Source organism: Gavia stellata, chromosome 5 (genome assembly GCF_030936135.1).
Source record: "Gavia stellata isolate bGavSte3 chromosome 5, bGavSte3.hap2, whole genome shotgun sequence".
Classification (NCBI taxonomy): Eukaryota; Metazoa; Chordata; class Aves; order Gaviiformes; family Gaviidae; genus Gavia; species Gavia stellata.
Genome location: NC_082598.1, coordinates 36,277,617 through 36,512,186, shown reverse-complemented (window position 1 = coordinate 36,512,186; position 234,570 = coordinate 36,277,617). Strand labels below are relative to the sequence as shown.

The 234,570-nt window shown below is 40.4% G+C and overlaps 8 protein-coding genes across 12 annotated transcripts in view; 4 read left to right on the top strand and 4 right to left on the bottom strand.

Annotated features, from left to right (window-relative positions):
* The first annotated feature begins 34,488 nt into the window (after positions 1-34,488).
* Positions 34,489-37,352, top strand: SLC25A4 (solute carrier family 25 member 4). Its single transcript, XM_059817562.1, has 4 exons — positions 34,489-34,674; positions 34,986-35,472; positions 36,035-36,175; positions 36,510-37,352. The coding sequence occupies exons 1-4, from the start codon at positions 34,564-34,566 to the stop codon at positions 36,665-36,667; spliced, it is 897 nt and encodes a 298-aa protein (XP_059673545.1). The 5' UTR covers positions 34,489-34,563; the 3' UTR covers positions 36,668-37,352.
* A 5,220-nt stretch (positions 37,353-42,572) lies between these two features.
* On the bottom strand, positions 42,573-79,991 carry CFAP97 (cilia and flagella associated protein 97). 3 transcript variants are annotated; one of them, XM_059817776.1, is made up of 6 exons: positions 72,555-72,579; positions 67,278-68,150; positions 67,116-67,187; positions 54,302-54,561; positions 45,057-45,207; positions 42,573-44,361 (listed from the first exon to the last, which is right to left on the bottom strand). In XM_059817776.1, the coding sequence occupies exons 1-6, from the start codon at positions 72,556-72,558 to the stop codon at positions 44,234-44,236; spliced, it is 1,488 nt and encodes a 495-aa protein (XP_059673759.1). In that variant the 5' UTR covers positions 72,559-72,579; the 3' UTR covers positions 42,573-44,233. The 3 variants fall into 3 exon arrangements, with proteins under 3 accessions (XP_059673759.1, XP_059673758.1, XP_059673757.1); XM_059817775.1 differs by lacking the exon at positions 72,555-72,579 and adding an exon at positions 79,950-79,991 and having other exon boundaries at positions 67,116-68,150; XM_059817774.1 differs by having other exon boundaries at positions 67,116-68,150.
* Positions 79,992-86,922: 6,931 nt separating this feature from the next.
* Positions 86,923-174,490, top strand: SNX25 (sorting nexin 25). Of its 2 annotated transcripts, none has more exons than XM_059817575.1 (19): positions 86,923-86,946; positions 98,793-98,877; positions 108,288-108,504; positions 120,805-120,977; positions 121,856-122,042; positions 127,206-127,276; positions 138,318-138,499; positions 146,146-146,277; positions 148,203-148,478; positions 151,977-152,132; positions 155,827-155,958; positions 161,822-161,962; positions 162,553-162,666; positions 163,213-163,377; positions 167,492-167,609; positions 168,803-168,869; positions 170,785-170,966; positions 172,536-172,636; positions 173,494-174,490. In XM_059817575.1, the coding sequence occupies exons 2-19, from the start codon at positions 98,856-98,858 to the stop codon at positions 173,566-173,568; spliced, it is 2,511 nt and encodes an 836-aa protein (XP_059673558.1). In that variant the 5' UTR covers positions 86,923-86,946; positions 98,793-98,855; the 3' UTR covers positions 173,569-174,490. The 2 variants fall into 2 exon arrangements, with proteins under 2 accessions (XP_059673558.1, XP_059673557.1); XM_059817574.1 differs by lacking the exon at positions 86,923-86,946 and adding an exon at positions 149,674-149,682 and having other exon boundaries at positions 98,847-98,877.
* A 1,128-nt stretch (positions 174,491-175,618) lies between these two features.
* Positions 175,619-185,259, bottom strand: LRP2BP (LRP2 binding protein). Its single transcript, XM_009819469.2, is given in 8 exon segments — positions 175,619-175,684; positions 177,542-177,707; positions 180,491-180,565; positions 180,567-180,712; positions 181,174-181,279; positions 181,357-181,499; positions 183,040-183,157; positions 185,220-185,259. Coding segments are annotated over 7 exon segments (756 nt in total). The 5' UTR covers positions 183,094-183,157; positions 185,220-185,259.
* A 4,121-nt stretch (positions 185,260-189,380) lies between these two features.
* On the top strand, positions 189,381-197,031 carry ANKRD37 (ankyrin repeat domain 37). 2 transcript variants are annotated; one of them, XM_059817682.1, is made up of 5 exons: positions 189,381-189,429; positions 189,784-189,936; positions 190,611-190,702; positions 191,251-191,480; positions 196,511-197,031. In XM_059817682.1, exons 1-5 carry the CDS (start codon positions 189,403-189,405, stop codon positions 196,804-196,806), a joined length of 798 nt encoding a protein of 265 aa, XP_059673665.1. In that variant the 5' UTR covers positions 189,381-189,402; the 3' UTR covers positions 196,807-197,031. The 2 variants fall into 2 exon arrangements, with proteins under 2 accessions (XP_059673665.1, XP_059673666.1); XM_059817683.1 differs by having other exon boundaries at positions 196,323-196,552.
* Positions 191,498-207,246, bottom strand: UFSP2 (UFM1 specific peptidase 2). The gene is made up of 12 exons (XM_059817681.1): positions 207,192-207,246; positions 205,180-205,258; positions 203,193-203,373; positions 203,047-203,113; positions 202,565-202,722; positions 201,568-201,760; positions 199,904-200,050; positions 199,283-199,447; positions 197,810-197,934; positions 195,689-195,765; positions 194,084-194,208; positions 191,498-192,659 (listed from the first exon to the last, which is right to left on the bottom strand). Exons 1-12 carry the CDS (start codon positions 207,231-207,233, stop codon positions 192,573-192,575), a joined length of 1,446 nt encoding a protein of 481 aa, XP_059673664.1. The 5' UTR covers positions 207,234-207,246; the 3' UTR covers positions 191,498-192,572.
* A 2,263-nt stretch (positions 207,247-209,509) lies between these two features.
* On the top strand, positions 209,510-220,728 carry CFAP96 (cilia and flagella associated protein 96). The gene is made up of 7 exons (XM_059818081.1): positions 209,510-209,674; positions 210,743-210,962; positions 214,287-214,424; positions 214,513-214,588; positions 216,577-216,756; positions 218,587-218,759; positions 220,576-220,728. The coding sequence occupies exons 1-7, from the start codon at positions 209,578-209,580 to the stop codon at positions 220,622-220,624; spliced, it is 933 nt and encodes a 310-aa protein (XP_059674064.1). The 5' UTR covers positions 209,510-209,577; the 3' UTR covers positions 220,625-220,728.
* Positions 220,729-227,904: 7,176 nt separating this feature from the next.
* The window catches only part of CCDC110 (coiled-coil domain containing 110), a 6,729-nt gene continuing 63 nt past the window's right edge, over positions 227,905-234,570 (bottom strand). The window contains exons 1-5 of the mRNA XM_059817940.1: positions 233,991-234,570; positions 233,747-233,799; positions 231,481-231,546; positions 230,707-230,817; positions 227,905-229,941 (exon numbers count right to left, since the gene is read on the bottom strand). The exon at positions 233,991-234,570 is cut by the window's right edge and continues 63 nt beyond it. Coding sequence (XP_059673923.1) covers positions 227,905-229,941; positions 230,707-230,817; positions 231,481-231,546; positions 233,747-233,799; positions 233,991-234,570 — 2,847 coding nt within the window. The remainder of the gene's footprint in view (positions 229,942-230,706; positions 230,818-231,480; positions 231,547-233,746; positions 233,800-233,990) is intronic.

Genomic DNA, 234,570 nt, shown 5'->3' with positions numbered 1-234,570 from the left:
TGGCCATCAGACCCCATGTGATATATTTAAAACCACCTCTAAGGGACATATTTCCATCTGCTGACAAATAAAGCCCAGATCAGGAGCTGGTTGGCTGCACCTCTCGCACTGAAGACAAGCTTTGTGCCATTTAGGTGTGGACCTGGATATGGCATGTTTGAGCTACTAACTGATGAGTGAGGTGCTGTTCAAACGGATAGCTATAAAGACCTGCAGGCGTATCAGGTTCATCCTCAAATGCCTCAGCTTTCAGGTTCTAATAAAAACCCTTCTTGGACAGTAATACAGCATTGCTCTGACCTGTCTCACTAACCTAGTCTTTCTACCTACCACTCTGTTCTTCACATCACCTGTCATTTTTCTCTCCTACTCCTTCTAGCTAATCTCTCTCTCTCCTGTGAGTAGGAGAGCCTCCTTGCTTTCTGCCAGACTTTTTCTGCCCTATCGAAGCTTCACAGGATTTAAATCACATCTGAAAAAAGTAGTTCTTTAAATATTCCTTTTCCTTCTCCAGTTTTTGTTTCCAATTTAACATTGTGACTATGGTATTTATTTTCCAAGCCTGTTGGCACCCAATTAAGAAAAAAAAAGAAGCCCTAAAGCTAGAAAACTAAGAAACAAAATGTAGCTGCATTGAAGCTGACTGACCTACAGGCCCAGCAGAGAGTGCAGGAGGGAAAAACAACCCACTGGGTATTGTGGCAGGGGGCTGTGTCTGACAGCCGGTCAGGAATGAGAAATCTGCGTGTGAGAGGATGACTAGCAATCAGAAGACCAAAACACTCACCTCCTACACGCCGTTTGGATTTGGGGCAACAACAGGGAAAAAAAGGTTATTTTTAGAGGGTGGGAGATTCAAGGGCACGTAGGGTTTTGGAAGGATAGGACTAAGTTTTAACCTGTAGCTGGCCTCTCGCCTTAGCTCCTTCTTAGATGCAGTATTGAAAGCTGACATTCATCCTTCGTCTTAATCATTCTTCCCTATTTTCATAAACTGTCTCTGAAATCTAGCACAGGTTGTAGCTACCAGTATAACTCTATAAATTATACATCAAACTACAAAGGCCTTAGCTAACATGTATGTGCTCTGCAGTACGGAGTATTACACCTCTGTGCATTTGAACCATGCCTAGATCACTGGGGTCTATAGATGACACTGTAACTTCTCAATCAGCATCATCAAAACCATACAACATTTAAAAAGCTCATCTGCAAGGCAAAATAACTATTCTGCAGTTATATGGCCCTCTGCTTTTCACCCAAGTGACTTGGTGTCAGCATTAGCTAATGAAGCTATCAGCTGGGAATAGCTCACACAATATTTTAGCACTCTAATTTCTCCTTTTTATAGCATCAGAATAAATAAATTTGCCAAGGCAAATTACTTAAGATTTTCAAAAGTATTTATGTAGGTGTTTAATCTGAAAAGATAAAGTTTGGGAGGGGGTTTAACCAGTTTTCACTGACACCAGGGTCAATGTTGAACACTTCTCAAACCCAACATAATTAGCGTACATAATTTATTCCTGCATGTACTGTACGAGGAATGAACACAGCATAATCTTGTTCAAATACTGAAGGAGTCAGTTCCAACTGTGCCACTCACAAAGCAACAGTGACAATAAAGCACCACTGTAAGAGGCAAGAAATAAAAAGTACTATTATTAAATATGAATCAAGAAAACCAAACCAGTCTAAACCCTTCCCTCTTTGAATGAACTGTGAGGGGAAGAGGTCAGAGGCAGGCAACCAGTGCTTTGATTCTGTCATAACATCTTCTTTCTATTTTGTGCATGCAAACAGCCTGCTGCTGCTATAGTCAGCGATATGCAGATTGGGCAGTAGGAACCAAGCTACTGATGTATTTGCTTTCTCGGGTAGTTTCCTCCTCTTGGAGTGTATGAACAGTAAATGCCACCATAGCATGGATAATTAAAGTCTAAAGTGTGCATGATTAATATCAAATGCACACATATTACAGCATTAGGATAACACTGATATGGTCTATGGATAATTTTCATTAGGTCAACCAATACAGCTGGAAATAACAGACCAGCTTTGAGCACATAAGCCTTTTCTAATGTTTCAAAGGTAATATACAAAATACTACCATTCCTTTGAAACCTTGCCTCACTTATGTCCAATATATCTACAGCAGACTCTTAACCTTTGTCTTTATTAATCCACTTCCAATCCTCGCTAGTATGAAATGCCATTATAGAAAAAGAAGTTAGATTTTACTGTTCTTGCTACACTAAACCTCTGTATCGTTTATCTATGATCATGGACAAAAGTTTTCACACATCCTTACTGATTATGTTCCCTCAAGCTCACAAACTTTCTTCTGCTTCCAGTCGATGCAATTCTTTAAGTTCTTCTCTCATTCATATGAGACTGAGAACGAACATGCTGTTCAGATACTGAGTCTCCTGGCACTCATCCTGTACCTTTACGGTTTGTCTCAGGCCTACCTGGCTGGATAACAAGGGAAGGATGAGGGAGACAGATGGCTGTGTGAAAGGGGAAGCCATCACAAGCCAATGCACAGTCATATTTCAATCAGACTTAGATCTTTCAGAATGCTCTTTTCCAACCAAAGTAACACCTTATTTGAAGATAAATATTACATATAATTTATAGTAAACTGAATTCCCAATTAAAATGTTATTTCAGTAAATGAAACATCTTCATTGCCATTTTAATGAGATATCTTAGATTTTTCTAAGTAATTCTTTTAACTTTCTGTTTCATAGAAGTCATTTAAAGATGATCAGGTATGAAAAGAAGGAAGCAGCAAGCTTTTTCCTGCCCTAAGAGAAAATGAACAAGAAAGGTCCATGGAAACAGGAAACACTCTGAAACTATGTCTAAACTGAGACACCCAGGAGCAGCTCCAGAATCCCAGCCTGGCTGTGTACTGAGGTTATACCGTACGTCCACTCGATGGGTGTAAGTCTATCAATGCATCTCCTTCCCGCATGCCGTGCTGTCAGTGGGAAGACCAGAAAGGAACCATAACATATTCCAGACTCATCTTTGATACAGAGAAGCTGGAGCTGTGGCTCCAGGGCATGCTGAAACTCATGCAAACTGTGATTTAGACATGGCCTTAACTTATCCTAATGGTGTTTTTTTAATTTCTCCCCTGGCAAACTAGACGCCAGAAGTCCATTGAGAAGGCACCCTCTCTCCACGTGTAGGCAGGCGTACTCACAAGAATAGCTCTCTGCAGCAGTGCATGGCAGCTGTCTCCAGTGAGGTCCTCTAAGCCCATTAAGCAGCAGCTGCATAAGGTGGCATTGTGGTTTAATCCCAGCCAGCAACTACAGCACCACACAGCTGCTCACTCACTGCCCCCAGGTGGGATGGGGGAGAGAATCAGAAGAGTAAAAGTGAGAAAACTCATGGGTTGAGATAAAGACAGTGTAATAGGTAAAGCAAAGGCCATTCATGCAAGCAAAGCAAAACAAGGAATTCATTCACCGCTTCCCATCGTCAGGCAGGTGTTCAGCCATCTCCAGGAAAGCAGGGCTCCATCACACGTAACGGTTACTTGGGAAGACAAACGCCATCACTCCAAACATCCTCCCTTCCATCTTCTTCCCCCTAGTTTATATGCTGAGCATGACGTCATATGCTATGGAATATCCCTTTGGTCAGTTGGGGTCAGCTGTCCCGGCTGTGTCCCCTCCCAACTTCTTGTGCACCCCCAGCCTACTCGCTGGTGGGGTGGGGTGAGGAGCAGAAAAGGCCTTGACTATGTGTGAGCACTGCTCAGCAATAACAAAAACATCTCTGTATTATCAACGCTGTTTCCAGCACAAATCCAAAACATAGCCCCATACGAGCCACTATGAAGAAAATTAACTCTACCCCAGCCAAAACCAGCACAGGTGGGAAGAAGGCATTTGCACCACCTCAGAGCTACAGGAGATATAAATCAACTCAGCTACTGCAGACACATTACATCCCTCCTGCCCTCCAGAAAAGGCCCCCTTCCACCCTGAAAGGGACAGCAGCCCATAGAAGGCCCACGAGAGAGCAGAGGAAAAGAGGAAGATGGAAGAAACAGCAGAGAGAAACCACTACATCCTGACCATAAACCCCTCCCCACTCCACATGGCTCTCCTGGCTTCCTCACTGAAGGGACTGAGCATAGCCAGTGGTGGTAACAAGGAGAGAAGTCTGGAGGGAAAGAGTGAAGTTGATCCTGGGAAAGGGGGGGAGAAAGGGCTTTCCCCTACGTGTCTTAATGTTTGTCTTTTTTCTTCCTAAATTAGTAATTAAATATAGATATATATAAATTGGCAAAAAATTAATTTAATTTTCCCCAAATCAAGTCTGTTTTGCCCACAATGGAAACTGGTAAGTGATCTCCCTGTCTTTAGCGCAATCCACGAGCTTTCTCTTTCCTATTCCTCCTACTTTCTCTCTGCATCCCACTGAGTGAGTGAGTGGCTGGGTGGGAGTTTGGCTGCTGGCTGGGGCCAACCCACCACATACAGCAGAGAATCTGGGACAATGCCTGCAAGCAACATTTGGTTTTATAGGAGGAAAGACATTGGGGCCCGGGTGATGAAAGTGAAACTCAGTCCTACATTTCATTCTCAGTTACACTCCAGTTTTGCACTGGAATAAATGAAATTACCCCATATTAACATAGAAGTAATCTGAGAGAAGCATCTGGCCTCTGGTTCTCACCATAAAGCAAATAAAGAGCTATTACCTAAGCTATGCTATGGGGCCTATGCACTCTCTCCCGTTCAACTTGAGCAACAATAGTCCCAGTGAGCATATATAATTATTTGTTTGGATCATGTTCAAATATGGAATTGTGCCATAGAAGGTATAATGATTTCTGTATAAACACTAATTATTTCTAAACAACAGGTGTAGGCATGATAATAATCTTTGAAATTGCTAAATGTAGTGAATTCTGAAGGTTGACTTGGAAATGGGACTGATCAGTAAAAAAAAAGACTGCAGAGAAAGCATTGCATCACTGAATGATCAGGTTCTATTCTCTCTGCTGTGACAAAAGCCAGGCTGTAACTCCAGTCCCTAAAAATCCTCTCCTACCTTATTCTGGGTTTCTAATCTAACAGCTCTTTCTCCTGCAGTTAAGACAGACCACTTCTTATGACATTCATCCTCTTTTTCATATATATGGTCTACCTTTGGGTCTGACAATGTTGGTATGTCTGACGATTCCCTGGCAAAGAAGCCCAGATGTTGCTGGTGCCCATGTGTCTAACCTAAGCCTATTCTTGGGGGCATTTGATAGCAAAACAAGTAAAGGAGTCATGCAAGACTTGGCCCACATAAAACTCAAGTTGTGCAGTTGACCATTCAGATTCCAGAGGTTCTGAGAAGAGGAGATCTCTTAGTATCTCACTGGCAAGAGATGGTAGTTCAGCTTCTAGGATCCATTATTATTTGTGGGAAGATATGAGGCTGGGCATGTCTGTAGGTCCCTGGCTGACCTGGGGAAAAGAGCCTTTATAACCCCATAAGCTTCTTTTGCACTTCCTGTGGCATTTGTCTGCTATGCATCCAGGCTCTCTTCCCAGTACACTCCCATTTATAGCAGGCAGCTTTAACTTGCCAGTTATTGTAGATTCCTTCCTTTACTGCTTAATGTAGCTGGAGCAAGTGTTTTAAATGACTTTTGAAACTCAGCAGCAAAGTCCTGGATGTTGTCTGTGATTCCCTCATAGACGTCAGCTTTAGAGATAGGTTTTTATTTCCCAGTGTGTTCCCAGCTCACCTTGGATTGTAAAGGGCCTGAAGGTGGCAGAGCTAGGTTAGTACAAATCAGGCTTCCCGCATGTCCCTACAAACCATGATGTTCAGTTTTGCTCCTGGTCCATAAGAACGTCAGATGCAAGCCTGCACGTTAACTGCTATCTTGCTGGCATCCTCAAGAATATTACACAGCACAGTTTTTTACTATTGAAATAAGGGCTCAGTGATAGCTCTCCTAAAGGGCTATGAGTAGCTGTGCATACTCTTAGGGACACGCTTCAAGACAAGGTGACAGCCAGTGGTACACCCTGGGCTAAATGCAGCTCCTTTGTGGTGAAAATGTGTCACTTTAACCATAAGTAAACACAAGAAAATAATTAGAATTATTCTAGAATAATTATTCTAATATTATTAGAAACAAATGTGGTGTCCAGATTCATCTCAATACATGAATTGATGCACAAAGACAAGACACTGTTGAGAAGAAACATCTTGCCTCCTTTAGGGACATCAGCTTCTCTTAATTTCAGAATTTACCTGGACATGGGAGCTGAAGCAATGTGTGTAAGAAAGGCAGGAAGCACAGAGGAGGGTTACTGCAGCCGAGTGCACAGCAAGAGGAAGGAGGTAGGGTCCAGTGTTGTGCATGTCTATATATTCTTTTTTGATGCTTTTGGTTTCTCAAAGGTTGGTCAGCTTTGCTAGACAGTCTATCCTCTGTCTCCTCTTTACACCCTTACCATAGGACAACCAGGGAATACTCCTGGAATTGAGACACTTCACAGAAATTCATTCACAACTGAATCCAGGATTGCTGCAAGCCAGTCAGTGGGCTATAAAAGAACAAAGTGGAGAGGAGGCCTTGGCAGTAAAAGTATGCAAGAAACAGGAGCCCACCCAAATGCACTCAAGGGTCATTTGAAACACTCTTGGAGATTGCCTAGGGGATATCATTCCAGAAGGTCATATGCATCTCATGAATTCTGTGTCATATCCGATAGCCCTGTGTGCAAATGTGTGGACAGCTGAATTCAGCCCCAAAGCTTCCTGAAGCAGGAAGACAAGGACTGAGGAAAAGAAAGAGGAAGAGTGGAAGAGCAATTAATGGAATAGGAAGGAAGAAACAGTCACATCAGGTTTGCAATTCTTAGTTGTTTGGTACCTGAAGTGCAGGAAGGTACCCAATGTGGTTTCAGTACAGTGAACTCAGACTCCTGCCTACCCTCCATGTGTATGCAAACTAGATACAGGCTTACCTGCTAAATAACTCAAAAACATTTGCATTCCTGTTTGAGCAGTCTAACTTTTATGTGTACATGCAAGTGTGCATGAAAGTGCTGGAATTTACTTCTCCAGATTTCATGGGTGGAATGGCTTTCTCCAGTCCCAGATTCCACAACAAACTTTCACTCACCTCAGCAATGTCACTTGCTTCTGCCCTGCTACTGGCATGACAGTTTTGGGACTCAAGTCCTAATTTTTGGAAAATAATAAAATATCTCTATCTAGCCCAATGCTTCTTTATTTTAATCAAACTCTAATTCAAGCTAGGCCTTGGAGGCTGAGTAGAGCTCCTATTAACCAATATAATCATCCCTGAAGTACTTCAGACTACATATTGGGCCTGTAAATGCTTCCAGTTCTCAGAGAGATACTAAGTACATTTATTACCATTTTCTGGAAATAATTAGCTTTTATTTAGAAGTCTGTCCTATCTCCCAGCCTACAGAAAGCACAGAGGTATGTTACATGCCTTTGAAGTCTTTCTTCTAAAACTTTTAATTAGCATGTAAAGACCAACTAAATTATAAACAGTACATACCCATAACGTCAGCTAATTTTAAATGCAATCAGCATACTCCATGCAAGAAATATGTCACAACGGAGCACATTTAAGAAATGAGAATCAGTCTGGAAATGTTATGTGAGCCTTTTAGATTAAAAATAATTCCACTCACAAATGAGAAATAAAATGCATACACTGCATACCAGGAATCAAACCTGGCCATGAACGGGGGCTATCTGACATTTCCGTCTTCATCAAGGGGGATTCTGTCAAGTAGCAGCTCAAACTCTTTATCAGTAATCTCCACGCCAAACCTGAAACAAACAGCAGTTAGCAGCACTCACTTGTGGAGTTCACATTTGGGTCAACAGTACCCACAATACCCTGAGCATATGGCTGCCATTAACTCTTTGTTACTGCTTCGGTCCTCAAGATCAAGAGCACCACGTGAATATCAGAGGTTAATCAGGGTTTTGATCGCTTCAGCTTTCTCAAAGAAAGAAATTCTACCCTAGAATCCCAGCATTGGTGGGGCACAGAAATAGAAATACTAGCATATTGAACTGTGTGCAATTGTCCTCTATAAAAAAGTTATTCATTACACTAAAACACTGGTATTGCTTAAACTAGTTAACTCTGAAAGGCTTTTCATTTGGACTGTTCAGCATGAAAGAAAATGTAGAGAAAAACTGTCTTTTTGGGAAACAGCTTCTTAATGCTTTTCGAAAGCATTTCATAATGGCTTTAAAGACATTTTGCATACAAATATTTAAAAGTGGCAGAGTTTATTCATCAGCAAGAAAGTTTTTTCACCTCTCCAGAACAATCAAAACATAATCCTTGAAATACTGGCATAAACAGGAATTACTTAAGCAAAAGCAATAATAAAGAACAAGGCGTTCATTCATGATTTTGCAAAGCTGATAAAACTCAGCTGACTTTTGGGGGGATATATTACCTTTTTGGCAAGGCAATGAAAAGGTATACAAAACATAGTATTTATTGTTGTTTTGGTTTCATCATCATGCTTTCCCATTTTACGTAACTCAAGAAACCCTTCTGTTAAGAGTGCCATTTGTCCTTAACTTATTTTGGGGATTTCTGACTCAGAGGTTTGGAGTATGGAGAATGGCTCATTCTGTAGAATCCTTTACCCTGCTTTATTTCTGAGGAAGTCTGCCGAGGAGGGCAGATGCAGCTGCTTTTGCATTTGCCCTCAGCTGACAGTATCTTATTTTACTGGCTTTCAACTGCACTTATCTACATTCACTTTTCATTTGGACACGTGCATTTAGGGAAGCTTGAGTTCCGTCAATACACATAAAACCACACAGAAACAATGCAAACCTGCAGCATTTTTTACCTGTGGAGAATATAAAACCTAACTTGGCTGGGGAGTGTCAGTAAGAACAACTTTTCAGGAATCCATAACTGTTCTGGGGTTAAACACCGTTGCACAGGTCATTTGAAGACTAGCTATTTGCATACATGATCAATGGACAAAATCTGTTTGCTTACATGATCAGTTAAACAAAATCTCCTGATTGTTGCTATGTCCTAATCCTTCTCTCTGTCACTTGCATCAAGGGATGCCATCCCAGAAAGGAGTTTAGGCTGTATATAAAGCATAAGCAGTAGGGAGTCTATGCCGAGAACCAAAAAGTTAGGTAAATTGGACATCTTCTAGCTCTGCAACTAAAACAGACCGTTTAGTCATTATATTACTTCTCTGTGTATAACCATAGTCACAAAGAAAGCTGAACAGGTTCCACGTAAAGTAACACATGACATCCAAGGAAGAAAAAGAACAGCGCTTAGTGCAGCATTTATGGTTTTGTATAGCAAGCATACGTATCTGGGGTAAAGAAGATGGCTTTTCATATTCATCATCACTATCTTCAAATAGGCAGGAAAGCAACAAAGCCACAAACTGTTCAAAAAGCATTGTCCTAGAGTTAAAGAAAAAGAATTGCTATGATCTAAAAAACAGGAATAAGGAGAGGAAAATAGGCTCATGGGATTGGAAGTTATGTCTTAATGTTTATTATCAATTTTGTCCCCTCTTAGAGTAAGACTAAACAATTACTGAAGGGAGGACCTACTTCTCTTGCAACTTTGTTTGCCTCAGTACAAGAATTTCTGTAAAGCCTAGAAGGAGACAGAAATTCACACACAGATCACTCCAGCACCTTTAGCTGCAAATAAATAATCTTTCAATCACTAATTAGGCAGACTTGTCTGGGCGCTCTGGCTTATATTATTTTCCCTCTCCATAGCAAAAGATGGGTGCTCTGATTGTGCCAATATAAGTGTTTGTATGAAAACCCCCATAAACTACGATTTTTTGTTGTTGACCAAGAAGATTTTTATGTAAAATGAGGGAGAAAAAATCTTCTTCCGGTAACCAAATGAAAAAAAAAAACAAGCCAAAACCCCTTGATAGGCAAATGAGTAAGGATTTTCTTGGTATTGAACCCAACCTGATCATGACTTGTTACCGAGAATATTTCTCATTCTGTAGATTCAGTATAGCTCTGAATAACTGCTCATTTAATTTCATTTAGGGAGGCTGATAACTCGTTATTGCCTGGTAGCCTGAGCTAGATAGGCAGTTCTCTAACGTGGAGTGAACCACGCCACTGCAACAATCTCAATGAGAGCTTCTGATCATACTTCTTTTGTAAGAAGAATGTCTCAAACTGCTCATATCAAGCTACATGAAGAGACTACCAAAAAAAAGGGTTGCCTAAGTTTAATGCTCAAGAAAGTTACTGAACTGTCAACTGCCAAGATGGACTTATTGATACCCACATGGAAGAATTAACTACCTCATTCCTCTGTATAATTTCCCATTCCCAGCATTAGCCTGTAACTGTGATCTGTGATACCTGATCTGGGCAGCTGATCTCTGAAACCCCAGACATATACTTGACAGTGTACAAATATATTTTATGAGGAAAATACCACCATCATTTAATGAGCTAAATAAATAATGTCTTTTCTACAAGGAGGGTGGGTCAGAATCATGTTCTCTTCAACACTTCGCTGTTCACCTCTGGTAGTACAAAACAGCCTTCAAACTGTTTTGACTGAAGCACTGCCAGTGATACGCAACTCATCCCTGAACGTGGCTGGGGAAAAACAGTGGTCTGGAAAGCACCCAGTGATCTCTGGGTGCCACACTCCCTCTTAGGAGATGTCAAAAGTAATTTCAGTGTTGAAGGTCCACAAGCTTCCCAAATGCATCCAGGGAGATGGGAGCTGATCTTGAAGGTCTAAAAGTACGCCTGTATACATTCACTTTGTAGGGTGGTGAATCCTATTGGAACAGGAGGGGAATCAATGCAAGGTGCTGGAGGGTTCCCTATCCCTGCCTTATGTCTATCTGCAAGGTCAGAAAATACATAGACTGGTCTAAAGGAGTAAAATTGGGGGAAGGGAGGAACAAGGCTGCACCAACTTTGTATGCTGACATTTTCTCCATTATTAAAATTCCAAAGACCTATTTTACATTACTGATCTCAGGATTTCTGGAAACATGCTGTGACTACATTACATCCATCGTGCTCACTGGTGTGGAAACAGAAAAAGCATTGAATGAAGAGAGTGTATGGCCTATACCATTTGTTATCGCAAACACTGATACTATACCTTTCATTCTGAACTTCCCCTCAAGCTTTACAAACAGTTCCACAATATACAAAAGCAGTAAACAGGAGGATCAAGTGCTCCAGCATGCAAATGCAGCCACCTGAAACTAAGCAACGATTTAATCAAACAGCACCAGCACAAAACAGATGAATCACTGGGTTCTCCAGGGCACATTTTCAAAGGCAGGTGCAATGGGCAGGGCTTGAGAAAAAGATATCTATTAACTGGAAGGCTAAGCCTATTTAGACAGAAGCTGATGCAAAACACAAGGCACTGGTTAACAGCGAGGTTGAGAGAAAATGCTTTGGCAAGAAGCCCAGAACCCTGGCAAAGGGAGCACCTGCAAAAAGTCACATGTGGTTTATCGTACCAATACCTACATTTGCACATGCAAACTGGGAAATTGTTATTTCCATTTTATCATAGGTTTAATATCTGCAATATCCCCAAATAAAGGCAGTTCTTACCTCTCAGATCTTAAATCAAAGAGGCAGAGAGGAAGATAAGGTACATTCGGAAATTCAGCGACCATTTCAGTCAGTTACTGAAGTGACTTTTAATCATCTATAAAGTCACCACCATCTATAAAGGTACCAAGGTAACGGCATGTTTTTAAGAGGTCATTAGTGGAAAAGAGAAGATGCAAAAAAACATCCTCTGCAAGAAAGCAATTGGGAAGAAGCACAGAAAGCAGAGACGAAGAACTTAATAGGGTGTCAAGACTGGCGTGCTACAGGAGCAGAGATGGCAAGGTGAATAAGACAGCAGACCAGGTCAGAGGGATAAGTGAGCCTAAAACTCTGATGGACATTTGAAGAAAGAATGAGATGTTTATAGTGATCAGATTGTAAAGAGAAGTAAGTGGGAGGAATTTTCAAACAGGGCATGATACAGCCAGAAAGATAAGTTAACGGGATTATTCCAGCAGTGTGACCTCAGACCTGTCCAGGGACGAAGGACAAGGCAGAGGTACTTGCAATTGTTGAGAAATAGCAGACAGTTGTGAGGTGCACCCCCGTACAGCTTCTATGTGCAAACATGTGTGGAAATCATGGTTTCTGCTGGCAGGCAGAGCATGAATTCACTACATGCTGCATTTGCTCATAAAACTATGGCCCCTCCTCAGCACCTCTTGTGCATTTTATAAGAGATCACCAGGTATCTTGCCTGTGAAAGTGACATTAATGAATCAGAGTCACAAAGGAATCAGAAGCAATCTCTCTCTCTTGCACTTTCTAAGGAATCAGCAACAACAAGCTGGGCAAATACTTAAATATTTATGAAAAAAGAATCTAATGATGAACTTCCGGGAACCTAAAATGATGTTTTATTGGCATAAATCACAAGTTCCAGTTCCCTCCAGAAAACCTTCCTTTTTCCACGTCTCATGGCACAAACACTAAATATATTTGCATGTCCTCATCTGTCATGTTGGTGCCTATTTGGCCCTTCAATCCTCTTGTCACTCTCAAGGAAGACACCAGATGTATCTCACCAGTCTACATCTGGCAGGTAGCTTTCCTGAAGGAGGGACCTAATATAAAAACTAGGCTTAGAAAGATGAACCACTGCAATCTCTGTGTGAAACACTGCCTGGGAAAACCTACCTGCAAGATTTAGAGGCAGGGAAAGGAAAAAAACCCAGATTATCTCCTACTCATTCTTTCCTCATATGCTGTTGTCCCTCTGGTTTGTAATGCTTCAAATAACCCAGGTCCTGCAAATCCAAGTCATCATTAGTTCATGCTATGTCCATAATATCTTTCTTGCAAGATGTTTTTCCAATTAATCCGGTTTTTTCCCCTTTCACAGTTATTCCCCAACATGTCACATTAACCAGGTCCCTCCATTCTTGGCATTTAGATTTACATACTAGAATGCTGTTTCAGACCATGCTTAATTCAAAAGCCAGATCCTTCAGCCACTTAGGCAAACAGCAGTATAACACAACTATTCTCCCATTTCATCACAATTTCTCCAGTAAAGCATCAGCCAGAACAATATGCAACTTCAGCAGCAAAGCAGGGCTTAGCCCAGTGCTCTGGGAGACGTGGTGCTCCTACAGCCTCAAGTTCTTCCAGCTCTTATCTTTATCCTGCCATTCAAACCCTGCTGATAGACAACAAACTGCCAGGGATACTGGATCACACCACAGGCTCTTCAGAGCCTGAAGCCCACCCAATGGGAGCAAGGCAACTAAATACCTTCTAAAATTTGGCCCAAAAGTCTCTTTTAATTTTTACTATTTAAATACAATCAAAGCAAGAAAAATTCATTCCATGCAAGCAGTCTGAAAAGGAAACGTAGCACCAGGGGTGTCCGGCTCCCTTTTGTTTCCCTATAAAAATAGAGGTCTAACATTTAGGTAAACACACAACAGCGCCAGGGTGGTGAGGGGAGGGGACAGAGTTTGGGGAAGGGGGTTGCACAGGCCACCATGTTTTAGGCTCTGGATCACTTGCAAGCCAGGACACCATGCAGGACCATTGGTGTGTCCCCCACTTTTGAGTGCTGTATCATACACCCTCAGGGCTGCTTTAGACTGTGCTCAGGTCTAGCTTTCATGCCACCAGGGCCTGAAAACATCTGTTATCCAAGAGTTGCCCAGCAGCCTCCCATCGCCTATGTGAGATCTACGAAGGAGGATGATGTAAACCCCAGCTCTTCACCTGGACTGTCGACATTACATGCAATGGAGGGTATAAACTGCTTTGGCTGATCCTAGGAGCACTGCCACACCTATAAACCATGGGTGAAAAATCCAGGCTGGGTAACAGGCTATCGAACAGAATAAAGGATTATTTCTTGCTGAAAAGAACTTCTTTCAGAAGCAGCTTCCCAATTCAAGAACTGCAGTGTTTGGTACCTGGAGGGTACAAGAGGTGATGTTTCCCAACCCTGAAGAACAGCTGGAGATGTTACAGCAGATTTCTGAAGTTAGATGCAGACACAGCAAAAGGAAGCCATTCAGATAGTGCAGGTAGCAAAAGAGAGTCGTTATCACAAAACAAAAAACCCCAGTGATATAAAAAAGAAGAGCTTTTCATCCACACAGGATGTTTTCTCTGGAAAAGAACTTTGAAAATGTCGTAACTAACTTGGAGGTATTTTTGCTACAGCAAACCAGAATTCTTACATTATATGGACTAAAGCAGTTGCTACTCCATTCATTTTCACTGAGGCTGTCTGGGCAATTCTACCAAGCACCTCTCAGCAAGAAGCAGTGTACGAGCTGCAGCTTTGTGAGCACTACCTAGGGCTGCCTGCTCTCCTCACAGCTGGCATCTGCACACTGCAGCTGCTCCCTCATGCCCACAAGGATGCTAAAACTATAGCATCTCCTGCTGGAGCACAAGAGATACCTCATGTCTGATACCCTGGAAAAATACACATTCAACTCCAGTCCAGATGTGATTGGAAGTCTGCCAGTTAGACCAACCTGCTCTAAAATCTGCCCTTGCACTCTGATGAGTAAGACAGATAACAAGACTAAGTGCAAACCAAGTAGTGTATGAGTAGCATGTGTGCAACGCAGGCAGCCTCAAGAGAGCTATATCCTTGTGTAACAGACTAGGAAAGCTGATACTTTTTCCCTCTGAAAGCAGATGCAGATCTTTCCCAACCTGACTGTGGGCAAAACTTGGCAAAAAATTCTTGCATTTCATTAAAGCTGAAGGATCCAAGTCATGATCCAACAGGCTTAAGCAGTGTCATTTGTAACAAAACTTAGCCAGTGGCAAATACTACAAGTAAGTAACTTCTGCAAATGTGACAAAAAAATTGTACAACATGTCGCATCATACACCATTTGAAAATATCTTTTGCACAAGTTAACCTGTTGAACAATGCCCTCTGAAACACCTTTTCACAAAGTATTTTTTTCACTGAACTTACACTTGCCATTTTGTCAACTACACTCCTTTTATAAATGAACTAATTTTAAATATTTTTAAGTGAATTTTTAAATTTTTGGAATAAAGTATAAAAAACTATTTCAGAAAAAAAGAAATTAATCAATTTTAAACACCACAACATATAAACTTGAAAATCCTGAGATTTTTGTGAAACAATTTATTTTGTTTTGAGCAATTGTGTTGAGTACCACATGCCACAATAAAGTCAATGTTAACTTGTCATTATACTTTTTGAATGAGTCGACTACTTTAAAAACTTTCTATCAACTAAAAAGATAAAAGTTCAAAATTCTGAGAATTTCTGTACAAGTTTTCTAGATGTGTTAGTAGAGAAGTGTAATGCTACAAAAACCATGACAAAGCACCCAGTTTGGTACATCTTTTACCTTTAACGCTCATTACCTCACAGGGTCAGTGATGTGGACCTGATCTTAGTGTGGTCGTTTCCATTTGCCAATGCGTAATGTTTTGTGTGAGAATGGAGGGGTGTTACACCCATTTTGCCCAGATGCACCTATATATTTGGGATCAGTAAATGTGCACAACTTCCTCATCTTAATACTCTGATGACTATAACAACTCCAGCCTAAACATAAGCATCCTGTTTCTTAGCACCATTACACAAGTTTCATACAGTTGAATTTATTAGGGTTACACTAAGATGAAATCAGTGTGAAAGGGTGAAAATTAGAACTCTTTAACTCTTCTAAATGCTAACCGGATCTTCCACCTGCAGCAAACTGCCAGTCCAAACTATTTAAAGCCAGATTCCAAGGTCACGACTTGGGCCAGTCTCCTCTTTGCAATCCACTTCAAGGACTGATTGAGTACTTCAGAACTTGGCACAGCAAACACAGCACGTGTACAAGAGGCAGAGATTTCTCCAGCAAATTCACCAACACTGACTTGTGGTTTAATTGCACTTAAAACATAGCTTTTCTTTATTATCTTTTTATGTCAAGCTCTGTGGAATTCAGTTAAGACATCGATTGTACTGGAGAAAATTTAAAACTGCATGCCAGTGCTGTCAAAGGGTCATAACATTATTACAATTCTCTCCAGCACTCCACCCACTCCTCACTCCAGCTAAACTCTCGATAAACTCAATGAGAGATTTGCCAGGCTGAGAGCAAATTAGTGCTGAACACAGCCTGTTTAGTGCTTCCTTTATCCAAAGGACGCCCTGCCATCTAGTGGCAAGGACATTCCAAAAATACCACTTCGGTTTTTCAGAAGAGGAATTTTCGTATGGAAACCTTCCCACATTGTTGTACATGTTTCAGGTATAACTAAAAAAAAAGTTGCAAAACATTGTACACTGTATACCATATTCTAAAGACCTATGTAGACAGTCACTAAGAAAAAACACACGAAGTAAAAAATTAATCTCCTCTATCCATATTGCATTGAAATACATATGACCAACTTTTATATCTGTAGCATAAATTAAATATTAAGTTCCTTTTTCTAGAAAACTGTTAATGAGAGATTCGTGCAGCATAGCTTCAGAGAAACAAACCATTGGATACTTTTTTCCGTATACAGTTTTCTCTAGCTAATTGCTCTAAAGCTGAAGTAGGAGTTAGAGACCCCATGGTGATTGTAGGCATTCAGAAGGAAATAAGTGGAGGTGGGCGAGATTAATTAGGGGTATATAAGAATGATGAAGTACAACCACAGTATAACAACCACCCACCTATGTCACAAACTGACACATGTCTATTCCAGAAAGGTCACTTCTGTCATTCTCCCCAGCCCCAGCCAGACATTCCCAGCTCCCTGCCTACGTAAGAAAGAGCTTCAACTCATCATTGAGGACGTGCAGAAAACTCAGCTTTTGCAAGGCTGCATGATTGCTAGTGCTGACGTGAGAGGAGATGGGGAACATGTGACAGGAAGGGAGAAGGAGCTGAGAGGTGCCATTGAGTCATCAGAATCATTACGCCAACTGTGAAACTGTATCCCCAATTTCTGATCCACTATGCATTAGTGTTAAGCAGCTCAGTTGTACTGGGTCTGGCTGGAACTGAGCTAACTTCATAGCAGCCCATCTGCTGCTGTGTTTTGGATTTGTGGCTAAAACACTGTTGATGACACACCAGTCTTTTGGCTATTGCTGAACAGTGCTTGCACAGCATCAAGGCTTTCTCTTCTTCTCACACTGCCCCCCTCCAGTGAGTAGGCTGGGGAGGGTGGGCGCAAGAAGACGGGAGGGGACAGAGCCAGGACAGCTGACCTGAACTGGCCAAAGGGTTATTCCATACCACACAATATCGTGTTCAGCAATAAAAATTGGGGGTGGGCTTGTTTTCAGAGGTAACCATTGTAGCTGTTGCTCAGAGACTCGCGAGGCATCACTCTCCTTATGGGAGGTGGTAAGTGATTGCCTTTGCCTCACTTTGTATTTTTCCCTTCGCTTATTAAACATCTTTATCACAACCCAAGAGTTTTCTCACTTTTGCTTTTCCTATTCTCTCCCCTGTCCCGCCTGGGGGACAGTAAGTGAGCGGCTCTATGGGTCCTTAGCTGCTGGCCAGGGCCAACCCATCACATCCATCCAATTAGCTTTTGACAGCAGATACCACATAGAGACATTTCAGAGCTGACAGTCCAACTCTAGTCTTTTGCTCCATTAATAATGCAACAAAGTACTGGAATGGCACGTCCAAGACAAGGAGGTCTTCAAATATACCCAAAGGAAAAGTGAGGTAGAAAGAAGCAGTGAAGAATTATAGCTACTGGTGACAATCAAGATGGCTGTTATTTCCGTGTGGAAAGGAGACTGTAGGAGGTGCAGCAGAGCCTGCTATTCCCAGGCTGGAATAAACAATGCAAAAAAGGAATCTATTCCCAGGGGCGAATGCAGAAGAAAGCTCTCTGTGAACACATTTCTCAGCTGTTTGACAGGACAGCTTCACATCCTCCACAATCTTGCAGAGACTTGGGTTGTACCTGTTGGAGCAGGAAGTGGGATCTCCTCCAACCATCACCTGTTACTTTCCAGCTCAGAGTGACTCCCCTCTATCCGGGACAACACCCAGAATTGCCCACTAGTGAAATGGCTAAAGAATCCTGGACACTCAGTGCAAGCCATCCACAGGTATACCATGGCCAGAAAAGCCAGAAGCTGGGTGCAGCTGGGCTTCCATCTGAAAGTATTAGGAGGGCCCTTATGTAAAGGTATCTGCTGCTGTGAAAACACTGACAGCAGTAAAAACTCTGTATCTGAAATAAAGCACAGGGAAGTGCTGAAAAGGAAGAAAATTTGTGCTGAAGCAATGTAAGTTGGTGACTAATAACCACCATGAAGCTCATGCCTCCACACATTCAGACAGACTGCAATCAAATCATTATCAGGAGCTGTCAAACTCATTCCTGAACAGTGTTGAGATCTCCCTGTTAGAGATGGAAAGCAGGAAATGTGTACCCAGGCAGACATCTCTTGAAGCTTCAGAGGTGTCTGCCTTGCTTACTTGGTAGTAGAGGTGAACTGCTCTCTGTAACTATTCAGAATGAAGTGCGAATAAACCCAAGTAAATTATGCAATATTCCTCTTAAAGATATAGGATATTTAGTGGCCTGTACAATCATTTGAAGCTACAGATACCACACTGCCCCAGACAAAGGACAAGAATCTCTAACATGAGTGACCAGGACATGCAAGAATAATCATTCTAAGAATAATGAAAAACTTGTCAGATTTTTAGTCTTCAGAACATCAGTATGTTGGGCACACTGAGGATGGGGAGGTGGCAGAGGATTATCCAGCTGTGGCTTTAAAATGAAACATCAACTAGAAAATCCATTATTTCCCTGCCCCTTAAATAATCTGGTTACTTCACATAGTTTCCCTTATACAGAAACACAACATGTGTGCCCTGAATACACTTAGCTGCAGGCACTGTGAAAAAGGATGCTTAAGGAAACACTCCTAGGAAGGTAAAATTCTATCTCCCCACAGCTAGATGGTTCTGGATAAAGAAAATCATTCTTACCTGCACTCAACTGCTGCCTGAAACTCCTGCTGACTAATCACCTTTCTCTTAAATTTGCCAGTTTTTCTGAGAAAAATGTAAAAAAGACAAAACAATACTAAGAAAACACAATTTCCTACACAGTGAAAACAAATGAGCCCTAGGATAGTGAAAGGATTGACCTATTTTAACTAGAGATTCCATCACTTGGAGAAAGGGTCCAATTCTATTTCAGATATGTTGCCTACCCTATATGGTACATGGAAAATTGTCTCCCTTCCCCCTCCCAGTATACAGTTCCAGCCCACACTGTACAGGAATGGCATAAGACTTAACGGAGTTTACAAAAATGCTGCCTTATATAAACAACATATCAGAGATTTCAAACAACCAACTGAGAACAGTAGTGAATCATTTAGGGTGCCTTGCTGGCATGTTTCAAACTAAACATTTACTTCTGAACTGGTCCTCTGTGACCAGAACTACTCCAGAATAAAGGCTACTGCACTGAGAAAGCCCCCAGTCTCCAGTTAAGAAGCATTAGCAATAAATATATAGCATGAGATCCACACTCAATTTTTGCTAGCAGTGCCAAACCCCACCTGCAGGGCAGTCACAGCATGCTGCAAAGAGGGCAGGCACCATTCTGGGGTCCAGCGGCTAGCATTTCTGGTGACCCAAGGGCAGAAGCAGGCAGTGAATGGAGCATGCGAGACACCCACCACCTGACATTTATCCAGATGCCAAGGTTTCTAAGCTACCAGGGATTCTCTTCCACAAGGGATATTTCCACCTGGCTCCTTAAGCCAGTTATCTGTCAGCTTTGTATTGCAGGAGTGCAAAGGTGACAGATAGGGACTGAGGATTTCTCCACTGACCATGTTTGCGTTTTGTATGCTCCTGTAAGGGATTGAGAGCACATTGATGGATGAGGCTCTGCAGAGCAACTCACAGTAACAAAACAAAACAAAACAAAACAAAACAAAACAAAACCAAAAACAAAAACCAACCAAAAAAAAAAAAACCCCCCAAAAAAAAGAAAAAAGAAAACCCAGGAAGACGCACCCTAGTATCCAAACACCCAGGATCTATAAAAGCCACCTAATGAAAGAAGACTGATCGTCTTTGCAACTGTATGCAAATATCCCTTCCTGAAATGAACCTGGTGACGCTGCCACTTTCCCTACAACAGAGCCCATGAATTCTCAGCAAATCTCCTTTCACACTGCAGGCAGGAAATTGGTGTGCAATTCACCTGTACCAATGCAGATATCCAGAGTCCTTATCTACATGTGAACTAGCTAACTATAATGGAGAGATGCAGACATTTCTAATGCATGATTTTTTGACATATCTCAGAAGGTGCCATGCGGTAGCATCAAATTATGGGATCCTGTCCGAAGACTCTTACCTTTGGAAAAGGAACTCTCTCTTCTATCACAGGTGATTTTTTTGTGTTTCAAATTTCACAGACTTCATCAGTTTACACTCACAAATGGCTCATAAATTAAACAAACTAAATGTGATTGGACAGATGCTTACTAGAACGTGGCCAAGAGCGAACTGAAGACTGAAACAAGTTTGCCAACTTGGCTTCAACTGCAGTCACACCAGATGCTGGACTGATTCTCCCATCTCCCATTTCTCTGTGAAATCTATGAAAGAAAAGACATAATTAGATTTTACCTGTTCCTACTTTTTCAACCAATGCCCTCAAGGTCTGAGACTAGAAGTAAAACTGATTTGTTTTTTATCTTCCATTAGAATTGTTTTCTGCTGCAAATGCTGATGTGGTGGAATCAAATACTAGCCAACCAAAAAACTGGGCTATGTAAAGAACAATATGATCACTTCTAGTCAACCAGGTCCTCCGGCCACCCTGGCTGAGGTGCGAATATTGCTTGTTCAAATCAGCATCCCAGCCAGGCAATGGTATAGCCTCTCTCCTCTCTCTTCTGCTATCAGCAGCCTGGGAAATGAAATCAAATGACCCCAAAACTGAAGAGCAAACCAAGTGGAAAGGAAGGTTAAACAGGTACTTTTACTGGTTCTCCATCTTCCCCCAAATGGGCCCAGAGTTATGGCCTGATTATTGTTTACAACACAAGCACAAAAGTCGTGACCTTTAAAGCCCAGCTTGAGGTTGCAGACCTGAATGTTAGAAAAGGGTTTCTCTATGAGAAATAAAAATAGTCACTCCTGAAGGCAGGGGGAGCCAATGAACAGCCTCACAGCTCCACTGTTACAGCCACTTCCCAAAGTGAAATCACACTTCTAAAAATCATTAATTAACTCACATATTTTCATAGAAGGTTTGATTTATTTTATCATTCATGAACTGCCTGCATAAACAAGTCACCGCAAACCTCTGCACACTGTACAACAATTGGTTAAGTTGCTGACAGGATTAATGCCTACACTTGTTTTTATTTATCACTGTACAACATTAGTTGAGTCACAGGGTTATTAATGAGCTCTGCCTTTATCTAGATTTTTTAGATTTTTTCTTTGTACTCGTCAGAAAGTGAGAAGTTTCTTTTCTCTGAAAGGGAGCCCTCACTCTTTTCTCTAAGGCACGTTGAGAACCAAACTTACTTAGTTAAATCAAAACGCCACACAGTTGGGGCAGTATGTCTGAGGCAAAAAAACTGAAGACAAGGATTTTAAAATCAGTATCAAAAAGTGAAACATAAATATCACATTTAAAGATACGAACATTAAGATGAGAATCAAGGCTTAACATTATAACATGTTTTGGGAAGTGAAGGAGTGGTTTTCCTGAATCATATACCACAAGCCCATTTACTTCAGTAGGGCCAGGAAATCAGCCCAGATGTGGCTGTTGTGTTCCAGAATAGAGACCCAAACACAGCTCTTGCAGCTGCCAGGGATATCTGCAGATGTGCAAGGGTTCAGGGTTACTGCATTAGAGGTAGGAAATGCCCTTCGATGACACTTCCCTCTAGTTCTGATGGAAATATCAGATTACTTCCGGTTTGCTTCCATGCTGGCTCACAGATAAGCTATGGAAAAAAAAGTCCTAGACACCTCTGTGCATCCTGTACGTAAACAAGAGTAATTTCAGATGGCTGTAGCTTTCTACACAACTTTATCTCAAATTCTTGTGAAGATGGAATTTAATAATTCTATATAATAAGAAGAAAAATAAGAAAGTTACAAAAATATGACTTACTGATGGAAATTCCTTCCTCTGCATCTCCCCTGCACATTGAAAGACAAACAAGTATGCCAGAAAGTATGATTTCTGGGTCACAAGATGCTTTGCACAGCCATGAGGACACTACCAGTGCTGAAAACCAACAGAACTATTAGCTATATTCTATTGCTACGAACTGAACTGCTAGTGAAGATATGAGGGCACATTTCAATTGGCTGAAGCACTATATGAAATGAGAGGATGAAATAATTCATGTATTCACATACTGCTGCTTTCCTAGTTACATTTTGTTAACGTTTTGCTGGATTTTATCACTGACTTTTACGTTTTTCCAGAATCCCAACAGCAGAGGGCAGCGCTATAGCCTGGTTCAGCTTGACACGGGCCTCTGAAAAAAGACCCCATAGGGATCTTTCTGCTGTTTATCAGAAAGGTTATTCCAGGATACTTTGCTTGCACTGGGCATAGGCCCAGCAGTTAGAGGCCCTGTCTACTTAATAGGTATCTCCGGCTTCCCGAGTCACACCAGCTATGGAAGGCCATGGATCCTGGCTCTGTCCCAGGTTGACCTATTCAGGGGAAAATTAATCCTGCTTCAGAAGGCCAATGCTAAAATAAACGCACGCTTGCTGGACAGCGGAGAGGTGGCAGGGAAAAGGAGTCTATGCTTCTCACCCCCTGCTATAACCAACCTCCACCCACCCCCATTACTACTGCTCAAAGCTGAGAACAACCTCCCCTGCTGAGCAGTGCCCAGCAGAAGGAAGTGCACAGCTGTAGGGTAGTCTTCCCAAAAGCCGTGTCAATGGGATCTCTTCTTTGGAAGTGAGGGTGTTTTAGAGGTGGAGGAAAAATGGGAAGAGGAGTGCTCTGCTTAAAGGGGTTTTTTATCTTGTTTTGCAGAGGTGAGGGGCAGAACAGGAGACAAAAGTGTATAATAATAAGGTGCTGGGTATCAGGGACACTGCTGTCTCACAACTTTTCATTCTTTTAGCTCTTCCTGCCTGTGGATTATTACCAGTGAATGAGAAAGTCTGCAACTTCAAAAATGCCTCACAAAAATGAAGAATGGCATTGATGGAAATGCATGGAAGCCACACAGACTATTTTCAATTACATGAAAATCTATCTATTGTATTTGAACCATTACTTCTGACCTGAATCACTGGTTTAGTTCTATGTACAGAAAATGGGTGCCAGCCTACAACACTGTAACATCTGAAAGGAAAGGCAAATAACATACAAGAAGCAGACTCATACAGCTTGTGGGTGACCCCTCTGTCACTATGATCCTGGAAGTAACTTAGACAGTCCACATAATTTATCCTAGTCTTGACTAGTTCAAGACTATTTAATGTCTGAATGATTGTTCCCATGATCTCCATCTTCCCCAATAAATATACTCAAAACATCCCCTCTCTTTTTTCCCCATTGTAGCTGTATGGAAGATAGAGAATAGCTCAGTTTCTTCCCTTACAGCATCCTACTATAACTGAGAAGAAATTAAATGGAGCAAAAGGACAATTCTTTCTACAGTGTTGAGCTGTAAGACAGTTTACAGCATATATTCATTCATACCTACCTATAATACAACTGTACATACTACATATATTAATTTCAAGCAATATAGCAACATTTAAGAATGTATATTAATAGAGTATCTTCCTTCCTTTCTTATGACTTATAAGAAAGTATTAAAAGGTCTCTTTTCCCATGGAATCAGAAACAGGCAGTCATTCTCTAGGAACGAATGAAATACAGGTTGGGTTTTTGTCAAGCTGAGGTAACATACCACGTAACCTAATTATTTCCTGACTTCTGCTTCTGTCCCCATCATTTCTTCCCTCTCATCCTGTATATCAGCTCAGCTGGGCAAACTCAAATCCAAAGGAATTTTTGGAACTGGGACTCGAACTGGATCTTTTCCAGAGTGAGTTCTGAAGGAGCAAAATACCCCATCAAGGGACACAACAGATTTGACACCACTTGCTATTTTAAATCAATCTTGGATGTCTTCTTCAAAGGTACCTCTTGCCTAGTTTAAACATGAAACTTTGAGTTGGACTCACAAGCCTTTGGAAGATACTATATCGTGTATCAAACAGGTTGGACTACACAGACAGAGTAGCACTTCCTAACTGTCAGACCCACAGAGAGAAGTAGAAGCTACTTAGACCTTTGCTTTGCTGCTTCTTTCAGCTGTCCATCAGCTGGCCACACAGTCATCATGACTGTCCACAGGTTTGCCGCTGACTGGATCAAGTCATACAAGAAGTAGCAGGGTCACAAACTACCGCATATAATTCTTCAGCTTGACAATGGTTTTGTCTTGCAGTTTCAGCCTGTTACAGTGCAGAACTGGAAACATCTCTTCTTACTTGCATTCTCCTCAGTGACATGGACACTAAGGGCATGAAAACAACTTACCGACAGTCATCTGTACAGGACTAACCTTCTAAAATAACAGACGTTCCAGTTTATTACACAGATTTTTTTATGAAGTTAGCAAAAGTTACAGAGAAAGACCAGATCACTGCAAACAAAAAGGCTCAGCAATACCAGCTACAGACAGAATGAAGACCACACCTGCTAAATATTAGACTAATTAAGCTAAATATGAGACTAACTATGAGGCTAAATATAACAGACTAACAAACCAGAATTGATCCATCAGAAACTACACCCAACAAACAAGCAAAGCAGACAGAGGATGTTCTGTTTTTTAAAACTTTTTGAGATCCTTAGCCTAACATAATTTGAGGCCAGAGTGGAGAGAAAGGAACAAATGTCTGTCACACTGGTCTCAAGGCAAACAATGCTGAGCATAATTAAAGAAAGGTGCCCATTAGGACATGCCCACCCTTGTCTTCTTTAGCTCTATCCCAGATATCACTGGGTGTTCCTCTGTCATCCCCACCCTCAAGTACTTTCTTCCTAGCCTCCACCCCTTTAGCCCTCTCTCTGTTTTGTCTAGTTTCTGTTTCTACTGGCTTTTTTCCATTTTTTTCCCCTCTGGATTTTGTTCACAAGGCAGAAGGGATAAACTCTGACAGCTAAAGACTGTCTCAACCACTCTTCTCTCCCCTCAGAGCTATAGTTATCATCTTCAACATTGCCCTGTCAGTTGCTGAGGTTTTGGCTGTTCTGCAGACCTTTCTTTCCTTCATGCATACATGCTGCACTTGAGGATTTTCTGCTGAAATAAATACATCTCCTTGCTTATGCTTTAATGATTTGGATAACTTCTGATGAAAAAAATGCTGTTCTTGGCAAAGTCCCGATTAGCTCTGCTCCAGGTAGTTTTAGAGGAAAAAGGTTCATGAGGAAAACTGACACATAACAAAGGATCCCAGCTGGGAAAAAAATGAAAGTTGCTACTAGCATGCCTATAATTTAAAAGAAATCTAGGCTCTTTATTCCACTGTCCTATTTCACCAACCTCAGCTAATCAGTTAAATCAGAATACCATATTTTCTGGAGCAATGGCCCCGCTCCTTCGTCTCCAACATGATCTGAAATTAGGCTGCAGACATTATACGCATCTATTCTTAACAACTACCTATCTACTGCTTCAATGTGGGGGTATCCTGTATACAGTGATAGAGCAAGTATATAAGCAAATATGGAAAACTGTTACACACTCAGGCATATCTGATAAGGCTAATCTCTCTATTAACAAAGCCCCTAAGCAGAGAGGCAGCTTATCTGAGAAAAAAATACGATTTTTGCTAGCATAATCAAAGCACTTCAAATGAAATAAGCTGCATCATAAAAAAGAACTCCTTTGCCAATACAAACTGTGTCTCCATAATGGATGGAAATGTGCATGTGTAGCTCTGTAAGCCAGGGGTGTGATTTTTTCCCACAGTCTTGATCAGTATAGCTATACTTTTAATAATGTGTGGTATACAGCTGGCCTTAATTTGCCATTTCCTTGCAAAATATAGAAAGATTAATACTTCAATTTATTATAAAAACATGTCTGCCGTTATAATCAATGCTATTTGAATTATAATGACAGTGTATTTGTGAACTATTTAACCAGTATATAGGGTGATAAGAAATTGGTGATTCAGCCACTGGGCAATATAATTTGCTCATTTCTCACTTACTTGAAAATAAGTTTGAATTTCTATTAAAATTGTTGTGGTAATAGCTGTTGCCAGCATGTATAACAGTGACATCTATACTTAATGCCTACAATTGTTTCTGTAATATAAAAATACGATTACCTTCTTCTTCTATTGCAATGCAGGTTATCTGACTGAGCACAAAGGTGTGATTCAGTTAAATATAGATTGTTGTCAGAAAACATTTCAGTTTGTCCTACAATATATGAAAATAAAATTACTGTCAGCAAGAAAATTATTAACTAGTTCACAGAAGAAAGACTAGTCTAAATTAAATCACAGAATGAGAAACTCTACAAAATATCTGAAGACATGTAACAACTTGACAACATAACAACTTGAGCAGGAGCTAACAATATTGACACTGTTATTAAAAAGAAAATGATTATATTATAATCAGATGTATTGTCAGAAGTAGCAGACAGAAAACAAATAAATAAATAATTTCACTTAATTCAAATCCGTCAGCCTGAAACAACGGATTTTTAAAAGATAAAATATCCAGAACAGTAAAATTACACACAGAAGCAAATTAGCAAATAGAACACAGAGGCAGAGATTATAAACATAAAAAGATTAACTTAAATAATTTTCTGACACTCCAAAATTACTGCAACCCAAAGAATGATAAAAAATTAGTTGAATAGAGCAAAGACTAAGTACTTTCATTATCCCATTAAGATTGATATAAAAATAATGTTTAGAAGAGTAAGCTTGAGCAAAACAGTAAAAAAAACCCCTAAAAAAAAGCTATGAAATTCCCTCATATACACTGATTTGCACCAATGTTGTATCACTGATTCAAAAGGGTAATTACTGGTTTAAATGAACATAAGAAGAAAGAACGGGTCCCTACAACTCTAAGAGGAGGCAGGCAATTGAACAATATGCAAGAGTCACCAGAGTGATGGAAAGCTGAACATGAGAGCCATCACTCAGGGTATTGCACGAATGACAAGAAAAATGTTGCACTATGCAGACAGAGCTAGGCGACCTGCTAGACATTCTTTCAACCCAAAAGGTTTTCTGGACAAGGGCATGTTGCAAACTTCAAGCCAGAAAAATCTATTTTAATACTTTCGCTTTTTAATAACTTTGCTTTACTCAGCTTTGAAAACAAAGCAGACCTATTTTCTAGGTCATGCAACTTAGGCAGGTGCATCTGAATTCTGCATTCACACAACCCAATGTTTCTCCAGTTGGAAACAAACATAAAAAAATCACCAGGTAAGCAGGAGAACTAGGTGAAGTACTCATTTTCGTGATCAGGACGTAAAACACAGTCAGAATGCTACTGCTGGGAAGTGTTACCTGTTAGCAGCAAGAGAAACTTTTATCGTATATTATGGAAAATATAGAGGGCTTCAGCCCACAACTTAGCTTTTCTCTGATCACATACCTGCCCAGACATTGTTGATACTGTTTGCAGCTGTCATACCTTCCAAGAGGGTACGTGTGGATGAGGCACTTAGGGACATGGTTTAGTGTTGGACTTAGCAGTGTTAGGTTAACAGTTGGACTTGGTGATCTTAAACGTCTTTTCCAACCTAAATGATTCTATGATTCTAAGAAATCTGGTCAACACCATGAGCAGTGTATCTCTGGGAATAAACTGGAACATGTAGAAAAGCAAAGTACAATTTTAATTATCTCTTAGCATTGATTTCAAAAACAAAAGCAAACCACTATCTTTAGGAAGAAAAGACAAAAACGATAGAAAATAGAACATTTCAAGGTAATAAGTAGGAAAATGAAGCTTTGAATATCTATCAAACATAAAGATTAGGACCCTGGAAATGTAGGCTTTTCTTGAGAAGCAAACCTTCTTGAACTTCCCTTTGCCCTGAAGGTCACAGTTTTTGAATAGCTATTGTAGAGCAAAACAATCTCCAGATCTAATTTCTTCATGAAAAGTATATTCCAGCTAGAATTTTTTACATCAGAGATCTTCTCAGCATGTATTTTTTCCTGGAAGCACAAAAACTGAAAATCACTGAATCCAAGAAGGGATAATGTAATGATGCGTATTTGGCAATGACTAAAGAAATTATTTTCTGCAGAGATTGACACCAAAAGTACAATATTCCTTTCAGCTGCAAAGTAGGCTTTCACATTCTGCTTTATGCTTGTTCTGAATAAGCTTTACTGGTATTGGAATAAATATGATCTTGACTTTTCATATTATTGCAGTAGCTTATGTTGCCAGCTTATAATTTTGAGAAAACCTATTAACTAGCCGGACCCGGCACTTGGCCTTGTTGAACCTCATACAATTGGCCTGGGCCCATCGATCCAGCCTGTCCAGATCTTTCTGCAGGGCCTTCCTACCATGAAGCAGATCAACACTCCTGCCCAAAATGTTTATGACAGCCTGTAACATCCATTAATTACTTACTGTAAAGCACACCCGTGACATAAAAGATGATTTTTGTTCTCAAGGTATGTTGAGACCTATAAGGAAAAATTACTTAAGTTCTAAATCTTAGCAATATTGTTATTCTGTCTACAGCATACCAAGTATTTACTATACAGTCCTATGGAGAAGTGAAATTAATTTCAGAGTGAAGACTGTGATTTCAATTCTTCAGACAACTAATGTAGCAGGAATCAGTGCTTGACTGATTTACTTAAAGCAGTCTTGTCATATCTGATACTGCAACAGAATTAAACAAGAAATGGAGGTTCTGAAAACTGTGTGAAATAAACCTCTGATGAGCAACCAAATCCTGCAGGATTAGTGCTTGATTTGCTTCCTTCCACCCTGGCTCCCTATCCCCCGCTCTTTACAGTGACCTTTGCTTTTTCCTCCACTACCTCAGAGCAGCCACTAGTGAAGTCAATGAAGCATTGAAAATTGAAAAAAATTATTAAACTTAGGTTCGTTGCTTTCACCAGGGCAATCCTTAACATGGCGTAAGACATTCAGTCAACACATATACTTTCATTACTAGTTCAGTCAAAAGGGAATGTCAAAAGTGTAACACGCCTGTCCACGCATCTGCATGAAGATGAAACCAGCCAACGGAGACTAGAGAGACTGTCTAACCTGGTTAACCCTGCTTGTGGGCTACTCCTCCACATCTCTCACCCTGCCCTCTTGCTGCAACTTATTTCTGTACTCCTTTAGTTTTCTCTCTCCACCTAGCCTGGTTGTCTCTCTCCCTTTTTATTCCTTCAGTTGCTCCTTCTTGTTTCTTAAACAATCTACCTGAGGCTCCAAGCCCGACCTCTTAATCTGCCTCCCTTTTGCCCTTAGTGACATTTGCCACACCTCGACCTCTCCATCTGCCCTCTCTCGAGACTTTACCATTGCTCAGCCAGCCCTTCTTGCATTCCCATTCTGTCCAACCCATCCCACTCCCCTTCCTTCTCTTCACTTGCTACTGCTGGAAGATACACTTCAAATATTTTCCACAGGCCTATTAAATCTCTATGTCCACACGTCCTGGATCCCCTTGTCTGACTCTCCCTCTGCAGCTTCAGTCTCTTACAGAGACCTCCGTTTCTCATCCCATCGCACCCCTTACTCTCACACTGGGGCTGCCCTCACCATCCCTGTCACTTTTTATCTGCTTTTGAGCAACATCTCAGCTCCTTCCTCCCCTGGAGAATTGTCAGCCAGCCACCCAGCTCCTCGTTATCAGCCTTCCCCTGCAATTTCAACTGACTCTCTTCCTTTCCTCACAATTTCTCACACTGATCCTCATGAAGCTCCCAAGCTTCATGCTGATGTCCTTGCTGACGCCCTATAGCAGACACCCATGTGTGTGTCCTTGCCCTGGTCCGTTCACTTCACCTGCACCTCTCGCTCAGTGTCCTACTCCCCAGAAGAGCCGTTCCTTTGATGTGGTCTGCAGCAATCATTGCTCTACCCCTGATCTCTGGTGTCCCATCCTTCCTCTCTGATCTGCTCCCTCACCTGCCACTTCCTTCCTCATGTCCTCTCATTTGCTCTTTCCATTATTTTCATCTCATCAGGCTGATAAAATCCCATCTAATCTCAGCCCTCTTCCTCCACCTTTATCCTTCTTCTCTAGCACAGATTTGACTGTAGATTCTCTTTGTTTCTTACTCTCCACTCCTATCTCATGAATTATGAAGTCTGGTTACCAAACACATACCTCAGTCTGCCTTCAGCTTCAATTTCCTGGTTGGTCTGTGATCAGGTTTACTTCATCCACAACCATTTAATTGTCTCCCCTTCCAGTTGTGCCATCTTCCTAACTTTTCCTCCTACTTTTCCAAGTTAACTGAAGACCTGACTGCCTTTCACCACTTTTAATGCACTTCTCAAACGCTCTCTTTCTAAACATTTTCTGCACACATCCTTGCCAAAGGAAAAACCAATATGGTACTGCCCACTTTCTGCAAGTCTATTCCTTGTGTCACATGCTGGGTATTTTTTCTTTCCTACTTTTACACCCAGTGCTTGTCCTGTTACAATGTAACTTCTGATCTGTTTCATATCCATTTTCATTCACTTCCTCAGTTTTCTTCCGAAATTTTGACCCTCCTCCAACTCCTTGTCCTCACATTACAGACATGCTCTAATAAACATACCCTATGTTGACTCCCACTATTTCCAGCACTAACGCTTCCCTCCTCAATGTGCTGCTTACACTTACTGTCCAGTTTTCCTCCTCTCCAGCTCAATGTAGGCTCCTAAGCCAGGTAACACCAACACCCAGCTAAAATTACCCTCACTAGTATCTGCCCAAGACAAAAATCAAAACTCACACTGGTTCATTCTTCTTGATCATCTTTGTCACTACCAACCCTGTTACTTCTCCTCAACTCTCATCCTCGTTTAGCCTCTTTGGGCTCTCTTACTCTCCTTCTCCTGACCACAAACATAAACCAACCTTGTCCAAGGAGAATGTACTACAACTCTACAAATCTTTCCTGAAAAAAACCCACATATTTCTTCTTGGCATCTTGCCAATACACGGTCTACGCATCGCTGTCTATGCTGGGGGTCAGGATGGTCTGACTGATTCCTTGTGCTCCCCCCTGTGTCTGCTCTCAGATTCAGACCGCTGATTTTTGAGAAAAAGCTTTTTTTATTTTGTGTCTGGCCTAGCCTCAACACTAGGGTTCCCAGTGTCTTGGAAATGCAAATAAACAAGGGTACACTCTACTTTGTAAAAGTTGATCTCCTGTAGTGTTTCAAACTGGCTATTCACACATCAAAGGACAACGCAGTCAGTCACTAATTTCTTTTGAAAATGTAGATCTAGGTTATTATTTTTAGCTCAGAAATTTTAGGAAGGAATTCCAGTGTCTTTATGCTACGTCAGCAGTACAGAGCACCCACAAACTCAGCCTAGAAAGCCAGCTAATCTTTCCCAAGCTGCAAAGATCTAATGACAATGAGGTTTAAAAGCTGCCTTTAAATAATTCAGAAAGGAAAGTTTCGTTTTCGGAACTGTTTTAACCATTTCACTACAAAAGTGTCAGTAACTCTTCTGAACATAGAACACCAAACACCAACTAACTGTATGAAAAGCCAAAGTTCCTTTCACCTTTTTGTAATGACATTTCCAGCTAGGGGGAATGCTTTTCCTCAAGTTTGGTGGTACTGATGGAGTCAGCAATAAGTTCCTTACAAGATACATTTGAACTCCTACAGGAAGTAGCATAAAAAGCCTCGCTGTCACACATAGGAAGGATCCAAAAGAGGCATTTGGACCAAAAATCAAACAACCGAATAATAACCCTCCGGGCAGCAGACACATATCCTGGTCCAGCCCTGCTTTTGTTAAAACTGTTTGGAAGCTGAGTATCTCCTGGAAAAAGACATCTGGGCTCAGGGAGGGGAAAGCAGAAGCAGAAAAAGTGGCTATTCACTTTCTATGCACTGCTCTCTTTAAATACTGGCAGTCATGGGTAAACAGTATTACTGCTACAGAAATACCTATTAAACCAAACAGCCTCTGTGGGATAAAATTATGATGCACAACAATAACTTCAAAAACTGTAATTCTTATGATAAAAACTTTATTAAAATGTAATTTAAAAAAAAACAATTTAAATGAGAAAAAAAGTAATTTTTTAAAAAGGGCAATTTAAATGAGCTAAATCAAAGATGGTGGGGAGGAGCAGGCAAAAGACCCTTTCAGGCTAGACCCCCCCAAACCCCCCCACCATCATCTCACTCCAGGCCCCCCACCCGCTCCCTCCCCAGTAGCATCCCACTGCCACTCTTCCACTTCTCACTCACCATACACGAGTCAGGGGGGCACTAGCTGACACCTGAGTGCACACACTGAGAAGACCTTATCAGTCTGGACAGCCGGGCAGCAACTGTGAGCACCACCACCCCACGGGTCTGTATGAAACCAGAGGTAGAAGCCCTTAGACGTTAAAAGGGATATTTACTTTCCTGTGAAAAGAGGAGACACCAGACCTGGTGAGCGAAGTATGAGGAAGAAAAAGGAAAGGTCAAGGGTACACACGTTAAACAATACTCCCCTCAATTCACAGTCTAATTCTAGGGATCCCCTATGCTTCCTGCTTGCACCCCCCTTTGGTCCTCGCTCAGAGAAAAGGTCTCTTCAGGGGGCTTTCTTCCCCTTTCTTAGAAGCTGGGGAAAGGCTCCATCTGCTCAGGATAGAAAATGTGCAAAGGGTGCTCCTGAAAGTTAAAGCTGTCACCCACTTCCCAGAGCTGAGGTTCATGAGAAGAGACCTCTACCGCAACAGACGTAAGAGCAGCAGAGGGCAAGAGAGACGAGGGATCAAATTTACAGTCTCATTGACCTGTGCTAACAAACACGTCAGTGAGAAGAGATTTGCTGTCCTGAAGAGAATGTCTCTTCATGGAACAGCCAATCTTTTAGCACCTACATTAACATGAATCCTATTTCCATTATTGATACCATATTACCAAATCAAAGCAAACCCCATTACGCTATGAATTCCTCAGTATAACATTGTTCTAGGGGCACATCTTAATGCCATTTTAAGGCAAACTCCTAGGTATGCATCTACAACTTGCTGCATTGGCTTTCATGTAACTATTCCACACAAAAAAGTCACCCAACAGTGAATCATGAGCTCTACCTTTCTCACGGGGGTCAGCCAGAAAGAACAGATGAGAAACAGGGAAACTGGTGAGGGAGCCATGTAATCTTCATTTGAGACTCAAACATTTCCCTAAGAACCAGACACTGAATGAAGGCAGGGTTTCACTACAGCCTTTACTCTTCTTTCACATCTGGTGCAAGTCAAGCAACTTAAGTGTGCCTGGGCATGTGCCCACTGGAGTCCCTCCCCCCCCTTCAGAGGGGACTGACTGCGACTCCTGGGAGGGTCTGACCTTGCAGGGTTGAAATGAGGGTACAGTACAGGAAGGCACATTGTCTCCTCTTCAGGAAAGCCAGGTCCTGGAGCATGCCGGGGTATTTAAAGACCTCGATGCCTGCAAGTTCACACAACATACTGAACATGAAGCAGCTCTCTTTGTCCTTGACTCGGAGAGGCCTATCCTATTTCTGGTTACCGAAGCTCATGAACATTGCACCACTGCAGCCCCTTCCACGTTGACTATGCATCCCCAGTGACCTTTGTTGTAGGGCACGACATCCACACGTGCCTGCCCAGCATCCACGTCCCCCTCACCCTGCGTGGCATGAATCAACACGCAACAACAAGTCAAGGCTTAAAGCACTCTTGCTTCTTCGAGTTGCCTTCAGTCAACAGCTTGACCGGTCACTGCATCCAGACCTCTCTGGGCAAGCTTTCCGCCCCCAGCGCCCGCCTCTGGCCTGCATGAAACAGTTAACATCGCCCGAGGTACTCCTGCCAGCTTCTTCAGTCCCCTCCTGTGCCTCCCGGGAGCTATTAATACAGCAGGCACATGCTCTGACATAACGTTCCCCAGCAGCGACCAGATAACTTTAATTTGCCCTTTAAACGTCCCGAGCCCAGCGGCCCTCGCGCTCCCTCCACAAGTGAAGATGGCGGCGCTGCCCCGCGCCCCCCGATGGGGGCGGGCTCGGGAGGGTCCCAACCAATGCCCGTGCTCGGGGGGGACACCTCCTCCTATCGCGAGAGGCCGCGGCATATAAGAAGGGCGGCGTGGGGCAGTGGGCCATTTGGCCGGCGGCGAGCGGGGGCGGCCGGGTGGGGAGGTGCGCGGCTCATTGGCTCTCTCCGGGCAGGCGGTGTCGGACCGGCTCCCAGCATGGGTGACCAAGCGCTCAGCTTCCTCAAGGACTTTTTGGCTGGTGGGATCGCTGCCGCCATCTCCAAGACGGCTGTCGCCCCCATCGAGAGAGTGAAGTTGCTGCTGCAGGTGAGGAGGAGGCGGCGGGAGCAGGGGGGCGGCAGCGGCCCCGCTAGCGGCGGCGGGAGCCCGGCGGGGTTGCGCCACAGGTGGGTGCCGGCGCGGCGGGCGCCGGCCGGCGTGACTAAATATGGGAAGGAGCTCGGCCGGCTCCGGTTACGCGGGAGCTGCCCGGGCCCTTGAGCACCGCCTCGGGGCAGCGGGAGCCGGGCCAGGTGGCGGGGCAGGCCCCGTCCCTGCCCTTCAGCGGGCCGCCGTGCGGGGTCACCCCTGCAGTGTCCCTTTCTCTACCCTCCCACCCTTCCTCCTCCTCCGTACAGGTCCAGCATGCCAGCAAACAGATCACGGCGGAGAAGCAGTACAAGGGCATCATCGACTGCATAGTCCGCATCCCCAAGGAGCAAGGCATCATCTCCTTCTGGAGAGGCAACCTGGCCAATGTCATCCGGTACTTCCCCACCCAGGCCCTCAACTTCGCCTTCAAGGACAAGTACAAGCAGATCTTCTTGGGGGGAGTGGACAGGCACAAGCAGTTCTGGCGCTACTTCGCAGGGAACCTGGCGTCTGGGGGTGCCGCGGGAGCCACCTCCCTCTGCTTTGTCTACCCGCTGGATTTTGCCAGGACCCGGCTGGCAGCTGATGTGGGCAAAGGAGCCAGCGAGAGGGAGTTCACTGGGCTGGGCGACTGCATTGTCAAGATTTTCAAGTCTGATGGCTTGAAGGGCCTGTACCAAGGATTCAGTGTGTCTGTCCAGGGCATCATCATCTACAGAGCAGCCTATTTTGGGGTTTACGATACGGCCAAGGGTAAGAAGTGCATGGAGAAGTGACTGCAAGGGAGGATCCATCCAGTAAAGGCACTCTAGGGCACTTGGCAGTACAAGGACAAGCAGGGCTTGGCTCAGCACCACTTCAGGGTGCTAGTGCTGGAGTATGCACAGGTGCTTCTGAAATGCATTCCTGCTTCCCTCAACTTGCTGCTCTGAGCAGAAGCCTTGGGTTTGCAGTGTGTTTTCAGACACTTCCCAGTTTCTTTCTCTGTCCTATGGCTTGTACAGGTGGGCTTGTATGGTAGCTTGTTACTCACTGCAGCTCATGACACAAGCCTGGGAGGGTTCTGTGGGAGAGACCCTTTCGGTCAGGGAGCATGAAGAGGGCTTAGACCCTAAACTCCGACAGTCCTATAAATGTGTTTCACTCATAGTACCTGTTAATAGTCAAATATGGATGAAGGGAGAAGTTGCAGGCTTGATTGAGTTGACTTGATTGAGTGATTCCTGGGGTTGGTGGGTGATTGTTCCTTCCACAGCCATCTTTCCCACAACCCTTTGCCTCTGTACTGACTCTGCTCATTTGTTCTTGATGGCAGGTATGTTGCCTGATCCAAAGAATGTGCATATCGTAGTGAGCTGGATGATTGCCCAGACTGTCACTGCAGTAGCAGGGCTGGTTTCTTACCCTTTTGATACTGTGCGACGTAGGATGATGATGCAGTCTGGCCGAAAGGGAGGTAAGAATAAGTGCTCCTATGGTGTTCTGGCAGCAGAAAGTATCTCTTCATTGAGATATGATGGGAGATGCTGGGTACTTTTTGTCTTGTGGAAAACTAATGACCTTCTCATTGGAATCTTTAAAAAAAAAAAAAGCTGTAGGAAACACATAGCTGGTTATTTTTGTCATGTTCACTTAAGAGGCTGAGAGTTGATTTGTTTTGATTTCCATGTGGAGAACTAAAATTACTTTTCATGCTATAGCTTGCTTATTCCCTGTTTGAAATATATGAAAGTTGAAACAGACTTGCTGTATAACTTCAAGCCTTCTGACCTTTATGTCTGTTTCCACAGCTGATATTATGTACAAGGGCACAATTGATTGCTGGAAGAAGATAGCTAAAGATGAAGGATCCAAAGCGTTCTTCAAAGGTGCCTGGTCGAATGTGTTGAGAGGCATGGGCGGAGCTTTTGTATTAGTACTTTATGATGAAATCAAGAAATATGTCTAAAATTTAACATCATAATGTAGTTCAATTGTTCTCAATCAACTTTTTTTAAAAATATGCTATTGTGATGTAATGGACAACAAAATATTTCCTAGGGAAACAGAATAAAATTTGAGTAAGATATCTGGTTGAGATGAGGATGCATTAATTTACAAAGTATCCATTACATCACAGTTTCATTTTGTATGAAAATACCTCCAACATTTGTATTGGAACCTGTGTATATATTATACTTCAAATTTCAGGTAATACATTTTGTCTAGAGACAAGACTTAGGTGGTCTATACCTAGTTTAAAATCTAATATTGTGAATTCTTAATAGAATAAGATCTTTAGAAATACCTCTTGTACTAAGTGATGTCTCTAGCTACCCAACAGTGTGATGATATAACATGAATTAAAATCATGTTTTCTTCTAAAGCTGTATTTTTTAATATCATGTGAAAAGCACATCTGAAAATATAAACTATACTAAAGCACCAGGCTGAGTTCCTAACTGCAGCCTTATCACTGACAAATTGTACAATCATATGGTTGAAACCATAATCTGATTTTTCAAACTTACTTTGTAAACATGGAAATGCAGTGTTTCAAAAATTCCCTGTATCTTCACAAAGCAAAAAGTTGTCTGCTCTGATGTTCAATTGAACTAAACTGAAATAATGAAATAAATTAATATATTAATGAACTTTTTCCTGTTTGTTTTCAGTACACTGAACACATTACAAGTACATGTCCCTTAAAGTGATGTGCTCATCAGCACTCTATTTAGTGATTGTCTGGTACTGCCTAAGCCTCTTGAAAATTTTTCAACAGTGGTCTGAATGGTTATTGATAATTCTACGCTAGCAAAACCAAGTGGATTCAGCCTGAGGTACTGCAGCCAGTTGTTGTAGAGCTAAACTACTGTATAGCCTTAGCTGCTTTGATAATTAATTTATATTACTCTTTGACATGTGTCTTCATTTATTAGTGAAGTCATTGCTGCTTATTTTACTTGAAAAAGTATTCTAGAATGGAATACTTCTAAGTGTTAAGTTATTTTAATAACTATACCATTATTAACAACTTGAGCTACTAATTATGAGTGTGATGAGAACATGCTCAATACAGAGGTTTTCAAACTTTAGATGCTGCATGGTTGTGAACTCACTGAAGAACAGGCTCTCTAATTAAGCAAAGGAGGGAAAGTGAGTTGTGTCCATTTTAGTGGTTCAGTTATATTACATACAAACAAATGTTTGTTATGTATCCACCTAGGAGAAGGGGTAAGACTAAGCAAGCTTTTTTCAGCTGCATCTTTTATTACTTCATATGTAACAGTAAGGTGCCCCCTCATGTGGCCTTCCAATGAAAGTGCTGGAATGCCTGTCATTTCTAGTGCCCTAGGGTGGAAAAAACTGTGGAAACATAAACATTGGGATTGCACTAGCTGTGCTTGGAAGGCAAAAGACAGACTAGTTACTTAGACAGCTGGCAATTTCCATGTTGAATATAAACTGCAGAGTAGATGATGCCTTGGCTAGTAGAATTGATGAGTGAATAGTATTGCTGTAGTGAAGGGGTTATTCCTCTGAATACCTGAGATGGGACATTTTTGCAGGTACTATCAGTGCTGTAAGCTGCCTTTCCCTGACACCTGGTCTCACATCATTGCTTGTGTGAAAGCTGGAGCAATTCAACATGCAAAAGCAAGCTGCTGCAAAGAGTATTATCCCTTGCTCTGTGAAAATAGATTACTCTGGAGTATAAATGGAACAAGTCTCCCAAGACAATGTATTTGTGGACACTATCTTGGTTAACATTGCATATGACTATCACAGAACTATCCCATTACTCTCATGGACTGGGAGCATACTTACTCATATGATTTTCATAATTGAGTATGTGGGTAAGAACTCTGGATTAACCAGTTTTGTGAGTTGCAGTAAATGGAGAGCTAAGAGATTCACATTTTAATCAGTTCCAAGTTCTGTGCTTTGGCTTCCAGTTATGCCTTTCCTATGTTTGAAATTCATTTATTGTTAGATGCATGTAGTCCTAGCTCTCTCTCACTTAGTATGATCAGCTGTGTGTGTCTGCTACAGATTCAGACCAGCAGCTCCATTCTCCCTGAAGGCAGGTACAAGCTACTAAAACAGTACCTGGAAGCAACATCTATCCACCTGAAGAACTGAAGCATTTGGGAAAAAATTGGTCCAAAAATTATAATCTATTTTTAAATTACCTAAATTTAATTATTTTTGTCTCATGAAGGTAGTGTCTCTTTCAAACTGGCCTGATTGTTTCATCTCCCTCCTTTCATGGTCACTATCTTAAGACAGTTGCTTTTCTAGATACCTGGTCTGTTTTCCTCCCCGTGGTAAATAACCAAGGTTGCAACCTGTTGAAGTGTAAGTTTGTAAAGAAAATTTTTCTACTCTTTTTCAAAGTGCTTATTGCAGTAGTCTTAGTTAAAAGCTTTACCTGCTTGCTTCTGCCCTTTCTCTTCCTTTTCTCCTTCCTCCACACCTTGCTAATGGTTCCTCGTGAGAAATCTGCTAACACGCTGCAATGATTCATTTCACGTTTACCTCGCTGACAAGGTTGCATATGGCATTTGGGTGTTTAGAGAAGATATAAGTTGGCTACAAATATACCAGAGACGATGATAGATTATAATACGCAGAGGTACCAAACCTTGGGGGAAAGTGTGTGTGTGAGTGAGCAATAAGAGAATTAAGAGAAAGCAAAAGAAACTTCAGATGACCATAAATGAAAGAAGTTACTATATTCCAAAAAAAAGAAAAAGGCAAAAAACAAAGGAGGGGTAAAGGCTATTAAAAAGGGGAGTGAGGAGTATCAATGCAGGAAAATTCCACTGGGGTAAGAGACAATACATGAAATAATACATATGGAAAAAACTACAGGTAAACAGCTCCTTATTTCTGCTTGAATGCTTGCACACATGCACACCCTGTGGCAGATTCCAGGCAGTACTCTCCATAAAGATACTGTCAATGAAGTAACTATTCACCTGAAAGCAGCTCTGCACTGAGTCCATGGCACTCAGCGTAACACCTGCTGAAAGTATAACCTAAAATCCAGCCATCAGCTCTGCAAAGCTGGAAAATAGAAGACTTCGCAGATAGATTCCAATTGCTATTTGAACTCCAGTCAAATGAACTTTGGTTGTCACAGTCAATTGATACCACTGCCCCAATCCTTTTGCACCTTTGCAATAGTTAGTCACAGAGAAACTCTGCAGGCAAAAGCCTGCATCAAAACCACTACTCCCTTATATCTCACACTTGAACACTGGGAAACCTGCCCTGAATGGCCTGGTAATATATCCTACTAATACAGAAAGTCAAAGCCCACCTACCATGCAGCATATACTGTACTGCCCAGCTCCGAAAGGACGCTACCTGGGGAGGGAACTGAGGTACACTGATCTTTTGGATGAGATGAAGTTAGGAACCTCAGATGGGTCTGAAAGATAAACCTGTCTCTAAAGAGCATAGCCTACTGCAGAGAGTGGGAGGGGGAGAATCTATGACAGCAGACTGAACCTTCCCCACCTTTGTGAAGGTGATAATGTCCACTCTCTGCCCTACACTTGTCATGGAAGAAGCAGCCATCAGTTCTTTAAAAGCCATGGGGAAGAGTTTAAGCACAGCAGAAGGAAAAAAACCTTGCTAAGTTGTTCAAAAACCAGAAGAACACTCCATCTGCAGGGATGCCACAGTTATGGTTATTGGATAATCTCAGCTGGAGATGGAGAGTCACACTAGCCAACCTAGGATGTCAGGGAAAGAAGCACCATGCCCTAAGTGGCAAATCTCAGCCACCTGTGTTCCCCTTGCGAAGTTCCTCTCACTTCAAACCAGAAAAAAATCTCTCAATACCATGTTTAGTCCTAAGAGCCACTGTGTGGAGAGAACTGAGACTTGTCTTTTTTGTTCCAAGCTCTGACCATATATAACACAGCAGAGAGAACTATGATTTTTGTATGCAATCAGAGCCCAGAACAAAAATCATGGAGAATGGCATTTTAGGACTCTGTAGTGAATAACACAGATGGTCCCGGAACCAGAAGTGACAGCTACGAGGATCAACGTTGCCAAATCCTGTCTCATCTTGGCCAGGAGTTACCAGGAGACACATAGCAGCTTTCTTGACCAAGGTATTAGAACCATGCATCCTGAAGACAAAACAGATCTGTACCACAAGCATTAGCAATCCCTGCCAATATCCGAAACAGGATGACCTCCACATAATTTCAGTCCTGGAAGATGGCTCCACATGCAGCTCTGTATTTCTGTACTTCCTCATTCAGCAGGTGACAATTACATGGTTCATCCACTATTTTCCTCAAGACTTTGAGCAGGTAAACACCACAAAAATGTACTCAGTGTACTGGGTTCATAAGATACGCCACTTTGATACCGAAGGAGCCTTTTCTTCTCCCTCACCATTTGGCTTGTTGATACATCACTGTGTATTCATATGCCTGAATATGACAGTCATGACTGCACAGCTAGAAGGTGTGATTTAAGTCACTGCCCTCATCTCCATCACACTGACGTACAGACTGTGCGCTAGGAAAAACCACAAGCTCTCATCTGCCAGATGACTCAATGAGCTGCCCAGGTTGGGAAGGCAGGAAGTTACTTTTGTCTATTGACCATGGAGAACAAGGAAAAGCACTGGGATAAAAATGTTATTGGTGATCTGTTAGAACAAAGTGTCTCAGGCTTTTTACAGGGGTTTATCCTGAAACTCATTAGATGACAATCAGGAAAATACAGTCCAATGTGAAGTCTACATACATCACAGAAGACATTAAATCCAGCCAGCCTTTTGATTTAGGACAATCAGAGAAACCCTCATCTGAGTGGCAGGATGACAGCAAAGATGCCTCAGGGTCTTCAGTAAATTCTGCAAGCAATCTGATAGAAGACAGGCTCTGGCACAGGGGAAAGCCTATACATTCCATATGAGGAATGGCCTTGTGTGATTTTTCCAAATTAGTTTGAGTCTCTGATGTTTGCTGGGATTAAAACTGAGTTCTAAAAGATTCAGTGGTCTGCTTGGGAAAACGCCCTTCACATGTCACCTATCCAGACAGGGATGCATCATCACTCCCCGTTCCTCTCACATAGTCAACGATCTGAACTAGGGCCTTCTTTAAGACCTTCAGTATTGTAGAAAGGCTACACAACAGAAGCCTGTCCTGGAAGAAACAGGGCCCACAATGAGGCAGGGACACTTCCAGAGCAAAAACATGACAGAGGCATCACAGTCCATTTCTCAAGTGAGATCGATACACCAGGGCTGTCACCCAAACTGGCAATCTTATCACTTCAGCAGGGAGATTGGCTCCTACCTGAAACCGTGTGTCAAACCAGTGTGGCAGTTCACTTTAAGGAGGAAGCAAAGCAGCCTGCACTTCCCTTTCAAAGAGATCTTCTGGAGGGGGAAGAAAAAGAAAAAGTAGAAGAGAACATAAAGTGGCAGCTTACAAAAAAGACAGAAAACAAGTCTATTAGAAACAGAATTTTTTGCTATAAAAATCTTCATGATATTATCTAACTTAATGAAGACATGTCAATATGACTTATTTAAAAAAAAAAACACACCAAAGTCACTAACAGGTAAAGTGTATCAATGAATAAACTGATTCTTTGCATCTTCCTCCACTACATGTAGTACAAAACACTTCTCCCATGACCTCCTTTGCACTTTAATACCAATTATAAAATTCTGAAAGAAGCCACTGCAATCACAAACAATTCATGTTAAATATTTTATTTCTTATGATTTACAAAAATGACATACAAAATTGACAGTCTTTCATACCAAAGTTAAATAAAATAAGATGAAGCAATTAAAAGTAATTAATTTCATGAATTCCTTCACAGAAAAGAATTATCATATGAACATTCAAAAGTATTTAAACTGTGACCCTGATATTCACATTCAAGGACAAAAATCTTTAAATAGTGAATAACTTTAATTAGCACAATAGTACAAATAAATACAGCAGCACTATGCAAAAAAATCCTTACAGTCCCTATCAATGAATAATAATTGCAATAAAAATCTGTTTGCCACAATGCTGCTTAAAGTTAAAAGTTCAAATATTGTCAAACAGCTAAATTTGATCGGCAGGTCACCAGGTGCAGAAGCTCTGCCAAACTATCACACAGGATCAAGTAAAAAGTTTGTTACAACGCAGAATACCTGAAAGTCTAAGCCTTCATGCAAGCACGAGCAAAGAACAATAAACTTTCCTTTTCATAGGGCTAAGACCCAGCATTACTGAATACAGCTTTTTTTTTTTTTGCTTTATGCATAATACAAAGAGATTTCCTGTATCTCTCCTGCGAAGAAGCTGGAGAAGCAAGCAAGGTTCCTGCTATATCCATGGATAGTGGCATCACAATTTATGCTCTTTGTAGGACTACAGTCCTACAAAATAAGTTCACTGAAAGTTTGCCTTTATGTATAGAAATAAAGCATACCACCTACTATTTGCAATTACCAATTCCAGTAAATTTTGCTCCCCTCGTAAATGGATGTTGCTACTGAAACTTAGCTGACACTACTACAAATATTTGGTATGAACATGACATTAAAAAACAGGTTAAGCAGCATAACAAGATTTTCTGTTTTCTATGTTTGTTTTTTTTTCCCCAATCCTGGTTAGTAGTCGCTCTCAAAATCAGATGTTCAAGTTTCCTGCAGCTCAAGTTTGTATCTCCCCATGAAGAAGGGCAAGGATCTGCAAAAGCAGGGCCATGAAATATTTCCCTTGCTTAGTATTCTCTAGCTTGAGAAGTAACTAAAACTTACTCTTGTTTAGAGTGAATCTGAAACTGTTGTTCACTTCAGTCTTTACTCTTGTTCAAATAGCATCAGATGCTTCTTTCCTACACAAAGGTTCCAATACAACTTCCAAAATTCTTTTAAATCTGGAAGAGACACAGCCTTGAGTACAAAACAAACGTTTAAACACCTGGAGTGCCAGAGTGGCAGAACAACATCTTCTGCAGCCTCAGTATTCCTGCTAACCATGCAGGAATACACAATCTGCTTTTCACCCCTTCATGCTGCTGTAAAAAGAAGATTCTTTCATTCATAAGAATGTGACCCAGAAGGTTCAGAAGGCTTACCTAAAGCCAGGATGAAAAGCAAGGATGATCTAGGAATTAAGCATATGCTTATGAGTTTAATGCAATATTATTAAAGATTTTCTTTACATCTTGCACCTATAGTGCAGCAATTCTGTCCTTTCATGTTATGGATACAAATTCCACTTATGATTTGAGAATAAAATAATAATTAGCAATTTCTATTTAATATGTCCATTTAAATACCTCTTTCTTTTTCATAAGTTCTTCGTGTCATGGAAAACACTGACTGAAGTGAAAGTGTTCACTTAAAACCATTTTATAAGCAATTATATCATATGCAACGCATTTTAATCACTGACCAATACAGAAAATATTTTTGCCCATAGAATTTACAAAAGCACTAAAAATAGAAGTCTGAGGATCATCTCAGAATGTGAGGCAAAGAACGCACTTATAACCAAGCAGCACGAACATTAGTGGGTTTAGGTCTCTGTAATGCTCCGCTGGCTGAATCAGACACGGGTTTTTCATTCCTCTGGCTCACTGTACTTGGTACAGCAGATGCTCTTGAAGTGCCTCCTGTTAACACACACACACACACACACAAAAAAAAGAGTGAGAATGCTTATGCTCGGTACAACAGAAAACTTCATGCTATATTAGTACTGCAACACTCATTACCATAGTTTCCAGGAAAAACCCAGATCACAGTAAGTTGAATACAAACCCAAAAGGTTATGAGTTGTTTGTAAATGGTCAGGACAAAGAATTCAATCATATGTCATCGTGCTGTGGTTCTTTAATCCAACATGTATGAATCTATGGTGACATATGATCTACTTCCAAGTATTACACACACAATTTCTAAGAGAAACAAGGCTACTATCAGTAGCATTTACATTTTCTGAATGACAATTTGAAACTTCTTTGGGGTTTTTGTGTGGTGGTTTTTCTTCCTTCTCTTCTTTCACTAAAGGGTACTGGCAAAATGAGAAATACTTCTTTACAACAGTGATTCTTTGACTTTCTTGGAAAAGACGATTAACAAGATAATTTATTAGAAATTTAGGACGGTAAGTAAACGATTCATATGGTCAACATACTTTTGGTATGATTAAAACAGAATCACTTTAATGATTTCTATGTCATAAATGATCAATCTAAGGAAGACAGAGAAGGGAACTTAGTTGCTATTATGTGCTTCACAATTCTGAATGATAAAAAGATAAACACATGCAAAGAAATGCAAGAATCTGCAACTTGAAAGTACTTACTAGAAGGACTAAGCTGGCTGAAAGCTGATTTCCCTCTTCTTACAGATGGTGAAGAATTTAAATAACTCATCTGGCGCTGATAGTCCATCAATTGTTCAGAACGCCTCATACCAGCTGTTGGTTTCACTGCTTCCAGTCTTTTCAGAAAAGCCTTAATATCAAAGAAAAAATATCATCAAGGAAGAGAAAGGATGAACAAGAAGCTACGAAACAAACATTCGCAAATTGATTTTTATTTAAACTGCAAAAAACCCTCAAATTTTTAGCATTGCACAACACGAACTCCTCCACTGGTGACCAGCATAAGCTATTCTGCTCACATTCAATTCTTTTCTCAGTGTTGGAAGATGACACAAATAGTAAGTATCCCTTACATATCATCAGCTCTATGTTGAGTACGTCTTCAGTACCCCATAGTTCTCTGCACTTTATGATAACTTGAAACAACACATCTGTTTGGCGATAGTAAACGTGGTGGGAAGATGGGCTGCGCTCTTCTAATCCTACCTTTGGTTACTCCTCTCTTCTACATTCCTAGAAGGATGAGAAGTTGGGGTTTTTTTTTTTAATATTTGCTTTGCAAACATACTTAGACCATTTTATATTGCCCTACAGGATCCCCAGAGACAATTACTGAATTCAATTCTGTGAAAGTAAACTCAAAAGGAAAGCACAAACATCCACTGGACACTATTTGTTTCACCCACAATGTAATTTTAAGAGATTCTAGTTGAAGTTATTATTATACACATCATTTCCTCTTGTTGAAATTAACCCTGGGAATCATGCAGCAAGCATTAAATTAGAACAGCTACTTACATAGCATTTGTAAGATACAGACAGTTTCCCATTCTGCATAATTACTTCTACATGAAACAGGATTAAGAAATTTCCATAATCTAAAAAAAGAACCTGATGGCAGGACAAATTTGGAAGCATCCAGCTACATACAACTTCCAATTACCAGCTTAAGTTTTTTAATATATTTCGCCTTCAGTGCTTGCCTTGCATAGATATATACATTCCCTCTGCTAACTAATTTCAATCCATTTGATGGCTTACAAACATTTGGCAATGACAAAATCATTGCTGGACAGGGTTATGACATGCATCCTATCAACGAGAGACAATGCAAACTGCGATTACACAAGTCTCCAAAGTACTAAAAATACCTCTGTTAATAAGGATGTATTGTCTAGATGCATACTTATATGGCAGAAGTCAACAATCTGTCTGTATAGCCGTTAAACTGCACTTTGTATGAAACGATCATTCTTCCCCACTCCCAATCAGGTACTGATTATTTATTTATTAAAGAAGAATTAAAAAAAAAAAATCACAGAAAGTGACTTAGGAAATAGTATAGTATTCACAGGATGTCAGTTGTCATTGTCTAGCTGTAATAGGAATCTACAGAGTCTTGGTAGTTCATGCATGGACACTGGAAACCTGCACAGAGTGCACATGCGAGAAAGGACAAGTGATTTTGGCTCAGACGTAGTATGTCACAAGTGCTTGCATCAAGTGCCAGTCATTTCATCGTCAAGTGGAAATACCTAAGTAAGCAAAAGTCAAAGGAAGGACTTCAGCTAGAAATAGCTCTTCACTAAAGCCAGTTGCAGAACATGAAACAGTAGACTTGTCTCTAAATGTTACATCCAACATTTTACTCACAACTTCATCAGCATCTCCTAACACATACATTTAGACTTGCAGAGATCACTTATTTACTTTCAATATTAAAAATGGAAGCTCTCAATATGTTCAGTTCAATCACAAATGGATCGTGTAAAATGTAAAGTGACTTCCCTATGAGAATTGAGCATGTTTCAAGTCCACACTCCAACTGTAACAGCCTCACAGAATTTGAATACCTTAACACTGCAGTAATTTCAAGCTTGATTCTGAACATACAATATCTACATATGCCTGCTTTATTCTAGTTTAAATACAATTCTCTGCTTGTGCTTTTATGCCTGTATTTTGACAAGTATGAAGTCCCCATTACTAAAGCAAAAAAGAGAGACCTCTCTCAGTACTAAAACATTACTTTTTGAACAGGTTAACACTGGACTTGATACAGCCCTGAGCTACAGAAAGAGCAGATACAGATTCTGTGGTGCAGAAGTGTTCTAAGAAAAGCTCTTCGGGAGAATGAGAGAATAGCTCCTGTGGTTCCCTTGCCCTCTGCTGCGAATTGTACCAAGGGCATGTTAACTTACATGCGATTTGCAGTTGTGAATTTGGAGAATGGCCTGCTGCATACAGAAATGAACTCATCAACACACTGAAATGGCAGTGCTGACCTACAAAATCTGTAACCCGGAACTAATCCGATTCTTATGGTTTATTACCAACCCTACAATCTTTGTTCTTTTTCAATCATACATATAAATCTACTAATTCTTTCATTATGTTCTCCTTTTGAGAAATGGACTGAAGAACACTGCCACTTTCCTTGTTCTTTTGATGTGCTAAATCTCTGGAGCCTTGATCCTGCACCACTAAAGTAAACAGAAATTTCATCACTGATCTTAATGACCAAAGAATCAGATCACGTAATATAATACAGGTGTTCAGAACCAAATACACATTCCTGATCAGATTTAAAGAGTAAAAAAAAAAAATTAGTAACAGACACTAATGGCAGGAATGTCATTAGTTGCTCTAAATTGCATTGTAGCTCCTCAGAGCTCTTGATTCAAGCCCAATACATATATAATATCATATCATTGATGACCTCCCAGCTTGACAAAAGCCTCCTCCTTCTATTTCCCTCATCTTCTTTTACTTTATTATAATATCGAGTTTACAATAAAAGTAGAATACTAATATAAAAATAAGGAAAAAAAATCCCAGAAGGTGTTCCTGCATGATTACCTTCTAGGAATAGGATAATGCTTTATAAATCTGGGCATCTGGACATAGATTTTAGGCATAATTTTTTTTTCCTTTTTTTTTCCTTGGTCTCTTCTCCCATGTATCTAGCAATAGAACGAGAGGAAACGGCCTCAAGTTGCGCCAGGGGAGGTTTAGACTGGATATGAGGAAAAATTTTGTTACTGAGAGAGTGGTCAAACATTGGAAGAGGCTATGCAGGGAGGTGGTGGAGTGACCATCACTGGAGGTGTTCAAAAAATGTGTAGACGTGGCACTTTGGGACATGGTTTAGTGGGCATGGTGGTGTTGGGTTGATGGTTGGACTTGATGATCTCACAGGTCTTTTCCAACCTTAATGGTTCTGTGATTAGTATCTATAAAGACACTAAAATACGTATTGTCAATGACAGAAGGAAATGTCAGATTGGCAATAACTGGAGAACAAAGGAACCCGACACTATCAAAAGATTGCTGCTATACAATGGGCCAAGATAAATCCTGCTAATTCAACTTTGGGCATATCAGTAGAGCACTAAAGCTAGTTCTAATGCTGTCAGAAAAAGGAAAAAAAAAAATCAGTTCACACTTTTCTGCAGCTATGTTGAAAAAGAAAGAAAAAACCCACTGAAAATGCAGCACTCCTAAATTGAGTTCAGAGAGAAGGTAAAAAATGTTACTTGTTCTTGTTTTACTTTGCTTTTCAAATGCATGAGGGCTTCAGTTTCACCTCCTTTGAATCCTAACCAGCTGACTAGTGTGCCTTGACAGCTGTTCAAATTTATTTATATTATGCCTCCTCTAATGTCACTGATGTTAGTGACCACACTGTTCCTTTGCAGAGTCCAGGTGGGGGAGGGGGAAGCAGATAACAGTGCATTCAAGGACATGTTTCTGTTCTTATCAATACAAGTATTTGTAATTGTCTTCAATTGCCAGTTGCATTAATTATCTCTTACTTGACAAACTCTAAATGTCAAAAAACTCTTAAAGTTCTTCAGTCTACAGAAAAGTCTTTTTAACCGAAGAGCTATCAAGTTTATGTGTGACTAGTATCACCACAAAGAAAGTAGGCTAAGATTACAAAAAAAAATCCCACAAAACTGAGCAGTGTGCAAAATAACCAAAACTTTCCTTGAACCTGCCAAATAGTCAGTCTTTTATTATAATTACTGCTGCAGTGTTCAGGAATCTAAGTCTGGGTCAGGAATCAGCAGACCACAAAAAAATCTGATCACAAAGAGCCTATAGCTTAAATACTATGATCAGAATTGCACCATACTGCAGTATATTTTAGCCAGGCACACCTGCGTGCCAATCCCACATCCTGATAGCTTGCCCTGATGAGAGGGCCATAGCAGCTTTTTTTTTTTGTTTTTGTTTTTTTTGCCTTGCACTTTGTAATCTCAGGAACTACCAACATTTTGTCTTTAGTCTTGGCATAAAATGGCTTTGAACCCAATAAGTGAAAATATCTCATAAAACCCTGTGTGCTTGAGTTTCTAAGGAGCCACCAACCCAACGGGATATTTCTGAGCTCTTAAGACGACCCAGAAGACTACATTCTCTTTCACAACTGCATTCCCTACAGCTTTCTCCTCTAGACTGAGACCAGTAAGGCCAAACAACCTTGGTATTCTTTCTACAACCATGTAAGTATGCAGCATCTGAGGCCTGATGCTTTCAGACTCAGGGGTTGTCCTTGAGGATGGGACAAAGGAAAGGCAGAGAAAAAAGCAGTGTGGAATACATCAGGGGAGAAAAGTACAAGGTGCCCAGGCACAACCCCGATGGACCACTGCCCTCCCCCTCCTGTTTCTTCCCATACCTAGAAGTTATCTCCCTGGTTGTGGCATGACATGGATGGCAGGGCTGGTGCAGTGCAGCACAGGATTGAAGGCTGTGGCTCAAGACAAGGTATATTCATTGTATGTGGTGGCAGCCAGTTAGGGGGATGACCAGAGGCAGTACCCCTCCCTTGCCCTTTTCTCCCCACCCAATTACCACAGTCCATCACCACCATTAAATCAAGAGGAGACAAATGAATATACATTCATTTATGACAGTACAGTACTTGCATTTCTAAAGGACGTTCAGGTTTTCCAGCAAGATAAAGGCAGCCCAGACTGCAAGAGAAGGGAAACAGTTTGGCTGAAGGATCTTTGTGCTGGTAGAGGCCACAATGACTAGAGCAAGTGGTGGAGAGAAGCATTAATGACATCTGCAGCACAGATGACTGGGGGAACCAAGTAGGTGAAAACAGAAAGACAGCCCTTGCAGAGAAACACAGTAAGTGATTTTTTTTTTGTGTGTGTGTGGGAGGGTGACTACACTGGCACTGGGATCAGAGTTGGATCTGTTGGGGCTTAGGGTACATTTTGGGGGAGCATGAAGTGGGGTAATGAACAACATGGAGTGTTATGTGCAGTGAGTCATAACAGCACGGGGTACGAAGAATGCACAAGGATGCGTGGGAAGACCAAATATCCACAGAAAAGGAGAACACCCTCATCTCCCTTGATCTAAGACTCGAGAACTGCTGTCCCAGACCTGCTGCCATCTTCCAGTGAAGTTCCAGTGTGAACTCAAAAGGTCACTTGTTCCCTAGGAACTTGGCTGAACACAGCAGCTTAGCTCACTAAGGTCATTTAACACCTAAATCCTAGTCAGAATTAATAAAAACTATGAAAAAACCCAACAAAAAACTACACAGAGATATGAATTACTTCTAAGTTCAGATGAAGTGACTGAAGAATGGTGTGGTAGCTGCGAATCTGTATTTCAAGGTCCCCAAATACTTACCTTTATATACCAGTATAGATTTTTTGCATCACACAATACACCATTAACAGTTCAAATGGTGTGTAGTCTCCAGTCTATGAAGTTGAGTATCTTATTTATACTGGCAGAAATAATGGTTACTATATCAATACAGGTAGAGACACATATATGCAGACATGGGGGAAAAAAAAACCACAACACACACCTCAGTCACACTTATGTCCCTTTCCACTGGAGAGGAGATGGGTTGAGAGTACTCTACACAAGAGTAGAATGTTTTCTGAATCAGCAGCATCCTCTATCGGCAAGAGACACACTCTGGCCTTGCTAGCTCAGATAAGCAATCAAAAGCAGGTTCCACTTATGAAAGCACACAGGCAAAAGTAAAAAATTCTGACATTAATTTTAACAGCGATCTATTTTGCTAGTTGTGCTTTTTCCATAAATTGCTAATCACTACCTTATAACTACTGTTATTCAGAGCAATGCATCTTTTTATTCCATCACAGCTCTTTCTAGCAGAGTCTGTGGGAGCAACATATATTCCCTGTACCTCCTTGCACCCTTTCACAAAGCTAGAGAGCACCAAACCACTTTGATTCCTGCCTAAGTTCCTAATATTTGAACTACTTTCCCTGCATCACGTCTGATGCCAAATGCCTGTGCCAGAAATCAAGCTGTCTTTCTGATAACAGTAAATATAGGCATTACTCCAAGAATGTTCTAGCAGAACAAGTGAAAGTTTTCCCTAGACAAGGTGTTAACCTCAGGACAAGAAATTATAAAAGATGTAATCCAACAGGGAAAAAATAAATATCTGCATCAAAACTCTTTGACCGCCTGCACAGACTACTGTTGTAGATTTCTATTCTTGAATTATTTACAAAACCCTGCATCCTTCTCCAATGAACATTTCAAAGGTATATCAAGCAGCATATCCTGCATGCAGTACCTCAGGCCTTGTATAAGAAAAAAATTCCTGTCAAGTAATAGAAGACAGATTGACAAGGAAGTTCTATGGAATTCCAGCTCTTCAATCTACAAAGGTGAAGAAAGCTACTGACCAGAAAAAAACAAGTTCATAAAGCACATACTTTTAGCTATATAAAGCAAAAAACTCTCATCAGTGGGCAGAGTAGGGCAGCTCTTTCATTTACAGTCTCTGAGAAAAGCATGTCATACTTGTAATCCCAAAATGTAGTACTAGAAAAATCAGTATGTTACAACTGTGATGCTCCAGGTGCACATACACTTCAAACAGAATAAAAAAGTAAACAGAATTGCTCAATAATGTTAGCAATGTTAAACAAAACATAAAAGCTGTACTGATGAATCACTCTTCCAAAAAGAAGGGCAGAATATATCATCCTGAGTTTGGGGAAAAGAATAAACCAAATGTTTTTATAGTCTAAAATAGCATGATGTCCTAACATAAATTCTAAGGAATGATTCTCATGTCAAACATATCCACTCATGTTACTGACAACAACAACAACTTAAACATAAATGAATAAGTAAATGAAGGATATTATTTCTCAAACTACAAGCAACCATCATTAATCTCTAACATGTACTAAAACAGCAATGTGTGGAATTACTGTATGTGTGTAGGTTTGCTGAATTTTTGATCCAAAAGTTGCAAAGGCAAGACCTTCTTGGACAAAATACTGCAATATATCAAAAGATAAAAAGGTTTGTGGCTTTGAGTAAACATAAGTCTATTGTAAAACATCATATACATTAATATTACAGTAATCATCTATTATTATGTAGTACAGCATATTACTATTAGACTGTAAGTGACTGCGACACAGCACTTCCTCCCCACAGCCTAAGAATACACTCTTATTATCAAGGTTCACATAGAAGAGCGAGTCCTGCTTTCAACATTTTAAATAAAAAACAACAAAAAACCTAACCCCACAACACAGGAAGAAAGCCCTCCTACCAACCTAAAACACCAAAGCCTAAAAACATTTCTTCCCTAGACAATGAGAAGTCTCACACATCTGTAACAAGCATTTATGCCAAATTCTTTCAGTGTGTGAAGTATAATATTCTTTTGCTCAACTGTAGTCTAGCGAAGCTGGGGAGAAAGTTTCCTACATTGAAAAGTTTTAACAATCTAGATGTCTGAAAGCTGGAAGAACTAAAACCTAACAGATTTTCCTGAATAGGTGTGCTGGTTTTGGCTGGGGTAGAGTTAATTTTCTTCATAGTAGCTAGTATGGGGCTGCGTTTTGGATTTGTGCTGTAAACAGCGTTGATAAAGTAGGGATGTTTTAGTTACTGCTGAGCAGTGCTTACAAAGTCAAGGCCTTTTCTGCTCTTCACACTGCCCAGCCAGCAAGTAGGCTGGGGGTGCACAGGAAACTGGGAGGGGACACAGGTGGGACAGCTGACCCCAATTGACCAAAGGGATATTCCATACCATATGATGTCACGCTCAGCAATAAAACTAGGGGGAAGGTTGGCAGGGGGGCCACTGCTCAGGGACTGGCTGGGCATTGTCCGTTTGGTGGTGAGCAACTGATTTACATCTCTTGTCTACTCTTGGGTTTTATTTCTCTCAGTTATTTCCCTTTTCATTACCATTTATTATTATTATTTTATTTCAATTATTAAACTGTTCTTATCTCAACCCATGAGTTTTCTCACTTTTACCCTTCCAATTGTCTTCCCCCCTCCATCCCCTCACTCGGGGAGGAGTGAGTGAGCAGCTGTGTGGTGCTTAGTCGCTGGCTGGGGTTAAAACATGACAATAGGTCAATTAGACTTTCTCCATGTTGAATCTATATCTTGGTCTATCTATACAAAAGCAAATTGCAACCTACACTTGCACAGATGAAAAAAGTGAATAAAATACTTCCACTATAAATTTTCCAAATATTTTAGCTATATATTATCTCTTTTTTTAAACACACTAATGAACAACTAGGAGATACGAAAATACCGTTACATGTATAACAATTCAATCACTAAAAATGTCTTATTCAAATCAGTATTTTTGTTATTTGACAGCTCTGCCAATATCCTTATAAATGAGTCTGAATTTCTGTTTTCCACTAAAATTATTGTGATTGCCATTACATTCAAATACTGTGACAAGCAGAGCACTACCAGTATTGAAAGAGACTGATAGCTATAAAATGAGTCAAAACCTAAAACTGACATTCACACTGTATTTCAAATATAATGGATTTGATGCTATCACATTGATCGTTTTATTTTTGCAGCTGTGTTCTTGAGAGCCTAGTAATCATGATGCATGAAGCAGGATGAATAGAGTTAGACTGCTATCCAAAGTTATGAGTGTGTTAATAATGGTTGCTCCTCTTAAATTGAATGACACTAAAGTAGAGCAAAGTCATAAAGTAAAATCTATTTTCATCTGAAAAAAGCATCTTTTTTCCCCCCAAAACCCCATATGAATAATTACGCAAACAGCATAGTAAAGGAAATTCATTGCAGGCTTACTGTAGTAAAGCTCCAAGTGCTGCCTTACCAGTTTTGTATTAAGCAGTAGTTCACCTGACAACAAACAGTCCTTCTCAATATACTGATCCAAACCAGTTCTCAAAACTTACCAGGTTCTCTCTTTCAATTCTTTGCTGCTCCTTTTGCCTGTTGAGGGCACTGTGGTACAATTTAGGAGGCGGTACAGATGACTTCTTCAGTGTGGTACTTCTTGGCTTTGCAGACTGCCTGGACAGTTCTTTTAGCAACCTTTGGTTTTCCCGATCAATCTGTCTTACTTCTTCATTTGTGAAAGAATAATTTTTCCTTGTTCCTCTAGATGGCTGATCAATGGTTAATTTTTGTTCTTTTTTCTCCAACTGTAGGAAAGCTTTAAAATGGCAAAAAGTAAAATATTCTGATTAAAAAACCAAACCAAATACCTATCTTGCATTCTATTATTACGATTTATTTACAGACCTGAAAAAACACGGTACATTTCACTTCCTCCCATCTGAATTCCAGATCTATGCATTTCAGAATTTTTCAGGGATGCTCAGTTGTCCTCAGTACATTGTTTTCACACAAGTTTCACCACAAAAATAAAAATCTAATTTTGGCCTTAGTTAAAACCCATCTGTTTCCTTCACACTAAGAATCCCCCTCCTCCCCATTTATGACTGGTAATCCAGAGGAATTGAACAGATGCAGCAAACAACTGAGCAATACAAAAGAATCAGCAATATGCACACAGACACTCTATAAGCATTTGTGGAGAATAGATCTGTTATTTAGAAATCAGACTATAAATCAGCATTAGGTGCACAGTCATTTCTTCTGCATGGTTAGTATTCCTGATCCCCTCTTTGACTGATCACCCCTGATCTCCACCTTTACCAGTATGCTTGCTGAACTTCTACATTGACACAATATAATCAGACTTAAATCCTCAAATATTTTTACTGTAGTTACCATGGTACCAGCAATCAACATAGGCAATTATGTATATGCTAATGGGGGTACCCTTATAAAGCATTAAAGCAACATTGAGCATAATCATCATCACAGTGGTATCACTTGTGGCACCAATGCAAGTATCAGAGAAGTTTTCCAAACAACAGAAAACACAGCTTCAGGAAGCCAGGACTAGAAATAACTTACAGAACCAAGAATTAAACCATAAATTAATATTCAGATGTTTGCACATGGAAAGAGATCTAAACTTTACTCCACAGATATCTAAAATATCTGTCTCAGCTGAGAGGCAGAACAGAAATGATGTTTCAGACAGAAAACTGACACTGGGGAAGCATGACTCAGAGACACAAAATGTATTTCCTGAAGTGATTTTGTTGATCCTTTGCTCCTGAAGCAATCCTACATCATGTTGGAGCAGGAATTTCAAAGGGAAAGATGAAAATTAAATTTAATGGATGAAGAGAAATGAGTGAGTATATATAACAGAAGAAAAATTACTGTGGCCTGGCAATTTAAAACAGTAAAAACCCAACAAATTAAACCAGGATATAAGGTTTCAAGACAAAAGAACAAAGAATGCACACTTAAAAATACACAGCCAGACAGACTTGCACAACTGCAAGAACAGATAATAACTGGAAAACTTCACTCTCAGCCAGAGCCAGCTGTATTTATTATAGTCCCACTGGAGCTTTGCTACTGACCTATTTCTAAGCCTTTGCTTTCTAAAGCTCTGCAGTAGATCTTCTGGCAACTGCTTCAGGAGCTTTGCTGTCATGGTATTACCCCATCAAACCATTGCATTATCTATGGTACAGGAATGGCGGCACCACGTTAGATCAAACAGATTTTCAGAGCTGAGACACAGACGGGGAGGCCTTAACTCAAGCCATTCCCCATATTCCTCCAATATCACAGTGCCTCCAGAAGATACCCCTCACTCTTACCCATAAAAGACCCACAAAAGCAAAACAAGCATCCAAAGCAGAAGCTTTGAGAAAAGCAGAAAGAAAAAAACAACAGGCATGCAGTAGTATTTCCTCAGCAAACACTTCCACATCAGCAATTTTTTGGTGACGGGTGTCTGAGGCAGCTTAAAAACAAAGAATGGTGAGTGCGTTCTTACTTCAAAACAAAATGAAATTAAATCTTTCTTGCAGTATCTCAACTGAGTTTATTCCAGAATTGATGGAAGAAAATACTGCTATTGTCTTGCAAAAATTTAGAAACAGTATCCAGAACTCAAATTCCAAACAGTTCATGAATTTCAAAATCCCTCTGGAAATTAGTACCATCAGTACACTAGTCAATATAGGCAAGAACTGCCCCTAGGCAGCTCTAACTGGGAGGATGTCCACATCAGCAAATACTGTTTTGATATGTCAAAAGAAGATGCAAATCACCTCAAAACTAAGACACAATGCAAAATAGTACAGACCAAGTGTGCCAACCAACAGGTTAATAAAGTATAAATGCTTGAAAATCATCTTTACAATTTAGTAAGTTATTCTCAAGGGAAAACTAGTACAGCCATCAACATCATTTGAGGAGACAAACCTGGGACGAGACTCATCTGGATACACCTACAAGGGACAAAAAGAAATGCACAGAAAATAACTAGAGCCACACAATTCACACAGTAACATCAAGCTGCAGCATTCTTCTCAGTAAAAAATATTTAAATATATCCTTATGGGAACATGCAAAACCAGCACTGCAGGACACAGTTGGAAGAAAGTAATTGGAACAAGCATCTGAAGATGAAATTTATTACATATCATGTTACGCAACTGATAATTGTATTATTACAAAGCTATGAAAGATAATTTCATCTTTTGCCTTACATCCATAGCATCTCACAGGTTAAACAAGACTGCACATCATATGCAAGAGTAGAAATCAGGTTGTGGCAAAGAACAGTTGTTCATCTGAAGTCTTGACCTAGCTTTGTGGCACCAATGCTATTGGTGATGCAGTCTCTTGTAAGAGACATTTAAGCTTCTGAGTAACTGTCAGTGCAAATTCCAAACAGCTCTTTTCTTTCTGTGAAAGGTGTGAACTAGTCCAATGCCATTTAAAGCAATGGCATTCTGAATAAGGACATTTTTAATTAGAAATACAGGCTTCTTGTCTTCACTGGTACATGATTGTTTTCATTCTCTATAAGGTAGCTGGCTATACTTCGGTGGAGAGTGTATACCCTTACGATGCAGCTATGAACTATATCCAGTAAACACAGATTAAAAATTCTTTGAGATAAATAAGCATCAAGGTAATTACTTATCTTCTGACTTGCTCATTTTTCTGGAAACCCCCTGTCAGCTGTGATGAAAAAAATAAAGACAGAGCAATAACATGGTACAAACACCTTTCCCTTTCCCCTCAGTGCTAGCCAGTAAATGCTTTTAGAAATACCTATTCAAGGAGCCCTGCAGCAACTGCTACACGCAGGGCTCAACAAGCACTGCGTTACTTGGTCACTCAGATCTCCTAGAGGGCAGTGGTATGCACGTTCTGCAGCATTAAACACCACCGGTATTTTCCCAGAAGCTCTCAGGCAGTTAGTGGGAATATATATCTACGTACCTTTCCATGCATTGCTCTACTAGATACTACTTCTTATATATGTGAGTAAAGCACAACAAAATTTTACTGACTATCTTTACCCTCATCTTCCAGCTTCTTCAGTCACATCACCCCAACACGCAGACTTTTCTTTTTTCATTCATCTCTTCTTTCTTTCTCCTTTCCTTAGCCTCTCGTAAGTATTTTTCCTTTCAATATATTTTCCTTCTACAATGCCTCATCCACACCTTTTATCACCTCACCACAAAGACAGCCTTTCCCACCTGCAGAAGGCAGAAAAGAGAATCCAGCCCACTTTCTTCAGTATGCTGTTCATTCTCAGCCTCTTTATTATTTATACTTAATGCAGAAACTGACTTTACTACTGCCAACAGCTTTCTGACAACTCTTGAGGTTAAGGGCTTGCTAACACTGATAATATCAAATTTATCACAACTCAAAAGAAACATAGGAATAAAGTGAAAGAATTGTTAAGATCACCATGAAGGTTCTGCTGTGAAGTTACTCAGTGAAGCCTGAGCAGAAGACGACTGCCAAAACCCAGAAACTAATCTCTTGACACGTTGTTGAATTACTGAAGACTCATTAATTTTGTACCAAAAGTTCAGACCCAATACAACATGTGCAGCAGCAAGTTTTCTTCAAGGGGATGGGGTGAAAAGATCAATCAAAAACTCTCCAGTTCCTCACTAGTTTCTTCAGTTCCTCAGCTGATCTTTTTATAGTTAGCCTTCTGTATCACCTAAGAACCACACCTGAAATCTCACAAGTAGCTCTTTGCAGCAACAGTGCTGCAATACACCAAGGCATTGGATGAGATAACACATTAAAAGTAGTTGGTATGTTGTTCTTCAAGCTGGTAAGTTAATAAATTAAGAGTTGTGTTTTACTTAGTTAAAATCTATGTTAAGGAAGAATTTAAGCTGCAAACACCACTTCAAAACAAACTGTAACTGACTGAAGCCTATCCATAACCTTTTTCTAAATCACAGCAAATGCAACATTGTTCTGCTTAGGAACTCTGCAACTAAGAGTTTAAAGTTCGGTAGAAAAAAGACAAGCAACAGAATGCATACTGTGTCAGTTACTGAAAGAGGATTGCTAATGCTACAGGGTAAGTGCTTGTTCCTAACAAAACAAGCAGAAGGCAGGAGACATCCATGAAATCACTACTCCTTAAACGATGCTCAAATAAACCACAATAGCAATCTAATGAAGAAGTGAGCAAAAGGTTCTGCAAGTCTTCCTGAAGCAGGGGTGACACTATTTCCATGGTCCAGAATGAGGCTTCTGATCTCTGAACTTCAAATCAGCAGTAATAATTTCCACTACTTCCAAGATTACCTGACTGAAAATCTGTCCAACCTGCATTCTGCAAAGCACCATTTACACAGCATCATATTCCTATTCTCGTCACGCTTACTATGACAGAAAATTAGGTAATCCACAGCAGGTATGTATGTCCAATTTGCATTGAATGCACTTCAACATTCACTGACAACAACATTGCTTTCATGGCAAAGGCAGTAGTTGTCTAAGTGAGGTCAGCACAAGCCTACAAAACCAGGGAAAATTCACCATCAATAAACAAAAAAAGAATCAAGATCCCACGTAACAGGTGAATGTATTTATTCTAAATGCTATTAAATATTTCAGGCAGAGTTAGTGTAATATAAATCAAATATTTGAGTTTCAAAATTATTTCAACGATTTATTCAACAATGTACCCACACTACTCTTTAATCACAATACATAACTGTTTGGTTTATCTGACTATTTTTGCAGTGGTCAAGGACAACGTGAGGCAAAACTACAGCTGAAGGTTCTGATTTAAGGTTCTGAAGAGTTTATAAGTCTTGGAACAATTAAATATTATTTACCTGTAGCTTCACACTCTATCAGTGGGTAACAAGTAATTTAACTAAATACCTACTTACCACTTCATTGTCAGCCACAGCATAAATCAGTAATTTGGGGGAGGGGGATAAAAAAGCACCAGCATTTGCATAGACTTGCACAGTGTGCAGTCTACGTCTCATTTACTGGTAAGCAGGAAAAGAAAATTCTCTGGTATTCGCAGGATTTCTATGAAAGCTCGTTTCCATGGAGAGATACCTGACTTTCTTTTAAGCAATAAACAAGTAGTTTATTGCTTTCAATTTGCAAGCATTGAAATGACCTTGCAGAGTGCGAAAGGCCAAACCTTATATAAAATACACATGAAAATTAGCATGTCAAATGCATTAGGACAGGATGACACAGCTGTCCTAATGGCATTGAGGTTAAAATTAAAATCAGGCATGCTTCAGTGTATCTGTTGCAATCCCAGTGGAGGAAAATGCATTAAACTGCTTCAGTCCTTACACTTTTGAGTTTGCCTGGTGTTTTGTTTTATACTGCTCCACTACCACATCTGTAACATACAAAAGGATTAAATCACATTTCTTCATCAATGTTTAATAGTTTCAATCTAAAACTATTTCCCTGTAGTACCTCTAAACAAGTATTTCCTAGAATATCCATTACTTCATGTCACAGAACTCTTTGAATAGGATTTTGGAGAAATTGTGATTTGATGTTTTCTTAAGAAAAGAAGAATATGCTTTTCAAGTATAAATATTCCCTATTTACATATGCTTAAGTAGGGCTGCTAGTTATTTCTTGATGTCATGAGAAAGACAACGGACACCTTACAGGTACAGAATTTTGTTTTCCTAAAATGATGCATTTTCTTATGGATGTTGGGAAAGTCTGGATCTCTTTACAATCTTAAAGATTTTCAATCTGTTTTCAAACTCTAAATATAAGAATAAGCTGATAATTGCTCTGCTACCTCAACATGAGTTACTAGACCTGCGAAAACAATGCATATGTATACACATACACACACAATTAGTTCAAACTATGAACATACAAACTAAACAGTGAAAAAGCTAGATGTTTAGTTCAACTGTAGAGTTTGGGTGTTATGTATGTATTTAAGAGTCCACTTTAAATTTAGATATTGTTTAACAGTTATTCTACAAATATACTAGTTCACCATGAATAAGCACACAAATGACATAGCCCTAAGAGGAGAAAATTTCAGTTATAAAAAACTAATTCTATTTCCTGAGTGACAAATTATAGCAAAAAAAAAAGTTAAAGCAATTGCTACATGTTCAGTTGAAGCTGCTATTTAGTTTTCTACAATAGCTTTTATTCATTAACACAGAGCTTTTACTTCCATAATAATGATATTTATATCACAGTGCTTTTCACCAAGTGAGCTCTGACTATTTTACAATAGAAAATCTAAGGCATAGAAGAGGCAAAAAGATTTATCAGAGAGCATATAGGTCAGTGAGAGCTTCAAGGACAGAATTCAGGTCTTCAGCCTGTGGCCCACTGTCCTACTTACCCCATCACACCACCTCCTCAAGTTAATAATAGCTAATACCATGGATTTACAGACTAATTCTCAAAGACACTTCTGTAAAATAAGCAGGTATCAACCCCATTTTACAGAGAAGAAAATAAAAAGGGCTAAGTTCTTTAGCACTCTATATACCTTGTGCAATCCCATTACTACTGTATTGATACCCAATATAAATTCAGATAAATACACAGCATTTTCAGCTTACAATTCTGTATTCTGAACTACAGAAATCAAGAGACTTGTCTAAAGACAGAGAGCAACTCTGTAGCATAATGGGATGGAAATGGATGAGTGCTTAGTTCACACCTGTATGCTTAACCCATCTCTTTATCTGCATAACCTCAATTTGTTAAAATTACACAGGACACTGGATCAAGACAAAGGATCAAGCAAAACAGCATCAGAAAAATTTCCATTTTTTTATTTCCAGCTTTCTAACATGAAGCTTTATGAAAGCACTTCCAAAACCAATTTTTGACAATCTGTTTCTTTGCATTGGCATATTTAATTCTCTTTTTGTGTTCTGATTACTCAAGAGTACAGCAGAGGAGATAACTCTGACATTTATTATTATGGGTTTTGAATATTGCTCTGAGTTAGTTATTATTTTCATTTTCTGAAAGATCTTTAAGCTTTATAGCAAAATGGAAACAGCATTGACTCACAGAAGAATTACATACAAAAATCTATATAACATCATGAAACAACTGAAGAACTGTATTTCTACCTGAAAAATTATAATCACACCTATATATTTTTCCATACAGGTGGTGGAAAAAAGAGTGGTAAAGAGTGAAGAGAGGTCTGTAAAATATAAACCCTACTAAATTTGTATAACTGAAGTTGTGAGTACCTATGTTCTTGGCCACACTGATAAGGTATTTAAATTCCTAAGTAGTGTGGCTGTCTGACTCCACAGTGCTACAATAGTTCTTACAGTCATACACCATAATGACAACAGCTACATGACATCAGTCTTAGCATTGTATTGAAATGATGTAAGCCTCCTAAACATTGACTTGTATGTCTGTAAAAATGAGAGGATTCAAGTGTCATATATTTAGCATTTATATACATTTTAAATAAGCATGCCACCCAAACGGCAAGTGATTTTCATGAACAGAAGTGAAAACCACTAGCAAGAATCACACAATCACTAAGGTTGGAAAAGACCTGTAAGATCACCAAGTCCAACCATCAACCCAACACCACTATGCCCACTAAGCCATGTTCTACAATGCCTCGTCCACACGTTCCTTGAACACCTCCAAGGAGGGCGACTCCACCACGTCCCTGGGCAGCTTATTCCAGTGTCTCACCACTCTCTCAGTAAAGAAGTTTTTCCTAATATCCAGCCTAAACCTCCCCTGGCGCAACTTGAGGCCATTTCCTCTTGTCCTGTCGCTCGTCACTTGGGAGAAGAGACCAACACCCACCTCTCTGCAACCCCCTTTCAGGTAGCTGTAGAGAGCCATGAGGTCTCCCCTCAGCCTCCTCTTCTGCAGACTGAACAACCCCAGTTCCCTCAGCCGCTCCTCATCAGACTTGTGCTCCAGACCCCTCACCAGCTTCATTGCCCTTCTCTGGACACGCTCCAGCACCTCAATGTCCTTCTTGTAGTGAGGGGCCCAAAACTGAACACAGGATTCGAGGTGCGGCCTTACCAGTGCTGAGTACAGGGGCACGATCACCTCCCTGCTCCTGCTGGCCACACTGTTTCTGACACAGGCCGGGATGTCATTGGCCTTCTTGGCCACCTGGGCACACTGCTGGCTCATCTTCAGCCGGCTGTTGACCATCACCCCCAGGTCCTTTTCCACGGGGCAGCTTTCCAGCCACTCATCCCCAAGCCTGTAGCGTTGCATGGGGTTGTGGTGACCCAAGTGCAGGACCCGGGACTTGGCCTTGTTGAACCTCATACAATTGGCCTGGGCCCATCGATCCAGCCTGTCCAGATCCCTCTGCAGAGACTTCCGACCCTCGAGCAGATCAACACTCCCGCCCAACTTGGTGTCATCTGCAAACTTGCTGAGGGAGCACTCAATCCCCTCATCCAGATCATCGATAAATATATTAAACAAGACCGGCCCCAAAACTGAGCCCTGGGGGACTCCGCTTGTGACCGGCCGCCAACTGGATTTTGCTCCATTCACCATGACTCTCTGGGCTCGGCCGTCCAGCCAGTTTTTAACCCAGCGAAGAGTGTACCTGTCTAAACCACGGGCCGCCAGCTTCTCCAGGAGAATACTGTGGGAGACAGTGTCAAAGGCTTTACTAAAGTCCAGGTAGACAACACCCACAGCCTTTCCCTCATCCACTAGGCGGGTCACCCGGTCATAGAAGGAGATCAGGTTGGTCAAGCAGGACCTGCCTTTCATGAACACGTGCTGGCTGGGCCTGATCCCTTAAACAACTCAGAAGTTCACAGCTACCAAAACAGTATCACAGATAAACCCAAGAATTTTTATGCACAATGCAGAAATAATTAATAAGTAATCACTAAGTCAAGTAACTTGAACAACATGATCCAGATGGACCTAGACTGTAACATGACCCATGCTGGTTTTAGTACTCCAGGCTCTGCAGCCACAGGGCTTCAGTATGAGCGAGTGTGGCAGGCTGTGCTACTCAGGGAGGGTGCTACAGAGAGGTGCTCCCTCCACCTGAACTCCAAGCCGCTCTGAACTGAGCATCAGGCACTGCCACGGGACTGATTTGGAAACAAACAACAGAGATCAACCAAGAAGTTCTGAGTTTATCCATCCACCCTGCACCATCTCTGCTTTCACTATGGCCTGCAGTTTCTAGTGATATTGTTCCCACTGAAAACTGCGGGCTCCTTACAACTGAAACAGTGTGAGCGTGTACCCCCTACCTTAACATGGTAGCTTACGGATACCTGGGCTCCACAATTTCTCCACTGCATATGTTTATCTGTCTTCCTTCATGCTGCATCTGCTCTCAAGATTGCTCTACGGTTCACATGTCCCTCCTACATCAGCATGCATGCAAAGCCATGCCAATACAGCTATACAACCTGCAGGTTCTGGAAACTGCACATTTTATTGTACTTCTTCCTTCCCTTTGAAACACGGCTCAGTTCCTGTCTAATAAATGCCAGTATAAGGACTACTTTCATATGCTTTGTCTTCGGCAACGTTCAGTACCTGCTTCTCTCCAGTTTTCAAGCATAATCTTCACTTTGCCTCCAGCTACTGTTACCAAGTAGATTTCTGCCATTCTGACTAAAACTAGTTCAGTTATTTTCCATAGGGTGAAGGGAGGCTGCAAGGCAAGTTGCAGTTCCTGGTAATGCTCACTTCAGGAACAGCATACATACAATGACAACTTTCAGATGTAGTAACTGAGTATTATCACATATCTTTATCAGTCTCTTGTTCAGAGTTCTGGTCACTAAAGAGTATTTCTAAAATCAGTGATAAAGCCGCACAGCAATACCCACCTAAAAAGCATTCAAAATGCAATACGCAGCATAGAGACTACGAGATTTCCAACTAAAATTATGTTATTTGTGAGATTTTAAATTATTCAGAATAGCATAATTTAAGATTTGGCTTCTATCAAGAACAAGCATAGCTTTAGGAGATGTAAGGGCATGATCAATTTTTTTATCTAAATATGTTTTTTTTAAACGCTTATAAAAATTAATAGTTTGCAATATGAGCACAAATATATATCAAGGGCCTACAATATAGAGGAAAAACTACTTAAATTCCTTTTTAACTGCAACATCTTTTCTAAATGCTTCAAATGAATTCTATTTTAAGCTACACAAGCTATCTTGTTGCTTAATAACCAGACTCTTGTTCTAGTCCAAAACTTGTTCTTTGAATACCATGCGCTTTTAACAGATTTCTTCCCTTTCTTTGTTCTTGTGATTCTTTTTTAATAGAAGAGATTCTAGTCTTCCCAAGTGTTCACATTACCAGTGCATAGAATTGTACAAAATTAATTACTGCAAGCCCCCTAAAAACAACCCAGTAATAGATCATGTTGAAATTCTGCAAGTTTCTGAGGACCTTTGGAAATTAAACTCACATAACTGCTGTAAATGCTTAGGCCCAGCTATATAACAAGCATATTTGACAAAATTTTTAAACTAAATGCTTCACCAGTATAGATTACTGGAAGGATATTATAACTTAAAACCAAATGTGATACATCCTGATGATCATTTAAATACCCTTTCATGGACTCAAGTCTGGGCTTATATTGTTCTCACTTGAAGCAATATTCATGCCCATGCAGTTCTGATGAACTTAATGCAGACTGGGGTGGGAATGATTTGCAATTTATTTTTTTTTTTTTAAATGAGTATGGAAAAACCTGGAAGCAGTAACTCAGAATAAGATTAGCTCCTATTTTCCCAGACTAGTTACTTCCATTAATAATCCTGCCCCATTTAAACTTCAAAATACCCAAAGTAATTAAGCTATGTTGCGCTTGCCAATTTAGAGAAGCACTTGGGAGTAATATGCATGTTAATCAGGAACATTAGCTGCCAGACTATATGAATTCCACTTCTCATTACTCAGTCTTGGTTATTGTTACTTAGAATTGTTTTCCAGTTTTGGGAAAAAACTACCCCCCCTCCAATCAGAGATTCATCTCTGAGAATACTTACTCTGAGCTATAATACCCATTTGTTTTAGGGATGAGATGAATCCTTCCATAATCACCAGTTATTAAATAGCTTCTTGCTATCAGGGAACAAATAAAGATGTAGGACATCATAATTTCAATTGCCTAGCAACAAATCTTCTAACGACATGTTCTGACAAGTGGTTGGAGCCTTTTCTAGTATGAAAGAGTTGCTGCAGCACAAGGACTGTCAGAGAGGAGAATCAGCTCTACCTTTCTTGACGGCTAGCTCTGCTTTTCTTACTATCAGAAGAAGTTCCATACAAGTAAAATCCTCATTTCTATTCATAGGAAAGTTAAATGATTCATACAATATATTTTGAATCCTTACTCACTATAGGCTCAGTCTGGCAAGGTACAAAGCGAAGAAAGAGGACACACGCAGGTTTAGTCATGCCGTATCTATCACAATACAGCAAACTCCAGTTGAAATGTACCAGACGTGGACTGTAAGAAGCTTTCCTCACCTTAGGTCAGCAGATTTCTTGAGCCAAGCCTCTTTTATTTTATAGATTTTACTACTGAAAACTCTGGGCCATGAAAATAAGCACAAAAGCACTGTGTAGCCCTTAAAATACACACATGAGGTCATCCAGTGCATTCTCATCCTATACAATTAAGTTTTCCAATGAATGCAATGAAAGAGACACCAAGCGCTCTCTCTCAGACTTCATTATTAAGATTTATTAAATCTATTGGCAAGAAGCAGCCACTCAAGTTCTAGTAAAGATTATCTGTTATTTTTCTCTTTAAAATACCTTTAATCAACTGTATGGTATTTTAGAAGGCAGACGCTTAGTTCAGAAAAAGAATTTCAAATAATTCCGTTTCATTATCCAAAAGGTACCAGAAGTTTAAATATATGAATATGCAATGTAGTGTTTGACTGCCTTTCAATTGTGAATGCCGATAATCCAGCATTTTATCAGAGGTTGGTGTTTTAATTTAGATAGTAAATTGTGGCATAATGCAATAAACCTTGATTTCTGAAAATGCATGTGCAGTTTTATTATTCGATTTGTTAATATATCAAATCTTATTATGAGATTCACCCCATCTGTATATCTTACTCTGGGTATATGCATACCAACACACGCTCATACACATGCTGCTTCTTTCCACTGTAGAATCAGTACTATTTACATACATAAGAATTCAAAGAATTAGATCAACACAGCTTAATCACAAACCAGTTATAAAAATGTGTGGCACATTAAAACCTCATTCTCTTCTATTAGAACTCAACTGTTCTCAACAATGTACAGAGGTCATAATTTGTAAAAAGAAAATTTAGAAGTCACCTTTCAAAAGCTGATTCAGGTCCATGGCATCATGCAGGACTTTTCGATTATATCTGCGATCAGACTCGGAATCTAATGAAAAAAAATACAGATATAAGATTGGATTTCCCAGCCCCATGGGTTTTACAAATTTTGTGTTGTGCCTAAATTCTTCAAAATTACCATATAATTCTTGGTTCACATTTTCCTGTCTTTTTATTTTTAGTTTCTTATCATTTGATGCTGCAAGTTCGAAAGACTGGATAGGACTGATGTCTGGAGTTGACAGAGGTGTTACGTCAGTCACTGTGTCTTCAGACTCCTCCAAGTAGTCACCAAGCTTTGGTTTTCCTTCTGCTAATTTCATTGCTGACTTAAATTTTTGTTTTGGAGACAGAAGAGCATTCCTACAAGCATTCCTCCTTGAGGAAGAATGAGATGAATCTGATAAACAGCTATCAGAATCTGTATCAGAACAATCTGTATCTGAGCTTGACGATGAGGAGGAAGAGGAAGAAGAAGAGGAGGAAGAGCTGATATTAGTATATTTTTTGCTAGCCTTTTTTATGTTGTTTGACTGCTTAGCTGACTTTGGTCTAACCTTCTGTTTTTTTCCATCATCACTACTATCTTCTTCATCTGTATAATAATCTTCTTCACCTTCTTTAACTATTTTGGGGATTCCAGCAGGAGCATTCTCTTGTGTTTCCCTACTTGCTGCAGATGTCACTCCAGATGTACCTGCATTCTCCACAACTGGAGAAAGTGACAAAGATGAAGCATCTCCAAGGTGATCTGTGCTATTTTCTAGGGACTGATCCTTCTGCAAATCTTTCTGCTTTTCTTCACTTTCCTCCTCACAAAGCTTTGCATCCTTTGAATTAGAAACCAAATCAGGGTCTGCAAGAGCTGCCTTTGTACTTCCTTTCACTGTACATTCACCATTTTCTTCAGCTTTCTTTTTCTCTTCCTCAAAATCACTGTCAAAGAAAGCATGATCCACTTCACCATCTGATACATCTTCAAACCGGTCCATACTGAAATATGGAGTGCCGCCTGCAACCATCAGAAAAGGTTTCCAAAGGTTAGCATAAAACCAGATCAGAGTAGACTTCTAGTATAATAGTTTTATTCTTTACTCTTTTAGCTCTAGTAATTTATAATTCTGCAATTAATTATGTTATGTTGCTAGGGGCAACTCCGTAGTGAGTTCTATACAGAAATCTAGTGCCACCTTATTGTACAGAGCTTACATGTTAGACTGAAAAGCTTTTCTTTAAGCCAACAAAAACCATTACGATTTCAAAAAACTTTTACTCCTAAGGAAATTAGTCAAACATTGTTAGCGGTTAAAGAGATTTAACTACAACAAACAAGCAACTGTAGTGTCTTATTCTGTTCCTTTAAGCTAGAGCCATTTTAAGCTAGAGCCACTAATGAGCTATCCTTTAGTTTGGATTTTGTATCAAAAACCTTGTTTGTATATGGTGGTCATCCTGGCTGACACAGCCATTCAAACTGGAGCCTTTCAGCACTTAAAGTAGGAGCAATTTCACTTTACATCAAAAGATCCATGGCTCTATAGGTTAACTTGTAATAGATGTAGGGTGTGTCAGTCTTAATGTTTTAATGTGGATCAGGAGCCTGCTTTTCTTGACAGTCCTCTGTAACCCACACTGCAGAACACAGTGAGCAAACTTGATTCTTTCAAATGAAACTAACCTTTAAAGTGTGCTCCAGGCATGAAACTAGTGCACTTAAAGAGCAGTCACCATTCAGTCCATGGGACCAGATTACAGCAAGCCCAAAGGAAAAACCCCAAATACCTATAGGGTGGATATCAGGTCCTCAACACTAACAGTTACACTCCACAAATCTGCTCCTATTGTGTCATACTTCTTGCAGAAATACATGGTGTTAGATCCTATGCATGTGGCAGGGCGGATATGAAAGTTTCCACTCATTAGTAGGATATACTGAGAGTTAAAATAAAAAGAAAACAAATACCCCACAACCAAACTCAATTAGCCAGTATCAAAGACTACTGTTCCCACCTAGCCAACAGTACTTTTCTTCTACTATTTACAACAGATTTTATATAAATTTTGTAAGCTGCAATCAATCAATATGTAACATTCTTTACAGCCAAGGAAACCAAAACCAAAGACAGTGGAAGCAACTATACGAGACAGGAGAACCAGCATATATTACAAGATGGATGGTCTCCCTTAAATCACATAGTTTGTTGCCATGTCAAACAAAGGTGAAAAAGGAATTCTTAAGCTTGCTTTGAAACTGCAAGACTGTTCCCAAGAAAACTTCTAGCTAAAATTACTTCAAAACACAGATTTTTTTAAATATCTATGTCACTCAGCTATCTTGCCACTTCTCAAATAATACTCAGCGTTAGGGAAATTTGAAATACGCACTCCAAATACAAAAAGCACAACATAAACCTTAAAAGCAGAAGGTGTGGAATCTCCTGTGGTTTTAACATTCACAAAAAAGAACTGAAAAGAGACTTAGTAAGGTTAGATGTTGTATAAAGCTGAAAATGCTATTAAACAATAGAAGCAGAGGTCAACTTCGGTGCCATGAAAAGAAACTCGTTAAAGCATCTAGCTCCTCCAAGAGCAACAGAACAAAGGAGTAAAACATCTGGGAACTCTTAATTTGAAATGCTTCATGGAATTTGGAAATTTGTCATATTCATGTCACTTCTTGTGATCCCTGGCTTCAGGCAGCTTGCATAGTCTGCAGTGCCCAATTGTCATGTGAATTCCTAGAAGTTTTCCTAGAGCAGCTTCCTAAGAGGATAATGCAGTTTAATATATCAAAACATGCACAACAGAAAAAAAATTTAGAAGAGAGTAACACATTATTTACAATTAATTTTCTACCTCATGTAACCTAAACCAGAAGGGAACCAAGCAGAGTTTTTTGACATTAGATCATTTTTGACTATAGATCATTAATTATTTATTTAGCAAGTACAACTTGGGGAAACTCAATTCTATGTTGAAAATGAATATAGGAAGTACAGTGTTAAAATTAAAACAAAAACTCTTCTTCTCCATGATGCAAAGTTTTTATTACTTAAGGCACTAGCATCTCATCAGTTTGTAGCTTCAGATAGATTATGACTGATTGGTAAAAGTAAGCATGTGGTATATTTCACTTGTCTCAAACACAGATTTGATACACTGTTAGCACTGTTGTACATATAAGAGCACAAGATAAGGCAAAAAACAGGCTTGCAGATGGGTGCAGACCAACAAGTACAGCTTGAAATATAAAATTTTGTTGACTGTAATACACACATCCATGTATTTTTAGTTTATGTAACACTATTCCTGCAGAGGAGACTGAACTAATAGTATGTCATCGACTATAATGTAATATGCGGTCACACCACAACTTCTCAGATGTCTCTTTTCTGAACACAATCTCTTAAGTGAGGATGGAATTTAATGCAAGACAGAGGCAAAAGGGCAGAGTAGAGGTGGCAAAAGGTGATAAAAGACAGCAAGGAGCCTGTACACTCCTTTCCACCATTAGCACCAGCCAAGGAGCACACATGTTCCCACTCTGCATGACTTAGGAACAGCTGTGGGTTGTCATCCATGAAGACTGAGCCATAACTGATTCATGGACAGCAACCACTGTTACCAGAAGAAATGCAGTTTAGCAGTCTGACTCTGCCTAAGGAGCAGCAGTCATAACACCAGTCATTTAATTGACAAATGCTCCTTCCACTTTTCTGGCTCAAACTCCTAATGACTTTAGCCTTCATCTTAATGGAAAACAGACATGCTGCGTTGGTCAATTTCTCTCACTGACACTCTTAATCATTCACAAACTAAACATTAATTAATTTTGTAGTTTCCATTAAAAACAAGCAAGAGGAAATAGATGAAGAGATGGTATTTTTGGTTCCTGTTCCCTTCATGCATCTAGAATGTCTTTAAGGGAGCTGGGATTTGCCACGAAGTAGAAATGCAGAAGCACCAATTTTGCTGATAAACCATGCCTAAACTAATAAATTGGCTGTGCGTGCACACACACACGCTCACACCTCTTTATATAAGGGGCAGAGTGTAATTTTATTCCTGTGAGAAGTACAGAGTTCTGCTATGTTATCAACTGTTCAAATACATAATCAACAAGTGATATTCTGAAATCCCAAGAAAACTGTCATTAGAGTAAAATAGAACTAGCAGTTAATGATAATTAATGACCACTGTATTTATTTACGAAAATTCATGCCTTCTGAGGCTTTCTGCCATGAAAGCCCTCTAACACAAATATCACCAACTCAAATGAGCAGGTTGGTCATTAATTATTTGTCAGATCTTTTTTTAATGTAGTATTTCCTCTCCCCATGTAATTCTCTACCTCACTCCCCCTATTTCTTGTAACTGTAACACTCACCCAGTACCCCAGCCAAGCACATCCATTCATATTTGTCTCTTCCTCACTGCAGTTCCTCCTAGTTTATAACACTTTTTAATCCCTTTACCTCTAAACACCAAGCTTGACCCATTTAAGATCAGAAAGCAGTGGCCAAGCAGCCAAGGAGAACATGCAGTCTGACTGTCAGGGCAGTAGGGACCCACACTTTCTCATCAAGAGGTTGATGCACTGTGCATCTGACTACCTACTGAGACCGCATCCATATTCTCACCAGCCAGCCACTGCAAAACTAAAGACCACTCAGCTCCTGGACAGGCCAACCACTGCCTGCTGGTGCATTGCCCAGAGGATAAGCAGCATTTTGACATCCTCCTCTATGTTAAACAAAGAGCAAGACCTTATTCATGCTAAATGTATTGAGTAGTTTTCCCTCGGCCAACTGCAAACTTGCCAACTACAGCACCACCTGAAATATTTTTGTAGGTAATGCCTAACAGCAGGCCTTTAGACATGGCTGCAATACAAAGTATCTTTATAGGTAGGATAGTACATAAAAAGAGATGTGGTGAGGATACATATTTAGATGTGATTTTGTGTTTGAATATATACTGCCTTTTGATAACTTTTTTTAATGTTATGAACTAACACTTATGAAGTACATTAAGTACCTAGTGAAAGATTCAAGGTGTTTTAACCTTGGTTAAACCTTAAAGTTATCAAATCAATCTTTCACTTTTTGAAATGCAGACCATCTGAAATATATGCATCAGAGTACTGAAATAAGTCACAGAAAAAAAAAAAAACCTCAACATTAAAGTACAAGCAGTGATCAACATTCTTTTAAGCATTCTACTTTCATAACCAAGGAAGAGGGTGGTTCATACTGAGAGGAAAGCTGTTTTTTTTCTAGCTAATAACATACAAATCCCTAGCACGCAGAACACCACACTCAGGATTTGTATGCTATACATCCTCTGAAGGCCCTAAGTGCTTTCAGGATGTCTTATGATTCTGGTATTTAATAAAAGTGCCAAACAAGCCCCTTACGCATGCTGTGGGCTGAATCAGAAGTTTCTGACGTTACTGTGTACACGTTGTGCATCACCACAAAGGCCATAACACAGCACAGCTATAATACACTCAAGATGAGTCAACAGTATGTTTCCTGCAACAAAAAGGAACAGACATCATCTTAGTATGTATTAACAAACATATATGTAAAGTATCAGAAGCAGTAACAATGTTGTATTCAGCTCCAATAAGGCACCTTCTGGTTTAGGGTTATTAATTTTACTTTGAAAGTATAATTGATACTGAAAGAAGCAACCAAGCAGGCAACCTTCTCCCAGCCCATACAATTAGTGCTCCCACAGATGGCACCTCTTCTTTCAGCTGGAAATTTCTGCCTCTTCAGAACAGGTACCCACCCTCCTGATCTCAGAGAGCAGAAACAAGTGTTTGAGAGCTAAGGGGCTGGAAGGTTAAAGTGTTTTAATTAAAGATTTATCCTATCAATGGCAGATGTTCTTTAGGACACTCCAAAATCCTCCAACTCTATTTATATTGCCCCTTTGTCAGGGGTCCTGCCCCCTTAAACCTGCTGACTGTTGAATCACCTCTTTGTATGGTGAACTTGGGGGTGAAAATGCTAAACATATCATCTGACTAACATTTTCAAAACCAACAATCATTAAACAAGTTACAATGTTAAAAACACACTAGTTTAAATCCCACCCCCCTCTTTCTCCCTCCCTTCCTCATTTTTGGCTGAGGCTTAAAAATAAATAAAAAAAAGGACAAATTTCAAAATGTCTAGAAGAGAGTAATGAAAATTTTAAGACAATTAGAAAAGTCCAACTTCTGAGGGTTTGTTTAGCTTAAAAGAGCGGAAACACAGGGAAACATAGATCTTAAAACCTGTAGAACAGACTAACCCAAAACTTAGTTTGACCTCAGATACAATCAACAGTGCTAAAGATCAGCTAGTGCCTGCTTCCAGCCATGTTACAAAACCAGGCATACCCCACCCTACCTACCTCCACTTTAATTAAAGCTTTCATTTTTGCTACTAAGAAACAAGAAAGCATGCAAAGGAGGAAATACACCTCTCAGGAAACTACTTCCCTTGAGGGAAACCCCCAATGAATGAAACAACCAGCCTGTTTAGTAGATATTCTAGTTTTCCAAGCTCAGAGGACAATACCTGCTACAGATGTTCTGCACACCATACGATCTCCAAACCTGGGTACCAATTTCCCCAATCCAAAGCATGACTGGTTCATAACCAATCTACAAAACCCAAGGCCTCAACCCCACCTCAGAATAAACTCCAACACTACAAATCTATCCAAGCTCCGCTCCTCCACACAGTTATACATCCTGCAGTGGACCTGTTCCTACACCCTGAGATGGAGGGGCTGGTTGATGCACAGGCAAGTTAGTCTGCAGAACACCACAAAGCAGACAGGAGCTGGAATTAGACTCATAGGAAAATTTAGGTTGGAAGGGATCCTCTGGACATTATTCAGTCCAGTCCACTGCTCAAAGCAGGGTCAGCTTCAGAGATGGATTAGTTTTGCTTATGGCCTTGACCAACAAATTTTTCAAAAACTCTAAGGATGAACACTTCATGTCCTATGTGGGCGTCTGCTCCAGTGCTTAACAACACTCATTATGAATTTTTTTTTTTTATTTAATCAGAATTTCCCATGTCACATCTTGCAACTATTAGCTTCTATCCTTTCATGGTGCATCTCCAAGAAAAATCTGCCTCTGTCCAGTTACAGATAACCATGTTGCTCTGATCAACCACCTAGACATAACTACATAGGGGTGAATCCCTTTGCTCAGATTACAACCTACATATAAGTATTTACTGCTGATTCATGACTAACTTCTTGTTCTGGGCTCATGAGACAGTAGCAGCCTTGCGTCTGAACTGCGTAATCTGAACAGACCATGAAACCACCATCTGTCCCTCACAGACCAGACCTCACAGGACCTAATTCAAGCTCAGATCAGAACTACCATTGTTTCTAGTGCACCTGAAAGCACTTGTCCAGCTGATTCTCAGCTGTCTCTCTAATGCCTTTCACTGTCTTTTTCTCTCTCCTAGCTAAAGAGGAGGAAGGACCGAAGACCTGCTACTTCAGATCTATGCGGTCAATATACCCAGCCATTGCTGCCCTTTTTCCTCTGGATTTTTTGCTTGGTTTTTTTGTTTGATTGTTTTCTTTGTTTGTCTTGGTTTGTTTTTTGCCCTGGTTCTCTCTGCTGGACACAAAGGGGAAGACTTTTCTCTGTATGCTGCAAGATATAGTTTAGTAACTCCCAAACCTATGACAGAATAGCAGTTCTGTCTCCAAACAGAGGTGAGCCCACTGAAGATGCTCCAAACTACTTTGGAGTCCTTTTGAAAGGATTACAACAGAAAGCCGTGAGTCTCCTGGCTATTTCAAGCAAGGATTCAGTTCAGCAAATGGGCACTAGAAAGTCCTGGAACAGAGTCAACTGCTATCATCTGTTAGAGCAAATGAAAGCACATGACCACGAGAGAACCCTAAATGACTGCAGGGCAAAGGCTTTCAAGTTAATGTACAAGGGAGGGAGAAAAAGAGGTAAAAAAAAAAAAGGAGAAAGAGTAGTTCCTTTTGAGCTAAAACCAAGCCATTCCCCTACTATGAAAAGCTGCAATACATACGCTGAGAAGGGTGGATCTGTAGCTCCAGGACTTCACTCATACACACACATTAAATGTTTGCTCTTCAGTGAAGGTCACCTTGTGACTTCATGAGCAAAAAGTCTGGGTCAGAGACTACTGAGGATAAATGATGGGAGTGATGATGCCCATCAGGCCTGTCTAAACAGGCCATGGCTACTCACTCACTGCTGAGAATCCCAAGCAAATGACCAGCAAACCTTCCAAACCCAGAGGGATCAAAAGCAGCTTACAATCAAAATAAAAAATAAAGACAACAAATCATACGTTGTTTGAAAAAAGTATCTGCAGCTTCTGGAAGGATTTCCTTCATAAGGCCCTCCATCTTTACAAGCCTAAGTGATGCCACCCACATCAAAGTCTCATAGGCCTACTGCCATACACTGTTTCTCACTGCTTTGAAGAGTCCCACCTTCATCTACCTCAGGGACCAAAAGGCAGCAAGATGCTAGGAGGAAACTGGTCACTGGCATTGACCCTTCCCAGAAGTGACCCATAGCTACAGTCTTTTGATAACACAGACAGGCATTCAACAGTTCCTGGCAGCAAAGTTATTTGTATACAGGTACAAAAAGCCCAGAAAAGGACAAACTCTACTGCCAGGCATTGAGAGTGAAGAGCAAGGTAAAAGGAAGCTCAGTTTTCTTGCTCCTGCTGTACTGGTGCATATCTATGAAACAGTATTTCTGCCAGATATAAAGTTTCAAATATTGGGGCAACATCCATCCAACCGGGCTATCCACAACTGAAGGTGGTTAATCTGGCACAGTAGTCCACGATGGCATGCAAGAAAAAGGAAGACAGTTCCTCTTATTAAAACAAAACTTCAGCATATCTGCCCCGTAGAAGCTGGCCACTCACCCTTGGGATCTGCTGAGGCTAATCCAAGCAGCTGCTGCAAACTATTGGGAGTCAGACACTGCCACCTTCCAAATGACAACAGATACAGCACTTCCCCCACTTCACGTAAGCAACGCTTCCGTGTTGATCAACTGTCTCAAAAAGTACAGCCCAAGGGTGGCCCAGATCTCAGCAAAGGTCTCTGTGTACTTCTTCAAGCTCTCAAACCACCATTGAGCACTCCTCCATTTGAAACTACATGGAAGCATAAAACCCTTCTTTCATCACAGTTCAAAAGTAAATGAGACACAACAATTCTTTCACCTCTTTGTCCAGTAACTTTCCCCCTACTCTCACCTTGTAACAGACGAGTTGTGTCGGTCTGTGCTTATGCCTCATTCATTGTGCGCAGTAGCGGTACGGCCCAGAAATGCTTAGAATCTACAGATGCCTATCTGCTACTGTTGGGAAGACAGACCTTCAAAAATACAGCATAATAGAGTTCAAGAGCATTGAAATTTTCATCCAAGAGCTAACCATCTATACTGTGCATGTGCCACTTAACCTTGACATATTCTGGATTTGCCTCTGCGCCAGTCCTGAAACAGATCACAGGACCACAAAGGAAGCAACTATACCATTTCACAAACTATTGATGGGGTTCAGCAGCAGATAAATCACAGCATACTCCAGAATACTAGGCCATCCTTACCAAGTGGCACAACACATGAATTGTCTCCAATAACAGAAATGCTCACTGAACTAGAAATTTGTTCATGTTTCTAATGTTACGGACTTAGTATGCTCAGTGACCTGACTGCACAAATAGGCATGTCATCAGCATCTCCCTCAACACTTTGCAAAGACATGCTTCCACATATATCAAATAGATACGAGTTTTGTGACCACAAGATGACATCTATTATCACAGTTTGGAAAATACACATACAGTTTTACAGCGACAGCGATCACATTCTCCTCAGCCACTGAACATAAGATGCAAGTCTTAATTTTCCGTGAATATATTTCTATGTAAGAGGAACAAGCGCTGTCTGGTGCAGATGAGCAGGGGTAAGTACAGAAGTTCAGTCACTAAATCAGTATACAAAGAATAGCTTAAACAAGTATCACTTAGGAATAGTCCAAGTATATTTATGTTTCCTCAGAATGTGTGTAGGAAGCAAATGAGGTAAAGGCCTCTTGCGATCCTCTCTTGCATTATATTTTTATGACTTCTTCATTTCTTCCGATAAGATATATCAGTATCAAAAAGCAGATAAAATGCTGAAACATAGGGATCTCTTAAATTCAACATAATATTAGTTTCCTGGAGTTCCAGTGTTTATTATGTTATTGTAATGAAACACTTCAAGAATGACAAACACCAATCACTGAATTGTGACTTAAACGTCAGTTGAGATTGTTAGATGGGAAAAACCTTAGCCAAGGAACATAGGTTATGTTTTAGACCATTACTATCACCAGTCTTGGTTAAGCATAAGACCAGCAAGCAAAGAATGAAAAAAAAACTTTAAAAAGCAGCTCTGGTGGAAGCACTAAGGTACATCCATCATAATAATGGTCTGCCTATCACCCATGAATTTAAGGAGATACCCAGGCTCATCTAGGAGCCGCCTCACTTTGAGGCACTTACTTCTAAGCTACACCACCCGACTCCTGACTGGGCAGACTTTAAAAAGCTTGTAGATGCTCCTATCACCTATGTAACAGAAGACCATATGCCACCTATCTCGCAAATTCTGAAATATTCCTGAGAGAAGCACCTGTATGTGCCGCTGGGTCAAGCCTCTAAAGGGATTGGCCAATTGCGCTTTCAAAGCCTCAACAGGATCTACAGTCCTGATGGCCCCCTGAGCCCATGTAAGTCTTACGTAGAAATATGGGACCCTCCAAATACCCTTTTAAGCATTGGCCAAGCACAAAACCAAAACAAAAATCCCAGTAGGTCACAAAAGCTTTTAGTCCCAAAAAAGGTAAGAGAATGTCCCCAAATTACTTGTTGCCTCCTTTTCTCTGGTCTCCATTTCATACCATTACAAGAATTATCTAGGCTGAGAAAATACAAAGGAACAATATCTGCACTAAAAAAAAAACCAAAAAAACCCCAAAATCCACAACACAAAACCCAGAAACCACCAAAGAAAAAAAAAACCACCCCAAAACAAACAGGAAAAAGCAGTGGGAGAGCTTGAAGCATTCCAAAAGCCGAGTCCAAATTTTTGGAAACTATATTTTAAAAAGCCAATTATTTTACAAACCCAATCTTAAGCTAATATCCGGTGACTAATTTTCTACTAATGATGATTTCATTTTAGTTTTCAAATGGCTCCTCTGAAGAATTTAACTTTTTGTGGAACTTTGTTCTCTCTCCATTGACAACACCAGCCATCGCTTTCTATCCAAGAAAAAGAGATTAACTATTTTTTCATAGAAGCAAAAACATGCACAATGCACTTGATGCTCTATATTGAGCACCTCATAACAGAAAAAGCAGGAATACAAAAGAAATTTAGCATTGTTATTTCTGTCATATTAATTCCATCCCACGTAGTTTTCCTGCTGGTTCTAGGAATGTTGCATAGAAATTTTAACCACACGAATTTTAAATATGTAATTGTCCAAATGCAAACATTAGATGCTTTTTATATGTTTTTAGTAAGAATGAACAAGTGTAAACATTTGCATACTATAATAAAACCATTTTCCGAATACTTTAGAAGTTACTTGACCTTAAATTCAGTTGTGCCAGAAGCCATGCTAAACTATGTTTTAAAATGCCAATTTCCCTAACATTCTGTGAAAACTCCAGAGAAAACAGAGCTTCATGAACATGACATATGTTGCTGTTTGTTTTATCATCTCACCGAGATGCTTTGGAATGACTTCAGTACTCTGTTCTGCTGCAGGGGCTGCACAAATGACAGCCAGGAAAGGCCCAGGATTTAGAGTTACCCCTTTTGTGATTTCCACACAAATCCAGAGGGGCCAAGAGATTTGGTGGCTGGTTATTTTTCCAAACTACAGCCCCACCTTGGGAAGCGTCAGTGCAGAACAGAGCCCTGCACAGGGCAGGGGGAATTACAATACTGTTGTCCTGAGGAAACGACATAGATGTGACTATTGCTATGATTTAACACACTGGAGGCAAGCTGTTTATAGCAATCATTTCAGCGGTTTTAATTCCCACTAATTACACCCAACCAAAACACTTCACTAAACTCTATTCGAGCATCACTTCAACGTATCCCTCCTAGTCCAGTAACTTTAGGGATGGAACGCACGACACGGTAACTCGCTCCCAAAGCTGACAACTACGATGCGGAGGGCCAGTGCCTCAGAAGAAAATCTCCCACCTCTTTTCCCATCCCTCCGAGGAGCAGAGAGGGCCGGCATAGCACTGAAACGGGGCATAAAATATGGCTCACGGCGGCATGAGGAAACTCTGGCAGCTCAACACCAGCCAAAGCACGCATGACATGCCCGGGAGACACCTACATACGCGTCGCTCGGGCAGGGACCCAAGTAGAAAGACAGCAAATTAAAAAATAATGAAAATATACATAATTATTAATATATATATATTAAAACCCCAAAACACATTTACCGCCTTGTTTGATCTGGCAAAAACGACCACAGGCGGGGGAGGAACACGCCTATCGCCCCCTCCCGCCGCCCCCCAACCGCCACACAGCCGCTCTCCGGGCACCTTCCGTGGGGAGGAGGCGCCGGCTACCCGCGAGACGGAGCGCCGGAGGCCCCGCTGCCGCCAGGCCGAGCTGGCAGCCCGCGGGAAGCAGCAGCCACCGCCTCCCCCCGCCGGCTTTGTTGTGGTAACCGCGCAGGCAGCCGGGGCGGATACTCACACGCACGGGAGGAGAGAGAAAGAGAGAGGAGGGGAAGGGGGAACCGCGCAGCACTGCGGCCACCGTCTAGACGCCAGGCTTCTACGCAGCCCGGGCCGGCCCCCTCGCGTCGTCGGGCGGGGAAAGGCGGTGCCTGAGGGGGGCGGGAAGGGAGCCGGGGGCCGGGACCTCCCACCTCCCTTCCCGCCCCCCTCAGGCGCCCACTCTCTGCTTTTCTCCCGCCTCTTTCGGCTCCGCGGGAAGCGGGGAGGAAGCCGGGGCCCTCGCTGAGGCGGTGGCGCCCCACGCTGAGGTGATGGTGCCCCAAGTTGAGGTGACCGTCCCTAGATTGAGACAATGGGGCTCCAGGGGGAGGTGACGGGGCTCCATGTTGAGGTGACAGGGCCACACGCTGAGGTGATGGTGCCTCAGGTTGAGATGATAGTGCCCCAGGCTGAGGTGCTGGCACTCCGTTTTGAGGTGATGGCATCCCAGGTTGAGATAGCAGTGTCCCATGTTGAGGCAATGAGACCCCACGCGGAGGTGATGGTTCTCCATGTTGGGGTAACAGTGCCCCAGATTGAGGTGATGGTGCCCCAGGACGGGACGATGGCACTCCTGGTTGAGGTGCTGGCAGCCCACATGGAGGGGATGGTGCCCCAGGCTGAGGTGACAGTGATCCACCTTGAGGTGATAGTGCCCCATGTTAAGGCAACAGGACCCCAGGCTGAGGAAACAGACCCCCACGTTATAGTGGCAGGGCTGTGGCATCAAGTGACATATCCTGAGGAAATGGAGGGGGGAAACTGATCTGGAGGGCTTCTAGGGACACCTGACCTAAATCTTTGGGGTTGGATCAGGACCTTTCCGTGAGTGAACCTGATCTCAGCATCCTTGTATCTCAGTGTAAGTATTGCAGAAATATGGATGAAGCCTTCAGGGAGAGTGTCATTACTTCTAGCACTGACTAGGTAAGTGGTGACTACCTGCCATTGATCTGCCACCAGGAAGTGGTAGTGTCCTATGTAAGGGTGGGAAAGGTTCCAGCTCTTTTGATGGGGTCAGTTGCAGTATCAGACCTTGGCATTTCTTTAATAACAATTTACTTTTTAACAAAGTAGGAAAGAATTATGTGAAAAGAAAGACTTCTAGATTACTGATCCACGCATTCAAAACTAAAAATTCAACTTTACTTTGGCCCCATTGTTCATCATGAAAGAGATTTAAGGACATGATCACATGCTTTTTTCTGAGCATACTGAATTTTGAGTTGAATAGGGGCGGTGCAGCCAAGAAAACTGTTGTGTATATGGCCCTATTTCACTTGGCACATGAACACACGCACACAGAGGCACATATGTATGTATGCATGTGTATAGATGTATACACATACACACATATTTTTAAATACATATAGTGAATGTGTCAGAACACTGCAAGAAAAGAAAGAAAATCTCTTGAGTAAAACAACTGAATGTCTCTACCTTAACCAGAGTCTAGTCCTACTTGTGCTATACAGTGTTTAATGGAGGTTCTGCAAATTATGTAGACTAACTTTTCATACTTGGTCATGTGTTTCATTCTTATTTTTCTGCAACCTTACTCGACTCACTGTTGAAATGTTGAATAATCACAACTGTGGCTAAAATAAATGGAAGCTGTATCTGGAAAACATGAAGTGCTACAAAATGCTGAGCACTCAAAAAATTCTGTCTCAGGTACCTCACATTGGACACTACATGCGTGCTTTTGTCCTTTTTTTTTTCTGTGCGTCAGGTTCCTATCTGCAAATAGGCAAAATACAACACCATTGTTTCAAAAAGGCGTAGCAAAAAATAAAATCAGTTAATATTAGCGTAACTTACGTATTTTGTAGAAACGTGGGCAACAAAATTAATAGCTACCTTCTGAGAGCAGTTCAACTAATTTTCAGTAAAGGAGGAATGGTGCCTAACGGAAAGGTAGTATATGATTGTGTAAAGTCTATATTGTAATGTCTTTATGAATGACATTCTTGTAAGGAGAAAAAAACCTGTGTAAGTAGAAGTTTTGCAGTTGTAATATATAAATAGTGAGGTAAAGTTTTATCAGGCAAACTATGTCTGCTTTTATAGAGACAGAATGTCTCTATGGTTTCCACTGAAATGTGTCTGCATTTTATGTTTTCAATCAAGTCCAAAGCATCTACCATTGCAGGGAAAGTTTTAAAAGGCAAAAAAGATTGACAGTTTTGAGCCCCTTCATTCTACATGCCTTTGAGAAATAATTACAATCATTTTCTTGAGTTTCTTGAAAGGTGTCAAATAAGATTTAAGATACTGAGAAGTGTAACAGACAATCTCCTTTTCTCTTGGTCTGTTAGCTAGGGTTCATGAAATCAACAGCATCCACTATGCAGTAAATTTGTTTTCTCTCTTTCCTGTGATTGTTTCTAACAGTGTTAGCTATCACTTTTCCATACCACCAGGTTTAAAAGTTCATGAGCGCTTCTGGGTTTTGTGCCTGAGAGGCTTTTAGGAATTTCTATAAACTCTTAACATGACTGTAACTACAATGTAGCACCCAGTGGTTATAAAAAAACATGTAATTCATTCAAAGTTGTAAGTATGCTAAAAATATAAACTAAGTATGCGCTTTACACACCTTTTTTTCCCTAGAATGTCAATTTCTATTTTAATTGAGAAATGGTAAGTTGCTAACCTTTGTAGCAATGTGATCTGAGCCAGAAATGCTCACGAAACAGAAAGTAAATGTGAAAAAGTCTTTAGGAAAGTATCCATTTTAAGCTTGTCTAAACATTTTAAATTTATCAAATTTTGAAGTTTGCAGCACTGTGAAGGTGAAAGTTGCAAGATTGTCACTAAAGACAGATGGAAAAGTGTGTTCAGACCAGTGGGGCTTTGTCTAAGGTATGTTATAAACAGGTAAATTACACTCCTAGCTCAAAGGAAAAAAGTGACGATGCTGACTCTTCCGCCAAATCAGACATAATTTCTGTTTTAAAATGAGATTAAAATAGCCTTATCTTTGTAGGAAAGATATTTGCTGTAATGCTTGAATAAGGTAGAGTTTGAATCTCTTATCTCATAAACTAGTTCCATGACTGAGTAGATAGTTATAGAAAGACAATTAAATAACCCCCAGTTCAGAAAATTTACCTCTGAAGTCCTTTTCTCTTGTATAAAAAATTAATTTTTAAAGTACAAAAGGGGAAGTTCAAATAATATTGAGGTAAACTTGAAAATTGCCATTGACTTCAGTGGAGCTAGGATGTCATCTAGGATATTAGGAATTCCACCTCAGGTTGAAAAGTCATAGAATCTTATTAAAAACTAAAAGAAAAACAATCAAATCTTCCTCTAGCTTTACAGATACCCACTTGAGTTGTTTTAGACATGTCTAATTCAGGGTATGATGTGTAAATCCTAGCTAAAATTGGTGGGATTACTCATTCAGAGAACTGTGTTTGTGCGTAAGCAGTGCAGGCCTAAACCGTTATTGCAGGTAGGTTTATTTTTTTATCTTCCTCTCCACTTCTGAGAATTAATACTCTAATAAGAAAATAATCTCTGTTTACACAGGACTAACAACATTACATGCTCTGCTTCAGGTTAATTTAAAAATTCAACTCCCTTAAGTAGTTTTGACAGAGGCCCAGGCAGTTTCCTGAATGCATTTGCAGTAGAAGGCCTCTACACACTCTGTCTGGTTTCTTGTGTGGATCGTTATTAAGATCCCAGAATAGATCTTGAACTCAGTCCAAAGCCCTGTATTTTCTGAAATCTTTGAGGAGGAAGGTGTGCGCTGCGAGATGGATCTTTGCTTTTTGTTTTCTGCCCGATGAGAATAAAATAACTTTATAGGAAACCTTCTGGCATGTCGAGCCTTATCCAAAAGCTTTCAGACTCTACAAGAATATCTCTGTTGGTCTTAACAATCAGACCTACTGAAAGATCTTTGTTCCCCAAGCCCTTCGGTGAAGCATCAGTGTTTTGGCACATGGTAGTTCGCATGGGAATGGACTGTCACAGCAATAGTATTTTCAGTATTATGATATGATGATTTTCACCTTTAATCACATTAGAGACATTACTTAAATAATCAATTCTGGACACTCTGTGAATGGTCTGAGCTAGCATTTAAAAGGTCTTTGTGCAATTTAATATCCACTAAATAGAATAAACTGTGTAATAAAACTATATTTAAGTTTCTGTAAGGACTTTGGATCACCTTAAGGAGCAGTGTCTCTTTTGGTCAGTGACTAAAATGGGAGCTAAAATTGCTCCAAAACTACTTTGGAATTTTGAGAGGAAATACATTGCTATGCAAAGCTCTAATAGAGGCATGTATATATGGAGACAATTTTGTGTATGAGTCAGGCCATACCATCAGACACTGTGGGTTAGGTTAGAACTAGTTTAGAAAATACTGTGGTGGAGTAAAACATTTGTTGCGGCTTAGAATCCTGACTAGCTCCGTGCCTGTGCTGCGCACGTTTCCAATACAGTTCTGCACCACGAACTGACAGCCAACCCACCGTCACTGTGCAGTGTTGGGGCTGTAACTGAGCCTTTTGGACACCTGCACCGCTCGTGCTCAATGCCTTGGCTTGCTTAAAATTGTCCTGGTTGTGCTCTTGAAGTTATATGGCGATGTAAACGTTCACAAGATTAGGGCCTTGGTATTTATACTTTTCCTTCATCAGGCTAGTATCATTCATTTTATGGAAGTAACTTTTTTACAGAAGTTTTACAGAACGTGAATAAATCAAAAGGACTCCAAACCTGATCAAAACCTCAGCACCAATAGCTTTTGTTTAAAAGGTAACATTCGGGGCTATTTTGCACACTTAAGACCGCCAGAGTTGTGGCAATCTGAAAAGTGCCCCCAGAATTCTCAATACCTGTAAAGACTTCTACAGTGCTTAACTTTCCTAATGGATATCTGCTCTTAAAATGAAGCCCAAGATTGTAAATCCACTTTTGCACAGTCTGGCTTCCTTTACTCCTGCTGTGAAGAGATCAAGGCCTCCCACCTCGGCTGTGGTTGGTAGCTGCTATGAACCTGCAAATTCAGAGGAGATGTAATTGCACCATGCCTATGGCAAGGTGAACATGCGTCCCGATCACGGCTGAAATACAGCAAGGCTTTTGCCATACGAGGAATTTGTTCTCGGAATCTGCCACAAGCAGTTATATAACATTGGACCAGTGGAGGGAGGATAGCGATGGGTGACTAGTGACAGGACTAGAGGAAATGGCCTCAAGTTGCGACAGGGGAGGTTCAGGCTAGACATTAGGAAAAAGTTCTTCACTGAGAGAGTGGTGAAACACTGGAATAGGCTGCCCAGGGAGGTGGTAGAGTCACCCTCCCTGGAGGTATTCAAGGAGCGTGTGGATGTGGCATTGTGGGATGTAGCTTGATGGACATGGTGCTGTGTGGTGTTGGGTGGGTTGTGGCTTGTTATTGTTGTTGTGTGGCGTGGGTTTTGTGGTTTTTTTTTTTTTTTTTCTTTTGTGGGTTTTTTGACGTGTGGTTTTTTTTTTTTTTTTTTTTTTTTTTTTTTCCCAGGTTGGACTCGATGATCTTACAGGTCTTTTCCAACCGTACTGATTCTGTGATTCTGTGATTCTGTGGGAGTGCTGGCAGGCTTCCTTTTGGGGTAAGTGGGGCTGGGTTTTGCAAAATCACTATCGTTTAAATCGCTGTGCTATCAACTTTTTGTTTCTGAAATCCAGTTATTTATGGTGTCCTTTGGCTGATCAAAGGGTGTAGAAAGCGAGGTGGTACACCAATCACTCAGGAGGGGGTCTGGCCCTCAGAGACGCTCCAGGTCAAGGCTTTGTCCAGAGCTCAGGCCAGGGCCTCCGTGCTGCAGCCAGACCATCCCGGGCCCCACCGTGCCGAGCCGCGGCCTGCAGGCTGCAGCCCCCCAGCTCTGCCAGGCTGCAGCCCCCCAGCTCTGCCAGGCTGCTCGTGGCGGAGGGGCACCCGGTAGCTTTCCGCGGGACCTGGCTCCACACCGCAGCCGGCGGGGAGCCCCGCGGGGAGGCACCGTCCCCTCCTCGCTTCGTCCGAGCGCAGTAGTTCCCTAGACTGCTCGCGGGGACGCCTCCGCGCCCCGCCACAGGGGAGCCCCGCGACGCAGACCCCCGCCCCGGGCGGCCGGGCCCCGCCGGGGCGGGGCGGCGCGGCGCGGCGGGCGCACATGTCGCCGGCCCGCCCGCCCGCCAGGCACTGCCTCCGCCTCCTCCTCCTCCCCCTCCCCCTGCCGGACACCGAGCGGCGCGGCGGGGCCTGCCCGGCTGCCGCTACGGCACTCGGCTCCCGCCGCCCACGGGCGGGCAGCGCTGTCGCTTCAGCAGCCGCCAGGAAGCGGCTGGGCCGCTGCGCACCTGCCTGCCGCCGGGCATGAGCTCCGGCTCCCCCGGCGGCCGCAGCGGTGCCAGTGGCGGCGGCGGGCGGCGGCGGAGGCGGTGGAGGAGGCGGGGGAGCCCGGGAGCGGCGACCTTCGCAGGGGGCTGCCGCGGCGGGAGATGCTCTTGCTCCCAGCGGCGCCAGGAGCAGCATGTTCCTCGGTGCCGACAGCGCTAGCAGCACGGCCGGACAGCCCGAGGCGGCGGGGGCCGCCGCGCCCGGCCCGCCGGCCTCTCACGGCCCCGGAGGCGAAGCCAGCCGCCGCAGCGCCCCGGCGGCCGCCGCTGTGGCCGGCGGCGGCGGTGAGGAGGAGGCGGCGGAAGACGAGGAGGACGAGGATCCCGGCTCGTCCCGCTTCGTGCTGGCGGCGGGGCTGGGGCTGCTGGCCGTGTCCGTCGTCCGCCTGGGGCAGGAGCGGGCCGAGGCCGGGGACGGCGGGCCGCCGTGCCTGGCCCTGCTGCTGCTCCGCCTCGCCCTCTACGCGGGCTGCGCCGCCGTCGCCGCCGCGCTGGGCACCCTGATCGTCCTGATGTGTCGCGGCCGCCGCCGCCTACCGCCGCCGGACTTCGCCGCCGCCGCTCCGGTCCTGCGGGTCGCGGGGGTAAGTGGCGGGAGGGGAGCGGAGCGGGGCAGGCGGCGGCCGCGGCGCGTTCTCCCCTTCCCGCCGGCGGGAGAGCGGGAGGAGGGGGACGGAGGTGGCGCGGCCCTCGCTTGCCGTGGAGCCCCGGGCCCCCAAACCCGGTGTCCCGTTGTCCTCCCGCGGCCGCAGGAGCCTGCCCACTCTGCTGTTCGTCGGGGCTTTAAATGGGAAAAGTTGTGCAGGAGGGTAGCAGGCGTGCAGGAAAAACCAAGACTTTGAGAGAGACCTTCAAATTGCGGGAACGCTGGTATAGCAATTTGTTGTTGGCTGTGTCTCAAATCCTTTTCTGCTCCTTCAGTTGGAATGCCACTAATAAAAGAGGGAGATGGGCTCAAAGAGCCAGCGTAGCGTTGCTTAAACGCGTGCTCTGAAGTTAGGCGGCTTTAGATAGCGTTATTATAATGCCTTAAGGAAGTGGCAATGTGTTCTCAAACTGCTGCAGACCTCTATGCAAAAGATAAATTTATTCTCTGTACATCTTCAAAAATGTACTAATTCATGTTCATGAGCTCTTTGTAGTTCAGTGCTTGGGAGTATTTTTTGGTTTCTTCTGAACGGAACTGGTAGCACAAGGTTTTTGGAGACTGACTGCAGGTGCTGGTCAAAATAACTTTCCTCTCTCCACACCCCCACTCCCTATCAAGTCATGCAATGCTCCGGAGCTGATCCTAGACAGACCTGAAAAACTACTGCTGGAAATGAGGATCTGCCTGTGCTTCTGCTCTGCCCACGGGTTACAGGGATGTGGTGTTTGACATCACAGCTGGTGACTGGTCGGGTGCCCTTGTCCTGTCACTAAGGAGTTGTAGACCTTAGTGGGGTGTGTTAGTACTTGAAGTGCTGCAGCAGTAGACGGTACCACCTAAGTGCTATTTCACTTCGATAGTGTCATACAGGATACCTGAAAGTGCTCTACAAAGAAAAAGGAGCATAATTTGTGCCACCTTGGTGTACAGCCTAGCTGTTCTGGTGACCCAGTTCATGTACTCTTCTTGTTAGCAGCAAGTAAATAATGCTGTCACTTCTGTGTTTCTGGGGCTGCAGTTGATGCAGCTGAATTTGCAGAAAGCAGAGGGTGCTGGCAGGGCAGAGAATCTGTTAGAAATCACTCGCTGATATAGTTGGCCGTCTGTTTATTGCTCTCTCTTTCTCTCTCCTTTTGTGAAAAACATAATACATAAGCCTACTGAACAGGAGTGAAAGTAGAACTGTCCAGGGACAAATACAGTCACTTCAGTTACTATATACCATATGCACTTCCTTTTTGTGGTATGTTACTGGCTGTTTCTCTTCCAGATGTTCTCATTTTGTGTCCATCCATTGGATTTGTATATGTAAATAGCGCACACCTCCTTTTGCTTTGTGTGGTCTAGTATGTGGTGTTTGGATTTATTGTAGCTCTGTGATACGTGTTCATTGTTTCAGAAGGGAATTGAAATCTGATATTTAAAAGTCACTGCTAAAGCAGCAGTACCTCTGCAACCCTTTTTCCGGGATTGTTTCTTTACTCTCTCCCTGATTCAGTTAAAATTTTTCTTTCTTTCCTCTTTGCACTGTTCTTTAAATTTAACCTGGCTGTATGAAAGGGGCTATCAAAAAAGGAGTGAGGTATTTTACCCTTTCCATTTAGAAGCTGTAATTCCACGCATCTTATTTGGGTTTCTCATGCCCTCAGTTTACAGTTTTGTTGATTTCTTTCTGATACAAAATGGCTTCAGGGCCGCAAAGCTCCTTGACATTCTTTCTCTGAACACAATTTTGTATATGTTTAGTAGACTTCCTAATTGGTGCTTCAGCAACATGTACATGAAGACAATAATAGTGTCTATATAGGCAGCACATAGAAATGTAGGCCATTCACTAAAATATTTATTGCAAAGTTTCCTCCATACATTTGTCTTTTGAAAGATTTGTACGTTAATCTTTTTATTATACATCCTTTTATATTTACACTGCTTTATTATCATTCAGTTGTTACTCTCCCATTTTTCATATAGGCTTATGATCCTATCATCTTGTCTTTTCTGGGAGCCAGTAATAGGATGACTGTAAAGCTAGAATTTCTTCAGCCTTGTTGAGCCTTTTCCTCAAGAATAGGGAAGAACCCTCTGTCAGCCTAATAATTTTTTAATATTTTTTTTTTTTTTTGTAAGGAAGAATCTTATGTCTGGCATCTTGCTCTGCAGTGTTGTATGTACATGAACTTAAGGCAGATAGGTTCATTTTTTGTTCTTTGAGTGATTTTCACGTTGGGGTTAACAAATGAGGAAACACTAAGTATTCAGTAATAAATGTTTACTCTAGTGGGAGTCAGGCTCAGCTCTTGGAAAGTGAGTGGGAGTACTCTTGGTCAACTTCAGAGGGACTTGAATCAAGTTCTTTATGCTATGCTGAAAAAAGGGAGTTTTTTGTAAGTTCTCAATTCTGCAAGCACTTACAATGTGAGTTTAGTGCTGTTGATTTTCACAGACCTATTCATGCAAGTGAGTAACTTGGGTGAGGAAGTGCTGTGTTGCATGTTCGGACTTCAGAAGAGCAAGGTGTATGCCTTTTTTTCATTTTGCTTGAACTTGCTCCTAGAGAAGCCGTCTTTCCAAATGTGAAGCTGTGTTTTGTCCTAAATATTGTTTGTGTAACCTGTTTGGGACTTGAAAGGTGAAGACTTTCTGCTAAAGTCAGGTATATCAGGAAGAGCATTTGAAATCTGCTGAGAACTTCAAAGCAAGGTGTGCAATTTATATTGCCATCGTGAGGTGTGCTTTTAACATAGTCTTCCTATATGTGAGAGCTCTGATCGCAAGGTATATCTGGGCAGTCTTCTGGCTTCCACATAAAGCTTTGTGTTTCTCCCAGTGTTCTTTTACATTTTCATTGGAAAGAGAATGGAAGAGAGGTGTGCAGGCAACTCATAATATTGTTTTACTTATTAATTTAAGTACTTGCAGGCATTAATAATATTGGTAAATAGTTTCTATTGATATTGAAATAGTGGGAATCGAACGACACCTTGAAATGGTACATTGTGTTATTGTCAGGTATTTTTTAGCACTTCTCAGGAGCTGTTTTAGGACAAGATTATTTGTGGTGGACAAGGACAGCAAAATGCAACACAGCAAAAAGGCCTGGTGACCCAATTGTACTTTCATAAAAATGTCTGTCTCAAAGGGGATTTTCACTTTTCAAGTATCAGTGGACTTGCTGACACCAAAGATAGCCCTGGTTAGAACATGTCTCACCTGTTCAAATTCAAGCTTGCTCCCTACACTGCTATTAACTTGTGTGGTTGTAGGGGAAATGGTTTTGACTCATATGAAGAACCATGTTAACCAAGTTAGTGGGAAGGGGAAGGAAAATGCTTTTTCCCACGTTTCTAGTGTGAATTGTTTCTCTGCCAAAAAAACTGGCAGGACAGAGTTTTCTTTTCAGCATAGTGTTTTGACTCTGATTCAAAGCAAAAACTCTGAATAATAGAGAGTTGGGTTATCAACTTAATTTAAATAATGCAAAACCTAAGGATTAGTTTATTAGATTTGAGAGCTGCATTTTAAATTCAGATTAAAAAGATGATATTCTGTATAGAGAATGATCTACCTAGTCTGTCTTGCAGCACTACTAGAAAGGTAATAAATACGTTTTTTTCCAGTGAAATGTGTACACTGATTCTAATGTTCTTGTTTTAGTTTCCTATGACTAACAGTTCTTTAAAACTCAGCTCCTGGCATATTTGGTCACTCTTGTTCACTTCTGTTTAGTATCTCTCCATTTTCAGAAATAGTTTACTCTTACTTTCTGGCCCTGAGGGAGACACATGTGACCATGTTTTATGTTCCTGAAGGCTTGTTCCATCCTTGATTGTGGACTTTTTGTGAATCTGGCATTAATGGGAGGGCATGGGTAAATCTTTTGTCATTGGATCAGGTAATTGTTGAAATATCTGCATTCTGGAAGATAGTACTGGTTTCTATTTAAGCCATAGGAGGATGAGTAGTGAGATTATTGGAAATGGCCTGAGTGATTCAGATGGGATGGCAACTTAACCTAGATTGAGTATCTGCCATGGTATCTAAGCTGAGTGCTCTGCTCTTTTTGAGGAACATAAGGGAAGCGGAGAGAAAGGACGCACAGTTTTATTTTCCTTCACTGTTGGACTTTTACCATTGGAGGAAGCTTGCGAAGGAAAGCTTGCAGGAGCCCCAGCAGCTGTAGGAAGTGGAAGGTTTGCCATCTGCGGGCATCAATTTCACGGGTGACGCAAAGCAGTTCTTGAGGTAATGAGCGGTTTGGAGCAGCTGTGAGGGAGACAAGAAACTTCCTAACTCCTTTCAGTCTTGATCTTTACACCTTAGTAAGTCTTAAAAAGTATTTAAGGGGTTTTTATCAACCTAAAGCCAAGCATGTTCTACGGTCTGTCTCATTCTCTGGTCCGTTACGGAATATTGAAAGCTCTGATATTGCAGGATTTTTGCTGTCATTTCTGCCAGTCATTGTACTCTCTGCTTGCTGCTCTTCTGTCGTGCTTGTTTTGTTTGGTGGTTCGTTTTTTTTTTTTTTTTTTTTTGGTTGGACTTGATGATCTTACAGGTCTTTTCCAACCTTAGTGATTCTGTGATCCTCTTGGGCTTGCAACCAAATACTCTGATCTACTGCCATTCTTTTATTTTTTCAGTTGTTTCCGGATTGAAAGGAGAGATTATGTTTAAGTTTGGTTTGTTTTTAACAGAACTGAGTGTCTGCTATTTTTGTTGTTAGTGCTATCTTACATAGGCAGGTTAACAGTCAGTGTTTGATGATGCAGGTGAATTTACTACTAGGCAAGTCCTGAAATTAAAATAATTAAAAGATATCATAGCGTTGCCTACCAATTTCAGGAGTATTTTAAAAGAATGTTGCATGACTCTCAAATGTTCAGTTACAGTTCACTGGGGGCCTGTTACACTTTGGAGCCTGTAGTTTGGACATTTCTGCTAGAATTTATTTCTAGGGATCTGTGGAATATCTGTTATCCTCAGGGATTTATAAGCTTTTTCAGAATTGAAGTTTTGTCAGGACTGTACGCATTGATTACCTGCAGGTGTAACTTTGAAGTGATAACTTTATTCTCACAGGAGACTGATCTCAGAAAACAAATGTTTTTCAGACTTTGTCTCTCACTTATTTGTCCCATAACTCCTTAGCAGTGAGCAGACTTAGTTTTCCACACAGCCTTTTATCCATCATGTATATTTAGAGATTTCTTGTCTTGTCATGCAACCCTTTCTGTTTCCTTCCATTGTATCTTGTATCGTCTTCAGCTCTGCATTGTACTGTGCTTGACATTTAATTTTCTCAACATTGTGTTAGATGGACATTTCATATTTTGTTGTGGATCAGGCTGTTTTTACCTTTTTAGGGACTCCTTCTCACTTTTCAGAAGTGTTTTATGACTGACAACATAACTAGGGAGCTAGTTCACTTCTCCTGATAACCGAGCCATGCTGAGTCAGTAAGAAAGACTGGTGGTGGCTTGTTGTGGGATCTTGCTGTCCAAGTCTCTGGCAGGGGAGTCCTAAAGGTGGTACCAAAACCTCTGTAATAAGGTCAAGAGTGAAAGCATTTTGCGTTCAAGATACGCTTTGGGATTGAAAATACTGTACACATGTATCAGAAACATTCTGAAAATAAAATCTGATTAAGTTCCTTCATATTGCCAGGTCTAGGTTCCCTGTCCTCTACAAAGGAGAGCAGCAAACCAAAACCTCTGTAATAAGGTCAAGAGTGAAAGCATTTTGTGTTCAAGATACGCTTTGGGATTGAAAATACTGTACCCATGTATCAGAAACATTCTGAAAATAAAATCTGATTAAGTTCCTTCATATTGCCAGGTCTAGGTTCCCTGTCCTCTACAAAGGAGAGCAGCAAAATTTACCTAAGGAAAAGGCAGTTATATAGAATACTACATCCTTTCCCAAGCTGCCACCTTGTTAAGTGATTAAAAAAAAAAAAAAATTGTATAGTGATAAGGGGAACAAGTTTGTGTTGTGTCCAGGGGAGGTTTATACTAGTCATTCTGTACCATTGTTTCCCTATTAAGTACGCACAGTGAAAGAGAACAAGTTAATGTTAGTAAAATCAATGATGACGATGCATTCTGCAAGTTTTGTGATGCTCTGTTAAAAAGAGAGAACACCCTACTTTTGTAGGGTGAAAAGTCATGTGGGAGGGAGTGTACAGCAACAGACAATGCAGGAGTTTCTCTCTGATCATCAAGCTGAGACTCTGCAGCTGAGGCATGAGTCTGTGCAGGTTTTTCTGGCTTGCCAGCAATTCAGTTTTCATAGCATATGGCTCTTTTGGCCTTAAAGTATAGGCCACAGGTTCTTGTCTGTTTTTAACAAAGGAGGAAAGTGTGGAGATGTTCAGTAGACTGGGGCTGTGCATGTACCCTGAGAATTCACATAAGCCTTTATTTTGATGGTGATATTAAAGAACCCAGCAGAGAATAATGCTGTATTTCTTGCTGAGGAGAAATTTATATGCTAACTTAACAATTATTTCTTAGCTGTACTGATAGGAATGAAAGTATTACCGAAGAAAAACTTCATTTTCATATTCTTATTTGTCTAGTATTATATGAAATCTCAAGTGAAGAAAGTTCTGCCCTGATGATAAAGTTTTTATATCACTACAGTTTTATCAGCTTTGAACACGGTACATTTAAGATAGAAGATCCCATATAATAAACACAGTTTACATATTCCAGAAGCTACTATGTTAGTGGAAATAAGATATGCTGATATTATAAAATCGTTATTGAGATAATGTTGCTTAACATAATAGGATTAACATGCTTTAAGTATGTTGATTTTTAAATTGGTGGTTATGGTATCCCTTAATATATGTAGATCAATGCTTATTATGACACATACATACTTGCTTTGTAATCTAAAATAGAAGTATAGGTATTAATTAAGAATATTAACTCTTTTGTGAATAGATAATTTATTTTTGCATCATAAGATGAAGTAATATTTACTACTATAAGAAAACGTCTATCCAGATCTGTTAAAGCTGAATTTATGGAGAGTTCAGTCAAGTATTATTTGAAGCTGTGACTCTCTATTAACGAAGTCCAGTCTGATGTTAATGTATGTTTTACAAAGAAAAGAAGAAAGTTAAGAGGGCAGCAGTGGGTGGAGTGAGTAGCTATGATTAACTGGATGGTTCTTGTATGCTGATTTAGATATAGTCTTTGCCTTTTAGATCAATGATTAAACTGAGCATCTCATGCACAATGCCCATTTATATTGTGGGATCTGTCCTGAGCTCTGTTCTAGTAATTGACTTAATATAATAGAAATAATTGTTAATTTTTCTCTGCTTCTGGCTTTAATTGCATGACAGAGTAAGTCTGTGTGTGGCGTGCCTGTAGCACGTGCCTGGCTTTCTGCTGTTATGTTTTAAGAATTGCATTTGATGAGTATTGCCGATAGATTTCTTGATAGTGGAAGGTACTCCTGTGTTCTCCGTGCTTTGCCATTTCTTCAGTGTAGTTGTTGAAACACTACCTTAATTCTTTATTTAACATTCATTGTTTTCTTCAAAACTAATTTTAAATAACTTAAATTGTTTAAACCAATAAATGACATAACATTAATTTTTGCATCTGTAGGAGATTGAACCTAAGACAAAATTTCAGTCTCAATGCCAGCCTTGGATTTTTTTCCTGGGGCTTTCAGACTGTTGTCTGCATCTTAAATCATTCTCAAAAGTATCAAACAATGAGTATTATTCAGAAGTCTCCAGAAAATACACACATCCTTTTTTTTTCAGCCTGTAAACAAAGTCAGAATTGGGGAAAACTTGAACCGTTGCAGGAAACAGGCCTCCCTGTTTGTTAGCAACCTCATTCTTTGCATGTGCTTTCCAAATGTGCTCCACCCCTACCCCCCCAAGTCATTTTGTCAAGCTTTATTTAAGTTTCAGTCTGGTTTCTGCCATTCTTCAACAATAAACTCTACAGAGTGGGGCCTGAATTTTTTGCGATGTGCTAATGCGAGTCAGGGATAATGGGAACATACCAGATTTTAATCAGTATAAAAGAGCATCTAAGCTAGAGCTTTGTCTGTGTTAAATCCGTTTATGAACATCTTTGGCTCAGTCAGGTTTGTGCTAACTGTCTCATGAAATGTAGCACCGTTTCCTTTAGATGAGGGACATGAAGAAAAATGTGAACACATTCAAATACAGGCTTTCTAGCTGAACCTGTTCTCTGTATATGCCCTCCATCTGACTTGAGGCAGGGCTGGGAAGAAAATCTTCCAGTGAAATCTGCTGGATTTTTAATTCTCTCAGCTGTTAGAGCTGAGTTTGGACTGTGAATTTTCTGAAATCTTTCTGTTATCACAGGTGCTGGTAAATCTGTGTTCCTGCGTTGTTACTGTTGGTTTTAAGGCGTTTGTTGCCGTATGTCATTGAACTCAGGGGTGTGTGCTTATTTAGTTAATTCATCATTATTGTTGTCACAGAAACAGAATTTTTTAAAAGCAAATCTAAGCTAACAAGACTTAAGACTTGATTCTGCTAAATACAAGTTTGTAAGACTGAAAGGAAAAAGGAGTTTGATCAGCTGTTTTAGAGGAGGCAATTTAAGATCTGATCCATTATCAGCCACTGAATTTAAAATCACAGTTCTCTGAAGGATTGTCAAGAATCACAGAATAGCTCAGGTTGGAAGGAATGTCTGGAGGGCATGTAGTCTACCCTCCTGCTCAGAGTGGGTCCAACTAGGTAAGGTTGCTCAGGGCTTTCTCCTGTTGAGTTTTGAATATCTCCAAGGATGGAGACTCCACAGCCTCTTAGCCCCACCATTCTGGTATTTGACCAGCCTCATAATTAAAATGGTTTTGCCTTGTAAGTGATGGGAATTTCCTATGTTGCAACCTTGCCTCTTGTCCTGTGCATCTGAAAGAAGAGTCTGGCTCCCTCTTCTCTATACCCTATTGTTCTGTAGCTGGAGGCAGCAATAACATCTTCCCTGAACTGCTTTTTCTAAACTGAAAACTCAACTGAAAACCCAACTGAACTAACCCAACCAACATCACTCCAATGCATTTAAACATTCCTATTTATTCAAATGTTAGATTCTCATCTGTTCTTGAAAACTTATTTTTAAACAAAGCTGAAACCTTGTTTTGAAACAAGGTTTGTTTCTTGCTCTGTGCTTTTCTCTCAGACTGTTCATGGTGTTATAAGCAATACCTGTATGAGTATGGAAAATTTCTCAGAAAATCCAACATACTGTGCATCTTCCTTTGGCCTTCAGTAATTACATTTGTGCAGCAGCAAAATCACCATTGCTAGTGGTAATATTCACTTCTTACCTTTTAAATTCTTTTTGATCACTTGTCTTACTTGAAGTTCCCCATGCCAAACATTGATGTTACTAATTTTTTTTTTTAAAAAATGAAAAGCTGGTGCCTTTAAAAGTCAAACATACCAACCATAGAGGATGCTGTCAATGAAATACATTCTTGCAAGCTGAAATGTGAGTTTGTGTCTTGGTATTTATAAGGCAGCATTTCACTGAGGCAATAGTCTGTCTGGTTTGTAATGTGAGTGTTCAAGATTGAAACATAAAAGGATTGCTTCTTGCTTCGTGGAATTCTGTAGATTGGATTGTAGTGTGGTGATGTGGAACAAGCTCCTTGCAACCATGGATCCCCTCTGAAGGCATTTGCTTTGTGTTCCCTTGGCTGTAAAGAAGTGCTGAACTGAGGCAGGTAGTGTGACAAAACGCAGAATTCAGCATTTATAATTTTCTTATCTCTGTGTTTAAACTAGTTTTGAAAGGAATAATTTGGCTAGCACTTTGTGAGAATGCTTACTGATGCTTTAGGCCGTAAAAACACTTCCTGCAAACCAGGTACAAATAAGAACTGTTGATGCCTAAGTTAGGGGCTTGAGGTTACTGACCTCTATGCAGGTATGACTCAGTTTAGTGGAAAGATTAGTCTTGTAGGATACCCAAGCTAGTGTGAGTGTTAAGGAAAATGGAGTATGTTGAGTATGAGCTTTGGTCAGGATTGTGGCCTCATGTTTAGGAGCTCTTCACAGAAAGACCTAAGTGCCTTTGCTTAATAGGGCTTTCTGAATCCCTTCCCCTTCCCCAAATGTATTCGGGATGTTGAATGTCTCTGTGAGTCTCTCTTCTCTTTTTAAATTGGAGTGGTTGTGAATCATCCGATTTCCTGCTACAAATCAGAAAAATCCTGAAGTAACTGTGTGACTAGCATTAACACAGCTTTGTGTGGAGGAAGCATGGCAGCATTAGCAGTCAGAGGTGATATATTGGAGCTTTACAAATATTGTTGTTAGGTGTTCTTCCAAACAGAAAAAATACTTTCTGCAGCCATTTAGGTGGGTATGGCTTAAGCTTTTACCAGCATCATGTTCAGGTAAAAGGGGGCCATGAAAATCTGTAGTGGTTCACTAATCATATAATACTCTGTTCTTACCCTTCCTTAACTATGGTTTTGGTAGTAAGAGGGGCTGCAAATGGAGGCAAACATGCTGAAATCTTGCAGCTCTTGCCATTGTTGTCAGGGGGGGAAGAAAATGGCTGGAAGACCACAGATATGGTCTCAGAGTAGCAACTGGAAGAAATCTGGGGAGTGTTGCTGCGCTAACCCCAAAGCTGGAAAAAATTAACTGTGGGTGGAAGGAGGGCGTTCAACACATGGGAAGTATCTGTGGCAATGCTGTGTGTTAGGTGTGAGAGAGTCTGAAGAGTTTTATTTTTCTGTTAGGGTAGTGCTTAGACTCCTTCATCTGTGTCCTATTAGGCATGCTTTATACTAGACTCTACGTGCATGTATCTGCAGTAGAAGGAAAACATGTTATATCAAAATACACTGAGTATTAGCCTGCAAATTGGCTGAAATAATGGCATACTACTTTTAAAAATAGTGTTTCTACTTAACCCCCCCTTAAAGTTTACACTGCTTTCTTATTCTCTATTTGATGAATGTTGGAGGGATTGGGATGTTTCTGAAGCGCTGTTTCTGAAGCACTGTCTCCTCACTGAGGAGAGTCTGAGCCCCCATTAAGAGGAACGAACTAAGCTGAGTGGCAGTGGGGACAATTTCTGTTTCTGATTTGAATTACACTCCATTCTATATAAGGACAGCATGAATCACTGTTTTTTGTCCACACCCTGAAAAATGTTTCTCTGTCTGCCCACCTGTTTGGACACTATAAGAGCTGATTGTATAGTACAGCAGCTTAAAATGCAGTGGCCGGAATTGTCTTTGAAAGAAGAAGCCCAAAAGAATGTGAACCAAAATTACTGTAGGAGATCTAAGGGCTTTGCTTTTATTTTACAAGTGGTTGACAGACTTCATTTAGCCTCATTGTGAAAGCAGGCTGTAAAGATACTATATTTGCTATTGACATAGCTCTTGGAGATCTTATAAAGCTGTGAAAATACTGAATAGAACAGTTCCAGTTGTTTTATGAAGTGCATGTCTTATTCTCAGTGCATTGAATTGCAAATGGATGCATCTCCCTTCTGCCTAAAAATCCAACCTTAAGATAATTTGTCAAGTTGTACAGCGTACGATATGCAACAATGGGTATTAATATGTGCTTAATGAACAATGTATAACAATCTCATAGACAATTGACGCTCACCTGTTTTAACCATATGGGGTGACAATATTTGTATAAAAAACAAATTATATAGTACTATCACCTTGAATTCCAGGTTTATTTCTTCTGTCATTTTTGGTTTATTCCTTCTTCTTATGATGAATGTTCTCTTTGAATTTCAGAGTAATTGGTCTGGAAGCTCCCATGATTCAGTCCAATCAAGGAGAGTGGTCATTTCTCACAACATGGATAAAGCACTGAAAGAAGGTGAGTCTTAACGTGGACAAAGGAGCATTAGTCTCTGAATATCTCCTGTCCTCTTAGCAAACCATGACTGCACAATATTCCAGGATTTGAGAATATGACCCTGGTTTCTTCCTTGGTATAAAATAAAAGTGCAAGGTCTGGTCTTCCCAAGAGGTCCAGTGTAGTAACTAATGTGATGTGGTTTTTGCAATTTAACTTATACCTTGTCGTTTTAGTGGCTGTTTTTTAAAGAAATATATTAAAATAGAGTCCTTAATACTTGTGCACAAAACAAAAGGGTAGCATTTCAAAAATTCTTGATTGGATTTTCCTGAAGTGATAAGTGCTGTAGACTGTTGCAAACAGTCTTCTTGTTTAGTGCAGTACTTGCTATGAAAACTGAATCTAAAATCAACATTTGTATTTCTGGCTGATACAGTCTATGAAATCTGTGGATCGCTGTCATTGGGCTTTATGTTGTAAAATGTGGACTATGATCATATGGATTTAGAATATCTTGTTTACAGTTCTCTAAAATAAAGAGTAACTACTGCTACTGCATACATTTTTTCAACTGACCCTTGGTGACACAAAATATTATAGAACTTAGGATAGTGTCAGAGTTTGAGGCAAAAAGTTTTTGACTTGTTACTTCAAAGATCATGCTAGGTGGGAACTTAAAGATGATTTGGGGGCAAGAAAACCTAGCTTGTATATTGAAAGAAGAAAGCACATGAAAAATCGTGTACTGTAGCTTTTAAAATATATTTATAAAATTGGATGCCATTTCAGTCTTTCTTAAAATATTTTATCTAATTTTTGAATTTTTTTTTTCCTTTAGGATTTTTTTGCAGCACTGTGGTTTTTTGTGGTTTTTTTTTTTTTTTTCTTTTTTCACATCTGGAGAGTATATTTTAAAATTAACATGGTTTTAAACAGGTTGGTTGTCTTATGAAAACTTCTTGGGATGTGTGATGTTTTTAAAGTTATTTTTATGAATAGTAGTTAGCAGGATATGTAGCTAAAATACAAAATTAGAACAGTTTACCTACTATGTCATGTTTCTGTGAAGATGAACTATTATAACGTATCATAACTGGGTTTTAGGCAGCATTTTCATCTGGAATCAGTCAGATTACAGGATTCCTGATGACGTGAAAAGGATAGTAGCATCCAAACATTACATGTATGAAACAAGCACAGACAAGTTATGTGCTGTATTCCCTCAGATGTGTGCTTCACATTTTGGATAACCTTCCTTGGAATTTGAAATGAAGCCTTGACATAATCAGCACAGGATCAGAAGTAGTGGGGTTATTTGGAGACAAACAACAGATATTGTGGAATACTGTGGGAAAGAGAGTTGTGTTACACTTCCCTCCTGTTGCTTGCACACAGAAGTAACTCGTGTCTGTAGGAGATACGGGAATTGTCTTCAGCAAAGGTATTTATCCTGCAGATCATTCAGTTGAATGCATAAGTCCATCCTTACTCAGTAAGGCTGAAAGTAAGTTACCAATATTTAAGTAATTCATTTTTCATTAGTCTGCAGAAGAGGAGGCTGAGGGGAGACCTCATCGCTCTCTACAATTATGTGAAAGGAGGTTGCAGAGAGGTGTGTGTTGGCCTCTTCTCCCAAGTGACTAGCAACAGGAGAGCAAATGGCCTCAGGTTACACCAGGGGAGGTTTAGACTGGATATTAGGAAACATTTCTTTACTGAGAGAGTGGTGAGACACTGGAACAAGCTGCCCAGGGAAGTGGTGGAGTCACCATCACTGGAGGTGTTCAAGGAGCGTGTGGACGAGGCATTGTGGGACATGGTTTAGTGGGCATAGTGGTGTTAGTTGATGGTTGGACTTGATGATCTTACAGGTCTTCTCCAACCTTAGTGATTCTGTGTGATTCAGAGTTGAGAACCTTCTGTTGTGACAGCTTACTTGCCTTCTGCTATTTCTTTTCAGAGTAGCTTTTACGCTCCATTCTCACTCTGGATTTTGGAGAGCAAACTTGTCAGATTTGGTTGTATTTCTTCCAGGCCTAAGTGAGTAACGAAGCCAACTTCTCCTCCGTTATGCAGTTTGACAAGGATGAGACTGTACTTTTCAGTCTACCACACATAGAATTAAGCAAGCTTCTTGGTTTTGGAAGGTGACAGAGTCAGCTTAAATTTGAGATGCTGAATGAGTCCCAAAAAGAAACATTTTACTTTTTTATTAGAGTAAAATGATCAGTCTGTCTGAAAATAGACAGGACACATTCCTTGCCCTGTGACAGTCCTGAAATCTGTAGTTGTGTTGATATCATGAATGCTTTTTTTACAAGTTCATGGTTAAATAAAACTTTATTACTAACAATATAAAAAATACTGTCTGTATTTCTGTTTCATTAGTGCCATACTCTAATGCTAGTCCATCTTACACTGATGAGGATTGAAGAGTTTGTAAATCCCAGGAATTTTTGCCAACTTCTTGCTGTCTGGATCTAACATGCTGTTCACCAAAATGCTTTAAAAAGTCTAATTCATTTAGTTAGGAGACTTTCAGTTCTCCTGAGGTTTTTTAATCTTGGGGACCAGTTCAGACTCCTACTGCCCCTTGAGGTTTTGAGTAGGTGTCGGATTATCACAGTCGATGTGTTTTTGCGATGTTTTTTTAATCAGATACATTCACTTTACATTACCTTAGAGATGCAAGGATAGCATTTGCGGTGGAGTCAGCATCACCTAATTTCAGAAATGCTATTGCTGGTTATAAAGAGACAGCCCTTTGGTTAATACTGTTAGTTGTTAATTGTCTTGCACCCCTCAAAAATTGCCTGTTGACTGTTACTCAGTCATGCCATGCTTTTGCTGGTGTTACAGCCAGTTTGTGTGGACTTTTCGCTCTGGGTTTAGAGTGCCTCTCCATTAATGCACCATTTCCTGAGGTTCTGTGGTATGTCTCACTTGACAAGCTGTCACTTGCTTTACTGCAGTTTTCCTGATGTTCTCATCGTAGTCTGTTAATGTAGTTGGAAGGATAGGTAGCAGTGATCATCCTTAGTTTTAGCTGAAGGAGTCATGCATGTTTCCATTTCAACCATCAGTCTTGTTTCAATAAACTTAAAAACATTATGGTGCTTAAATAGTTTTCCAGTGATGGTCATTGGCTGATAATAGTTGCCCATGTCTTGGATAGCTTCTCGTCTTGCCAAAGTAAGTGTAACAGAGTTGTTGGGAATTTTCTTTCTACAGTGTTGGTCACTAAGCGCCACCAAGAAGGAACTTCTGTTTACATTGGTTTACAGCTCAGTTCTCAACTTATTTCCTATCTCCCATTGACAATAGAGTAGTATAAAAGGATGGTGCTTCAGAGTGCTACTGCATTGTTAATTATAGCATACTTGCATAAGCTGTAGATACAAGGTGAGGGAAAGCTGCGAATTAGCCCTGCTGCTGTGTGGTGTGTTTTAGGAAATCTAAGTACTCAAAATCAGAACAAGTGTAACATTACAAAAATATTTTCCTTGTTGAATATGGCAGAAAGAGAAGGCCTTTGGTTTTAAACCCAAGTCCCTTTTTCAGCCAGTAATACTTGAGTGACTAACAATAAAATGTAGTTTTTCTGTGTTTTTTATGCTTTTTCTTGATAGATTGATTTGATTTTTATTTGCCCTTCATTTATCTTACGCAAAGAAAAGATGACCCACTTTTACAAATAGTTTTTTAGCCTTTTAATGCTTCCTGTTGCTTATCTAGTAACTTCATGTTTTCAACCCATATCATATGGTACTTCAGGAGCATGTCTCTTAAGAGAGACTGTGCTCAGTCAGACTTGTGCCGCTGTTGCACAGCATACTGTTCGGGCTGAGGGCTATAGCTGTCAGTAGATTTATCTACCATGTGTGTAGCTGGTCTCCTAGGAACTGAATTTCATCTTCCATTTTTATTGCCCCATATCCTGTGGTCTTTTTGTTACTCTTCACAGTCAGTCTTTCGTCTCTACTGTTTTAGTAGTGCCAGGAAAATTGTCCCCATATTACTTACCTGCTTTACTGGATCATTTATGAGTAAGTAAAACAGCACCGGCTGTAGCACAAATCCCAGCAGAACTCCACTGGTGAAATTCTTCTGCTGTGAAAATTGACTATTTATTCATATCCTATGTTTCTTAGTTCTTAAAATACTTCATGCTAGAGAGCCATCTCTTCTTTCATAGTGGTTTATCTTCCTTCAACCCCGTGTTGAGGGAACCTTGTTGGAAATATTTTGGGAATTTAATTAGATTGTACCTGTGGATCAGATCTTGCCTGTTTGTGTTGTTCTTGACCCCTTAGAACTCTGTTAGGGATGTAAGGCAAGACTTCTCTTTACAGGAGTTTTTTCCCAATCTACCTCATTTCCCAACTTAAGATCCACACATTGACGTTTAGAAGAAAAATTTGCAGTAGCTTCGGCCACTTTATTTGAAAAGCTGGTGGGTTTTTTTTGTTTGTGTTTTTTTTTTCCACAGCTCTCAAAAAATGAGTTGTTTGGGTCCAAAATATGAGCAGGACTTAATTTGAATTCATGTTCTCTGTGCCACTGGGATTCAAACACTTGGCGCTAAGAACTCCTGGCAAAGGGTACATAGGCAAAACTATTTGAATAGAAATTTGGTTTTTTTATTTATTTAATGCATTTCCTAGATCTTTTAAACATTTTTTCCCCTCTATTGTTTATATATTTGGAAATTTCCATGTTTTTTCTGCACATTCATAATAATTATTAAAGAAGCAAATGTCAAGAAAATTTTAATGAAAATAAAGCAAACAATGTGGAATGGGAGACTGTCAGGGTATGACTCCTTTGGTACAGAGGCTATCCATCTATGCACAATAACAACATCTAGTCTGTTAAAGAAATGTGTCAGTTTCATGGAGTTTGAATAATGTTGTAACATGCAAGTAAACCAAGAAATGCTAATGTTTTTCCAAGCACAAACTTTAACAAGAGGACTGAAATCTATAAATCACTATTGCTAGTGACTGGGGCAGGTTTCCAGTCACTGAAGTCTGGGCATTTACACAGCATTTCACTAGCCTTTAACACCATAGTCTAAATAAAGATTTAGTGGGAATGAGAAATTTCAATAAATAATGTTAAATATAAAACCTCATCAACTTAATTTGTATTGTATAGCTAAAACATAATAAAATCTTAAATATAATAAGTGAATAATGGCATTTATGTCTTTAAATTTAAAAATTAATGTCTTGGAAATGATAGAGTTGCATATTCAGATTATATATTAGTAATTTTCAGGGAGTTAAATATAGAGGTTTTCATATTTTAGTTTGATTTTTGAAGATGAAGATAAGGCTTTTTTTTTTTGCTTTTTTCCCCAACTGAATTGGCTTTTGGCAGGGGGGGTGGGGAGCAGTAGCTGTAACAAATAACTAGGCATTTAACATTTACTTCTATAGAACAGATCTTTGCCAGGTACTTTATTGTGGTATAATCTGTCATCCTTTTCATTACATTTTTATTGGAAGTATTTTTCTGCAAATACAGCTTATGATAACCATGTCATCCATGTTAAATCTAGTGTTGTAGTAGCAGAGCATTATAATAATAATTCTTGGCTGTTTGGTGGTTTCCTGATGCAGGATCTTAACACAATTCATATTGATGTTGCATTTCTAATCTACAGATTGTGATGCTTGCTGTTACAGAATAACTCAAGAGAAAGTTGTAGCTATACCTTCTCTTCTGTTGTTCGTATAGTCACAGGAGAGTTCCGAACTTGATCATAACTTAATGTAATGGTGCTGCTCTCTCCAGTGCTTTCAGGAAAGGATATTTACTTCTCGTTTGAAACTTGGAAGTCTGTGTATGTGTTTGCATAGGGAGAATACTTCACATCTGTTTTTTAATGGTGCTTTGAGAAAATGGGTAGGCATTTAATCCTTGTTATTCTGATTTCTATGTTATTTTTCATAAAGTTGGGTAGTGAATCTTGGCAGCATAAAAACCGTCTAATGTGAAGCTCTGCAAATTGCAGATTTGAAGCCAGTCCGACCCACTGGCTCTTGTGGTGCCACTGAACCTCTGAGTGTGGAAGAAGAAGGGATAGCAGTTACTGTAGACCTGCATGGGGTTAGGAATGAAGGGTCTAGATGGGTGTGCTCACTATCCTCCACACAAACTTCTGGCTCTCTACTCCCAACACTCTTTTAGTTTACAGTCTTTAAAAAGAGTAACTGAAGAGGCTCAACTTCACGTTCATGCAGGAATGACTTTTAATCAGATTATAACAACTGGGGACTTGGATCTTCTGAACTAATTTAGAAAACCTAGTAAAAGTTTCTACAGTTTTGCACCAGACTCATTGCTCTCATCTGATTCAATCAGAAGAAATTTGTTTCATGTTTGTAGCGGCTGAGTTAGTGGTAGTAAAGTATTGTCCTGCAAGCGTGTTATGCTCTTCTTTTTATTCCTTTTTGTCTTCTACCAGTTGTTGTTTTCAATGTTTTGGAGAACATGCAGTGTAAAAATAATGAGAGTAGATGCATGAGCAGATTTCTCCGCTGAAGGAAGCAAGCTGCACTCTGTAAAATTCTTAGATTTGTTTTCTGTATTTCTTTAGAGTGCTAAAAGAGGTACCAGCTGCATCAATAGGCATGAAGCTAAAGCAGCAACAGCGCATCATGGCCAGGATGACACATATGGATGAGGTGTTGTCTTACGCCAGCACAGACTGCTGTTAGTGTCTGTGGCTGGTGTCTTTTTTAAATTTTTTTTAAACAAAGTCCTAAAAGCTGTCTCATTGCTCATTTGGGCATACATTCGCAGCTCTAAAGTATCCCGAATTTTATAGAGAGCAGCATGGTTAAACTGTTGTGATGCAGGAAGGGCAGCAAGGCTCAGAGGTGACAAGGAAACCGTAGAAAGAATGTAAAGGAAGAAAGTTATGAAAGGTAGATGCAGGAGAGTGTGGTCTGAAGTGGGGTAATCCATTTCAGGTGCTGAAAGTGTGCAATTGGCAGAGAGAAACACAAGTGAAGTATTTCATACTTTCACGGCTTAATTTTTGGTGATAATTGGTCATCTTTTGTCTTTAGTTTGATATTGCCACTAGATTTCATGATTCTTTAATGTTGATACACCTAGATAAAGAACTGTACCATCACCTTGCTGTGTCTGAGCAGGAGTCTTCCCACTGTAATAGATCTTGCTTCAAGTATTTCAGCTGGGAGTATAGTAAAGTTGCAAGAGTTGTGCTCTCATAATACTTTACTAATTGGCATTGCTGTCTGTTTGAATGTTGTGCTTTACCAGAGGAAAGAGATTTAACATTGGATGTGAGGGTGATTATGGAGTGAACAAGGAACTGAGCTCATTTTGGAGAGGAGTTGCCTAAAAATACAGTTACGAATTAAGGATTGGTGGGAATAGATACATGCTCTGAAAGATAATATAGTCTAAGGGATCGAGATACAAGTTTTACTCTTGTACTCTTGTTTTGTAGAGTTCTGTCCAATAGATAACTGCAGGAGCCACCACTCAACACCATGACTTAGCTTCTTAGGCAAAAGGTGCTGAAGAAATATGCTGCTTTGCACCCTTGCGTTCATTTTAGGGTAGAGAGGGTGGCTGTAAGAAAATCTGAAGAAGTCGCTCACTATCTGCCAGTGATAACAAATGATAACAAATACCACAATACAGTGTTTTTTGAATGAGCTTGAGAAATATTGGGTCTTTTGCAGAGTAGGTGAAAAGGAAGAATCCATGCTGTGATTGGCTTTCCACAGCATTTCAGGTATTGCAGCAGAAGAGGGTAACCAAGCTATAAAAAAAAGGTGGTTGCAGAAGGACATGGGGACACTTGTGGAAAAATGGGTACTTAAAATGTATATTGTCCTGGGAGACTTGAGATAAGTAATAAACTTCAGTTTTTAAAATGCTGTTCCCAGTTGCTCTTCAGTGTATCAAGGGATTATTCTTCAGCTTGCTTATCAGAATACCACTGCCTTTTATAACTTTTTATCACTTTGTAGTATTTGTGGGTGGCAGTTTTCAATGAAATATGATTTCCTCTATTTTAGAAAAGTAATAAAATTGGATATGTTTCAACATGGGAAGTTCCTATCCTGCAATATGGCTCTGCGTATTTTTTTTCTCTGCTGGATCAGAGAAAAGTCTTCTATTTATTGATTGATTGAAATGTTTTTCTGAATAATTAATTTTAAAGCCTTGAAATGACTTAGTAAAAGGCTTTTAACTTTATATTTCAGCATACTCAGTGAAGTGACTCATTTTCTTTCTTTATAAACCTGAGGAAGTTGATTTATGAAGCATTTGACTAGAAATTTTTATCAGTTTTAGCCTTTTCTTTTGAAATCTTTTTAAGAAGGTGACGTAGGATGAGGTCTGCTAATATTTCAGGCAGGCAAAAGTATTCAACTTAAATTGTTCTGCTATTACTACGTTATTAGTTCACTGTCACAGTGCCAGGGAGCTTTTTATAATTTACTAAGCTACCAAACAAACAACTTCCATCAAAGTGGAAAGTAAGAAATAGTGGAGTCACATGATTACTTTGCACCACGGGCTTACGATGACAAATGAGATGTATTTCTCCCTTCTACCAGAGGGGTAACTGAACAAGATGGGAACTGACTCCTTCCACCCCAGCTTTTTCCCCATCTTGTTGTAACTGCTAAACATGGCTCATGCATGCTCCCTGAACACCTCCTGCTCCTTCCTAGACCTCCAGGGACATGTGCTATAGTGGAACATCAGTAAAATCGGCGGCATGCAACTCTTGTCAAAAATAAGTCAGAATGGTAGAAGATGGTGTTGCCATGGGACTTGCAATTACAGTAATCTTGGTTATTGCTTGTAGATGTGGTTTGGAATACCTTGTCATTTTCTAAGTTCATGCTGTCTCGCTAATCTACTTGTTCTCTCTTATCTCTAGCTGTTCTGATCCTGTAATTTACTTTCGGCAGTGTTGTTCAGTATCGTATATGTCTTTTGAAATCCAAAAATCTTACCACCTCCCTTTTTAACTGTGACTTTGGAGTAGAGACTGTTGAATTCCTATGTAAAGAAGGCTGGTTTCAGTCTGCAACAGCCTAGACACCGTCAGATTATATGATAGTTCATATAACCAAATCCACTGTTGAGAGACAGGTATTAGTTCGAGGTTTGTGTGTAGCTAATAACCTGACTGTCTGAGTAAATCCATTTACAGGCTTTGCTTTGCAAAGTGACCTCCAGTAATCTGTTAGGTGCAGATTTCTGTAACTTCGCCAACCTTACTTTCTTAGGCAAGAATTTAAAACCCAAGGAAGATATGAAACCTATTACTCATCTAATTTTTGAGGAGAAGGGTGGAGGATTACGATTTTCCTATCTTGGTGTGCCTTCCCCATTTGCAGTTTTTATTGTTTTGTTTCTCCTTTCAGTGTTTGACTACAGCTATAGAGATTACATCCTGTCCTGGTATGGACAACTCAGCAGAGATGAAGGGCAGCTGTACCAGCTGCTATCTGAAGACTTCTGGGAGATTGCCAAGCAGCTGCGACAGAGGCTGAGTCACATTGATGTGGTTAAAGTTGTCTGCAATGATGTAGTGAAAGCTTTACTCTCGCACTTCTGTGACCTTAAAGGAGCCAATACCAGGTAAAAACAGAACTCTGCATTTCATTGGAATTTTCTGCTTCTCTCTTTGCTTTCAGTTGTGCTGTATCAAAGCAATGAAGAGTGTAATGCTTTTGTAGGCAACTGATAAGGAAAACAGTTCAGGCTTATTACCAATTTTAGAGATCAACCAGGCTTCAGGGCATCCATAAGACCTGTGGAAGCAAACACTTGTCTTCCTTTTCTCAGAGTTCGGATTCACTCCTCTTTCAGTTTCATCCTTGAATCCTTTGCTTACAGTAGGAGGTGGGTTGTGTGAGCAGTTCCTACAAGTAGTGTGAACCTGCAAGGGAGAGGAGAGGTGCTGTCAGAGCACTCAACAGACAAGAAGATAGTTATGTGCACCTTTCCCAAAATAGCACCAGAGTTAATTCCATTCAGTTTCTCATTTCTTCTAGCCCTGGGAGGCAAAGCTCTGTGGTTTCTGTAAGTGGGCAGTCCTGCAGTAACAAGATTTTTCTACTGGAAAAATTGTTGGCTGGATTTTCTTTCTTTGTTTAGGTTATCTTGCTAATTCCATGCATTTTCTTTTTTGCAAGGCTATCTTTGTCTGCTTAAAAAGGTCATCTGTCCACTGAATGCTAGAGTTGCACCCAAATTGTAATTGCAAATGGGAACTCTTAGCCTATGCAGTTCCCACATTTGAATGCACAACTTGTGTAATTGTGCATGGAATTTGGGCTTATGTCTGCACTTACCTGCATTTCGGTTATCCTAATTGAAATATGCTTTGGTCATTCAGATTTAGACTATACATTTTATACTATGAAGTTGTTTTGCCTACAGTTAGATCCACATATTTTTAACACCCCTTCAGAGAAAAAAGATCAACTATTTTCTGTCAGTGACCTGTCTGTGTGTTGCCATTCACACTTCTTTCTGTTCTGGAGCAGAAGATAGGTTAATGTATTTGTGGTAGATGCCAGCTTTATGTGAGCTAATGTGTAGGAAATAAAGACAAAAAAGAAACTAAAGGGTGGTTACATTCAAGAAAAGAAAAAATTAAGGTGTATGCACATTGTACTAAATCTTGCAGTGGATCCCAGATACTACTTTATTTCAGGTCTGGAATGTGGTAGAAGTCTCTTGGTCAGGTAAAGCTCGTAAGTGTGCTCCCTGATTTTTAAGCATTATGCTTGCACTTGCCCTCTATTGCAGTAAAATGCTTGCTTTTGGGAAGAGTTTGATTTGAACAGTTAAAGGATGAGGATGTTTTTTTGTTTTTTGTAGAGTGTAAATGTTTTCCTGTTTGAAACTGGGGACCTAGAACCTACAATTGCAGAATTATTAATTATTATTAATGCTGATTCTTGATGAGGTTCCTTATCTACTGAGAATTATGACCACTTCCCCTAGCTCTTTGTTGGATTGTTATTTCCACTATGTAGAGCTAAAATAAATTCTCTTCGGTATTTTCCAAGTAACTTCTTCATTTTTGGAATGGTAAATGCGCCTTAGTCAATGCTGGATAAGGCAGGCTGCATTAACATGGTAATGAAAAAAGTCCTATTGAGAATTAGTGTGATAGCAGCTTAAAAAAAAACCCAACAAACCCCACACCTATAACTTAAGAGATTTTGTATAGGTTGGAATTGGACCCATTGACTGTTTTTTCACATACTGCAAGGCTATGAATTCACAAGGAGGAAGGTCTGATTTTAAGGTGCCTAACAGCTGATCAGCAGTAGGATGCCTCATGATGCAAAATGTGAAGCACTAGTATATCCTCATGTTGCTCATCCAAACTTGCTCAAAAAGTCCAGGAAGCTTTATGGAAATTGCACAGGGCCCACATTTTCTCGCAGATGGAGAGAGGGCGTAAATGCTGGGTATGTACTACGGCAAAGTCAGCAGAAATGTGACATTGTGCTCATATGCTACAAATTGAATTGGTAGTGCCAGGTGATCTGAGCATGCGTGTAATAAACCTGGAAGCACAGGTTTATTGAAGAAGACTCTGATACTGTTTTCTTTTTAAGGGAATTTGTGGTTTTAAGAATAATTTATGTTTTGTACGAAATTGCGTACTGCTGTGGAGTTTACAGTGCTAGAACCTGCTGACATTTTAAGCTATAGACTGAGAACTACAAAGTACGTCACTTATAGCTTGGAAGATAGAGTTTCCTGGAAAGCCTTAAATTCATTTCTGTATTACCACAGTTCAAACACAGAAGATTCTTCTTCCTACGATAGGGAACACAGATCTTCTTGACCTACCTTTGCTTTCTGTCAATGTTTTAAAGATGGTGGTAAATTTAAATTGACATTAACATGTTTCCTTCTGTGTCTTTAATAATGAATCCAGTTAGTTTTGGATTATAAATATAGTGGAACAGAGATTGTAATTAGAGCAAGGTATCTTTCCTGTTGTGATGCCTGTTGGAGCACCACATCTCATTTCCGCTGCTGAGTTTATACTGCAGTGTGATAGCAAAGGGCGTTTTGTCTGTTATCTGGTGGCTTACAAAGTTTTAAATACCTCTTGTACCATCTCTGGAGGGTGTGCCACTAAGCCACTTTGTCTCAGTTTTCCTATATTACAACAGATAAATCCACTAAAGTAATGGAACAAAACGGTCTGTGCCCAGGAGGATAGAGGTGCCTTTCTTCAGTGTGAAGGTCATGTGTTTTGTCAGTGGGTGCACGTCAGCTATGGAAATCCCTTTACTTTTCTGCTTTCAATGACTAACTTTGACCTGTGATATCTGATAGATCAGGATGTCTAAGGGGATGAAAATAGGCTGTGGCCTTTCAGAATGAGGAAGGGTGCTACAGTCCTTCCCTTTGGTCGTGCTTTCCCCCTGGCTTATCTTGGTCATCGCGAGGTTCCACTTAGTAACGAATAGCTCAAAGTAAATGGCCAGCAGAGGCCAACAGATGAGGAAAAATACTTCCCTGAATGAGGGAGAGCATGAGAAGAGGAGAGGCCACTTCCACACTGGTCAGTGGGAGGCAGGGAATCGGGAGGGAGAAGCCTGGTAGCATTAGGTCTGGTTTCCCTTTCTCTTATTATATCCCCTGGCATTCTTTCACGGTGACTGTCTCTCTTGCACCTGCCAGATCCTCCTACAGAGTGAAATAAAGGCACAGACGCTCCTCTAGACATGGGCAGAACTGTCTGGGGTGACACAGAGACATGCAAGCTGTAGGCAAGACAACTCCTAACTTTTTCATCTTACGTGCGTCGCTGGGGGGTACCTTGAGGTCCAGTTGGGACTCCAAAGGATGCTCTCACTTTCCAGTTACAAAACTTGTGGCAATTCAGAAGATTTTTAGATAGTAAACCATTTCATTCCTAATATTAGCTCAGTGTAGAAATGGAATATATGATACTTCCCCGTGTCCAGTGTTTATGAGTTTGAGATATGGAAGAAAAATCAGCCTTGGATTTACTGGTAGAAGCCACAGCTCTTTTTCCGTATGTTGTACAGAATCAGGAGTGCATTTATAACAGGATTAGCCAAGCATGTCCTGCAGGGTAGAAGGGGCGGTATTTGGCCATTCTTGGTTTATAGCAGCTTTTATCCCTTCATTACTTTGTATCTTGTTCAAGTGTCTTTCCTTGGCTACTTTAAGCAGAATATAAGCAAGCTGAATACTGGCAATGCCATTTTAGGTGATCAAGGATAGACTGTGAGCTGAGTAAGGTGGCAGAAAATGCTGGAAACGTTCATGTTGGTATGTGGATGCAATGTTGTCTGTGGTTGCAGTATACTTTCTGGGGGCTAGAATTACCTGATCCTGGGAATGTAGTCTTACTCTGGTAACATGATAGGTTTCTTGAAAGGAAGAGGCAGCCATTCCTCTGGGTGAAATGCACAGTCAGTATCTGAAGGACTTGGCAAAGTCAAAACAAATAGTAAGCATTTTTCTGTGAAGCTGTCCACATGAAAGGAAGAGGAAGCTTCCTTACAGTTATTGTGGGCTAAGAGTAACCACAACAGATACTACTACAGAACTATTAACATTTGATAAATAGCACCCTGTGCTAGTCGTACCTAAACTGCAGTGTAGGTAAAAAGAGATTTGCCTATATGAAATAAGTAGGCAAATGGGATTTTAAGATAGTTAATCCTTGCCTTTTCTTTGAATCTCCTGATAAGCAGTGCTTTTTGAAATAATCTCAGTGAGAAGAGGTCACAGTGACACTGATTATTATTTTTTTTTTTCTCCCTACATCTTTTGGTTGGGAGTGTTCTCTGTTTTTCTTTAACCTACAGCTGGGGCACCTTGATCCCAAAGATAAAGGAAGAATTAGTTTCTGCAAATATGGATATGTGGTGTTGCAGGCTGCTTCTGGCAAGTTGACTACTACATGACATCTGATGAGGTGCTCAGGAGTGTGTGTGTGTGTGCGCGCGCACGCGCCTGGATTTGCAGCATAAGTCATGACTTAGAAAAATGGATGCTTGTGGGCTGCAGGCTACTCCCGGTGCTGATTCAGAACCCATATTTAAGGGCTCAAAGCGCTTGGAAAGTGTGAGGGGTGGGAACTGCTGTGGGGAAATTACTGTTTGAGTGATCAGTATGACAAGTAATTTGGGGATTTAAGTTTGTATTGTACATGTTTTGATAATATTCCTTTTGTTTTCTATGTATTATTGACAGGGAAAGAAGAGAAGACAACTCAGTTCTTTATTTTCTTGGCCCATGTGAATACCTTTGCATGTATAGTATATATAAATTGTATTTTTTGTGATTACAATATATAGTGTGATAAGATACTCAGTAAAAATAAAAGGTGCTGCCACCACAAACTGATCAAGAGCAGATTGATGTAAAGGGAATTTAAGCACTTGAGATTTAACTTGGTTAATCCTATAGATGCATCCAAGTTGTCAGGATAGCTACTAAACACCTCCCACAGTTCTTGTTTTTTTCTTTTATAATTCCATTTGCCACCCACAAACCAGGAATGCCAAGAACTGCTTATCACATTCAGCCTCTGGAAAGGAGTATCAAGAGGATTAGTATGAAATTGTAGAGGTTCATTGCAATGGCAGCAGCTATAAAAGTGCTGAGAACAAAATAGCCACAAGAAGCTGAGGTCTGAGCACGTTACTAAAGTTAATTCATGGGTAGCACCATGTCTAAAGCTCACCATTGCCTTCAAGCTTCAGTGTGGGAAGCTTGGGTTTCCTGTTAATGATGGAGTATGATCTAGACATCACAATAAGCATTAGGACCTCCTGGTGCTGGTATGGTCATACCACAGCTTGTAAGCCACTTATACAGTCTTTGGGTCTGTTACCAACATGACATGTCAAATGCTTTTTCCTGAAAGAGGTGACTGTGACATGTATAAATGATATGGTTATCTTCACAATAAATATTAGGTAAAGTGATTTATAAAACTTGCTGATGTATCTTGATGAAAATGGCAGCCGTGGAAATTTTGGTGCTGACTTTGTCCTTATTTTTTGTTGTGCTTTTTGAGTTTGGTGTGGTTTGTTTTCAGAGGTGGTTTTTTTTTTTTTTAGTAGGTACTTTTTTTCCAGTGTGTTTTATGATGCTGCCTTGTAAAGGTCTAAATTTGTTTTTTTTATTTCTTAGAACGTTCAAATAGATCAAGCAGTTCTCATTCTGCTGCACTGTCTAGAAGCTTAGACATCTGAGGGCAATACAGGTGAAGAGATGCAGGCTGCATGTGGTTCTGGTAGTTCTCAGAATCTCAGTTTAATGAAAGTGCGTGGTGAGTGTTGAATGTACTGATGAAAGTAATTTAAAGTGAGTTGCATGTGCACTTCAGCTCACAATTGCACTGATTGAGAGTTAAATGTAACTCTGCAAGACTCTCTCTTGAAAGACTAATTAAAGAAATAGCAAGGCTGAAGGGAACATTTTGTGATCTATTTATTTAAAGAGAAAGGACCCTTACATAATTTCCTGTAGCGTTGTTGTTAATGTTTTTACGGACTCTTTCTTTTTGGGGTTTTTGTTTTGTTTTGGATATAATTTATTTATTTGCTTGCTTCCTATTTTCAAAGCAGACAGATTTATCTTGTCTGTCATCATTAAGTTCCTGGTTATGCATGTCTCCTAATCAGTGTACTTATTTTGGGGTTTCTTGCCCTTGAACCAGTGGTACTGCCAGCCCCAAACCTGCAAAGTCCCAAGTTGCATGGGCATTGTAACTGATAACTTCGGGGGTGGCTTTTAATTTTTTTCACCGCTTTTAGGATGAATTTTTAAGCCCTTCTATGCCATCATGAGGGTTGAGACTATATAAACATAAAGACAATGCTTTGCATCGGGAGCACATACCCAACCACAAATGCCAAGAGTCTTTTAATACTCCTGACTATAATGAGCCTTTACAATACAGGGGGTTACCAGATGGTCCTAATTAAAACTGTGAGTATCTAGAGAAGATTCTGGATAAAAAGAGATATTTCCATGAGGTCCCTGTATTGGGAAACCTCGAAGCCCAGTCATAGATGATAGTCCAGTATTACAGAATTGCTGTGGGTCCTGCATTCCTGAGAAATGAGGAATTGTTGTTAAAGAGGTGTTGACATTGGCTCAGAGTTGCTTAGTTATAACATGGGAAGGAAATGATGATATTTCTGTAACGTTGGTAATGTTTTAACTGCTTGTTTTCAGGAATACCAAAGCAAATCTGCTGTTCTGCCTTCCTTTACAAAATGCTGGATGAACTTGCAGGTTTGCAGCAGTGAGGGGTAAAGTCTTAGTATTGATAATGTTCAGCGGGATACAAGTTCAGTAATTACAAGAAGCAGTCTCAGATCAGGGGCTGTTACAGTAGGTGTCAGTTTGGTCCCAAAGAGAAGTACTGCTTGGAACAGACAAAGGACAGTACAAAGGAATTCGCTTTGGCAGGCCCTACCTATGGATCTACGTTCACAGACTTCTGCCAGATCTTCCACTATTTTGGGGGGCAGCTGAAGGAAATCTCTTCGCTTTCTAACATTATGAAATAGCATTGAATAGTGTTAAAAACTCAGAGCGGGCTTAAATATTTCATAAAATGAAAATTACGGAAAAGAAACTTACACAAGGTTAAGGCTGGCTTTGTAGCTCATGGGTGAGTGAAGAGGGATATGACCTGTAAGCATGCTGTATAAGGCATGAGCTGTCTACTGTTTTAAATCACTGAAGTCACCTGCTTGTCTACTGTTTTAAATCAATGAAGTCACCTGCATCTTGATACACCAATATATGTCACTATTACTTCTGTCTTGATTGTTCAGGAAGACACAAATGAATTAAGTTGCCACTTGCCATTATTTTTCTATTGCCTAGAGCAGATGAAATGAGCCCGGTTTACAGAGCTTGTATCATGCCTGTTTGCTGGAGTGCCACATTTATATTAGTTCACTGCACACGGTGTTGCTCAGAATTTATGGATAATTGGCTGGGCTTTCAAAACTCTCTCTAAAAATACCTGCACACAGTTTTAGTTAAAGAGGTTTTTTGTGATTACTAAGTGACCTTTTGTTTGGAAAATCCAACCACACAGTCCTAATAACACATCTTCAAAATTGGATAGGAAGAGAAACAATGCTTGTTACTATTTGGGTTATTTAATAGTGCTTCATATCTTTATTGACACTGGAGAGATGTAGCAGCAGTCTGCTTTGTGTACATGCATGCTGATTGCAGTTAAGTTTCTGCTTTTCCTGTTGGTCTCTGCTAAATGAACACTGCCTGTCTTTACTCTTGATCACATTCCCACAGTGCTGAAGATGTAGGTTTCGTATCAAGCTGTAAGAACATGCCTGATCAGGACATCTTAGCTCCTGCTCCTGGATAGTGAACAGACATGGTTTGTTTAGCTGAGCAGTGGTGTTAATACTTCTGTGATTGCTCACTGCCCCTTTTTTTTTATGGATATCAGTGAAGGGGAAGCCCGAGTTACAAGGGATGCTGTTTTTTGGGCAGACATTTCTTTGACACACAATATGTTTTCCCTACAAGCTGATCAGTGGTTATATTGAGGCAAATGGAAGTGTCGTGCTTCATGTATAAATGCAAAGGAGGGTATAATCCTGGATGTCTTGTTTTGTCTGTTCTAACACTGGCATATTGATTTATTGGTAGCTCTTAAGCCTCCCCAGAAGCTTCTTTTCCAGCTTTCAGTCTCCCCTTTATTTCTCTTGCCCAAACTGCAATGAAAACTTCAGGATTTGACACAACTGTTTGGCACTGATATGCAAGGCTTGTTTAGAGTTGAATTATCTGAAGACTTTGTTTCTCTATTCTTTTCATAAAAATCTGGTGGGGTTCTGTGCCTTCCCTTTTGCTTTTTAAATCACATTTTAGGTACAGTTTAGCTAGGAAAATAATTGAAAGAACCCCTCTTCTAGAGAGTCATGTCTTCTTAGGTAACAGCAGTAACTCCAGAAAAAATTGAAACTCTTCTTAAATGGCCTGTCAACTAGAGAGTACGCAACTCTGCTCCTCCCTTGAGTTCCTGTAGGCAGGAACACATTAGACAGATTAGAAGGGCAAGAATCAAATATTTTGCCTTTCTACTTGTTTATTCTGTTCCATTTTTCTGTTTGCGTTATGTTGACTGTGTATCAGAAAAGTCCTGGCATAGGACCAGCTCAGCCAAGCTGTCTGTATTGGTTGTTGACTGGGAATAAATTTGTAGAATAGGGAGACAAAGATTATGAGAAATGACTTCTCTTGCATGGATGATAGTATAGGTGCAGTTAATGCTCCAGGGTGTTTGCAGTCCCAAACAGACTGGCATTTCTCAGGAGACTTGTAGGGAGGTATTGAAGGCAAAGAAGATTAATCTCAGTTTAGTGAAATTTTATGTGCATTATGGCCCTGTTTCATGCTTTGCACATGTTATGAAAGTATAGCTTGATCTAATCTCTACGAAGGATGTCCCACAAATAAGAAGAGTGTCCAAAAGGGACGGTGTTTGTGTTTATGGGCAAAAAAGCAATCACCCCTTGCTTTTAGTTCTAACTCTGTATTGTTTTTGTTAATACACAGGAATCAGTTGTTAGGAGAGGTTAGTTTGCTGCTAGCCAACTGATGTTCAGTGTAAGTCATCCTGTTTGCCAGCATTTTGTGTATGCTTCTGGCTGTTTTTCTAAGTGGCTGACTTTGGGTGGACCAACCTGTCCAGAAAAGGAAGACTTCATTTCCCCAGTAAGAGGTGGCTGTACATAAACGACCCAGACTTTCTGTCTGCCAGTAGCCTGCCTGGGACGTGTCTGGTTCTGGATAAATAATGAATGCCTTTAGGGAGAGCATGTGATGGGGAATGTTTGATGCAGTGTGGAGAAGGCTGTAGGATATGTCTGGAGTATGCAAGAGGAATGGAAATGCACTGAGGAAAATAGCTAGGTATTCAGCTGCTAGAGAGAAAAGATCCTACCAGAACAAGATAAACAGCTTTCTGAGCTCAGTCAGCTGCACCACCTGCACTGGTTGATAATGAAGACTACACATCATCTTCATAAACCACTGCTCCTCAGAAGAACAGAGTATTTACATCTAAGCTATTTCAAAGGACTTGTTGTGAAATTTGTCTTTCTTGTGACAATTGAAACCCTCTCCATGAGATCCACATTTGAAAACAAAACATTTGATTTGGGAATGAATAAGAGGCTTCAGTCAAATTGAATCCAAATGTCATCTTTACATTCCTGTTGTTCTGAAAATTAATTAAAAAAACCTAGGTTTGGTCACCTTGAGACAAATGACTTGTGTTATTAGAACAGAAGTAGAGCTATTATGACTATTGTTACTATTCCAACATATTTACTCCCTCCTGGACTGACTAGCAAAAATGAGTTGTTACACAATGCTGCCTGTCACTAGTGGCCATATAGCAATGTCTAACTGAAATATTTTGGTTTGACTGTATACAGTTCTTGGTCACTTTTTCACATACAGAGGTAATGGGTTTGGAGCAGCTCTGTAACAGTCAGTTGACGCTAACCAGAACAGCAGCCTCCAGCTGTGGGAAGGATGCAGACATTACAGACAATGAGAGAAGGCACTGGTATGAGACATTACAGATCTGAGCCTTTGTAACACCTTAGAGCCTTCTACTGAAGACCAGTCCTGGCTGCCTTTCAAAATTACTGTGGCGCCTCTCAGGTGACACTGCGTTTGTCTCGCTGTAACCACTGGCATGGTCACCTTGCTGTTAAACTGTAAGGCTGTGATTGGAGCACATCAGGCATGTGGTGATGAAAGAATTGCTAGGGCACCTTGTCTCTCCTCCTACAGTTGTTTTTGTATAAAGAAAAGGCACTGCTGTAACCTGCATTAGGGAGTTCTCTTGGCACATCCAGTCAGACATGTTCTGAGAAGTCCAGAAAACAATTGGCACCTAGGAGGAGATGAACTGGTCAGTATTGGACACAAAATCAAGGCGTGGGAGTTTTTCTCCCTGTTTCTTTCAGAACTGTGATCAGAAGAACTGTTTGTGGGGAGTCTGCAAACAACACAAGACTGTGCTATCATGGGCTTGCTCATCCAGCAGCAGGTTGCTGTGCATGTTGTGTGGTGCACAGCACCCACCCAGTGCTTCATGCTGCAGCATGGGCACAACCACGCCTTCACTGTTAACTCTGAAAGACTGTCTTGCCATCTTCCCAAAAATGCACCTACCATGATTGACAGGAGCATGGAGGACCTATTTGCCTGTTTGGTGGCAGGAAGAGTGTATTAGTATAATATGTTACTATATAGTATATCACACTATACCTCTCCGAACCCCAGGCCTGATGTACTTTCTTTAAGTTAGGAGCCTAATTCTTTCACCAAGTGCAAAGTGAAACCAGCAAGAAATTTTGGATTTCCTCCATCCATTAGTATCTAGCTTGCACAACCCTTACAGTGAGTGGATGATAGTAAATGCCTTCCCCAGCAGGCTGAGGGCGATTCTGGCTGAGAGTATTCTCCTGCTCCTTCTTGAAGCTGAACCAGAATTAGCCAAAGGCAAGGATCTGACTCCACTGAAGGCAGGCAAGATGGACCCTAACTCTGAAGCATTTAGGGTGATGGAGGAAAGCTGTGACTTTGTTCTCTAGTTATTCTTTTTCTGTGGTGATTTATTAGTATATAATATGAGCATATTCCAGCTTCAGCCTGTGGATCAGAGGACACAGCTTGAGGCAAGTTCTCTTGTCTCTTCTCTGAATGGTTCTGTGATCTCTGCATGACTGAGATGCTCAGATCCAGGCAAGTGTTGTTACTTGATTTGGCCGAGAGATCTCGCCAAATCTGTGATCTGACCTAGAGGTGGCTCAGATAGGACTTGGAAGATGCAGGTTCAGACCTGTCAGACTGCGCATAGCCTAAAGTCCAGGGCCTCTCACCCCCTCTAGGGTAAGCATGCTGCCCACACGGGTATTGCCCCAAAGGTGGGGTTGCACACACACGCTGAGCCCCTACAGTTCCATGCTTTCTGGTTTCATGCTTTATATATCCCATTAATACTGGTAACTATGGTCGGTTCTCACTTGCTGAAATACTGCGGGGACTTGTCTGGCGAAGTTTCTTTGCACTTTGGGAGTCAATTCGCCTTTCTCTGTTTGCCATCAGAGTTCCACCCTCTTTCTAAATCTGTAGGTGTTTTTTTTTAATCTTTTTCTAAATTGGTTTTCCATTTACAGTGTAGATGGCTGATAATGCCAAGTCTGTTACTATATAGGTATCTTGCACAGACCAATTTGATATAGCCTGCAGGTGGCAAGTTGAAACTGCTGTTCTAGGAAAAGTCAGGTCAAACAGGCCAGTTATTTACTGGGAGATTTATTTGCCAGTAACAAAGGAAAGATGGTAACTTCAGTATCTAACAGGTAGACCTGTTTCTCAAACTAGATATGATCCCAAATCCTCTGCTTAAAGGTTCAGGTCTAAAGTTAGTTTGCTCTACAGGAATGTATTTGCTTCTTGAGTTTGTCTTGTAAATTGTTCTGAAAAACTGGACAAGATTTCACTATAAGTTCAATGATGGAACAATTGGGTTTTTATTCAGAGAAACTTTTTTCCTCCCACTTGCTGGGCTCTGTCTAATTGATGCAGTTTTAAAATACTGGATTTCCATTTTGGCTGGTGAAAACATTGGCAGGACAAAGGAATTTGGAAATGTATCTTAACATCATTAAGAAAAATTAGCAGGATTTGAAACATATACATGGTTTAAAGTGTTTCTTTACTGAAGTTACTTGCCTGATAATGGATTTTGGATATTTTATCGATTAGTGACTAATCATGATACAAGTGGTATGTAAGTTCTCTCTCTTTTTTTCCTTTCTCCCTCCCTGCTCCCCACCCCCACCTTAGGCAGGAAGATGCACCGAGACCTTTTTTGCTGCACCCATGCTTGAGGAGCTCTGATGAAGAAGTAAGATTCCTGCAAAAATGTTCTCAAATTCTGGTGTATTGTCTGCTACCCTCAAAGGATGTCCAGTCTGTCAGCTTGCGCATAGTCCTTGCAGAAATACTTGCAACAAAAGGTAGATCAAAGATCAGAGATGATTAACCATTTGCACCTGTACAATGTTAGTAATTACAGACTTCATTATGTATAAGTCTTGATGCTCTGCTTTTAAATTCTGAAATTTAATTTCTGTGATGGCCAGTAAGACACTTTATGTTCTCAAAATCAAGCATATACTTATTTGACTCTCCTGACCTGATGCCAGGCTGTTTAGCACCTTTCAGGATAAACCACAATTTTTCCATTCCATTCTTCTTTTTTTTTCATAGAGGAACATTTTTGTGGTCTTGCATGGCATTATTTTTAGTGATTATATGAATAATTCTGGCCTTTTATATTTTACTCAGATGTGTAGAATCCATAGACTTAAGGATGTGATTATAACTGAATCATGATACCAGATTTAATGAATTTTTTTAGACTTTGATTTATCCAGTGAGATTTTTTTAATTGAGGGTTTTCTATTTTGATTTTTATTTTATCAGCTACCCTTTAATTTGATTATAAAAACACTAGTCATTTTTATGTCATCGAAGTGAAATTCAGAAATTATGAAGTCTCAAGTATATTAAACGATTCAGTTTACTTTTAATTTTTATTTGTAGTTGCTGTAATGTCATAGCCTTCGAGGCACCCAGCAGAAAGAACAAAAACACTTGGAATTTTCCAAATAGAGGTCAGCTTTGTCAATGTCCATCAATTTGTGTAATAGAATAAACGAACAGTTTTATCAAGAAGGTACATCCAATCTCACATGTACTATGTAGTCCAGAAGACTGGTTTTGGATTTTTATCAACTTGCATATTTATTTTTGCTTTTTATCTGCAATTCTCTGTTGAAGGACAGCAGATACCAGCATAAGGATTTTGTTTTAAAATATTTTTCCTCTGCAGTACTGAAACCAGTGGTGGAACTGCTGAGTGATCCGGATTATATTAACCGAATGCTACTCAGCCAGCTGGAGTACAGGGAACAGATGAATGAGCATCAGAAGAAAGACTACACATATGCTCCTTCTTATGAGGAGTTCATCAAGCTCATTAACAGCAGCTCCGATGCCGAGTTCCTGAAACAACTGAGGTATTTAATGTTTCACTGTAGCTCATTCAAAACTAAACGTGCTTCTTTGCCAGCCCATTACTGAGATTTGAATGAATTGTGATTTTTTTTTTTTTTTTTCTTTCTAAATTAAATTTTAGATTTCTTTTTCTTTTGGTGGAGCAGAGACAGTAAGGATGATAAGCCACAACATTCATTAAATCTCTAATATAGTCAGCTTTTTCGTTTGGTGGCAGAAAATGTTAAAAAAAAAAAATCCACTTAGCAGATGATTGATGGAGATGATTGTATTGTTGAAAGGCATACCAGACCCTTCTTTACAGTTTGCCTCTGTGGAGTTCAGTGAAATAGTATGTTGAATTTCCACTAGTGTGTGGTTTTCTCCTCGTTATCTTTATGAAGTATGGCTGGCCATGGTGGTCTGGTGACTGTGAACTGTAGTGACCCTATGGACACCAGGTGTTCAGAGCAGCTTGCTGTGATTCTGTGACATGGAAAGAGGGGTTTGAGTTCCAGCACATTTTACCACTGGATCAGAGCTTTTCCTGGACTGTTGCAGGGAGGTGTTTCCCAATTGCATCCTTCTTAAACATGTCAATAAACTCTGAAGAATTCCTTAAAGACCAAAAGAAAACACTGAGCTCCTACATACCATGAATTTGTTTGATATTCCTGTTGTTTAATGCAAATACCACCTACTCACTTTCATTCTAATTCCCCTCCCCTCACAAAAATCTCATCTCTTTCCTTCCATCTTTCATCATAACATGATACTGCTTACATTTCAAGCCTGCTTGCCCAAGTACAAGATGTTTATGTTTCCCTTATCTTTATAGCTGAGCTGCTTCTTGTCTGATTTCTGATGTAAGAGAAAGGATAAGGAACAAATGACTGAGAAGCATGGAGCAGAGATACTACTGTTGTAGGATCTCCCTAGATGTCCTTGAGTTGGCTTTGTTGAGCACACCAAAGCTTTGGAGGACTGTTGAAACCATTTCCAGAGTGTTTGTCCTAATCTGTTTACCACCAACCAGAACTGGTATTTTTTCCTCTTCCCTGACTCCCTTCAATTACTTCTGCAGGTCAGTTTTTCTCTCTTCCTGAATGGCTGCAGCAACATGTGAAAAACACAAGCACATCAATCCCATTTGGTGCACTCCAGACCTTCTATTAGACTTGACTTGATCAGGCCAAGTGATGGTTTAGTGAGATGGAGTATGTGGGCTGCATAAAATAACTTCTTACTTTCTCTTGTTCTTCTCTTTGATTCTGAAACCACTTGCATTTCTGAGATAGGAAAATGCATTTAGGTGATGGTGAAATGATTTTGTTGCTTGGCTACTTATTGTTCATCTGCTGTAAAATTTGCTCTTTACTCTGGGCCAGAGTGCCTTTCCTGAGAGCAGAAATTAGTCTCTATTAGACTCTATCTAAAACTTAATTGACATCATATTTATTAGCATAATCACACTAATGGATCTGCTTGTTTCAAAAGAAACCCAGCTCTTCCGTTGTTTTTCAGGCACATTAATGCTCAGTGTGCTCTCTTTTTAGCTGATAGGTCACTTTAAATTGTGTTCTTTAATATCAGATAGCAAATTTGCTTTATAAAATAATGTGGTTTTGGCTGCACTTAGGTTTTTCCTTTCTAGCCTGTGGAGTCCAACTACCACCATCTTGAAATGTGTTCCTCTACACCCTCTGTGATGTTGGCCAGTCTGAGCTGATCAGTATTTGAATGGAAAATGTATCTTCTTTTTGAAGAGAAATAGTATTTGATTTTGGAGGCAGCATTCTTCCTTCCTCTGTTTGTATAGAGCCAGTCTCTGGGAATGTCGTTAAAGAGTGTTCTCCTGTGGGAGGAGGGATTCCTGGTCTGTTTGGTCTCCAGCACTGTGGGAGCACCTAGAGAGAGATGGGCCAACCTGTAGTCATCTCAAAGTTACGTACCAGTGAAAGTTTACAGATTTATGTCAAGGAAACCAAACAGCGGTCCCTATATGGATGAAAAAAAAGGTGATATTTTAGATGAACAAACTAAATGGTCTTTCAGGTTGTATTTCACAACAGTGAGCCACAGGAAAAAATCTATAAAGAAGGAATTAAAGAGGAAGAAACAAATAAGCCATTGTGTATTTATCACTGAGAACATGGTTAGAGTCTGTTGGAGTGATGGGAGTGGGGAGAATGCCTCCAGTTCTCTTCCTAAAACAAATAAATTACTGGCATGTTGTACATAAACAGGTTTCCCAGTTAGATGCTCTTCTGGGTCATCATATTCTGTTTATCAAAAATTTATTTTCTTGATTTTATTTGGAAATAATTTTTCAGTACCTGTTTAAGCCATTACACGGCATTCATGAACTGTAAGCCTCCTCCTATTCGTCCTGAATTGCCACGTAGCATCTTGGTAAAGAACAGATATAAGTAGTAACAATTTTATATGTAGGCTTAGCTGTGAGGGAAATTTATCCCAAGGCAATACAATTGCTGGGAAACTTTTTTTTTTCCAAACATCTCTGCTGTGCTTTACCTTTGCAGATTAATTACTATCTATTTACTAAAATAAGTATAAAATACCTTGTTCAGTGAAAGAGGCCATGAGGCACTGATAAACAATTCTTCGGAGTCTTGACTGACCATAGTCAAGAGTGCTCAGACTCCAAGGTGCTCCTTGATGTATGCATGTGACATTACAGGAGAGAAGTCCTATAAGGCATCCTTCCAGGCTGATTTCATTAGAAGAGTTTTGCTGGGCTTTCTTGTGATTACAACCAGGTATTTTTTATGGAGTAAGTAGGGAAAAATCCCCAGCTGGATCACTGGAAACCTGTGGGTAAAGGGTGTTGTTGCTCTTGGCCAGGAAATCAGAAAAGAGTGGGAGGCTGTGTGTGTTGGATCTCCTTGTAAGCAAGTGTACCAGCTCTCTGCCTTGCAAACAGCTCTCCCTGAAAGGCTAGTAACGGTACTAGGATTTTCTAAATCTTTTTTCTCTCCTTGCTTAGAACCATTACCTGTAGAAGAAATACTGTATTGATTTTCTGTGTTGTGTTTATGGATTTTATTTTTAGAACTTACTTAAATGATGCAGGAACTACTTATTAGTTTTGGAGATACTTCTGAATTCACAATTCATTATTATCTCTAACATTCGGTCACTTTATCTCTTAGCAGAACTTCTGTCTACTGCTTTGTGGAAACATCCCTTTCATTTCTATAAGGGACATTTGGGGAGCTGGTGTTTGTTTTCATAAAAAGTCATTTGCTGATTTCTGAGGAGCTATTTTGTCGTCGTGTCATGTCCGTGTCCCCCTCCCCATTTTCATACCTTTGCTTTCTGAAAATTTGGATTTGTTTTTGGGGGGGGGAATCCAAACCAACAAAGCTTCCAGAGAAGGGACCATTACATGGTTATCTCTGAACATCCTTCAAAGTCACTCTTTATAATGTTTACCTTTGTTGCTTGTCATAAAGGGATGCAGAGTTTTATTCCTGTTGTATCAAGTTTCCACAAAATGTGTTGTCCTTATTTCTTATTTCTTCTTTCCTTATTTCCTTATTTCGTTGAAGAAGAAAAAGTTAGACAATGAAATTTCACCTTCATTTCCCCTCAGATTTAAGTTAGCTTGGATAAGTTGGAAGTCTGTTACAAATAAGGAAGAAGAAATGAATTCTTCCATGTCAGATGTGAAGTAAGTTTACTTGCTGTGTCAGAAGACGACTAGAGATAAAAGACATGACGAGTTAAAAAAAACAGTTATAAGGAAATAAACTGGTGGCTAGTTCTCATGCTGCTTTCAAGATCAGCATTATATTTATTCTGTTATTTATTAGTATAACAGCAAAAGGTCACTACGCAATTCATGGTAAGAAAGACCATCATCACTGTCTCTCTTTCATTTTTTACTTAAGAAATGAGGGAAAGGGATGAGTATGACAAAGAATAGGGAAGAGGTAAGAGTGGAAGGTAGAAGTAATGTGGATGTGAGCTCACGATGGGTCCAGTTTATCACACACAGTTCACTTCTTGAAAACAAAATGAATACATCACATTTAAAACTTCCTTAGATGTTTACTCACCAGCACCGCAGAAGCAGCTAGAATATTTGGAACAGACTTTCAGGGAGAAAGGGTCATGGTCTGGCAGCGTAGCCCTGGGGGTGGTGTTTCTGTGGTGCAGTGATGTACAGCACTCTCATGGAGTAGTTACAGCCAGAGCCCAGTGCATAGGAGGAACAGACTAAATAGTAACTTTGAGGATGTAACTCAGAGTATCTCCCTTACTTAAGGTAATAATAATATAATAAGGAACAGAAAAAAAGAGATGCTGTAGTACAGTATTGATAATGAAAAAGTTAAAACCATGAATGTGAACAAATGGGAGTACATATGGAAGGAAAACTTGATAGATGAGGTTAGGGAACTCCTACAGGAATGAGTTAAATTCACTAGAATACTTGCTTTATTACCAGTATTTATAGCTGCCAAAGTAAATGCACTGAGAGGAGTTTGAGAGTTTGTTATGATCAGAACTTTGACGTTTATGAAAGATTTAACTGGCAGTCATTTTCTTTGCTGAGTGCATAGTGTCAGTTATTTACAAGATTGGTTTTACTTTTATTAACCACATTAGCTGTCTTCCATTATGCGTAGTATACTTTTAGATTATAAACAGGTTTTAGTTAATCCCGGAGTGTTTTACTTATTTTAGTGTAATACTTTTTTTCTTCTCCTAAGCTATATATGCTTCATATATGTATTGAGTGCATTAGCTAGCAGAACGTTACAGACACCTCTTTGCTTTTGAACTAAACTCCCATCCTAGTTTCCTACAGATAACTTACATTTACTTTTAATGTTAAGAGCATGACTTTACATTGGGTTCACTGAATATTATTAACTGGCTGTGCAGTGCCAGCAGCTGAGAGAAGTATTATTGTTAGTGGGATATTTTCCTTTTGTTCCAAGATAAACTATTTTTTCCTACTCTACTCCATATGCACACTGCTCCTTAGGTTGCAGATATACTGAGAAATTATTCTGTTTCCAGGTGAGGAGGTGGTGGATGTGTTTTGGTTTTTATTAAGTGTGCTGTATGAAGAACACATTGTAAAAAATTAATACCATGGTTTTTTTCCTTCTCCCCTCCCTCTTCACCCTTACCCCTACTGTTTTTAAAACTAGGTATCAGATTGTAGTGGAAATAGTTCAGGCAACCACAATCAGCAATATTCCCCAAGTGAAGAAGCAGAAAGGTAAGATTCCATTTTGTTAAGTCACATCTGTTGTTTTCATTTTGAAAAGCTGTTTGAACTCCAGACATACATATGCAATCAGTGTGTGTGTGGGATTTTTAGACAGATTTTAGGAATGCTATGCTTTTAGTATTTCAGTTCGGTTTCATTTGTCTGATTTTTCCAGAAGCTCCCATGGTGTGATTATCCCCCCCACCTCAACTTCATCTAAGCTGTTGGATCATGAGAAAGGTCATATCTATTATGCAATTTTCTTCAGAACTTGCTGCGACTAGGATTTTTGGCATTACAAATTCGTATGCAGAGAATCTTGCTTCCTCCTTCTTTTTCATAAAATCCATTCTTCAAAGTCTCAGTCTGTTCTCTTTTCAAAACACAGAAGAAGGAATGATACAGCATAATTGTCAGACTTTATTTTGACTCTTCATTGTATTATGTTTTTGTGTTGCAATACAGTGCTCTTAAATCCTTCTGCAGTGTTTTAGCAAAGACTGCCTTTTAAAATGCACGTGCATCTTACATTTGTACTTACATTTATTATATATACTGCTTTTTATGGTTTTCAAAGTGTACCAAAACTGTGGTGTATATCTTCAGGAGATTATATTGATGGCAAAATTACAGACCAAATTTTTGCTTGGACAGATATACTTAAGGTATACCAAAGCATAATAAAAAGCAATGGACAATATAAATGAATTTGTTTGTAAACAAACAAATGTAAAAGATCTTGCTTTTAGTTTCTTATGTAATCTCTCTCTGTCAGGTTAAAAAAAAAAATCCTTTTCTAGCTCCTTGTATCACAAAGGAAAGCTTTTAAAAGTGATTCAAGTGTAATGAAAAATGCAGAAACAAAATAAACACACCATGGGGGAGGGGGAATCTTTGGTCAGTCTGAAGAGTTTGGGGTTCATGCTCAAGTGTCTAAAAGTATAAGGTTGTCAACAGTGATATGCCTTTTGTCTACATTCCAAAATAGGGCTAGGTGTGCATTCCTATAGGATAAATTGCTTGTGTCAAACCAAGGCAAAACGAAAAGTAGGCATTGTTTTTGCTCTAGTGTACATTACAGAAGGAGATATTAGAATTTCTCAGATGAAAGTTAATTTAATGGAAAGTCTGTTTCATAAAGTAATACAATGAGAACAGGGAAGTTAACTCTGAGTACATTACAAGAAATCAATCTTGCTAAGCCTGTGTTTCCATTTGTGCTGCCATTGGTCTTTGTTGTGACAGGAATTGATTTGGGGAATATTTTTATACAGTTTAGGTTCCTACAATTAATTACTGTATCACTTTCCTTTGTCTCACTTGAGTTTATCTAGCTAACTATCCACTGTTGTAAATGCTGAACAGAAGATGTTTTTCTGAAGCTACAAGTGCCTGGTACTGCAGAATAGATATAAAAAGATCATTGCTATTTATTCTGCCAAAGTAGGTCTGGTTCCACTTATTCTGTGTTGAAGTTGGTTCTGCTTTTTTATGGGCTCTTGACTTTTACCTGTATTAGAAAAAATCCAACAGAAATTCCACTAGCTGGTGCACTGAAGTTTTGTGTTAAGGTATTGACTTTTATTATTAGTTTAGTCCTATGGCAACCTTGTATGTCATTTAAGAGTTGATTACCACTGCTGGCTGTATTAGCCAATGGGGCTATTGTGGCTAAACCTTTTATTTATTAAATAGCCGATGGTTATGCACATTGTGCCTGAAGAAAAAGGTGACATTTTTTGCTTGACACATGTGGACCAGTATGTCCAATAGAGGCATACAATACAATCTTCTTATATTTCATGCAAATTTAAGACATATTTCTCATCTGAGTTATTCTGCTCACGTTTTCATCTACCAAAACTTTTCAGGCTTGGTCTATGTACAGTAAACTTTAAGAGGGCTATTAAAACTGTAGAGGGTTAAAATCTAGTTCTGAAGGCTTTGTTGTCTTGTTTTTCCTGAAGTAGGTGGAGACATTTTTCCTAATGTGGTAATGTATCTAACATGTTCCTAAATTTTAGGAAGAAAAGTTAAAGGAAAAAAGCTGTGCTACCTTCCTTAAAACAAAACAAAGCCAACAAAAAACCCAGCACAGCTCACTGCTGATACAATGATTGTTGAACTTTTGTAGAACAGACGACCACATTACTTATGTCACCTTTTGATGTTTCCTTTTCTGGATGCCACAGCATACTGCTACCCCTGCAACAGCAGGATTTCATGGTGAATAACTAAATGTAAGCTTTATGCAAAATGGAAGTGTGTTTGCACAATCTCATTCTATCTTTCTCTTTTTAATTTGTTCCCCCAATACCTGCTGCATACCTGTAATAACGTCTGTGAGCATGGGCGTTCAATATATATGACAGTCTCCCCTTTCCTGCTGGTAAATGAGCTCCTGCCTTTTGTGTCATGGGCATCTCTCAGCTTTGATTGCAGCCTGGTGAGAGATAGTCTTACTGGTAGCTATTTCCTTTTTCCTATGGCAAAGTTGGGTCCTGAAAATGTAACTGGCTCTTTAGGGTCTGGGTGTTCAGCTAGAGCAGCTGAACTTTGGCTGGCCAGCAGTCTGTTAAGCCTGATATCCGCTCGTCGACTGTGAGAGTAGAGCAAGCGTAGAATAATATGTACATGGATATAGTCTCAGCCTCCATCAGTTTGAGGCATGGGAGCTTCCTTAGGCAGCATTTTCAATAGAAAAAGGTACAGCAACAAATGTGAGGAGCACTTAGTGCATTAGAAGTGGCCAATGCTCTGCAGCAGTGAGTGCTTAGCTACTACCTAAGCAAAGTAAGTGTTGTGCAAGTACATGACTAGCAATAAATATGCCTAAGCAGGATTGTGTACTTTTGTTATTGGTTGAGGAGACATAATTAAGTCTCTAAAACTGACCAAAAATATTTAGTTTATAAAAAGATTAGGTGTCTATTATTAAAGGATGAGTAACCTGAGGACCAGGTTTCAGACTGATGACTTCTCATAGGAGCTACAGTTGCCTGACTTTGGTATCACCAGATAAAATAGTAAAAGAAGTATATATTTAATGATGGTGCCCAGGGAGGTTGGAGAGGAAGGCTTGTCCCTCAGCAAGGACAGGGTTCTTTACACTTGATTAAACTAGTGTTGGTGCCACCTATTGGCAAAATATTTACTTGTTAGGGCCCTCTAATAAAAGCAGAAGGTATTTTAAAGTACTTCTAAACATCATTGTATTAAACCCTCTGTGGTAAAAAAACCCAGCATGTTATAGGGTCTTTTTTCTTTTCAGATTTCTATCACTTGAATCTTCTGGCATGTGAGCATAGGAGAGCAAAAGAAAACGTACAAAAGCAGCTGATTCATGTTAAGCAGTAAGTTTTGCATTTGACTCCCTGAGAGAGTCAAATGTCCTAAAAGGTTGAGACACAAAACAATTTGAGTGGTTCACAGTATGATGCCTGTTGTGGGTAGATGATATAACTTCTGTGGCCAGGAGAATTGGTTTTGGTCATTGCTAAAGCATTACATTAGGTAATGTAGCATTAGTTTTTTCAGAGCTGTTGATGTTTTATTTTTGGAGTGGTGCAGGCCGCTGTAAATAGAAGCTGTTATCTTGCATCCTGACACTATGCCACTTCCCTCATTTACACTTGCACAAAACCGCTGAATCTGATGTGTACATGTATCTGGGTTACTTCTCCGAACTGTGTCCACCTATGTATCCTCTTCCAAAATGGTCGGGGCCGCTCCAGCAGTGACTGTGGGAGGAGGCCTTGTTTTGTGGGTTTGTTTTTTTTTTTTTTTTTTTTTTTGTTTTGGTTGTTTGGGGTTTTTTTGAAGTCATCTTTGATTTTTCTTCCTATTGATATTTTTGGACTGTGCTCTTCTCTACAGTCACATGTGCTGTTGTTGGAAGAATCGCATCTTTCTACATCTTTAACTGTAAAACTCTCCCCTCATTTTGCCTTTTGATAAGGATTCCTTGGAAGTACTGAACCAAATTTGAGCTAAATTTTAGGTATTTTAGGGCTTTTTTTTTACAGAATTTGTGTGATAAAGATTTTGAAGGACTAGAAATGCTTATCTGAAAATGTTTACTGCATTTTGATCTAGTAAAGCAGTTTGTAAGAGGACAAATATGCAGATCAGTCATTGTAGCATGAGTGAGAGGGGATCTGAGTTTCTAAAAGTAAGAGTAGATCTTAATTTTTCTAAAGAAAAGGCTTCAAAAACAGTCATGAAATAGCAACAAAAGTAAGTTGCTATAAAAATTTTATATTTTCTGTAATGTGAATAAGAAACTGTTTAAATACACGAGTTCTAATTTTAACAGGCACGTTTTTGTTTTTTCTCTTACTGATATTATATTACAAGATCCTACAAGAATTTTAGCAGGGATCCCTTTTTTTACTAGCTGCTGTTTTAAAACAAAATCCCATGAAGTCATATACCTTGTCTTAGGGCAAAACAGAGCAAATCTCTCAACAGATTCCCCCCCCCCCCCACTGTAAAGGGATTTGTTTGATTTGCCTTCTAATTTTTTGTGCCCTCCACCTTATATGTGACTTCACAGCATGACGGGAAACCACCCTTGGATGATGGGATAGGACTGTTTTTCAGACACCACATTTTAATCGACCTCAGGGCATGCCTGTTGAGAAAACTACTCCTTTTTGAGCACGTACTGCGAGACAGATTGAATAAGCAGCCATTTCTGTATGGAGAGATCCGCTGTATTGCAGTAGAAGATTTGTCCTGCTGAGCATTCCCACTGTGTGTCTAGATATTTGCTTTTATAAGCAGAGCTGACAACTGGTACAGAAACAGAACTGTTCGTGGGCAGGCTTCTTAGGTATTGTGGTTCCAAAAGAGGCTTGGATGTTCACCTGTAAAAAGGGACTTTTCTTTTGGAAACTGGGGCTCTAAGCTAACTTGGGTGTGTGGGCTGTGATGTGTGGGTTTTGTCAAGATGATAATTTAGAGTGAGATAAAATGGGATACTTCTGCATTCCAGCGTATTACAGGTGCTATCTAACTTAATTATGACAAAACTGTATTATGATTCCTCCCCCCACTCCCATCCTCCACACAGGGATAAACACGCATATGCAATTATTTTTACATAGCTTTTTGGCAAGGCTTAAAGAGCTAACATTGTGCTTGCATGTTGTGCTCAAGCAGTAAGTGTGGAGGGAATCCTTGTGGATGAAGGTGAAGGTTACAGTGACTCTGATTGTGCTAGACTTGTTTGTTTTGATTTGTGATTTTCAAATCAATTTTATAGAGGAAGTTCTTCTTTTGCCTCCTGAGATCCTTTGTGTGTGCTAGTGATGGTAATGCATCTTGTTCACAGTTGCTTTGGAGAGATGCCCATCAGTGGAAGAGGGAGGGGAGAGGCTGGCTGGTCAGATAGAAGTGACCAAAGGGAATGCAGGGACATACAGGCAGAGGCTATACATGGTGGATGTTATTTTATTGTATAGTACATACTTACTCCCATGCTCAAATTTACTGCCACCTTGTTTTTTGTTTTGCTCAGCTGTGGCTGTGACATGGGAGGCTGTGTTGTACTGTGTATTGCTAATGATCAGTGCCTAAATTCTCCATGATCTCCCTTTTAAGTCCTTTCCCCCAGATTCATTGCCTGAAGTGTTTGTGATTTACCACTTTTTCACTCATTCTCTTGTCTGACCACATTAAAGCTGGTTTTCCCTTTGTTTGTACTGTGGGCAGTAGAAGAACCATGTGTACTGTTCTTCTCAGTCTGGCCTGCCCTTGCAGAATTGAACAAATACTTTTCCAGGCCTGTGAAGACTTTGAAAACGTGTAATTCAAAGTTCCTGAGAGTTCAAAGAGGTCTGTAATGATTGGTAAATTATATATAGACAGTTATGGTTACTGTTAATATGAAAATGTTAAATTGGTGTTTGCTACTTAAATACTTCAGCATGGCATTAAGTAGGCACTGCATGTGCCTAACTCGGCTCTCGCAAAAAGCCTTGCAGAAATGCGTACGATATTGTGCATGTGTGTAGCTCCTTCGGAGACTAGCCAGATGAGTCAGTGCTGTTGTACGTGCTGCCAGGTGTCAGGTAGTTCTTGTAAAGTTCCTTGTAAAGGAACAAGAACTTGTACTTTCAGTTTTAATAATGTTTTTGCCATATGTGACTTTGCAGTTAAAATGAGAAATCTTTGGTTTATGCTGCTACTTTCAAGAGAGGGAACAGTTCATGAAGTACTACGACACAATTTGGTTTGCACTTTTAAGCAGGCTTTACATATGTCTTCATTTACATTATTTTTGTTGTATCCTTTGCTGTGGTTTATGGTAGTAAAGTTTGTGCGGCATTTGCTGGCATGACTATCATTTGCAATGCCCAACATTCTGACTGAAAAATGGATAATGTGAATAGGTACTGCAGTTTAATGTATTTAATGCATATAAACCTGACCAAGTAGCAAAACTACCAAGAAAATAAGAGGAAAGAAAATTAGGTCTGAGGAATCCATTCTCAGAAATGTTTTTGGTGGGTTCTAGGATCTGCTCCTGGCCTAGTTCAAATCAAGATAGTTATGAGTGATTCAGAAGAAAATGTGGAAGCTTTGTCAGAAATCACTGTAAATGTGCAAAAATGCATGGAGTAAAAAAAGATTTGCATAGATAGCTTAGCTTTGATTGGTTGGTAAGTTTGAGCTCATTTGGACCATTTGCATTTTAATATTGTTCAGTGCAAATTGAACTATCCACAGCTGTGGATCGATAAGCAGGGTTTGAAATTCTGCTTTTGGTACTAATTGCATTTGGTTGCCTTTGGGAGGGGTGCACAGTACCCCTCTGGGGTTTTGAAGTTCCTCCATAGCAGTGCACATCTTGTCAAAATTTCCTCTAATAGGAGAATTAGTTTGGGGGAAGTTGCTAAAAGGCCCTTTGCAGATTGAGGCCCTGCTCAGCATTGCTAGTAAACATGTATGCAACTCACATGGGGAGGATGTGCCACAAAAGCATCTTTCATGTCTTGCTGGTGAGGAGTGATTTTGTTTGTTTTTTTTTAATAATAATTAAAAAAAAAAATCCTCAAACTGTAAAGTTGTTACTAGTGAAAACAAACAAAAAAAAGATTTCCAAAGGATGCATTTTCTTTCTTGCATAGTGATGAAACAGTGTCTTGGTAGCATATATCTATTCCTTTTCCATTTATTGGAGCTTGCTGAAGGATATGTGAGTAAATGCAAGCCTTTTCTTCTGTAACTTTCTGGTTTTATTTGGTTTATGCAGTGATACCTGAATGTAGTGAACATCTTTGCTGATATTCAGAAATGGCAAAAAAATCTCTTAATTATATCTCAGGACTTTGGGGGTGGTGGGATCAGGCAATAATAGATTAAAAAGAGAAGTTCTCTTTATAGCTTAAAATATCTTTTTGATAGGGCTTAATATGAAAAAAACCAGACCAATTTAGATCTGAAAATCCAAGAAGTCTCAAAAATCTCAAAAGGAGGGTTAGGAGAAAAAAATCAGTGATACTCCTAACCTTCCCCAATTGACATTTGTATTGGGTTTGTGTGGCAACGTTTTGGTAGCGGGGGGGGCTACAGGGGTGGCTTCTGTGAGAAGCTGCTAGAAACTTCCCCTATGTCTGATGGAGCCAATGCCAGCCGGCTCCAAGATGGACCTGCCACTGGCTAAGGCCGAGCTAATCAGCAACAGTGGTGTAGCGCCTCTGTGATAACATATTTAAGAAGGGGGGGAAAAAACTGGGAAATGGCAGCTGGGGAAGAGAGGAATGAGAATATGTGAGAAACAACTCTGCAGACACCAAGGTCAGTGAAGAAGGAGGGGGAGGAGGTGCTCCAGGCGCCGGAGCAGAGATTCACCTGCAGCCCGTGGTGAAGACCATGGTGAGGCAGGTTGTCCCCTGCAGCCCATGGAGGTCCACGGTGGAGCAGATATCCACCTGCAGCCCATGGAGGACCCCATGCAGGAGCAGGTGGATGCCCGAAGGAGGCTGTGACCCTGTGGGAAGCCTGCGCTGGAGGAGGCTCCTGGCAGGACCTGTGGAGCCGTGGAGAGAGGAGCCCACTCTGGAGCAGGTTTGCCGGCAGGACTTGTTACCCCGCAGGGAACCCACACTGGAGCAGTCTTTACTGAAGGACTGCACCCCGTGGAAAGGACCCATGCTGGAGCAGTTTGTGAAGAACTGTAGCCCGTGGGAAGAACCCACGTTGGAGAAGGTCGTGGAGAACTGTCTCCCGTGGGAGGGACCCCACGCTGGAGCAGGGGAAGAGTGTGAGGAGGAAGGAGCGGCAGAAACAACGTGTGATGAACTGACCGCAACCCCCATTCCCTCTCCCCCTGTGCCGCTCGGGGGGAAGAGGTAGAGAAAATCAGGAGTGAAGTTGAGCCCGGGAAGAAGGGAGGGGTGGGGGGAAGGTGTTTGTTAAGATTTGGTTTTATTTCTCATTATACTACTCTGATTTTGATTGGTAATAAATTAAACTAATTTCCCCAAGTCAAGTCTGGTTTGCCCATGATGGTAATTGGTGAGTGATCTCCCTATGTCCTTATCCCGACCTACGAGCCTTTCCTCATATTTTCTCTCTCCTGTCCAGCTGAGGAAGGAGAGTGAGTGAGCGGCTGTGTGGTTCTTAGTGCCGGCTGGGACTAAACCACGACAACATGAAAATGCTCTTCCTGATATCTGCTAGCTTATCTTTCATACTTTGAAAGAGGGAAGTCATGTTTGGTGTTTGTCCATGCTTCCACACCTTCTGTCCTGCAATGCAGTGCGTTAGCCACTCTCCATGCTGGGCTGCTCTTCATCAGCCTCTTGTTTATTTGTGAAGTGACATCCCTGCTAGGCTGTCATGGTGATTAGACCTGTTTATCCACGGAGCAGGAGGCAGTGTGATCTTCATCACTCTGCCCCAAGTGTTTCTTACATGGAGTGACTCCTTATGGATATGAAGAGCTGAGCAAGGCAAACGTTTTTGAAGGATCTTTCCTAAAAAAGTAATTAATCACCGGAAGCAGGTGGGATGTAGGGCTCATTAGTCTCTCCTGGAGGCTTGCTGCAATTACAGGATGATAAGACTTCAGGTAGACATGCTTACTTTGAAAACCCTCCAAGAATGCCTTGTTTTCACTAAGAAGGGTACTTTCGTTTTAAGAAGGCTGAATGATCATTTTGTAGCACTCGTCATGGGCTTTCAAAGTGTGGGTTTTCAGGTATGCATTTTGAGCCCAAAGTATTTTAACTATTGAGAGAATTGAGAACTCTTTAAAATCATCTTAGAGTCAAGTGCAGGAGGGGAAATGTTGCATTTTAATCTTCACTTTAAACTGCTGTCCATATATTTGTGTTAGCTTTAAATGTTTTAAATTGAGGGGGAGAGCTATTTTGTCCGTAAGGTCTTTTCCTGCTTTTTGTTGTTCTCCTTTCTTTTTCTCTTATTAATACTGGTACCTCTGATCAGGGAACTGAAACACTAAATTAAATGCTCTGTTGACTTCCCTGTGGAAATAACATGCAAGGAAAACAGATGGCTTACTTTTTTTTCCATGGTAAACTCGTTCTATCATTTGCTTCAGCGAGTATCATCTCTGTACTTCACTATTATATGGCAGCTCAGATGCAATTGATACTTATCCGTTAAAACACTAACAGTCTTTGAATCAGGAAGGTTCCTCACCAACATACATAAATACATGCAGCAAATAGTGAGATTAAAAATACGTGAAAAGATACTGGGAGAATATCTGTACTCACATTACATGTAGAAATTCAGGGAGCTCCATGTACCTTGAATTGTCCTTCAGTATACAAGTGACAGGACTTACAGTCACATGCAGTAGTTACATGTGGCTTTGAGGGGGAAGTAAAAGGATGAAAACAGTCCTAAAAGGAGAAGGTACCTTAATGTATTAGAAATGTGTTTAAAATACCTATTTTAAATCATTCCTAAGTGATTTCCTTTTTCTGTGTATGCATTCACAAACCTAGCTGTCTGGTTGTTTCTTTCCAGCAACTGTTTTGAAAAGTGAATGCTGTTCCATCTGCATCATTTTACTAGCATTTGATATTTCGAAAACATAGTAGAATAGATACCTATTATTTACCCCTGAGCAATCAATTAATCCAGAGCTCAGTACAAGCCAGGTACTTTGCTACCGAGCTCTAGTTGCAGCCTGCAAAAGCGGGAATATTATCATTGAACAAGAGGAAAATAAAACCAGTGTATAAATGTGAATCGGTTGCATCCTGCAGATATAAAACAGGAATGATTTCAATGCAATAGGGTTTTTTAATCTGCTTTATCTGCTGCTGCTTTTTTTTTTTAGGCCCTGGTAATTAGCTGAAGAGGCTGGAATGTAGAATATACAACATTACACCCGTTGTCACCAAGTCTTACTCAACTGACTGTCATCTTCATGTTACTTTACTACTTAAGAGTACTGTGCAGTCTTGATGTGGCATTATAAGATTTATTTTTTCCTTAGTTATCTGACAGTTTTGAGTGAGCTTCGGTCAATGTTGTTGTCTGTAGGAGATACTGTACGATGTGCTGTTTACATCAGGCTCAAGAAATTTGGATTTGCAAATGAGATGCATGGGAACGTGTAATGCTGGGCTGGTGGTAATTGAGTCCAGTACCTCATGACTCCAGGCAGTCAGTGTTATGTTCAGTAAGATACATAAGCCATCAGCTCCATGTGTTATCGTATGCCACGGCTGTAGGTAACTTCGTGATAAATGTACATCCTGTAGTACAAGTCTTGGGCCTGTGTCATGCAAGCTATGGAAAGAGAGCTGGAGGGGTCAGATTTCACTGGACATTTGAATAAAGATTTTTCTGAACTGTTTTATATAAACCCTTGAGGTATCATTGGAGAATGTTTCAAAATTGTCATTCGTTTCAAATATAAACTTTTCAGTATCTGTGCTCATGCGCATAGTTGATTCCTGAATGACAAATGCTTTGATCAGGCAGGTCACAGCGGCAATGGTACGATGACGTTTTCATGTTGTAAAAGACTGCCTCTTATTTGCTTTACTCTTAGATTCAAAAGGAAAAGAAACTGCGGCAATGAAAGCTGACCTACTGAGGGCTCGCAATGTGAAGAGGTATATTAATCAGCTGACGGTGGCAAAGAAGCAATGCGAGAAGAGAATAAGGCTCCTGGGAGGGCCTGCTTATGATCAGCAGGAAGATGGCATTTCTGATGAAGGCGATGGCCCTCAGAGTCAGAAGGTATAAATCGAATAGCACATACATTGTCTGAGGGTCATTCTAAATCTGTTAGCACTGGATCATATTAGCCTCACTGTCATTAATCTCTCCTTTCCCCCAGGAGTCAAGTATAAATTAATTGCTGTATAGTTTATTTATCTTGGGAAAAGATAACTGAAGTACCCGAAAAGACATACTGATCACTCGGCTTGCAGTATTGCTAAATGTGAAACTTCGTAAAGGATCGAGTGGCTCGTAAGCATGAGTTATTTTTCAGACAATACTCCATGTGGGGAGTTAATAAGGACATGGTAATGGCCTTTCTGCAGGTAGCAACTTGCTTTCAAATAAAAGGTTGCCAACATATGTGCAATGTTTCTTTTGGCCCTTGTTATATTTACCGTAGGAAATACCTGTGCGTTTTGCAAATACTGAGTTTACTCAAAAGCAAACACTTATGTGTGGAAGGCAATTGACAAAATTAAGGGCAGCCATTGCAGAAAAACTCTGGTAAAGCTGTTGACTGAACGCTGGTTTGCAGCATCACTGTAGTCTGGAATTGAAAAAAACTACTGTTGTATTAGCCAGCATCTACAAAAATAAAATCATGGCTACTTATCCTTGCTGAACGTTAATAAGTTTAGTGACTTCCTTGTGTAATCTACTCTTTCCTCTTTGGGCAAAACACAGTAATTGATGTATTCAAATTAGAAAGAAGATTTTATCTTTTTCATGTAGGTAGAAGAGAAGTTATCTCTTCATGCAGGGATCTTTAATTTTCATTATGTCCTTATAATAATTGTAACTTGGTGGCATGTAAGAAAAAGTTGCATGATGGAGAAATAGTTTTTACTATTTGTGTTTTGTCTTTCTTGAGTAAGGTCTGAAAGAGAGCAATTCCCTACCACCCACTTGTCCTTAAAGCATTATGTCGGATGTTGTGTTATAGATTGTGCCAAGGCAGTCCTGATCTGTTTCCTGAAGTTGGGTGTAGTGAGCGGTGCCAAGGAGAAAAGGAAAGAGGGGAAGCATGTGGCAGCACCGCGTGAGCCACTGATGCCACTTTCAGTGCCTGCTGAGATGTTGTGGACTTTCCAGGATAGATACATGGTGACATAAGATTGTTCAGGAACGGGGCCAAGTAGCGAAGCTGCACTGGATAGGGGTAGGGATTGGTCAGAAATACAAAAAAATATAGTATTATTGTAATTAAAATCAAAGGAATTCCTGTTGTTAATGCTGCATGTTTTATGACCTGATGGAATTTTGGTGGGAGCTGCTGACCCAGCGTTGTATCTTGCAAATATACCCATGAGCAGTTCCATGTTGAGTTAATGGTACTATTAATAGGAATAAAGACTCCTTGCACAGACATTTGTTGTAGAGATGGCAGAAACAATGGGATGCAGGACTGCTCTGCTTCTAAGCTTTTGATGTGTTTCAATGAAGAAGCCCTAGAACCCCTCCACACCCATGTCAGCACAGAAAAGAGGAAAACAGCTTCTCTCTTCTGTTGTCCTCAACTCACTGTTGCCTGGAGAGAGGCTGAGGGGGGCTGGGTGGGAGACAGAGGCCACGCTGTTCACTTCTGAGCATGTAAAAAGTCCCAGGGCTTGGCTGAGGAAGGGGATTCTCTTCCCTGTTTCTTCCCATCCTCTTCCTGCACTGCTGTAGCTGCAGTCTGGGTTCTTATTTCAAGGCAGTCAGTGCTCTTTTGGATGCCGGTCCCTCCTACATGGGCAGTATTGACTGAACACTCAGGCCTTTTTCTAAGCAAAAGGGAAAGGCATTGTTTGGGATTTAGGAGATAAGCTAATGTTGGTATGTCGCTGCTGGTGGCCCATAACTTCTCTTTAGAGTCTGGCTGTGCCAGCTTTTCTGTTAAGCTAGCACTTAACCTGCAGAATAATGAGCTTGTGTAGAAGAAACTGGAAGTTTGCCTTCCTTTCTTCAACTTGCATGAAATAGGTCTGCAATGGTGTTTTGAATTCTTTTTTTTATGTAAGTGTAGTACAGAAGCTGGAATACATTACTAACTTCGGGGAATTTTTGGTACTAGTTGAACCAAGAACAAATTGACCAGTGACCTAAACTTGTATTTTAGTTTCACCTCTGCATCTGACAGAAAGCTTTCTGTTTCCTGCAGTAGTAGGGGAGTAATAGCATTGCTGGTAAAAGTCTTTAAAGTATATTCTGATTATGGGCTTAAATGTGGAGATGAATTATTTGGAGCTGTCAGTGTTCTCCTCTTACAGATTTAAGACAAAAAAATTAATGTGCTTTGAAATACTTTTCCTTTCACAGCAGAAGCTGATTATGAAACAGTGTCAGTTTTCTGTTTGATAAATACATAAAAGTCATGGGACTGTATAGACTTTGCACATGTTTCACTCACCTCATTATCCTGAATCCGGGTTCTCTAGGGAAATCCTGAATGTGTGAATTATAATCAAATGTTTATAAGCAAACAAACAAACCAACCCCAGCTACTCTCTGAATCTGAATTCTGTCATTAGCTTTGATACTGATTCATACTCTGCCCTGGATGTTAGATTTGCTTTCAGAGAAAATGCAGTTTGAATTAGTGTAATATATAAAGCATCTCTTCTAATCTACGTACGGTCAGTGCAGTTTTAGTCCTTTTTCTTGGTACTGTGCAGGTACAGTTTCTGCAGTAATTAATTGAGTTCTTGTTGTCTGTGTTTATTCAGCAAACCATTTCTTTGACCTGTTGTGTTTAGCACAATAGCCACATCACCACATCTGTGAGATTTGACATGTGGAGTCACAGCATCTCCTTAGTGGAGCTGTTTTGTGAACCACGGGTGGTAGGAGGAGCTCTGGGGATCTGATCCTTGGCACTAGCTGTGAAATAGCAAGGAAACCACCTGAGTGTATTTTGAGGCACAGGCAGTTCATGTTCATAATCATACTGATGAGGACTAAGTTGAAACTCCTGCAGAAGACCTTGCTTCCACCACATCCATGGGTAGATGCTGATTTAACTGGTGACTGATCAGATTTTCACTGTGATTTCCAAGGTTCAGGTTGTGAGATCGCATTATGTCAAGATACTCCCTAGTACAGAATTTGGGGATATAAAGAAAGCGAGCTTCAATTGTTGTTCCCCTGTTGCCTGGAGATGATGGATCTTATGACGGAAGTATGTTCATGAACATGTGAGTCTCAAGGCAGGGATTTTCCCATTAGTGTATGTGCAGTAAAATACCCAGTTATGTTATGTAATATATACTTTCTGATAGGTAACTAATAGTTGCATTTGGTTCAGCTACTGCTGTATATGACAAAAATCTCCTTCTGATGACTTGCCTCTTAATAAGAAGAATATATCCTTTAATTTTAGTCAGTGTACAGACAAAGCATTAGTTAATGATTTCTAAAATGCAGCTTGGAAAGAGACACATATTTTTCCAGTATTCTTTTTTACATGCCTCTTATTCCTGTCTTCTACAAAGAAAGAAAAAAAACCCCAACAAATGAAAACAGAAGTCCTGCAGTCTGACTGTGTGCTGTCATCCCAGCAGAAAACAGCCACTACTGACCCAAATTCTGTTCACCTCACCCATGATCTGCAGTGTTGTTACTAGCTGTATTGTGGCTATTCATTATAGGCCAGTGTGGTTGTAGTGAATGGTAACCTGGTGTGTTGCAGAGAAACAAAGTACAGTGCATCTATGCCATGTCTGGTGCCTATACAGGCCCTTCCAAATTAAGTAGCTGTTTTGTATTCCTCTCCAGAGAGAGGTTGCAACTATCTTTAGGGACTTGCCAAGACCAGGTCTCTGCTTTGAAGGGCCAGGAACAAGGCTATGTGTGTGCATATGCTAGGGGTGCTGGTTAAAGCACCCTGTTTGGGGAAAAAAAACACCACCTAATTCCTTCCTAGTATCTGGCAGAGCCTGTGACCAGCTGTGGTGTATTAGTTACTTTCCTGTTGGAGTAGGAAATGGGTGCAGCAGCAGTAAAGCTGCTGGTTTTTCTGAACCCAGAAGCTGCTCTCAAGTTAGAAGGACTTGAAGGGTTGCTGTTGAGGCTGATAATTCTAAAATTATATCTGCTAGCTGGTTATTAGATTTGAGGGTGTACACATGCCCAAATGCGTGCATATGTGCCAACATAGCTTAGAGCTTTGTACTGTAATCCCTGGTGATACTGAGTCATAAAATGATCTTTTGCTGAGGATTACAAATTACTGCAGAATCTTCTTCTTTAAATCAGAGACAGAAGGATCGTCCACAAAATACTTCCTGGATTGCATGCTTTTTATGATAACTTATCACCTCAAACCTAAAAACCTCTTTTGTCCATCATTGTTGTCATTGAAGTCTTAATAATGTTTATAGTACAGTGTTTGTAACATATTAAATAATTCCAGGACAGCCAAGCCTTAAACAAACAAACAAAAACCTAAAAAAAGTTTGTGAGGTCTCATTTATGCAAGAGAAGTTTAATGAAATAAATTAATGGACAGAGAAGCTTATTTAAAGTATTTCAGTTTGCAAGGTAACTATTGGGAGGTTTGTGTAACAGCATTATTAGGCACCACCACTTTAATTACCATGGAGCATCTGTGCAATGGGCCCTTTGTTAGGCGAGAGGGATGGTTGCACTTGCCTTGCTCCCTGCAGCAGCACTTACCCACAGTTACTTTTGAAAGGGGATGTTTGTTAATTACCCTCCTTGCTGGCAGCCTGGGTGAAGATATCTTGGATAATAGAGACAAAGGTGAACTCTCGTTCAAGAAGTGACGGCACGTGTTCCGCATTGTGAGTGATTTATTATCATTTACAGAGCTGACAGTCCTGGAGATAGTGAAGATCTCTGTTCAAGAGACTGAAAGACCCTCTTCTGCTTGTATTTTAAATCATTGACCTTGATAAAATGATTGAATAGGAAGTATGATGATGCACAGCAATGAGGCTATAAAACAGACTGGCCTTTGAATTGTCATCTCTGTCTTCTCTTTGACAGTCTGATCACCATTTCTGTAATAAGCCTAGCGTCATCAGGCCTTTCTGTCTGTGCTGTTCAATGAGGATTATAGAGTGAGCTCTGAAAGGCAGAAGTTCATGTTCATATGCCTGAATAGCTCTTAAGCTAAGAGCAAGCCGTGTCCAGATGATATTGGTATGGTAAAGGATGAAGAGAGGAATGGCACATGACTGTCACTGAGAAGCTTTGAAGATGAAAATGAGCATTTCAGCTGAGACAAACACAATTTACTTCAACAACGCCCAAAATCTGGGGAGCTGTTTCAGGCAAAATATAGGTGGCTACAGTTTTTAAAGAATGTTATTTAGCTTGGTTCATTAAGGAAGTGACTTGTGCTAGTAATTGTGTATGTGCAGATTTATATTGTTTTCTCCCATACAGCTTGACTCCAGCAAACTGTTTTTCCTAAGTATAACTTAGTGGTAGAGTCTCACAGGTACTAGGTTTAGGAAAATTAGGTGGCCTTCCTGGAGAGAGAGGTGCTGATATATGACCTGAATTGTAGTATTATCAGGTATCGGAAAACCCATATTAGAGAAATTATTAATCACAGAATCACTAAGGTTGGAAAAAGACCTGTAAGATCATCAAGTCCAACCGTCAACCAAAAACCACCACTGTGCCCACTAAACCATGTCCCACAATGCCTCGTCCACACGTTCCTTGAACGCCTCCAGGGTGGGTGACTCCACCACCTCCCTGGGCAGCCTGTCCAGTGTTTCACCACTCTCTCAGTAAAGAAATTTTTCCTAATATCCAGTCTGAACCTCCCCTGGTGCAACTTGAGGCCATTTCCTCTTGTCCTGTCACTCATCACTTGGGAGAAGAGACCAACACCCACCTCTCTGCAGCCCCCTTTCAGGTAGTTGTAGAGAACGATGAGGTCTCCCCTCAGCCTCCTGTTCTCCAGACTGAACAACCCCAGTTCCCTCAGCCGCTCCTCATCAGACTTGTGCTCCAGACCCCTCACCAGCTTCGTTGCCCTTCTCTGGACACGCTCCAGCACCTCAATGTCCTTCTTGTAGTGAGGGGCCCAAAACTGAACACAGGATTCGAGGTGCGGCCTCACCAGAGCCGAGTACAGGGGCACGATCACCTCCCTGCTCCTGCTGGCCACACTATTTCTGATACAGGCCAGGATGCCGTTGGCCTTCTTGGCCACCTGGGCACACTGCTGGCTCATCTTCAGCCGGCTGTTGGTCAACACCCCCAGGTCCTTTTCTGCGGGGCAGCTTTCCAGCCACTCTTCCCCAAGCCTGTAGTGTTGCATGGGGTTGTTGTGACCCAAGTGCAGGGCCCGGCACTTGGCCTTGTTGAACCTCATACAATTGGCCTCGGCCCATTGATCCAGCCTGTCCAGATCCCTCTGCAGAGCCTTCCGACCCTCGAGCAGATCAACACTCCCACCCAACTTGGTGTCATCTGCAAACTTGCTGAGGGTGCCCTCGAATGCCTCACTCTTTGTTGGAATTCACGTCTTGCTCCGTAACAAATTACCTTTGCTATAAAATGCAAAGTCATAGGAAGCTAAGATTCATTAGCCCCAGTGCTTAAGGACCTGCTTTTCTTTTCAAAGAAAAAGGTGTGGGTTGGTTGATGTCTGTAAGGTACAAAGAAAGAGGCCAAGACCACTCCTGTGTATTTGGATTCCTGGTGATATAAGTAATGGCCCTAAATGAGCTACATAAAAACTGATTCAGCTGCTAGACTGAAAAGTTGGAGAGGAAGGGGTGTTTAGTTTTGGTAGGGTGTTTTGGGTGAAAATTGGTCCTATTTTTTAAAGAAGCCAATGTTGTTCATTTTGTTCAACATGGGAAGATCTGTTCATTTTGTCAGGAAGGTGTTTTATTTTCAGGTCTTTGTCTCAAAGAAAAGGCCTGGATTCACAAAAATAGGATGAGGAAGTGATAATGTTTTGTTTTTTTTTTTTAAAGCAACAGCTTAATGGCTGCAGCATCTGCTTGGGTGTGGAAAGCCTGTGTTTAATTTCCTTTTCTGCTTGACATACACCCTCCTCTCTCATCTCAGGAAGAGTCCTGAGCATTATATCACAGCCTGTACTCTTCCCTGGCTGCATTTCTGATAGATGCTTTTCAGTAATAGTTAATGGGAACTAGCCACCAAATGCCCTAGCTGCCAGGTGAAGAACTACACTCCATCTTTTCTGTGTCCCTGGGAATAATTGAGATACATCTCAAAGCTCTGTGACCTGTGGTGTGGAAACTGATGGTGTTACTCTTTGTTTGAATCAAGCAAAGAATAGATCAGTTAGCTCTCAGCTTGGCTCCTCTGTCTTTTTTGGCAAGAGCCAAAACATAGCCATGAATCACTTGAAATGCCATCTTAGTCCTTTGAAATGTAGTCTTACCTCCAGGACAGAAAATTCTGGAAATGTTTCCTATCTGGTAGGAGCATAGATGCATTTATCTTCTAAATACTTACAACTCATATTTTTTATTTTTTTATTATTATTTTTTTCGATGAGACGAAACTATTACTGTAGAAGGTCTGTGCAGTTGAATTTAATTCACATGTTTGTGGGATGCATGGTGCTTTAGGGGCACATCAAGTGAAAAGATTTTCCCCATAAGGGATGGACAGAAGCTAGAGTTAGGTATTTTCCCAGGTTTTACTCTTAGTTTTCCTTTCTTCAGATTCTTCAGTTTGATGAAATTTTGGCCAACCCTTCGTACAGAGAACACTTCCGAATCTACATGGAAAGAATGGACAAGATGGCTTTGATTGGTCTTTGGGAGTCTGTGGAGTACCTGAAGAATGCTAACAAGGTAGAAAAAATTGCAAGTCCATATGTCTTGTGCATTAATTGGAATCTGTGCTTGTTGTGATCTTGATGTTAGGAAATGTCTTGGTATTTATGTTTTTTTAAATAGGAATAGCATAGGATGGGTGCTAAGCAATTTAGGTTTTTTAATTTCTTCATGTCAATGCTTGGGGATAATATGGCAATTAAAAATTGTGGACTATTGTGATGATGATTTACTGTTGTTTTGCGTAGTGACATGACCTGTGAAAAGGATACTTGATGTGAAAAAGTAGTATAATTATTTCCCCCCTCCACCAGAGAAAAAACTTGCAGTAATACATTGGCTTTAGTTGTATCAGCTGATATGAAACTTGAAAGAACATTACTGTTTGATAGTCTGTACATAACTTCTCATCTTGCTGATTACAGGTAGCTCATTCAATCCAAAACTGTGAAAATCTGTGTATATGTTTTTAGAATCCTTTTGAAACAGAGATTTTGCTTTAAAATACCCCTTCCTCTCCCTGTTCTGTTGCTGTATAAACAACTAAGTTTCTCCAAGAATGCTGCACTACTGCTATATTGTAATTCATGCTAAGATAAAATAGGAATGAGAACCCTGAAACAGGGATAGGAAGTATCACTTAAAGTTGCAAGAAATATCCTGGAACAATGGTGCAGAGCAAGAATGTAGAGGGCAAATTTGCTGTTCATGAGCAGTGGGGTGCATTTTTTGGGGAAACTTTTAAACCTCCAGGATTCACACTAGAAATACGAATTTCATTATTAAGTATCAGTTAACTTTTTATTCACTGTAATTTTATTACTCTCCTATGTAAAAAGATTCTAGTCCATTGAAAAACACAAATAACATCCTGTAACCAAAGTGTCAAATTGTGGAGCATGAGTAGTGAGCCATTAATGTGATCTGAAGAAATGGCTAACAACCAACTCAGGCTAGAAAGTGTTCATAAAAAGGGTTTGTCAGGCACTGAAGAGTTGTGTAAATCAGTTTTGATTTGCAAACTGCTTGTGATTGGAAAAGGTGCTATAAATCACTTTATGACCTTTCAGCTGTGATTTCTCTCCTTGCTTTCAAAACAATATGTTTTAGTGCCTCTATTCAAGACTTAGCATTTTTTTTAAAGAGATTCTAACATACTCTGCTCCTGTTGCTCCATGGAATGTAAGGGTTGTCTGCCACTACAGGGGCAGATTTGATTACAAAAAAATAGGGTCATGCAGCCAGTGGCTGTGATATTGTCGCATAAGGCAGGCAAGCACATGGTGCCATACTAAGGGAGTGGGTAAAACCTTTTCAGTTCGGGTCAGTTTGGAGAGATGATAATTTGAGACATGATCGTGGGCTGTGCAGCATTACCTTCTCTCTTTCCTGTTCGTTACTGCAAAGTTCAGTCCTGTGTGCTGTTCTGTGCTCAGTGGAAATACCTGGCCTCATGTACTGGTAAATGTATCTTCAGATGTGCTTTTTTTTTCTTTCTTTTCCTCCTCAAAAATTAATTATAGTCACGTATAAAGTGAGTTGATCTTATCTAGCAGAAGACAGCAGAGCCGATACAGCTGAACTCTACAATCTGAACTTAAAATGGTGACCACAATGTTGCTCTAGCACTTTTTTCCTTTTAATGCCAGCATTTGGAGCATGCTTATAAAAGCAGTCAATGTGGAAGCTATGGTAATTTTAGAGCACAGCTGTTTCTTCACTTCACAACATAAATATCGATATTTGTTAAATTGGCTGCTTAGCATAGGTGTACAGGCAGACTGCTTGATCTCAAGAAGAGATTCACAGATGTGTTCTCATACATCTGGGCATGAATTAGCTTAATCACCCTTCAAATTATGCACCTGGATCATGAGTCATCCTGATATTTTAAACATTTTCTATTATTCTGTTCTCCCTCCCTCTCCCTCCTTGCTTCCTAGGCTGAAATACCTCAACTGGTGAGTGAAATTTATCAGAATTTTTTTGTGGAAAGCAGAGAAATACCTGTGGAAAAATCACTTTATAAAGAAATACAGCAAAGTCTCGTGGGAAATAAAGGCACTGAAGTTTTCTACAGAATTCAGGCAGATGTTTACGAAACTCTAAAGGACAGATACTACCCCTCATTCATTGTCAGTGATTTATATGAGAGATCAGTCAAGAAGGAAGAAGAAAGAAGTTCTGCTCAGCTAACTCCTGAGGACAAAGATGAAGTGGTGAGTCACATAGACAATTTCTTTCACTGTTAATTAAGGTAATCTAAAGACAATCCTGAGTAAAGCATATAGTCGCATCTTCTGTCCTCGAGCTTTGGACTACTTTTCTTTTTTTTTTTCTGGTGTATTTATAAATATCATCACTCTTGTCGTTTCATCAGGTAAACCTGGTATGTTTACAAGCTCTTTGAAACAAAATGGTACAAAATGACTGACTACGTAAACTTTAAATTAGTTAAAGTAGATATTTCAAATTTCCAAGCCTTTTGTAGTCTGTATCTTTTGTTTATGCTCCTTAGTATCACAGAATGCAAAACATACCTCATACAAGCTCAGCTGCTCTGCTTTTTAGTGAAGGAAATATCACTGAAACATCAGTAGTTTTCTGTCTAGACATTGTCTGTCCCTGTCCCTCATGCATTTCCTAGGTACTAAATAGGTATTACAAGTTGCACAATAGAGGAGGAAAAGTAATGAAAAATATAATCTTAATGCTTTTGTATTAACCTGTTAATTTATTCAATAAATTATGTTGGAAGATAAAAGTGATTAAAATAGCACTAGAACTGGAAGTACTAAAACAGAGCATTCAAAATGTCATAAGCAATAACGCAATGGCAGCTCTCTTAGGGCAGGTTTTTTCAGTGGGTTCTCTAAATCGGTCATACTGGGGGAACTTGTTACATTTATCGAAGAACGTTTTGACAAGAACATCTCTCAGACTAGTGAGGTCTTTCAGTCAGGCTGCTGCTTCAGATCAGCATGAATATCTTCATTTTACATCTGAACTTGCTCAGAACACAATGAAGTGTAATAGTTTGTCTAAAACTGGATCTAAATGGACAAATAAGAAGCAGAATCCAGAGGTGCTGATCTACATTCTGCCATTTAGAAACAATTTTTCCAAAACCTAAGGCTTTTGTATTTACTACTTAAATATAACTTTCATTTCTGTAGGTGAGCTATTACAGTCTCCATAGTCCACATATCAGCAAATATGCAGAGATGATGAGTTATACATAGATTACTTCCAATATGAACTTTTAGAGCTTGCTGAATTTTTCGTTGTTTGTTTCTCCCTGTATTCTTTTCCTTGATCAAAGATTCAAGACGTGTTTTCTACTTTCTCACTGCTAACTCAGCTATGTGTTGAGAATTGTAGGTACTTCAAAGACTTTCTGGCACCACAGCTGAGAAATCTGGTGTTTCTGGAGAGATCCATATTGTTAGCGAATACTAATTGTTTTCGTTTTAGTTTGGGTTTTGGAGGTCTACATCCTCACTTCCGGGGGCACTGTGGGAGTTACCTATGTTAATTTTCCGTAAATTTCACTGTTTTAGCCGGGTAGTTAAAAAGCCATGTAGTGTCCTCATGGAGGGGAGGACAAAAGGGTAAGTGCTGATTAAATGTGAGAAAATCAAATCAGAAGATAGGAATTGGAGCAAGGCCAGACTCTGGTGGTTCTTCTGCATATGGAATGAGTTCTTTCTTCTTCCTTCCAATCCATCATCGCTTTTTGCCCCTTGGAGAAACGTCCTTTAAACGTAAACCTCCTTTAGATGTAAAAATACAGAAGCAAGCAGTACCTGCATTCAGCACTTTGAAGAAAGAGGGTCTGGTGGTTGCATTGGTGCTTCATGTGTCAGATCACTGAAATAAGCCCAAAGTCTGCATTCTGCAGCACTCGCAGAAATGGAAGTCATTATCAGTTTAGCAATCAGGGGAAAATAGCACAATCCTTCATGATCTCAGCTTTGACTCTGTTGGTGGTTTATTTGACAAATTTGATAATTTGAATGCAGGTAACTTGTTATCTTGTAATTCTAGCGTTTTTGTGATAAACTTAGGGATTCAGCAGTGTTTTTTGCTCTAAGTGTCTGAAATGTTGATGACAGAGAAATCATGTAGCCTACTTCTGGGAGCAGAGCCTTACTGATTTGTAATTAGTTGCAATCCTTTGATTACTAGAACCAAACTTCATATGAAAAATCTTTCAGTTCTTCAGTATTGAAAATAGCATTTTTGATTCTTTTTGACCTCTGTGCTTCCCAACAAGTATAAGTTTTTATTTTATGTTACTGTTCAATAGCGTTTTGAATAACACCTAGTGTGTTAATTATTATTTGCATTATTGTAGTGCCGGGTGATAACAACAAGTTTCCATGAGCTGACCTCTGTATACATGCTTGGAGACAGTCTGTGACCTGAGGAGTTTACAGTCCATGCAGAATAGACAGAAAAAAGGATGGGGCATAGAGCTAATATTATTTACTCAGTCACATAGCAGGCAAATGCAGAGCTGGAAAAGGGCATGGATTTCTTAGCATAGAACTCCTGACTTCTGCATTATGTTACCCTCCTTATGAGGATCGCACTAAGGAGATTAATTATTGTTGCTACTGTATCTCTTCTCAGACTTTCTTACTAAGATGTAAAATACTGCAGAATTTACAGGAGGATTGTCTCCTCTAAAACTCACAGAACTTAGTAGAGTATGAGACTTCCTTCTGTTAGCTTTTTGTTAATTATATAAAGATACAGCTTACTTAGTGGGAATATCATTAAATAACACAGAACTCTCGTTCATGAGGTTAGATTCCTAGCTTCCCACAGTTAAATTAAGATATATTCAGTCACAAGCAGACCTCAAAGATCTTTGAACGTGGCAAGAGTAACATCACAGTGCTGTGTTTGCTGGATCTCGAGGTCTTCATGCCTATTTGGGTAAGTACAGTGAGAAGTGGGAGGCTGGGGCAAATGCCAAAAGATGTTAAAGAGAATGTCACTGAAAGGTGTCAAGTTTTCTGGTTTTTTGCATGCCTGTAGTACACAAGATGGAAAAAGCTATTGGTTTGTCTGAACGAATATAAGAAAATTATTTATGAGTTTAGGGTAATGCATATGTGCTTTTAACACATTTTTATTAACACTTCTAAAAATAGCAGTAAAATCTGTTTATGAAGAGAAAGGACTTGGTTTAGATTGTTCTGCAGGATGATAAATCTGTTCTGTGATGGTTTGTGGGAGGCAGGACTGTTTGTTAGAACTGTGGGGTTTTTTTTGTTTTGTGTCCCATGTGGTCCTGTCCCCGCCCATCTCATTATCTTTCAGCTCAGAGCTAAGTATTTGCTTTTCTATCTGGCTCAGAATATTGACCATGACTACTAAGCTGTTGTTGCTTTTAAAATAAACTTTGATTCTTCCTCTCATTTACACTAAAGCCTTAGCTTGGAGGTCATTTTACATAGTTGGCAACAGTTGCCAAAGACCTGTAGTATAAATGGTAATGAGGCTTTGTCTTTTGTTTGGTTTTTGGTTTTTTTAACAGATGTTTGATGTTGGATCTGATGGTTGGAATATCTATTAGAATCTGTTATACCTACATTTTCATCTATATCAAGAATAAGTTTTCTTATACATAAAATGCTTATGGAGCAAACAATAACTGTCTCCTTTTTCATACTAATGATGCAATTACTCCCATCCTCTATTCCTAGAGCCACAGTTGTGAAGAAGCTACTGAAGAATGCAGCACAAGAATTAATGAACAGGCTAGTTATGCTGTAAATAAACTTCGCCAGCTAAATGACAAGCTTGAATATAAGAAACAGGCTCTAAATTCCATATGTAATTCACCAAAACCTGACAAAAAGGTAAATACCTTTAGTGTCTTCAGTCTTTTTTTTTTTTTTTTTTTTAATATTACATGTGTGTTTGTGTAACATCCAGTTGTCTCAGGCTCTTTTTGGACAGGTCAGATTGCTATTTCAATCAGCCTGTTATAGAAAGTGAAATCAGAGCTTAATTGTTTATTTTTTCCATTTTTTAAAAGCTATTGTAACTAAAATTGGAAATATGATTTATATTGCTTTGTTTGTCATAGAATAACGACTTCTCTCACAGTGGTCTTGCTGCTTTGTCAGTGGCAAACAGTATTTCTTCCTTGCATCTGTACCCACCTATATCTGTATAATTCTTTATGGCAGCTGGTTTCGTGTCCCTGCTGCACCTGCAGCACTGCAGTGGAGGGGTGTGCTAGTTAACTTCTGCTCCCTCTGCTGGCTTTGAAATAGCACAGCACAGCTTCATAATCTCTACAGTTGTGACTGGCTTGCTCAAATAAAGGGGAAAAAAAACCCCAAGCCCATAAAAGTGACTGATTTCCTTTATAAAGAACTAGGAGAAATCTGCAGGGCACAGTTTCATCAGACTAAAAATTCTGAGAGATATGAAACTTCAGCTCTCTGGGCTTGGTTTAAAAATCTTTTTCTCTTTGCAAAGTGCAACAGTTAAGCAATCTAAGAACATATGCAGGCAGAAGCAAGTGATTTGCATTTGGCTTAGGCCAACTCATTTGCATTGCTAGTAATGATGATATTACAGGACTGTTCAGGTGCAGCTGGGCCAAGCTTTTCAGGTATAATGAGATTGGTTGCAAATGGTAGACGGTGGGTGAGACAAGTAGCTAAGGCGTCTCCCTAAAATGACGTCCTGCTAGGGATAGCAAAAATGTACCTGGGCATTAGTCATTGCTCAGGACGTGGGTTCTTCATACATTTGTTCCTTCATTCAGGGTGAGTGCTAAGATGCTGGTCTGAATAGAAGCTGACACCCTGCTCATTCTCTGCTGCCCCAGCTCTGGGTATAGCTACCTCTAAGAGAGAGATGTGGACAGTAGTGTTTGAGGCCACGCTGGCTAGCTTCATTCCTTCTGTCCCTTCCACATGCCCCTTCTGCCAGAGGTTACTGCAGACAACGGGAAATGTGTCTGCAGCTGTTCTGGGGTGTCCAGCTCACAGCTGCTCTTCTGTGTGTGTGGCCTTAGCTGGCAGAAGATACCTCTTACTTGTCATCCAACCACTGCTATTCAGAGTGGTAAGAGCACAGACATGTCTTTTTTTTTTTTTTAATGCCTGTATTACTGCAGCAGCATTTACCTGTGGAGCTTTTAAATGGATAGTTAGGGTTGACAGTGTGAGAGCACCTTGTCACAGGGACTTGATTTTTTTTCTCCTCTGCACATAGTAAGTAAAAATGTGGTTCTTGGTCATATGATGTAAAAAATGTTTCTAAAAATGCCAGTTTTGTGCCATATGAAGGGGAATATCACGCACATTTTGTATTAAATTTTTTTAACCTCAAGCTGTTCTTGGGTTGTTTGTTTTTTCTTTTTGAAATGCCTTTGCTTGTGAGACCCATACAAAACATGTATGTACATCTTTAAGTGGCTTCTAGCACTGTGCAACTCGGATGCCAGTCAATCAAGGAAGAAAAGTGCTCATTTGAATTGCACGTGGAATGCTGCTAGTTTTAAAAGAAAATGCTTTGTAGGGAGAAGTCTTATTTCAGTTCTTTCTGTGGAATATAAAGAGTAGCAAAGGTGACATGACAAGTAGTCTCAGACAATGTCTCTGACATACAAGGCTCACTGCCACAGAAGATATCTGGGTCTTTGGAGGTCTGTGACTGTGGTGCCACCTTTGGTGTGTGTCTCATGCCCGAAGCTCAGCGGTTGTCTCCCTTGGGTCTGTGAGTGCAGTCTCATGCGATCCTGTGCAACCACACTAAATGTGCAGGGACCACATTCTTTCTAGAGTTCAGTCTTGTCATCCTCAGTAGCAACTCAAAACCTTAACATTCCCCGCCAGAGCACTTTCCAGTGTTTGCTAAGCCTTATTTTCAAACAAAACTGTGTGACACAATTATTGAAATTTAATGGGACATTACTGAACAGAAAAATGCCTCTGTCTCTATCAGGAATTATGTGGAAGTTGGAGGGATTTTATGTTAACTTGTTCAGATCTTTCATATTTCCAGTGGACCTGTACCAGGAGTGAACATAAAACTCACTTTGAGAAATTGTTAAGAGGTGCTCTTACAACCAACTAGGTTTTAAGTTAAAATTTGCACCACAGGCAAGAAGAGTTAGAAGTACAAAACAAGTACTAAACAACAGTGTGTGTGCTTGTGTATGTGTGAGTTAGGACATACCATTTGTTTCTGTAGCATTATAGTTTTAATTTTTTTTCTTTGATATGAAAAATACTACATAACTAAACCTCATTGTTCCTCATTCACATGGATGTATCATTTGTATGTTCCTTTTGCATTCTTGATAAATAATAGCTATATTCTTTATTTACCTGAGCTCTTAGGGAGATGGGGATTGTACCCCTTCTAAAGTAGTGGGTTTTTCCCTGTGTTTTTTTTCCTTCTGAAATATTCTTTTTCTTTGAAAATATATACATCTCTGAAACAGGATAATAAAATGGATCCAGTATCGTTATAAAGTCTCAATATTTGTTTTATAAGTGCAGCAGCTATTTACTTATGATGAAACCTTACCAGTCCTTTTGTATTTATCGATTGTTCCTGGATGTCACTTATAGGAGTCAGTGTAAGGTGACTGCAGAGCAATCTGTATGGTGATAGTAAATAAAATACAAAATTATTCTGAAGGTTAGGTATATGCTAGAAGGTTGTTGTATAGCTGTTGCGTAGATAATATTTCACATCTTACATGAGACAAAAATTCTGAAAAAGACAGAATTACTGTAACTCTGTAGAATGTACTACTTGTGGTGCCAGTCATACAACTAAAACATTTGACTGTGGTATTTCATAGTTAAAAAAAGTGTCAGCTTCTTTTGCTGTGTTTCTGATGTCACATCTTATGTATACTTCCACCTCCTCTTGCCATACTGTCTCCTGGTAGTATGTATGGTTACTTATTTTTTTGCTGATGTGATGAGATGCACTGTTTCTCCTTTATGAGATTATGATGGTGAGTTATGTCTTGATAAGAACATCTTTTTAAATGTGTGCTTTCCACAATAATAAATCCTTCCCTTTCCAAAACTAAAATGAATGAAGTGGTAACTTTCTGAGTGATTGTTAATATAGCTAAGTTCCTAGAAATAAAATCTATTCCCAGGTTCTTTGGTCACATCATGTATATCTGAAAATGGTAAGGATGATGTCTTCAGTAATGCATATTTCAGTAACTGCAATTTTAAGTTTGTCTAAAACATACGATGTGTAATATATATGGTTGTAATATACAATCCTATCTAAAGCGCCTTTTACGCTGATAGTGTGATAGTAGCACATCCTTCTGACTTGTTTTTTATTTTAGTATCAGGGTTGACCTTTAATACTGTGTATTCTACAAGTTTATAGAGGCATCATAGATTCTGTCACTGACGATTTTTTTTTCCCATGTGAATTGTTCTTTGTCTCCTTGCTTTTGTACCTTTTCTCCTTTCTGAATAGTGTCCCTAAAGACACAACTAGGTGTGTTGCACAAGCTTTTTTTACCAATTGTAATGAATAAACTTACCTCCGCAGATTGTTTCTAAGTTGAAGGATGAGATTACTCTGATGGAGAGAGAGCACAATGACCTTCAGCTGCACATTGCAAGAACAGACTGGTGGTGTGAGAATCTTGGCATGTGGAAAGCCTTCATTGTCTCAGGCGAGGTATGGGGGGTTTTGTGGCTTTTGACCTTCTGAGTCAGTTCAAACTTGCATGAAGAGAAGAATAAAAACCTGTATATACTTCCCTTTTGCATACACTGTGTATGCTTCATATATACTTGGGCTGGTGAGGAAACCCTAACTTCTGAATTCCTCCTCTGTTTCCCTAGTGACTACTATGATGCACATATAAAATTTCTAGTCCTCAGACACTGTTGTAATGGAATTATAAAAATACCTGCATGTATGTGAACTGGTTTTGGCGTTGGGTAAAGTAATTTGCTATCATAGGGGCATTGGTTTTCATGAGAGCTGTCTCTTGTTTTATTACCATGGTATCACACTTGAGTGCAGTTTTGTCTCTGCCATGTCTCAAAGATGCAGTACTTACACTTTTTGTGTTTTGTAATATTATATTTAACGGCAGTACAGTTTCAAGGGACTAGAATACCCAGAGCGAAAATGCTTTAAATTTGTGAGTAAGTTGAAGGAGAAGTGAAATTTTTTTTTTTTGTGTGTGTGTGTGTGTGTGTGTGTGTTGTTCTGCTCTTCCATTTGGGCCTATGCAGACAATTGTAGAATGAATGTAAAAAAAAAAAAATTGTAATTGAAACAAAAAGTATTACCACCTCATGGCTTTCTATTACCACCTGCCATGAACGGAACCCAATAAATGCTTCTTATGTAGTAACTGTGGGCTCACATGGTACATAAGCAATCTTCTTGGCAGTATCACTTCAGAGAATTAAAGATTAACTGGATCTCTACTGGCTTGCCTTGCTGTGCTCTTAAGAAAATGTTCCTTAAATAAGTATGAGTAGTTTCCTTGAGGTAATTTTTCTTGGAAGATCTGCTGTTGAGTTTATTTGGTTGTGTCTTGAGCTCTTGCAAACTACTGGTAGGTCTGTCAACAATCAAGCTCATTTTCTGTAAAAGAAGAGATAAATCTAACAGGTTAAAAACTTAAGGTGCCATTTTAAAAACCAAATTCTCAATGTGTAAATGACTGGGTTTGTTTTTGTTTTAATCCTGTTTGCAAGTGACACAGTTGAGAACAGTGAAGCTCTTAAGTTGTTTTTAAGAGTTCTCTGTAGTTTTGAAGTCTGGTTTTAAAAAAAGAATAATACTGTGTGCAGCAAAACTGCCGAATGGCAGCTTTCTGGTAAGGGGCACCATAAGAACTGGCCAGCATCTCCCTTATTACCAGATGAGAGGGTGGTTCGGCTAAATAAGAGGGAGGTTGGGAGAGGCTTCTAATTACTTGCTGCCTTAACTATAACTTGTAAGTAGTACTGAATTAGATAATTAAATGTAGGCTTGCATTAATTGTGCCGTTTGCAGCTCTGTTCTTCAAAGGGTAGGCTGGAGAAAACATTAATGTTGTAGTTATCCATGTTAATTAATTGCTTAGGAATGTTCTGGCTGCAGTTGATTTTAGGGGGTGTGAGTAGGTGACGTTGTCTTCCTATCTGCAAAATATGCTGTTGCTAAGCCTAGGACGTAGCTCTGTGATTTTAGAGAGGGAAAAAATTCTTGTCCCTATGTCTTTTGCAGGAAAGCTTAGTAAAAGTAAATTTTTCTGTAGAATTTGAGCTGAAAGTGTAATAGCCTGCCAATAACCTTTTAAACTGATTTATTTAACCAATTAATAGGTAATGCATAAAAAATTAGAATTACTTAAGACTTGGGAGAAACCTGTTGGTTGTACTCTCTTAGCTTGAATCTTTCAGTCTTTATAGTTTTGAGTCATATAAATGCACTAGGGGTGTGTGTGAAATATATAATAAAATCCAAGTAAATGGTATAACCTACAGGTGTCTTTTGGTAACTGATATTTCTGATAAAGCCGTCTTTGGAGACACAGTGTTTTGGCTGGTTAGTAGAGGTTGAAAAAAGACAGTGGGAACATGCAGAATGAGGGGGCCCATGATAACAACTTGTCTAATTCTGAGAGTCACTTCCCCATAACAGGTGTATTCCCCCCGTATCAGCAGCTACAAAACTTACAGCTACGTAACCTAACCTGCTGTGCTTGACTTAATGGTTTTGGCCTTGTATCATTTCATATTGTAGCAGCCGTTCTGCCTCCTCTGTCTGCAGAAAGAAGACTGTTTCAGAGCATAACATCTTTTAAAAAACCTATTACTTTCATAAGGAATGGAGTTTGTAGATTTGAATGAGGTGAGGAAATAGCTTGTCTTACTCATTTAAATATCTTGGAATTTAGGATGTTTATGCTCAGTAAAAGTTAAGAAAATTAGCTTCCTGTGGATTGAGGAAAACAATGGTGTGCCCAATACTTCTGCATGGACTTTCTATGTTTAAAAAGGACTTTTAAGGGGCGCTTTTTTTTAACAGCAGTCTGGTTAGCCCCTATTCCACTGCTGCACAGTTTGGGTGGGCTGTTTCAGAGAGCAGCTCTGAAATTCCTCAGAAGGAATTTTCTTGTGACTCATACAGTTCTTCGCTGGCTTAATGACTGGGCTGATTTTTGTTAATGTTTAATCATTCCTGATGGATGTCTGGACCAGTCCTTAGTGCTTCTAACAGGTGATTCAACGGCTTTCCTTGGCAGCTTGTTACTTTACTGAACTATTATTACAGTTTTTGCTAATGTTAAGTTGATGTTTTATCTACTGCAGCTAATACCTATAGCTTCTTCTGGAAAGTATTTAATAATATTTGTTCCTCATTTGTTTTTGCAGTATTTCATTGGATGTTTCTTATTGTTACCGTACCACACACCTCGGTAACAGGTGGTCACCTCTCGCGTGCACGTTGTAGTTCTTATTAATGGATGTAGGTGTATCAACATCCTTGTTCATATCTCTATCCACTTTGTGTCTTTGTGCCTCATAGGGAGAAGGTAGAAATCTTTATCCTTTGTGGCCTAGGTATCTATGGCATGCTAGTAGAAAATAAAGTCTGAAATAATTGATCCTTACATTGTCTTGAGGCTATGGAGTTGTTGCCAACGCAAAAAAAAAAAAAAAAACCCAATAGCCTAAAGCCGCTTTGGGTACTTGAGGGCTGATTCTGTCCTTGCCAGGTAAGTAGCAGTGAATAACCTGGCAGACTCATGTGTAAGCTGAGGAAAGGGGCTGAGAAAGAGCTGAGGAGACTTTGTGGCATTGTGGAAATGCCAACCTAGGGGCTAATTCTGAGAGCCCTTGCCAGTGCTGTGAAACGATCAGGGCTGAGACTGTCACAGGACCTTTGGACTTGGAAAACCAAACCAGAGCACAAATGTTAAGTTTATGCTCATGAAGAATCAGCCCTGGAAGAGGGTTAGGATGGTTCTCAGAAAAAACTGGATGATTTTTAGGATGGGAGTAATAGAAGTGCAGTGAAATCTCACATCATGGCATGCAAGGTTTGGCATTCAGCAGGAGCTCTGGGCTTCGGCTCCAACCTGTTGGAGCACCTCTTGGCTGGAAGCAGTAGGTACCACTGGTGGCTTGTCAGACGTGCAGTTCGTCTTGAGTGGGCTGCAGGTGTGAAAAAGGCAAATGCAGCCCTTGAATACATCAAGAGAGGAGTTTCTGTTACGAGACGAAGTGTTACAGTCGCTCTGCAGGTGCTGGGTCATTCTGTTTGAGAAGGGTGGAATTGAATGGATTGAACAAGGAACTTCTCCCATGAGAAGTGATTGTGAAAGCATTTTGTTTGCTTAGCGTAGCAAAAGGGAGACTCAGAGGAATAAGGCTGTCTATAAAAACACGTCAATAAGGGTAAACATAAGAGAGGGGTGAAGAGTTTTTGGAACAAATGGGAAATGAGTTTAGAAATTGAAAGGAAGCTTCCAATGACTAGAGTGAGGGTCTAGAGCAGACTTTTAGTGTAACGAGCATGGAAAAAAAAGTCTCACAAGTTTGAATTCATTCATGATAGCAGTTTTATGAGATGGTGCCTGTTACAGCAAAGGACTAGATCTCCTGTTTCAGAAGACTAACATCCCATTTTTCTGTGTGTTTTCCAGTTGACTCATTAATTCAGAAAAACAAATGCACAAGTACTTAAGTTGGTAAAAAATTTTGCTTTCTCAAGAAGATCCTGAAGACTTTCAGATATTTATACGAGGGTATTTGAAGGAGATTGTAATGTGTCTCCATCTAGTAATTAGAATTTAAATTATTTTGTACATGGATCCTAACTTAAAAGCAGAAGGAGTACTAAGTCCTCCCATTTTGAGAACGTGTTTCCTGAGAGATTACTCTCTCCTGACAATTACAGTTCAGATGACCCTACGTACATGCAAATCCCTGCTCTGGGGACAAATGTGTAATGGAGAATGATATGCATGACTCAAATCAGCATTTTCAGCACTGATCCAGTTTTCAAAAGCAGCTGCTGGGAAGTGTTTGTAAGTCATCTACAAACACAAATCCAATCTAGCTCAGAGATAGGCAGGGCAGGGACTGTCCCAGGAGATCCCAGTCCGTCTGTGCCAGGTCCCTCTGACCTGCACTTTGGAGACTATTCAGACATCTATTTCTGCAGTAGTCTGGCAGTAGAAAGGCAGTTCTCCAAATAGCTGTGCTGGGAACCAGGCCACGTTTTCAGGTGTTCAGGCTGGTGCTTTGTATTCCATCTGGGTGCTGCTGCAGCTTTTTTTACAGAGAGATGTGAAACCTAGGCCTCAGATCGGGTTTCCCATGTCCAACTTTAGGAGTGCATCGCAGGGAATATTCTCGCATATACAACTCTGAACAGCTGTAAAATATGAAGATACATTTTAGCTGTGCAACTTCTACAATGGTGATGTAGCCGCTTGTCAAATTATCTGTCACTAGCATTAAGTGTTGTCAGACCTTTACAGGCTTCTTAGAAAATGTGTCATAATTATATGAATTTTAAAGTTTATTCTTATCCTAATTGGATTAGTTAAATATTCTTATTAAAAAAAAAGCCCAAAAAGCTTAAAAACTATTGCTTTCCTCCAAAAGACTGCGTGAGTGTGGTATCTTATAATTACCTTTCTGTTATTTGCATGTATATTAAGACAAGCATTTGAGAGTTTGGCTTGGCCAAAAAAAGCTATGTATTTCATGCATTTCCCTTGTTTGCCTTTCATAAATTATTTAGCTGTCTCCTTTAAACAAAAATCGGTTACCATTAGGACATAAGGGTGAAATTCTGGGTGGCTCATCAAATTAGGAGATAATACAGTCACACTGCTGCCATTGTCTCAAGAAAAAACGTGTAACGTCTTTGCTGTAGTTTTCCCATTTGCACAATGTGTTTAATCACTCCTCATTCCTCTGGCTGTTGCACAGCTCAAATCATTAGTATTTTTGTAAAGTTGTGAGCCCCTCAGAAATAAACACTGCATGGATACCACATGTTCTGTGCATGCAGAATAGTTCAAGTGAGCAGAGAAGTCGCTCTGAGACAGCACCAGTTGCCGCAGGGCCCAGCTGCAGAGTGCTGTCCCTGGTGTGCGGGTGAGCCTCGGCATGAGCACTGGGGAAGAAGGGTGGGAATAATGGGAGAACAGTCAGGAAAATGCAGACAGGAGAGATGGAGTATTGGTAAGCAATCAGAAAGCTATGTGGTAGGTACCTTAAAAACTGAAATAATATACACAGCTGTTTGAAGAAGGCAATTGATTGCTGATGGACAGCATTACAAAGCTGTATGTAAAGTGTAATAATGGCTAGCTGGAGGACTGATTCAGGACTGACATAGCATTTTGGGTAAAGCTTAGTCCATTAAGGGTATCACTCCATCTGTAGCCCTCAAACTGCAAGAGGAGCATGGGACAGTGATGATGACTGAATTTGCAAGCCAGTCATCTGGCAGCCCAAATGTTCCACTGTTTGCTTTCAAAGTAGTATACCTTATCTGTTGGTTTCTTCCCCACAAGGTTTTAGAAGAGAATGGAGAACAAGTGCCCTGTTACTCTGTCATGGTGAGTTTACAAGAAGTTGGTGGAGCTGAAACTAAGAACTGGACTGTTCCTAGGAAGCTCAGTGAGTTTCAGAACCTACACCGGAAACTCAGTGAGGTACGAATCACCGTTAGTGGAGGGAGAAGATGCAAATTGCTAAAATTTGTCAGAATGATGCTTGGAGAGGGGAAAACCGGATAAAAAAAATTCATCTTGCCAGTTTTTATGCCAGCCTTTTGGCTTTTAGTCTTTTAGAGCTAGTTTTCCATCTGCGTATTTCTGGCCTCTGCCAGATGTTTATAAAACTGCCCCCCCTGCCCCCCCCTTAATAATGAATGTTTTACGGAACTAACCCAATGTCAAAATGGTGTATGCTCTGCACTGTCATGCAAGAGGCTGCTTTAAAAACTAGATTTTATCTCTGGCTTTCAGGGAGGTGTTAGAAAAGACAGCTTTTGGGGACAGAGGTGGTTTCCTTTTCCAGTGCTTTAACTTTTGTCTGATAAGGGATAGATAATGATGGTAGTGTGAAGAGAAAGGGTTTAGATGTGTCAGCCCATAGTGGGTAAGGGAAGGTGTTTTTGAAGGTGCTGAGAGGGGTGTGGAAGGGGAGATGAGAGTACAAAGGAGTATTTTCATTTCTGTTCTGAACCACCTGGTTTTTTCTGCACATGTATGTTAAGTGAGCTCTGCTTTCTACTACACAGTGTTTTCCATCATTAAAGAAAGTTCAGTTGCCTTCCCTCAGCAAGCTGCCCTTCAAATCCATAGACCAGAAATTCATGGAGAAATCCAAGAACCAGCTTAATAACTTTCTGCAGGTAAGAAAACAAAGACAAAACCAACAGATGTCTAAACAGAAGAATTTAATCATGCCTCTGGAATGGATGTTGTCTCTCTGTTGATTAAAGAAGGAGCCTAGAACAAATAGGACAAATGTAAAGTTTGACACTATTAATGTCAAATTGTCTAAAATGCCTGAAGTTGAGATGAGTTTGGCTGATAGTAGCCATTCCTCTAGTGGTAAGTTAATTTAAACTTTGATTAATTAAGAAATAGTAAATAATGAGTCCTGTAATTGCCACTTTCAACTACAACACTTCACAACAAATTTCTTAAAAACTAAAGCTTTCTTTATTTAAAAAGAAAGTTGTAAGATTAAAAACGTTAGTCTACTAGATCTGATACTTTAGAAGTAGCTTCTTAAAGTATCTTTGAAGTATGTTTGTGAGACATGGAATTTTTTTCTCACTCTACCTCTGAGCCATGTCTTAATCAGTTTTATTGGATGGCCTGACACATCTTGTTCCATAACAAAAAATACTTAATTGATATGTTGTTTCTGTCGTTATTTTTTTTTTCCACAGAAATTGCTCTCTGATGAAAGGCTCTGCCAGAGCGAAGCACTTTACGCCTTCTTGAGCCCTTCCCCAGAGCACCTCAAAGTTATTGATGTGCAAGGAAAGAAGTCATCTTTTTCACTCTCATCATTTCTAGAACGACTTCCTGGTGATTTGTTTTCTCATCAGGAGGTAAGTGGTAGAAAAGTAATCTTCCCAAATTTAGTTATTTATCCAAAGTAAGGAAGTCAGAAATAAGAACTGTCTATGAATTTAAAAGGTGTTTATTAATACAATAAGTTTCCTGCCCTTTAATAAATATATTTAGGCAAATGTGTAACTTATCACAAATAAACAAATTGCAGTCCATGTGGGATTGTTTATTTTTTATAGCAGAATTTCCCACTTTTTGTGCTCTTGACATGTGTATTTCAGAGGGGTTTTTGACAGGTAAAAATAACTCTCTCTTAGGAAGCTTCTCTTGACAGGGAACAGCTCTGTGTCCTTAATTTCTGGACAACTTCTGAAGCAAAGCTAGTTTTGACAAAGAATTTTGGCAAATCGTACAGGCTCACTGAGGAAATTTGCGAATACTGGTGGGAACCCATGTGGGCAAACCAGTTGGAAAATTTTATACTAAGCCATAAAAAAACATTGTCTTTCAAAATGTAGTGAAGAATAGTTTAGTGACTAAAATAGTTCATTGACTAAAATTGACCATAATTCCATGGTGCTCTATTCTGTGTGGTTCATGTTGCAGATATGCAGCCTCCAAGGAGCTGTTTCTATTCCCCTTTTTAGTTATATGTTATATGAAATAATTCTTTTCTTACATGCTGTAGTTGTTTGCAGTGGATGGGCCTTCTGCAGGATAAATGGAGTTTGGGGAACTTGTACAATTCTAGTCTGTTAATAGGCAAAAAGGTGGTCTTGCATCTCTCAGGAATAAGCAAATCCTATGTATTTTCATTTTTCATAATTGCGCTGTATTTGCATCTAGATGCTGAATGCATATGTCTCATTTCAGAGTAATAAATACAAAGAAAGTTTGAGAAACTGATTTTACACTTCAGTAGAAGTACTGCAATTCTAAAAACAAAAGTGCATTCACTAAAATGACTGTTAGGTGGAAGTAGCATAAAAGCATAGAAGCATGAAGCTATTTGTATTTCACTATTTAATTGAAAAACATCCTCAAGAAAAAAGCCAGACTGCACATATATTGTATTACATGAGCGTGTAGGAGGAGATAGTTAGGAAATATGGGAGAAGGAAAGGGAGTTTGTAATGAGAGTGCATGAGAGAGGAGAGAGAGGAGGGCTAGTGTTAGCACATATTTCATAGCTCTCAAGACCAAAACCAAATCAGAGGAAGAAATGCAGTTGATATCATCTAGAGGAAAGGCTTTTAGGTTTATGAAGTGGTAATGGGTAGAAAATGCACTGTGGTGTAAGAATTTACACTTCTCATTGTATTTTCTAAATGATAGAGGATTCACTGAACAGCAGAAAAATAGAGCAGGGACCTCAGAGGTCATAGGGTTTACCCTCCTGCTCCAAGCAAACTCAACTGTACTGACAAAATTCTTGGCACGTGTTTGTCTAACATGTTTTTAAACCTCTGATAACTAATGTTCTGTAGCTAAGCAAGGCAGCATATCCCAGTTCTCAGCTATCTTCATGGTTAGAAAACTTCTCTTACTGTCTAACCTAAATCTCCCTTCTTTAGCCAGCTAGCTCTTGTCCTGTCTGCAGCAGACACAGAGCAGTTTGGGTTAGGATCATCTCAGTTATCAGGTGTTACTACTTTCCTTTTGTCTTTTATTCTTTTATTTCTTAGACTGAGCAGCCCCAATTTCTTCTAGTTTTTGTTAGGTTATGTTTTATTTAGTTGTTACAGTTTTGCTCTGGACTTACCAATTATCCATGTTTTTCTTGGAGATGTGGTGACTGAAACATGATGCTCCCACTAGGTTTTCCTATTCCCATGTATGAAAATAATTTTTATATCCATATCTGTATGTCTGTCATACAAACAATGTTCGTGCTTAAACATCGTGGTATTACACTTGCCTTTTCTGCAGCAGTATGGTCCTGGGAACTTTTTCTGTAGTCTTATCAATATCAGTTGTTTTGTTTCCTGCATTTATGCAGTGAGTTATTGCTGCTTTGCATCTGTCTTTATCAAACTGCACCCTGTGGGCTCAATTACAAATTCATAAGCTCACCTGTAAACTTAGTAAGCTGATTTTCTGTTCTGTTGCCCAGGTGCTTAATGGAAATATGGAATGATGTCTACTATGAAAAATTAAATAAAACATAGTTTCTTGAATAATTAAAATAATGAAGGGCCAAGAAGCCTGTTGACCAGAGGAAGACAGTGAGCAGGACTGGAGTTCGCTCTAGACTGTGTCCCTGGAGAAAACTCTCTTCATTTTCAGTGAATTTGCATGCTTTTGTGGTAACATGGGTAACGATTTGTGGTTTCCTTGTGTGGCATTTCTTGTCAGCATGGTGTGGCTTTTTGTTCCCTGCCCTCAATCACAGCTTAGCCTATCATTAGCAGACAGCTTTAAAAGCTGGGGACTCATCAAGCTGTGGAAGTCGGTAAACAGGGGAGTCTATGTGGATGTTCACAGTGCACTTCAGCGCTGTGGGTTTTTTTTCTATTGTTTTTTAGGTTATGAGGAGAGAAGCAGCATCTTGAGCAGTGCTAGAGAAAATGCCAAATGTGACACAGGAAGTGAAGGGTATAGGATATGTAAGTGTTGGAATATGCGACACTGTGGAGTTATTTATTTAAAGACTGCTATGCAGTGCCGTGCCTGGAGAAGGTTCAGGGACTGGAAATGTATCTGAAGGCAGTGATGGGCTTTAGATGGGATTTGGAGGGTGTGAGGAAGGAGTAAGAGAAACTGATGTACAGTTGAGACGCTGTAGGATACTCTCTGTATAGCAGGGTTCAAGTGGCAGGCAAGGGATGACTGAAAGATTGCGACCATAAGAATAAGGCCAAGAAAGTCACCGAAACAATCCAAGAGAAATAGAGCCATGAAGCAGGTTTTCCAGACTAGATGATGAGAAGGGGAAAAAACCAGCAGTATTAGATGATGGAATGATAAGGAAGAAAGGAATGCAAAGGAAGATATGACGGATTTATTTGAAAAACAAGGCTGAAGAAAGACAACTTGTTTGCACACCATTCTGACCATTCCTGAACCAGAGACTGGGGCATTGTACCAGCCTCAGTGGGGATCAGGTTTACTTCACTGCAGCTTTGCTCTAACCATAGGCAGGTAGGGGAAGAACCAGGAAAGCAAAGGGATGTGCTGGCTGCCATGAGAAATGATAGGTGGTGTAGTCCTAATGCTGAAGCTGATCTTCACGACACTGAGAAACAACCTGCTGTCTGCTCTTCATTCTTGAATAAATGGTACTGCCAAAACTGAGGTGGTTCAATCCATTCTTCTCCTGTGAGTCTATTCTGAATAACTCTACTTCCTTCGGTACTCTGAGCTTGGGTGTCCTCGGGCTCAGGTCACTAAGTATCACCATACTATGTTTCTGCCTGGGACTGGTACTCATTAATGGTGGTGTCTTTGCAGTGGCCAGTTCCTCTTCCGCTGCTATGTTGGGTTCCCGGCTTACTTCAAGGACAACTTGCTGGTGCCTGATCCCACTGAGTGGCTTCAGCTGTGCAAGGCACTGTCTGCTCTCCAGGGGAACCAGCTACCTGCTTCCTCCTGTGCAATAACCAGATTCTCCCCCTTTCTTCTAGCTGCTTGTGTTGCAAACAGCTTCAGCTGGCTAGCTCACCGTCCTGGATGTCCTTCACGAGTGTTGTGTCAGAGGAGGCTTCGCAATCACAAACATCTCTGAGTGTCATCTCCTCCTTACAGCTCTCACCTGCTTCCTAGCAGTACCTGGCCCCCAGATCACCTGCTTTCCCTTATCCAACTAGTGTTGGCAGGGCAAGATAGGCAGTGGACCCTGAAAATCTGGGCAGATCCACCCAGCATTGAGGTGCTTACTGGGGCAAGGCTGCAGGCAGAAGATCTAGCAGTGGTGATCACTCCAGCAGTGCAGAGTGTGCTCATCACTCTTGTCCAGTGGGAAGTGCAATCCCTTTTCAAAATCCCTGGTGAGGTTCCTGTTTGCCAGATCCTACCAGCAGCAGAGTTGGTGGCTCTGATGCCCTTTCTTGGGAGGGCTGGGTGTGCTCCTTCCCCAGAGCATGGCAGTAACTAAAGCCATTCTGGAAGGATGGGGAACTGCAGTGCATACTCATGTTGTGTCTCTCTTCCTAGGAAGAAACTGAAGAGGATAGTGACCTGTCAGACTATGGCGAGGAGGTGGATGGGAGAAGGGACTCTCTTGCTGAACCATGTTTCATGCTGATTGGAGAGATTTTTGAGCTGCGAGGAAGTAAGCTGTAAACCTGCTTATTTGCTAGTGGAATCTGTTGGCCAAGAAATTTGGGGTGCTTTGTAATTCAGATTTTTCTGCTGTTTCAATAAGTGGAAATGTTCTTGCAATGTACGTAGCCAGTTCGTTTGGAACAGAGCTGTTCTTTAGTAGTTCATAACTTTGGTGCTTTCATTCAAAAGTGAAATTCCAGTGTAACATGGCAGTAAAAATGTAACTGGTAGAGGAGAGCATTTGCATTCAATATTCTTCAGTTTTTCATTTAAAAAAAATCTTGAAAAAACAGAAAAGTACAAAAGCATGTTTTCTGTAAATAGGCTGCATATTAGAATGAGGAAGGAAAGATGGCTTTATTACAGAACATGTCACTGACAAAGCAACATAATTTTTATTTCCATTTTAAGTGTATTATGTATGCATTTTAGTTCTACAATTTGTATAGTGGAAAAGATGCTAGAATTATGGCATCTTTCAGTACCAGGTTTTTTCCTCCTTTACGTAACTGAATGATGGTACTAAAGAAAACTGCTTTTGTTTCTGTTTGAATGTGCAGCCACACTTGACGCCCTATAAAATTATTTACAGGGTAACTATTACAAAATGCAGCACCTTCCAAAAAATGGTAGGTGTATCTTCCAAATATGGACTTTCTTGTGCTGATGGTGAACAGCATGAAAAAAAGATTAACTGGTAATTACTGGGAAGCACTCACATTTGTTTCCTTTATTTGTAATGAAAAGTTAACTGCTTGGTTTATTTGAGTGAAAATGTTTTCAGAATTTTAATGAAGCTGCTGTGTGTACAACATGATACTAATAGGTATGAAAAAAGTGTGGATTTTGAGGGGTTTTCTTTTTTCTAGTAGACAAAGGGTTTTGGGTAGTTGTATGGCTCTATAAACTTGAAATATTCTTAAACATAAAAGTTTACAGTATAAACTACAAATGCATATTACAGATATTTTTATGTAATCCGCAAGACTTAAAAACCATATAGCAAACAGTACAAGGAAAGCAGTCAGGAAAAATGAGACCCATGTACAATTGGTGAAATCTTACAAAGGATTATAACAGATACGTTTACTGTAGTAGTGGGTTGGGTTTTTTGGGGGGGAAGGTTTTGGACATGATCATGGGTTCCCTGAAGTTATTAACCTCTTGGTCTTTATTTTCTGTCATTTTTCATTGTTCTAGTGTTCAAGTGGGTCAGAAAAACATTAATTGCACTAGTACAAGTCACTTTTGGAAGAACGATCAACAAGTAAGTAGCTGTTAAACTGAACCTGCATCATTGTTCTATGAAAAAAAGGCTGAGAGCAGAATTGTTAAAAAAAATAATCTGGACATTCTGTTGTATGTCATCATCTGCATTTGTTTTCCACAGCTCAATTTACAAATATGTTATGTTGATTAGAGAAGACACAGATATGTGAATTACCTTTTTCCTTATTTTTTTCCCCTACGCAGGGCTTTGCTTTTGCAAGAGCACAATATTTCGTGGGATATAGGGTTTTTTAATATATAAATTATATTACTTATATTTTTATATATGAATATATAACATATTTATAAAATAGTTTATATAGAAATAAAAATATCTAAATATTTATATATGTCTATTTTAAAAATTACTTGCTATCCTGTTTTTCTGAACAGCCTGGCTCTGAATGGCTTTTATTAGTTTGTGCTTTATCTTACAGTCCCATGAAGGTTTTTGTCAGATCTGAAACTAGGTTTCTGTTTTAAGTAATTTCTTTCAAATCAAATACATATTTCTCTAAAGTGACTGAAATAATGTTTATACATGATGAGAACCATTGATTTATAACATGAAACCTGTACACGTGTAACAGTGATGTGTTTTCATAAAGGTATTTTTCTGTATCATTTGAAGACATGTCTGCCAAGTGAGGCCTGGACGAGGCTATGAAGTAAGCATGCGTGTCTGTACACACCTTTCATGTGGAAAGCTGTATCATTGGTCTGAAAAATTTCGGAAAAGTATTCCTTTTCTTGTTGGATACAAAGGCCTACAGTAAAACTTGATTCAGTAGAGCAGATGATTGATACAATGACTTCCCATGACCGCTCGATCAGTACTGACGCTCTTACGCATGATGATGTTTTTCTTATGAAAGTCTGTGAATTTGTGATTTCTGTAGCACATTCACATAGGCAAAGGGTCACTGGGTGTCTGATGAAATGCATTATTTTGCTTTGGTGTAGCAGTGGGACTATTACTCAGGTAATGTCGCAGCCCAGAAATCTACCAGTGGAACAGGCTGTTCCTTTGTCCAGTCAGTGACTAAATTTGCACATGAGCATGGCTTTTAAAACCTCTCACATACGTTATGTAGTGGTAAATTAGACAAGAAGTGATGGAAAGTCATGCAGTTGACTCCCAGTAAACTGATGGTCTCTGACAGTATCCATTTGCTGAGTTTTGAATTGATCGGTTCATTTGTTCACGAGCTGCTGATAACTAGTATGAAAGACACCTGAGAAAGGACAGAGAGAGAGTGTGTGTGTGTGAGCACAGCATGCATGCAAAGTTGCCATATAGCTTTTTACATGTTGGTTGAATTTTTACATTTATTGATTTTAAGGGTTTTGGCTGTACTGTGGCACAGTTAGGCAGTACTGCCTGGAGCCTGCTGTCTACCTCAACTCTTTTTGTGCCTGCAGCCTCAGGAGGAGGCTGCTATCTCCATTTGTAATCCCTTCACTAATGTGCTGTTGGTATCTGTGAGGGAAATTATTGTCAAAACTTCATCTGTTTTTATCCCACCAGGCACATCTGTGCATGCAAGTAGTTTGGCGTTCACTACAATTAGTTAGCTGATTTTTACGTCTTTACCCAGTGGAGCCTTTGTACTGCCCATCCTTGAACTATATACACATTTCAGTGTAGTACTTGCAATTTGTAATATATGTTCGTGGATTACATTGAAATGTAGCTTTCTCCACATGTCAGTCAGGTATCTGGAGGGACCTAGATCCTAGAGCACCCAGAGCTGAATACAACGTGCTGTGATGCTGGTGAAATAATCTCAGATAAATTTGGATAATTACATGAAAACGAGCATTGCTTCTACTACTTTCAGGAGTAAAAAAATAAATCTACATAAAACAGGAAAGACCAGCTCTCATGTGTTCCCTTCTACACTTCTTTACAGGCAAATTCGTGACACTGTACACTGGATGTTCAGTGAACCAATGCTTGTTTACTACATTGGTGTGTTTCGAGATGCTTTTTGGCCAAATGGAAAGTTAGCACCACCACCGAGAGCCAAGAGCGACGAACAAAAGCAAGAGACAAAACAGAGAGCGCAGCAAAAACTACTTGAAAACATTCCAGGTGAGATCACTTTCATTCTGCTTCATCACAGATTTAATAACTAGTAAGGAAACTGGTTGATCAAATACTGTTCTGCTGCATTTTAGATTCTTCCTGTGGAGTTCTAAATTATGGTTATTTGCATAAATAAGGATAATTTTGGCCTTACTCTTTGCCTCTCCTGTCTGTCTGGTAAAGGGCATGGACTGGTGGATGCAAAATCCAGTATTGCTGTACTTCCATCTGTATGTAAAATTCATCAAGGAACCTAAGTGAAGTCAAGACTCTCTCTGCTGGTTCTCTGTGAGCAAATACCAGGTGGTTCTGCTACCCCAAACTACCTGACAAATAGGGAGAGTGGCACTACCCCAATTGCCTCTTCCTCTTACATTTCAAAATTGAAGAGGGAAGTCTACCTGTGCTGTCAGTGTTGGGTGTTGCTGTCTATTTCTGATAAGAGGTTTCAGGGCATTGAGTGTTAGAGGGACCTGCAGCCTGGACAGTAGCATCCTACATTGAGTGGGGTTTCCAGTACTTTCTTTTGACTGCCCTTACCTCCCAAGCCCAGGCAGCTTCCTCTTCAGCATGCACATTACTGGGGTACCATTCTGAGATGCTCCATCCCGTCCCATTCTCAGGACGGGGAGTCCAGTTACATAATTCTGACTCTTTAGAGGTCACATAAACCTGAAGGCACCCAATTGGGAAGAACCAAATTCATTCCCTTTAGCCCTTGGAAATGCGCTTAAACATAGCTTGATTGCTTTTTATCTTCCCTCCATCTGAATAGAATGTACTTTAATGAGCTATTTTATGGCTTCACTGAGGTATCTCATACACCCCCTTGCATTAGGTTGTTTAATCAACTTTTACTGCAAAAATAGTAGCCTGTATGCATGCACAATACTCGTCTTGGATTTGTAAACAACCCTCCATTTACTTCCTGTTGCATACTCCCCTACTGACCTAGAGTAAATAGCCTTCCATAATTGGTTTCTGGTTTTGTTTGTTTGTTTCTGAGTTTGGAGAGATATGTCAGGTCATAGCTGAATGCACCTTAAATTAATGATGAAGCATTGGATCATTATTTATTCTCTAATTTAATCTAAAATGTAAACAATTGCCTTAAGAGAATTCTGTTATCTGCTTACTTGTGGGAAGTATTTTCTGTGAAGATTGAGAGGCAATTAAGTGCTAAATCTGTTTGAACTGCTGTAGGAATTCTGTCTTTGTGGCTGAAGGTGTATTTAAGTGAATGGTTTAATAATGTATGAAATGAGACTTGACTCTATGAGGGGAACTACCTAAAAGACATACTACATATCATGTTAAAACACTTAAAATTTTGTCATTGAGATGCATACAGTATTATTTAACTTGGGTAACTGGAGAATAAGGCTATCTTTTCAACCTGTCACCTAAGTTACCTGTGTGTTTTTAAAAGGTTGGTGAATGGGGACTATGTATCTTGTAACCAAGGGCCATGAAGTGCAGTGGTTTTGTTTCCCCTCCTTTATGGGTAGTAGCGTTAGTTGGAGCTTTTGCCTAGTGTGAGTGAAACAGTATAAGCTGAAGTAACATTTGTTGCAGATACTCTGCAGAGTCTTGTTGGACAACAAAATGCCCGACATGGTGTGGTGAAAGTGTTCAATGCGTTGCAAGAAAGAAAGGCTAACAAGCATCTACTCTATGTGAGTAACCAGAAAAGTAGCTTTTTAACTTAATAATCCTGTTAATTGCTGAGCTCTGCTCGCTCAGTATTAAAGCCTGGGGTGTGTGTTTTTGCAGAGATTTATGTTGGACTATTGTTCCGTGTGCAAGTAACTTTTTTGTTATTAAGTCAGAAAAAATGTACTTGGTTCCATCATTTGACTAACTTTGAATAAGAAAAAGCTGTTTAAGTTTAAAAATAGTATTGCTTTTGTCTAAAAGAGATCCTCTACCACATCCAACTTGCCTGACTTCATAAGGTGCAAACTAATTTCTTCTTATAGCTGAGAAAAATAAACATAGCTTGGAGAATCCTAGGGAAGGAGAGCTCCAGGACTGACTCACAGTTAGAATGTGACAGCCCTCCAGAAGTCCCACTCCTCTGTTGTTGGTTGGGACTGGTCAGAGTGTGCAGCTGGATCCAAGTATAATACCTTCACTCTCAGTCAGTCTCTTCTGCCTCACTTCCTTCAGCAGCCAGCCACATAACGCAGCCTTCGCACAGGAGTGGACGCAACCTGCTCAGGAGGTGCATGCGCTGGTGCTCGCTTACGTAGCTACCACGGCTTCGACAGAACAGCACCTGTTTATGCAGAGTGGGAAATCCCCATCTGAAAGCAGCTGCCCATGGCACTTGCCTTCTTTCAGCCTTAAGACATTTCCCATATTATCTGTAGGGTGCATGCTCACTTTAGGATGAAAGGAAAGTAGTTGCATGAATGATCAGTAGAATGACCCTACATGCTTCTCTTATCTGTGATGCTCTGAACATGTCAGAAAGGAAAAAGAAATTCTTATTTGGCACCTGCGCTCATATGAACTCTTTTCTGTTTTTTAGGTTTTGCTGGAACTGCTGCTAACTGAACTTTGTCCTGAGCTAAGAGCTCATTTAGAGCAGCTTAATGCCACTTAGGTTTGAATCTGCACAATTGGACCACTAGAGAAATGTCTATGTCCAATAATAGACATGAAACTTATTTCCTCTTTTCCATAGAGGGCTGAGGACTATGATTATTTTTAGTGGTTTTATTTCCTCTTGAGTTTTTTGTGAAGTAAACAGACTTGAAAAGATCTGATGCTGTAGTAGGGTAGACAAAACAATGCTGTATAGTTGCCAATTTTTATTTAAATCGTTCTATTTGACTACTCTTCTGTTTCAAATATAGACTGAAAAATAAATGTTCATATAAGCTGAAAGAAACCAGAAAATATTTTAAACATTTATGAAAAGAAATTTTGCTTATAGTGGTAAACTAATGAATGTTGTACAGTTCTAATCTCCTCACTGAGGATTTGAGCATTCCTTTTTTTCTTGTGTATTGAAAAAGCCTTGTCGTGCAATACTACATGTAAAGCTATTGTGAAAATTTTATCAATTTTGTTTTTACCAAAGATTTCCCATAGTTTGAAGCATTTGTAAGCAATAAATAACACAACTGGATTGCAGTACTTGATAATGAGCTGTACTGACAACTAATGAATGAGTTTGACAGCACCAGTTTCGTAAGGAATATTTACGTTACTTTGAAGCCTGTGTTGAAAATGTGTATTGTAAACTGGTATGTCCTAACAGAACGCCTGTGTTAAATGTTAGTTCAGAGATTAGTGCTTATGAATTGCTTCTATGAATGATTAAGTAGACATTTAATTAAACCATTCTAATAACTTCCCTGATATTACTCAGGGCTGTTTTATTCAAATACCCCAATTTCAAACAACCTTCAAATCTTTCCCTTATTTTATACAAGGAGAGAAAACTTTGTCTGTAGTGGGTTTTTTTAATTTATGTAAAAATATGTAAATATGGTCTTAATGCACATCTAAATAATTAAACATCATCAAAAATCCCTAGGTGACACTCATTACTTTCTTTTAAAGTCAGTACAGTTGTGCTCTTAGAAAAACTGCTTGTAGTTAAGACTGGCTATATTGTAAGGTACATAAAATCCGTATGCTATATTTAAATCAATGGGTTTAGTAACATCTAGCCTTCTGTTCCAACAGTTTCAGAAAAGTTTTCAAATCACAGCACAGTCCTAAGTAGCAAGCCAAATTCTGCACATACTAAGTTTTACAAGTAAATAGGTATTTAGAAATGTGCAAGCTTACCATAGCAATCAGTAAAATTTACTAGTGGCTAATCACAGTACCTTTTGGTAAAAGATATAGCATAATATTGCTTAGGCATACATACTCCTAGCCAAAAGGTTTTCAAGTATTTCTAATACAAACAGAGGTAGCGTAAATGCAATATGAAGAAAGATTGAGGAGAACAGGCCTCATACAGAGGACATGTATATTGAATGGTTCCATACTAATGTTTTTTTTTTCCTTAGTTCTGTAAGTAGCATTTTCTAGTATTAGAAGTTGACATGGTTTGAACTGTGAAACATACAGGCTAATTTCCATCCAACTTTGAATCTCTGCAGTCCAAGAGTAAATTGAGATATGTAAGTAGATCTAGATGCATGTGAAATAAAGTATACACACCACTAGCAAAGGTAAGATTTAAAAATGGTCATGACCTGTGAATGGGTTGTATGTGAGAACTAGACAAGTTTGGGTTCACGCTTTTCAGAATATTAAAATTTAATGTTTAAATACTAAAAATGTAGAAAAGGAAACAACCATTTTTATTTGGTTTTAGTTTGATTAATGTGCTATACAGCAGTATGACATGAAGAAAACACAGGACATCTGTCCCAGTAAAATGTCCTTAATAAACCTTAATCTTCAATGTCATTTTTAAAAGTCTACCTTTGCTTCATCTCAGTTAAAAGAAGAGTGTGAGCTTTTTGCTTTCTCTTTTTTTAGATAAAGCAATTTACTGATTCTTTTTTAAGTAATAATTTATAGAAAGTTGAAAAGCAAGCAGTAAGTGATGAACAGTCTATAATTGCTGGAGATTAAAGATGTTTATTGTAGAAAATACATTTATATACCAGTCACAGTTAAAGGAAGTGCTAAATTCTCCCAAGATTAGCTGCCAGTTCAAGGTCAGAAGCAACACCAGGATCCAGAAGGCATGCCTTTGAAAACAAAGAATAGGGAGTTCTAGTTTATAGCTAAAATAAAATTGTATTTTGTCAATATAACATTAATAAGGTCTTTAAGTTTTGTTGGCATTATCTGAGATAATCAACTTGTTAAAATATTAAAGAGTTAATATATTCAGCTTTAAATCCCTGTTTCTGATGCCACGTAAGAAAAAATCGATATTTAAAATGAGTATGCTTGACTATAGTGTTAGGCTTGTTTGGTTTTTTAATTCTGTTTGTTGGTATGGCATGTGCTGCCACCACAGTCAGAAACATAAATCTGCTTGCAGAATGGATCATTTTCATTCACTTCCATCATCTATTTCAGTACCCTCTGGGATGCCCATCTTCTCTTTCTTGCCTCTTTCAAAACTGACTGGGCCTAAGAATGGTAGGCCAAAACCACAGCTGAGTAGTTAATTAAAAATCAAACATGTTTTTAATTTTAAGTGGGTATAGCTGTACAGTCAACGAGAGAATTATTTTCCAGGTACAAAAGAAACTGAACACACCCACAACTCTTGTCTTTTACTTGTTTTGAAGTTACTGCTTCAGGTAGCTTCCTTGTTTATTTTCTGTTCCTTCTCTTTTGTTGATGTGTAGAGATGCATGGCACCAGTCAATAGAAATCATCTCTCTTTGTACTAAGAAGCTAGTGACATTCCTAGATCACTCTCAGATGTACAGCTTGTGAATGATGAGTGAAAGTTGTAATTTTCTTTCAGTTGTGGTGGTTACACTAGACCTGATGGAAGACAGTGGGAAGGGCTATACTCACACAAAGCCATGCAGGAATTTAATCCTGATGGGCCTCTTCCATGCCTTAAGACTTACCTAGGAATACTGGCTACAGTGTTCATAACACCCCAGCTTATATTCCTTTCCTCATCTCCTCTTCATCCTATCCTCTATAACCCTTTTCACAGCAGGAGAACAAAATGTTTAAAATGTAGGTATTCAGAGGATCACCTGCTCTGCTAGGCCTCTTGTATCAGTGTCTTCCCTTAGCAAGGAGCCACAAAAATTGTTTTTTGATAATTTATCATTTACATAACTCTGTTTATTTGGATTGCACCACTCTGGGCATCAAAGTATTCTACTCGCAGAAACAAATGGTCTCTACATGCAAAGAAATCATAGAGTCTCTCTGAAGCACAGATGCAGTCTTGCTACACTCTCTTCAGCTGGCATAATAGTCTTGCCTTGACTGTACCTTTAGGCATCACTAATATTATTTAGCAGATTCATCTTCTGGAAGCCATTATTGATCTTTTTCCTCAAGCAATAAATCTCACTTCAACTTCAGAACTTTGAAAAAATGTGACCTATTTTTTCCCCTGTATATCAGTAACAGTAGATCCTCAGCTATCGCTAAAAACGTAATTGTAAAAACAAGCATGACAACCGGTTATGACCGATTTAAGTGTCACTGATGAAAGTTGTAATTGTTAGAGAATCTAAAGTAGAGGAAAAGTAATGATTTTTTCAGTTTGAGAATGACAGAGAGCAAATCAGTTGGGGATAAAATTATTCAAATAATTTAGCTCATCTGTATTGCAAGTTACCAAGGTCTTTGCTGTGGTGATTATCACAGATTTTTTTTTTTTTTTGTTTGGCAGAATGCGTTGTTTGCTTAAGCAAGTGGGCAGATAGTATCCTCTCAAGACTATTTTTAGTAGTTTTCAATATACTTTTATCACTCCTCATTTTCTTGCAAAGATTTTTTTTTTTTTTTTAACGTAAATAATGTTGGAGTCTTTAACCAAACTGCAAGTTTAAAGACTCAAATCCAAGGTATCACTCAATTTCATGAGATATAAGTTAGTCTGTAAGACTTTCCCAACTTACCTTAGAATAGTATTTTTTAGCAGCAGCTTGATCTTGCTGTTCACCTAGGCCAAGCTGGAGACATCTAGCCAAGTAGAAAGCAGCCATAGCAACCCCCTTGGCTACATATGTACGAAGACAGTCAGTTATCTTTGCTAGCATATCGATGTCGTCGTTTTCTGTAATCCTGTTGTGGAATTTACAGCATTAGGTTAGATAATGCTATTTCAAGCCATCATGTAAGTTGACGATGTATGACTTGACAATGCCTCCTTTCCATTTACATAATTATCCAAAATAAGCTGAAATTTACATGTATTCAGCAGCCTGATGAGGATTCTTCTGGTCAGTATTTGATTTGAAGTTAGTCTTATTTGAATATTGTGATATTAAAGAGCAAACAAATAGGTAACTTTTGCAGTCACTTTCACTAGTTATGCTGCTTATATACTAGTATAAAAGGCAGCACATTTTACGCTAATTGTTCCTATTAAAATATTGCATGGAAATTAATATGTATGTGGAAGAAGGGTAAAGCTCTTATTTCATATAATTGAGCAACCTCATCTAGTAGAAGACATCCCTGCCCACAACAGTGGGGTTGGAACTAGATGATCTTTAAAGGGCCAACCCAAACCATGCCATGATTCTATCATGCTAAAATTCCAAGTTCTTACCAGGCTATTGGCAAATCATAGTAATCTGAAGATCTTGGACATACTTGAGAGCCTCAGGTTATAAGACCCACTTATGATGACCACTTATGACTGTTCCAGCTCAAATATTTTCTTTCTTCCGCATGCATCTGTCTGCGTGCTGTCACCTTATTTTTAGCATGTTGTTTTTACCAAGAACTGTCTTAAGAATCAGAGGGACAAAGTGAACATTGTTCTATCAGGCTATAATTATTGTTATTATAATACTAGGTACAACATTTTCTAAGTGGGAATTGATATTTTTTTTTCCTAACTGTTGTCTTAAAACAGAAACCCCCAAGCCCCATGTCCTTTCCAGATCCCAAATAGTAATTATATGCTTCTTCACACATAATTTTAGTTTTTTGTTGTGTCAAATAGTCACAGACTTGACAGAAAAAAAGAAAGAAAAGTGCAAGTCACTTCAGTTTATAGCTACTCCCTATAAATCAGTGTTTACGAAAGATTGTGCTGAAGTAACCCTCTGCAAGTCAGTGCCTACTAAATCACTTGAACGTGTTGAGAGCAATGTTCTCCCACCTAATTTGGTCCCATTAACAAATACAGTAACACAACAGAAAAGAAAAACCCCAAAGACTTATTAAAAACATTCAAATATAATAACAGTAACCTATTACCTCTTTTATCTTTCCTGATATATAGCATTTTTGCCTTCCTTTCTAAAAGATACACAACAGGATGCTGATGCAAATAACAACACCCAGTCAAGTCAGGCAAAAATTCTAGTTCAGCACAACTGACTTTAAAGAACATGCTGTAGCAATGGGTAAGTAGAACTGTATGGGATAACAAAATTGTTAGTTGAAGTGAAGTATCAGTAGCTAATCTAGGCTCCAAATACTAGGCAATGTTATACTGTACATACAAACATTGCGTGATTATGTTTGTACAAAATGTAACAAACTGCACAGTCGGTATGAACATAGGACAAACAAATTTTAGCAGAAAAGGTATTGATGCTTGATACAACTGGTTGAGCTGCTATGAGATTTTTGCCTCAAGGCCAACTGCAATCCCAATTAAGTGGAACTGTTTCAAGTATGGTGGCAGTATCTTTTGGTTCAGAAATTTGTCATTTCTGGCTGTGGCCTGGAATTTCATTGCTATTTTCTGCAATCACTAGTGCAGCTAATGAACTGCACTGTTTACTTGTCTGAATAATGTACCGTGCAGCATTGACTGGAGGGGATGTATTCCATGTGAGACAAGTAGTCAGTTAGTCTATCTGCATCTTATTTCCAGCAAATTAATAATCTGATTGACAGATTAAACTTCTAACATCTACTGGCCGGCTCTGGAGGATTGTCACAGAAATGTTCTGTTTATCAGCTATAGAACTGGCACCAACATTGCTTTTCTCCTCCATGACTAGTTCAAGATACAGAAACTTGATACAGACTGGCTATTTTAAATATTGCAGCCTATACCAGAAGTTGCTATTTCTGCAGTACACAAACCACTCCAGAGTACATAGGTAGAGCTTCGAGTCTCACAGTGACTGCCTGTGGAAAAGCCAGTAGCGCTGCCTAGCTGTTGCTCAGACCAGCACCTCTACACAAGCAAGTCATCACCAGAAACCACTTGCATGCAGATGCCTATTTTGTGGTCCAGGCTTAAAAATGCCTGTGCGCTATGCATCACCAGAAGCAGCAACTGGTGAAAAGCTAAAGGGTGATAAGTTGGCACTGTGTGCAGCAGCTGCTTCTAAGTCCCAGGCCGTGCTGCTCAGGGTGCTTACTGCAGGATCCCACCGAGTGTCAACGTTTGCATTTCCTGTAAAGGACACAGGAACTGGACCAAAGGATGTTGAGCCACAGAGCAAGGAAGCGATGGGAGTGAAGGACAGTGGGTAGAAATTACATTAAGATGGGGGAGGTGGAGAGCAGAAGAATACTTGCAGGGGTTTAAAAGAGAATGGTGAAGGCAGGAGCCTAGAGCAGATTGTGGACTGAGGAGACAGGAAGGCAGGGTTGAGTGTGGGCTTCTACTTTGGTGTACTTGGGATTTTAGCTCAAGGCTGTTTTGCTTCACAGGATCAGAAATAAAAGTTCAACTGTACTGAATAATTGAGAACCTTACAGTATTAATTTTGTCTGTGATTTGCTATTCCCTCTTTAAAGATGAGGTCTTGCAATTCATTATCTCAAATGTCTCTTGAGTTTGAGAGATAAGAGCATGAACTTAATCATTTTAATCTGAGTTCCATGGTCTTACATAAAGAACTATAATAAAAATAAAGTAAAATTAACTTCACCTTTTGGCGACTGCAGCAGCTGTTGAGTAAAACTTTCTATTGTAATAATATTCCACAAGATAGCCTTAAGCATATGTTTCCACGTTCTGCTGCTTCTCTCAAACACTCCAAAGCAGCCTAAGTCTTTTGACGTGTACCTTGGCCGTAGAGATACATAACACCAAGTGCATCCTGTGATTCCAGATTTCCATTGCCACATGCTTCTGAATGCCAGAAAAAGGCCTAAACAAGAGGCACGAAGCTGGAGGATATATTTATTTTAGCTGCTTTTCTTGCATACTGTTTCCATAAAAGCTTTTACATTAACCAGCCTGTAAGAAGTACTTCTACGTAAAAGAAAGCAGAATCCTTGTAAGGCTTTTAAACCTTCTTCATTTACTGTCAGAGCTGTCAGTCAGTGACACCTGCTTGATTTCTGAAGGTTACCAAAGCTGACAAAACTTAAATTCATTCTATCGTTCTCCCTGATACTCCCACTAAAAAACAAAAAAATCTTGCCTAGCAGTGTCAGGTGAGTCAAAATGAGGGATTCTGGCCATCTGCTCATACCGGCTTAAATGGATGATAATGCCTAGCAGTACTTAAAATACAGTTTTCAGAGTCAAATGTATCGCTGTACTCTTTCTGTGAAATCCAAAATTAATTGGGACTCGTGAAACTCAAGAAGTACAAGTGGGCTTTACCTTCTTCAGATCTTTTAGAACTGACACAGAATAAAGCATTCCTAAAGTACTCTGGGGCTTCGCACTTGCTTTTGGATTTCCATGGTCTGCAGCAGTAATGCACAACCTAAGAAAATGGGGACAAAGGAAATTTAAGTAACACAGCATCTTATATTCATCAGGAAAATTACTGTCCGCCATTACCTTTCAGCCTCTTCAGCTGACGGCTTAACACCACATCCTTCATAATACGCTCTGCCAAGATTGTATGCAGCTGCAAACTGCAAGTGTCTTGCTTTCAGGGAATCAGAGTAGAGTATTTTCTTCATGTATTCTATTCCCCTTTCCTAAAATTGAGACATTTTAGTTATTACATTCAGACTGCAAAGAGGATGAAATAAAGAACCTGAGAATCCACTAATTTCTGCAAGATGGGTAATTTTTCCACTTTGAAGAAAGGCTGAGGCATACCGGTAGGACAGTCTGGAGAACAGTGTCATTCCAAAGCAGAACTGATCTTTGGTTACTAGGCAGCCCCTAGATTTTTCACTCTGACATATTTTTAATGTGAAACATTTCCTTATAAATGTTCATCTGATACTATATTGCCCTTCTTCATTGATAAAGTTTTTCTCAAAAATATTCTTGTGCTTACATAAATAAATGTCGTGTCCTAAACTTACTGCATGTTCAATTTTAGACTTCTGTAAACTTTTTCAGATTGTATAATGTATCTGAAATCATAAAACAACCTTAACAGAAGGCAAAGTGATACAATAGTACACTCTGAAGTTCCTCCGTTAAAAATCGCTTAGATTCATAATGGACAAAACAATTCTAAATAAGCAAACGGAGAACACTGCGTATGAGCAGCTGTATGGTGTATCATCCAAGGACATCAAAAGTATTTTGGAAACAAGATTTACACTGTCAGGATTTAGCATGGACACCCTGTTTAACTACACTAGAAACAGTCTTTTATAAAAGGTTCCTCTTTGAATCACCTCTCATGTTGTAATACACAAAAAAGAAAGAAACTTTACTAAAATGTTTATTTGCAAGTAAACCAGTGTGGTAATTATGCAGGCATACAGAACAAACGAACCCCCTCTAGAAACCAGCAGAGTACTTTCTTCTCTGCTGACAATCCTCCAAGCACCAGACAAGAGTCCAATTTGTTAATACACTGTCTGGTTCGTTTTTTTGCCCTCCCGTCTTGTTCTCTACCCTTTCGTTCATCCTATTTGTATTCTTTCCTCATACCACTCTTTAAGATCATGTTTCCAGTAAATTAACTCTTTTCTTATTGTAGCAATTAATTCCTTTGTCTTCCTTTTTTGTAATGTAATTCTTCAATTTGAATTGTTCAAATTCTTGCAAACGTAACTCTTCATTTGTCTAATTTAAAAATATTACTGCCAGCCACTGGCAGAAGCACAGTCTTCTTTAGCATCCATGTTAAGAGAATAGAAAGTACCTTAAAAAACATCTTTGTGCAACAGAAGTTTTACACTTTGAAATATAGTTGTTTGATTTCTGTTTTTACACTTTTTCATTTATATACACTGCTTATTAAAAAGTACCAAATTAATAGCAATTTTTAAACATAGCTTCCACACAAAGTACAACCAAACCCTTAGAAGTTATATTTTAAAGTACAAATCATTGTATTTTTCAGATAAACCTATTTTATTACAGCTATTTTTGAGAACTTCTTCAGCCCAGAATCCTCTCTCTTTAATGATGCTTTGTAAACATCTGTATTTATGAAACTAATTCTAAATCAAAGACCTGTTTATTTTAAACTAAATAATCAAGCTTACAAAGAAGCTCTTAGTAATTATCAGCTCATATTAAAAGTAAAAAGTGTATAGCTAGATTACTCACAGGGTCTTCTTCAGTGCCTAGTCCATCATAATGCATTACACCAAGCTGATACATTGTGTGACAATCTGTATCCTTGATTTTTTTTTAAATTGTATTAATGCTTCTTCATACAACCCCTAGGAAAGACAGAATAAACAATGAAGTACACAGAAAGAAGCATACGTTTGGCAGCTTAATTCTCCAGTGTATACTCTCTTACAGTTTTTCAACCTGGAGCACTTCCCTCATGAACAAAGAACAAAAAATGGCAACTACAGAAGTGGCAGAAAACAGAAATAGAGAAAGTCGGCAACTACAAGAAAGTTGGATAGATTGGAAGGACTTAGGACTTTCAAACAAGTTTTCATTGGTTTTATATATATATTTAAAAAAACCCTAAATATAAGTAGTGGTATACAAACATCACCTGTGAAACCAAAAGACGTTCTGACAACCGTTCTTCCCTTCCCTCAAAATGCCATCTGTTTAATTTAAGGAGGTAAAAGTCTATTTCTGATGCCCTGTCCTATCTATATGATATCCTTTAACTTAGGTGAGCTATTCTTATACCTCGAGGGTTTAAGATTCTGCTTTTACATCTCAACTACGGGTTGGTTTCACAAAGACTAAACTCAGATGTCTGAAGACTTTATGGAGCCTGCAGCCTGCCCCACATTTCTCTGCAACAGCAGAGATACTTTCACTTCTGAGAAAGAGCCTTGGAGATTATTTGCTTCTGCTTTGAGTCAAAGAAGAAACTATATTTTAAAATACACAGTTAAACTAATGTAACAGTTAACTGAGCCTGGTGTCCTTACTAAAATATTTTTATGCATGCATATGAGCATACAAAGTAAAACCAATGTTGAAATTAAAATGTTCTTCTCCACACTTTTCCTTCAAATTTTCTGTAGGCTTTGATAAAACAATACCAGACTGCAAAAGGTTAGAACTGAGCAATAGTTCAACAGTCAGTCAAACATCGTCTCAATGTCAAAACGCCCCTTGTTAATACTGTCCAAACTATTAATTGTCTAAACTACTGATTGTCTCAGGAGCTTAGCCATTATGACTGTGTGGGCTTTGTTTTTTTTAAAGAACCCTGGAAAAAACCCGGTGCCTTTTCACAAGCAGCTGTCATGAGTATCAGAAAAAGAAGTACAGGAGGCACCTGTACTCTCACTTTTCCTGAGAATTTAGTGCTGTAAGGAGTCATACGGCTCTGACCAGGCAGTGATTTTTTTTTTTCTAGCACCTGAAATTGCAGTACTATGAGAACATGCATTTTTAGGCAACACAGACACATGTTCAAAAATCTGGAAATTAAAACCTGCTCAAAGAATAAATTTAGGGATGGACAGCAGTATATAACATGGACATCCAAGCCAGCTCATCAAGAAACAGGCAGGTCTTCTGCTCCGTGGGGACAGTCTTGATCATGCCAAAATGAGGCAATTAATTTATTAACAAAAACATTAAGAAGGACAGGGCCCAGAAAGCAGAAACCCCGAGTGAGTTAATTCTGTTCCTTCTGCAGACCCTGAGAGTGATTTACACTGTGCCACTAGCTGCACTAGAAACGGTACCGAATCCATGCGCGTCACGTTTGAAAAGACGTGAATCAGCACTCGTACCACATTCGTCTCTGTCTTCCTGACCTGAGTTATTCTAATTTTCACAAGAAACTGAGGTTTAATTTCACCTGCCAGCCAGTCTTGCACTGTTCCCTGAGCATGTACTTTCAAATACCTGGGCGACCAATTTTAGCCGAAGTGGGCAGGGACAGAAATCTGAAAGATGACGTGTTTCAACAAGTTTTGTCAAAACTGGTGGGTGGGTAGGGAGCAAAGACCGAAAGCTGTGCCTTGGGTCAGGGACCAGTACCACGTAACTGAAAACAGTGTGTTGTGTTTGGCCAGTCAGCCAGCCAAAAACAGCTCTGCTTGGAAATTAGCTGTAGGGATAGGCTGCCGCTTACTTATCTGGTCCTCCGGAGACCTGGGAGGGAACTGGAAGATACCACTAGGTGCTTGGGGAAAGCGTAGGAAAAATGTATTTGGGGGTTTTTTTCAGGGGGAAAAACAGGCATAGGGATCTCTTGCGCATTTTTAAGGTGTCTCTTTTTCCACTGAAAAATGGTACTGAAAAAGGTCAGCTTTATAGTATTTACTTAAAAGAAGGAAACCACAACAGTAGTAGTTCTTCATAGTACAGTTGTCTTTTCAGCAAAGGTGCCAGAGGATCTCCGCCTGCTGTCCTCTTCGCCGGCAGCTCCTCTGCTTCTGCAAATACAGCGGCACGGCTGCAGCTCTCTGCTTAAACGCAGACATACATTTGGTTTTTTACCAGAACAGTCGGAACAGCATCCATAAGCACACTAAAGGTCTGAAGGTGGTGGTGTCCTCTTTTTATTACATTTTTTAAAAGACTAAGGTGAAAGCGAGGGCTATTTGATAAAAAGGAAAAGTTCAGTGAAGACAACCGGACCCTCGTGAACGTTAAGTTCGCCCTGGAAGCGCTTGAGACCGAACAGGAGCGAAAGAGGGGGCGTCACATCTCAACACACCTTTCCGTGCCAGCTGGGAAGCGGCGAGGCTGGGGGAGCTTCGCAGGCCCGGCCCGGGGGCCCCGCCGGGGCGGCTGAGGGGCGGGGGGCGGCTCCGCAGGCCGGCTCCCTGCCTGGCCCCTCCGGGGCGGGCCGGGCGCTGCCGGCCCGGGGCGGGCGCTCGCTGCGCAGCTGCATCCCGCCCCGGCGGCGAGCGGCCTCCGGGCGGCCCGCAGCCGGGAGGGGGCGAGGGCCGGGCCTGCCGGGCGGCGGGAACCCGGGCCCGCCCCGCCGGCGCCGGCGGGTAGCGGTGCCTCGGCAGCTCCGTCCGCAGCGGCCCCTGCTGCTGTCGGGCTCCCCGCGGCGGGCGGCGGCTGTCCCGCTTGCTGTCCCTGCCCGCGCCGCGGCGGCATCAAGCACCGCCCCGTAGCTGGGCCTTGGGGTCTCACGGCCTTCGAGGAGGCAGCAGAAGGGCGCCGGGGAAAGTAACGTCGGTGTTTGCCCTTCGGGTCTGGGTCCGCCGGCCCCAGGCAGGGAGAGTGGCAGGGTCGCGTGGGCCAGGGGTCTGCGCAGGGACGTTTCCAGCTGTTGGCCGGTGCCGGACGACGTGAAAACACCTGCCGGGACAGGGCAGGCTGCGGCTTGGGCATCCGCCCGGCCTTTCCCACCACCTGCCCGTCCTGCTGCAAATTAAATGCGGAACCCCGCAGTGCTCTGCGTAAAGCCAGCATAGGCAAAAATAACAGAAACTTCGAACGCAATTCAGTTAAAAGGGCGATAGGCCATGAAACTGCAGTCTAGCAAATGGGACTTCACTACTTTCAGTGATCAGAAACTGTTCGTTGTAATGTCGTTTGTTTTCCCCACACAGATACTACAAAACTCGGAAGGGTAACTGAGGGAAAATGCTGATTGATTTCTCCTGAAATGTAAGGCACTGTTTCCACTGCTGTTGATAGCTTCTGGCTGGCTCTCTTATAAAAAGGGCTATAATACCAAAATGCTGCGAGAGTGCTTTTAAAATAACCTTTCCAGCATTGCCAGCTTTTTCTTTCTTTCTTTTTTTTTCCAGATGATTATCATCCTTCCATTTTTGGCAGTGCAATCTGTTTCTGTAGCAACAGGGACCGAGGCAGCAGTCCAAACAGGAGAGTAATGCTTGCGGATTTGTGCAGTTAATCCCATGGGCTCTGCATGGTGTTTTCCAACAGTCCCAACTGAGTTGAAGTGCCAGAAAACTCCTAAAACTCATCCTGATTCATTTTGTGTAGATGATACAGCCTAAAAGAAGTCTACAGGAAAATAACCTTTTTTTTAAAGCATCACAGAATTACTTGATTTAACAGGCAGAATGAAGTCTGTGAAGGCAAGGACACCCTTCAGCAAAGACGATTAACACCGGGCTGCGTTGCTGCTTTTGGTGCTGAAGGGTGTGAGATTCAAGAGCACACCTTGGTTTATCCGACCGCTTACACACACCTACTAGGACCAGTTTTTCCAATTTAATTTTCTTGATACCTATGCAAGATGTGTGGTCTGAGATACGAAGCGCAGAGGAATTCTTAATGAGTTATGTTCCAGAACAGCTGTAGCCGGGAAGGCCTGTCCTTAAGTGGCACTTGGGCTGGGCCGCACAAAATAGATCAAAATTGTTGCAGCTGTGTTTATAACCAGTACAAGTGTCAGTTACTCAGAGGCAGAAGAGTTCTGCAGGCACTAATGAGGTGAGCAAAATGTGACAGGAAGCTAAAGAACTAATTAATAGCAAGAATTTGAAGAGAGTTGCGGCTGGCAGGATGCGAGAGTCTGTGTGGGTGGTTAGGCGGGAAGGATGGGATTCCTCGGGTGCAGCTTGAAACCTCTGAATTGCTGAGGTAAGGTAGGGGAGGGAAGGTCTTTAAAAAAAAAACCCTCGGGCCATCCAAGCCTGTTTAGTCTTAAGTTACTTCTGGATATGTGTGTTTTCAGAAGAGTCTTTATAGTTGCATAAACAATGACTGTGGATTTCTGGCGCCTGTGCAGAGGTATTTCATCCCTAACAATGCATAGGTAGAAGTGTAGGGATTCTGTTTGTTTATTAACTAATTTGCTTGGCTAGCTGTTCAGGAAAAAAAAAAACATTTGGTAAATTACACAGGTGTATTTCTTTCCCTGTGAAAGGAGAGGTGAAAACTCTTATTACTTGCTGAAATAATTCTGCTGAATCGATACACTGCCTATCATCTACCTGGCTTTCTGCACCTTTAAAAATGGTACTGTGTATGTTCATATCCCACTATTTAAATAATTTATATTTGCTTTCCCAAAGGAGAAGCAGGAGGTAATCGTCATAATGTTTGTGCATTTCTTTCAGAACTACATATACCCTAAAGGAACACTGTTAGGCTTCTTTTCCCTGAACGCTGTTTATCAAAAACATGCAATTTTTTTGTTTTTCAAACACATGACTTTTGATTCCCATTTTTTTAAAATTATGTTAGTGATTATGAGTAACTTCCATAACAGACATGTAGGCGTCTGACAGAGAAGGAAATACTATAGTGGTACGGAACCAGAATTGTATACCTTGGACACTGGGTTAAGTTGCTCTTCACGTCTCTTCAGGCTTTTAACTGTGAGGCACGGTTAGTGGCAATTGAATCCTTTCTCAAACTGGATTTTGTAGCATGGAAAGGACAGGCAGTTGCCAAACCCGGAGCAGTCAGCGGCGGGGACTGCGGTTCCTCTGCGCGTGGGCATTCGCCTCCGCCAGCCCTGCCTTCCCCGGCAAGCGTGGACGTGGAGTGTGAAAGCTCTGCGGGGGGGAAGTGGGTTCCACCATGAAACGTCGCTGTCACCGCGTTCAAAATAGATTTCAAGCAATTCTTTTTGGCGGTAACTGCCTTTGAGCGTGGCTGTGGCTGGTTCTGGTTTCCAGCCCAGACCGGTCTATGGGCGGAAAGCTTGTTTGCGACCTTGGCCCGCGTGTTACGTCGGACCCTCGCTGGGATATTCGGCGCTCGAGGAAGTGAAAATGAAAATTCAGTTTTTGCGAATGTGCTTTGAACAGCGATGTAGCGGGCGGCTGTCCCGACCCCGGTGCCCAGCCCCAGGCCCAGCCCCAGGCCCAGCCCCAGGCAGGCTGGCGGTGACCTGGCTGCAGGCGCAGGTGGCTGAAGGCCTCTCGCCTGTTCCGCCTCCTTCAGCCCAGCGGCAGAGCTCGGGCGGGCAGATAGCGGGGATTTCTCTATGCCGACTCAAGCTTTTTGGGGGAAGAATTCCAAGCGAACCCTCTTTTTTATTTTATTTTTCTCTTTCCTAGATCCAAGTCTGCCTGGATGTAGTCTTTCCGAACCGGCCTTCAGGCACGTTGGCAGAACCGCGCTGGAAGTCGCGCTTGGCAAGGGCAGACGAAGCGAAGCCCTCCGCCGCGGGCGCGCCCAGCGGCAGGGGCGTCGGTTTCCACTGGCACCGTGCGCCCCCTGACGACAACGGCAGGAGCTGTTTCTGGCCCCCGCCCCCCGCCACCGCCGGGCGGCGGGCTCTCCCCGCGGGCGCGGACGGCTTCCGCGCCCTCCTCTCCGCGGCGGCGGCCCTGCCCGCGCCGGCGTGCGAGGAACGTGCTGGGCCGCCCCGCCCGCCGCGGGCCCCGCGCCGCCAGGCGTGGGCCGTGCCGTGCCGTGCCGAGCCGGGCGGCTTTCCGCCCGGGTGCTGCCGTTTGCGTACGTGCCGCGGCCGGCCCCCGGCAGTGGGCGGGGGTTGCAGCCAGGGCTTCCCCTTCTGCCGGAGCCCGGGAGGCGGGGGGGCAGGGACGGCCGCCCGCAGCCGCGAGAGCCAGGCCTGCTCCGCGACGGGAGGCGATGTTGATGCTGGACTGCAATCCAGAGGTGAGGTGTGGGGCAGGTCGGTCCGTTCTTTCTGTCCTACCGGGAGCCTAGCCACGGAACCGTACAAAGTGTAGTTGGCCCGGAGCGGCTGCTAGATACCTTGGGGCACCGCCGATACCGATCTGTGTTTCTGGTTGAGAGATGAAAAGCCAAAAAAGTCGTGCTTGGATTGCTTTTTTTTTAAAAGGGCTGTCTCGAGGAACATAAAGGTCCGATGATTTGCAAGGGGGATGGTTTCTGCTATGACGCAGTGTTCTTGGACTTGCCGTGGCTTAGACTGGCAATAACATTGTGGGGTTTGTTGTGGTTTTTTTGTTTTTTTTTTTTTTTTTAAATCTATCTTGTTTATTTCAGTCTGATAGTTTCAGCAATCTGTTCGAGGCAGGAACTGGTGTGAACGCACCTGCAGATGCCTTTGGTCAGTCTCCAGCTCACTTGGCTGCTTGTGCCGGTGAAGCTTTTTTCCTACTTTGGCAACTACAGACAGGAGCGAATTTGAACCAACAGGTAAAAATACAGAAGTTCTGTTTCTCCCACTTATAATCTGGCATGGCAGTAAATCCATGTTATATTGTTTACATATTTCTTTATCTCAGAGAGGTTTTATATACATAGTCGTATTGCTTGAGGTATCTGGGGTTGCTTATTCTACAGTAACTTTATTCTAGCACAAACCAGAAATCCTGTCTATATTGCATTAGCGATTTCATTTGCTATGTATAATGCAATTTTCACACTTACAGTGCTGCATGCAGATGTCTAAAGAACTTAATTCTTTTACACAAATGACTCTTCCTTTTTCCTCTGAAATTTTGGCCCTGCTTCCAGTAAACGTAAGGATTCTTCCTCTAGCTGCAAAGTTTAACTTGCTTATACCTCTTAGATGGTAGCAGCAAGCTGTCAGTCACAGCAATCCCTGAACAGTGCTGAAAGATGCTGTTAATCAGGGTACAGAGTGTATTCTTTGTAAATAACAATGAGTATTGGACAGTACTTCTACTTTGCTGTGATGTATACGCTAAACATTTAATGGCAGTTACTAGCTCTATTCCTTTAATCTCTCTCTCAACTCACAACAGACTGGTAAGTTGAGTAACACCCTGTAAACGGTCATGTTGGACAACAGGATACCTTCATCCTATTCCCTTCACATGACTGCTATGTATCAACTGTGTTTTTAGGATTGCCTTGGAGAAGCCCCAATTCATAAAGCAGCGAAAGTCGGGAGTTTGGAATGTCTTGCTCTCCTTGTTGCTGGTGATGCCAGAATTGAGTAAGTTGAGCTACATTTAGTCATTTCAGTAACAGTGTCAAAGGATACAGGTATTTTGCACAGTACTTTTTCTTGTTCAGAATGTGTGTGCAAAACTGTAAACGTAGCATGCCTACAGTCACAAGAGCATTATTAAACACTGCCATAAACACTAAAGTAGCATAGACCATACACTTTTGTTTAGATCCACATTAAAGACCTCTATAGCAACTGCAAGAGAATGTTCCTGATCATAAGTTCTCCTTGTTAGTTAGTTTTCCCTTCTGATTAATGCTACGCTCACCTTCCTCTTGCTTTACTGATAACGCTAAGCCAGTCCTAGTCTAATGCCAAATTTATTTAAAATAATTATTCCTTGGTGCATTTAATACTAGCCCTCTGTATGAGTAGAGGCCCATGCTATTGTTGACAAACCTTCTTGGTATTGAGTTTCCGTACTTATTTTTATACCTTTGTCTAAAGTTACCACTTAATTAATCTTGATCAGTGCTTGCTCATAATATGTATTCCAATACAACTGAACGGTTATTGTTAACTCCATGTTTCAGCTTGTGCAACAACAGAGGACAAACAGCAGCAGACCTGGCACTGGCTTACGGCTTTCTGGAATGTGCCAAGTTCCTCACAACAATTCAGCACACTCAGACAATGAAATTGAGAGGACAGTCTAGCTACTCACCAAGTGACAAACATGGCTTGCCAAGAGAGGCTCCAGCTGCACAGAAACAAGAAAGCAAAACCAGCAGATGCATAAGCAGGAAGAGGAGAAGATCAGATGGTGTGTAACACTGTTGGTTTACTACAATTCAGAGTATTTTCTTTTCTTTAAATGCTTTTAGCATTTAAGTAAATAAATTTGGTGTTAGATACATAACAGTTGGATATAGAAGCCTGCTAGGAAGGATTAACTTGCATAGGTATTTAAGGTTACGGTCTTACCAGAAATGGATAGTGCATGGGGAATGCCACTGAAAAGGCTACTTTAACGTGGGAAGGGAGGGGGAGGAGAAATCATAGGTACTTTTACTGATGGAATAGCTACAGACTTATTCTTGTTTGTTCACATGACAGATCTTGTCTCCTAGCTGACAAAACAAACAGCTTGTAATCCCAAAATGAAATTAAGTGGAATACGAAGTCTGAAGAAACATGACTAGACTATGCACCGAGTAGTCAGAGGTGCATGCTGGTACGTTGTCTCCTTCTGAGAAGGAGGAAAGCTCATTTATTTTTACTTCTTACAGAAGACTGTTGTGGGGGTGGTTTTTTTTTTTTCTTCCCTCTAATAGCTGTATTCATACAGCTATAAATAAATGAGCATATAACAATTAATTCTCTCACATTTTTTTCCTGTGTCAGTAGGAGAACAAAGTTCGTCAAATTCAGTACATATAGCCATTTTTCTCCCACTCCCCTTCTAAAATGCTGTTATCAACAGTACCAGCAGCAAACGATGCCTTTGAACAGATTCATAGTGCACAAGACAGCTGGCTATATGGAACCTGAAATGTAGAGGACAGTTCATCTTTTTGGCAAGAAAGAATTCCATAAAATAAAAGGACTAGGCAATTAATCTGTAAAGATTTTAGCATAACAAAAAATGCTATATAAACATAAAGTTGTCCTAGCCCAGAGAGTATTAGTTACCTAATAAACACATTTGTAAGAAATACAGTTCACAGCAAATAGTTCTTATTTTTTGAGGTTTCATTTAAAAAAACCCTAAAATTCTTAATTTAATTACTCAAGAAACATTTCTATTTCAAGCAGGTTTTGATTCACTTAAAGCATTATTTTGATAAATAACAAGACAGTTATATCTAGATCAGCTAGTATTCTGGCTTAGCGTGTTCTAGCACAAGAGCAGAATTTAAATAGTTTTTGGTCGTTGAGGTAGGCACAGGTTGTAATAGGCATCCTTGTTCCAAAACTCTGGGCCCTTCCATCCACACCAACCCTGTCCAAGAAAAAATAAGATAGCATTTAAATCTACTACTAGTGTATCTATTTTATTGTTACTAATTTGAATATAAGCTGTATGAATTATTTTCAAGTATCTATAGAAGGCAACGACACACCATTTTCAGAAAGTTCTCTACACGCCTGGAAAAACAGAAATCATTTTACAGAGTCTCTTTCCCTTCCTCCCTCCCGACCCCAGCTCAGTTCCTAAAAAGCAGCATCTCTTCTCCCCTCTCCCCACTACCTTCTGCTGTTACAGAGAGACTAGTATTATTCTGAAACTCTATCGCCGTTTCCACTTCTCCTGTCTTGAATCCTTGCCTTCTTTGGTAATAGTTGGTATTTCAGAGCCAAACAGAGCTCTTGATATCAGAAGGTGTGCTGTTAATCATAATTTAGCAGAAAAACAGCCTAACAAAGCTCTTAAGTTTGCAGAGTACCACATAACTATATGAGGTATTTTTGAAGAAAAGACCTACAAACTTACAGTCCACCTCAGTTCCTCCTCTCCCCTGCCACTTTTGATGAGGAAAGGGGTTTCTGGCTGTATTTTATCCTCCTGGACCATTCCTGCACACCTTGTAGCTGTAACAGCCTTTGGTTCCACATGTTCTTTGGAAATTGTTTCTTTCTATATTCATTTCAAGCTTTGATCTTATGGGGCTAGCAAAATGTTTCTTCAGCAGCTTTTCTAGTTGGGCCCAACCCAAGGGTATCAAAGACATGAAATAAAAGTTGCTATTTGCAGCTTAAGTAATCAATTTCTTTCCTGTTCTTCATATTAACACCTATAGGATGATTTAGCCACTTTCACAGTGTAAGTTTCCAACACTATGTTTACTGTTTTGTAATGTGCTATGTCATCCCTTTTAGTAACTTTAAATACAGAAATAACATTACATACCCATCAGTTCTTTAGAGTTTTCCCAGATTTTCAAAACAGCTCAGTACCTGCCCTATAAACTTAGTTCAAGGCCTGATTTGAGAAAGCCTAGTGTTGGCTTTTAAAAAAGAAAATTAAAAATTTTAAATAAATGGTTATCTTCTCTGCTTCAGTAACAGAAAAAACTGTTCAGCCTGTAAAATGGTGTGCCATTCAAAATACCTAACACATTTATAGTATATACACTATTGCATAAAAGGGGAGATGGTTTAATTCAGAGAAAGTGAAGAACATTTCTTTGTACTCTAATAACTTCATGTAGTTGCTGACCCTTCTCCAAAGACACTAAGTTTCAGAAACTAACAATAAGTACCATCTAGGCAGGTTAACTGGGATCAGCACTTCCTCCATGAGGAACGGAGAAGCCATAGAATGGCCAATTTGTATTGGTCTATACATGATTTGTTTAGTGCCAAACTTAAGTGTATATACACACATACATATGTATATACATGTGCATATGCATCAAGCCTCACCTTTTCCAAAATAACATGCAGATCTTCTCCTCCAGTGTAATGCGGGTCTAGAATCAAATATTTTATGTGCCCTGTAATCTCATTCCAAGCCACTCCTAATATTGTGTGAGCCAAAACACCTCCACCTAAAATAGGAGGAACACAAATTGCTAAAATTTTTTTCACTGAGATTGGCTAAATGTGCAAGTCTAAAATAAAAGTACATCAAACGCTTTCTATTAGCAGATCAGCTTGGTTATCAAAATTATTCTGAAGCTGTCCTACATAAGATTCTTCACATTACTAAACAACATATCTTTACTGCAACTAGGGAAGGTTACTTATTTTACTTTACCTACTACAACTAGAGAATTTACTTTCCAAATTTCTTCCATGTCAGCAAGGCGGGTTAAATCCTCAGCACTTCCACCAGATGAAGTCAAGAATATATTTCAAACATCTGTTTTGCTCACTTTTTCTTTAAAGAAACTTAACTGTAGAAAAGGAATCTGGAAAACTTGCTGATCATAAAAGGACTAAAATTAGAACAGAAATCAGAATTTCTGGGTAAGGGTTATCTCCTGTTTCCTACTAAGTTCCATCAACAGGTATTAGAGGCAGAGTAGTAATTTCTGACTCCCCTTTCTCTAGCCTGCAAACCGAGAAAGGGGATATTTTGATGAGCTGGCCCCAGGCCGACTCTTGCACATTTCTTTCAGATAGCATGACAAGTTGACGTCCTTGGGATACTGCAGTAATGACTCCACACAAAAGATAGGAACTGCAAAAATCCCCAAAAAAACACAAGCAAAAAATACCCAAAAACCACCCGAAAAAGCCAACCTCTGCCCGCCCCCAACAACAACAAAAATTAAGCCAATCCACAAGAGAGCATTACAGGGAAAGGTAAGTTACAGTCTAAAAGACTTTTCAATATAGGATTCTAAATTCTTGAAATTCAGACAAAGGCTGCTGAAAGGCCAAGAATATTTCATACCAAAATCTGGACTTCTGGCACCTCTAATTTGAGAGAGTAAAACTATCTTTATGGAGTGCTAAATACAGATTGCAAAAATTGCTAAGATTAAAATCTTATTAACATTCAAAATGGTATTTTCAATATTCTTCATTTTCTAAACTACAGCTGTCTTAGAAATAGCTCAATTAAAGTTACAGCATTCTTACGAATGGCATTTCTAATGTTACCAACATTTCAGATTATTAAAACTGGTCTTAAAAAGAATTCGGATAATACCCTTCTCTTCAAAGCCAGATAAACAATAGTCTTCTGTGATGGGAAGTTTTGGGGAAACTGAACCTCTGGTCCTCTAGAGAGTAGAAGTCAGCTCTTGAGTTCTGACTTTAACAGCAGTTTAAGAACACCATTAGGACTGACTTTTGTTAGCAGGTTTAATATTGAGCTTGGGAGAAATACTGAGTGAAAAGATACCAGCCAGACTAAACTGTATTGTTTTTCAGGCTCCCTGGGGAAAAGCATAGTTTCAAATGCATCTAGAGTTTTCATTAACTCTTGTCCAGTAAACGGAATGAGTTCTAACCAAAATGAAATTTAGCATAGGGAGGCCACGCACTTTCATTGGCATTCTTCGATACTCAAGCACTTACCAATCATAACTGGAGTTCCTTCAGTCTTGAAATGATTAGCAAGCTCTCTTCCCTGCAATGCTAGTTCAGAACCCTGGCTGGGTAAGAAAAACAACAATAGATTTGTCATCCTCACTGGGCTTAATTCTCTAATTATCCATTATACTCATTAACTGCAGAGGTAACTGATTAGAAAGTGTCTTAGAGTTTTCCTGTATAAACATCCTGGGACAATCTGAAAAAAGTTTTTTAAACGCAACTTACAGACTCTGGTTGGACCAATGAATCTGCTGTAAGCCCAGTTGCCACAGGAGCACCTGGAGTCCTCCAGCTTCTATAACACACCTCCTGCTTGTCCCCCACAGTGGGGACAGCTGGTAAACCCCAATGCCCCCCTTCAAGTGGTTGAAAAACAGACTGGCTACATTTGTCAGCAAGGGGAAGTCTGAAGTAACAGAACTTCATCAGAAACATAACAAAAGTAAGGCACTGATAAAGGTGTTTAGCATGACATCTCTTAAGATAGGTTTCCACTCATACCCATGTTGGCTTTAAAGAAATCAAATCTCAAACAACATTAGTAATCTGTTCAAAGCAACACTGAACTTAGCTTTGTTATAATCTCCCTGCTTTCCCTTTCAACAATGGGGACCAGCTACAGACAGAAGTCTACACGGAAGAGAAATACATGCACGTATTCCAGGATGTGGAGCTGAAGACATACGCCAGAGACTCACATTCCCCTTAGAAGACTGACAGTACTCCCAAAAGTGGTGACAGAAGCTAGGAAAGGAAATTAATACAGATATTTTTAATATCTTGCCTTTGTATTTCTTCACATAGTGGTTAACCTTTTGAAAAGCCAAAGAAAGCCTGTGTGCCTGCTTCTCAAGTGCCTGGAGAGATGGATTAAATGCAGATGGAATACAAAACTGGAACTCTTGGAAACGGTGCCTTTAAATAATGGATTGAGTACTCGTGTTGCTGGTGCAGCTGTGAAGTCCTATTTCCATAAAGAGTTAGAGATACTAGCTGGAAATAAGCCCAAGACAAAAATGCTATCCACTGCCAGTGACCAGCTGAAAAAGATGCATGACACCACTTCTTCTCATCATGGTAGTAACATTGGCTTTTCATAGTCCTAAAAAACATTGGTGCTCCCTTGTAGCAGCACTATGAACAATCCTAGCCAGTTCACAAAGGAATCTGTTCTATATTCTTATGTGCAGGAATAAAAACCTTCATACTGGCAGGGCCTGCCACAGCTGCTATAAATAGTAGGTGGATCATCTGCAAATACAAGCTCTGGAACAAAAAAAGATTAAAATTGGCTGTATAAAGCTTCAGAAAATATTGAAGAACCATTAAGAATCACCATCGCCACATGCTCTTTTAGAGTAAATTCTACTGTAGATATTCTAAATAAACATAACTCATGAGTAGTATTTTGTTTGACTAGACTTTTCATACACACTAAGTTAGTATATATTCTTTATTTCATGATTGTTATTTATGACAAAAATTTTCAGGGATTTCTTAGTCCGCTTAGTGCTGCCTAGATGACAGAAATCCAGTAGTTTTAATTCTGATAAATGCTGAACATTATTCTTTTTCTCCCAAATATATTTGTAGGGTTCTTTATTGTGCATGAGGGTGTCAGATTGTCAGAACACAAACAAATCCCTTGTTTTATCTGTCACACAAACCCAGAAAAGAGAACACTATTTCCAGGCTGCTCAGCAATCTGCCTCAATCCTGAACTGATGGGTTAGCTGTGTGGACAAAGTAATAATTTACTGTCAGTATGCATTCGGTTCATGATGACCACCAGGCTGTGTGCCTGCTTCAAAAATCATGTTTGTGGTGCAAAGGAATAAGCTGAATTTCACATCAGTTTGCATATCATTACGCAATTTATGGAGACTGCAAACTGGAACCCCAAGCTCACAAGAAATCTAGCAACACCTTCATTTGTAAGCACTTAGCACAACCAAAGGGAGAAATACAGGGTTTATGAACAAAGAACCCTTAAAAGATTTATTATCTCTTTTACTAGCCCATGTTTCATAATGGTAATTTGCATTTTAAGGCATTCAGTCTTTTTAATAATTACTGAGCTATTCAGCAGATACTGATTCTTACCTGACAAATAATATTTTTGATGTTATTCCGAAAAGCTGATTCAAAACAAGCTGTACCTCAATCGAACCAATCCATTGCCGTGACCCAACAAATGCTGCAGGCTTGTCTCCAGCATCAACCAGTGCCTTTGCAACATCATGATGAAGAAAAACAAATGTCAACAACATATAGTAGGCAATTCCACCACTTTTTGTGAACAAAGTTGGTTTATATGTATGGGAACGTGTTTTGAACCTAGCCGGTCAAAAGCAGACAAACAGATGTTGAATTCATTCATTGCAGTTCTGTTTTGGAAATGCCACTTGAACACTAACACAGACAGTGCCCTATAAGCACAGAATATAACCCCAGGTCCACAGGGAGACTTCAAGCTGGGATGGTGAGCACTGTCCAGTAACATAGTGCATCATTTGTACTGCAGAATCCACTTCACAGACTGAAGTACCTGGATTCCTGTTCAAAGCATCTCAGAAAAGGATCCATTAAAATAGTGCTCTGAGGAAGAGGCCACTGAAATACACTGAAGGTTGTGGTTTATTTTAAACTGTTCTCCATTCTGAGGCTTATACGTTACATGCAGCACTTGAGGGGCCTTTTCTGCTCAGGATACAAAGCCCACAAAGTCTCCTGAAGGCTGCTGCCCTCTTCTAGATGTCTAAAAATACTAGGAGGAGTACATGGACTTCAGTTGCTTTTAGGTTTAGGTGTGGACAAAGATGTTCAGGAAATGCAGTTTTAACTTCAGTGCTCACATCCCTGTTTAAGTATGATGAAAGTTGTTTTATGGACTGAATCAAACTTTGCTAAAAATGATCAATAAATAAATATAACACAAATAACTATTTTTAGAATTTTAGAATTGCAGTATTTCCTGCTAGGCATACAATATTAGCTACCCAAGCCTACAGTTTTCTTCAGTGAATTAACAGAAACTAACATATTCAGGTATGCATTCAAATTCACAATAGAAATGGAAGTGAAGGAGAGTTCAAAAAACAGGAAAAGCCCACTACTCTCAAAGGCAAAGTTGCAAAAGAAAGCAGTAAATCAATGCATAGCATCTGGGGACTAATCCAGCTGTCACTGAAGACAAAAGTGAGTTTTAAACTGATTTTAATATGACACATTGACTTCTTTGTTTTCTTTCATTTGACAAAAACAATGAAAATGTCATTATCTGAGCTTCTAATAGAACATTAATCCAAGGAAATATTTAGAAGACTATTTTAATGAGTCTTATTTGTACAGATAATGTCACCCGACACTGATAAACATTTGGAGACAGATGTCCTATAATAAAACTTGTTAAAAATAGTAATTCAGAACTACTATAGTTAAATTTAAGAGGTAAATTAAAAATATCACACAAATCCAAAGTCTCAAATACATGAATTTGATATTTTAAAAGTAATCTATAAAAACTTTTCTAGACAAATATGCATAAAATAATTAATCTGCCTAGATGTTCTGTACCTGTTGAATTTGCTTGTGTGTTGGTATAGGTGTATCAATGTAACCTTGCTGCTTGAACCAAGAACAGATTGTCTGCAAAGACCGATAAGCACAGCCCCAACCGCTGTCATCAATCCGATCCTGCATATAGTGGTGATAACTATACACACCATGTACTAAATAAACCTGCACAGAAAGAGATAATACAAATGAATCTGATCACACTTGGATCAATTTTCAGAGAAGTCATATGACCTGTCACTTGCACTGTAAAAGCTTTCAATTGGGGACTGCAAATCTTTTAGAAGAATTGAAGAGCTGTTATTCACACATGATTACTCCTCCCTTTTTTGTCTCCTAAACATCTCCATTCATAGTTTTAATTTCTTGTCCTGGTTCTGAGAAACTTTCAAAAACACATGCTAAAAATGTGTACATCCTGTTTCAAGAAAATGCAATTTCTTTGGGACAAATATAGCTAAAGCAATGCCATTTTGTGCACAGAAGCCCTTTTGCTTAAAAGGCCGTGACAGTTACTTCACTTTCTCATCTATACAATATTGACTATCTAAATTGCTTAACAACAAGTCTCAAGTAAAATAAAAAAGTAATTTCTTACAAAATGTTTCAGTTTAAACTTACCATACCAGACTCTGTACCCGGTGAATTAAGATGCAAATGTGGATTTCTGAGATATCCATCTTTATATGGTTCATCTGGAAAATGATAAGCATTTGCTCTCTTGAAATATGGTCTGTCACAAGGCAGATTGTATAACCCATGCAATTCCTACATGCAAGTTAGAATAAAAATAAAGAGCACAATTCAAATTTTGGACTGAAAGAAACATCACATTGTAAGTAACAATAAAAACAAACAATTTTAACAGCATAGTTTAGCAAATTAATATATTAAAATCTGTTTCATTAAATATTCAGCATGTCCATTTACTACTAGATCTCACCTCTCAAAGGAAACTCCTGCAGGCTTACCTCCTAGCTAAAGGGCCCACTATTTTATGGAGTCCTGTTATGTAACGCCTGCCACTGGAGCCCCACTGAAGGTATGAGTGACAAGTGTCTTGTGAAAGCATGATAAAATACACCATAACAGAAAAGAATTAGTTTTGTCTATGTAGTCATATAGATGGACACACTGAATTATAATCTTAACTGATATTGAAGACATACAAATACCACATACTGAGACAAAGTTAACATACTGAGCTTATGGTTTAAGCAGATTCTGTCTATTTTTAAATCTCTTAAGCACTGTTTACAACAGAGCAGCCACATTTAAAGACATATATTGTCTTATTTCACAGAGCTTAAGAGTGAAAGGAATGATGAGATCATCTAGGATAATGTAACACAAGCAATATGTTTTATGCAGATGACCCAACAGTGAACCTAACTACATTAGCTACAGTAACACTTAGCAATCAGCCTATAAAAGTGAAGGGAAGAGAGAGAGAGAGCAGGAAAGACTTAAAGTGCCACTAATGCCTGAGGCTTCTGCAAATGCAAGGAATAGATTAGGTTTTATATACATAGTGATACTGCACAGGGAAGAAGAAAATGAAAAATCCCCATGGCTTCTCCACCTCTAAGGCAGCAGAAGATTCTTTCCACACACTCAGTATGTCTAACAGTGTGACCCGAACTGGTATCTGCCAGGTACACATCTCAGTCTGAAAGGACTGCCACATCAGAACATTTTTCCACCTCATCCATATTCCTTTTTTCTAGATGTGCCAACCCAGAAGGAAAAAACCAACCAAACAAAAGCTAGCTAAGGCTGGTCAGCTGTGAGCCACAAAAAGCAGCCCTCCCAAAACAAACAAACAAAAAACCCAACACCACACAACCCCAAGAAAGAAACCAAAACAAACAAAAAACCCCAACCCTAACCCTTTCAGGACACCTGTTAAAGCTTGAAAGTCATAACACACTACAGGTAATCTGATATTCTACCACGGAAGTGGAGAAATTCAAAGAATACAGTACCAGAAGTATAATTCAGATAAAACTTATCTAAAACAAATCCTATGTGGTTTTAAAGTTTCTATTGTTCCTTTACAAAAATGGTATCTGGCACATTTTATAAAATAACTTCTAATAAATCAAGCTTCCACATTCAATATACTGCTTCATTTATAATAAAAATAAATATAAAAAATAGCAGTATCTGTTAGTATTTATTCTACATTGGCTAAATGAAAAGCTTTACCACTGCTTCAGTTACAGTAATAATATTGGTTTTTTTTTTTTTAAAAATCAGGTTCTGTTAGTATTTGTTTGCTTTACCTTCCTGTAACTTTCCAGCTGATCATCTGAAATACCTGTAGGATATGAGATTGTTACAAGGTGATTTTTTCCTGGTAACAGGAAATGAAATTGTTCTGGTACCACAATTGATGTTCCCTTCATGTATTTCATGATACATCTTTCCATGTCAGTTAATTGTCTGTGAATTGCTTTCACCAGGAGATTTTGTACCCTGCAAAGTATAAGGGAGAACATTTAAAAAGTAGAACAGTGATGGTGGATCACTTTCTCTCATAGCTCTGATAGTTACACAATACTTATATGCATATTTGCACCTGGCCTAATGAACTTACTACTTCCATGCTTCCACTCCCACAGAGAAAGACAGAACCTCACTGTGCTTTACTCAAAGCATGTCTGCACACAGAAACTACTCCTTAGTGATTCAACCCTCCAAAGTGCAGGTACCCTGGTCTTATATCAGAAACACAACCATTATGAGTATTTGCTGAATAGAAGTTACAGATATGACTATATGGGGTTTTTTTGCATTTTATCCACCCCATTTAGCGTCCTTCGGAGTCAAATCCTATGGAAAAAATGCAAGTTAAAAATGCAGAGGAAGACTCTAACATTTTCCACCTTCGCTTACCTAGCTGCAGCCCCTAACGTAGTACTGAGATTACAGAGACTCATCAAATACACTCCAACTCTCACTTTTATATACACTCACATACTTACAAGAATTTTTAGAACATTCTCCTTATTTTCGGAATTCCTTGCTAAGCAATGATTATGAGTTATCAAATCTGTCAGACATTGATAAACTGAACCTTTTGTAGATAACCAAAAGATTGTGTCTTGAGATTAAAGCTAACAACTGTCTATAGTAGCTTTAATTATTTATACAGTTAAAATTCCAGTACAAAAATACTATATGGTACTTCATTAAACCGATTAATGATAGCTTTACTTCATTATTTCAAGAAAAAGAAGAAATGAAGCTGAAAAATTACAAGTTCAGTATAACACTTACTGTCCCCATGTTTCTTCTGGAGAAACAGATACAACAACATCAACTGGTAATGTCATATTAACGTAGTGGTGTTCCTTATTTTCCTTTTCAATGACTGGAGCCAAAGCAGCTAAGGAAGACGTCATTTCCAACATGAGATCTATATTGACTATCTGCTGCTGCAGAGAATAAATACACCAATAGTACACCTCCAACAACACATGCACCAAGAAGGCAAAAGTAAGATTGTAGATATTTGGTATCAAACTCAGTAATGAAATAATTGGGTTTAAAAAAGCTAGTCATGTTAAAGACAAACTTCTACGTACTGATCTACTGTAGGTGCATCTCTGCATTCATGCTGAGTCTCAATGACTTTAAAAGGATTCTTTTAAGTCATGTCAATGTCTATTTGTGTACAGAAAAGCCTAGGGAGGGCAGATCTAAAAGTGTTTAGATGATAGGTTATCTGATATAATTTATTAGTGTGGTGAGACACATACCATATCTTGTAACTTTTTATCCTTTTTTTTCCCAAGCTTTCGTTTGGTCTCATCATCTTGATCAAGTCTGAAGTATCAACAGAAAGAGAAATTTCTATAATATGAAATTAATCTATTAAAAAATATGTATTTTTAAATATACTCACTGTATAAATCGTCTTATCTCCTTACAAGCAGAATCATCAGTCAGCTCTGGAACAGTGTTCCTACCATTGTTAGGCCACACATAGACTGAACTGTGGCAAATTCTTAGTACAAGGACATCTGAGGACAGTTTGTTTGCAAGATCACTGAAAACATATCCTAACGCCTTTTTTGTTGATGCCTCTGAAACACAATAAGGATTCAGTTAGCCTAGAAAATTCCCTCACTTTTGTTATAGCTGCTGGGCTTACATTTAAAAAAAAATTGCTATGTTTTGACTTGGAATAAAAACGTAAGTGCTGGTATGATCAGAAAAATGGCTATGTAAACAAAAACTGAGATTAGATTTCACTTAGCAGGTCCGTCTCAAATATTCACACTCATACCTGCCTGAACAAAAGTGTACTGTTTCTCTCAGATGCTGTCAAATATGAAGAGCTGAATGAATTACAGAAGAATAAACCTACACCGTAGTCAATTCTCACATCAATAACTCTTAACCAAGCCTACAGTTACAAACAAAATCCTATGTACAAACTTCTACATATGGTTATATTTAGTCTTTTGAGTAAATACTGCAAAGATTCAATCTGAGTCACATGTTTCTGACTTCATATCATTATCCAGAAATACAAACCAAAAACATACTAAATCTTTGGAAAAGCAAGGCTTGCACTCCAGCTGCAGACCAAAATTTTGGCCAATGTACACCTGTAACTGTAAGCCACACCCTGGTCAGCCTGACTTTTTACTACTGGTATAGACGTCTGTCTTTCAGAGCTTTTGACTTTTTAAATTTCACCCACTCCTTACAGCCTGAACCAATACTGGATATGACAGAGCAACTTTTGCACATTACCAGCACTGTTTTCCTCACTGAGGAGATTAACATTACTTATAATGCAACAAGCTACACAAAGCCTAACAAGCTATGAAAGACTATGCTGAACTGTATTTCTTTAACACAATAACTTAGTGCAAAAGACAACTAATAATGGCCAAATCTAAAGGTCTATAAAAGCTACAGTATTAGAAAAATCAAACAAACCCCAACATATTTAGCTAAATCTCCTCCAAAAAAAACCTCACTGCCTTCAAAGGAGTGGTCTGCCATATTCACATACTAACTATTTCTCTGGAGAATATTATGCTGCACTTGGACAGTCTCAGTATCACTCTGCTTCACTGTGGTTAAAATTCACTACACTGTAAAGAAAGTCAAATAAATAGCCTTTCTCGGAGGATGCAATTCATAAAACGTTAGTGTGCATTAGGCCAACCTATTCCACACTTCTATTCCACATCATGAACTGAAATGAGCCCAAGTTCCTTTTCAAGGTTCATTAGCACCGAATTCGGAGTTTCTAGTAAAGACATGTCCTTTTAAAATGCAGAATGACCTACAGTTGAGCTAAAGACACCCTCCTTCTGCACTCTGACAGCTCAATGGCCACTGATAGCCTCGAGTAGATTTTTTTGAAGTTAATTTCACATTATGCAAGAATGTGGGACTAGATAACACCATATGGTCTAGTCCCTTGTTACCACATGGAATTGCAGTAGCCAATCCCGTCTAAATTCAGTAGAATAACTAGTTAGCTTGTTCATCTTCTCTATTGTTCTAGAAAGACTAGACCACAATTTCAAAACCGTATTATTAATATAATCCTATTATTACCAAATTCACTGTCATTAAGATATTCTCTGTTTGCTTAGAATTTCAGGGTCAACTTTGGGATCAAACTGAAAAGTGATCCCAATAACACATCTGAAAGTAGGAAAGATATTTAAACTTAACTTCAAATTAAAATAAAAAACATACAGTAGAAAGACTGTCAGAAAATTAATGGAGATTAAGAATAACTTTTTTTTGACATAATCTTTCAGGGTTTAGGAGGAATGCCATGAAAATAAACATCATAGCCAGTTAATTAACATTTACATAAATAATCTTTTATTAAGAAATCTATTATAGTCTTATAGACACACCATCAGTAGTTGCTAGCTGAAATGCAAGATCCAAGCCTCCTCTTATTCTAAAAAGTATGTCCATAGCTTCTAGAATTACCTAAGGAGAAAAAAGAAGCAATGAAAATGAATAGTTATTTGAACATTCTTTCTCTCCAGTTACAATTGACTGTTATTATGCCACACTGTGCGAGCACACCGGTAAATACTGCAGCTGCTCAGGGTACAAAAGGCCAGTGAATAAACAGGGAACCGAGTGGAACAGCAGCACACAGTTGCTGGAGCCAGTACCTCAATTACATGAGTGCTGCTACACACACAGTCCTTAAAACACATTTCCTACCCATACATGAAAGTCTTAATTTTCTACTTTTACCATTTAGAAATATTTTGGTTAAAATGTCATTGTTTCAATCCAAATGTCATGTTGCTCATCTTATGGGTCTTCTTCCAGCTCAAGTAAATCAAGGAGCATTAGAGCAGAAAGGTAAATAAGCACATCTGTAAGTGTGCATGCATTTTGGTTAGGAAATCACAGCTTCAGGGGAAAAAAAAAAAGCGGGTGTGGGGCAGGCACACAACCTCTAGAACCCAGGCTGAGTTTCACATTTGACAGAAGAGCCGGTTATCCCAGCACAGAGACCACCCAGCTGTTTCTTTCCCCTTCCAAAGCCCTTGCTCTGTGTCCCCACAACTGCTCATTGCAGACATTTCAACATGAACTTAATCAGAGAACTCATCCAGATGGAAACCCATCCTTTTATTGAGAAGACTTTCATCCAGGCAGGTTCAACGTACCGCTACAAAAACAGCTGTGCCAGCACAGAGAGGAACAAAAGGTAACAGCCCAGAAGACTGTGGGTATTGCTCAATCTAACAGTCCACAAAAAGAAAAGCTTCACAGACTTAATTGCTTTAAGAAAACCACCGAACACCTGTTAGAATAATTACACTAGGACAATTTTGAAGGACTTATCACATAACTTACAAAGGATGGGAAACTTCCAGGTGCAATGCTATCATTATTAATTAAATAAAAGAATCAAAACATAGGACTAATTTTCTTTCCATTAAAAGTATTCTAAGCAGAAATATATAAAGAGATATGCACACCTGATGAAAATGTACACCTGATGAAAATGTAAGCACTACACTTTCAGCTTTGGGCGAAGGATTTTCAGATTTCTGTGATTCTGGATTGCCAAAGTTTACTCCAAGAAACAAAAAAGTCAAGATCGTAATGTCTGACGTTTTGGTTCCTGAACTATTTCAGTGAACGCAGTTATGTACTTTAAAAAGGTCTTGGACCGTGGGATCCACAAGTGCCAGCACGTGAAAAAAAGTTTGCCCGGGTTGATGGCTTTTATTTGAATTATTAAAACACAAGAACAAGGTTCAGGAATGAAAGCAGAGCTCTGCAAATGAGTAAGAAAGGATTTGGGCTTTCGATAGAGGCTCATCCGGATGACGAGGTCTTCCGACAAATGAGTAAGAAAGGATTTGGGCTTTCGATAGAGGCTCATCCGGATGACGAGGTCTTCCGACAAAGCCCCGGCAGAAGCCACGCAGGCTCCTCCGAGACCGCCAAGGGCGACAGGGAACGGCGGCTGCGAGGGGCGGATGAAGGCGGCAGCGCGGCAGGTGCCACCGCCCCGTCTGGCACGCCCTGGGCCCCGCACCCTGAGCTGCCCCAGGGGCCTCGACACGCCCCCCGCGGGGCCCCGGGGGGCTGGAGGCCGCCACGGAGCACCCGCCCGGCCGCGGGCAGGCCGGCACCAGCCCCCCCCCGCCCGCCCCGCTCGCCACAGGACGGGGCAGCGCCGCAGACCGCTCCCCCGCGGCCGTTTCGCGTGTAGGGGGGAGCGGCCGCGGGTCCTCCAGGGCAAGACCCCGGCCCCGCCGCTAGCTCAGCCCGAGCGCGAGCCCTCCCCTCCCCGCTGAGGACGGAGCTCCCCGTCGCCGCCAGGCGCTGGCGCTGCTGCCGCCGCGGCCCCCTCCCGCCCGCCGGGTCCCCGGGGGAGGGGCGGACTCACCACGTCCGTCAGCGCCGCGGCAGGGACCGAGCCCGACCGCATCCTCCCCGCGCACGCACACTCCCACACGGGAGGAGGTACCGCGCGAGCTGGAGAGGTGGGGAGACAGTTTATCCGCCCCCCGCCGGCAGGAACCGTCGCGAGAGCCACGTGACTACTGGTGCGCCCTCTCACCCCTCCCCCCGCACACCCGCACTGAGGTGCTGCGCAGCCGCGATCGCCTTGGGCCGTACCAATGCAGGGAGCCGGGGGGGGGGAATAGGATAGGCTCGCCCGCTCTGCCTGTTGGGCTGTTCCACCTCCTGGGCAACCGGCACCAACCGAAGGCGGGCGGCGGCGCCGGGCGCTCCCCGCCGCCATACCGCCTCTCGCTCCCGTCCGCGGCGGTCTCATGCGAGTGAGGTAACGGCTTGGGTAAGTAGGTGCCGCGGTGCCGCTCGGTTCCCTCTTGATTCACCGGCCTTCCATGCCCTGCGGTGCTGCCGCGCTTACCAGTGGGCCGGCGCGCGGTGGTGTAGTGCGTGAGTTGAGCTTTCTTTAGCTTGGGCAACCAGCCATGGTTTATCTGGTGTCGGCGCTCTGTGGCAAAACATTGGTGTTTCCTCACCTTTCCTACCGATTCCTTGGGAGACGCTCCAGAATCGTGCTTGCCCGCCTGCTGCTTCGCAATACTGCTGCTTGGAGGTGGGGCTCGTCCACCTCGTTACAGCTCCTCAGTCGCACAGAACTGCTGAGGTCCAAAAACCCGTCCCATTAATCCCTTCATCAACGATCTTTGCTTTACACTGCGGAATTTAATTCCGGGTCTATTTATTTTCGATAAATTATTCCTACCCTCCTCATCAATAATGCCAACTAGCTTCCTAACAGCGAACCCTTAAGTTTGTTTCTAAGGGTCAGTTTTCTGTCATTTCTTCTTTCAGTGCTATTTGTCGTCACCTGCCCTTTGGTTCCTTACCCAACATCTAGAGCGACCAATAATCAAATAACAGTACTGAGTTTACCTGGTGAAGCGATGCGGCATTTCACACTGCGTGAACCTCCACGCATTGCAAAAAAAAATTGCTTCAAGCTTGTTAAAACTTCTGCATGCTGTCCATCCTGTGTGCTGAGCATAAGCAAAATGTGGCTGGCCCTTCCATCGTACACAGTGTTCCAGCATATTAATACTTCTAATAAAAGATATAAAATCTGTATTATTATATATATTTCCACTGCTATGCTGCTGCTGCTTTTCTACTCTGCACCCACATGCCAGATACAGCTAACGTGTGATATTAATCTGTCGGAGTTTTCTGCTGCTTGAGTTATTTTCATTCTTATTTTCCATCTTGCCTTTGCCCCCATAGTTAATACCAGCATGGGACTTGAGCTACATTGTCTTTAATCTGTATTCCACCCTAATGTGTTAACTTTCCTGCTCTCTTTTGAGCTGTATGGACACAAATACTTCAGCTGTTTGTTTGCATAGCCTTGATTTGTTGGATAATTCTTATATTTCATGACTTTCAAGAAATAGCTTTCCTAACATATTAACCAATTTCTTCTACTTTAATTAATTTCCATTCCTGGTGAACCTACCATATATTAAGGCAGTTCTTCCTCTAGCTGACTCTGATTCCCATTTCTACTAGTTTTCACTCTGGGAATCAGATCCCTGGTAATCCTAGCGCTAAGCCTGCTCTCTATTCAAGCCATTGAGTTCCTTACACTTGTTGATTAGGCATTTTCCTTAGTGCTGTCAGGCTCCAATGAGGGTGATGATGAGGAAAAACTAACATTTACCAAGAAGAAATTGGAAATATTTACCATGACCAGGTCTTGGATTAGTTAGAGGGCTTCCAAAATTCCACTTTTATGTTTTACCCCAGATTTGTCCATACACTGACCTTCTATACCGTTATTAGAAAGTGACTGAAAACCATTGCTAGAGATAACCCACAAAATGAAGAAGGAGGCTTCTTGGCATGTTTTATTACTAGCTGTTAATGCCACCAAAACCTCTCATCGTAGTACTCTGAAGATACCTCTTTTAAATTTTGACCCAAATGATGTAAATTGAGTAAGAGTTGCAGCCGTTGTATTACAAATGCATTTGATTTTCTCTCCCCACTCATGTTTTGAATTTGTTTAACAGAGGAGATACAATGGTGTCTAAATCCCACATAGTCCATTTGTCCTATAAGCACCAAAGCTGTCAATCATACTGTAGATTACTTTCTTCAGATTACATTTATTGCTAATATTTTTAACCAACACTTGTTGCATTTTACTTAAATAAACTTTTTGTTTACAGGTGTGGACTGCTTACAGGCTTTTGCAGTAGACAAATAAATGAGGATATCTCAACCCTTTTAGTGCAGTACACTGTCACACAGCTCCAGCCATGCCTGCAGAAGGGAAAAGTGATATGGAGAGGACTGGCCTCTTCAGTGAAATGGGTTATGTTACCATTGGAGATAAATATGTATCACATCATATGCGTAAGTACATTTAATTTTAATCACTGTTTAGTGATAGGAACCACCTCTAGTATCCATCTACTTTCAGAATCACTATTTTCTAATGTGGGGTTTTTTTGTTAGAGGGAACTGCTTTTTCACGCATATTCTTTGTTCAGGTTTGTATTATCAAGAGAAAGGCTTGATATATTGGAATGAATATATCGAAGAAAGGAAAAATCCAGTAAAACTGAAAAATATGTATGCATAATAGACTGATAAAATCTTTTGGTGTATACATTTCTTTTTAATTATCTGCAAGTTACCAGTATTTTCCTGCTTTTGTGAAAAACAATGGTGTTTTTTGTGTGCTCTTTCAGCAGGTTTTCTGTTACTGACAATTACATTGTCATTACTTTTAAATTAGAGTTGCAATTTTTTTTCTGTTCTGATCTGACTCACGTGTGTGAGATTGCCCATGCTGTCTTTTTAAAGAATACGCTCCTTTTCTTGTTGTTTGATGGGAATACTCATTGAGAAGGGTTATTTTTGTAATTAGTAAGGTTAATGAGGTTAACCCTCAGTAGCTGTTTTGAAGTGACAATGCAAAATAATTCTGGCTTCTCAATACAGACATTTCTACTGTGTTGTTGTGTCAGTGATGAAGAGATGTCCACCAGAACCCCAGCTGATACACTTCTACCAACCCCAGCTGATACACTTCTACCACGCTGAGCTGCTGGGGATTCAAAACTCAACTGGAGGCACTTAAGCTATTCCACCTGGTCTGTAATCAGGGGGAGAGAGAGATGCTGCTCGGAAGTATTACTTGTAGTATATAAATAGGCATCAGCTCTAGCTCTGAGTTGTAGTCTGGAGTAACCGATCTCTCTCCACTGCCTCTAAAGCAAGTGCAGGGGTTAGAAGACTAAAACTAGGTGCTGTGAATACCTTCTTATAGCATTGTCTTTCAGACACATGCATGATTTATAAGTTAAATGTTCTATAGTACAGTCTTTGAGCCACCCAGATCCAGACCTTAGTTTATTAACATAGGCTAAGAGAAGCGCTAACATTGAACAGTTATTTACAGTGCTTACTTTTTTAAAGGCCCTTTTAATGAAGCTGCGAGCAAGAACAGACAGATGTTACCTGGGGGGACCAAAACATTGTCAGCTCTGCAGGCAGGTTATTTTGACCCTCAGTTTGTGAGGATTTTCGATGGTGAAGCCTACTCAAACCCTGTTCAGCTAAGGAGACGCTATAGATTGGCAGAATCAAAGAAAAATTTGGGCAAAGCTTTCCTTCCCAGTAATGGAGACAAATGGCCGTAAGTGTTGTGAAAATGTTTTAAATGGATCTTTTTTATTTTCTATCCACTAAAGATGATTTTCACAGATTATTTCTTATAAAACCTGTGTTGAGAGTACAATATTGTTGTTTTATACAGTGTAGTGTTAGTCAGTACGGAGCAAAGAATTTTGAGCAGCACAGGGAAGGCTGAACACAGGTAGAAACCAGGTCCTGATGTTTGCTCTTAACTACTGCTTTTTGCTGTTAAACAGTTTTCTTACCCTTTAGCTTTTTATTTTTGATGGAAATGAAGATGGCTGTGGGAAAAGGGTGTGGATAATTAACAAGTGAATATTTCATTTTAATTTAGGAGGAAATCTGTTGGAACTTGTCAGATACAGTGTTTTCCATTTCTGAGCCTCCCAAAATAGTGATGGCTTATATATTGCATAAACAGTAGGAAAAGGGGCCATTATCCAGGTGCAATGTTTTCCTCTCAGCAAATTCATATAAACTCTCTCTTTGCTAGAAAAAATACCAGTTATCCTATAGGATGATCAGAAGATGTTACAGAGCTGAGGAATATATGCAGAATATTAAAATAAATGCATCTTTGCTATTTGCACAGCATTAATTGCATGACAAAAGGACACCAATGCAATTGGTGTCATATAACTATTATTAGCGTGTCCAGAGAAGGGCGATGAAGCTGGTGAGGGGTGTGGAGCACAAGTCTGATGAGGAGCGGCTGAGGGAACTGGGGTTGTTTAACCTGGAGAAGAGGAGGTTCAGGGGAGACCTCATCGCTCTCTACAACTACCTGAAAGGGGGTTGCAGAGAGGTGGGTGTTGGTCTCTTCTCCCAAGTGATGAGTGACAGGACAAGAGGAAATGGCCTCCAGTTGCGCCAGGGCAGGTTTAGGCTGGATATTAGGAAAAATTTCTTTACTGAGAGAGTGGTGAAGCATTGGAACAGGCTGCCCGGGGAGGTGGTGGAGTCCCCATCACTGGAGGTGTTCAAGGAACGTGTGGACAAGGCATTGTGGGACATGGCTTAGTGGGCATGGTGGTGTTGGGTTGATGGTTGGACTTGATGATCTCACAGGTCTTCTCCAACCTTAGTGATTCTGTGATTTCTGTGATTCTGTGATTTTCACATGTAAAAACCAGCTAGAGCTTGGTTACTCATTTATAACTACACAATCTTATTTTGTTCTTGTTGCTGCAATAAGAGACAGGAGGATTCAGTCTGTGTACAGGGCCTAGTTCTTGCAGCCTCATGGTTCTATTTAGTGTTAATCTTTCTGCAGCTTTATTTTTGGAAAGTTTGGAGAATAACCTCTTGTTTATTTTATATATATATATTTTAGGATGCAAGGATTAGCTATGTTCTGTTGTATGTTACAGGAACATTTTAGTTTTTAATAGGAATGTAAGACATGGTGTGTAGGCTTTCTGTTGGATATACATGTGCTATTTCTGATGGGACAGACAATGGGTGAGCCCCATGTTCAAAACTTTGTTTCAACTACAACTTGACTTTATAGCAACCAAATTATTTTGAAGGGTTTAACTGTTAGAAACACCTAGGCACTGATTTCAAGCCCATGTCAGTCAATGAGAGTCCTGTTCACTTACGTTCTGGCTTCTGAGTCCAACAGTGGGAGTCTCGCTTACAATGCAGACATGCTAATGTGCTCTCTTCCGTGTACTGCCTCCACAAATGCACTTGTTCGCTGTGGGTGCCGCAGCTCGTGCTCTTACGCTTGTTGTAAGACTTTTGAATTCTTCTAGACATGAACTTTAGGACAGGTTCTTTATTGTCTTTATCCTCCCCTAAATCTGTACTGGCAGAGTAGTACAAAACAGAGGCTGGGGAAGTGGTTAGTTGTCTTTTAATGGAATCCTGAAGCAATTACGGAGAGCGATTATGTATTTCTTATAGCCAAATCTGACTCCCATCGTAACTAAGGAACTAGTGCAGGTCTCTGTTCCTGTTCATTGAGTTGTTATTCTTGGCTGCCTGAACGATAAGCAGCTCTTGGGAATCCTTCTTTTACATTGGAGCTACAGTTGTTGTTCACTGCAAATTAAAAGGTTGCAAAGATGGCATGTTCTGAAGATGTGACTGAAGCCTGGGCCTTTCTTTTCTTCATGTCTGTTCTCTGTTATTTTGTTATTGGCATATAAAAAGCCTACACACAGAAGTGACATTTAAAGAATATGAAATAAAGCACTGAAGAGCTAGGAAACACCAAGATAAAGGTTGTCTGTGCATTGTCAGTTTGCCCATTTTTTAATATATATGGGTTTATGAAGTCCCTAAATAAAGGGAAGATAATGAATAGGCAGGTTAGCGTTCTGTGCAAAGATGACAAATGTTATCTTGGCATCCTAATCCTGTCAGTATTCATTAATGGCCCTTGTAAGTAGGAACTCACTGAGACACTTTACTCTCTCCCCACAGTAATTGCAGACAGTACAGGCAAAGCAGATTACCCTGGCTATCTGGGGTAGTTGACAGATCTCATACAACAGCCCCTGTTTATTTTTTTCTGTTCTGTTTTGGGTTTTTGGGGCATGGGGACAGACGGTTGTTTGTTTGGGGTTTTTTGGTCCACTGTAGCTGCAGCTTAGTGGACCAAATTGCCATTCAGCTACTTCATTAGCTTGTCTCGGTCCTTTTCGCCTTTAGCAGCTGTATGATCATGTACTTTGAGAGCTTTTCATACACTTGTCTGCAAACACTGATTTTCAGGTTGGTCTTTGAAAAACAGTCTTTATGAATTCCTGTAGCTTTGTAGGCAGAGGTATTTCTCCTAAATGAGCTGTGCCTCCTTTTACTTTCCTTCTGTGACAAGACAGAAAGTTAACTAGTCCTAACATCTCCCAGAAAAAAACCCTTTCAGACAGGTACCCCACGTTGCCTGCCACTCCATTATCATACCAACACTAACTTAGTGTTCTCAGTAAACTTGTGGGAAAGACTGTCCTCTTGTCATCAGCATCAGGTCTGTTTAACCTGTTCCTCTGGGTCTCTGTTTGTGAATCTGTCTCTACCAGTGTTACTTCACTTTGTTGGCGCAAAATTAAAACAACCTCTATTAAGCATATTTAGATTATTAAGATACCTTAAAACTTCATCTCTGCTGCCATCTTGTTTCTTTGTTGTCCATAACACTGTGCATGGAATTGCTGTAGTGGTAGATCCATGGACAGCGAATCTGATCTGGTTTTACATTTAACTCTTGAGATGTATATATTGTTTGGGTTTTTTACATACTGTCATTTTAGCACACTAGGTGTGGAAAGCCTGAAATATTTGCAAAACATTAATTGATGTGTTCATTTGCTATTTTTAGATGTGGACTTGGCAGCTATTATGGAACCATAGGAGGTTCGTATGCATACTTCAGTCCACAACTGAAAGCCAAAGAAAGATACATTCCTCCTGGAAAGAATTTTTATACTAATCCAGGAAGGAAAGGAACTGGATATGGGTAACTTCACAATATTGCTTCTTGCAGAGTATTTTATTAAACGTTTCCTGAGTTTTGAACACCTAAGTAATTAATTTTGTTTTTACAGTTATGCGAACCTTACCATAGGTGAACAATATCCTCATGAACCTAATGGATATGAAGTAGAAAGAATAAATGCAAAGGTAAAAATAATTGCCTTTATTATGTATTAGTGTTATGATTATTTATTACAATTTACATGAACTTTTTGTTCCTAGTGGTGTTTCCTTTAGCTTGAAATCACTAATGTTTATTTACAAAGTGGAGGAAGGAAAACAAATTAATGACCATCCTGTATAGAAAAGATTTAGGTATTGTTCATTTATTATTTTTTCTTTAAGACATCTGGCAGTATCCCACACAACTTCTACCACTCAGGATTTGACCTTATTTTTTTATTTGGAGACCTTAAGCTACAATGCAATAATGAACAAACAATGCCAATAGCAAGGACAATAATAATTCTGTGTTGTTGTTGTTAGAAGAATAAGACTTCATTATCCTAGATACTATATAAAAAAACCCCCTGTTCCTTTTTTCATACACGTTCGTAAACCTACGAAAACTCGTAAATTTCACAGAATCACTAAGGTTGGAAAAGACCTGTAAGATCAAGTCCAACCATCAACTAACACCACCATGCCCATTAAACCATGTCCCATAATGCCACGTCCACACATTCCTTGAACACCTCCAGCGATGGGGACTCTACACTTCCCTGGGCAGCTTATTCCAGTGTCTCACCACTCTCTCAGTAAAGAAATTTTTCCTAATATCCAGCCTAAACCTGCCCTGGCGCAACTGGAGGCCATTTCCCTTGTCCTGTCACTCGTCACTTGGGAGAAGAGACCAACACCCACCTCTCTGCAACCCCCTTTCAGGTAGTTGTAGAGAGCCATGAGGTCTCCCCTCAGCCTCCTCTTCTCCAGACTGAACAACCCCAGTTCCCTCAGCCACTCCTCATCAGACTTGTGCTCCAGACCCCTCACCAGCTTCATTGCCCTTCTCTGGACACGCTCCAGCACCTCAATGTCCTTCTTGTAGTGAGGGGCCCAAAACTGAACACAGGATTCGAAGTGCGGCCTCACCAGTGCTGAGTACAGGGGCACGATCACCTCCCTCCTCCTGCTGGCCACACTGTTTCTGATACAGGCCAGGATGCCATTGGCCTTCTTGGCCACCTGGGCACACTGCTGGCTCATATTCAGCTGGCTGTCAATCAACACCCCCAGGTCCTTTTCTGCGGGGGAGCTTTCCAGCCACTCGTGCCCAAGCCTGTAGTGTTGCATGGGGTTGTTGTGACCAAAGTGCAGGACCCGGGACTTGGCCTTGCCCTGTTGAACTTCATACAATTTGCTTGCACTGATTTTAGTTATCCTGTATATTTTCATCACATATAGTGAAGAATGGCAGCAGGCGTACATATTTTGGTCTAGGGTAAGAACAAGATTAGAAGAAACAATTTGGCTACCTGCAGTTGAGACAAATTCAGAGTCAAAACTAAGCATCCAGTGCAGAAAATGAGAAGAACAGAGAAAAGAGGGAGGCGGGATTGTTTCCACTGGATAGAAAAAAAGGAATTTGCTCTGAGACATTAGCATGAATTACCAGGTGATACGGTATTAATGATGGTAACATTTTATGCTTGTCTTCTAATTGAATGTTTTAACCTATTTTATTTTAAAATGCAATCTGGGAAGAATAGTCAATATCTCCCATGGTACAAAGAACCAATTCCTAGAGAAGGAAGTAAGGTGCTCAGAATCTGGGAAACATAGTGGCCAGGGTTCACAAGAGTGAGCATCTGGGATGTATGCAGGCAGAATTTTCAAGCATGCATGTATGCCCAAGATACAGGTATACGATACTGTTAGACACATCTTAAATGCACAGCGCTTTTCCTGACATTTTCCTACCATACCTTCATAGTGATTGTTGTGCTTCCCGGTCAGTGAATCTATGTTCCATTATACATGGTAGGTATATAAAATATCTCGATCATCAAACAAGAGCAAAGAAAGTTACAGTGAACATTCTCCAAGACTAAATTTAAATGCTTTCCATTTTTCTCTTAGAATAACATACAGTAAAAATCCTCAAGATTGTTTCTTTCAAAGTATTTGTTTTACAGAAAGCACAAGAGGAACATAAACGGTTGGTTAAAGGAGGGCCTTTCAAGTTAAATCTCTATCCCCAGGAGTATTTTGACATGAATCCCTATTTTAATGACAAACCTTTGCCGGCTGTGAAGAAACCACCTCCAGAGAAGCCAATTGCACTACCTTTCAAACCAAGTTCTCCTGCTAAAAAGGTTAATTTGTCTTATAGCTACTGTAGACAAAAGAGAAATATTCAGATATTTCCCATGAAAAGCTTTGCTTACAGTACATAAGATAGAAATAAATGTTTGGGTTTGCTATTAATTTCTTGTTTTTCTTACAAAAGAGATTCCATTTACTTTGTTTTCAATTTACAAAGCAATGAAATCTTGTTTGACCCAACACCAACTGCTAACCAGTTTCAAGTAACCTAAAAATTGTTCCTCTTTAAAATCTGCATAGTGCTGTTAACATACAGTTACTTGACTGCATGCACCACAAAAAGATACAAAGCAGAAGGTTATGCAATAAAGGGTGGTAAAACTAGATTACCGTAGCAAAATAAAATGCTTTCCTATTTTGGACTCTGTCAGTCACTCATATAATTTCTGAACATGCTAATTACTCTTAGCCTATACAGACAAACATTTAAAAGTTAATTTCTAGAAGTGTCATGGGAATGGATAGCTGGAAGGAGCAGAAAAACTCTGGTTAGTCCCTCTGCTCAGGGAAAGGCTGCAGAATAAACTCAGGAGTTACCTGTTGCTTGTCCATTGGCAGACACAAATTTGGAATCCGCTTTAGATCTAATTTGCCAACTCTTCAGTATGTAGGAGAAAAGGAGGAAAAGGATGGGAATAAATACACGTGGAAGGGCTTAGAGGGCATAAGACATAAAGCCTGGAGTTAGTGTGAAGGATATATAGGAACTTAGGTCATTAGTTCCAGTTGCTTAGTGTCATTCTTTCTTAAAATCTAAATGGGTATTTTCCCGTTCCATGATGCATTCCATCTTGATATATACTTTTCGAGGTGAGATACTAAATATATGCCATTCACCTTAGGCTAAACCTGAATTTCACTTTGAAATGGGTTTAAGATGCATAAATGTCTCTCTCTTCAATTACTCCAGATACCTAATACAGTAACATCCCTTTTCAGCTCTTCATTTTGGAGTTCCATTGTCAGTCATTTAATACTGTGCTCTGCTAACCACTATTTTCGTATTATTATGTCCTTCATCCTTGACTTACTTGACTGACATTATTCATCTGAGGAAGATGATGATAGCAAGGAAAATACAACTATTCAGAAAGAGACAGCAAAAATGCTTACACATGAATAATTGTGTTGGGTGTTTGGCCTCGTAGATGAGGCAGCTGAGATCTTTCAGAACAGAAATCTGTTCAGAAGAGTTAGCTGTTGGAAAGTCAGCACCTCATCTGGCTGACAATGCTGGTGATCCTGCTCCAGGCTCCCCGTCCTTCACACCAAATATGCTTTCCCTGTATATTTAAATTATGTGTACTTCCCAAGCTACTGCACACTTGTCCTCTCTGCTATATAAATTCTTATGGGGAAAATTGCTTTCTTGTTGATTGAATTGCTTACTGCTGCACTTTTCAGGAATGCAGCCTCAGCAGACTGTGGGGTTTAGCTGTACTAGGGGATTGCAAAGAATTAATCAGGTCTCTGTATGTTTTTTAACTAAAATTTGCCACTCTTGTAGTACTAGTGGACATAACATTTCAGGAAAAGCCAGTGCTGTATTCAATCCTGTGTGTCAGAAAATATATTGATAATAATGCTCAAGCTGTATGTAACCATCCCTACACCAGTACTGGACACGGAGGTGTGCTAGTAAACTAATAGTGACATAGGAATTCCCTTTTTTTGCCACAACACAGCTCATTTTAGTGAGTTATGTTTTTATTTTTTCTGTCACATTTTTAAGACCCTTTCCTCAAAATCCAGATTTTAATTAACTCAATTAAATTGTACATTGGCACTTTTGAAAAGTTCTTTTTTTTTTTTTTTTTCAGTCAGGGGGTATGAAGGGAGGCACATTTGATCCTTACCCAAGCCATTCCACTGACCCTTATGTAATTAAAAAATCTAAGGCAGTCACAACTAATAAAGAACGACAGATTTTTCATCCTCCTCCTGGACCAAAGAGCAGACCTGTTACAAGCATAATAACTTTAAATGTCACAAGGTAAGCTCCTTTAATTTGACTTAATGTTTCATGCATGCTGTCTACCAAAAGTCATTAGCACAGCTGTTTATTACTGTCTAAAATAATTGAATAAATGAAGGAACGAATTGTTAACAAAAAGATAAGACATGTATAAGGACCTTGGCTTTCAAAATCCCTACTCTCTTCTGTAAATTCAGGTTACTTTATGTGGCTATACGTATCATAGAGACCTTCAAAATCATGCTATACAGATGTCACTGAAAAATGATTATTTTTTATTATTTTCTAACTTGATAAATGCAAAAGACCAGGAATGTTCCTGTTAAAATCTGGTTTTGTTTTCCCTTGTGTTTATGGAATACAATTGGCTCCCTCTGCTGGCAAACATAATATGAGGTAATCTAAATCTGTGAAGCTTTTGAAACAATGTCACTCAGATTGGATTCTTAACTATAAGCACACCATTGTGCAATGTTAGAAGAGATTTACAGTACACAGTGTGTGTAGGTATATAGGTAGATAAGCGCATAATTCTTCACCTTTATCTAACTAAGCTATACCCCTTAAACAAATTTATTTTCTGGTTTTGGCTCTGTTGTAATTCAAGCAGAAAGTCAAGACTGTGTTCTTTAGGGTTATTTAGAGAAATCACTTTCAAATGCAGACTTCTAAGATTGCACGTAGAACAGTTAAGCATATTATTTTGCATACTCCATGCGTAACATGAAATATTTTAGAAATACTTGATTAAAATTTGAAAAACTGTCTTAGAGGAATCTGCTTCACATTTATGATTTCTCTTTTACATATCATATGTGAAGTCTAAGAAATACACCTCCCTATTCACCCATTGCTGTTCTATTTCACGTATCGGCATTTGCATAATCACTTTTTAAATTGCAGGGATAGTTTTAAGTTTTTATTTACACTGACAAGGCAGAATCCGAAGTTACTTATTAGTCCACATTGCTTTTCGTTACTAATGGAAAGTAAGAAAGAATCGGTACACCAAAAAGCGTGGTTAACTCCCAACACTGATGTAAGAAAGTACAACCTTCCATGTATGCGCTCATGTTTTTAAACTAGTAGAAGGGGAAAAGAATGGTATATTGGTCTGAGTAGCCTTCTTATCAGTGTAACTGTTTGTATTATTGTTTTATGAACAGAATAAAAATGGATGTTCCCAAATGAATTTTTTTTTTTTTTTTTTTTTAAAAAACCCTAACAGTATGTGAAGTAGGTTTCAAAATTGAAAGGGGGGGACTGATTGTGAAGTATCACTATATGCTCACAGATGCGGTTATGATGGACTCATTAAAAATATTTGTAAAAAGAAAAATTTCACGTATCCAACAGAAATTCCATGGAGAGAAATTAAAACTAGCATTTCAGATTCTCCACTAGTATTTCCCTCCTAAGAATTTTAAAGAATGTATTTATTTTTGGTTCATTATTCCTAGGTTTAATAGAATGAGAATTGTGAGCTGAGTTTATTACAAGTGAGAAGCTCATAGCTCCTAGATTTTAAGAAACGTGGTAAGACATTTTTCAAATTGTCTGCTTCCCCACTCAATTACAGTTCTTTATGTCCTTTCCAGCAGAAAGCTTATCTTCTGATATTTGGACTATAATCTTCTAATTGGATTTGCTAGTGTAGATTATTAATCTCACGCAGAGCTCTGTTGAAATAAATTTGACTTCACGAGGGTTCAGGTCATTAAATCTAATTTCAGGACTGGGTGGACCACAGTTTTTCATTTATACCAAAACTCTTGTAATTTGTACAGTGATATTCTACAAAAATCTAATCAGTTACTCTTCATTTACGTTTCAGATCATTAAATGTAAAGAACTACAAGACTGCACAGCTGACATCTTACTAGGTACAAAAGGTGAAATGAAGAGTACACTTTTTACACTCCGTAAACTATTAACAAAGCAAATAAAAATGTGAAAAGTGGAATTCAAGTATATAGGGCAATCCAGTCTGTTTAATTATTGAGAATGCAATCTTTCTAAATATAAAGCTATAACAAATAATTTAAGATCATTTATTTACCAAGTCCAAGGTTGTATTTTTATATCAATGTTCATCTTACTGCTTGACTGGACTTTTGAAATGTACTTTTAGAAAACCTACTTTCTCATGAGTAATTTGGGTTGCAAATTGACTATATATTGCAGTGGAAGAAAGTGCATATATTTTAAAGTGTGTATTAACCAAGTTAACAGCCTGGCTGTTTCTTTTCCAATCCCAAGATTGTTGTCACCCAGCCTGAGTCAACGGGAGTTCATCAAATGCTTCTTTCACCACTCAACAGCCATTCAGAAACTTATTTGCAGTATTGGAAGGATTTCAGCATAGTTCTTCACAGACAGTTGCTCACGTTACAGAAAGCACTGGCACATCTGGAATTACTTCGGGTCTTAGTCTTTGCAGTGAGACCAAATGTGCTTCTGTTAGAATTCATACTCCAGTTCCAAAAATCATCTTTCTGGTTTAGAGTGTGGTGTACTGGTTAGACAACATAAAAAAGTTGGACTGTCTTTGGGATTAGTAAAGGGAAACCCTAGTATTCTGCATTAACAGAAGTGATACTGGCTAAGCTCTAATGCCTTAGAAGTGCTTCAAAATAAGTAGTGCAAATTCTTTACATAGATGAAAGGATTTTCCTCTGGATGAATCATTCTTAGGTCACAGAATTCAGAAGCTCACTGAAAATCTCAGCTGAAGGAATGAGCATGTGCGTAGAGCAAAATTTGTCTAGCTTTCCATGTGTTCTGCTTTGGAAGAAAAATCCCCAAAGCATGGAAGAGGAAGGAAAGAGGCAGGCAGAGAAGTACTGTGCATCACACACCCGAGTTACGCAACTATGCTGATCATAAAACCAAACCCCAGCATACTTCGCTAGTCATTATTCAAGTGGAAATGGTGGTTTGCAAGGAATGCTGTCGATTTCAGAATACTTCAGCAAGTCTGATTTCTTACTGAAAAACATCAGTCAAGAGTGACAGCTCCTACTGTATGGTCCTAGCCCTGCATACAGTTATCGAGATACATTGAAACCATCAAAGTCACTGTATTAGTAGTCGTATGAAGCACTTTGCATTTGTTGAGAAATGTGAGAGAGAATAGCTTTAAACTAGAGAAGTCTCCGAGTCCTGAGAACTAACACTTCCCCTGAGCAGCTCCTGAAGTAAGGCACCTGTGATCAGTTGCTAGCTTGAGCTGCTCTTGCTACTCTGGTGAAGTCTGGTGCAGGCCAGTTTGTCAGTGATGTTTTGGCCCTAGGCACACCCATAGGCTTAAATAAATACACCATACGGAAGTTCTGCTAGCTAAGACTCTTTCTGCCCGGCCACCCTGCTCCCATCTGCAGTCAGAGTCAATCAGCTTACTTTCAGTGTTGTCTGCAGGTCAGTTGGGTCTTCTGCTCCTGCTGTGCGATCATCTGCAAATACAAATGACGCTTCTACAGTTAGCAGATCTTGCAGTTCACAGGAGGAGCGATTTCAGATCTAACAAGGGAAAACTGAGAGGATTCAGCCTGGCTGTTCAGCCTGGGGAAGGGCATAATGGCTTATTTCTCCCGCTCTGGATTGCCTGAGCCCTGCTGCAGTTCCTGGCACAGGGCAGGCTCACCTACAGGAGACCTAGTCTCTGGAAGGTCTCTGGGGAAGCAGCCCAGGCTCCCGCCAAGGGCGAGTTTCTCTTTGGAAAAGGCGAAGCAACCGTGGCAAAACAGGTACCTCGAGCGACCTCTGTCTCGGCCACGCCGGCCAGCGGTGGGGGCTGGCCCCCGGAGGAGGCGGGACAGCCCTCCATCCCAGCGCGGCCTCTCCTCTCCACCGCTTTTCCTCCCAGCGAGGCCGCTCCCGCTGCGGGAGGCGGCTTCGGCCCCGACATCCCAGGCCTCACTGACGAGCCGCAGGGGGCACAGCGCGCCGGTCCCCTCGCCGCACTGACGCAGCGGGGCTGCGTGACGATTGACATCACAGTCTGCGGTGACGCCGCCCGCGCGGAGGGGGCCCGCTCGAGCTGCCCCTCGCGCCCCAAGCGTCTTGAGCCCGGCCGCCTCCGCCTCCGCGCGCTGGCGCTGCCCGGCACCCTGCTCGCCGCCGCCCGGGCGCCGCCGCCGGCTCCGTTGGCAGCCGGGCGTGAGCTCCCCGCGGCGGCCCGCAGAGCGGCGGAGGAGGGCCGGGAAGTGAGTGCCCCGGGGAGGCTTTCCCGCCCCGCCGCCCCCGTGGTGGCGGCTGCCCCTTCGGCGCGGCGGCCCGCTTGGCATGGCGGCCGCTGCTGAGGGCCCGGCGCCAGCCGCCTGCTCGGAATCGGCCCTGCCAACCCTGAGGGCAGCGTGCCTGTCGGCGAGTGCCCCCTTCTTCCTTTTCGTGTCTGTTGGGGTTTGGGGGCTTCTGGTGGGTCTTTCTGCGTGTTTTACTTTGGTTTTCGCTTGTTACTGCTCACCCTCCCTGGGTTGCTGCGCGGGGCGGGCTTGCTCTATAGCGCAGTCACCTCTGTGATGCAAGTTCTTGTCGTTTCCATTTTAGAAGTAATATTCTGCCAAACGTTGTTTACATTAGAACCACGGAATCACTAAGGTTGGAAAAGACCTGTAAGATCATCAAGTCCAACCATCAACTAACACCACCATGCCCATTAAACCATGTCCCACAATGCCACGTCCACACGTTCCTCGAACAAACACCTCCAGTGATGGGGACTCCACCACTTCCCTGGGCAGCTTATTCCAGTGTTTCACCACTCTCTCAGTAAAGAAATTTTTCCTAATATCCAGCCTGAACCTCCCCTGGCGCAACTGTAGGCCATTTCCTCTTGTCCTGTCGCTCGTCACTTGGGAGAAGAGGCCAACACCCACCTCTCTGCAACCCCCTTTCAGGTAGTTGTAGAGAGCCATGAGGTCTCCCGTCAGCCTCCTCTTCTGCAGACTGAACAACCCCAGTTCCCTCAGCCACTCCTCATCAGACTTGTGCTCCAGACCCCTCACCAGCTTCGTCGCCCTTCTCTGGACACGCTCCAGCCCCTCAATGTCCTTCTTGTAGTGAGGGGCCCAACACTGAACACAGTATTCGAGGTGCGGCCTCACCAGAGCCGAGTACAGGGGCACGATCCCCTCCCTGCTCCTGCTGGCCACACTATTTCTGATACAGGCCAGGATGCCGTTGGCCTTCTTGGCCACCTGGGCACACTGCTGGCTCATATTCAACCGGCTGTTGGTCAACACCCCCAGGTCCTTTTCTGCGGGGCAGCTTTCCAGCCACTCGTCCCCAACCCTGTAGTGTTGCATGGGGTTGTTCTGACCCAAGTGCAGGACCCGGCACTCGGCCTTGTTGAACTTCATCCAATTGGCCTCGGCCCATCGATCCAGCCTGTCCAGATCCCTCTGCAAAGCCTTCTGACCCTCGAGCAGATCAACACTCCCGCCCAACTTGGTGTCATCTGCAAACTTGCTGAGGGTGCACTCAATCCCCTCATCCAGATCATCGATAAATATATTAAACAAGACCGGCCCCAAAACTGAGCCCTGGGGGACTCCGCTTGTGACCGGCCGCCAACTGGATTTCGCTCCATTTACCACAACTCCCTGGGCTCGGCCGTCCAGCCAGTTTTTAACCCAGCGAAGAGTGTACCTGTCTAAGCCACGAGTCGCCAGCTTCTCCAGGAGAATACTGTGGGGGACAGTGTCGAAGGCTTTGCTGAAGTCCAGGTAGACAACGTCAACAGCCTTCCCCTCATCCACTGGGCGGGTCACCCGGTCATAGAAGGAGATCAGGTTGGTCAAGCAGGACCTGCCTTTCATGAACCCGTGCTGGCTGGGCCTGATCCCGTGGTTGTCCTTCACGTGCCCCGTGAGCGCCCTCAAGATGAACCTCTCCATAATCTTCCCCATCACCGAGGTCAGGCTGACAGGCCTGTAGTTCCCCGGATCCTCCTTCCGGCCCTTCTTGTAGATGGGCGTCACACTGGCAATCCTCCAGTCGTCCGGGACCTCCCCCGTTAACCAGGACTGTTGATAAATGATGGAGAGCGGCTTGGCAAGCTCCTCCGCCAGGCTCATCAAGGCCAAGGTTGTATTTTTATATCAATTTTCATCTTATTGCTTAACTGGACTTTTGAAATGTACTTTTAGAAAACCTACTTTCTCATGAGTAATTTGGGTTGCAAGTTGACTATATATTGCAGTGGAAGAAAGTGCATGTATTTTAAAGTGGCTATCACCGTGTGTATTAACCAAGTTAGTCACATGTGGCCCACACTGAAACTAAGGTCATAGTTTCCCTTTAGTAGAATTACAACTTGTACTTTACTTCAACTATAATCTTGTGTAAGAACGATCTTAAAACTATGTAATTTTTAGTTTTGATGACCTTCTCAAAATGACCGATATCAAGCATTGTTCAAAACCACACCACAAGCAGGCTGTTATGAAGGGAGGAGTCATCTCTATTTACCAGCATCTATTTACCGCTCTTCCTCAATTTCCTGACAACCGTCAGTGCTGCCATATTCTCCAAGAGCAGCTTAATTTCACCTTGCATACATGGAAGGTTCCTAACAAATCTGATCCGTCTTTCAAACTAGCTTCTCAGATGGTACTGTGATCCTAAACGCACACCCTACCTCCATCCTAATAATTTTTGTCAGGTTTTTATATGTGGTCCAAGAAATTTGTTCATGTAAATCAAAGCTAATTTATCATAAAAATTAAAAAAATACTCAGCATTTGTTTATCTAATTTATTACACGAAGACAAAATTTCTTTATTCATTTTTATTAAAGAGTTATCGTTTCACTGTAGAATATTCATGAAATGGTATCCTTACTGCTGTTCACAGGATAATAGTTTTTTGAAGAAATTCCAGACTGGATCTCACATTTCCTGGCACCAGTGAAAATAAAAATAAAGCTGAGAATTGTTGGTCAGGTCTTCCAGCATGTGCTGAAGCATAAAAACCCTTACCCTGAAATCAACAGGACCCAACAATATTTTAAAATACTAATTTACACAAGAATTTTTATGTTTTCTCTAGCCAAAGACCTATAACAGAATTCCTTCCTCCTTTGTTTATACCTTGTATTAGATAATGGTACTGGTGCTGACCTTAGGTACCTTAGTGTCATCTTTGTACAGAGTCATCAGGAGCAATTGCCATGTTGTTCACTTGAGAAGTCTGCAGACACAGCATTCCTAGGTAGATTGAACTGTACTGTACTTCCTCCTAACTGCTGGTCTGATGTAGTACGGCTGATGAAGACTGCTCTGAAGTTTTTCTTGATGTCCTTCTGTCTCTTTCCTTTTGGCAATTTTTCCTCTTCTGTTTTCTTCTGTGTTTCAATAATCTTTTCATTCACTAACAAGATGGAAATACTGAAAGCTGATTAAAATGTATGGAGCTTAATTTAAAAAAAAAAAAAAATCCAGCTTGTTTGAGAAGATGTTAATGTACATGGACTAGCCTCATGTGGTCATCATGAGAGCCGATAACTTCATCTGTTAAGTCCCCACCAGAAAATGTGTGGTCCCAAGGAGCTGACACACAATTCTAGCTAGGGCCTCAGTATGCTGTTTTAATACATATGATAACTGTGTCCCTTGGCTTCCTGGCAGTACCTTTGACTGTGATGGTGGAATTTAGAACTTTCTTAAATTTTGTTACCCAGTTACCTGAGGTAAGGACGACATTAGGCATTACTTACATTGGTTTCATACTGTGGCTTCCCTACATCCTTACAGTATAGATATAGCCAGTCACCTTTATAACTGATTCCGACCACAATGTAATAGTTACAATCTGAAGCAACTACACGTTTATGCAAGCGTTACATGCGATTAAACACCCAACCATCTACTCAACAGCCCAAGTATTTACCATTTTAATGTTCTTATTGACTTCGGGTGTGCCGTGCAGGATTGTGGCAGAATAGTTTTGTCTGTCTCCCGTAAAAAACCACAACAAACCCTTTTGTGTCTTTTAAACATTTTTGACAGGAAAAAGCATTAAGAACTAGACTTAGATCTTTAATGTAGTTTTTAGTCATTCTACTATATGGAACAGTCACGATACAAAACCATGCTCTCTTACATTTACAGTCTTGCATTACAAATTAGATAAATAATTGTTAATTTGCTGCAATCTGTCTTTATGAATTATTGGAGAAATAGGACAAAATGGATTACTTCTATGTCTCTGAAGGGATCATGCCCTTTATTGGCCAGGAGCTTGTACACCTAGTGTTGTATTAATATGAAAGTGAAGATGAAGAATTACCTCTAAGCCTGTTCTGGAAACACCCATAACTAATCACATGGTTTTACTTTCATGGATTTATTTATTAAGGAGTAGAAAAAGAAGTTCCTAAAAAATAGTCCTAATAGTGTTGTAGAGACACTGCATACAGGCAGCTTCAACTTCACAGAATGTTACACGCATTTGTGATATGTATTTGTGATAAATTCTTCCCATGGTCCCTTGGCTGAGAAAATCGGCCTATCGGTGCAGTGATTATATCCAAGAGGATAATTTTTGCATCTTTCATAGCTATGACCATGTTCTCTGAATATGTTTACACTGAAAATGTTAAAATCCATGTTTTAACTAATAAGCTTTCTAAGTCAGTATCTAGTATAAAGAGAGAAAGGGTACCTTGTGTTGATTAAACATAGACCAGAATTAGATGTCATCTAAACCATACGTAAATACAGATGAAACTTAATTTAGGTCTTCTTGCAGAAATAACCAGTGAAATTTTGTGGCATGTACTAAGATGTTTAGCTAAAAGATTGATAAGATTCCCTTCTGACTCTGAAATCCTAGGGACAGAATTCTATCTCCTGTAAACAGTCACAGTTCCGTTAAATTTCTTTATACTACTTAACACTGTGTAAGGATCTGCTTTTGTGAATCTGTGAAATTCAGCCAAGTATCAAAAAACCCGGCAGTCCTTCTTAGAACATAACAAAACCATGGAAATAATTGGACATCAGAATTGTAAATGTTTTACAAACGAGAACAGTTTATTACAATTTATTTGAAGCAATAGTCTGTTGTAGATTATCAGGAATTGCCTGCAAAAGAAAGTCAGCTAATAAGATATTGCAGAATAAAGCTCATACCTTGTGAATTGTATTCCAAGGCTGTACACTTAGACAGAGATTTCTCTACAAATTCTAGTGGAATATTCAGAGTAACAGTAATATTGTGTGGTACCAGAAGTGTAACCAGGTTTCCCTTGCCCACAGACTACAGCTGTAACTTGGCGTCGGAGATGAATACAATCCTTAAGCAAACGGCGGAATTCAGACTGTGATACGTCTCTCTCATTTTCAGTAGTCCGCGGGAGATTTTCTAATAGTAAGCGTTCTTTGGTCAATTTTCTAATGTCATTTTCATATTTGGAAGTGTCTTGTCTATATTCCTGCAGTTCTTTCTTAAGTAACTGATTTTCCTCTGTGACGTTTGTTAGTGCTGTTGATAACCTCTTGCATTCTCTGTTTGCACTGGTCAAGTTAGACTTTAAAAGATCAATATCTGCTTTTGCATTTCTGAGTTCAGTCATGAGTTTCTTTTCTGTATAAGCTTTATCTGATTGGAGTTTCTCAAAGTCCTTCTGCAGCATCTGTTTAGTATCAGAACATTCCTGTAGGGCCATTTCAAGGTTAAGGCTTTTGGCTTCCAGTGTCTTCATTAACTGAAGATGAGTTTCCAGTTCAGATTTTGCTGCGGTTTCTTTTTCTTTCATTTGTTGCATTGAACTCTGGTTTCTTTCAAGCTCTTGCTTTAGGGAACTGTTTTCTTTTGTAAGCTGGGATATTTCCATCTCAAGTTTTTCATTTGTTTCTTGTAACTTGAAGCGTTCCTTTTGCAAGAACTTTAGGATTGCACTGAGCCTCTGTCTTTCACAGGTAACAGCAATCATCTTTTCTTCTACTTTCTGGTTGCTAATTTGAAAATCATGTTGTGTCTGTATTGAATGTTGGTTTCTATTAGGGAGTTGATTCCTCTCTTCCTCAAGGATGTTTTTCTGGTTTTGGGGTTCTTTCCATTTTATTAAGAAGTTCTTTGCTTCCTTAACACATTCCTTATTATCTTCTTGTGATTTAACCAACTGGGGTTGCACACACTTCTTTTCTTCAGCTAAATATATAATTTGCACATTATATTTTGATATTTTTTCTTTTGAAGACTGTATGGTAAGAGTAAGAGGTTCCACTTTGTTCTTGAGAGCTAGATTTTTATTTGGAAGATCATGTGCTGTTTTTTGCAAATCCTTGGAATTTTTCAGGGACTTCTGCAATGCTTCCATTTTGCCATCATATTCAGAGGCTACTTTGATTTCGCAGAATTTCTGATTTCCTGGCCTCAGTAGCGTTTGATTTAAAGTAGTCTGTTGTTGTTCTTTTTCTTTTTCCAGTTTCTGTTTGTTATCAAGCATTAGTAGCTTATCTTTCACCATCTCGGAAAAAGAATTAATCTGGAATCTGTCACCTTCACTGTAATTGATTCTAAATTCTTTACGTACATTTTTGCTTTGAGATTCTGCTTTTTCACTGTATACTGTTGTGGGAGAACCACCCCATACATTAGCACATTTGGAGTCTTTATGAAATTCTTGATCAAAATGTAGGCCATTTTCTTGAACTGGATCTAAACCAATATGTGATTCATCTAAAGAGGTCACCATTTCTGCACTTTTTTTAAAGTTATTAAATTTTTCTCTGTATGAAAAGCCAGATTTTTCTGTATTATCTGCTAACAAATCCAAATCATTATGGACTGACTGCTGAAATTCTGGTTTCAGGAACTTGGTAAGATAGTTAATATTGTCTGTTTTATGAAATTCTTTCCCAAACTTGGGAGAAGATATATGATCTTTAGATTCACTCAAAATGACCTTCTTATGGGCAGCATTCAACCTTTCTGTCTCCAAATCAGTGCCAGATAGCAGATGTCCACATTTACATTCATTTTCTATTGCAAGTATCCTGTTGTTTCCGAACAGATCTTCTGATTTTTCAACCTTTTCAATTGCTGTAGTCTTAAGCGAAATCCTGTGTGGAGTATTTATATCACTGATGACATTTCCAGTATTGGAGTTTACTTCCACATGCTCGTCTGAACAGGGTTGTTGATCGTGATGAACTTCTCTCTTAGAGGACAGCGATTCAGGATATTCCATAAGCTACCCCACAAAATGAAACACAAATGTGCAAAAAACTGTCATGCTGTAAAAAACGGTGAAACATTGCAGTACTGGAAACATAAGACAACTAAATTGTAACCAAAGCCACTTATCCATCATGACGTGTAGAATTTACCTCTGCAATGCCATTTATCCATTAAAAGAATGTAAACAATTATTGTAGGCCCCATTTCCTTCAGTACTGGGCTTTGAAGCAGGCACAAAATACCAAGTAAGTGTCTTACACGGATTAAGTATATTTCCAGCCGAGGAGAGATAACTTAAGGAGACTACAGTTTGTCTTTGATTTTGTTATCCCAGTCCCAACAAAATAAGGGCAAACTGGAGTTCACACTAAATATAGACAGAAAAAGTAGGGTTTATGCAGCATTTCATAGGAGAGGGACAAAATTTATTCCCTGTCCTCATTTCTCTCTCTTCCCTCCTTGACTCTCTGCCCTGTCTCTCTGTATGCTTTGCATTGCATTCCATGCCCACTGAAGATAATCCAAATTAATTTGATCAGGTTACAGTTGTAACCGTGCAGAAGGGAAACTGAGTTTTAATCATAATGGGTGGGAGGGGATAGTGTATGTAATTATGGCTAAAGCTCTGCTACCCAGAAAATCTCAGGGAGAAGATACTGTTTTGTTTTTTTTTAAATCCAGAATAACCCTGTGTTATTTTCCAAAAAACATGTCACTCTCAAAACCCAAGGTCCAGCTAAAGAATAACTTGTTTGTAAGTAAAAATTGTTAAACATACCAGAGACGCATCACTTGGTGTGCAAGTCATCAGAATCTTGTCTGAACTACATAGTGGAGTTTTCCTTTCGAATGTATATTTATTTAGTATCTCACGGATTTTAGACTGTACCTGAAAAAGATTGAGACTGTTTACAGAAAACGTAAATGTAGAAGTATTTCATTTTCCAAAAATATCCTATTACTCAAGAAGTTCTCTTTGAGGAAGGACGGACCAGATGGAAGTGGCATGTAGGAATATGGAATTGTTTATAACCAACAAAGGGTAAAGCTAAATGTCTTTCCAGCACCAGATATTTAGCTTTTATATAAAGAACCAGATAAAACGATGGCAGAAAAATGCTGCTGAAAAGGTGGCTTAGCATTTTGTGAAACATGGCTTTTTGCAACAATAGAACAGGTTCCGCTAACAGTGACATAATGTGGAATTAACTTCCTTGAAAACAACAGAGCTTCCTTGAGTTTACAGTGGTATAAATGAGCGAAGGATCTAGTCCTTCCCTTTTTTTTTCCCTAACTCAGTTTTGGTTTTCCTCTGTTTTCCTGAGGTTTTAAAATGGTTTTTATAAGCCCACAAATAACAGTGTGACTAAGAAAGAGCAAGAACCTAGAAGTGAGATTATCTTATCAGCTATCTTAAGATGGACAGATGATTATTGTGTACATAAGTATACATTTAGTCTAAGAACAGATCTTTCTTAAAACACCTATGGCAGTAACTAAAAATGCAGCAGGAGGCTTTCGTATTGTAAGAGCATTTGTGTTCTACTTTTACCATGTAAATATTCTCCAGAGTCTGTTGCCCAAATGTCTGAAATGATTCCAGCTCTTGCTGAAGAATCTAAAATGTATAAAATAAATATCAGAAAATTGGTAAGTAGGTGATTTTTTGTTGTTTTTTTTGTTTCACATATTGAGATGGGTTAGGGTATTTTCTCAGTTGAAATGATGTTTCTTTTCCAATCCCAAGATTGTTGTCACCCAGCCTGAGTCAACGGGAGTTCATCAAATGCTTCTTTCACCACTCAACAGCCATTCAGAAACTTATTTGCAGTATTGGAAGGATTTCAGCATAGTTCTTCACAGACAGTTGCTCACGTTACAGAAAGCACTGGCACATCTGGAATTGCTTTGGGTCTTAGTCTTTGCAGTGAGACCAAATGTGCTTCCGTTAGAATTCATACTCCAGTTCCAAAAATCATCTTTCTGGTTTAGAGTGTGGTGTACTGGTTAGACAACATAAAAAAGTTGGACTGTCTTTGGGATTAGTAAAGGGAAACCCTAGTATTCTGCATTAACAGAAGTGATACTGGCTAAGCTCTAATGCCTTAGAAGTGCTTCAAAATAAGTAGTGCAAATTCTTTACATAGATAAAAGGATTTTCCTCTGGATGCATCATTCTTAGGTCACAGAATTCAGAAGCTCACTGAAAATCTCAGCTGAAGGAATGAGCATGTGCATAGAGCAAAATTTGTCTAGCTTTCCATGTGTTCTGCTTTGGAAGAAAAATCCCCAAAGCATAGAAGAGGAAGGAAAGAGGCAGGCAGAGAAGTACTGTGCATCACACACCCGAGTTACGCAACTATGCTGATCATAAAACCAAACCCCAGCATACTTCGCTAGTCATTATTCAAGTGGAAATGGTGGTTTGCAAGGAATGCTGTCGATTTCAGAATACTTCAGCAAGTCTGATTTCTTACTGAAAAACATCAGTCAAGAGTGACAGCTCCTACTGTATGGTCCTAGCCCTGCATACAGTTATCGAGATACATTGAAACCATCAAAGTCACTGTATTTATAGTCGTATGAAGCACTTTGCATTTGTTGAGAAATGTGAGAGAGAATAGCTTTAAACTAGAGAAGTCTCCGAGTCCTGAGAACTAACACTTCCCCTGAGCAGCTCCTGAAGTAAGGCACCTGTGATCAGTTGCTAGCTTGAGCTGCTCTTGCTACTCTGGTTGTGATAAATGACTCAACCCCAAATAGGATTGCAATTAAAGTTTACAATTTATTAAACGAATAGAGGCAAGCAAACAGCGCTGGGTGCGCCGGGAGTCTCTGCTCCACCAAGACGCACACCGTACAGTTCTTGTTTTCGGTTTATATTTCTCTTGCTGCTACATATTCATAGGAAAGGTTGGTCTTTGTAAATGAATTAGGTCCGTCCCCCCCTATATGTGACGTGTAGCATGATTTGGGTGGAGAGACGAGTGCTATAGTCATATATGTTTAGCATGACCTCTATAATCTTCATTAGCATATGCAGGGTGTGAGTTGTAATATGCATTTCACAGGTAATGAAGCAAAGGTCAGTTATCGGACACGAAGCCTTTTCGAAGAACAAAGGACCTCTCACATTCCTGTTATTTTACTGTCTTTGCTGACCATAAGCAGGGCTATCCTGCCTCCACAGGGCCCCCTCCTTATCTGCACCCTGTGTTAGCCGGGTGAGTCTCCACTCCCCCGGGTCGCACAAGAGATAGCAAGGGCAGTCTTAACAGCTCTTTGTGCACAGGAATCCCACCTCATTATCCAAATTCCACATTATCCACCCCGTGACTATAGTCACTCGGATCGAAATCCAAATCACACTCGCATAAAATCGCTTTTGGGGGTATCCCTCACATTAGACTTCTTTTGCTTAATACTATGCGGTTAACAACAAAACCAGTTTTGGAATATGTGTCAGGCAACCCTTGCAAGATACAAGAACTATATACATTAACCACTCTGTGTTTCTTAGGCTTATGGGAACTATATACATTAACCACTCTGTGTTTCTTAGGCTTATGGTTAACAAGGGTATGTAGGACAGAAAGTCACATTTCATCATGCGGCCCTAGCATTGTTCCATATTGACACGAATCAGATGAACACATTTCACACTGGTGAAGTCTGGTGCAGGCCAGTTTGTCAGTGATGTTTTGGCCCTAGGCACACCCATAGGCTTAAATAAATACACCATACGGAAGTTCTGCTAGCTAAGACTCTTTCTGCCCGGCCACCCTGCTCCCATCTGCAGTCAGAGTCAATCAGCTTACTTTCAGTGTTGTCTGCAGGTCAGTTGGGTCTTCTGCTCCTGCTGTGCGATCATCTGCAAATACAAATGACGCTTCTACAGTTAGCAGATCTTGCAGTTCACAGGAGGAGCGATTTCAGATCTAACAAGGGAAAACTGAGAGGATTCAGCCTGGCTGTTCAGCCTGGGGAAGGGCATAATGGCTTATTTCTCCCGCTCTGGATTGCCTGAGCCCTGCTGCAGTTCCTGGCACAGGGCAGGCTCACCTACAGGAGACCTAGTCTCTGGAAGGTCTCTGGGGAAGCAGCCCAGGCTCCCGCCAAGGGCGAGTTTCTCTTTGGAAAAGGCGAAGCAACCGTGGCAAAACAGGTACCTCGAGCGACCTCTGTCTCGGCCACGCCGGCCAGCGGTGGGGGCTGGCCCCCGGAGGAGGCGGGACAGCCCTCCATCCCAGCGCGGCCTCTCCTCTCCACCGCTTTTCCTCCCAGCGAGGCCGCTCCCGCTGCGGGAGGCGGCTTCGGCCCCGACATCCCAGGCCTCACTGACGAGCCGCAGGGGGCACAGCGCGCCGGTCCCCTCGCCGCACTGACGCAGCGGGGCTGCGTGACGATTGACATCACAGTCTGCGGTGACGCCGCCCGCGCGGAGGGGGCCCGCTCGAGCTGCCCCTCGCGCCCCAAGCGTCTTGAGCCCGGCCGCCTCCGCCTCCGCGCGCTGGCGCTGCCCGGCACCCTGCTCGCCGCCGCCCGGGCGCCGCCGCCGGCTCCGTTGGCAGCCGGGCGTGAGCTCCCCGCGGCGGCCCGCAGAGCGGCGGAGGAGGGCCGGGAAGTGAGTGCCCCGGGGAGG

Coding starts and splice junctions, on each gene's coding strand:
- SLC25A4 (XM_059817562.1), top strand. CDS start 34,564: ATGGGTGACCAAGCGCTCAGCTTCCTCAAGGACTTTTTGGCTGGTGGG. Junction 34,675..34,985: donor GAGTGAAGTTGCTGCTGCAG/GTGAGGAGGAGG, acceptor TCCTCCGTACAG/GTCCAGCATGCCAGCAAACA. Junction 36,176..36,509: donor GCAGTCTGGCCGAAAGGGAG/GTAAGAATAAGT, acceptor CTGTTTCCACAG/CTGATATTATGTACAAGGGC.
- CFAP97 (XM_059817774.1), bottom strand. Junction 54,562..67,115: donor CCTGAATCAGCTTTTGAAAG/GTGACTTCTAAA, acceptor GCCATTTTAAAG/CTTTCCTACAGTTGGAGAAA. Junction 44,362..45,056: donor CAGCCAGCTTAGTCCTTCTA/GTAAGTACTTTC, acceptor GTGTGTTAACAG/GAGGCACTTCAAGAGCATCT.
- SNX25 (XM_059817574.1), top strand. CDS start 98,856: ATGGATAAAGCACTGAAAGAAG. Junction 120,978..121,855: donor AGAAATACTTGCAACAAAAG/GTAGATCAAAGA, acceptor TTTCCTCTGCAG/TACTGAAACCAGTGGTGGAA. Junction 122,043..127,205: donor GAGTTCCTGAAACAACTGAG/GTATTTAATGTT, acceptor TTTTAAAACTAG/GTATCAGATTGTAGTGGAAA.
- ANKRD37 (XM_059817682.1), top strand. CDS start 189,403: ATGTTGATGCTGGACTGCAATCCAGAG. Junction 189,937..190,610: donor GAGCGAATTTGAACCAACAG/GTAAAAATACAG, acceptor CTGTGTTTTTAG/GATTGCCTTGGAGAAGCCCC. Junction 190,703..191,250: donor GCTGGTGATGCCAGAATTGA/GTAAGTTGAGCT, acceptor TCCATGTTTCAG/CTTGTGCAACAACAGAGGAC.
- UFSP2 (XM_059817681.1), bottom strand. CDS start 207,233: ATGCGGTCGGGCTCGGTCCCTGCCGCGGCGCTGACGGACGTG. Junction 205,259..207,191: donor CCGCGGCGCTGACGGACGTG/GTGAGTCCGCCC, acceptor TTTTCTCCTTAG/GTAATTCTAGAAGCTATGGA. Junction 203,374..205,179: donor TCAGCTAGCAACTACTGATG/GTGTGTCTATAA, acceptor ATTGTGTTTCAG/AGGCATCAACAAAAAAGGCG.
- CFAP96 (XM_059818081.1), top strand. CDS start 209,578: ATGCCTGCAGAAGGGAAAAGTGATATGGAGAGGACTGGCCTCTTCAGT. Junction 209,675..210,742: donor ATATGTATCACATCATATGC/GTAAGTACATTT, acceptor ACTTTTTTAAAG/GCCCTTTTAATGAAGCTGCG. Junction 214,425..214,512: donor AGGAAAGGAACTGGATATGG/GTAACTTCACAA, acceptor TTGTTTTTACAG/TTATGCGAACCTTACCATAG.